This window comes from Eumetopias jubatus, unplaced genomic scaffold (genome assembly GCF_037043125.1).
Source record: "Eumetopias jubatus isolate StellerSeaLion01/CBP00866 unplaced genomic scaffold, mEumJub1_p1.0 scaffold_3, whole genome shotgun sequence".
Classification (NCBI taxonomy): Eukaryota; Metazoa; Chordata; class Mammalia; order Carnivora; family Otariidae; genus Eumetopias; species Eumetopias jubatus.
The window spans coordinates 16,949,898-17,238,255 of record NW_028274809.1 but is presented as its reverse complement, the minus strand read 5'-3'; the positions used below and the strand labels follow the sequence as shown (position 1 = coordinate 17,238,255).

The 288,358-nt window shown below is 40.4% G+C and overlaps 1 protein-coding gene across 1 annotated transcript; it reads right to left on the bottom strand.

Annotated features, from left to right (window-relative positions):
- Positions 1-66,107: 66,107 nt before the first annotated feature.
- EPHA4 (EPH receptor A4) lies at positions 66,108-198,541 on the bottom strand. The gene is made up of 17 exons (XM_028105224.2): positions 198,451-198,541; positions 195,248-195,315; positions 190,379-191,042; positions 134,845-135,000; positions 118,714-119,052; positions 93,997-94,121; positions 92,799-92,958; positions 91,533-91,644; positions 83,047-83,105; positions 81,103-81,216; positions 80,658-80,843; positions 76,590-76,651; positions 75,929-76,138; positions 73,951-74,100; positions 70,008-70,201; positions 66,581-66,736; positions 66,108-66,222 (listed from the first exon to the last, which is right to left on the bottom strand). Exons 1-17 carry the CDS (start codon positions 198,539-198,541, stop codon positions 66,108-66,110), a joined length of 2,961 nt encoding a protein of 986 aa, XP_027961025.1.
- Positions 198,542-288,358: the final 89,817 nt, after the last annotated feature.

Sequence of the window (288,358 nt, the reverse complement as noted above, 5' to 3'; positions counted from 1 at the left end):
TTTAGGGGACATTGTGTCCGTGGGTGCTGGACACAGGCTTCTGGATTCTCTGGCAAGTGCTTTCTTCCTTACGTGAGACAAAACATTCATAGAGCTATCATGTATTTGAACCAGAAATTATCTTGGCCCTTTTGTCAAGACTGCTCAACTCTGGCGAGGACACAGCCTTCCAGCTTCTTTCCTGAATACCAGGCCTTTCCTGGTTTCATTCTGGTATTGTTTCATGTACTGATATCAACTCCGTCCTAAAGAGAGACTCCTATTCCTGAAACTGCAGGAGTTCATCTAACGACCAGAGTACAGTTTATGCATATTTGTTTCAAAGCCGTGGCAAACCTCCCTAGTGTGATAAAGAAGGGCTACTCCTCCCATACCAGGAAAGCTGTCTGCTCTGGTTTCCAGGACAGACAACCCTCTCTTTTACCACAGGGCTGTGTCACATAGCCTCCCTCACCTTCAGACCGGTTGTCATTATCAGCTATTCCCATTCTTTTTTCATACTGGGGATCAAAATAAGGAATTTCCTGATTCCTTGAAATCCCATCTATGGTTTGGCCTTCTCCGTGTCCATTCAAGGCAGCTCTTGGATCTTTTAAGGAACCTGCTTTTAGAGTCCGCTGCTGCTCGTCTGTCTGCATCATTGTCTTCACATCTTCCTTGGTTTTAGAGGGATTGTGTTGAATTTATTTGGTACAGTCAGTGTGAAGGCACTACATCCATTGTTTCTCAGAAAGCATTTTGTTTCTGAACCCTTTGATGGGAGAAATTATTTATTTGGGTTTGAGGTTGCACTTTTAGAATGGGAAGACGGGTTACGGGGGTCAGATAGCCCCATTAAGGAAGGAATTGTAACATTAAACAAGAGCACCAGAGTAGGATTTATTATTTTCCGAGTGATTCACCCTTCAGGAAGGAAATATTTGCCTCTGCTGAGCAGAAAGGAACTGTTTCATAATGGTCACAAACTGAGGTAAAGAAACAAGATTCAAACTAGACATCTCTGAATTTAGATATCCCAAGTAGATTTTTCTTTTGAGTCACATATATTCATGATCAAGAGGTATGTTGGGGCACAAGATGGGTGGGAAAGGGCATAATAAGTTCTGTAGGAAAACAGAGGGTAATTGATTCTGAAGGCGAGAAAGTGCTTTGAACTCAGGGTTTTATCTCCCCTACCCATGAAGCAGAGAACCCCTTTTGGTGTAAATTGTTCAAATCATGATATCTGCCTGTAACAGGCTTGAAAATGTTGATTTGTTTAGAAGGATAAGATCAGAATGACAATTCAACTCCTATCACATCCACCCCTAAAGTAGGGACTCACTAATAAAAGCACCTCGATTGTTTGACAAGTAGTCACATCTGGGAATTTCATTAACCCATGGGTTTTTCATCTGGGAATGGATACAGACGTTTTAGGAGAATCTGTGTTGGATCTGAAAGAATCTGGATCTTTTTGGCAAAGTGCTAGTTTGTAGACTGATATCAGACCCTTTAGCTCCATCTACGTGAAAGGGTCCAGATTTTGTTTCTATGTGATTTAAACCCATTGAAAAGGCAAAATGCTTTTGCAATGTGTGTGCTCCATTCTGATGAATCCGGAGATTGTTATTTTGTTGGCTCCTACAGACCACCCATAAAAGGGAAAAAAAAAAGAGAGCATCCCTAGAGTTTAATGCAGAATATAAACTTTTACTGTTTTATTAAATATGTCCTCACAAAAATTAACTATTCTCCACCAAACTAACTAAAAGAACTTAGGTGAATCAGAAAGACCCAAGAACATGATCTATCACATCCCTCTCCTCACTTTCAGAACAGATTATTTACAACAATCCTAACCAATAAAACCTTTTAAAATCTTCTAGGGAAGCAGATTCTGAAATTACCATCATTGTCCAATCTAGTTCTTACAAACCCTCAGTGAAAAGGAAATTGGACCTGGAGTTACTGGACATTAAGGACCCACCTTCTCTAATCTGTGGTTTCTGGGGTATTCCAGGAAGGAAGGGAAGTATTTACATTGCTCACTCTCCATCTTTCCTGACCTTTAATCGTATCTTATCCTATAGCTCAAGGCTTATGGCTATAATAGCAGCTACTAGGTTAGTCTAGTCCCATTGGCAAAACTAACCCCCCTGCCACTTTGGATGGTTGAAGCTTTGGAGTCAAACCAGATGCCCATTTGTAAGCCATGTGACTTTGGGCAAATCATGCAATCAATCACGCCATTTCTTCATTGGAAAATGGTGGTTATAATAGTATGTACATGTCCTGTTAAACGTGTTTTAGGGAACAAATGAGATTATTTACGTAAAGTGCTTACTATGGTAAGTGATCAAAATTTGTTAGCTTTAATTACGTGTGTGTTTAAAACTACCATCACTAATTCTTTCTTCATGTCTCCCTTTACCTCCCAGTTCAGATGCCTCTCACTCAGACCTTTAGACCCTTGACCACAAAATAGAGATTCCTACTAAAGCCCATTTCAGAGCAAGTGACACAGTCCCAGAGCTCAGTCATGGGAACCTTGAATGACCCTGTATTCAACCCCTTGGGGTTAACTTTTTACATTCCAGATGTCTCCCCTAGTTCTCAGAACAACTCTCTGATATACAATGAACAGATATGTATCATTTCTGACAATTGAAGCCCATGAGAAGTCAGTAATTTATCCAGTGCCACACAAAAGAATGGGCCTTCCATGCTGATTTCATGTCTCCCAGACCAAAGCTTCTTCCATCCCTTTCCACTGCCTTGAAATCATTATCTGAAAATCCTGGTCCTCATACTAACTTGAAGCCAAGGCAAACTTCAGAGAAGGAGGTCGCCGAGGGGCAAGAGGGTGAGGAGGAGGAGATGACATCCTCAGACTTCAGAGGAGCCTGGGGATCTCTCATGTCTTCCTATCTTTACCAGAAAGTAAAATATGTTCTAGTTTCACCTCAGAACATTCTGAAAGTTCCCCAGTTCTCGGACTTTCCTCATTTGGGATATATAGCCCAATAGCAGTAATTCCCAATTTCATGTGTGCATAAGAATCACTTAGAGAGATTCAGTTAAATGTGTCAAGGACTGGGGCCCAGATATTTGACTATTTAATTGATACTCCAACACATGTTGGTGTATGTACTCTCATTCCCCCACTGGAACAGAGGTTGCTCGAGCCCTAGGACATTGTAATTCTATTCTTAGTTTCTTTCAGTGGCAGCTATACTGTAATTCCCTTCTGCTGATTCTGCACCCACTTACAATATTATTTTTTTACACTAAATTTGCTGATCATGTAATATGTGTAGGCATCAAGCATGTATATTATGTAGATCACTTTCCTGCAATATAGCAAATCTGACACTGTCATAAAAGAAAATTAGAGTGGTCTGACAGGATTTAAGCAGCCACTGTTATTTCTTAAGGTGATTTTTAAAGCAGATGCATTATCTGTAGGGAACATTGGTTGGGTCCTAAATTATTGCTCTTGGTAATGGATAATTTTATTATTTCTAAGATATACGGTTCTGATAATATAGTACAGAAGACAGTAAGAGAATTTGTTCCCCTATAGTATTATATAATTAGAAGGAAAATGAATTCAGTTTATACCCAAAACCTTTAGTGTTCCAAACCTGTCCAGTTATAGCTCTGGCCATTGTGCCCATCTTTGTAGAGCTGATTCTCGTGACCTTTCCTTTGAGTTTCTCCAAGCGATCCACAGGCTCAGAAGTCTGTGCAATCTGAAGGCTAATCTAAAATACAAGTCCCTGCAAGTCTGTGTGGATACCTACTGTGGGGGTGTGTGTGTTTGTGTGTGTTCATGTATTATAAAGCAAAGGAAGAAAAAACAAAATGCAGTCACAAAAATATCTGGAAAAGTTTTCTGAGACCATTTCTGATGAAAAATACAGATGGAATACCTACATAATATAGCACATCGAAACATATATGTGTGACAGATTATACATATGCATACATGTGCGCGCGTGTGTGTGTGTACATACACACACACACACACACACACACAGTGACACGCAGGTGAATGTTTAAGTAATTCTTTGTGGGGAAAAGCACCAGTTTGTAACATTTGCCAATTTCCATGGTGTAAATGCTCCCACAATGGCTGAATGAAAGCCACCAACATGACTGAACACACACAATCAGCCTTCCTGAGCTGAGGGGCTCTAACCACATTGCTGCTATTTACCTCTCTCAATTTCTCTTTGTCAAAGAGGAGGATTTCACTAGTTGACCTCATTTCAACATTTAACAGTATGCTTTCTCTATTTACATATACACACTATAATTAATTGCCTCTGGCTTAAGTAGGAAAGTAGGTGGTCCACAGTGCTTTTAATCCTACTGAAAGTAAAAAGTTTACCACAGCAGAGATTTAAAAGCCACGGCACAAATTTCGGGCTTTGAAATCCATTGAAATCCACCACTGCTTCCCCCAGCGTTTCTAATCCCATGTGTTGGCAGAAATGGATTTGCACCTGGTCTGTTTATCATTGCAATCATTTCTTCCCACATGATCTACATATTTCTACGTGTATCTTTTCCTTCAGACTGACTTCCTTTGTTTCAGATGTGAAATAAGAAATATTATTACATGCCCTACCAGAAAGAAAAGAGGGGACAAAGTTAATTGTATCTGAACTGAAGTGTAACTATGGCCCTATTAAGGAGGTATAGTGATAGGCTATTGATCGCAGCGCACCGGAAATCTTGTCATGTAAAGTCAAGAGGTTAATGTAATTACAAGAATGGGCAGCAGGATCAGCTGTAGACCAGAAGTGGCGAATAACTAAAAGCTGCTTTAGAGACACATAATGTTGTCAAAGCATAAATAATTCATTCTAGCATTCGAGAAGAAATTACTCCTCTGTTCCAGCATATTATTCCACCATTAAAATCTTGCCTTCTAAAGACATTTGATGTAGTCATATTTCCAGTTCTAAGTCACCGAGGCATGCCACCTTCATTAAGTCTTGTATTGTGTAGTTTTCAAACTATTCGAGAGAATGTGGACTTGATCCACAATTTGTTTAATAACCACAGTGCAGTTCAGATAAGAGGGAAGAGGCTGGGAGGGTTCATGCTGCATCTAGTAGCTAAGGAGCAATGAAGATAAGCAACATGGGGTTGGAATTCTTAATTCTTGAGTTGGGTCAAACTCCATTCACACCCGTTCCTTGCCAGCACCAAGTCCTCACTGATCTAATCCCAGAAACATTTCTCTAATGCTGAAGAAGTGGAATAGGCATGAGGAATCGTGGCTGGACCCACACCCTCCTTGTACATATCATCACCAACTGCTCATTAACTTTGAGCAAAATACTCTGACAATGTTTGCAATGGACTCCAAACATTTTGGAATGGAATCTGCTTTTTTTGTTGTTACTGTTTTTCTTTCAATTTGTGCATTTAGAAACAAAATGTTGTACCTCTGTGGGAAATGGCTAGCTACAGGCCCTTCAGAATCTATAGTCAACGACTGTCCCTATAGTGATTACAACTATTATTTATACACGTGCACTCATCATGTAAATGGTAGTACACAAAACAGTATGAGAATGAATGTAAACATGAAATCATAGAACCAAAAGTGACTGTAGAAGGGCAAATGTAGTTTCAACCCCAAATCTATTCTGTACCCTGCTCTGCCCTGCCCTGCACCCCAGGATGGTGAAGCTAGATTCTTGACCCTCTGACTTCTTTTTTGCGGATCAGCCAGTGAGATACCCCAGCGGATGATCATGGAGCAGGAGGAGAAAGGTGGGAACATTTCTTGTCTGTTCCTTCCCTGCTGGAGTTCAGTTCTGGAGTGGCTGTGGCCTCTAAAAGTTCTATTGAACGACACTTCTTTAACATTTTGGGTCTCATTCAAGCTTTGGCAGCACTTTTCCATCCCTTGCTCTGTAGACCTAGAAGATGCTACCACCACTGCAGCTCTCCAAGTGTTTCGGCATCATGGTTGGCTATCAATAGTCCCTTTATTGAAAGTCTTCAAAAATCCCAGCTCAGTGTGCTGAGCATTTTCCCCAAGGATCCTGACTGATATGTACAACAGGGCAAGGAGCACCAGGACTTCTCCTCCTTACTATATTCTCTGGAAGAAATTCCTCCTCTTTAATTCTGAAGGCATCATAACACTTGCTAAAACCACGATGAAAAAGCCTTAGAAAAAGTCATGTCAAAACAAGACTCTGAAACACTCAGGGTCAGATACTCAGAGGAGGGTTGTATCTTTTTGATATTTTAGGTCATACCACCAACCAACTGGTTATTCTCTCACCACTCCTAAGGGGGGCCCTGACATCGGATCAGCTTCTTCCCTACCCACGTTAGAACAGGACTATGCCTCTCTTTCAATGCCAAGAAGCTTCATCTCCCCACCAGAGGAAATAACTGCATATCCTGCCTCTGGGTGAGTTGCACTAGTGAGAAGCAACTCATTGTATAGTTCAATGCATTGCATATTTCTAACTCTTTATATATTTCAACTCATTTTATATGACTCATTCTGTACATTGAGTATCATTTATTTCAATCATTAACAGGTTCTTCTGCTTTTAAACTAAAACTATGTTCCCCTGAATTGCTCCTGGTTTAAATTTGCAAAGAAATCACATAATCTTCATTATAAGGGAGGCATTTAAAGTATTTATTCAAAATGTCTGAGACATTGCTCTACCATCCCACTGGTGGAGCTTACCCACAGAACACCCTGGACAGTACATGCTATCGCTATGACCCCAGTGTTCACTTCAAACTCTGCCCGGCTCCTCTCCAGAGGATTAGTAAATATTTCTATTTAGCATCAGCAACTAGAAGTCATCCTTGATTTCATTTTTTGTCACCTCCGTGCTAAATCCATTAGCCTACCAGATCATTTTCATCTCTAAAATATATCCTAAATCTCTCTATATTTCTATCATCTTTAATACCTGGTGCAACCTGCCATCATCTCTCACCTGGATTAATATTAATGGAATAACCTCAATGCTTCCATGCCTGCCTACCAATAATGCCCTTTGTACACAGAGCAACTAGTGTGATATTTCTAAAATGTAGATCAGATTACATCATCCCTCCCCATTAAGCCTTCCAAATGGCTCCCTTGATCTATAAGGCCCTTGTATAAACTTGCAGTTCTCTGTCTCCCTCACTTATGATAATACACTAGCCTCACTGGCCTTCTTTCTAAGCCTCAAACATGGCTTCTTCCCCCCCTTGAGGTCTTCTTATTCTTCTGCCCAGAACAATTGGCCCCCAATCTTTGCTTGGCAAAACAGTCGAATCTCAACTCACTTGCCACCCCTTTGGGAGGTCTTTGATATTCCTCTCTCTAGTGCCCTGTCCTCAAGCTGAGTCCCATCACATCTTACTATGCGGTTTCCCTCTAGTATTTATTACTACTGAAATATATCATTCGTTTATTTATTTGTACTGCCTGTCTTCACATTTAGGATATGAGCTCCATGGGATCAGGAATCTCATCTATACTGTTTACTCCTTTTTGTCCAATCCCTAGAATGACACTGGCATGGAGTAAGGACTCAGAAGCATTCACTGAATTGCCTTTCTACTGCCATAGTGTGAGGCAAAGTGGGGGTAGCCTCATGTTTATTGTTTTTCATCAAATATTCTCAATTAGCTTCACCTTATGCTCGAATTATTTTGCCTCTCTCCTAGTAGACATCAGCTAAACCTTAACTGCTCTGTTCAGTGGTAGAAAATGCTAGAACAGGTACAATGTGAAATGGTTCTCATTTTCAATGAATGTCTCACAAATGATTTTTAAAACTTTGATTCTTATATATAATACAAACCTACTTGTCAAGTAAAGAACATGGAATTTAAAAATACAAAAATGTGACAAAATGAAAGAGAGGTGACAAGAACAAAAAGACTTGAAGTCCAAGTACTTTCCAGGATGAGTACTTGGCAGCATGTCAATCATTACTGCTTTGAGAGAGACAGAAAGGTGAGGGACCAATGGTAGAAACCTCCACTGAGCAGTACAAGGGTGTGCAAAGGATACTCCCCAAGTGCTGAACATTTGGAGGGAAAACAGGGAGAAGAACACACCTTTGAGCAGAGGTAGGAGCTGGGAGCGATTGGTCTAGAAGTTTCTCATAGAGAAGATGTGACATGAACAAAGACCTGAAGAAGGAGAGAGTCGCCATTTAGCAGACAGAAACAGGAAAGGATGATTTGAAAGAAGTGCCCAGAACTGCCCAGAGGTCAGGGATCTGAATGAGCAAAGCAGAAGCAGGTGTAGGGAAATGCACTGCAGGTTTGTCTGACAGGAAGACAAAAGCCTGAGTGTAACAAGAGATGAGACGAATTAACACAGAGAGGAGCCAAATGGTGGGAGGGCTTAAAACCCCAGACTGGAGGGTTGTGACCAGGTCTGGAGACAGGCAAGGCCTTGATCAAAAGAATACCCAGGACCACTGAGAACCTAACACCCTTCTTCTGCAGCAAGAGAAGAGGTGTGCCTGGATGAAGGAGGCAGGAGGGCCCTACTGCACTTTGTCAAGTCGGGCTGCATCTGCAGAACTGGGTTTTGTCTCAAGTGCCACATTTTTCAAAGGACATTGACTTGAAAGCACCCAGAGGAGGGTGACTGGAGTGCAGAAGCTAATAGAAAGCATACCAGGCAGGGAAGAATGGAAGAGTCTGGTTGAAAGCAACCCAGAAAAGTCAAGAAATGTGATAGAACCATCTTTTCTGTTTGGGTTGATCTCGGATGACTTCAAGAGATTAAAGACAATCTAGGACCTGGGAGATTCCACATAACCTAGAAGTCAGAGAGGTGTATGGAGAAGTCCACTTACCTGGAAGCCAGAAGACCTGGATTGAGTTCTAACTTTACCCCTGACTTGTGCATACATTACTTACTTTCCAAGTCCTCAATTAATTCATGTATTTACAAAAAAAATCTGGTTAGACTAGAAAATCTCTAAAATGGCACAAGAAAATGTCTAGTTAGTTCAGTCTAGTCCTTACCAAGCTACCGAAAGTACTAATTTTTCTGTTCCTTATTTGGATGAATCTAAAAGGATACAAATCAGAGCAGCAGAAATGGCAGGAATTTGTAAGCAGTGCAAACTGGCCAAAAGAATAAACACTTGGGAGTGTATTGGAATTGCATTACCCAAGAAATCCTAACAGAGTCAAAGATGGAAAATAAAGCATCAAACGTGTGTCTTAAAGGGAGGGCAGGGCGCCTGGGTGGCTTAGTTGGTTGGGCGACTGCCTTCGGCTCAGGTCATGATCCTGGAGTCCCGGGATCGAGTCCCGCATCGGGCTCCCTGCTGAGCGGGGAGTCTGCTTCTCTCTCTGGCCCTCCCCTACTCTCATGCTCTCTCTATCTCATTCTCTCTCTCAAATAAATAAATAAATAAAATATTTTTAAAAAGGGGGGGGAGGGCAACTGGGAAGCCAGGTAGGAAGAAGACACTCTCCACTGTGTTCAACAGAATCTTTGTGTTACAGACTAAATGTCTGTGTACCCCTCCCCCACATTCAGATGTCAAAGTCCTAGCCCCTAATGTGATGGTATTTGGAGGTGGGGCCCCTGGGTGGTGATTAGGTTTAGATTAAGGACACTAATCCTTAAAGGAAGAGGAAGAGAGGCCAGGGCTGTCCTTCTGTCTCTGTGTCATGTGAGGACATAATGAGAAGTTGGTCATCTATAAGCCAGGAAGAGGACCCTCACCAAAAACCCAACCATGTTAGCACCCCAATCTCAGACTTGCAGCCTCCAGAATTGTGAGAAATAAATGTCTGTTTTTGAGCCACCCAGTCTATATTTTGTTATAGAACCCAGAGCTGACTAAGACATCTGGTGTTTCTGGATGCTTGATGTTATTACTTCTTGGGGGGACTGGAGGCACAGAAAGAAAGGAAGGAAGGAAGGAAGGAAGGAAGGAAGGAAGGAAGGAAGGAAGGAAGGAAGGAAGAAAGAAAGAAAGAAAGAAAGAAAGAAAGAAAGAAAGAAAGAAAGAAAGAAAGAAAGAAAGAAAGAAAGAAAGAAGGAAAGAAAGAAAGAAGGAAAGAAAGGAAGAAGAAAGAAAGAAAGAAAGAAAAGAAAAAGAAGGGAGGGAAGAAAGAAGGAAAGGAGGGAGGGAGGGGAGGAGGGAAGGGAGGGAGGAAGGAAGGAAGGAAGGAAGGTAAGAATTCTATGGTAAATTTGATGAATGGTAGTTTCAACAAAATAAAAGTTTTCTTTATTGCAGGATTTCTCAGCACCTTTAATATGTTCAAGGGTCTTGTGACTCAATAAGGACAGTGTACAAAGGACCTTTTTTTTTTCAAACCACAAAGGTGACCTTCCTCTTCACAACACCCACCACTTCCCCCTGCAAGCATTTTAGCAGGGAAGAGTGTTTATCAAACATTAACATTACAGAAACCCTAGAGAGCTTTGCCCCTGGGTTGGATGGTCCCAGTAGAGATGGTAAGGGTGAACTCGCCCTGTGGGAATAGAGTAGGGATCCCCTTAAATCAATCCTTAAACGCAAATGAAGCCCCTGTGATTTGTCAATTGCAGTAGCAGATAAAGAGACTAAAAGCTACCGCCACTCTTCTCAGCTTTCAAAATACTAAGAAAATAAAACTTGCTCATGTAAAAAGATAAATAACCTTGTGAGACTCTCTTATTTGCTAAGTGTCAGAAAGAGGGGGCCGGTGTGGACAGGAGCATGGCAGGAGCCTGGAAAGATGGTGGTGACCTCGGCAGTGAGGGGAGGGGAGGGAAGGGAAGGGGAGGGAGGGGAGGGAGGGGATGTGGGGGGAGTGGGGTCCTCCTCTTGGAATGATGAGCAGGACCAGATTAGTTTACAGGAAGAGTCAGACATTTTAGCAGAAAGCAGAATATGATCGAAGGGACAACCAGACACCAGGGATATTGTGGGGCATTGAAGAGACGAATCTGGAGCTGAAAGTTCTGGAACAGTGGCAGATAATGCTGGAAATCTGTCAGGGCAGGGTGTAGATCTTATTAAAAGGAAACTCAAATACCACATGCAGGACATTCACTCCCTATCCTACAAGCAATGGTAAGCTGCTGAAGTTTTCGAGCAAGTGTGTGACATGATGAGAACATTCATGTCACCTTCAGCTGCATGGAAATGGACTGAAGCTGCCAACTATCCGTTGGCCCCCCATTTAAAGGAAAAGAATTTTTATTTCTGAAGCAAAGCAGTCACTCAGCTCCAGAAGGAATTCAGGGTGAAGGGGGGGTAGTTTCTGCTTTCTCTCTTCTTCTGGCAAATAAAGAATCCTTCTGGTGGAGGAAAGGGTTCGGTAGACTATTTTTAGCCTCCTGCCAGTGGACCCCAGTGATAGAAGACATAGATGTGTTCTAATAAAAGATTCAGCTAGCCTCCTAGGCCAGCTCTGCACATTGTTTAAGTAAACATTCTAAAAATAATACAATAAACTTATATAACTGGCAGAGACAAGCTGTGGGTTACAAAGTGATTTAAAGTGCTTCCTCCTTCAGTTTGGAGGTTTCTTTGAACTTCAGCCAAGAAAAAGCCACTATGGTGTCTAAGGGAAGAACCTCAAAAGAAGTTTGGAGAGCTCTTCTTCCTCAGTATTTTTACATGAGCTGGACTGCAATGCTCAGAGCCTTTCCTTGCCGGGTAGGAGCTGCCCCTTGGTAAAGGGCAGAGCAAGGTGGAGAAATGGTGTTTTGAGGACCTTCTTCATTCAGGTCATTCATGCAACTGCTCTGCCTGACCCTTAGGAGAATTCTAGTGGGTGACTCAGGTCGAGTAATGAGGTTGGAAATGGAACAGAGAAAGAAAGGCACGAGTGACTAGCTCTGCATTATCCTTCCTCATCCTGCTCCACCACAGTTGACCTCCCTTGTCACCCGATCACTGGTGCCCTCGGGCCAGGAAGCAAGTAACCATGTTCCAAGGGGCTCTCTCTGCCACAAAGGCTCTCCCAGGAGAAGGGGGAGGGAAAGAGGCTGCCTAGGGCACCAAAGCCTTACTTGGGGGGCTAGATCTAGTTCTAGTTCTAGTTACTAGTTCTACTAGTTACATATTTGCAAGAGTTACTTCAGAAATCTAGGTTTTTCCTAGAAATACCCCTAAATATAACACGTTACTTCCACTTAAAAGACCTTGCATCCATACTGGAAAGGTTTTTCCTTTTCAAATTATATTTGAGACTGTACCCCTGAAACAAATAATACATTATATGCTAATTAAAATTAAAATTAATTAATTAATTAAAAAGTAAATAAATAAATTATATTTGATTTAGGAAGGTCTGGATTTCCTTTATACTTCCGTTAACCTAAGACATAAGAGACCATTCCAATGGCAAGTCTGGTTAGAAAGAAAAGAAACAACAAATAAAAGACTGGCGTGGCTAGAAAAGTGAAATATCAGACATTCCGAAATTATTTTTCAGGCTTCTCTGCTGACCTCCTAGAAAGCCTCCAGTTTCCACTGAGTGCTAGTTTAAAACCACTGCTGCCTGTGGGGCTTCTGTCTGTTCCTTCTTATGCTTGTGGCCAGCTTCCCCACCCACAGAATACTGCCATCTTGGCACGGGCATGCGCTCAGCCTTGTGAATGGATGCAGTTGGATGGAACAATCTGCAAAAGGAAGTCCATGTAGAACAGATCATAAGCTCAATACTCAGCTCTCACTCCCCAACTTCAGAAGTGAAACTGCCTTCAGTTCTCCTTTGTGAAGGAAAAGCCTGAAAGTCAAGCCCTTCACTTTTTCTGGGTTGTGCTTGCTCTAAATAATGCAATCAATTCAGGGCTGCTCTGAAAAAGAGCATGGGGCGACAATATCCAACCCCATCACCAGTCCAGCCTCGCTATCACAGCAGAGCCTGATGCTCCCCTGAAAGCTCATTTATGAAAAAATACAATCAAGCGGGTCTGCAAGGGGCTGCCCCTAGGGAACTTTTGTGTCCTTGCCTTGAGGAGAAAGAAATTCACCTTGAGCTGCGACGAACTGACATTCTCTACGTGGTATTATATGCCTGATTGAATGCAGTGAAAAATAAGTCCAGGCTGCCCAGCATCTATCTACTAATGGTTATGTTGGAGAGGAGGCCGGCAAGGTGATGTTGTATCGTTAGGACACATAGCATTCATCTTTCTAAGATGATGAATCAGGAGACACTGTTAGAAACAAGAATCTACAAACCAGGGAAGAAAACCAGCAGCTCGTTATCATTTCAAAACCACAAACTGAGCAGGGGCTTGAGCAGGGAATGCGGGAAGCAGAGAGGCAGCTCAAGGACACATGCCTTCCCTGTAAGGGCTTGACAGAGTGAAATAAATCAGCCCCATTGAAGACACACAGCAGCTCCCATGGGCAAGGGAGTAGGGAGTGTATTTGCTCAGCCTGAAGTTTCGGAAGCATCTTCGAGGCGAGTCAACTGCGGAAGAGCACAGATGAAAAAGAATCAGGATTGGAGTGGATGCTGGAAACCTGGATGAGGCGAGGTGTGGCTGCGAGTCGAGTAATGCAGGGCAGTAGATACTGAGCCCAAAGTCCTGGCACCCCACAGTTTTCCCCAACCCTGGCGGAGCTCTGACATAGCTCAAAGGTGGATTCTCAGGGCAGATGATTGGGCAATGGGCAGGAGTCAGCTACCAGCTGGGAGAGCCTATGGAACAGAGCACTAGAGAGCGAGTCATTACAACTAAATAAGGAGGAAGTGGGGAGTGGAGGCTAGCAAACCGCTCCCAGCCATGCAGGACAGATGTGAACAGAGCGACTACGTGATCTATTGTGCGCACAGGGACGCTTGCTATTAATAATTACACAATCAGAGGAAAAGGAGACTGCTCCAACAAACCGGGATGGAGGATCACTTTAGTTATGGACAACGTCTGGAGTGAAAATGGGAGTGACTTCAATTTAGATCCTTCCCTGAAGGAGATCTCGGCCCTTCTCCACATCCAACTCTGCTGGGTCAGGAGTAGAAGATCCTGCTCTCATTGGGCAGCATTGGCATTCAAGGTCAGCCCCACAAGGATGGAGACTCCTCCACAAATGGTGTGATACCAAAGGCACTCCTAACTGGAGACAGAGAGGTGGTTATTGGGTCAGATGGACCTGGGTTTGGGGTCAGACTCTGGCATTTGCGTAAGCTTATTAAACCCCACCCAGTTTTCTCACATCTAAAATAAGGAGGGAGACTTTTCCATGGGATGACTGGGAGGATTCCGTGAAAGAATATGTGTTTATAAATATTACTGCAGCTCACCAAGCAGCAGGAACTTTTCTAATTCCAAATATGATTTACCTGTATTTATGTGCATTATTTCTTTCAAGGCAGAGTGCCTGGCAGAGAGTAAGTTTTGAAAATGTACTGATTATTAGCTTGCATGATTTTTGCCCCTCCTTTTTTTGTTGTTCTATTTTTAAATTTTATTTTAAATCCAGTATAGTTAACATACAGTGTTATATTAGTTCCAAGCATACAATATAGTGATCCAACAATTCTCTACATTGCTCAGTGCTCATCAGGGTAAGTGTACTTTCAATCCCCTTCACCTCTTTCACCCATCCCCCCACCAGCCTCCCCTCTGGTAACCATCAGTTAAGAGTCTCTATAGTTAAGAGTCTATTTTTTGGTTTGTCTCTTTTCTTTTCTTTGTTTCTTTGTTTTGTTTCTTAAATTCCATATATGAGTGAAATCATATGGTATTTGTCTTTCTCTGACTGACTTATTTTGTTTAGCATGATACTCTCTAGCTCCATCCATGTTGTTGCAGATGACAAGATTTCATTCCTTTTTATGGCCAAATGATATTCCATTACACACACGCATACACACACACACACACACACACACACACACACACACACCCCTACCTTTATCCTTTCATCTATCAATGGACACTTGGGCTGCTTCCATATTTTGGCTATTGTAAATAATGTTACGATAAACATAGGGGTCCATATATCTTTTCAAATTAGTGTTTTCATATTCTTTGGGTAAATATCCAGTAGTAGAATTACTGGATCATATGGTAGTTCAATTTTTAATTTTTTTGAAGAACCTCCATACTGTTTTCCACAGTGGCTGCACCAGTTTGCGTTTCCACCAACAGTGCACAGGTGTTCCTTTTTTCACCACATCCTTATCAACACTTGTTTCTTGTGTATTTTTTTTTTTTAAGCCATCATGACAGGTGTGAGGAAATATCTCATTGTGGTTTTTATTTGTATTTCCCTGATGATCACTGATGTTGGACATCTTTTCATGTGTCCGTGGGCCATCTGCATATCTTTGGAGAAATGTTTGTTCATGTCTTCTGCCCATTTTTAATTGGATTATCTGGGGGTTTTGGTGTTGAGTTGTATAAGATCTTTTATATTTTGGATCCTAACACTTTATCGGACATGTTATTTGGAAATATCTTCTCCCATTCAGTAGGTTATCTTTCAGTTTTGTTGATTGTTTTCTTTGCTTGTAGAAACTTTTATTTTGAGTGTAGTCTCAATAGTTTGTTTTTAGTTTTGTTTCTCTTGTCTCAGGAGACATATCTAAAAAGATGTTTTTATGGCCCATGTCAGAGAAATTACTGCCTGTGCTCTTTTCTAGGACTTCTATGGTTTCAGGCCTCATATTTAGTCTTTCATCCATTTTGAGTTTATTTTTCTGTATGGTGTAAGAAAGTGGTCCAGTTTCATTCTTTTGCATGTAGCTGTCCAGTTTTTCCAACACCATTTTTGAAGAGACTCTTTTTCCCATTGCATATTCTTGCCTCCTTTGCTGAAGATTAAGTGACCATATAATCGTGGGTTTGTTTCTGGGCTGTCTATTCTGTTCTATTGATCTATGTGTCTATTTTTGTGCCAGTACCATACTGTTTTGGTTACTACAGCTTTGTAGTATAACTTAAAATCTGGGATTGTGATACCTCCAGTTTTGTTTTTCTTTTTCAAGATTGCTTTGACTGTTTGTGATCTTTTGTGGTTCCATACAAAAATTAAGATAGTTTGTTCTAGTTTTGTAAAATATGTTGTTGGTATTTTGATAGGAATTGGATTAAATCTATAGATTGCTTTTGGTAGCATGGACATTTTAACAATATTGATTCTTCCAGTCCATGAGCATGGATTATCTTTCTATTTGTGTTATCTTCAATTTATTTTGTTATTGTGTTATAGTTTTTAGACTACAGGTCTTTCACTTCTTTGGTTAAGTTTATCCCTAGGTATATTATTATTTTGGGTGCAATTATAAATGGGACTGTTTTCTTTAATCTCTCTTTCTGCTGCTTCATTATTAGTGTAGAGAAATGCAATAGATTTCTTATATTGATTTTATATCCTGTGATCTTACTGAATTCATTTATCAGTTACAGTAGCTTTTTGGTGGAGTCTAGGATATTCTATATATAGTATCATGTCATTTGCAAATAGTGAAAGTTTTCATTTCTTCTTACCAGTTTGGATGTCTTATTTATTTATTTATTTAGTTAGTTAGTTAGTTAGTTAGTTCTTGTCTGATTGCTGTGGCTAGGACTTCTAGTACTATGTTGAATAAAAGTGGTGAGAGTGGACATCCCTGTCTTGTTCCTGACCTTTAGGGAAAAGCTCTTAGTTTTTCACCATTGAGGATGGTGTTTGCTGTAGGTTTTTCATAAATGGCCTTAATTATGTTGAGGTGTGTTCCCTCTAAACCTACTTTGTTGAGGGTTTTCATCATGAATGGATGTTGCACTTTGTCCAATTTTTTTTCTGCATCTATTGAAATGCTCATAAGGTATTTATCCTTTCTCTTGTTGATGTGATGTATCACATTGATTGATTTGTGAATATTGAACCACTCTTGCATCCCTGAAATAAATCCCCACTCGATTGTGGTGAGTGGTTTCTTTAATGTATTGTTGGATTTGGTTTGCTAGTATTTTATTGAGGATTTTTTGCATCTATGTTCCTCAGAGATATTGGCCAGTAGTTCTCCTTTTTGTAATGTCTATATCTTGTTTTGGCGTGAAGGTAATACTGGCCTCATAGAATGAATTTGGAAGCTTTCCTTCCTCTTCTATTTTTTGGAATAGTTTTGAGAATAGGTATTAACTCCTCTTTAAATGTTGGTAGAATTCACCTGTGAAGCCATCTGGTCTTGGACTTTTGTTTGTTGGGAGTTTTTTGATTACTGATTCAATTCCATTGCTGATAATCAGTCTGTTCAAATTTTTTCTTTCTTCCTGATTCACTTTTGGTAAGTTATATGTTTCTAGGAATTTATCCATTTCTTCTAGATTGTCCGATTTGTTGGCATATAATTTTTCATACTATTCTCTTACAATCCTTTGTATTTCTGTGGTGTTGGTTGTTATTTCTCCTCTTTCATTTCTGATTTTGCTTGAGTCCTCTCTTTCTCTCTCTCTCTCTCTCTTTATGAGTCTGGCTAAAGGCTTATCAATTTTGTTGATCTTTTCAAAGAACTGGCTCCTGGTTTCATTGATCTATTGTTTTTATTTATTTGTTTCTATTTTATTTATTTCTGCTCTAATCTTTATGATTTCCTTCCTTTTATTGGTTTGGGGTTTGGTTTGTTCTTCCTTTTCTAGCTCCTTTAGGTTTAAGGTTAGGCTGCTTATTTGAGATTTTTCTTGCTTCTTGAGGTAGGCCTGTATTGTTATAAACCTCCCTCTTAGAACCACTTTTGCTGTATTGCAGAGATTTTGGACCATTGTGTTATCAATTTCATTTGTCTCCAAGTATTTTTTTTTTCCTCTTGGATTTCTTGGTTGACCCATTCATTGCTTAGTAGCATGTAATTTAACCTCCATGTATGTGTGCTCTTTTCAGATTTTTTTCTTGTGTTTGATTTCTAGTTTCATAGTATTGTGGCCAGAAAAGATACATGGTATGACTTTAATCTTTTTGAATTTATTAAGACTTGTTTTGTGGCCAATTATGTAATCTATTCTGGAGAATGTTCCATGTGCACTTGAAAAGAATATGTATTCTGATGTTTTAGGATGGAATGTTCTGAGTATATCTGTTAGATCCATCTGGTGCAATGTGTCATTCAAAGCCACTGCTTCCTTGTTGATTTTCTGTTTGGATGATCTATCCATTGATGTAAGAGGGGTGTTAACGTCCCCTACTATTATTGTATTACTATTGATTACTTCCTTTATGTTATGAGCTGCTTTATGTATTTGAATGCTCCCACAATGGGTGCATAAATATTTATAATTTTATATCTTCTTGTTGGATTGTCCTCTTTTATTATTATATAGTGTCCTTCTTTGTCTCTTTCTGCAGTCTTTTTTATTTTTTTAAGTCTATTTTTTCGATGTAAGTATTGCTGCCTTGGCTGTCTTTTGACATCTATTGGCATGATAAAAGTGTTTCTCCGTTCCCTCATGTTCAATCTGCAGGTGTCTTTAGGTCTGAAATGAGTCTCTTGTAGGTAGCAAATAGATGGGTCTTTTTTTTTTTTTATCCACTCTGTCACCCTATTTCTTTTGATTGGAGTGTTTAGTCTATTTACATTCAAAGTAATTATTGATAGATATGTATTTATTACCATGTTTTTGCTTGTTTTGTAGTGGTTTTTGTAGTTTTTCTCTGATCCTTTCTTCTCTTGCTCTTTCATAGGTCATTGGAGGGGGAGTTAGTGATATATTTGAATTGCTTACTCTTTATTTTTTCCATATCTATTACTGGTTTTTGATTTGTGGTTACCATTCAGTTTGCATATAACATCTTCTATATATAGCAATCTACATTAAGTTGATGGTTGCTTAAGTTTGAACACATTCTTTACTCTTCTCCCCTGCCACATTTTAGATATATGATGTCATACTTTACATCCTTTTATTTTGTGAGTCCCTTGACTGATTTTTACAGATATACTTATTTTTACTGCTTTTGTGCTTCCTAGTTTTCTTACTTCTACTTACGAGCTTTCTTTTCCATTCAAAGTGTCCTCTTTAACATTTCTTGTAAGGCTGGTTTAGTGGTCATGAATTCCTTTAACTTTTGTTTGTATGAGAAACTCTTATCTCTTCTTCTATTCGGAGTGTTAGCCTTGCTGAATATTCTTTGCTGCAAGATTTTTCCTTTCAGCACTTTGAAGAGATCATGCCATTCTCTTCTGGCCTGCAAAGTTTCTGCTGATAAATCAGCTGATTGCCTTATGAGGTTTTCCTTGTATGTAACTGTTTGTTTCTCCTGCTGCCCTTGAAATTCTCTCTTTATCACCACTTTTTGCCATTTTAATTACTATGTGAATTGGTGTGGCCCTCCTTGGTTTGATTTTGCTTGGGGCTCCCTGTGTATCCTTGATCTGGACTTCTGTTTTCTTCCCCAGATTTGGGAAGTTTTCAGCTTTATTTCTTCAAATAAATTTTCTGCCCCGTTTTTTCTCTCTTCTCCTTCTGGGGTCCCTATAAAGCAAATGTTATTATGTTTGATGGTGTTGCTGAGTTCCCTAAGTTTATTTTTCATTTTGTACTTTTTTTCTCTCATCTGTTCAGTGTGATTGCTTTCCATGACTCTGTCCTCCAGGTTGCTGATCTGTTCTTCTGCTTCCTGTAGTCTACTATTCATTCCATCTAGTGTATTTCTAATTTTGCTTATTAAGTTCTTCAATTCTAACTTGTTCTTCTTTATATTTTCTATCTCTTTGGTAAGGGTTTCACTGTGGTCTTCCACTCTTTTCTCAAGTCTTGTGAGTAACTTTACAACCATTACTTTAAATTCTCTATTAGGCATATTATTTATCTCCATTCTGCTTAGGTATCTTACTGTGATTTTTGTCCTGTTCTTTCATTTGGGACATATTCCTCCATCTCATTTTGTCTAACTCTCTGTTCCTATGTTTTAGGAAAGTCAGCTATGTCTCCTGCTCTTGAAAGTAGTGGACTTATGGAGATGAGGTTCTGTAGTGCCTTGTAGGGCAGTGTCTCCTGTTCACTGGAATCTGGTGCTTCAGGGCCATCTTTTATGTATGTTGCCTACTGTTGTAGCTGAGCTACTTTTTCTGTCAGTCCAATCAGTCATCTGCGATGGCTTTCTTTGCCTGTTGTGGGCAGAGTTTTGTCCCTGTACTGTTAGTGGGCTGGTCTGGGGCCACCTTGGGCTTTAGTTGAGTCAGACCAGGCATTTGCCAGAGATACAGTAACACCAAACTGCAGGACACTTCCCTGAGAAGGTTTTGTTAATGGGGGGAAGGGAGAGAGGCTGCAGTAAGACCAGCTGTTTGCCCCCAGCCTACCGCTGGGGTTGTAGTCAGATGGTGTATGTGGTTATCTTCCCCCGCTCCCTGAGGCAGGGGTCACTTTGGAGTGCTGCTGCCCTTGTTGAGACTGCTTGCACACTACCAGGTTTGTGGCACTGCTTTGCATGGGCTCTGGCCAACAGCATATTGGAAGGGGCAGGTCTGCAGGAGAACATGAGGGTGGGGTGTGCAGTGACAGTGAGTTCCATGCTGGTTCACTGCAGGAGGGGACCTGCAACTGCTGGGACTGAGACAAGTTGGGTTGGATGGGAGGGACCCACAGAAATGTGCAGAGGTGCGGCTTGCAGTGTTAGCAGGGTTTTCGAGAATCTGCTGTGGGAGGTGACCTGGTACAGAGGCCTGGCTGGAGGGGGTGTGCCTGAATGGGAACTCCAAGGGTGGGGCACACTGTTAGGAAGTTAAGTAGGGAGTTTTGGCACTGCCCTGGTTCCGTGCATTTAGGCTAGGGGGTGGAGGAGGGAAATGGTGCCCACCAACTGCTTTGTTCTGGGAGAAGTCTCCCAAGGATCCCTGCCCCTCCAGCACACACTCTGAGATTAGTAAACAAATCTCCCTCCCCTATGCCCCACGTGTTTTTCAAACTGCTGCTGCTATGCTGTATCTCCGAGGGGCTGTTTGTTGGGGACTCAGTTTCCTCCTGCTAGCTCTCCTAGAGCCAGGCCAGCTGATTTTTAAAGTTCTAGATTTTAACTCTTACTGGTTGTAAGAACTCACAAAATTCATCCCTTATGGCTTTCAAAGCCAGATACTATGGGGATTTGTCTACCCTGGGCAGTTTCCCTGGTGTTATAGTCTGTTTCCCTGCCTTCTTCCACTGTGGCTCCCTCCCTCTGGCAGCCAGACCCATAGGGTTTTGTTTGCTACTATGTCTCTGCCCTTCCCACCCTCTTCAATGTGGTCTCTTCTCTACATTTAGTTGTGGAGAGTCTGTCCCTCCAGTCTTCGGGTTGTTTTTTGGGTTATTTACACTGATGTAAGTGTCATCTAGTTGTATCCACAAGACAAGGTTCACTTAGGGTCCTCTCCTCGACCATCTTCCCTGGAAGTCTGTCCCTCCTTCCTTCTTGGCTTATAATTTGCACTGTTATGGGAGAATGAAAAATACAGTCGTGAACCAAATACAGTTGTGATCACTGCCCGAACACCTCCTGATCAAATTATTTCACAATTAGATATAAAAATACAAACTCTGAGAAGTTATGTGGAGGAAAGCAATGCAGGGCAGTATGCGAGAGAATCATGGGGTGAATTTATTTTAGCAAAGTATTCGGGGAAGGACTCATAAGGAGGCAGTACCCATATCCTGTGTACTGAATGACAAGGAAGAGGAAGTCCTCTGAGAGTGAGGCAAGGGCATTTGAGAAAGAGGGGATCTGCAGGTGCCAAGCTCCTGACCAGGCAAGAACTTGGCACATTTGAGGACCCTGAGGGAAGGTGGAAGATGAGAGAGGCAGAAGGCAAAAGATTGCCCCAAAGTAAGTCTCCAGCAGTAGGCGGTTGTTACACCACAGACGGCTTTGATAATCATATACATATTATGTATATGCACACATATATACATACAAACATAAACATATATAGTGTGCCTACCTTGTGGTCTTCTGGTTTGAATTTAATAGAGAAGTAATGAAAAGCCATTAAAGAGTTTCAAGCTTGGAAGAAGCATGATTTACACTTGAAAAGTGTCTATTACCATTTGAAAAGTGGAAAATCAGTGGGGAAGAGGAGAAGGAGTTGAAAGGAGCAATTAGGAAGCTCCTGCTATAATTCAGGAAGGAGTGGATGGTGATTTGGACTACAGCCATTCTGATGGGACTGGAGAGGAATGGCTGGACTGAGGATGTACTTGGAAACAGTGCTGAGAGCTCTTGGTGAAACTGAGTGTGGAGAGGAAGAAGGGAGAGGAAGAAAAATTCTGCTCTGAGATGTGGAGCCCTGGCTGAATAAAGACTGGGAGAGGACCAGGCATGAAAAGACAATTAGAAGTGCTGTATGGATATGCAAATTTTGAGATATTTGTCAGATAATGAAGTGGATAGCTCAAGTAGGCAGACGTGTATGAATCTAAAGCCCAAGAAAACATGTATATAATTGGGAGTAGTAGGAAATATGTGATTTTTTTCGTGATGTGTTTTTTTAAAGATTTCATTTATTTATCTGTCAGAGAGAGAGAGCGCACAAGCAGGGGGAAGAGCAAGCAGAGGGAGAAACATTCTCCCTGCTTAGCAAGGAGCCCGATGTGGGAGTCGAACCCAGGACCTTAGGATCATGACCTGAGCTGAAGGCAGACACTAAACTGACTGAGCCACCCAGGCATCCCAGAATATATGTGATATTTAAAGACAGGGATAGATAAAATCATATGGAAAAACCTATAGAAAGAGAAAAGGGCAAAATATGTTAAAAACATTCATTTCTCCTCACTGACCCTAAGAATTATTTAAAAAAAAAACAGTAAGTTTTTTTCTTTGGCAAAAAGAAGACATCTCATTATGAGCCACTTGATTTTTTATTAACTGCCTGTGTAAAGCCTTTCCCTACACTTCAGTTAAGGTAGTCCTATTTGTGATTCATTCATCAATGTTCTTTATATATCGAGAATATAGACTTTTACTTTCTATGTTGCAATAGTTCTAGTTTGTCATTTATCTTTTAGAATTCTGTATAAGACTGAGTTTTTTGGGCGCCTGTGTGGCTCAGTCATTAAGCATCTGCCTTCGGCTCACGTCATGATCCCAGGGTACTGGGATCGAGCCCCACATCGGGCTCCCTGCTCAGCGGGAAGCCTGCTTCTCCCTCTCCCACTCCCCCTGCTTGTGTTCCCTCTCTCGCTGTGTCTCTCTCTGTCAAATAAATAAATAAATAAATCTTTAAAAAAAAAGATTGAGTTTTTTTCCATTCTTTTCCTCAGTAGTATGATTTTGTTTTTGTTTTTGTTAAAGAAATCTAGAATTTTCTTCATGATTTTGCCTTTGGCATAATGTTTAGAAAGTTCTTGCCCACTACCAAGTTTTTAGAACAAAAATATAGACACTTAGAAGTTTATTACAGCATTATTTATAACTAATTTAAAAAAAAACTAGAAATAACCTAAGAATGTATCAAAAATTGATTTATTAAATATGTGACTTTATAAAATGTTTTCAGCCATTAAAAATAATGCCTGTCGGTTAGGTAGCCGACTCTTGATTTCCGCTTAGGTCGTGATCTCAGGGTCCTGGGATCAAGACCCACATCAGGCTCTGCACTCAGCAGGAAGTTTGTTTGAGGATTCTCTCTCTGCCCCTCCCCCAGGTCTCATTCCTCTGCCCTCTCTCTCAAATAAATAATCTTAAAAAAAAAAAAAAAAATAATGTGTGTCTGTTTACTGACATTGAATCATCTCTACTATGTATTTAATAAAATAAGAAAAGAGAGAATAGAACATATCATTTTAGGATGATTCCCTTTTTGGAAAACTTTTATTATTAGCAGCTATATTTCTGCCTATTGCTATTTCTATGATAAAAGAGTAATCATTTTACTTATGTATATCTTATCCCCCAATTAATTCTTGAGCTTGTATACTCTCTTCATATGCTACCTACTCAAAAAAAGTTAATTAATTAAATTTTATACACATTAATAAGAGATCATTTCTGATTTTTTAAATTTATACTATTAATGACGTCTATCATTTATTTAGCACATAATATGGCACACACATACTTCAGTTTAAAAGAGTAGAAAACTGGCAACAAATATTTCAACAAACAAATAATGAAGTTATCATTGTCTCTCACCTAATTAGCAAGTCAAAAATTTGGATGTTGACTGTCTTTCATAAAACTCTTCCAGCTTTTTCCCTTTAGGCAATCAGCCTGGGAATTTTCTTCCTTTTCATGGCCAGGGGCAGACATGTCAAATAACCCATCCAAGGCTGACCTTGACAGCTTTGTATCTGCCTCCCTCCAACCCCCATTTCCACTCTACACACCTCTAGATACCCAGAGCCAGCAAGCTGCCCTAAGCCTCAGATTCTGTTACTTACTTAGACCTCCCCCCCACCCTCCTTCCCTCCACCCAGAATTCTCTCCAACAAATCCCCTCCCTACCCAGCTGTGGTCTCATTTCTTTAGCACAGCTGGTCTTATCTAGGAATTATGGGGAAGGCAATCTGATTCAATTTATTCTGAAGAAGTAATAGTTGACATACATTTGATCTTCCAGGAGTCATTTGCATCCAAAATAAAATTAAGACGTAAAGGAGGAGGGAACCCTGTAGCAAAAAATGACTGTCATTGGAAAGTTAACTAGTATAGTCAATTGAAGTAAAAAAAAAAAAAAAAAAAGGCAAATATCTCTGGACTATCCTGCTCAGGCTGAGGGTCGAGTTGGAAGTGAGAGCAAGAAAGTACGTGTACCAGGAAAAGTGGGGGGAGGGGCGGGGAGAAGAAGCGTTACTTCCTTTCTGATGCTCTTGATTTTTACAATCTCTTCCTTGTCTACATTTTGAAATCCATAGATCCTCTAAAATCTCTACATTTGGTCTTGTCTTGTTTTCTTATAGACCTTTCCCCTCACTTTGGTGGCAGTGAGATCTCTGGCAACAGAAAGGAACCAGCAAGGAGTTTGAACTCCTTGTGCCTGATAGTACCCACCTTGGGGAAGGTCAAAGAGATGTACATTGCAAGAAAGCCCCAAACCATTTCACCCATTTTTCCTCTACATCCAATCTCACATTTCCTGTCTCCAAAGAGTCTCACCAGATCCTAAATTGGCCAGGTCTTGAGAAAACTGAGAAACCACACTGTCTTGGTCCAAAGAAATAGAGACACAGGGCTTACATTTTTCTCTTCCATTAGCATTCAAGTATTTTAATGAACACCAGATTTTACTATTTGTTCCTAGGGGAGAATGTTTGAGTTTTCTGTGGCTCATTTTATTTTTAATATTTAAAAATCTTTTCCCTCAATGAGGCATAACCGTAATTGCATTTGTAAGAAGTAGGCTCTATTTTGTTTGGTGGAGCTGTTTCATAAATGTGGTGACAAAAATTAAGTTCATGTTCCTTTTGTAAGGTGCTTTTCTCCCCATCTTTAAAAAATTGAAAAACAAACAAACACATTATCAAGACCTGGAGATTTTCAGGCTGACCCAGATCCTTGTTATGTGTGAATACCAAAGCGTAATGACTGATAAGAAGCCATGTAAGCAGGTAGGTACAAAGAAAAAGTCCTGTGCAAAGGGTATTCAAATTGTTTCATCTAACCACAAAGAAGAGCAAATCATTCCCAAAGTATAAAGTGGTTTAAAGACACGGAATTGAGAACTAAATTTGAAGCTGACATCTTGACAGTCTCATGACCTAGTTTCAGGCACAAAGCTATACAAGAGTGACAAAGGAGGAAAAAGAAGGAGGGGCAGATGGAAAGAGCCAGAGAAAAGGTAGTAAAAGAGAAAGACGGTGAGGTGCTGCTGCGAGGGGTAGAAAGGGCATCAGAAACCAATTAAGAATGTGATACTACAGGAGAATGTAGACTGACAACCTTAAAGGTGCTCTTCAGCAGGCGACTGATACATGGGATAAGTCTTAGACATTTAAATATTTGTAATATATACTACTCTATTTATCAGTATAAATTTACATTTTCCAATACACTAGTGACCAGTGCTCTATGAGAACAACAATGAAGTGAAAACTGAGGAAAGGGAAGTCAGTTTTATGCTTATTTTTCCAACTTCTTAGATGGTTAACTGCAGGTGGTACCCCAAATATCTGAAGTTTTTTTCTGTATCTATGTTCAACAGGACGACATCACAAAGAGGCATCTCTGATTTCTTAACCCTAACGGGGGCCAGATTAGAGAAAAGACAAGAGAGTTCCCAGGAGTGACCTCATCATAAGGATGGGAGTGAATACACCTGCCAGAGACAACATGAAGGCCTGAGGATCATAGGAAGCAAGAAAAGAAATGCTCCCGGTACAGTGCTCAGGCGGTCGGATAGCCCAGCCCTGGCCTGGCAGCATGTACATCATAGAGTGGAGGAGGATGCCCTGGCAGCTACCCTCCTATAAAGAGCACAGGTGGGTCTCCCAAACAATGGCAGCAGCAACAAAATGACAGAGGTAAGTCTTGCCTCAACGGGACATTCACAGCGTCGTCCAGGTTTGGTTGCAGGGAATCTGTGCTGAATATTGCAGGTCAGTGGGGCAGCAATGCCCAGGATTGATGTACAGACTTTATAGACAAACCTGGGAAACCTCAGAAATGTCAGGGGAGTGGGACACTTGAATGCACTGTATTTCCTGACATCAGTCAGGTGAGGTTTTCCAGCCAATGAAAATTGGATATTAAAGTCAATACGATGCATTCATAATCCCAAATAGAGAAGGGTGGGTCAACTGGTTCCATTTGCATTGTCCTTTCCTCTTGACTATTATACAAATCCATTCAACAAAGGAAATCCTGAAGACTTAACCCCTCTTGAGTGGCGACTTTGAATGCCCCAAATTCTTTTGGTTAATAGTCTCCAATTTATGCCTCAAAGATAGAAAGTTATGTTTTTCTTTTAAAGATAAGCTAAGATTTAAGGTGAAAAAATACGTGTATCTTCCAGATGAAGTGTTACCTTGCACACTCATTACACAATGCCCATTCTTCTGGTTACACTTTTCCTATCATTTTAGCAAGGCTGGGCGTAACAGAGAGCTCTGATGTTTAACAGTTTTGTGAATACTGTATGTGGATTTCATTCTGGCGACCCTGCCTTTTGTACATTCAGGCTTTGATAAGCACTATCTCAGTGGATGTGCCCATTGCTTAATTTCAAATTCCATTTAATACCCTCCCAAGGTCTTTTCAGAAGCAATAAACTGAGGTTTCATTTAACTATAACTTGAGCTTTTTAAATTAAGATCAAATTTGTCATAACACAAATGAAGCACACTGGCTAAGCTAAATGTTCTGTCTGGGGTTTAACACACATTTTTCTGTAAAAAAGCAGATTAGTAAATATTTTTGGCTTTGTGTGCTACATCTACTCACCTCCACCACTCTACCATGAAATATACAATATTATATAAACAAATAGGTGTGGCTATGTTCTAATAAAACTTTATTTACAAAAACAGGCAGCCAGCCCAGGGTCACAGTTTATTGACTTCTAGTCTGGGTCTTTACCTGCTGCCATAGATACCTTTGTCTTGTGATGTTGTTGTATCCCTAACAATGGTACCTGTTTTTGGTGGTTAACCATGAGTAGAGAAGAAAACAGATTTCAGAAAATGAGAGCCTAGCCATTAGAACTGAAATGCCTAGCTCTGTACAAGAGCATTAAACAAACAACAAATGAAGCTCTTTTAGTAAACAGATACTCACCGATGTTAAGAAAAAAAATCACAAAGGGCAAACCCTTGGTATGAAGAATTTAAAATAAAGATCAAGTAGATCTGTAGCCTAATTATAAAAGCACATCCATACCCACAAGTGAAAAGGATGATGTCATACCAAAATGATAAAGGAATTACTTTATTATGTAGATTGATGAATATTTGAAATGCATGGTTTCAGAAAGTCCTATCTCACCATGTAAGCAACAAAGCTGTCTCTTGATTGCTGATTAAGCCCATAAATTCTCGGGAATGATAGGCATGAACAGCTAAAGCCAAAGAGAGATGCAAAATAAAAGGAATCTGCCTCCCTTTCCTCTAATGTCTAACCATGGCAACCACGCTCAATGCTATAAAAGGTGAAGATGCAAACTTGCCTATTGAAGGCAGCCGATGGTTTTTCACTAACAAACGTCATTTCCAAAGATAATATGTTGATTTAAACTTTCAGCTTTCCTCAGGAAATATTTTTTATAGGCCCACATTTTAGAAAAGCCTCTTTTTCAAGCAATGAATATGCAAGGGGGGAAATGTGGCTTCCCTGTGGTTTCTACCATAATATAAACACCGGTCCCTCATGTCATTCTCTGTTCTGCAGATCAGAAAACTAGTTTTATTCAAACTTGAAAAATAAAATGACAAATTCCTGGTAGCTTATCTAGGTATTCGGTAGTTTCTGTGGTTTCTTTGTGCAGCTAGAAAGAAATCCTTTTGCACTGGGTTCTTTGGTAAAAATTACACTTAAGATTTAAACCAAGAGTGGTTCGTGTTAGATATTCTTTCCTACCCATCTTCTTACCACTTTTTTTTAATTTAATTTTTAATTAACGTACAGTAAAATTTACTCATTCGGCTGTGGGTTCTGTGAATTTTAACACGTCTATAAATTGACGTAAACACAACAACAGACCTTTCCAGCAGGCCCCCAAAGTCCCCCATGGTACCCCTGCAGGGCCACTCCTTTCTCCACCTCTGTTTCCCTGGCAACCTCTGATCTGTACTCATCACTACAGTTTTGCCTTTTTGAGAGACTTTTCATCTAAAATCATGCAAAAAAAAAAAATCATGTAGTATGTAATCTTTTGAAACTACCTTCTTGTACGTAGCAAAATGCTATCGAGATCCGGCCAAGTTGTCCCGTGTGTCAATAGCTCTTTTCTTTTTATTGCCAATGAGTTTTCCATTATATTGATGTACCATGGATTCTTATCCATGCACTGAAAGACATTTGGGTTTTTCCAGCTTTTGGTGATGCTGAATGGTGCTCTGTAAATATTCATGTACAGGTTTTTGTGTGAACGTAAGTTTTAACTTCACTTAGGTAAATACCTAAGAATGGGACATCAATTGCTAAGTTAAATGTATCTTTAACTTTATTAGAAACTACAAACTGCCTTCCAAAGTGTCCGTAGGGTACTATTTTTGCATTCCCACTAGCAATGAATGAGAGTTCCTGTTGTTCCTCATCTTCACTAGCATCTCATATTTTCAGTATTTTTGTTTTTAGTCGTTCTAATGGGTGGGTAATAGTGCCCCCTTTTAAAAAAAAAGTGTTTTCTCTTTTAGCGTTTCTATTTTATACTCTTACTAAAAATTATGTCTTCTGACTCCCTATTTTGCTCTAGCGCTAAAGAATCTATGCTTTAAGGAAGATTACTCTCATTCTTTTAACATCTTTCTTTCCTTTTCCCCATTCTTAGTGGTTCTGAGCTAATTGTAGATGCAATTCTTATTTCAGAAGGAGTAGTGAGTAAGTGGTTAATAGACAGTGAATCACCTACTTTGGAGCAACACCCTATTGGCCAGGGATTGGCCATGTTGATTCAGGTGTGTGTATAGTATTTTTTAAGAAGCAGAACTGGATTATCCCCCTAAGGTAATATACCTACAAATTGTCATACAAATCCAGGCTTGCCAAATAAAAGAGATGCCTAATAAATACAGTATATCTCCACATATGTTGACAACCTATACTATAATATGGTTACATAAATAGCTAAACACTAGAAGGCCAAACTTGACTGTGCATATCAGATTTGGGGACCGAACTCCTGTGCACTAACTATCGGTAGAAATGACACGAGGGTATAACTGGGGATTTCAGTGCAGGGATTCATTCTGAAAACTGCCAAGGTAGAGAGGGCCGAGGGAAGAGTGACTAGAGGGATGATGCTGAGGGACCAGCCGGGGAATGACTAAACCCAGTTCCGGATCCAGTTCCTCAGTTATGCACTTGTTTAAAGTGGGTGGCCTCGGGAAAGCCTACAGATGGGCCAAGGGCAACAGGGAAGAGGTGAGCTTTGCAGAGGTGTGGCAATGAGGACTCACATGGGGTGTCGAAGAGAAAGTGTATGTCCTTTACTGATTGGAGGTCATCAAGACTGAAAATAATATACAATTAAAAAATAGTTTTAAAGAGGGATGGCTTGACAGCCCAGGATAACATGAAGAGTGTAAAGCAGAAAGAAAGGGAACTAGTTGAGAGACTCTTTGGCCCCAAACCCTTAATGTAGACCCTGCTTTTTCTCTCCTGTTCCGTCAGTGTCAAATTCCTCTCTATTCTCTTCTTTTACATTCATATCAACCCCACCTCACCTAGCACTGTGTTGCTTCAATCTTGGGTTACTCATGGTTCCATGATTCTTATGTTATCCCTTCCCAGAGAATGTTTGGAACAATTATCTCATGTAGCCAGCAACCATATGGATACCATTTAGATAGTGAAGGGGCTGTGGTTTAAAAAATTTTTCTTAATATTTTCAGTGTAAACTTTTTGTTTCATACTTTGTTATTTCCCAATAAAAGAGAGATCCAAGTTCAGTGTGATGTGAGTCAGCAAAGCCCCTCAACCACTCCTGTCTGCTGGGGAAGCAGGCTGCTGTTGTCACCTTGACTCCCCACAGGCCCCCAAAAAATCCTTGGAATAGACCAAGCACCTTTCTCAGGGCTACTGTTTTCTGATGGATTTAAAGAGAGAAAGCTGATCCAGAATCTGGACATTTCCAGGATCAGGATCCCAAGAACTGTATAAACAAAGTCCACGAAAATGACTAGACCCAAAATTCCTGGTACACTGGAAAATGTACCACAGGGTTTTGTACATAGTTGTCACCTGATATATACACTTACTAAACTGAATTGGATCTCACTATTTTATTTGACGTAACCCTTTTTTCTGCTCCATTTCTCCTTGCTATAAGAACAAGTGAACATGAGTCGTTAGAGGAAAAAGGCTTTTGAAAGAGAAAAACACTCACCAACTACATGTAGAAATTAAAAGTAACTATAAAACTCTTGGCTTGTGGAGACACAACTGTCATTGACCCACATGCTAAAGCATGGCATGATATGTGTATACATTTCCCTGGGCAGTAAGTTTGTTGATGCACAATGAAATGTGTGTGCTTTTATTTAAAGTTCAAAGGGAAATTTTCTGTTAGAAATTCTTCTGATTGGCTGCCACTGTCAAGTTATTCCTTCACTCTTATCTTCTATCTCTAAGTAACTAGAGGCAACACACAAGAAAAGCATTTGAGGAGAGCCTGGGTGGCTCAGTCGGTTAAGGGTCTGACCCTTGGTTTTTGGCTCAGGTTATGATCTCGGTCAGGCTTTGACCTCAGCGGGGAGTCTGCCTGAAGTTTTTCTCTCTTTCCTCTCCCTCTCTGCCCCTCCCCCCCAAATAAATAAATAAATCTTTTAAAACAAACAAACAAAAGAAGTATTTGGAAACAAATTCTGAATAAGCTTATCTTCATTAGGCCATGCTTAATTACATACCTTCGGTCAACAATTTATTAAATAAAACTACCAGAAAGTCAGGTGATGTTCATTCTACTTTGTAAGTATTACCTGGCAGTAAGTACTAAACTTCACTCAATGATTGCCTCAATCTATGACTTCATCATTCTACATTTTCTGAATGAATCTGCCCATCTAGCTGCTTAAAAACCAAGGAGCTTAAATCAATGTATTAACATCCAATAAGAAATGTGTTGTGTTAGCATGGTCTTTAAAAAATATCTGAAAGTAAAACTAATCTTATCATTTTGGAGGTAGGGTGGCAGGCTTTTCTTTTTTTTTTTTTTAATAAAATTATGTAAGATGAATGAGCTAGATATTGCAATAAGGAATACATTACAGGCATCCGTAGTTCATCTCTATCTGGGGCGGATATCACATGCAGTGTTTCCCTAAAATATAACCTAACCACCACCAGACTGCCCTGAACAACCCACATCGGTAATATCTAGTTTTCCTACTTACTGGAGAGTATGTTTTTAATTGACCACATTTTTAAAAGCTTTGACAGGATCAGTTCTGTCATTTTCAGTGTGATGACTACAATATTTTTTTTAAAAGCTCCTTTTTGGAAAGTCATAGCATTTCTCATTAGGTTTCCATTGTCAGAATCCAAGTTTGAAATTTCAGAAGAGTTGCAAAGAACTGTCCCCCCACACACTTTCCCCATTTCTTTATCCCACTTGCCTCATATAATTGTATATGTGCATATAATCTATCAAAAAGATTACCAAATATAACCCTGGGAAAAGCCAGGGTAGGTGTACTTCCACAAATATTTACAGGCTTTGTGTCTGAGGCTTTGTACATAGACATTTACCATTTTCATTTGTGCCAAGTTTGAGTATGTCTGTATGATCAGATGCTAAAAGAATTAAACAGACGTGGATTGAGTGACTTTAAGCAAATACTTCCTGAATCCCAGTTTCTATTTCTATAAACCTTGAGGTGGGAGGGAGATAGCTCTACTAAGCAGTTTTCCAGGCTCCCTCCTTTAGCTGTAGTCTGAGACTCCAAAGACAAATTTCTTTCTGTTGTCGACCGATTGGTAATTATTACCTGTTAATTGGTAATAAGTACTGATTGGTAATTAATTACCTGTAATTATTTACATGTGCAGCAAACAAGCCAAGACAGTTACACGCACAGCTTCATGGCACTATTCTTTCACTTGTGCGCCAGCTCCTGGTGTCTCTGCCTAATTTCCAAGCCTAGTTTGTCAACCATAAGAGGGCTCCCTCAACGAAATCCTGTGCTTTGCTCTGAGATTGCTGAATTCATGCTTTTTCTTCCCCCTCTGCCTCCATCTCATAACCTTGAAAATAGCCAGGTGGCCTACTCTAAATCACCCAGGGTTAATTAGTCACTGTTTATTTGTATGCATCGGTCCTCTCTGCTCCCAACATCTGCTTCTTGTACTCAATGTTTAGCATCTATCATGCTCATCGTTACCTCTGATGAGGCTGGTTGGTCACCGGGGCAAAGTTTCAGCCAAACTTTAAGTGAGTTTTCTTCATGTTGGCACACTGAACAAATATTTGTTGAATAATGACTGATTTGGTTAGGGAGGAACCATAGGTTCATGTAAAGTGCGTGGTTTCTAGTAGGTGGAGTGTAAATTTCATCTGTTGATGTTATTCACTACCACTGCATTGACATAATAGTTGTAAAGAAAGATAATATAGTATTACGGAGTTCTTTTCCTATCAGCTGCCGTGAAGGAGTACTGAATAGTTGGCCCCCTTTCCCGTGGCATCTGCAACAGGCCTTTGTAAACCTGAGAGAAAACTGTGGAATGGACCCTCTTAAAGATTTCTATCCTGGGACAAGACACACCTCCCACCCCTCTCCAAAGAGTTCTTGATGGGCCTGCAAGGCATCTTGGCTGCACACTGGATGGGGGAGCGTCTTGTCCAGTTCCCCAAGAACAGTTAAGGTGTCCTCCAAGAGGCATATGGAGGGATGTGAAACTTCAAGAAACTTCAGTTCTGCCCATCATAAATGTGGCTCAAAGTGGCAATCCAAAAGGATTTTGTTCTCTATTCCCAAGAAACATGGAGCCAGAGTTCTCCTACAAGGAGAGAGTGGGAGAGAGGAAAAATACTACATGTATTTCTTTTTTTTTTTTAAGATTTTATTTATTTATTTGAGAGAGAGGGAGAATGAGAGATAGAAAGCACAAGAGGGAAGAGGGTCAGAGGGAGAAGCTGACTCCCTGCTGAGCAGGAAGCCCGATGTGGGACTCGAACCCAGGACTCCAGGATCATGACCTGAGCCGAAGGCAGTCGCTTAACCAACTGAGCCACCCAGGTGCCCGACTACATGTATTTCTAACACTATAATTTTTTTAATGGGTGACTGAATATCTGCCCTCCACCCTATTCTCCCAGAATTATAAGACCATTTACCAACAATTGAAGGACTTTTGATTTGCTCTATGTTTTGGGTTATTAAAAGTCTTAACTCCAGAGAACCTGGTCTGAACTAGCTGCCGATAGAGATTCTGTGCTCCCTTCCTGACAGCCTCAGCCACAACCCAGGAATTCAAACAGAAATGGAAGCAGAACTCTGTCTCAACATCAGTCAACTGGTCTTTATGAAAGACAAGACTTGTTTGCCAGAACTATGAGGAAAACATATCTCTTGATGTTATTCTGCAGAAAACTCGTCCATGGCCAGTGTCATTGGATGAAGGCAGAGGCCTTTCATGCCAAGAAAAAGACCTAATGAGTAGTGAAGTAAGTCCCTGGCCATTCAAGGGTTGCCTGATTACACCAAATGCTCTCAGCTGCGACTTGCCAAAGATTAGCTTTTTTTTTTTTTTAATTTACTAGTGATTGTCCCCTTTTAACTGGTCTTGAAGCTTGTTCCAACTTTGCCAGCCACAGTCCTGGGGATTGATAACAAATCAAGAAAGGGTGATTGATGCCGATTTGGAGTTTATACAAAGCAGGAAGAGTACATAAGCTTTACATAAGATTTTTGACAGAAAAACATCTGACCCTGGATATGTTAATTTATAAATGAAATCTTGAGATTGATTTATTAATTGATTGATGTTTCTCTTTGAAGAGAAAGAGAGAGGAGCTGATTGCCTTTGCAATGTGAATTTCACAGAAACTCTCCAAAATGGAGTAAAATGAGTTGCTTCAAAAAACCAAAATGTGTATGTTGCTAAACTATCTTGGTAAGGTTAGTTGGCTGGGATAAGAGAAAAAAAATCATTTAATTAGGAAAAGGAACTAACGGGTGCTTGGGTGGCTCAGTAGTTAAGCATCTGCCTTCAGCTCAGGTCATGATCCCAGGGTCCTGGGATCGAGCCTCGCATCGGGCTCCCTGCTCAGTGGGAAGCCTGCTTCTCCTTCTCCCAGTCCCCCTGCTTGTGTTCCTGCTCTCGCTATCTCTCCATCAAATAAATAAATAAAATGTTAAAAAAAAAAGGAAAAGGAACTAAGCAATTGCATTAATTTAGCAACTGAAGTATGAACATCAAGGTGAAAAAAAATGTACATCAGCCAGATGCATTTTCCTACTCATGAATGTCCCATTTTCTTGTTTTCCATTTTGGCATTTTGGAGAGTTCCAGGAGCTAAGTAGGAAGGACTGATCTTGGTAGAAGTGAGACCCTAAGTCACGCGGCCACGTTGGGCTTATTCTTCTGCCCTGTTGCTCTACATTTCCTGCTTTGAAATTCAACTATTCTGTACTTCGTTTCTTTTATTAGAGGCATAAAAAACTGACACCAGATCTCTGAACTTAAGATAGCAATCGTGTGTCTGTCCCATCTTGCGATATATGTTGTTCCAGTTGGCTAATACGGTATAGAGTGTAACGGTTAGCACGTGGGCCTCAGAAGCACAAAACCCTGATTTAAATTCTGGCTCAATCACTACTCTCTGGATGAACTCAGGGAAATGTTTTCAGCTACCAAATGGGAACAGTAATTCCCATCTCAGGAGGCCATTAGAAGGACTAAACAAAGCTCAGTTTGGTCACTTGTGAGCTGTTCCCTAGGACCTGGCACATGAGCTGGACTCTGAGTTTGGCAAGGATGGTGGAGTGTGTATTATTTTATGTCATTTCAGATAAGAGGAAATCAGAGACTCTACCAATCCTTTCTTTTCCATAATACTAGTTTATACGTCAGTGCTTCTCTTCTAGCTGTTGTTGAGAAGCAAACAGGGAAAGCTTGCTCCTATAGTCATGAAAAAGCTGAGATCCATCATTGGAGGTGCCCTGGAGAAGTAGCATAAAGTAGTAAATATAGCAATGATTGAAATAGGAATAATCACAATAAGAATATTATTTTTCCTTTTTCCAACTTAAAATAATGAGGAAAAAAAACAGAAGCAGATTTCTCATGAAGACGGAGATACTCAATTTCTGAGCCCTTCGTTCCTAGACCCTTCCTAAATCGACATTTATTTTCAGGCTTAATTTTGCATTATTTTCCTCAAGGAGGGTCCTCAAAATTGTATCAGCATCAGGCTGCAGAGCACCCAGCTCCACCCCTGTGCAAGTTGTCGCCAATAAGTTTTCCTCATATTATTCCTGCTCCTCTTCCATACTGAGCTTTCGACTGAAATTTGGAACGTGAAATTTGGAATCTGATGTGCAAAACAAACAAAAAGGAAGTTATCGTCTGATTAATTGGCAAAATCCTCACGCTCAAAAAACACTGAACCCTGGCATATGTTCACTCAGCAGTATAACAATGCGTCACATTTGGGTATTTCTTGCTCAATTATCAAGCAACATTTAAATCATTTGAACTGAAGAACAGAATACATACAAGAGTGCAGAGATTAGAAGTGAATAGCTGGGTGAATCTTAGAAATTAAAGATGTCCTTGCAACAATCCCCATGTCTAAATATACAACATTACCGACTTTCTAGAAAGCCCTTCTGTGCTCTGTCATTGGCTTGTTTCCTCCAATTTTGGGGGGGGGGCAGGAAAAACTTCAAACCTTCAAAAAAATGAAATAGTACAGTAAACAAGCACCCCTTTTAGCTAGATTCATTGATTAACATTTGGCTTGCTCTTACACTGTCCTCCCACTCATTCTTTTGTTTAACCATTCGAGAATTGTCATAACACCTGACTCCTAAAAATTGATGTATTCCCTAAGAGCAGGACATTCTCCCAGTAGTCACAATACTGTTATCACAATAAATGACATGTCAATTCAGTGACATCACCTAATATCAAGTCCATATTCAAATTTGTTCCCCAAATTTTCTTTATGATTTTCTTCGCATCCAAGATTTAATCCGTGTTTCTGTGTTACTTATTAGTCTTCTCTATTCTGTCATGGTCTCAGCATCATTTGTGCCTTCAGTGTATTGAAAACACAAACAATATGTCTTACAGAGTGTCCCAGAGCCAGGTTTTGAAACTGGGTCTTCTGACTGTTTTTCTTTGTTGTTGTGTTTATTTGTTTCTACTCCTGAGGGTGGCTACCTCAAATGTCACAGACAAGACCAGCTACATAATTTATGGGACCTGTGCAAAATGAAAATGCAGGGCTTCTTTTTCAAAAAGCAGGGGAGGAAATGCTGTTTAAGAGAGGAAAATAATAAGTTTTTATCTTTAAAATTATTTTATTCCTATGAAACATAATGAAGTAGCAGTAATACATCAGTAACAAAATCAACTTAGAAAATGCAAAAAAGAAATATATAAGAAATAATAATCCTAGTAAAGTCAAAACTTTAAGTACTTATATGATACCTTAGTGATCATAAAAATTTTTCTGGCCGTCTTCATTTATTCATTTTATTAGATCAATCTAACTTACACTTTTAGCAACTTCCTTTTCAATCAATATAATTGAAAGTAATCATTCTCGGCAAATGAAAGGTAGCAAATGATTTTTGAGCATTTTCAACTTTGAGAAGGATCATTATTCTGATGCAAGTGTTACTTTAGTTAAGGGCATTTTATAGACTGTGATTATATTGGGAGAAATTTTTGATAAGTTATTTTGAAATATAAATTTTAGTACATTTAGAGCTAATGATCCTTACGAAACAATTTTTCTAAAAAGATTTAACTCTTCATACAAATCAGTTTTGTGTAAGTTTGAATTTAATTGTAAGTGTAAATTTATACAATGGCATTTTAACGTTTCCTCTGACTTTTTATGTAATTTGTGGAGGTCATACAAGAAACTGAAAGCGGCTTCACAGTTTGTATGTAATTCAAATGCCTATTTATGCATCATATCACTGTATCTTTAGTTACAAGGAAACATTAATCTTAGAATTGTTTTCTTTGGTAAACCCAAAGCTTCATAGGAAAATAGTATTCTTTTTTATTGAATGTGATAATTTTTAAATTTAATTTCAGTTTCTAAGCCTGTAGGTATTTGCTTTGCAATGGTGCAACAGTTTTCAAACCCAGAGAGTCTAAACTCTTTTAAGAATAACTCCTTGATATGCTTTATTGCAATGTCCATGCATATGCTATTATTTTATAGTAATTTACTGACAAAGTTTGCTGAGTGTTCGCCAGTAGTTCCTGTGCTGGTTATATATAATCAAGATAGCTGTTTATGCATTCTGTTGCTTCCTTGGGGATCTATGGTGCCCCGACTGCCCGAGGCATGCACATGTGCACTGGGCAGCGAAGCCAACTGCTCAGCATGCATGCTGCCTGCTATCCTTCTCTGCCCATCAGCCTGAGTCCATGCTTGCTGCCAACTGGTGGATTTCCTCTGCTCACACACATGTTCAATTGTCCCATCACACTTCACTTACAAAACATGAATTCAAAAGATAAAATGATTAAGAATTTCAAGACAGAATAGCAAAGCCTTAAACCAAACTCAAGCCTCTCCTGAGAGTAGGGCCATGTGACTGCATGGGTTACACACCCATGAAGCTGGCAGGACCCAGGGACTGGCTAAGAAATTGTCCCCTAAAAGGTCAGGGGTAAGGGAGTCTGTGTACACACATCATTTCCACAATAGGGTCGGTGGCAAACTGGGAACATCAAAGACCAGTGGGAAGATGCCTGCTCCCAAGGAAATCCTACAGATTGGGCCACAGGGCAGAGGTTCTCAGACATGGTGTGTATCAGAATGACCTGAAGGTAACTAATGTCACAGTGTTTCTGACTGAGTAGGTCTGGGAGGGCCCATGAATTTGCATTTCTAACAAGTTTCTAAAGGCTGCTGGTGCTGCTCATGCAGCAAGCGTACTCAGAACCACTGCCATAGGATACAGCAGGACCAGTTTGCTTGATACTCCATTTTTGTAAGAGAAAGCAAAAACCCAGATTTTATGTGAAATATTCCAATTTAAAAAAAAATATTTACTTGAAAGTTATCGAACACCAACAAAACATTTATAGGTTGAATTTGACCTGAATGTTCTTGGTTTATAACTCTCCCACTAAGAAATTATGCTAAATTAGATGGAACTAGCACTCAAAACTTTAATGTTTAAAAGTCTAGTAGGAAATTGAGTCAGGGATACAATTCTTAAAAAGCCATAACCAGTGGAAGTAGAACTGCATTATTTATTCTTTTAGATAAAACTGCCATTATTTTCCCTCAGACTCTTAAAAAAGAAAGGAAGGAAGGGAGGGAGGGAGGGAGGGAGGGAGGGAGGAAGGAAGGAAGGAAGGAAGGAAGGAAGGAAGGAAAGAAAGAAAGAAAGAAAGAAAGAAAGAAAGAAAGAAAGAAAGAAAGAAAGAAAGAGAAAGAAAGAAAGAGAAAGAAGAAAGAAAGAAAGAAAGAAAGAAAGAAAGAAAGAAAGAAAGAAAGAAAGAAAGGAAGGAAGGAAGGAAGGAAGGAAGGAAGGAAGGAAGGAAGGAAGGAAGGAAGAAAAAGAAAGAAAGAAAGCGAAAGAAAGAAAGAAAAGGAAAAACAACCCACAAAAATTGTGATGAGTAAATGCATGGCTACCTTCCGACTTACATTATCAAATTAAAAGGAAAACACACCTCACAAATTAAGTGATGAATTTCCCACTGTGGGTAGGAGTTACAAGGCAAAATGGAGATACATTGCCTTGGTCTCATGTTTATCTGAAATGTGAAGTGCCTAGCTTAAGCCATCTCTCTCCCACAGCTTTATCTTCCTTTCCTTCCAGCCCCCAAACTTCCCTTTATCACAAATACTGTATATTTGGCCTCACAAACCCAACATTCAACAGTTAGAATAGGGAGAAAAGAACCAAGGCATCTTTTTCTTACAGTGAAAAACTACAGCTGAATTCATTTTACTTAGTGGCAATTAAAACACATTTGTAAATTTATAAATATTTTGTAGCATGGTTCTGCAAGTGTTTCTAATTTGAGCAATGACAGGTGTTTGTTGTTTAAAATAAATAGTGATCCTGGGGTCTTTTACTTAGGATTCAAAATATGTCACTGTGGAAGAACAAAATTGAGCGCTGGCAAAATTTTCTTCGAAAACAGGTTGTGAGGTGCTCTGCTTAGTTAACTTAATTGACATATGTCAGACTAGCATGTGAAGTGCCTATTACGTGCCAGGTGCTACTTCACTTACTGACGTGTAATTTTCAGAACAATTCTGAGACCTAGGTTTTAGTAGCCCCATGTTATGGATGAGAAAGCTGAGCTCAGAGAGGATAAGTGACTCAGTCAAGATCATATTGTCAAGTAATGGCGGAGATGGTATTCAAACACAAAGCCGGAATCTTACCCAGGGGAGTGGTCACTGGTGATGATCTTTGTCTTCGCCAACCACAGCTCAGCTGAAGGAGTCATCACACTAGAGAAAGGCCAGTCTTACATGCAGCTTAGGGGAGGAAAGAGAGTGAGCTCTGAGTGAATGGTGTCCAGATGTATTTTCAGGGGGCAATTGAAAAATTAAATCCTAGACTCTGAAGTCAGAATGTTTGTATTCAAATCCTATCTCTGTAACTTAGTTTATGAACTCTGGCAAGTTGCTTGCCTGCCAAAAGCCTCATTTTCCCCGTGCCCCCCACTTGGTAAAATGAGGGTGATAACAGCACCTACCCCTTGGAACTGCATTGAGGATAAAAATAGATGAATAGTACTCAGCACCTTGAGAGCATAGTGCTCGGCACATTGTGAACACTCAATAAATCTTGAGCATTGTGATACTGCTTAATTTAAGGGGATCTTTGGGAACACTCCCACTCCCAAATATCTGCCCAAAGTCACATCTGAAACCCCAGCAGGACAAATTCAGTCTTAGAGGTGACTAACTCCTCCTCCTATTTGACAATCAGTTCAGGTGTTTGTGTTTATCTCCCAGGAAACTTTCCCAAACATCCCGTACATATTTACCTAGCATTCTGCTTATAAGATTATATACCATATGAAATTATATTATACTATATTATGTATACTATATTTATTTGACTTTTGCCCTACTAGATTGTGTGCTCTCTGAGAGCAGAATGTCTTTCTATCTTACCCACCTTTAGGTATATCTGAGTGCTGGCTCTTGCTCTAATCTGCTGGCATCGGCACCTACCTTTGCAAAACACTCCCTCCTGTTGCAAAGCATTTCTGTGAATCACAAACAATATCTGTCTGTCTGGCAGGCACCATGGTCCTACTCACGTGTGGACATATCTGGCCCTCCCTCTGGGTATCACTTCCTCTGTCTGCCACAATCACCCCCTGCCAGGCTCTGCTAGAATCCTCTGAGTAGCAAAATTGAGCAGTGGTCTGTGAACAAATGGGTACCTTCCTCTCTCTGTCTGCATTTTGCCCTGTTCTAAAATTTCCCAAAGTAGTAGTGGAGTAGGAATGGTAGGAAAATGACAGGGGTCCACCTTAGGAGAAAGCAATAGAGGGATGTACTACCTGTGGAGAATTAAAAATAAAACCATCTAAAAGTCAATCTTCTTTTTACTATTGCTGCACACTGGCAATCCTAACAATGATAAACTACTCCCTTTAGTTTATCTAAGTTCTAAACAACTGCTGCAGTTTTTGTTGAGTTTTAATAATAGTAATAGCAAAACAACAGTGGCAATAATTAACATAGACCTCAAATTAGCAAGTTTTGTGACTTATCTTTAAATAAACATGGTATTCCACATGAAAGTTAACTCAGAGAACTATATTATATAGTCACCCTCCAGGTACACAAACTCAGCTACATAATTGCATTTGAAGAGTAAAGAATCATTTGAAATCAATCCAGCTCACTTTGGGTGCAATTTGTGTCTTCAATTTCCTAAATAGTACATATTTTGGCATTTAAACAGTAGGTTCAATTTAATGACAACATGGTGGTTGGAAAGATGAAAAGACAGGACTAGAGTAGCTTCAGCTCTGTCATTCTATCTGACCACTTGGACTTTTTTTGTTTGAAATTTAAAAACAATGAAATATAGTGCAAATAGCAAGCTTTGTTGGGTAGGTGCAAATTCCAGTTCATATATTAAATAATTTGTTGAATTTTAATACTATCATTAAGGTGAAGTTTCTTTTTCAATTGTTTGTCAATTAAAGAATGAATCGAGAAAATATTGAGTATTATTATTACATGATTACTACAGAAGATAATTTTGTTGAATTGGGGAGAATTAATAAGTGATCTGCTCCAGGTGTCAAATATGTTAGGAATACCATAAAAAGTTGTGCTGTCCAGGCCATGACTGCTTACAAAGAATGATCTTTCAGATATTATTGAAAGCCAGAAATCCACATTATAGAATATACATATATATATAAATATGTATACATATATATGTGTGTATATATATGTACATAGAGAGAGAGTGAGAGAGAGAAATCCATGTTACTGAACATACATATTACTGAAACATATCATATAAGATATATGATATTACTAAAATCCAGACCAGATGCAACAAAGACTAAGCTGGAGACAGAGGTCAAAACCCTTGTTTCTAGGTGAAGCTTGTCTTGCTTCTGGTCTTCCTCTATTCCCAAGGTTTCTGGAGTTTTTTTGCAAATACTTCTAAGGACCCTGCCCCACCGGTTCTCCCAGGTACTCAGATATGTGGGCACATGACCATTCATGTAGGTGAGGCTCAGACTGGAACCCCTCCACCTTTGTAATCAGGTTAAGTATAGAGCCCAGAGCAGGCAGGTGTACCATGAATGTTAAATGGATAAGTGAAAGAATGAAGTGCATGAAATTAAACCACATCAACATGATCCCATTTAATCAGAACTGTTTTTCTTCTTGGCTGGACAGGGAAAGGGAAAGGAGGACAGGTGGGTGTCAGGGAGGTAGTCGAAGGGTCGAGGCTAATGCTAGACACTGAGGGAGTTGAGCTCACTTCTCAGCCTGGCCAGGCTGGAGCCTGAGTGGGCTCATGTTTCAAGAGCTGCTCTACCGAGTGCTGGAGTTGAGCAACCAACAAGGAGGGTCCCTTTATTGTTGCTTTTCTGTTTCCACAGCACTTTAGGTTTTATGCTTTACAACCATTAATTATTTATTCCGCAAGGCACTCCAGAGAGATTATAGACTAGGAAACACACAGAGCAAGATCGAGTGCCTTGCCAGGCCTGCGGAACACTTCGGTGAGAGTGAGGAAGACTGCCTCATGGTTTCCACTCCTGTGTTCAGGTCCCAGCGGGTCCTTCCACCAGGCTTTTCCGCCAGAGGTGAAAAAGCACAGCCTGACTTCCAGAAGCCATTCAAAAAGAAGAATCCACTGACTTTTGTTTCATCATAATTGAAGACTTTCAGGACAATGACTTTAGCTTTTGAAACTAATTTTAAAGGAAACTAATTAAGAGGAAAAACAAACAGTTAAGTATAAAATATTGAGCCTCGACTCAATTTTCCATTCCTTATCAAGTAATGACCAGGCGTGAAGCAAGATTTTATTGACCCCGCTATTTTGAACCCTAAGGATATTTGGCATTTTGACCTATCAACAGGGCAGGCAGTTAGTACTCAGCAAATAATAATTTCAGCAAGACTTCCCGAGTTCTGTGGAGACCTCCAACAGTGGGTGTCCTGTTGTTTGGACTGTGGCACCACCAGCTGCCTCCAGAGTGTCTCCTGTAACCCCTGCACCACCCTCAGGGGGGATTCAGGAAGTCCCATGAAGCTCCATGTGCTCCTGGTAAGATGGCCTCTCCTGCAGCCACACCACCACCCACTCACCCCTCCAAACTGATCAAGAACAAATCTAAGACTATAAGACTTTATTAATCACCTTCATTGAAAAGGCCACCACAGCTAATCTGATCATGCTTTAAATCTCTGCTTACCTCAGCCACTTCCAGAAGTTTAGGTCTTCCCATAATCACGGGGGTTTTTATCCTCCTGTAGCCTCACAACACCCTAATCTGACCCAGCCTCCTACCACTTCTCTGCCTTCGACTCTTACATCTGGAATTTAGAGTCTATTATGAGCTAAATTCCCTCTAATCACAACATTTCCTCTGGGAGAAGGGGTTCTTTCTCTCTCTTTCTCTAAGTGGAATCTGGCCATTGTCTGACAACACTACTTCCCCAGTAGCCTTCACCAACAATGACAATGTTTTTCTATGGCACCCTAGTGCCCTAGGGCCTGGACATGCAGTGTTATCGTCCCTGTTCCTCTTGGCTGTTTCCACATAATTTCTCATCCTTTCTTCCTCAAACACACAGGCTCTTTTGAGCCACATCAATCAGGCAGCACCGTCAACTACCCCTCCTTATTTTACTCATCTAACAGTATTCAATTAAGCTTCCATATTTATTGAAAATATTAGCACCCAGCTTACTGACTTTCTTCCAAAATTAATCCCATCCCCGTCATCACTCTTGGCAGCTTCAACATCTAACAAAATAATCCATCCATCACTCTAGCCTCTCATTGCCAACAATCTTCCCTTCAGTTCACCTTAGCCATCAAGTCTCATGATCTTAACAACCTAGATCTCAAAATCACCATATCCATAACTATATTACCTCCACTATCTCGATTGTACTCTCTGACCATCAGCTGTGTCTTTCTAACTCACATATTCTAACAACCCCCCCCAACCCATTCCAACAATTCTTTGATCTTCATTGGGACTTCCAATCTATTGACTTTAACACCCCTAACAGTCCCCCAATAGGCTTATATTCTTTTATACTTAGATTCTGTGGATCACACAGTTTCTATGGATCACAATCAGAGAGAAGCTGGGTATTTCTGCCTCAGAGTCTCTCATGAAGCTGTAGTCAAGATGCCAGCCAAACCTATGGTCATCTGAAGGCTTGACTGGGGCTGTAGGGTCTGCTTCCAAGTTGGCTCAATCACATGGCTATTGACAAGAGTCTTCAGTTCCTCACCATGTGGATCTCTCCATGGCACTATTTGAGTGTCTTCCCCACAGCGTAACTGACTTCACCCAAAGCAAAGAATCTAAGAGTGAGAGGAAGAAGGAAGCAACAACACCTTTTATGACCTAGTCTTAGAAGCCACACACCACTACTTCCACCATATTCTGTTAGAAGACAAGTCACTAAGTCCAGTGTATACTGAAGAGGAGGAAAATTATGCTCCGCATTTTGAAGGAAGAAGTATCAAAGAGTTTGTATACATATTTTAGAACAATTATACCATTCTACAGATGAGGAAATTGATGTGCATGGTGGAAAAATAACTTGCCTCTGATCACACAATCTCAAACATGAAAAGATTCTATTTCTCACTCATGTAAAGTCTTGATCAATGAGTTCTTCTCCAAGTCGTAGCTCCAAGATCTAGTACCCTTCCATTTTACAGCTACACCATCTTCAACACATGGCTTCCAATGTTAACACTTTTGTCTTCATCAAGCCCTAGAAGGTGAAAGAATATGAAAAAATCAAACATGAGAGGTTTTTTGCGTCAGTCCTTAGAGTGTCATAACATCATTTCTGCTCATATTCCATTAGCAAGAACTCAGTCACATGGCCACAAATACCAGCAAGGAACTTGTGAACTCTAATCTAACTTGTATAGAAGAAGAGGAAATGGAGTTGGTAAGAAGTCAGAAATCTCTGCCACACACAAATCCCATGCTCATACTTGTATGCACTGTGATGTGACAATGTGCATATGGATGATGTAGCAGGGTCATAGGTGACGGAGCAGGTAGGATCATGAGCTGCTTTCATCAATAGAAAGTGTGTGTCTTTTTAGGATAAAATGGCAAAACTAAATTGTGTACTTTGGAACTGTTTCTTTTCTTTTCTTTCTTTCTTTCTTTTTTTTTTTTTAAAGAGAGAAAGAGGGAGGCGGGGAGGGGCAGAAGGAGAAAGAGAATCTTAAGCAGGCTCCATGCCCAGAGTAGAGCCCAACACAGAGCTTGATAACACAACCCTGAGATCATGACCTGAGCCGAAATCAAGAGTTGGATGCTTACCTGACTGACCTACCCAGGTGCCCCAGTTGTTTCCATTTTTTAAAATTGTTTGTTCAATTGTTTGTTGACTGAAACCACCAGTGGAGCCACATATCCATTCCATTAGATGTCTAAAAATAAGCTTTCTAGGCTGTCCTATATATAAACATGTAGTTTCAGGCCAGACATGTTCTTTTCATCTTCACAATATGGATATGACTTATTTGGGGTTCTATTTTAGAATTATCTGGAAAATGCATCCAATCTCCCACTTCATCTATGGAACACAGTGTTCAAAGGCACTGCATACAAATTAATCTGTACCAATTATCCTGCCTGTTCAAGAGTTAAGCACCCCTGAAATTCTCCCACAGGTATTTTTTTTAGATTCCCCAGGGGTAGTAGCATCTCATGTGTGCTCAGCAGCAAGGATGCTCCTGCTCCGCTGCTCCAGCATCTTGCCAAAACACCTGGCCCCTGACTATAGGCAGGGAGGCCCCAAGAGAAATAGTGCTTCACCATGCTCATCAGTTCTTCACTGATGGCCACTATAAACGCTGGGAGTGCCAAAGCTGCAGTAGGGTCTATGGCACTGTTTGTACCCTGACACTCGTAAGTATTTCATGAACACATGTCCTTTACTTTCTGGCATTATGACTTGTGGTAGATGATAATATTGTTCAAGAAATACGGCCTCACTTCCCCCTCCCTAATGACAGTAGAATATGCCCACACTCACTGATGTTTGCCTTAGCCAGGTGACTTGCTTTGAACCTCATGGTGGATGGAATGTATTGCCCTACCCCTTGATCTTGAGCTCAGCCATGTAACTTGTTTTTTGCCAATAAGATGTTAGTGTATATGACATACACAGAAGCTTGAAATGTGAGTAGCATTTTAAGGTGACATGTATGCAGATTTTATAAGGCAAGAGTCAACTTATATCCTCTTCTGTGATCTCAAAGTTAGTCCCTCGGTCTAAGTCAGGGAGGTCAATACCAATCCATCCATTCCAATGTTTTTTCCACCCATTCTGACCCCTTCAGACATTCCAGAACCAAACTAATCAAAATGAAAGAAGAACCTAAATCCAGTCTGGGACTCAACTCAGATAATCTTGGTACATTTGACTAACACTTGCCTGTCCGTGTTCTTCATGAATCCACTTGTAGGATTGCTTTAAAATCACATTTGGAAATAAAACTTCAGAACAACTTTTCACTACCACCTAAAAAAAAAAAAAAAAGGCTTAACATTTCCTATAGAGAGAGGTTTACTAGAGTTTTCTCAGTTTAATTAGGCTCTCATGCATCATAGGTCTTTCATATACGTGACTTCACCCTGCAGGCTTAGTGGTATCTTTGCTGGCAAATATTTTACAAAGAGGGCATCTGTTTCGGAAATACACACTTAATTTAAATGAATTTTAATAACCACAGTGCTTGATTCTGATGAAAATGTTTACGAGCAGCATTTCTTCTCTGGAAACATTTGTTTCTATTATTTTGACAGAAACAAAATTTGGTTGGTTGTTCTTTGGGATGTGAAGTGGTTTTGTAAGCATTTCAGTTTGATGCCCAGGCAGGCAGTCACAATAATTCTTCTCCAAATAAATGGGAACCACTGTTTTTGTATTCATTACTTCAATAAGAAAAGTTTAACCAGTGAAAGGATTTGCAAAACACTGCATCACAAAAAGCCTAAAGTGAATCCCAACAAAAGTTAGCACATTGTAAATATTTTGCAAAGGTTTGAGCAATCTTTTCTTTCAATAAATAGTTGTCTGCACAGTAAAGGAATGAAAAGTCAAAAGAGGAAAGTGTGTTGTCTCTTCTATAGTTGCGAACAGCAAATATTACTGAATTCAGCAGAACTTTATTGTGTGCCTTATAAGTTATACATAAGGTGGAAGAGTGGAGTAAATTTCATGCCAACATATTAAGTGACATAGAAGTGACTTCTGTAATTAAATCATTTTTTAATCATCAAAATTGAAAATAAGAGAAAACAACTTCTGAAGAAGTCCAGGGTCAATCAGCTAAATAAACTAAAGTCATTCAGTCAACTAGCATTGATTGGATTTTAGCAAGATGAAATTGACTTTGCTCCAACTCCACCCACTTCACAAACTAATTAAAAAAGCACATCAGCAACATCTTCAATCAGCTAAGCAAGATAAGTGGGCTTCAAAGCAATCAACTCCAAAACTCTGTCAAGAATAGCAATAGATCCTCAAAGAACCTCCGAGAGCTTTCTGAAAAGTTACTCCTGTCAGTCAGAAGAACAAAAACTCAGAGCCATATGCTTCTGATTTGGGAGACCTTTTTAGACAAGGTGGCTGACATATAAAAAAGAAAATCACACACCGGCAGGGCATATGCTCATATCCAGGATCTCTCTCAACTTCAGCCCTCCTAAATTTCCATCAAGCAAGAGTAATAACAACGCTTGGATTAGAAAGGCTTGCAGGGTCATTGGGTAAGTCATTTAAAATGTCTAGAAATGTACAAGCTCCTATAGTCCTTAAATGGAATAGAGGATTATTAGATTACCTTTTGCAAGGAACACTGGCTATGGATCAGCAAAAGACCTTGCATTGTGAGCGTCCCATTCTCTCTACCATCCAAAGCACCACAGAATATTTCGTTCATTACAGAATAGAGGAAAGAATAAAAGAAGCACTTTGAGTTCACTTAATGGCACAAGCAATGTTTTTTCTTCTTTCTATGTGTTTCTGTTCTCAAAGCACCAGAAATCTAATTTCTTAATAAAAGATATCTAACTATTCAAAACTCTGTTCTATTGACAATCCTAGGTAAAAGATTCAGGAAAAATCTGAAAATAGAAATTTCTTTCCTTTAACTCTTGGATGAAAGAGAAGAAGGGAAGAAGGGAGGGGGGAATAAAAAGAAAGAATGACACAGAATGACATAGGAGACCATCCACGTCTAGTATGGTGTTAAGTTTTCCTGTCAACTTTATTGATCCTTCATGGTAATCCTTTGTTTCCTGTCTTGCTCTCTCTTTCTATCCTTAGTGTCTTTTTTTTTTTTTTTTTTTTTTAGGGCCCATGTCTCTAATCAGAATGTTTATTGCTTTCTATGTGTGAAAATATTTTTAGACCTTTCAAAAAATAAATTTCTATGAACGACATGGATTCAGTGATTGTGGGGCTGCACAGGGGACAATTAGGAGAGCTAGGGTAACGGGGACAACTCACGGTGCTTCAGAATACAAACCAGGCACCAAGTAGCATGAAAATACTTATATATCATGACAGTTACAACAGCAGGGCTGGGACATACCTGCTAAATATCAGTGCTGCCTTTCTTTTCTGTGACTGCATATAAACATTTTTGCATTCTGAAGTTCGTACCTAGGAACCAAGAAATACAAAGCATACGTTGAATTTTAGAGCTGAAAGATAGTAGAGATTAGGGAGTCCGAGTCCTGGTTTTAGAACAAGAAGTCATGAGTGACATATTCCCACTCACAAAGCTCTTCGTAGCAGAGTTCAGGCTAGATCTAGTATCTTCTAAACTGTACGGTATTATTTTCCAATGATATCAAGCAGAGAGTACCTATTACACTAAGTAGATTTCCTATCACATTGGTGTGTAGCTGGGAGAAAATCAATTTCAGGTCATCGACCAGAGAGTTAAAAGTCTTGCTTAAGATGTGAAATGTTACTGCCTCTCATGAAAACACAAATTTCCCCTATATCCCACTCCTCCATCAAGACATTTGGACAGATAACAATAATAATGGGTAACTTATACCAAAAGGACTGCTGAAACGAAGGAAAAGCAATACTTTCACAGGTCTGCTTTGTGGAAATGCTACAGGAAGTTAACCAATGAACCACATTCCTCTCTAGCTCCACTTCATCCTTCAAGAAGCCTAATGGCATTGTAGGAAGAGCATCGTCTTCGGAGGCAGATGGATCTGATCTCTTTCCAGTCAAGTCCTGGCAAATAGCCTTCTCAAAGGTTTCTGAGTGCTTCCCAGCATTCCTGCCTCCCATATAGTTGGGAGCAAATCTGTCTGGTTTCCCTTGGTTCTTCTCCTGTGCCTCTGACAATCCTCATGATAACATGCCTCTTCTGGGCAGCTATTTTTCATTACACGTCCTTACTCCCTTCTCTCTGGTCTTACTGTGAGCTTACTGCTTAACCCGATTCCCCACATCACAGTTGGGAACGGATTAGGGAAGATGTGGTTTACCCCAATTTAATTGAAGTTTAAGGTTACAGGGAATAGTTCAAAACTGCTAACATCCCACATACCCATGTTCCTCACTAGATCTCCTTATTCGGTCAACATCCTGCCTATCTCTAGCCTGCTTCTTTGTGCAGGGACCCAATAATTCTCACCACTGGAAATACTCGAAACACTCCCATGGCTCAACTTTACTTCGCCATCTGAGGCCCTACAGAAGAACATATCCTCTCTACTAGTCCAAGGGCAAGATTCTGTTCGGCCCTAGAGCTTCGTCCTTTCAGGATGATTGACAAAGATTAACCTTCCATCCAGGGCAAAATTGCCACCTGTTGCATGTGACCTGATGTCATGGCTCAGACATGACATTCACAAGAGTCAATAGGATATTTCCTGAAGTCTGGCATATTCGATCTTAACACCACCTATAGGGCAAGAGTTACCCAGTCCAAGTTGCTAAGACCAACCCAGTTTTTTTTTTCTCTTTATCCGAAGTATGTCTTCCAAATTAAAATATGAAAAGATGATAATTTTTACATCGTTCCTGTCATGGTCTGGTCTCACATTCTGATTTCCTATGAGCAAGTTTCAATGACGTACACACGCACACACAGGATCTAATAAAAGGGGAAAGAATGGGAGTGATCCAAAGACAAATCATAATCAACCCTAAAAACAAAAACCTTCTTAGAAACTTATAAGTGATAGGGTTTCAGCTTGAAAAAAAAATGTTTTTGCCTCCAATCTCCATGGGGATATATAGTAATATTTGTGGCTGTTGTTAGTCATAATTGGATTCACAGGATGCAAAACTAGTTTGAAATATCCAAACAAAGTAAATGGAAGTCAGATTCTAAATCTTAGGTGATAGTTCTTAGGAAAATATAAAGCAAAACATGGTTAAGTTTGTGGGACATGAAGGTAAAGAGTTACCATTTCTTCACTGTCTATTACCGTGCACCTGGCCATTTACCAATTATTTACTTTCACACAGCAACCTTACATGTTAGACCCCATTCCCATTTTATATATGAGGAAAGCATACAATTTGCTTAAGAAGACCCAGGCAGTGAATGGCAGGACTAGAACTCATATCCCATCTATTTGATAAAAAAGCCAAGGCTCTCTCTAATATCCCTCAACACACTTGCCTGACACCGGGACAGACAACACATGGTAAATAATGATGGTGATACTAAAGATGAGAAAAATGAAGGGAGAAGTCAAGGAGTTTTGATGGCTTTATGATGATTCACATATTTAGTATAAGGATATATACTAAGGGTAATGACAGAGTATTTCTTTTTTCCTTGAATTTCAAGCAGTAAAAACAAATCACGAGGATTTACTTATTCATCCATTCAAGTAATTCAGCCAGCATTGGTTGGGAACCTATAATATGGCAGCCATGTCTCTATCTGTGAGGATGTAGACAAGAAAAATGAAAGATTCCTAAGATTTCTAAGATGCTGTTGATCTTAGAGTCTAGTGGGGGAATCGACAAGAAAATCGATAAGTACTCCGCATTGCTAAAAGCACTCCAGACAAGGTAGGCACAGGGTGATATGAGAAGGGACTTAGTGACTCAGACTAAGAGGATAAAGAAGAACTCCATGAGGCACTGACTCAGGATCCTGAAAAACAAGTAGGCATTAAGTGCAAAGCTAGGAAATGTTTACCGCACAGCTCTGGGGGGAAGGGGGAAGGGGGAAAGAGAGAGGAGAAAAAAAAGCAGCAGCCCTGACCTGTAGTGTTTGCATACATCCATGGTGTAAATACTCCCAACTGTGGCCAATTGCCAGCTCCCAACATGATGTTAACCAGCTCACAAGCGTCCTACAACTTTAACAATCAGCTCTCGAGAGCTGGTTGGTACAAACAGGCTCCAGTACACCCGTGGGTCTGGCTCTGGTTTCTTCAAGATTCTCTTCATCTATGTGTATCACCTCCACCCTGAGGCTAAGTTTTCTCATGGTCCCAAAATGGCTGCCAGAGCAAATGGCGCCTTTTGTTCATGTGGGGGATGGGGTAGAGTTCAAGAAAGATTGCTTCCCACACTATGGTAAAGTCTCAAGTTACACTCTGATTGGACCTCCTTTGAAGCAGTAATTGGTTCAGAGGTTTGGATCCACTAGTATAACTCCAGACGGGGATGGGTCAGTCCCACCCAAGTGACATAAGGAGAGAACATGGATCCTCTACTGAAATCTGTTAGGTACGATTAGGAAGAGCACCAAGGGGGAGTGAATGCTGTGCGAGCTACCAGCAAAAGCCCAAGATACAGCCTGGGAGCTTATACCTTACTGAGAGGGTGATGCAGAGATCCTGGGGAGGCAAATCATTGGAAAATTAGTCTTTTAACATCAGATGCCAATCCTTATTTAACCAGCTAGCTCCGCTTTTAGTATCATGGCAGATTACATCAGGGAAAAATGTGTATTATGTCAGCTCAACTTTTAACTTCATATATTTTATAAACAGTCGGGACCTAACTTATAAAGAGGCAATTTACAAGGATCTTCTCATTTTGCAAATGAGAATTTGTTTTGATTCCCTAAGTTCCTGGCCATTTTGAGGAGAGAAAAAAAGATGAACTCAATTAAGACCTTAACTGAATGGTAAATGAGGTGGTGATGCTATTATGTCATCTACAAGATAATGCATAAGCAAGAACAACCTACAGGGCAATTAGCCCCCTGAGAGATTCTAATAGTTCAATAAGTCACAGAAATAAATTCTGAGCAATTTAAAGACTAGGAACTCTATTAATTGTAATGTTCTCTTGCCCATAATAAAAAATTGTTGTGCATGCGTGTCTTTTTGCCTTTTGCTATCAAGTCTTTCTTGAACTTCCTTGCAACTTTTCAGCCCTGCGCATTTGCCTCTGGCTGATTTTAAATTATGCTAATTGGAAGAGGGAAAAATGCTGGTAATGGAATAAAATGGAATGCCATTTCTTATAGCATCTGGTGCAATCTGAGCCATTTAAAAGTGCATCTTATGGAATAGAGCTCTGAATAAGCAATGCCAGTCTGATTACAAACAACATGGGTCTCATTAGAATCCGTCAATCTGATTGCTAGGTAGTGATACACTGCAGATTACTAGGCCATAATTGCCTCTACATATTATGTGTATAATATATAGTTTCTCTGGTGTATGTTTAAGCCACTTTCTCTCATGGCTATCTTTTCCAGCTCTACACAAAGCAATGTCTATGTTCTACTAAGTTGATTTTAACTGGGTCCTTAAGTCCTAATTCTATTTTCTTCTAAGTATTCATCAAGTTTTCTACAACACTGCTGTAAACAAAGAATTATGTTCACGGCAATTGCCAGAAACAAGATATGTCGGGGGTCTATTACCCATTCAACTGGGAACAGTCAAAGGCTCAAGGCACTTCCTCCAAAGGGAAGGGTAAAATGACTGAGGCCGAAGCCCACCATACAGCTACGAGTCTTAATTAGGTTGTTGATTTAAGTGTGTCGTGCATTTTTGCATTGTCAGAATCTATTTGGTTCTTTTTGAGGACTAGAAGAATTTAGATGTCTTAGCCCTGGTTATGACTTTGGCTCACATGTCAGTTCATGAATTAAAACCTGCTATATGGGCTCTGAAATCAAGACTTGATATTCATACTTCCGAGTAGCATAATCTCTCCCACCCATGCTTCCCATTTCACATGCTCCATCCCCAAACAGTATTGCAGCCACCAGGCCATGCTGGAGAAAAGACAAATCTCCATGCCTCCACAAAGCTAGGTAAATACTTGGAATATGCCTGGGGTTGTGAAGGTAGAAGGTCTTGTGGGCAGTGGATCAGGATACTTGAGCTAAACATTGTACAATAGCTGTTTGCCTATCTCCTTTGGTTTCCTCATATGAAACTCTAAAGGACAGACTGAGAGCTTCCGTTCATGGAGATGTGAACAGGGCAGGGTTTCATTTTCAAACGTCTTTGCAAAAATGGTAGGTTAAATTGGCAAAACTAGTTTCTGTACTGCAGGACTTCTCAGAGCGTTTAATATACTAATGCACTTTATGACTCTCCAAAAGGGGGTCATAGAACGCATCAGGGTTTTCTCGTCTTATTTGGCTGTAGAACCCTTCTTGCCCCAACCTACCATCTGCTGAATAATATTCATTAACATCTTATCAATCTAATGTTTTATCAAAAATATCGTGTTTTATCAAAATACATGTTTTCTCTTGTGTTACATTTGGACAGTGGTTACTCATTCACATGGCCTAACTGGCTCCTGTGGACACCCGTGTTTGTAGCTCCTGCTTTCCAGTTTGGACCTGCTAGCTTAACTCCAGATGGGGATGGGTTAATCCCACTCATATGAACTGATTACACTGAGTTCTTACAGGACCCTGACAAAGCAGGGAATTCTTACCTTCACTTTAAAGGTGAGTAAACTTTGTTTCAGGGAGGTTAAGTGATTTGTCCAAGGTCACATATATAGTAGCCAAGGCAGGGTTCACATGAACTCTGTGTCCTTTTTTATTACGTGATCCTCAGACTCCATTTCAGTGAATTTTTCTTCTGTCCTTGGATCCATCCTTTGTTTCTATTTGGTTAATGACTAGCCTCTCTGTCTCAGGCTGTCATCAAAGTGAAGAATCGCACGTGAGAAGTTCCATCCGTGACTTTTATGCTTAGAATACAAACGTGATGATTAAAGAAAATCACTACTTCCTCCTCCGCTCTACATCAGATGGTAGTATTTTAGTGATAATAGATTACACTCTGCTTTTAAGTGAAAAGTAGGCTTTGGAAATTAATTCTTACAAAACGCAGCATGTAAGGTAAACATTGTATTTAAGTTGTAGTTTCTCTCACTAGAACTTACCAGAAACAATAGCATGACTCACTGATAAAAAATGAGCCACCTGGCAACAGAAGAGGCAAGCAGTGTTTAAGAAAGAATGTCCTGGCATATATACCTACTACCAATGGCGTGTAGCATCGATATCAAACTGGAACGTACCCACCTGGCAAAATGTTTCATCAGATTGAGTTTATCATACACACGGTATGGCAGGGTGCTGTAGAAGTTATAAGCAAATTGTTGGAGTCCAACTACTTGTGTTTAAATCCCAGATTCCAACCCTTTTCAGCAAGGTGGCCTTGAACCAATTGTCTAAGCAATCTGTACTTTAGTGTTTTCATCCATAAAATGAACATATGAGGACTTCTGTCACAGACACAGGCTGTTGTATTTAAATAAACAGAGCTTAATACATGGCTGGCATGTAGTTAAGTGTTCAAAAATGCTAAAGGGAATGAAAAACCCTGTGAGCTTTAGCTCCAGTTCTTAGGATGCTTCAGACAGAACAAGACTTTAATTAAGGTCTTGCCCAGCTGATAGATGTCAAAGGGCTAAGGTGGTTTGGTTTTGCACATTCTAGTTGTATCTTTACTCAGAGGAAAAATACTGCTTTAAATCTCTTGCCTGGGATTAGGGCTTATTCTCTGCTCCCCGCTCCCTTCCTTCATCCTAGGAATCCTGAGTGGCTAAGGCCATTTAAACCTGAAAGGGCAGCGCTTTTGTATATAAACAGAAGCTTGTGGCTAGAGAACGCATAGAGATCTGGGATGCAGGAAGGAAAATGTTATCTCTGAAGCATCTGGGTAGACAAGGAGAAGCATGCAAATATCATAGCAAGTCCGGACACTGCTCATGCTTCTCTGCCTCTCTGGGAAACAAGCATTAGACACATTTGGGGGAGCAGATCAAACGAAGCTTAGAGATGCGTTTGACTTTGACGGGAAGCTTTCTCTGACCTCCCCTTGGTGCACGGTGCTCCTTTGTACTTGTGGTAGAGACTGGCTAGCTGCTGAACAGATTTAATTCATCTTCCCGTGCACCTTCCCACCTCCAAACAGTAGCTTAGGCCCATATGATAGGTTCTGGCCAATAAGATACGGGAGGGAGAATACAAGCCCTTTCCAGGCCTGGCCATAAAGCTTTCAACAGAGTCACCCACATTCTCTGGTGTGGTGGCGGTAGCAGCCGCCATTGAGGGGCGCCTTGGTGGCTCAGTTGTTAAGCGTCTGCCTTCAGCTCGGGTCATGATCCCAGGGTCCTGGGATTGAGCCCTGCATTGGGCTCCCTGCTCTGCAGGAAGCTTGCTTTTCCCTCTCCCACTCCCCCTGCTTGTGTTCCCTCTCTCGCTGTGTCTCTCTCTGTCAAATCAATCAATCAATCAATCAATCAATCTTTTAAAAAAAAAGAAGAAGAAGAAGCCACTGTTGAAGATGACAGCCTCATGGGAGGGAAGGAGCTTGGATCCAGCTCACTGCTTGCAAAGCTGCCAGAAAGATCCTCTGGATCTCCATCAGGCCATGGATGTTTGCTAGAAACAACACTTAAGTGGGTTAAACACTGAAAATGTGGGGCCTTTTATCATAGAAGCTAGCCTTCATTACTCAAAATAATACAAAAGCCTCATATTACGCTACACTGAAATCAATCTCAAAATTATTGTTAAGATTACGTGTGGCAATTTTGATATGCACTCTGCCAGCTCATTCTTGAAAATGTGGGAGAAACTACTTTGCTGGTAGAAGTGATGGTGAGTTTTGTGTGAACCTGACTGGTCAATGGAGTGCCCGGATTACACATTATTTCTGGGCATGTCTGTGAGGGTGTTTCTGGATGAGATCAGCATTTGAATTGGTAGGTTCAGTAGAATGCCCTCCCCAGTGTGGGTGGGCATTATCCAATATGTTGAGGGCCTGAATAAAATGCTAGGTGGAGAAAGGCGGAATTCCCCTCTTTGGTTTCCTGCTTAGCTATCTGAGCTAGAATGTCTCATCTTCTCCTGCCCACGGACTGGGGCTTACGCCAGTGGCTCAGCTGGTGCTTAGGCCATTGGACTTGAACTGAACTATACCACTGACGTTCCGGGGTCCCCAGCTTGCAGATCATGGGACTTCTCAGCTTTCCTAAAGGCATGAGACAATTCCTCATAAAAAGTCCATAGCTATATATATTTCTATAGCTCCATCTATTTATAAATATAGATATATCTCTACTACAGTTGACCTTCTATCTTGCTAAACAAGTGGGACAGAAAATGCTAAGCCTCGTTTGCCTCAAATCATAAATACGTTACCAACTATTAATTAATATAGCTGATTCTAGAGAGGTAATTAAGAAATAAACACAAAATAACCGGATGTAACCGAGATTCTTTTTATTTCAAGGTCTATGTTTTAAAATATCTCTGGTAACACTAGACAGCATGCTCTCATTCTGTGAAGCCAGCTGCTTGTGAGGGCTTTAGTTAATACACTGTAATAAGTCTCGAGACTGATTTTCAATTAACAGGGGCTCAGTCAATTGACAGTTTGTTTAATGAAATGGTATAATGATGGGAGCATTCATCCTTAAAACTATGGCTCTTATTAGTTTTGTATCCCACATTCATTTATAATTTGATGAAATTTAAGAACTTTCTCCCCATCAAAACACACATATACATATAAGCATTAACATTTACACCATGTTTTAGGGATAATCTTGGACCCCTTGGAGCCCCAATGCACTCGCGAGGATCCAACAATCCAGGATTAAAACCTGTGGTAAGAATGGGTAGCTAGTCACTAGCAAAGATGTTAGAGAGGGTATAGAACTGGGGATGTTGAAGAAGACAGGTTATAACAATAAAAATGCTCCTGAGAATACTGTAGGCCCCTCTTATCCACAGGAGATCCATTCTAAGACCCCCAGTGGACACCCCAAACCACAGATAATACCAAACTCGGTATATAGTATTGTTTTTTCCAATGTGTACCTACTGATGAGAAAGTTTAATTTATAAATTAGGCACAGTAGGATGTTAACAATAACTAAAAGTAAAATAGAATGATATAACAATATACCATAATAAAAGTTATGTGGAATGGTCTCTCACTCTCTCAAAATATCTTATTGTACTGTATTTTCCCTTCTTGTGATGACATTGTGATGATAAAATACCTAGGTGATGAAGTAGGGTGAATGATATAGGCACTGCCATATCACGTTAGGTTACAGTTGATCTCCTGTTGCTAAACTAGAAGACGGGTCATCTGCTTCCAGACCATGGTTGACCGTGGGTAACTGAGACCATAGATAAGGGAGAGGAAACCACTCTCCTTACCATTTGCTGAGTTCTGGCTAGATGTTAGACCCTGTGCTAAAGTTCAAATATATTTAGTCTTTATACAAGTTTGTGGGGGGCTCAGTCAGTTAAGCGTCTGACTTTTGATTTCAGCTCAGGTCATAACCTCAGGGTTGTGAGATGGAGCGCCCCCTGCCGGGCTCCGGGCTAAGCGTGGTGTCTGCTGGAGATTCTCTCTCCCTCTCCCTCTGCCCCTCCCAACTGTTCACACGTGCTGTCTCAAATCAATCAATCTTAAAAAAAAAAAAGCCTGTGGTATTATAATTGCCATTGTACAAACAAGGAAATGGGCACAGGGAAGTTAAGAAACTCGCCCTAAATTGCATTATCAATAGTAAGCAGGAGAGTCTACGTTCCAACCAGAGATCATAGTCTTAACTACACTGGGATACTTACAGGATCTCATAAAACCTAAGTCTGATTTGCTAATGTATTGTTCTTAAGGGCGAGGGCTGTTTAGAAGTCAATGCTTTTTATCCTCTAACTAAGCACACTCAATTAGAACTTAAGATTTTTATGTTCTAACCAAATGACAATCAAGAATTAATTAATTTAGAAACAGCAGGGATACAGAAAAATTATTTAAAAGAGACAACTGGATTCCGGGTCTGTATACGGCAACTACTTTATTATTTTCAAATGCAAACTCTTTGCATTTAGTTTGCTATTTTACAATTTTACAAACTAGGTATAAAAGACCATAAATAAATGACATAAGTTATGTGTACCTAAAGTTCATGAAGGGAAGAAAAATACCTTGACAAAATAAAACAAAATAGAAAATCTATGTCTAACTCAAGAGATCGCTCAATTTTCGGAACATGTAGGAACCAAGCAATGTTCTGTTAATTTCCTTTTCGGTATGAACTAAATTATAATATGCCTTATACATTCTAATTTTAACCACAGTCCTTGCATATTCCAACATACTTGGAGTGATACAAAAAATAAATGCACTCTTCCGTGTGTATCAATGCTTGATGTTATTTGGAAAATGCTAAATAAGTGAAAATATTGCTTCTAGAACTTTCCTTTATTGGTCAGAATTTGAGTGTCTTCAGACAAATATTGAGGCTATAAGCGTGTATGGATTAATACACATATCCTTCACAGATTGAATACAAGAGTTCTCAAAACACACACACCAGCAGTGTAGTGAGCACAACCTGTCTTGAAAATAACTTTTTCAACACACCAGAAAATTTCATCCATGACTGTTAAAAATAATTTGGGGCCAGCAGACACATGGTGAAGCTACTCGATTTGGTGCAGGGGAACAGCTTAATGCTGCCTAATGGAAGATCTGAGCAAGATCGAGCATCTGAACTCACTAGGCCAGCACTCGCTAACGGGGCTAGATACAGTCCCTGAAGTTGGCCTCCTGCCCTGACCTCTGGGGAAAGATGACCAGCTCAGAGATTCAACCTCATTTCTTTATACATATTTTTCAGGCATCAATGCATAGGCACATCCCTTTAAAAATATATTAAAGTCCCCAAAAAGGGGTGAATTAACTTTGTCACTCTGGCATAGCTATGAGAATACAGTGCCACACACCCTGTCAGAATGTAATAAATATTTATTGATGATTTTCTCTACTTACTCAACAACATAGGGTTCAGAATCTTTTTTTTCCCTTTTTTTCCCTGATTTGATGGTATAGCTTATGTAAATGGTCACAGTTTCTGCAACCATAGCTTAGAATAAACAAGGCAGCCACTCAGATTATGAAAAATGGCAGTATGTTGGCTGGAGTTTGGTATACGTATCCTATCAGAACTGAATCTTCACACACCGGACCTCAGATCCTAGAAGGCTAAGGGTCATCGGAGTTAGCTGCATATTGATAACTGTAGAACTCTTCCTGTAAATGGGGAACCTGAAATCACTTGAGGACATTTAATCCCAACTATGCTAACCTCAAGAGTCACTGGCATGTATTTTTCTGTGACATTGAGAGACAAAGTATTAATCCAGGACACATCATCTCAAAGCTGACACACGCGTCTACGTTCATCTCCAGAAGTATACGAATTGCATATATTTTGTTCGCATTCGACGAGTCCATTTATGCAGGAAAACAAAGGCTACTTCTGTTCCATTTGGGGTTACCAGACAAATTCCATCCCCTTCTCTCTCTCTCCATCAAGAAACCGGCAATTCAGATGAGAAGTTCAATCGGAATTAGTGATTTAGATGATGGGTTGTCACCTGAATGGATTTATACTCTCAAATTACCCCACCGCTGAGGTGAAATTGCCTCCATCCCAAGCTGTAGACTTAACTTATTAAGGTTAGTGTGGCAGCTACAAAACACACTTCTAGATACAGGACATTGAACATTTCCGGGCTGTCTTTCTAAGGGGATGGGCGCGGTCTTCCAGCCCACCACCTCATGTGGCTCTTCATCTCCGAACTGGCGAGGAACCAGAACTCTCCGGGTGTTGCATTCCACAACATTCACAGGCAGTTCTGAGCATGAGGTTCTACACTCACACGCACATACACCCGCGGACGCGCACACTCACACTTATGTACACACATCAAAAGAGAGATAGTCAGCTCATAGTTAGTCTAGGAAAAAAATATATTTATATCACGGCAATGGCACACCCTGGGTAAAATGTTACTTCAGCAATGCATATCATAGGCAGCTCATGGGAACTGGCTTTGTTTTGTGTGGTGGCACCCAACCTGGTGTCCATGGTACAACCTGTAGCCTTGGGTCACTCGCTGCCACACCAAGGCAGCAGTGACGTACAGGAGCGAGATATGGAAATACATATAAATAAAACCACAAGGAGTTCAGGAACAAGGGCTCTGCAGAGCTGGTGCTGCGAGACAGTACATTCCTCAATGCAACGGGAGACCCCGTGCTGAACCTTTTGCGCGGTTGTGGTTTCTTTCACTGGGAAGGGAGATTCGGACGTCATCCAGGTATTCTTCTCGGGTATGGGTGGTGTTTCATCAGTGTCTTTGCTCCAGAACTGGCATAGCAGAAGCAGAAGAAATGCGTTTCAAAGGGACTAAGGAGGGTGTGTTCTGTTTTCTTCTATGGGCTTTGTAATCAACAGGAAGGGCTGTGAGGCCAAGATAGCAGAGTCTACTCCCTGTAGAGAAAAGAACAAGAGTTTAGACAAAACAGCAGCCAATAGTGCCAGCCACTTGTCAGCCAATATTGCAAGAAAGAAGAGAAGCACGTAGAAGTCGGTACGGCTCAGAAAGAAGTAATTCAGAAGGGAGAGTGTTGAGTTCTTGCTTTCCTCCTCGGAAAAATGACAACTGGAGTAGCAACAAGAAAAAATGTCTATTAATAGCTTAATTATAACAACTCGAGGAAGGTACCAGTCCTACCCCTATCATACGGATGAGGTCATTGAATCATAGCAAAGCTGAGCTATCTGCTCAATGTCACGTCCTACATTGTGATAGAACAAAGCTGGGATTAGAACCCACACAGTCTGAGTCTACAGCCATGCCTTAACCACTGTGTGAACAGTCTCTCTGTGGAAAAGAAAATTCTGACTTGGAAGAATTGTGCAAGAGGAGAGAGGCTTAGAGTGGGTAAAAGGATGTGAAAAGCAAATTGTACTACCGGAAAAGCCCCAGCTACTAGCACTCAGCCTTTCCAGAAAGGGAAATTATGTATCTTGGGAACAAATCTGGAAACATCACAATCTGCCAGTGATTCAACACTATGATTGAAAAAATGCAAACCAAGAGATAAAAAGCACTGAATGTTTTTTCCTAAAAAGTAACCTCTAATGAAGGAGAGTATCTAGTAAAGGATTCATACACGCTGCATGTAACAGGCACGGAGAGGGAGCACTGGGGCTATGGCACAGGGTGACGTCTGGCGTGCCAGTGAGAAAGGTTTGAGGGCCTTGAGCCCACCAAGAACCGATCAGTCTCAACTGTCCAATCAGTCTAGAACAGAACAAGATCAGCACGATGCAATGGAATCACTGTGGCTCCTCATTGTCCTCTCCATAATCAACATGAACCAAAATAACCAATTTCTCTTCTTTCCTTTGTGACAACTGACCACCAAGACTGCTTTGGACACCATATCTCCCGCCACAATGGCTATGATTGGCAGTGGATGACCTCAGGTGGAGAGCAAAGGATTAAGACCGGAATCTATCTTCACAATTTTGCTTATTTTATTAAACCAATTATTTATTTGCTTGTTTTGTACATATGTGTCTTTATTGTGTATGAGTTATAAATCAAATTTAGTTTCTTTGAGGTAAATAACTGTTATTTAGTCTTGTAGTGATTACTTTACATAGAGAGAGAAATAAAGTTTTCTTATAAAATATTCAGATAGAGATGACTTCTTAAGCAATTTAAAATTCTAAATGTGGGTAAGGTTATAACTACCAAGCCCTTCAAGAAGCCATTTGTCAACATTATTCATTTTGACAATTATGAAGAAAATGAAAGGACCTGGATCTACTTTTCCAGCTTTATCTTCTCTGCAGATTAGTAAGTCTATCAGGAGTACGGGCTTGCACTAGGCAAGCATGAATTTACATGCAGGACAAGGAGAACATGAGTATGACCTTAAGACTGACGGAGTACAACCAACACCATATGGGTATGCCCACTTTTTGAAGGTGATTTTGTTTTGCTGCTAGAAATTCCATTCTTAGAGGAGAAAGAGGAGTCCCCAAAACATGTCTGTCCCATCAGTTCACCAACACTCTTCAATAGTTCACAATAGGAAGTGGGCTATTTGGGGACTCAGTGTGCACGTCGAAAGGGTTGGACGTTCGAAGTGAGGAGTGTGGGAATGTGAAGGATTATATCTAGTTGATGCCAGAATACTCTATAGAGCAGAGAAAAAGAAACCTTTGTTCCTTTGAATTCAGACAACTCCTTATTTGTGGGGAACTGCTTGAACAAAGACCAAAGTCTGTGGTCTATGCGGCATCATGAGGGAAAGATGTGACTTTTGTTGTGACTAAATAAACAGAACATGGTTCCTTTGAATCCATTATGAAGACATCAAAGTGTCTTACCATCCAGTTCTTTTCATTACAACGGGGTCTTGCTTGTGCATTTCACCCTTTTCCATTATAAAATAACAATGTCATGAGTTTCAAGGCTAAATGATAAAGCAGTATTGGATAGGTCTGCCACCTTTTGTAGAGATACATGTTTAAATCAAACCCTCACAAATCCACTCAAGGTGAAGCAGCTTCATCTGCATGGCTCCTACCACTGAACTTCACTTCACCCCACTCTGGCATGTCGCAATACAACATTTGGGTTCATGAGTGAAAGATGGATGAGTAACACTTGGAAAACACTGGAGGAAGAGTACACCTTCCTTCCGTGAAGTTCAGTGCATTCTACATAAGAGCATTTCATATACACTTACAACAACGCCATGTGTTAGGAAAGGTGTTATTATTTAAGTATCATTATCTCTAATTTACAGGTGGAGGGACTGAGTTATAAAGAAACATGGAGTGAATTTCCCAGTGTCAACATCTCAGTTGGCTTTAGAATCCATAGCTGTCTAGATGCCAGAGCCTGGCTCCATGTCCTGGGAAACAATGGGACATGCCTATTGTCCTCCTCTTTCTCTTCAAAAATGTGTAACGTCACAGAAGCAGTAGACTTTCACTTCGGCTGTCACTGGATAGTATTTTAGGCACTTAGAAAGCCCTCTTTTGGCCTTCCCATTGGCCTGGACTCTACAATGTGTTAAAATTAAGATTCAGAAGGCAACCTTTTAAATGTAGTAAGATTTCAAGCCTTGCCTGATTATCCTGCACATACAGAAGATATGCCCTGAGAAATAACACCATGACCATGGTATAGTGTCCAGCATTAACCTGGATATCTTACAACTGACACACTCTCTCTTTTGAAACGTTCTGCTTTGAGTATGTTCAGTGTGTAGAAAAATACCTCATCTTACATTGTTGCCTTGAAAGCAAGACTTCTAATTATTCAATGTATGCAAGGAAACAATTTTGACTTCCAAGATAATACCATGATGTTACCTTATTTGAATTGGTCCGTGGAGATTGAAAACAAAATACTCCATAGCCTTCCAGAAGGAAAAAAATATATATATATATTTTTTTACAGCAAGCAAAAAACCACCTATACTTGTCACCTTTGAACATGAATATCTAGAACTCTTAGGGTTCAGCAAAAGTGGTGATAAAACAAAAATGGTTGAAGTAGTTTAAAAAAAAAACAAATTTCACATTCCTTCTGAAAAAGCTTTTACAACCAATGTTGCAAAAAGGTTTTTACTAAACTGTCATGATTTGACAGCATCAAATTGAACATGCCTTGCTCTATAAGAAATAGCTTTCAGCATAAAACCAAGGGGGTGGGGGGAAGGTCATTAAAATCAGCCAAGCTCGTGTTTAAAAGTGGTGAAAATGGAAGAGTTTAAGAAGTTAAAATTTGTCCGGTCAAAAAAGTTAGGCTGTTTCTAGGACTAAACAAAGCCATTTAATTCCCGTTTCAAGAAGAAAATTCTGGGATTAAAATAGAAGCATCTAAGTCTAGTGGTCTTGATGGATGAGAAACATGTTTTCCAGTAGGTCACATTTTGATAATGAGGATGTCAAGGTGAATTCTAAGTCTCACCATTGACTTCTAGGTAAATCCTCCCTGGCTGATCCTGTTTGGTGCACGGGTTACTGGAGCAGGACAGAAAGTGAGAATAATGGACAGATCTTCCAGTACTTCTCAATTGTAGCAAAGTCTCCAAAGAGTGAGGCATGACCCAAGGTTAGAGGTGATTACCTGGTTCCCAACAGATACTCAGTAAATATTTGTGGCATAAATGGAGGGCACCAAAAGGCAAGAAGAACTGTGTGTGAGAGAAAGCAAAGCCAGCGAGGCTCTAGGTGCCACGTTCCCAAACCTGACTTCATATAGTTCCTAACTCACTTCTTCCCAGTAGAACAGCAGGGAAGCCATACTGGTTTCCACACTGGTCTCTTCTCCCATTGTTAAGAGAGGACTGAAATCTTGAAAGAACCCCAAACTAAATGACAGACATGAAAGAATATTTATCGCTCAGTGTTTCAAATTAGATCAAGTTAAGAAAAAAGTTTACACTAGAGAAAGATTCATTGCTGGTTTTGTTTTTGTTTTTGTTTTTTTTTGGGGGGGGTTGCCTTACCTTGTGGGTTTGGGTTTGCTTCTTTAAAGGAGGGAAGTGTGAAAGTTCCCTATTCAAGATTGTCACGGTCCGCTATCCATAAGGTAGTTACAGTAAGTTTGTAGAGTCCCCAAATACGACTTTATATGGCCCAGCCTCAGGCCCAAAGAAACAGACCTTGTTTGTCCAGTGAGGGGAAGGTGCTTGGGTTTTATTATTATTAATTATTATTATTATTATTATTATTTGAAATCTACTTTCCTTTTCTTTCCAGCCCCTTATGTCACTGTAAGCCACCAGGTGGCCTGAGCACTGAAGGAGCAACACTGATGAGCCACGTGGTTTTCACCTAGGTTGTTTCCCACGGTATGAACCAAGCCTTAAAAGCTACAACTGAGTCCTTCCAGAATGTTCCTGGGCATGGTATCCATTCCAGTGAAAGCAGGATGACGGTCATTTACGCCACAAACAAAATACTGCGGTTGTAATTCCCAATGGAGAGACGATCAAGGATGCCTCAGAGAAGCTCAGTGTCTGGCAGCAAATGCGGCATCAAAACTCGGAGGTGGTGTTCTATTTATATACGTACATGTATTTTACAAACTGGTGATGGACGGAGTACTTCTGAGAAACAATTTGTTCCAGGTCTAATTTCAAACGACGGCTGTCATTTCTACAAAACCCCACAGTTTAGGCGATCTGTACACCAAGCAACACTGCAGGTATTCGATTTTTTTTTTTCCTTAATTTCGGAGGGCGAAGACGAAGTAAAAAAAGTGCAGTTCTTCAATTAAAGTGCATGGATGAGGTAAACTAATTTCAAGAGTTTCGAGTTTATTCAGTACTGGCTCAGACAGGAACCATTCTGCCGTGGATCTGTTGCATTTGGGTTCTCATCGCCTGGACACTGCTCAAAATCTTATTCTGGTGCGTGACGACTGTGATGCCAATTCTTGCCAGGTCACTGGAGGTAGGGGGAGAGAAAAAGAGGGAGAGAAAAAAGTTACAAGGGTGCAGAATCTCGTTTCCGGGCTTCATGCAGACACACATTTGAAATCAGCCACAATTCATACAGCACAACAAGGCAGGTGTATTAAAATGTTTAATTAAGCAATTTAACACAACAATGTAGGTGCTTTTGAGGCTCTGTAAAATTAGACTCAATCAAAATGAAAGGCATTCCAGTTTGGTTTTTTTGTTTGTTTGTTTATTTTGTTTTGTTTTTTTTAAATGAGGAGGATGATAATGCAGCTCAAAGCAAAAAAAGAAAAATACTATTAAATCTAGATTTACCCTTTGGTGTTACATCGCTGAGTACTTACTCCTGGTTCATGTGCACTACAGCCTCTAGGGTGGTATAACCAGCAGCCGTGAAGTTATCCTTATACCGGTCCATTTTAATGGCCTGGAGCCAATCGCCCACTGATACCACGGCAGAGAATTCAGGGGAGCTTGGATCCAACAAGGCAGTGTTAGGTCTGGTAAGGGAACGAGGAAGTGGAGACAGACAAGGATTATCAGTTAGACGGCAAGACTCAGAAGTCAGATTGCCTAAAATAGGCACTGAAATGCCAAGGACAGGCTTTTTAGAGGGACTACCTATCGTCAAATGGCATCATGAGGTTTTTTTGCCCCTAATTTCACAAAGTTGCTAAAAGCGTGTATCCATCACCTTATCTGTTCGTAATTCCACTTCCTGCATTTGTTTTATGTGGACCTCTTCGTACATTAACGATTGTACAGGTCTTTTAACACCCTCGCCTGGGGCAAAGATTGCGGGAGACCTTGTGGCTGAACCTGGCTCAGCCTTTGCAGGAAGAGCGCAGTCCCTGCTGCTACGGAGTATTACATACCTCAGGACAGCATCTATGGAAACCCTAGTGAAGTATGAGTAAGGAAAATTGTGAGCTTGCAACTTGCCAGATTCGATGAAACAGAGAAAACAGCAAGAGTTCAAGTCCAGCATGCTCCCAGCCAGGTTTGCAGGCAGGCTCAGTGCATTCAAACAAACTTGGGGCAGCAGGGAGTTAATGCCCTCTTTAATCAGCCCATGCTTGACCAGCACATGTGCCAAGACGGGAAGGAAGAATGGCCACTTTGATCACCACTTGGACTGTGGAATGTGCTTCTCGTATTCCCTCTTAGATAATCATTCCAACGAATTCTAAGCACTTTTTATTAAGTTATTTATTAGTTTATGCATTTCTCAGGCCAGGTGTTTTATGTTAGGTCATCGTCAAGAGTGACAACAGTTGAAGGCATGATATTGATATACGATAAAACATCTATCTATGGAAGCATTTATTAGGGGAATTATAGTCATCTTCAACATCAAACTACTTAATTAATTGTTGGGTACACCTTCACAGGGTATTTTATACTGCCTTTATTTTAATCTCCTGTAGAGCGACACAGCTACTTGTTTAGTTAAGTTTTCTTAACTCCCATTTCCCTAGAAATTATAGAATGCACTTGATCTTAACATTCTGACCTAATTTCATCCTGAGACTGTGTTCCTTGAACTGAATCAGAATATTATCATTACTGAATTTTTAGCCAAAAAATTATTTTCCTATGAAAACAAAATTAAGTCAGTGTAATGCCTTGATTAATTTTCTACATAGCAGAATTAATCCGATTCCATTGTTTGTTTTATAATTTTTACCTGTTACTTTAATTTGCATTACTTCTTTCTTATATAACTATTTTACCAAAGACATGTTTTATCAGTTTTGTGTCCAAATAGTACTTTGCCTTTGTGACCTTTTATGTACATTATTTCAATTCATTTTCTAAGTAAAACTCTGTAAATTTTTATAGCAAGAATAATCAGGATTTAATTCTTCCGCCAATAACAAGTATCACCACAGAGGATTTTAGACATTAGTATTAATGTTTATAAATAATATTTATCATTAGGCAAAGACCAATAGTTTGCATTTCTAACTTTAAGCCAAGAGCATTAATAGGGCCACATGTAGGCTCTAGGTACCTGACAAGGTCAAAATGATCTGAGGATGAAAATATCCTCAGTCAATATCAATTAACTCTAAGGGTCACTCTCAAGCTTGCCCTGGAAATCTCTGTGCTCTTTGTGGAACACCATGACATTTGCCCAATTTTGTGCTGAATCACATACAATGTTATACTACATCCCATTATCAGCAAGCAGTAATAAGCATCAAAGCTACTGAAGTACCATCAGTGAGAAAAATTTAGAATTGAGAAGAGTATATCCAATAACTCAATTTGTTCTGCATAAATGGTACAAAGCACACATTATGCAATATGAGTAACTGAAGAGTTTCTACCAGCAGGAGAAGTACCAAGTACCAATGAACGGGCCTTAGGATGCTTAGAGAGAATTCATGGGATCTGGAGCTGGAGATCCAAAGCTGAAGGATGTTCACCTTGGAAGAGAAGAGGCCCGCTACACCTCTCAGAGTACTGAAGAACAAAAAATAGCCCAGAAATGCCAGGAGATTTTTTTTTTTTTTTAAGTCACTTGGCTATCAAGTGGCAGAAATAAAATGTGAATTCAGCCCAGTGTTATTTCAGAAGAGCTTGATCATGAAGCTCTTGGGATTGTGGCTGGTGCTAAGGGATCTGAAAGCCTAAAAGAATAGAGGATATCTCTGCCTTCTGATCCAGATTCTTTTCTTCATGGTTTGTAATAATCAGTATATATGACAATCATTAGGCTAAGTCTTCAGAAGACTGGAGGAGATGCTCATAGCACTGACAAAGACTAGAGGGTCTTGGATATCGTGGGAAAAATGTTCTCCTATTTTTAACTCAGGGTTGTGATGAATGAGAACCTTGGAGAAGTACGGATTTGGAGGTGAGTCAATGCCTCACTTCTTGCAGGCCTGAAGCAGCTGGTCATCTTATGCTGATCTTCTTAAATCATTTAATAGCAACGGTGGTTATTCCCTTTCGGATAGAACAGGTATGTAGGGATACTGAAACTTACACTAGGGAGGCCCAGTCTCCAAGTAGAAAAGTTCCTATTGAGTTACAGGACTTGCAGTATCCTTACCTCCTTTCTAGACTGATAAATGCTTCTTCCTTCTGCTCTTTCCAGTGAAATAACTACCTCTTTCACAGGTGGTTCAATTCTATTCATTTTTTAAAACCCCTCTCAAACATTCATCCACATGCTTTGTAACCTGATCACTTTCTATTTTGGTCCTGTTTCCTTCTACTCGTGAAAGACTAAAAAAAGAGAAACTCTAAGAACTAAAACCAAATGAATTTCTTGCTGTAAAGCCTATAAGCACCTATAATACTTTATAAGTCAACTTAACACTACAGTGCATGAAGAGCTGTCCTCGACTCCTTATTTTTTACTAACCCAGTGCTCCTTTCCCTTCCCCAAATATAGCATCTTGTGACCATCATGTCTTCCCAAAGTCCATGTCATCTCTCTTCCTAAATGTTCAGGTCTAGCATCATCAAACAAGCACCTTTGCTCTTTCTTTGTTGTCGGTTTGTTTTTATTGTTATTTTGGTTCTGTTTTTTTAAATCTGTTTTTCTTATGACTGTTCGAGGCCTGACAGGTGTTAGGCTCCTCAACATGGTGAACAAAACCATCATACGTACTCCATTAACTGAGAGAGAAGCCACCCTGGTTGCAGAGAGCTGTGCAGCAGCCTCTGACAAATAGGCAGGAATTCCAGGGAGCCAGCACTCGCCTGCCACCTCTAATGTATCCTTTCATACATCACTATTAAGCAAGCATGGCCGACCTGGAGCTCTCGGTCCCCGTCCTCTTCAAGCTGTTGGGGTTGCGGATGAGTTTGTCCAACATGTTGACAATCTGCCCAAATTTCGGCCTGTCACTCCGCTCCTTCTGCCAGCAGTCTAGCATCAGCTGATGGAGTGCAATGGGGCAGTCCATGGGAGGGGGTAGCCGATAGCCTTCCTCAATGGCTTTAATCACCTACCAAAGACAAGAGAATGATATATAAGCTGTCAGGGAAGCTGTTGTTAGAGATTCACCCTCCTGACCGGCAAGTTCCTGGTACATTCAGTTGCCAGCAAGCTTGAGCATGAGAACAGCACCAGTGTCTTCACAGAAGCCACTGCTGGAGCTGAGTATTGCTGGTAACAGGGCAGGGAAGCCAGCTGCTGATATGCGGTGTTTTCAGATGGCAGGCAATTGCCAATCTGAAATTCTAAAGGGAAGATTAATTAATGTTCCCAAGAGGTTAGAACGTAATCAGATCAACAACCTGGTGGCGGCCGGGCCCTCCGGAGATCACATGGCAATGCCCCTCCCCCTTCTCCTATCCAGCAGCAGCTAAACCCTCTTAGCAGAAGAGACTCTAACCTAGTGTTAAAGACCTTCCTTTAGAAGCATTAATAGTGGGGCGCCTGGGTGGCTCAGTCGTTAAGCGTCTGCCTTCGGCTCAAGTGCATCCCAGGGTCCTGGGATCGAGACCCGCATCGGGCTCCCTGCTCAGCGGGAAGCCTGCTTCTCCTTCTCCCACTCCCCCTGCTTGTGTTCTCTCTCTCGCTGTGTCTCTCTCTGTCAAATAAATAAATAAAATCTTAAAAAAAAAAGCATTAATAGTTTCGTCCAAGATGGAAGTCCCTTTGTGTCATTTTAAGCCTCTGTCCTCTTGCTCAGACAGCTCATGGGTCAAATACAGGAGCCCACCTTCCAGACCTCCCAATCCAGAAGACACTACCACTCTCTAAAATAGCACGCTCCTCAAACCCTCCAGATGCCCAACCATTTTTATTTTTGGAAGACCACAACACACCAATACACCAATTCTGTATCTCATCCTTGGTCTCAGTTGGCTATCAATTGACCCTGTTAAAAGGTGTTAGTAAGTAGATTTGAAAAAAAGTGTTAGCAAAGAAAATTAAACAAACATTTTTTTAGGGCATTTACATTTTGAAGGGGATCCTTACACATCTAAGGAAAGATCCTTTCCTTATCTTATAAGGAAAGATATATATAACCTTTATATATAAAGAAGTTATATATAAAGTTATTATATATATTATATATATAATATATATGATAATTGTTTTATTGCCCAGAGTTCTCCCTGCTTAATAAGACATAAGCAGACCATTCAACAGTCTTTCTTCTCATTCTAATTTTTCTAATCTGTCTTCACAGGTATTATGGTATTTTTCTTATTGGCATCTTGCTAAGCCCCCCTTTTTTTCAGGGCGTGAATCCCAGTAATGTAATATCGTATGACTCACACCAAATTTAAGGAGGGGAATTATTTCATAACTTCTTGGCTACTAATCAGCAGTATTTATGGGGCTCCTATGAAATTCTGGATGTGCTTTTGTTTGGAGATTTTTTTAAAGTTTTATTTGTTTTAAATCAGTTTTGCTTTTTTTTTTCTTCTTCTTCTCTACCAAAATGGTAACTGTCAGTGAAACAACCAGAGCTGTAGCCATCTCAATGACCACATTGCGTTCACCCTGCCAGGGGGTTTATTTACTGTCCAACAATTGGTCTTCAACAGAAAACAGTTAACTCAGTTGGGTCCAGTTTCTATGTATCAGTATGACTACTGTCTTTTTAGCCAGCACACAGTTTAACCACCATCCTGTGACTTATTAAGCCCTCTGATCCTTTTCCTGCCATGCATCTTTGCCAACATCCTGTTATCTTAGTACTATTTACCACTCCTTCTAGTGTAGACGTCTATATGCTATCTTACTAAACATTATTCCATTTACTTCTAGCAATTACATTAAGTCAGTTTGATCTTCTGACTTTCTTTTATCTTTCCAGGTGCATGGTGTTGACTTTAGACTTGACGAAAACATTTTACATTGAATTGATGAGAATGAGAGCAATATTGGGCTAACGCCAGGGTAACACAATTTGTTATAAACCCTCAAGACTGCTTAGTACTCTTTCATTAGCCCCTCTCCACTGCCAGCTTGGAAGATGGCTTGTGGGTTAACAAAGCATATTTTCTCAGTTTGCTGCTGAATGTTTTGGGGGGAGGGGGCTGAAGAGCAAAGCAAACAAAAAACTTGGTAAGTCTGCCATATTTTCAACAGCTATTTTGATTCTATTCACCATATGCCAAATGAATTCTGATGAAAGTAATTCGCCGGTTACATTTCCTATTGATCCCTGTTCTACACAGAACCCAACAGAGACAAATACACGTGAATGACTGATCAATATCATTTGGGGGAGAGAAATGGCTTCAGATGTTCTTCACGGATGCAGCCAGACAACTGAAAGTTCAAAACAATAGAAACTGTTTTCATAGAATATAGAACTGTCAAAACTGCAGGCCTGAAAATATTTAGGGTAGGAAAATGGACATCATCTTTAGATCCTCTGCTTTTATGAGCATTTGGTCATGACTCTCAACTAAATAAGGTTTAAGTATCAAATCACTAAATGAGCAAAAGTATGCACTACTTGCTCGTGTAGGTTGTTTTTGTCCCTCTGAAAGTATCTAATCTGAAACCCAATGTTGCTACAAGGTAGGACCTGGAAGGTGTCTGTGACACAATCACACCAAACAACAGATTACATACCACTCACCTCTATAGTTGTTTTGTTTTTTTTTCCCCCAGCCTTCAATTACCTATCAGTTATGCTAGCTGCTGGCTTTCTTCCTATCTGCTATGAACCTTTCTTTCTAACATACAGATATGTTATGCCAACACTATCATTCCTCTTAATCTGGTTAGAGAATTCTTTTATGCCCCACTAGACACGGAGTGCATTAGGTTCTCTATCGCTCCGAACAGTCTTTTATTGATAAGGCAACCAGCATCCTATTTCTTGAGTGCACCTGGTTCTTCATTGAATTATCAGGACTTTGCCACTTCCTGTTGGTCCAGGACAAGGCAGATGGGCAGGGGGCATTCCACCTCAGAGAGAATTTTGTAAAAGAAGATTTTTTTCCAAACTATAATTTTTATCACTGATGAATTAAATACCATGCCTTTGTAAACACTCTCTGCTATATTTTACTTCACACGTATAAATAACTAACAAGTGTTCTGGGAAGACTCCCTGGTCTAAGATTTTTGTTTTTGTTTTTGTTTTCCCCTTTTGCACTGGAGATGTTTATAATTAAATTCTATTACTCTGGAATCTTATTAGTGTCATTATTGAATGCTTTTCTGAAATTGCAGGCATTGTGGATACTCCCTTACGAAGTAGTCCAGATGGTACATTTAAAGGGATGTGCATAATTTACAAAGGGTCATTTAGTGAAGCTTTATTTTAGAGTCCTCAAGGGGCAAGCTCTAATTACAACTATGCCAGCTTTAAAATATTCACTAGTTTTCTTCCAATAAACCTTTGGTGTCAATTTTTTCACATGTGAAATTTGTGTTTTTCATATACCCTTGTATTTTATTAAGATTCAAAGTTGAATTTTGTTTCGGTATGGATTTGAGCATTAATCAAGTAAAACACCGTTCCTTATCACTCATCTATCCACCTATGCATCTATCTATAAATCAATTGAATCTGTCTTCCATACTATCCCATTTAAGCTATGTAATTTCGGGCCTTGAAATCCATGACCATAAGGTTTAACTAGATTACTACATGCGTTTGTGTTGAGAATCTTGCATTTTGTGTATCATTTCAAGCTCAGCCCTCACTCCGTCATACGCTGATGCGATCCTTCCTGAATCTCAATGCAAAGACATATATTTTAGAACATAAAGACTCACGTCTTGATTGGACATATCCCAATAGGGTCTCTCTCCATACGACATCACTTCCCACATAACGATTCCATAGCTCCATACATCACTCGCTGATGTGAATTTACGATACGCAATTGCTTCTGGCGCAGTCCACCGGATAGGAATCTTGCCACCCTGTGAACATTCAAGCTGTAAGTTATCCCCTAAGTACATCACTGATGTGCCATTTCAGTCACTGAACGTTGTTACTGTTTGCCAAGCAGGACAACAGCATTCCTGAGATAGCTCTCCAAACAACAGTAAGAGACTTGTTTATTTTAACTAGTCTTCTAGGTTGAGACACTTCTCCTCATATGTTTTCTTTAGTCACAGGGAAGTGAATAAGTAATCTGTTTAATTTTTAAAATGTCTACCTATTATCTGAGCTCTGCTTCAGGCAATATTGTAGAAAGGAATCTCGGGTTTTACCAAATGCATATGTCATCATGGTATATCAATGGATGTGCCATGGATATTCATTTTGACTTCTTGTTGGATTCTTTCACTCAGCAACACAGAGGCAATATTTAATACTGCTTCTGAAATCATGAACTATGGAAGTTAAATATGAAAATTTCTATCCACCACACTGTGATCCTACTTTTATATAGCATGAGAAACATGTTTAACATGGTTAAAAGATAATACATTACATAAGCTCTTAGCAAAAGCCAAATACCAGATGTTAGAGCTGTTACTGTCTTTAATGGAGTGAGGGCACCCACAGAAATGGTAAAGCAATTGAATATTACTCAGGAAAAGTTTAAAATGCTTTTTGTCTTGCCTCAAATATCTATTGTTTGATTATGCTTATGTGAAAGGTGTTTTTAATTGAGTTTCAAATTTCTTAAGGTTTCATCTGGGGAAATTAATTTAACTTGAACTCAGACCCTCAAGCTGTTCAAGAGAACATCATTTGAAAGTTTGCTTTACTAAGGCTACTAAACAAGACAATAAATTGTATTAGAAATTGCACTCATTCACTGGAGTTTACTCTGAAAACCCAGTGTCTTACATTTCCACTTGTTCCATACAGAAGGACGCTTGTTCTGCCTTCTACCTTCCTTAATTATTTGGCTAAAGTTTTAGCTGTGTAAATGCATCATTCTAGAAGCCTCCTTTTAACTTTCCTTTCTCCAAATACTGGAAAAAGATTTAAAGATCTTTAGCATTCACAAAGATGCATTCTTTCCCAAGTGAATGGACTTAGAATTCAAAAGGGGATATATGAGTAAGAATCAAAAGTAGAGCCAAAGAAACTGAACCCTACAAGGAAAAAAAAATAACCAAACAAACAAAAAACAGTGCTTAGGATTGCTAATGCAAAATGAGCATCAAAGGAGGAAAATGACTGCTAACTGTCTGCTTCCCATTGATTTCAGCAGTGCCAGCCCTAACGGCCAATAACTTTTATGATTCTGTTTATTCCATTAGTATCTTATATTCAGATTGTCCAGCTAAGATAGCATAGCCATTAACTGTATACTGATAACTCTTAACTGTGCCCTAATCCAGTTTATCTACCGGTAGTAAAATGAAGGCCATTAGATACTAAAAATTCTTGCACAGTGTATATGTTTTATAAATCCTGTATCTCCATTCTCAGATTCAGTAACCAACTAGGAACATTGCTCTGTCTTGTTTAAAGTAAGAAAAATGTTATAATAATAGAAAAGAACTAAGGACAAAATCTAAAACAGGAAAAGAAGGAAGGAAGGGAAGAAAAATTAAGTGTAAAAGATGCAATAAGTAAAGCTCTAGTTTGCCGTTTTTAAAGTAGTCACACATCTTGAGGCAGTTTCAAAATCCCTCAGAAACATGGCTTAAAAATGAACGCATGGAAATGAAGAGGCTCTGAATGATGAGGAAACTTAGAAAATCACAAAGGGCTTAAACATCAAAGTGAGAAAAGAGGAACAGTTTTTATCAGAGTCAAAACCCAGAGGTCATAAATCCTCCTTACCCTGGTGGTGTAAGCGGCTTCTGGATCATCCTCAAGCACTCGTGACATGCCAAAATCAGACACTTTGCAGACCAAGTTGCTATTTACCAGAATATTCCGTGCAGCTAGATCTCGATGCACATAGCTCATATCAGATAAGTACTTCATCCCGGACCCGATGCCGCGAAGCATGCCCACCAGCTGAATGACAGTAAATCTGCCATCATTCTTCTGCATAGGAAAGGAATGAGAAACAATCTCATTAGCATTAGGCCAAATTAATTTTCACCAAGCATTTATTACTTGGAACTTTTTTGGTATCTGTATCAAGTATGCAATGAAACTCAACATTATTTCCGGGCCTTTCTGATCGAAGTCACTAATTCTTTAGTAGAGTGTATCCTAGGAACTGGGTTTGCTTCCTGTGGTAGATGGAAATTATCCAACTCTAATGAATCTACAGCTCAAACAACCCGCAATGCAAGAATAAATCTAATACTACCTTCATTGAACATGGATTATTTAATAGCCTTTAAAAATCACATCATTCTCTATGTCTCCTCTTCTTCCCTAGCCCCATTAAAAAAGTCCATGAATACAACCAAACAGAATGGACACAAGGAGTCTGTTAGAGTCTTCTAAATACCAACATTCTTGGATTTAATATAAAGTAGTCACGTACCCTGAGGAATGCATCCAAGGAGCCATTCTCCATGTACTCTGTTATGATCATTACTGGTTTACCTAGAGTTTTCAGAAAGAAAAACACAAACCCTTGATGAGCACTGCAGTTAATGAGATAAAAATGGCCTGTGCACAATTTTACTGCCAAGACACCTGTCTTGTGCGATCTAATTTAATTAAAACAAGCCAAGCTTATGCCTCAGCTGTGGGGAGCTAGGAATCAAATATTAAAAGGACGGGTAGGTTTAAATTCCATCTGGAAGGTTAACCCTTTGGGTGGCATGTTGACAAAGTCTTTAACTAAAGTGGTCTCCGGTATCCAGGGAGCACATGAACGGATAATTGCTCTCTCAAGCAAAAGGGGAAGATGATAAATGGGCAGGCCTGTGTAAAGGCGAAAAAAATCTTTAGGATAATTAATTTATTTTGTCCCCAGAAGAGCCACTTGTGTGATGCTAAAGCAATCAATGGACAGAGAAAATTTTTTACTTATTTAGAGAAACCCAAGTTTCTGGGAGCAGTTACGCCGAATAGGTCATGACTCAGACACACCTTCCAGCTCAAGCCTGCACAGTATTAATGGCCCCCTCCCTCCACCTCCGACCGCCTGCCTTGCTCAGGTCAGAAGCTGTACCCTTTCTTTTCCCTTTCCTTTCTATAAAAAAAAAACAACTTAATTCTATTTACTCCCTTAAGCTGACAACCTCAGTAACAACAAACAACAAAATTCAGAGAAAAGGTTCAGTAAATTATTTCATCTGAGACAGAAAGTTAATTCAGTACTAGAACATTCTTGTTCCCCCTCACCTGTTCCCCCCACCCCCATAAAGAGAACAAATTATTTTAAGGTTTGGGAGAAGTGGGGGGAAACAATCCTCTCATTTCACTTTGGTGTTCTTTCTGAGGAACTTAGGAAATAAGAACCATTCTTTAGTTTCTTAATTGCTGGCAATGGGCTCAAGGTCTGAAATTCCTTCTTTCTAAATGGTATTTGTGGGAGGGGTGGGGGTGGGTGCATAAATCCTCCATATTTTACTAAAGGATGGGTTAAAGCAAAGAGAACATAAAAGATTCCCTGGGAGGAAAACAAAATGCTAGTTTGATAAGTCAAAAATATTCACTTCCATTGTTATACTTGTGGAATATTTGGACTTAGACATTCAGTCGGGAAAAATGGACTAGGGTATGCCACTGCTGAAAAGTTCCTGTAATCATTCTAAACTAATATCTTTCCCACCCAGAACAGACCCTCTTCTGATGTGGGGGAGAGGGGAAATGTCTTCATTTCAGAGGGAAAAATTAGGAAGAGCAGAAGTTTTCCATTTCAAAGCCATCCAAGTTACCTTTCTTTTTTCTCCCCCACTGTGTGTTTGGTGCCATGTCTAAGAAATCTTTCCAAGGTAAAAACTTTTGGATGAGGAAACAATACCATGGAGACTTTATTTTCAGTGATGAATGAAAGCTCTCAGAAAAACCGGAAAGTTCAGTGTAGACCAAAGGATGAACAAAAACCACTTCCGGTCTCTCCCCTTGGATGGAGGGCGTGGTCTCTCTACACATTTTCTGTCCTCCCTCAATGTAATACATAAGAAGCTCTTACTTTTTTTTTTTTAAGAAGCTCTTTTTAGATTCTTTTACCCTCTATATCTGTGGCCACAGACAGAGCAAATACATCTAAATGAGTTTTAATGAACCCACCTCAATCAAAAGATACTTTGTCAACTAATGAGAAAGGTTGACTCTCCTGCATTAACACCTACTCCAATTTCACCAGATCCCTCTAGAGGTGTGGATAAGAGAGTAGAAGATCCAAAAGATTGGGGGGGGGGGGCGTGGAGAGTAGTGGAGAGAATTTACAGTCTCCCTGTCAATTTAAAAAGTGACTCAAGTAACTGCTGGTAATGAATTCACACGCTTCCACGTCACCTTTGCACCCTCACACCTCCCTCCTCTGATGTTTGGCACCATCTTTATAATTTTTCTGCATTCCTTCTTCTGTTTATTAAAAGTATCCATTTGTCAGAATCTTTATGAGCTCTCCAAGAGAAATAAAGATGAATGTCTCCATAAGCAGAGGGGCTTATAAAATGGGTCTCAGCTGGGCTCATAGATGGATGTGGCTCTCCCCCTGCAATAGGCAGGGGTGCAGTGGGGAAGGCCAGAGTTGGGGGAGGGGGACAATTCCTCTGGTGGAAATTTTAAATCATTTTGATTCAGTGACAACTGCATTATGCAAATGAATCCAGTCGTTTATAACAGTTACAGCTGTAATAGCTACGGGTTTTAGAGGCACGGTGGGACTTTAATACAAAGATCCCCTGTTTCTTCTCTCTTCTGCAGAGGTGCTACATGAAAATCACTGTCTGCAGCAGGGAAAACACCCCAAGCTGAACAGAGCCTCCTTTTGAGAAAATGGACCTGCAGAAGTATTTAAACAGAATGTTATCTTTCAATTAAAGTAGTGAAAGGCTCTGGGCAGCCCTGAAGGCCACGGGCAACAGAAAAATATCCTGTCTGTAAAACTAATCTTAAAAAGCAAATAGAGCTATTCTATGCTAATTATAGCCTTCACCTTAGGTAGAAAATTATATACCCTTAGCACCGAGGTTCTGTTTTTGAAGGATTCTGAAGATGGGGAAAGATGTTCTTCTTAGGACATAATAATACCAGTTAACACTTAGGGAAGTTTTCTGTTGTTGTTGTTTAAATTTGCCAAGCATTATGCTAAATACGGGAAATATTTCATCCAAAGTAACCTTCTGAGGCAAGTTCTATTTTTATCTCTATTGTACAGATGAGGAAACTGACAGTTTGAGCAACTAGTCAAGACCTCATGCCGTTATGAGCAGTAGCACTGATGGGCATGTCTCTCTGGTCATGGGGCCAAGGAGTCTCTAAGTCTGGTCCTAAGGAACCGCAGCTTTGGTTTATCTTCCCACTCTTTAGAAATGCGAACTCACTGCCCCACCCCACATGCTGAATCAAACCTGAGGATGTGGTCCAGGAAGCCATTTTAACAAGTTTTCCAGAATTCCGATGTATGTTCGAGGACCTCTGAATGAACATACACTTCCTCTCACTTTTCAGTAACCTCCTTATTTTCTCTTAGTAAAGGTCATGGACTCTTGTGTCTCACTTCCCCGCTCTGCCCCAGACCACATGTCCAAAGTTGACTCCTTAACCTCCCCTCCTCTCCACCATCTACCCCCCCCCCCCGCCCCAGTTCACCCACTCTGCACATGCTGATTGAGGATGCTTCTCATAGGCACCTTGAATCAAGTTAGAGGAACCTTGGCCTTCCTGGAGACATAGCCCTGGGGCTTACAAGATCCTTGACTTGTAGTCAAATAGGAGGTACCGCGGCTCCTGGAACAGAGCCATGTTCAATAGCAACGGCTTCAGCTAAACTATCCATGTGGTGCTTTATAAAGTGGTCTTAGCCAGCCTTACAGATGTGTTCAGGGTTTGCTTCACAAAATGCATCTGTTGAGCTGTGTCGTATTTTAACTGAAGCGTGGTTCACAGGCTCAGCGAATGCTAATGGGCTAAAAAAAGGGAAGGTTCATCCAGGTGTTACTGTAAATAGGTGCTGAACAGCAAAAGCCATAAATCAGGCAGAGCAGACAAGCAAATCGCCCAATATAATAAAGATTTCCAAGATTCACTCCCTGCATCTGGAGCTGAAGCTTCAAGCACAAGGTGTGGCGAGGTTTTGTTGTGGTTTATATGAAAAGTACTTAAATTTTATTTTGCTTACCATCTGCTTGCGCCTACCCTGTGACAATCAGTTTGGTCTAGCGAAGGTTTGAAAGATGGCGAGGCATACCAAAAATCTACAATATTAATTTCCCTAAAATCTCACACAAGCTGCCTTGGAAATAGGGAATCAGCCTAAACCGTAGACCCATTGAGAGCTGACTACAAGATTAATGACTTGTCCTGCACTGATTTCCTCCTATTAGCAATCAGTGGGTCTGCTCCATCTGTCATTTCCCTGGAAAGAAAATGTGTGTTTAATTTGCCAGTAACTTCTAACTTGGCTTTGTAAAGGGAGCGACCCACATACATTTGGTGACAACGCCTTCCAAGTGAATTATGTTCGGGTGGTCAAACTGTCCCATGATGCTGGCCTCACTCAGGAAGTCTCTCCTCTGTTTGTCTGTATAACCAGCTTTCAGGGTCTTGATGGCCACACAGATCTCTCTCTTGCCAGGCACTTTGAGACGCCCACTGCATACTTCGCCAAATTCACCTTTGGGAGAGAATATGAATCAACCATGGACCAGAAGCACATTCAAGATGAAAGAGTAATAGCTAGCATTTGTTGAGTGCTTCTTATATGCTGGGCACTGCGTTAATGTTTTACATAGATCAAGGAAATTTCATGTACACCGATATTTACATATATACACGTGTATACAATACATTCATACACATTTGTATAATCTACATATGTATAGTTAATATCTACAAAGAAAATAGGCTTATTCAAGAGACATTCAGATACTTACCAACTCCTATGACTTTTTCAATCTTAATGCAGGACGCGTCGATTTCTTTGGCAAATTCTCGAACCGCTTGGTTGGGATCTTCATATGTAAAGGGATCCACGTAAGTTCTAACACCTAAGCAATAAACATGTGATAGGATGGCTGAACGCTTCTCAAAAACCAGCAATAAACTTAAGTTGTCCTGGTCTAAAAATACTCAGTACAAAAAGTGTTCTTGGCATGACAAAAATACTTAGCACAAACATACGAAAATGTTTAAATTCTTGCTCTGGTTTTCATTAGTGGGTAAACAAAGAATTGTTAGCTACTTAAGAGGCTACAGATCTACTGACTTCCTGGAATGTCTTCACACTTCAAGGATGAAATCTGAGAAACAACTCATCCCATGGAGGAAAAGAGAGTCTCTACAAGAAAACTGGGAAGGTGTTGGCTGAATACTGTTTGTCCAGATCAGTTGCTCATTTCCTACCCACCATCTCCAGCTATCCTTTCTTGGGAACGTAACTGGAACTTTCTTTCTCAACTGTCCATGTCTACACGGTGCCCCATTTTCTCCAATATCTGGACCAATTAAGCATGTGACCAATAATTAACAAATGAAGATTAAAGCTAGGTTCAAATAGACAAGAGGGATAATACCAGCTAGCTGACTGGAGAATATAAACTCTGTATTGGATCTGCACTTTTATTCTGCTTTAAAAAGAAGGTGCTGTTAGTAAAGACATTGAAGTTCATCTGGCAGATTCAGCTGAAGAAAATGTTGTTCCTCATTGTGAATGGTTTGAATACCAGGAAGTGTAATTCAGCCAAACGCCACAGTCAACTTGCAGCCTAAATTCAGAATGTGGAGCACTGAGCCCAGAGATGTCTGGCACAAGAAGCATTTGTAATTACTGGGAACTCTCCTTTCCCTACTAGAGCTCCTATGGCTTTGGGGCAGCGAGAGGGTGCAGGGCACTACTTGACCTAATCCCTGATTTTCCAGAACTGTCAGTTTTGTCCTCATCTCAAAAAAAAAAAAAAAAAAGTCATTTGTTTTTAAAAATATATACCACATGCAAATTTTAAAAATATGGTTTTGAAAAGAAAACAAGGTGAATAAATAGAAGGTTGTCAGATATCCCATATCCTTTATGACTTTATGTGCTGTAGCCAAGAAACTCTTTCTCAAGATCATTCTTCCTACCCCTGGTCTCTCTCTTCCTTCTATCTCCCTGTGCGGTGCAATAGGGTAGCTATTACCCATAAATTGCTATTTAAATATCAGTTAGTTAAAATTAAATAAATTTAAAATTCACTTTCTCATTCACACTTGCTACTTTTCAAATAATAGTGCATGTGGCTCTTGGCTAATGTACTGGATGATGCAGACAGAGACCACCACCATCTCAGAAGTTTCTACTGGATGGTGCTCCAGGAGAGGCATCAACAACTGTCCATTTAAGAGTCTTCTATCTTGCTCAAGTCTTCTAGGGCCGGTTCTCAAATATTTTCTTCGACCCCCAAATAACCAGAGTACACTGAAGAAATATTAGGAGTCCTGAGCGCCATAGTAAATATTCTTGGGGTTGGAGCAATTACTGTTCATTCCTGGAATTCTTTTCTTCCGCCCAAATTTTATCTTATAACACAAGAAAAACTGACCAGTTAAGCCTTGCCACCTACCTACAAAAATAAGCCAGCAAGACCAATACTTTCCAGGGTGGAGAATAAAATAAGGGAAAAGAAGACTCTAAAGGAGTTTCCCCAACCCCCATCTTCAATCTCACTTGAAACAATCCCAAATCACTTATTTCAGTTGGATACCCTTTAAGTCCACTATTTAGATAATTCCATGGGAGGACTATAATATTAATAGTCATGTGAATTTAATGTAGGCATTTCTAAACTGAAAATATGAGACATGCTCTAAAAATAAAATTATTTTTAATCCAATTTTTGTACCTTGATTCAAATGTTTCTCTTCATCTGCTTCTTGTTTAGCTTTACTGTATTTACTCCGTCTATTAAAAATTAAAAAAAAAAACACAATTATTTTCAAAAGTTGTATGCCATAAATTCTTTGCTACCATAAGTCAGGCAAATACACTGTGCATATTTCACAGATGAGTAAACTGAGGTTTATGGGAAGTAAAATAATAAGGTGAATAACTGTCACTTTGGTGGTGAATGATATTTCAAGCACAAGCAGTCAGAACCCAGAGTTTCTGCTCTTAACCACAATACTAACCTGAGGTGATAAAGCAAGTATTTTATAACATAATTTCAAATCTCAAGAATAAATTTATCTTATCTTAAGAAATTTATCTATCTTAAGACAGACTGGCTAATTTTCCCATACATATTCTGAATTAAAGTAAGTTTCCATGGGCAAATTCTGCAGAAATCAAATGGCAGTAGTATTCAGTTCCTGGTATTGATAGGTAACAGTCCTGTTGCTCTAACCACAATAACCACTACCACAAAAGACTCATTATCATATTAGATGATATTCTTAAAACAATAGTTTTGTGGTTATTGGTTTCAGCTGCTGCTTACAAACTCCTAAATTATTAATGAAAATTTAAAAGGTAAATATTTGCTTTTTACTGGATTACGTTCCTTAAGAGTTCGCAGAAAACTTGCAAGAGCAAAAATGAGAAGTTTCCATTTGTAGCCGAATTCTCTTTTTCCAAAGAAATGGTGTATGGTCTCACCATTGGCATTCTGTTCTAAATGTCATAAAGAAATGAGATTTGGGTGGGGGGTGGTACGCCTAGATGGCTCAGTCGGCTAAGCGTTCGACTCCTGATTTCTGCTCAGGTCATGATCTCAGGGTTGTGAGACTGAGCCTGTTGTCAGGTTCCATGCTCACTGGGGAATCTGCTTAAGATTCTCTCTCTGTCTCCCCCTCTGTCCCTCTGTCACTCACCCTCTCTGGAGAAAAAAAAAAAAAAAAGAAATGAGATTTGGGTGTCATAAAAGTCTTGGGAATCAGAAATCTTGAATACATACAAATCTAAGTCAATAATCTTGATGCATATATATATACGTGTATGCGTTTATGTCACCTACGTGAATCAAAAAATCAACTCAGTTGGTACTACAGCTTTCTAAAGTTTAGGAAGATGAGGTCAAATAAGTGAATAAAATGTGTACATTTATGTTTCTGTCCAAAATGTAAAGTTCACATTGGCATTCCTCTCGTGTTTTTTAGGAGCTTCACAGACGAGGTAAGCCAAGACTCTTGCAGATGAGGAAGCTGACCCAAGATCCCCGCCAGGCCACAGAGCATCTTGACAGTGCGGCCCCATCAGATTCTGGAAACCTGAACCCCTGAACTCCGAACAAGCAGAGAAGGGTGAGATGATCGTGTAGAAGAAAGAACAGCAGAGAAGTGGACGGGGCCACGAGGGGCGACCAGAGAGGAGCCGAAGCACCATACCCACATCCCGCCGGACTGTCTGCAGATGACCCTCCATGGGTATCATTTCCCTGCAAGTAATAATACCTTGCACTTTCACACTGCATTTAACTTTCCAAGGTGCTCTGTACACATTATCATGCCCTCCCCCAACTATTTACGAAGCAGGAATCAGCTTGGTTGTGATTCAGTCACTCAAGTTAACCCGCCAAGTGTGTGGAATGCAGTCCCAAATAATAGCTTGCCTTTTTACTTTGCTTTTAACTTTTTAAAGAGCCATCCTGTCTATTATTGCATCTTCCCAGCAAGCCCAGGGAAGTAGGCAGGCAGACAGACACACACTCAGTCCCACTGTATAGGTGAGGCAGGGGGCCCGCGGCTGCCCCACGACACTCTTAGCAAGGAGAGGAGTGCGCCTGCCCCGATCTGCTTGCAATCTCACATGCCTCTCATAGTACAGATGAACTTACACCAAGATCTCTGATGAGATTATTATAAGTAATACTACATTTTATATCAGTAAATCCACTTAAACTAGATGCCGCTGCTTTCAGAATCCACTGGTTCATCAAAGAAACGAAACACATTGAAATGTCCTGAAACCGAACCTTTGTCTGAAAGATGTAGTCCCCTTCAGCCCTCCCCATCCCCTTCCCCTTTTAAAGGAAATATGAGTGTAAGGTCAGGAACTATGAAAACAAGATTTTATGTCAGGGAAACGCGTGGCTGGGTCCCAGGGGTGTGATAGGGTCCTGCCAGCCTGAGCGATTGTATCTTATCAGAGCTCCTAAAAGCATTATCTAAAATTACAAGTATATCTCTTGAACCACTTTAGATTTCCAATGCTGATTTGAACGTCTCTCCTTTAGAGAAGCAAAACAATGCATTGAGCAGGAGAGCTTTGGTACCAACTTTAAAATGCCAGTGAGTTTGTCAAAGACCCTGTAATATACCAACAGAAACAAGGGCCTCCAGCTGCCCAGGAGGGCAGTTATCTGTCATTCATTAAATATGTGTGAAGCCAGAGGAAATGCAAAATGGCAGGGATCATTAACTATAAGGCCGACACGCCCATCCCCTCCTCAGACTTCTAAACACAGGAGGAGGAATTAAACACGAGGTGAAGGTGTTATTTTTAAAGAAACCTCTTGATTTGCAGTGTTACTTGGGGGAGAGGACCCTCCAGGAGTACAGAAAATGCTGGAAAAGAAACACAAGGAATCACTGCTCAAACACTAATGGTAGCCTATTAGCTTTTTCAGAAGACATTGGAAACTAAAATGCCTAAGCTCCGCTCTACCTTTGTCACCTGATGACCCTTTCTCCTTGGCTCAGGGGAGGACAATGTGTCCGTTATTGTCCCAAGAAAGAAGCCCATTGAAGCTGGTCAGCCAGGCTGGAGGATGCCACATGGCCTAAAGAAGGGCTAACTCTAAATTGACCTCCACGGGCGGATCACCTGAATGGCAGAAGGAAACCTTTGTGGAAGATTTTCTAATTACTGGGACTAGAGGGCAAGCTGATTAAAACAGGGTGGGAGGGGAATGGCTTGTTAGTGAATGCTCCAGAAGGAAGCAAGGGACCGTTCATCTGCAGGAGTGAGAGGGAGGAGCCTCCCCGGCAGGTGAAGCTGCAAGTGGGAGCTGAGCCCTCCCCAGCTTGGGTCAAAGGGGGACGGAATCAGGGTATTAGCAGGCATTGTGGAGGAACAGCGTGAGCCCTGAGCCCTGCCCTCCCAACTAATGTGTCCTTCTGGCACCTTGACTATTCAAAAACACAAACAAAACACTGGAGGGGGAGCGTGGCAGGGGCCCAGCACAAACCCCGCTTTTATTAAAATACTAACTTTCCTTGATCAAGTGGATGGATTTGATTGATGTGGTTCACTGTTCCAAAACTAATTAGTAAAAGGTAAGTAATTTATTCAGCTAAAGTGCAGATTAAAGAAGATAAAGCAATGTAATAACTAGCACGGCTCCAGGAGGACCCTTTCCAGCGTTTAATGGCATCACCCGTGAAGATTCATAGAAGCCATCCTTCTTTCCCCTTCCTTAAGCTGTCATTGTTCTTGCACCAAATGATGTCTAAATGTTCTTCACAGGCAACATTTTGAAATGGGTGGAAGTGAACCGTACAATTGCACGCAAGTTGTTTAGAAATGTTCCTGCAGTACCATCTGCCCCCTAATTGTATGAATTCACATGACTTCATCGGAGCCAATTTAGGCTAACATTGGAGTGTATTCATTCTTATGTGATCATAATATTCCAATTAGGACACCAGGGAAGATGGATACAGACTGAATGGTAACTGTTTTCGCATTACATGAACAGTTAGCTCCAAAGTGGAAAAGCTTAGCCTTCAGACGAAGACAAAACCAACTCACAAAGTCTGACTTTATAGCGTGCATTCGATCGGCACGGCAATTCACAGATTATCAGGGCTACCAACAGCACCGAGGAGACTCCTGAAATTTTGGTCCGCTAGTATGGTCAGTGTGGGCTTTAGATATAGATCCGTTTTTTCAGTTCAGAAGACATTAGAATCATCTGTGCCAGTATTGGAAGTCAGGAAAGTTGGGCTCCTGTCCCGATCAGGCAACTAACCAGCTGTGTGACCTTGGTTTAGTTCATTGTTTAACCTGCTCTCCAGGTTCCCGGTAGAGAAGGTACCAGTGTGAGAATGAGGTAGTTTCCTGAACAGGGGTCTTTTGTGTCCTTCTTCACAAATTTTACCACAACCACCTCATTTTTTTTTTCTTAAAATCAATTCACTTCTTTTTCTTTAATTCGAGTAAAATGGGTACAATGTACCCTAACATAAACGGACATAACAAAAACCCAGCAGCAATCCTCTATGCCTGGTTTTCAGGCAATACTTGTCTCTCATCACCAAACTGTGCTTTAGAAATGAGAAACTCGTCTTATGTTCTAGTCCTTTCAAAAGTTTTTCTTGCACAGTAGAATAGTATTTGGGGAAGACACACTGGCCTCAAGCAACCGGGATTAATCGCGTTTGGGACAACCTGATGAAATCATTTATAAAGGGGCAGGGGACCAGGGAAATGGAATGCATTCGTTCATTAGTCCCGGAGGTTATGACCTTATCATTGCATTTTATGATGTCGCTGTTAACAGTCCTTTCAAAATCACTTTAGAAAGCAATAAAGTGGTTACACGGTGGAGACCACAGATAGATACCTACAGGAGTATGGGGACGTGGTGCCATATGCTACTGAGAGAATGTACAGACATGGTCTGGGATAAACTTTCTAGGGACAGCATCATGTAAGTACAAAGGGTATGACACTTGAACAACCCAATAGCAAGTACAATTGTGTGCCCAGAAAGCTGAATTACACATCAAGGGATGAGGGAGTGCACTGATTGTAGATGCTTGTAAAAAAAAAAAAAGTAAGTGAATTTGTCGGGGCGCCTGGGTAGCTCAGGCGGTTAAGCGTCTGCCTTCGGCTCAGGTCATGATCTCAGGATCCCGGGATCAAGCCCCACATCGGGCTCCCTGCTCAGTGGGGGAGTCTGCTTCTCCCTCTGCCCCTCCCCCTGCTCTTGTTCTCGCGCTCTCAAAAAAAAAAAAAAAAAAAAAAGTAAGTGAATTTGCCTAACATGATGTGGGTGGTAAAAACATATAATGGGTCTTAAGTCAACTTGCTTTGTATATCATTTTAAATATATAAATAAAAATAAATGTGGGAGTTGGATTCTTTCACTGAGATCCCCAAATGTTTACAACACATCCAAGTCGGCCAAAAGGAAAAAGCTTTCTTCTCATTGAAAAAAAATGGAGATTACCCTGGCTTGCCTAAAGCTGAGGCTTCTCAGTATAAAGAAGATATAATGAAATAAATGAAACAATCGCTATCAAAAAAAAAAAAAAAATCTAGCAAGATACCAGCTGTGAGCCTGAGGCCGTTTCCTCTTTCCTAAATGACAAATTAGCACCAGACAGATTTTTCTTTGAGGTAATCAGGAGGGTTGAAACTTTTCTCACTGTGTGGGTCCCTGTCCTCTACTTCTGAAAAAAAAAACTCACACTCCATCCCCTGGTGGGACTCAGTTGGAGGGGAATCACTGTATAAGGGAGCCCCTCTGTCTCAACTTTCCATGGCTCTCAAGGGCGAGAAGCAACCCTATCATTTTCCGGGCCAGAGCGTTCCATTTGTTGCCTTCCCAGAGAGCTGGCAAGATTATTTGGGGTGCCATTTACCACCTTTCATTTGTACTCGCACTTAAAGCAGGGACCAGACTTCTGTCCGCACTACCTGTCTCCTCTCTCTTCACCTGTTCTTGTCACATTTAAACATCTGTAGGCCAATGTGACAGCACATACAGCCAGCATGCGGAGAAGAATCAGCTGAGTGTGCATCAGCCGCGGCAAAGCCTGTCAGCTACCTGGCTCCAGGCAGCCTTTCCCATGACAGCTTTATGGCCGACACTAAAGAAGAATCAATAGGAGGGCAAGGGGTTGACATTTCATTTTCTAAAAAGTGATCCATTGAGGACCAATCACCAAGCAGTGTTTATCAGCCTTGGGAAGTGACATTTTTTTTTTTAATGGGGGAGAAGGGACAAGAATCATCGCTGGGTAACTCGACAGGCTCAATTCTCTAAGGTGGGGACTCATAATTGGAAATCCGATGCATCCTCCTATCAATCCTGCCTTAAAGACTAAAGTGATCAATAGAAGCAGAAAGAAAATTAAGTCATCAAGTGTGCAATTCTATTTCCTATAGCTACAAGCTTTTTAATAAGCTCGTCTTCCCATTACATTTTCTTGGGCTTTTGCTTTCTTTTTGTCAAAGTGGAACATCTGAAAGAAACTTATAATGAGGTGATTTATTCCTAATTATTCTGGTTTCACTGGTATATTTAAGGTAACTTGAAAAAAAAAAGTAACTCTAAAGAAAAGCTGGACAAGTAGACAAAGCTTCCCTTCAACATCAAAGAGAAGGTTGAGATACAACATGAGACCCACTTTCTGCAAACAAATGTTCCCTCAAATGGTTCTAAGCATCATATGGTGCTGGATTTTAGCCAAAGATTATTTCGACGTGGAGGTAATTAAGAATTTTTTTCCTAGTTTTAGACTTTTAAACGTCTTCCTTCTGTGATAAAATTTTATTGATATATACTGTAAAATTTTCAGGCACAGAAATACATAATAATGAAAACAAAAGCCATGTAATTTCCACGAAGTCTCCAGCCCTGCTCCTGCCCCCACTATCAGATGGATATATATGATTGCATCCCCTTCCCCTGTGTTTGTGTGCCTAGCATGTGTACGTACGCAAAACCAAAAGGCAATGGACGAGAAAGAGGTCCATCCTGATTGACTTCCAAAATCAAATGCCAGAACAGGAAAGAATACTTGAAATTCAAATTCTGTTTAGGCCAAATTAGAGTTTCCAAAGACTGAGCTATAAGGGTGCAGTGGGCATGTCTAGGGATGTTCTATGTGTGCAGTCCAGCGATAGGGAGAAGTGTTCACGGTGGATTTCCCTTCTTCAGGTTGGAACTCACAGCTCTAATCAAACACACAGCGATAGACTTTGCACCAAAAAGAACAAACACAATGACAAAGGTAGGTGGTGCCTGCACACAATGAGCTCTTGCTGCATACTGCATTAGAGCGACCAAGATTGATTTCTATAATTCCAGTACGTTTTGGAGCATGGGAGTGGGGAGGCATGATATTAATAGATACGTGTGACAACTGAGACCATCCTGGCAAATTAGGATATACAGTCATCACCCTAATTACAGTGTACCACAAAGTGAGCACAGAGCCTGATGGCTTGCTCAGGCCAGTGGCAAGAGCCAGAAGCATTGTTGTGACATCAATGAGATCACCAAAAGGAGGGGCAGAGAGAGAGGACACAGCAGACATTGGCCAGGGAGCTGAGCATGGCTACTGGGTGTCCAGTAGTAGCTCTCCCACTGAGGGAAACTCATGACCCTAGACAAGTGTTACGTTTTCCTATCATGTTCCTCTTCTGTAATGGGAAAAAGTTTATATTGAAGAGGATCATTTTGATGTCTGCGGGTTCTGCCTTTCTTTTGCCAAAAGCCCCACCTTGTGAAATAGTTGATGGCACAGGGGAGTGAAGGTTGGAGAAGCCTAGATACTGGAGATGAGTGGCTGTCCCTCCTTGACCCCATTCCTCTGGAGCCTCTGACTAGTGTTAATAAGCAGATGGGGGCAACAACAATAAGGAAAACTAGTTCAAAAAAATAGGCTGCCAAGCCATTTTTATTTCTCTCTTTCTTTTCTAGATTGGTTTTCAAGTATCAGGTTAGATTGTAGACTCTCACAGAATTAAGTAATCTGCTGTTTTAGATTCATTTCCAAGAACAATGCCATGTTCACAGCGCGCTTAATAGAAACTCTCTAGAAATGGTGATGGCCTCTCCTGAAAGAAGACTGAGTGCAGCACCCAATTATTTGCTTTGGTTGCAATTATTATTAACGAAACTCGAGTTGAAGCACTTACTGCGTGCTAGATTAGCTACTTTACCTATCAAAATTCTCCTGTCAGTAACTCTTAGAGGCAGATCTTCTGAGATCCTCTATCCCTACTTTATAAAAGAGGAAAAAAAAAAGATTCAAAGAGTTTAAGTAATATAGCTGACAAATGGCAGAGCTTAAATTTTGGACCCAAGTTTTATATGGCTTCTTTTTTTGCCTTTGGCAGTTAAGTCTAAGCTTAAGAGAGGTATAAATGTAACACCTTACAGCTTAGAGAATCTAGCTCTCATTGGCTTGCTTTTCAGCTGGGTTTCCAGGAAATAGCTGGGTCTTTCCAGGACTCTCAGCTGTGAGGGCTGCCACTGGGGCCAGTCCAGCTCCAGTAGGGGTGTGGGGAGATCAAAGCCAAGAGGAAGGAGCTGGCCCTGCACATGCCCTATTTACGATGCTAATCAAAAGCCTCAGCTTTGCTGGGAGGAGACAAAAAGCTCCCTCATAAAAACTGGGATGGGGGCGGTGGGCAGGGAGGGGCTTAAGGGCTTACCTCCTGCTGATGACAAAAGCTGCGATGAGAATGACCACCAGCACCACACTGCCTGAGACTGAGACCAGAAGGACGGTGGAGTTGGCCCCATCTCCAATGATCCGGGAAGGCACTGGCAAAGACAGTTACACAAGGATCACCTCTGGGAAGGTCCGACGAGCTAGAACTTCTGACTGGGTCACGAGTGTCAGCGTTCCGAAGCCACCGGGAAGGCTCACAGCCTCTTTTGCCCTTTGATAAGTACTTATGCGACAGCATTTCTAAGACAGCCTTAAGGAGATGAAGACTTGTCTTTTATGTATTTGTATGAAGAACTTCAACCAGAAGACTCTTACTAAATCCTCTGGTAAACATTACCACTCATTGCTTTTTCTTCTTTTCATTTCTAGTTTCATCCCTAACTCATTGAATGATTGGATGCATTCCTTAGTGAGAAAGACACTTGGAAATTTCAAAAAGGACAAGCAGTTTTGAATACCTGCCCACATCCCCCGCCCCAAATCGATCCAAAACCTGCTCATTATTGACCAGACCAGAAGCCACTTCCTCCTTGAAGCCTTCCAGGAATATCCCCCCAAAAATGTCAAACCCCATCAGATTCAATCCTAGAGTACTTTCTCTTCTGCTTTTTCAGTCTTACTTTATTTAATAATTCATGAAGAAAATGACTTTCTAGAACTGACGTTGAAGCTTCTTCTCCACTATCTCCTTAATCCAGTAAGCTCAATTTCAGTTTGTTAATTACATAGGTGGAGCCATCTTATGTAAACCGCTCATTCAATGGGCATGTCCTTTGTTAACATTTTCAAGTCAATCAGTCCAACTCACAATGTTGAGAGAGTTGATATGTTTGTCCAAAGGCTCTTAAAAAGAAAAAAAACTGATCTGACTTGATTTAAACAGATTCCTAGAAATAAATAAAAGAAGATAAATTTCGTCCCTTCTTTACTCTTCCCAGGGAGAAAACTTCCTACCTCCTTTAAGATAGCTATGCAACTCTCAATTCGTCCACTTATCAATCCCATTTTTCCATGATCAATAGAAGACTCAAAATAAGAAAAAGAAGAAAACATTTTCTAATCACATGCATAGACAGGTTAGGTAATATGGAAAATGCTCTTCTCTAAAGAGCATGAGCTTTTCTAAGTTACAGACATCGTCATTTCAAACCGTGTTCGTTGTCAATAGAATGTTCGCCTAACCAGAAATTAGGTACAGCTACTTAGATTTCACCTGGACTGTAAAAAGGGCCTCAGAAGTTGGTACCTGTGTTGGTCGTGACCTCCAGTGGCTCACTGAAGTCTCCATAGCCAGCTGCTGTCCTGGCTCGGACATGGAACACATAGGAAGTCAGAGGATTCAGGCCTTTGATGTCCGTGTTCCTGGCAGCTGTCCGGACAATGCGGTAGCTCCGCTCATTCTGATCCTGCATCATGGGATGATAAAATTAGGGAAGGTGGCAAAATAAATCCCCACTTACTCTAGGCACATAATTAAAGGAACCAAGCCAGTGTCCTTAGAAGTTGAAAGTAAATAGAGATTGATAAGCTCTAAACCTCCTATTCTCTTCAATGTTGGAAGTACCATTGTAACATCTTGGACGCTGAAGGACATGTGGAGTTTGGGTGTGATCACTGTTGACACTGACCATATGCAGATCTCTATTTATGCTCTTTTTAAAAAAGGAAATCAGATGATGGTTGGTGGCTTTTCTCACTCCACAGCCAGCAATTTAACAGAAATAACCATAAGAAGGTCTCTCATCTTTTTCTATTTTCCTTCTAGAAAATGTCAAAAATGTTGTAATCTGGTTTCAGTGAAAAATAAGTCCTGTCCCCTTTTTGCTTTTAATAAGGAAGCCAATAAGTGATGATCTTTAGAAAGAAAGAGAAGTCAATTGTTCATTTTCTAGACAATCTTGAATGCAAATAGCTCTCTTCAGAATTCTGTCCTTTAAGAGAGACAAGTTATTTGTAAAACTAATGTCTTTCTATAACTTTAGGAGGCTGAAAAATGTAATTTTCCTTCCCTGATTTTCTATTAAAAGTCATCAAAACCCACACCTTGATTCTGAATAGCAGTGATCTACTTAAACAGATCATTATTTCGACTTTTATGAGTCACTCTCACTGATAGAAGGCTTATATATAAGAACCTCTTAGTTATCTTGATTTCCACTACTAGAAAGAAAAAATGGTTATATTAGAACACAATGTATTTTTCCTATTTTTCATGATAACCAACTTAATACATAACATTCATAACTGGATTCGACTGGGGAACAAAATGCTTTTGGTTTTGAGATTCCCTGGTACTCTGGATTTATAACTGGCTAAAAACTAAACAGAAAAAGAAAGAAAGGAGGGAAGGAGAGAAGGAAAGAAAGGAGGGTAAGGGGGAGGGAGGGAAGGAAAAGAAGAAGAGAAGAGAACGAGCAAGAGAAGCTTGCTCATTCAAGTAATACCTTCTCGTAATACTTGACTTCATACTCCAAGATCACCCCGTTGGGTCTATCTGGTTCCAGCCAAGCCAGAGCAACACTGTATCTTGTAACTTCTTTCGCCTGGACCAAAGCAATGGATGATGGTGCTATTGGGAAAAAACAAACAAAAAAACAAAAGGGGGAAAAAAAACAGTGGTGGTAGCAAGCAATAATTTCATTTTACTTAAGAAAAGTGTGAAGGATTATCTTGTCTTCCCAGATCCCCATGTCAGTCTTCCCCAGTACAAAAGCATACCGTTTTTATGGTTGTCTCCAATATGTTGGTATATGGTTTGTCTTAGAAAGATACTGAGGTAAAAGCCTACAGCATCACCTCCACAGCACCTGCAGCCGCACCTGCAGCCGTTCCTCACAAAATCTATAGAGAACGCTACCTTCTTTATGTTTTGCAAGCCATGAAATCCACTGGAAGACCTCCTTTTAAGCTCAGTAAAACGGCATTTCCTCCTACCTCCGAAGTTTACAAGTGGTCATCTTACCGGTCTTTTAATTTTATACAAGCAGGAGAATTTGCAACTCCTCCCAGGGGACTGTAGGAAATGAGAACAATTTCTATCCTTTCCAATATAAATAAAAGTACTGCTCAATTGTAGCTAAGTTTTCAGTTTGACACCGTGATGCAAATAATGAAGAACACAAATAAAACAATGATGCTCTCTCTGGACACGTGTGACATTTTGAAGCTATTTTTACAAAAGCTGAAATATTGCTTTTGCCTGTTAAGTAGTAAACTTTCTTCTTTCCACTAAGAAAGACACAAAAGCAGTCCTCTATTGGCTGTGTTCTCAGGAGTCCTTGAGATTTCTAAAACTAGGCTGCCCTCTTCTTCACTGCGATGGTCACGTCTCCAGCTATTGTCCAGTTCTGCTCGGACTGACAATGACACAAATGTGCCATCTCCAGGGAGAAGAGGAGCAGTCAATGAAATCTGTAATCTTACCTAACAAAGCTGGTCTGTAGAACCAGAGATTAGGGGGTCTCCCTCAATTGACCAAATTGTGGAAATATGTGAAATCATCACAAAATGGCCACTGAAGAACAACAGCATAGTGTCAGGTCATCCTCCTGCTCTTTCCCAACACACACACACACACACACACACACACACACACACACACACACACCTGCCAAACCCTAACTCAGAGGAAAAAAGAGAAAAGTAAAATAAATTGTCACTGAAAATGGATTGGGACTAACTTCAAACATGCTTGACCGTATCTGAGAGGTATGTACTGATGGAAAGGAAAGCAACCAGACACACCATAGTCACGAGGAATCTTCCAGCTGAAGTTAATCAATCAGGGAGCACCTCTTGGAGGTTATTTGACAGCCTGGCATCTCTGTTGGGGGTACTTCAAGATGGCATGGGCACATACGTGCATGCACGCACATGTCCCCTGCCCTATTTCTCTCTCCCACTCTTTTTCCCCCAAAGCTATTCCAGATTGAATCTCAGGCATAAGCACAAGTGAAAGATACAGTGGATACATATGTCCTCCATCAAAGGCAACCCCAAGGTTAGTAATACCAAACTGGATGAACAGAGCTGCATGCTTCAGACATATGGAAGCCACTGAACATCTGAAGAAAATGAAAAACGGAAATGTGCTCATTAGCTGCATTAAGGCTTCCCTCCCCCAACACACACACACACACACACACACACATACACACACACAGACATGCACACACACATTTTCTCTCTCTCTTTCCTTACTGGTTGAAACGGAACCATGGTCCAGCAAAACGCAAGGAATGACTCTCCCAAATACAGAGGAAGCAAGAAGGCTAAGAAAGCTGCCTGGCTATGAAAAGCTATTTTGCTCCAGGTAATAAATATATTGTCTAACAGAGCACTTTAGCATATACTCCATAAAAAGGGGCTCTTTAAACTCTGATGTTCAGGATTGGGAAGTGCAATAGAAAAGCGAGGATTTTCGAAAGAAAGCGGCAGAGGATGGGGTGGGGGGGAATCATAAAGTTATACGGTGGACTTTCTCTCAGAAATGGTCTGGCTCAGATTCTGATAATCAACAGATTCCTCAGGAAAGAACTGCCTGGCTGCCCTTGGGGTGCACTGCTTAACTAAGCCGGTTTCTCTCTGGCTGGGTTATCACTAAACTGCTGCATGTGGGCAATGAATCTGATTTCCATTTTAGAAGTTGGAACAGCAGTGTTCCTGTGCCCATTCAAGGGGAATATGAACTCAACTGAAGTCCTCAAAATATTGCAGGCAGTGCGTCCACCATATAGTCGTGGTAACTGATAGACTATTTCTAATACAGCCCTACTTGGAAAAATCCATATGCACAAACGTGTAAATAAACCAACCATGTGTGCTCTGACTCGGCCGCCATTAAAAGGGAAGAACATGAGATGAAAAAGTAAAGTAGAATAGTTCTAATTCCCAGAGGTATTATGTTGTGGGGCTGTCATGTCTGAATTCTTTCTGGACAGATCTCTTTCAGAAAAGCATTTTTATCAGGCCACGGTGACAAAAGCAATCCATGACCAAGTGAGGTGGCGAAATATACCTACTACAACATGCAACTGCCCTGTAGTCGAACATGGCAGCCATTCCTCCCTCTAAGGAGAGCGTCTTACCTTCTCTGGTACAAAGAACACCAGTCTGAAAAAAAAAAAAAAAAAAAAAAAAAAACTGGGCTTTACAGGGCTGCCACTCTGGAGGGAAGAGGCAGTCTGGATGTGTGCTCTACATTATAAGCCATGTAGGGGTTCTTCCCTCGCCCTTCCTACCCTGCTTCCAACGCAGCCTCCAAGTCCACATCTGGAAGCCATCACCCTACCACGTGTGCCGGGCTGCAGCTCGCTTCCCCAGCTGAGGCATTTGGCAATGGCATTTCTCAATCATTCTCCTACCCCGACGGTTCCCAAGCTTGTCTTCTCATGCCATTCATGTAATTGCTGCCACATCCCTCTGCAACTTGTGCTATGATTTCAGTAATAGTTTTCTTGAAACCACACGCTATATATATTGAGTTGTATTTAAGAAGAAACTTCCCATTACTGATATAAATAAAACCCTGTTAAAAGCAGGTAACCCTAAAAATGAATATGTGAGTAAACAATACTATCCATGTTTGCTGGGCATTCTTGCCTCTCTCCCTGCTTTATCAAAAAGTAGAGATTATAGCCAGTGTGAGAGACGAATCAAGGATAACCCGGGCACCAACTTGAGATTCTGGCCTTGGAGTAAGTGGAAGAACTGAGGGAGAATTGAAGAAACTTACTTTTCACACAGGGCAATTCAGTATTATGGGAGGTTCCATATGGGTCTTCACTAAAATCGTCTCTGATGCCACCATTTTTAGGTTTCCACGTTTTGGTAAATACTGCCAAGCCTTTCTCAATTTAGAAATGTTTTGGATCCTGGGTCCCAACACCCCAGGGCTCTGCCCTTTGCTAACAAAATTACAAGATAACAGACTAACAGAATAACAGATTGAACACTCCTGTCCCTAAAATACGGTTCAGAAGGAGCTATGACAAATCAATGCCTTAGTTCAAAAGAGGGCTTCTCACCATAGCGGGGGAAATTTTAGTCAACACAAAAAGACCAAGCAGAAAAAAGGCCTGCTAGTCTCTCAGTTCTCTAACTTACATTCTGAAACCTGCGGAGACATAGTTTTTCCTCAGGACTGACTCATCCACTAAGCACATACTTAATGAGCACCGGTGGAATAAGGCAAAGATGGGAAAGCACAGACAGAGCTGAAATCAAATACAGTCCTTGGGATCAAAGGAAGACCCATCTTTCCTTCAGCCTTTTCTGAATTAACAACAACAACAAAATAGATGAGGAAATTTTTTACAACAGTCTTACAGAGAAGGCACCCATTTTCTAGAACTCAAGAGGAGGCAGTTCCTGCCAATCCTCTTCTTATCCAGATTCTCTCGTGGTGACGGGGAGAAGTATGGGGTGGGCGCTTCCTTATTATACTGTGTTTTTAGACAGGAATACACCTGCCGAAGAGTCCGAGGAGAAGCCAGGAGGAAGATGAAGGCTGACGTAAGGAGCCTCACTACAAGAAAGAGACACATCTTAGATTGGAAACATTCCTACCTACCCACAAACTTCCTTCATAAAAGAGGTGTTTGCTTTAAGGAAAGTTCTGTGCCCCTGGACATAAGCAGGCATTCTTTGGTGGCTAGCATTTTGGCGTAACACACAACGAGGGGGGCTGGTCATGCTAGTCGACAGTAGTCTGGTTGCGAAAGACGACTGATGGATGTAAAAATCACAAAGGCAAGAATTACCAGAGGGTAGTTTTAGAGAAAGGTTTGTGACTTAATTTAATTAAGTCCTTAATTTTCAAACGTTAGAAGCAGTATTTCCAATGACTGACAGATGTCCATTTTCCTGTCCTGAGATGTTGTTATCTGAGACCACATCCTATGACTCTCAAGGGTATTTTAGTAGTTTTAATCCAAACCACATTCTCGATTTCCTTTTCTTTTTGCTTATAAATCACACTGACGTACCTGTTCAATCATTCAACAGATGCCCTTTAAGCCTCTGCTTGAGGAACTTAAAATCCAAAGTAGAGCCAAAGAGGTATTTATGTTTAAACAGTTAAACACTATTTAGCTAAATAAAGATAGTGGCTGAGATAAGAAGCCAGAATGGGGAGAGGGCATTGTAAACTGCAGAAACAACCATGGAAGGATTTGGAACCATGGAAGGTTAGTGAAGTCAGTCAAGATTTGCAGTGACACACAGGAAGCAGAAAGGTGAAAGATGTACCTGCTCCGAGTATGACCGGGATTTTCAAGAAATACTAGTAACTCTGATTCTGTGAGTGTCGAGCGCCCACCTAGGACATGTGAAATGAGGTAAAGATGAAACTATATCTGACTCATATACTTAAAAGTATTCTTCACCTTACTAATTTGGTGGGAAGATCAATGACTGTTAGAAGGATTTTGGGTGTAATTCTGGGTTTGAAATTTACCAGTTGCCATCTTGGCCAAGTCACTCAAATTTTCTTGCCTCTGTTCCCCCATTTGTAAAATACCATTCCAGATACAAGTGTGTGAGCTATTAGATGTATGCTCCAAAAAGGTAGGGCTTTCCCTTGTCCATATCGATATCCAAACTATTCAAGATCATGTTTGGCACATAGTGAGCACTCAATAAACCTGTCAAACAAATAATTAAACATTAAAATAGACTTAAAAAATCTTTGTAGACAGCGAGATGTTTTCTAAATATAAAGTAATAGAAAGAAGTCATCCCTAAGACAACTTTTTATCTGCACCTGTTTCAGATGACCTTCTGTGGGTCTGGTTTTGCTATTTAGGTTAACTAAGATATTGACAATTAGGAGTAAAGCAAATGACAATTCTAATTATAAATGAAGTCTCTGTTTTCTAAGAGATATGAGAGGCTTCTGAGCTTTTTTTTTTTCAAACACACAGGTTTGTAAAATGTCATTCAAATGTGAATTAACATTAAAAGTAGTTTTCACTGCACCTGTTACAGACAGCATTTTGAAGGGCTGCTCTTTTAGCTGACGGAGACATTGACAATCCCCTCAGCATTTCACCTCTATATCTGTAGGGTATGTAAATAGTTCTCCTCATTGCAAAGGTATGGAGGCATTGAAATCCACCCCCCACCCCCCGCCGCCAAGTCATAATCCTAAATCCAGAAAGGGCCCTAAGCATCTCTCTTGTTTTATAAGACTAGAGATGAGCTAATGGAAACAAATCAGTGACTGCCAGAAGAAGCCATTAGGTACTGCGTGTATCCCTGAAATCCCACCAAAAGGACATCACTGATGAAGTGTCCAGGTAATAGAGTGCAGAGCCCTCTGCGGTCAGGGTCGGGACAGCAAGATGAAGCACGTGGAAGAAATATGTTTCCACACACACATTGGAAACAAGTAAAATGGTAGTAGAATATCACTTTTTAAAGATGGAGCAAACACCACAGAGGATTAAAGAAAAAAAACTCACCAAAGCTTGAAGGTTGAATGATCTGAGCTTTCTACTAGAAAGCCAAGATAAATTATCCCCCCTTCAAAAATTCTGTACTGAAAATTCCACATATCCCTGAGAAACTGAGTGTGCTTTCTAAATAGAATCCCCATTTGCTATGTACCTGTGGTTACATCTGGTGGGAGATCTGGCCACATGCATGCAGAAGGCACATGTGGGTTTTATCTCTGTGTGTGTTTCCGATAAACAGAAACAGCACAGATTAGGGGCTCGATCATGACTCTCTAACAGTGGTACATTTCACAACGAAGAATTACAGGAGATGCTTTGATGTCAAACAGAGGAGGCTCCTTTTAAGAAAATGGTAAATTTAACTTTCTTTGGTTCAAAGCTCAGCAGTTCTCCTTGCTCCCCACCGATGCAAGTGCTACAATTTTCTTTTATTCGCTTCCTCAATGACTCGCCATTAAACACCTACAAGTCATTTTACTGCAGCAGTTTGGCACTTGTGACACCCAAATAGGATGGAGAGGAGGAAAAAAAAGGACGGAGCCAAGAAAGGCAGGAAGGAGTCTTCTGCGAATCACTGTGGGCTATCAAACTGTTTGCTTGAGTCCAGCATCATGAGCAATGAATTAAAAACAGTTTGGGAGACCTTGAGTGGGGGAAGAAATAGCTCAAACAGATCGACTGCATTTCACCACTGGCTCAAATTAGGAGGGCGGAGGGAGGAAGGCAGGAAATAAGCAGATGCAATGAAAGCTCTCCAGCCTGCAGGCAAGGAAGAGTGGAAACAGTCCTTTATGAAAGTCAAGAAACCCAAAGCCGGGATGTCAGTGGTACAACAATGCCCAGTGCTTGGAGGGAAGAGGACTTCTTAACCACAGTGGGGTGCCCCCTCCCCAGGATCTGAATTTAAAGAGCCAATGTTGACTCAAGGGGTCTTTCACTGATAGGAAAAATAAACCCACAGTTTATACATATCTCTGCTTCATGCAAAAAGCATATTAGAATTTAATTACTTGGGGCTTAAGGTGGTTTTTGTTCCCTCTTTCTTTCTCATTTCAACACCGCAGCTCTGATTTGCGCTTTATCAAAGGTTTGTGCATTTTAAAATGCTGTCAGGCATCAAAATTAAATGCTTCAGAGCACTAATGATATCCTTGTGATTAAGGGTTTTGCCGTCACAGAAATACTAAGAACGTTGGTGCTAATATTAATTGCTTTCTTCCACATCCCACCAAAGGAGGGAAGGATTTCTCCTCTGAGCTCTGCACTACCTAATGGCACTAAACACCAGTGAGTAATTTTTTTTTTACTATTAACATGGCAGTATTTTATAGTACTCAACAGTGTGAAGTGTTTTCATAGACATATGATTTCGTTTGCACTACATTCAACCAGCTGGCTTAACCCTCTGCTATTTTTTTAGGTAAAAATCATCAAAAGACTCAAGCCCCATCCATCCTCCCTTACACTGGTGATACAACACCAACCTAACAACTCTGCTCTGCAGCCCACAGCGTTTAGCTGCTGTATCATTAATAAGCAACTAAGCACATTTTATCAGAGTCAAGAAATAAAATTGTAGGGCGCCTGGGTGGCTCAGTTGGTTAAGCGACTGCCTTCGGCTCAGGTCATGATCCTGGAGTCCCGGGATCGAGTCCCGCATCGGGCTCCCTGCTCGGCGAGGAGCCTGCTTCTCCCTCTGACCCTCTCCCCTCTCATGTACTCTCTCTCTCATTCTCGCTCTCTCAAATAAATAAATCTTAAAAAAAAAAGAAATAAAATTGTAAAATTGTTTTAAAAAAAAGGTACAAAAAAGTTGATTACTCCAAAACTGATACAGAATTATTTTCCTATTCAACAAAAGACAGAGCACCAAATTCTCAATTAAAACCTTTAGACGACTGAATTCAAGGAAGTTCATTTATACTTAAATATGGATATATTAATATTAATTAAGCATACAGTTAAAGTATATGAGGGATGCATTTGTTCCCCCAGAAAGTGATTCCTTTCCAAGCTCAGGACACAGAGTCCATTTTAAAGAAATACTCTAAAATAAAGCAGGGCACAGTAACACTTACCAAAGGATACTTCCAGTGATTTTTCAGAATCTGACTTTGGGACACTCATGTGCTTTAACTAAGTGACCCGCGAGCAAGCCTTTACAAAGCATGAAACTCAGACTCTTACTTTACTTATTTTCAGAGAAGTGGGTGGCAGATAATTTTAGAGAAATCTTTTATAGAGAGCTGTTAACCGCATTTTAAATAATGGAATGTGACGCTATCCTTGGTCTTCATGGGACGTGTTGGCACAAGCAAATGAAAGGTGTTGGGATTAGCTTCTGTGGCTAAGTGTCCAAAGATGTGAGCACCCCTCCCCTAAACACCTGTTTCTGGGATGGGGAGCCGCTCAGACAAGGACTACATTTCCTTTACATGTTGGAGGGTTCATGTGACTGAATTCCGGACAATGGGGTGTGGGTTTAAGTGATTATTCCTTTTCTAGATGCGACACATAAAGGGTGTCCTTGGGCCCCTCCATCTTCTTTAACCTAGCATCTGCCGGCTGGACATTGATGTCCAGGCCCAAACCTCCCCTCATCACCACCAACTGGATACAACTTGGGCAAGAAACAACTTTCTACTGTGTTAACCTGTTAACCTGCTAACTGACATCTGGGGTTACAGCAGGTACTCATCAGGGAAAGTGGAACCATTCAGCAAAAAAGAGGCCTTTTGCACATGACGTTTTCAGATGATGACTAAAGTGTAATAGTATGGTGGCTCCAGAAGATTGAGCTGTGGTCTCAAGTTGCAGCTTTGCAGGGACACAATCGGCCACAGAAGGTCTTCTCCCAGCAAATGAATTCAGCGGAATCACAAATTACTGGGCTCAAAGCTTCCACGGAACTTGTCTTAATGTTCAATGGGAAAAGACAGCGGGCTTCTCAAAATGGCTTGGGTGAATTTTCTTTTCAGAAAAGAGTTGGTCTCCATTGCCTAATTAACAGCTGACACAGTTGAAGGCTTGGGCCATGTCAATCAGAGGAAAACCGAGAAGAACGAGCAGGTGAGCAAATCTGGCCTCCTTCGCAAGGCACTGCCACACGCTTACCACTATTTCGGCCGAGCAGCTCCCTGAGGTACTTATAATTATCACCTTTGAATTCATATTTGCAAACTTAGGCAACACACAGAAGGTAAAACTGGACCGGAGCTATAAAATGAGATTGTAAACCCAAGTCTGCCTGACTCCAAAGTATACAATCCTCCTACCGTACCCCATGCCTATAAACACACACTCACTAAATTACCATTTATTGAGTAACTACCGGGTGCCAAGCACCGTTTCAAAGGTCTTGCATGAATTAATTCATATAATCCTCACAAAAACCCTATAAGGCGGGTACTATTATTGTTCTCATTTTATAGATACACTAGGTACAGAGAGTTTGAATAACTTGCCCTAAATTATAGCATGTAAGTGGTGAATTCACCAGTCAGGTCCTGGAGCCCACATTTTCAACCACTGAGCCACTGGAGGCCTCTAGTCTCTCCCCTCTTTGCACTGGTAGGAAATGGGAGAGTTGAACATTAAATGGCTTGTTCTCCCAAAGCATCAGCACCATTGGTAACAGCAAATCCTACATCTGCTATGTGTCACTTACGTATAGGACTGTCCCCATACATTCTTGGTTGCCAGAAATCCAGAGGTAACTTAGACAGGACTTCTGTTCACAGACAAAGCTTAAAGCTTTTGGAGATGAATCACCTCACAAGAGAACTCCTTAAAGACCTAAGAAGAGAATTCTCTAAAACAGAAGAATTCAATCGCAAAATAAAACGACAGTATTTGAAGTTAGGGAAGGGGTAGGGGGTAAAAGGCAAGCTTCTGGAAGGTTGGCAATGTTCTAGTCTTTGCTCTGGTTTATGGTTACACAGGTGTTTGTTTTGGGATAATTCACTGATTGTACATTTATATCTTACCCACTTTTCTGTACGTGTGTATAGTTCATAATCAAAAGGCTAAAAGTCAAAGAAAAATGTTAAGTAAGGGTATTAAGGATGGAATAGGACAATTAGTATTAGAAAGACCCATCCAACATTTTTCGTTAACCCTCTGGGTAAAGGTCTAAAGGTGTCATGAAGATCTAAGTTTTTGCAAATTAGGACTTTCATAACTATTTAACTGTTCTGTTTCATATTTGAGCCACACAGCAATCCCTGCTCTCTGAAGTAAAGAAAACGTTTTACTTAAATGCTTGTTTTACTTTTGTTTTTGTTTTACTTTTTAAAAAAACTACTATCTTAAATTAGCATTGCTACATATATAGCCATACCATTAATTGTAAAACTGTAAGTGAGTAACAGCTCGACTTGGAACCAAGGCACATGTCCCCCAGAAGTAACTGGGGATGACTTCGGGTACCGAGGGTCTCCGGTGTAGTTCAAGTGTGTCCTCTGTTTCATCTGAGAGCTGCTTGTTTTACTTTCTATTTGCATACTAAGAAACTTGTTGGCAGGTTCCAACAAGGGTAGCCCATATTTGCCAACAGAAACATGGCAGGATTCAGTGTGTATTTCCTGTTAAGTAAGAATGCCAGTTTAAGGCAAACAGGAAAACAAGTCTTTCAACTGGAAGGCGATTTATAAGAATATGCCTGAGAAAGACAACCATTTTAAACGGGCAAAGTTAGCAAGAATAAATAAATGAGGTAATTTTTTTCTCTCTGAATGCCTCTAGGAAGATGAACCTTTTTCATTGCACCACGGTAGCTCAAAAAGTATCTAGGATAAACTCTTGGTTGAAATTATTTTATATGTGTTTTGATTAGAAAGGACGATGATGAGCCTTGGGCAAAGTGAGCCGCTCCATGCCCAACGATGCCTGCCAAAATTATTCTGAAATACGGAGGATGGTATAAAGGAAAGGTTCTCTTCTGCTGAGCAGAAATATAGCATAGAGAGTGGAGCCAGATTAGCTGCTGTGAATCAAGGCTTCTATTCCTCTAGCTGTCAACTCTACTGGAGAGTTTCAGGCATTCCAAATCTGGAAAATAAAAGCTGTGCTGTGGGCTTCGGGTTCTCTTTGTTACTTGGACAGCTGCTAATCGTCCTGCTGTGTTTGGAACCAATGAGACAATGCTGTAACATTTAGCTTTTTGACATCCTGAAGCATCTAGATCATTCCCCTATTAAACATGTATTAATCACAAAGACTCTAAAAGCCAGGAAGATAGATGCACCTAGTAAATCTTCGCCCTTGCCTTTTACTTCCCACACTCACGTTTCTACATTTACAGGCAGAAATGCTTAAAAGCCTGCTCCAGAAACTGACCAATAAAAAGCCCTGTTCATTACTTTATATCAGATGCTTGACGATTTCCTACCCCTGGAAAAGCCTTTCAGAAGGAGGTAAGACATTGATCATTCTGCTAAAAGAGCCTGTCTGTTTCAATAAATAGATCCACTGTGACTGCTGTCATCTTGACTTTTCAAGTGTGATAACTAATTCAGGAGTGTGGCTTTGTCACTTGCTACAGGGACATCCAAATCATCTATGTAGTTTAAAAAAAAAAAAGCCATTAGATAAACCTAGGAAACTTCAGGGAGCAAAATATTAATACTCCTCGTACTAGTAGTACTAATTATCACCACGACTACTAATACGAGAGCTACTAATAATACTTGGGCTCCAAGTCAGGCCAAATTACCCCCCAGGTCATGGCCCCGAGCAAGAGTGAATAAATGGGAGCTAATTCTGGGTTCGGACACCTGGAAGAATGGAAAGAGTGTGGGCTGGATGAAGCCTCAGAATTCTGTGCACCAAAATTTATGTCAATAAAAAGGTCTCAGAGTTATTTCTTCATATTGGCCTTCATTTCACAAGAGCATTGAAGAGAGACATCAAATTCTCCATCAAAGAGTAGACCATCCATAGTACCTGTTATGAATGGGTGACCTGGTAGTCAACCTCCAAACAAAGGAAAAATTAAAAAAAAATAAAAACAGATAGACTGATGTTATCACAGAGGCCCAGAATCCAATTTTCTTTTTTCTTCCTTACATATAATCTTCATAGGAAGCTTCTAATCACCGTAACACAAGATGAAGAGAAAAGTCTCAACACAAGGAGGCTCCTGTTAACTACAGAAAAGCAGCATTTGCCATTCTGAAATTGGAAATTTCAGAAAAGCAGAAAAGCAGCATTCGCCATTGGAAATCTCTTGAAATTAGACTGCTATTTTTTATTTCCCAGGCTAATGGACCCATAAGAGGCAAGTACAGTATTTGCAAGATGCCAAGCTGGTGCCAGCTCAAGGCGCTGAATTCCTTGGCTTTCGACGGAGTCTGAATATATCATGACTAACTCCTTCCCCATCACTGCTTCAGTGACAGTCCACCGTCTTCCAAATTGAAAGAGTAGGAAGTCAATTAGTGTCACTTATGATGTGAACACCTGTCGACTAAGACCTGGACTGAGACCAATTTCATTACCATAGCCACTCAAAGGCTGCCAGATGGCCAGGCCTTGGACCACTTATGATAGAGTCCAGATTCAAGGAGGTGACCTAAAGACAGGAAGGTCTAGAGTCCCATTAGTCATCTCCTGAGCCATCCAATGCCCCATCACATATACAATTGCAATAGGATACCTATTTTTCCTAATGGTCATTTAAAAAGACCACAGGAGCTGCTCCAAAAAATAGTTGTGCTGACCAGAAATTAAGGATATTCGCCCCTTAAATGATAAGCATTTTTACCAGCCATTGTTATTTTTAAATCTGAAACTACTTTTTAATAACTCAACTTTATTTCTCTTATTGCATTTTAAAACACATAGAATCGGAAAAAAAAAACACAGAAATGAAAAATATCAGACAAAGAATACAGTGGAGCATGAAATTATAGGCTACAGATTATCACTGACAGGGTAAGACAGACAGGCAGAGGGTACATTTCAATACAATTTTGGTTGCAAATGTATGTGTCCTATGTTACTTGGAATTTTTCCAAGTCCAAATGTTGCTTGGCTTAAAGAACGATGACTAAATGCTGAGAAATGATGGCCATGGATGGTAAACTAGAGGGTTGCAGTTGGAACAAAGAGAATGAGAGAGAGAGAGAGACAAAGATTGAGAAACAGGAAGAAGACCAATACTAAGGCTCTCCCTCATATTCCCAGTTGGTTTCACTACCTGGAAATCTGGAAAAGGTTCTGAACCCAGGGAAATCAAATATTCAAGGGGCAATATCTATGAGCCATAGAACAAATGCTGAGGAGCTGGTTTTTCAGTAATACCTAAGGAAGCCTTCGTTTTACTTGGAGCCAAATCTTTCCCTCCCAGTTTCTTTCTTGCTACAAAGACAAGCACAGAGTAACTGATAGGTGGAGAGAAGTGATGGAGACCTTTGGGTTAAATTACAACCAGCACATTTTGCAAATGCTTCATATACAAATGGTCACCACATGCTATGCTCTCAAAAATGTAGCCATAAATGATATTCTTGAAGGCCTCACATTTGAAATGCTGTCTTTTTGGCAATTGTCATAAAAGCTATGATCGAGGTTAGAGAAAGGAGCATAATATATGAGAAAGAATTTTAAGCTTGGGAATTTGCAACAATAGAATTAATGTCTTTTTTTTTTATTATTGGGGTATCAGCCAGAAACAAATCTATGTGCCAGATAGTTTAAACTCCTACAGGCATTATAAGTCCGAAGCTGAAACAACCAAGCTATTAAATTTTAAAATGTTATTAAGGCCAATAGATGTCTCCAACTGGATCTGTGTTTGAAAATCCAAGATGACTTTTGTAGGCATAAAGAATAACAAAGGATGAATTAGGAAATCTATAATTGTTTCAGGACTTGAATTTTCTATTCTATTCTTTCTTTTTTAACTAAGAGGTTCACAGCGTCTCACTGGGGCCCCTCTTTAAACACAACTTGCTGAAGTGTGAAATTCAGTATTACTGGCTCCACCCAGGAGTCAATCTGTAAATACTGGGAAGGACCTCATTAGAACAACACATCGCCTAGAAATAGTCCCACAGCATGGTCTCCAAGAAAGACATTGGAGCGGGGCTCCAGCACACTCCAGGCAGTTTATGGGAGTATTTCGTGTGTGTTCTGAAATAGGAAGGAAAGAAGAGCTGGAGAGAAAGAGAAAAAGCCATCATTCAAAGCACACATGCAATGAAGGTTATACTCTTGAAGAGTTAACAGGGAGATTTAAAGGGCTTCTTATGGGTCATTCTTGCCTAGACAATACCCTTTGATATTACACAAAGATTCGTTAAATATATCACCAGCCTCTTAGAGCCACACCTGAATTCAAGGACTACTCAGCACTGGTGTCTGCAATGAGGGAAGTGAACGCAATTTACGCTTTTTAAGTTCTATGACCTGTGCTCTGGTTACAAGACACTAATTTCATTAGTGTCTTGTAATATAATTGCTGATATTCTGCCATATTTGTACTCCCTGCTTTCAGCGGAAAACAAAGCAACAAGAATCCCAATTACATACCATAATGATAATCACGCCCCTATTTTTAAAATGGGGAGAAACGAGATGATGTTAGCTTCAAGAATTCCCAAGCCTCCCAAAGCATCCTCCTAGAAAGATTCCTAAAATCATGCTCTCCTTGAGCCCTGTAGGATTTAGTGGGTTTCAGTGCAGACAAGAGCTACACCAACAACTCTTAAGATCATCTAAAATTTTCAGATGAAAAAAAAAAGTCTTTGATTATCTTGTAAAGTGGAAAGGAACACTTGATGAAGTTTAGCTGCATATTCAAAATCCCTCATCCGTCTATACGTGTGCCCCTGGCTTTGATAAAGTAAGATGGAGGAAGCTGTGCTCTCTTGCCCATCTTTACACTTTCTGTGCTCAAAATACACACTTATTATGCTAAAAAAAAAAAAATTAGGGTTGAGTCAAGAGGCAGATTTACAGCTTGCAGTATGTTATCTAGACAGGCACAACTCTCCAGGGAGCCATTGTGAGCTTGCCCCTCTCAGTGTTTGTGCTAATGGATATATCTTACCCAAGCTCCTTCCATACAGTGAACCTGTCGGTGGCAGGCCCCTATTTAATACCCACTGAGAAGCTGAAGCTATGTATTTGTCTTGTTTGTGTGCACACATCACCGTCAAAAGGTTCCAAGATAAGGATTTTTTAAAATAAATCATCTACCCCGGGGGCCTCCATTAAAGAGGTCTTTTTGACAGTGAGGACCAAACTGCCTGAGAAATTCATAGACAGAGGTTCTCAATGGAAGGTGCCAGGCAAAAAGGAGTGGCCCAATCTTCCCTTCTTCCCTCTCCCTGTCCCTGGAAGAGTGATTGCAAAATAGAACACATATTTCAAATCATTGTCATCTTACCCATAAGATATTTTAGATAGTTAATGTTTTGGAAAGCAGCCCTTGTGCTTTGTCATAAAATAAAATAAAATAAAATTAAATTAAATTAAATTAAATTAAATTAATATAAATAAAGTAAAATAAAATAAAATAAAAAAAGATGGTTCAGGAGAGCCACAGAGTCCCTTTAGAATGAGCTAACCAATTTATCAGAATAGAGGAAGAAGGAATTTAATGTAAGATTTGTTTCTTCAGGGCTGTGCCCAAATTGACGGCCATTTTGCTGACTATTCAGCCAAATTCCCACCGCACTCCGGGTACCCACCTTCCCATGTGAGACCAAATCATTTGACATTTCCCAATGAAGCCATGGTGTTCACTAGGCAGGCGACCACACGGATATCTGGCACCACCTTTCTTTTCTGTTATTGTAGTTCTGGGGTAGCCTATGGAATCTTTTTCATTTTTCTGGCACAGGCAAAGAAGGAAATAGCATGTCTGGTGGGGGGTGAGGGCAAAAGGTGGGCACTGGGGGAAGACATTAAAAGAGTTATTTTTAATACGGATGGCTAGAGTTTAGGCTTGCTTATCTTGACAATTAAAATGTAAAACCTAAAAAAAAAAAAAAATCCTCACAAGTCTTTACCTGAAGACAACATATGGAATGCTTTCTTACTGTATACCCACATGAAAACAGCACGCAGACGCTAGCGGGCAGAGAAGGCTCTGTTCAGTGGGCATGACATGGACAAGCATTTTAATGAGTCCCTGTAGATTTAAGATCTCTCAGTGCAGGATTAGTCCTGCAGCACAGCTCTTGGTTTTCCTGGTGTTTAAAGGAAAAAAACTCTTTAAAGACATTAGTAGGGGGTTAATGGGAGGTTTGATAAAGTTTCTCTGGATCTTTTTATTAATGCTCAGTGCAAACTATCTCCAGAGTCTCTCCTGGGCTCCTCTGAGGAGGTAGTCATTAATTTAGCCAGTTGGAGTGATAACTGGTCAAGGTAGAAGCCCATCTAAAACCTTTGCTAGTCCTGCACTGTTCATTTCTCATCTCCACCAGGCACTTATTTTTCAAATCTCATGATGGCTTCTCCAGAGGGTGGAAAGTCAGTGTTCGTGTTTGAAGTAACGAGCACAGAAATAGACTGTCAAGTGTTTGGGGTGAAAGCTGGTGAATGAATTTCCCTTCTCACCAAAAAAATAAGTGTATATGAATATGTACATTTATGTAAGAATAAAGGCATAGGAGTGGAAAAACAGTGTCCTCAGTCTTGGGTATAAATAAAACTTTCATTTTCTTGGATGGAAAAACAGTTGACTGTTGAACAGCATGGGTTTGAACTGGGCAGGTTCACTTATACGTGTTTTTTTTTTTTTCCAATACAATACTGTACTGTAAATGTATCTTCTCTTCCTTATGAATCCCTTAATAACATTTACTTTTCTGTAGCTTCCTTTATTGTAAGAATACAGTACATAATATACATAACATAAAAAGTATGTGTTAATCGATTGTTTATGTTATGGGTAAAGGCTTTTGGTAACAGTAGGCTATTAGAGTTTCAGGGAATCAAAAGTTATACGTGGATTTTTGACAGTATAGGGTAGGTGCCCTTAACCCCTGCACTGTTCCAGGGTCAACTGTATTAACATCTTTTTAAAAATGCAAAGCAATTTTTATCTGTATACAATAATTACTAGTATGCTCTATACACACTACTTGTCCATGCGACAGAGTCAGCCTTGAGGCTGGATAATTTAGTAGGTTCTTCTATTTTTTTCTCCTCCCTAGGACTAGTGGCACCCACCCTGAATACAAATTCATGGACCCCGGTGCCACACACAAGAGGCTGTGTACCATTGTACATCTCCCAGTTTATTTTATTCTTAATTATGATCATAATTAGTGAGTACGCTTAATAATTATAGAGGTGGCAACAATATTCAATAGACATGAATTTATTTTATGTATAACGTTAGAATCAAGGGACTATTCCCTTTCTTTAAAAAAAAAAAATTGTACTCCATGTTTTTAAATGTGCATTTCCTAGGCATTATGAACTAAATCAGGAGCCCAGAGCTGGATCAGGGCTGTTAATAAGAAAATCGCCGCCTGGCTTCTCTGAAGCCCATTGTGTGCTCGTTTGGGCCTATAATTACTCAGGCACAGGAAGGACTCTCTAACCAGCTTCCCCCAAGAGGTACTAATGATCACATACCAAGCACTGGGGATGCGTGAAAAACTTCCCAGCAAAATCTCTTGACACAGTCGCCCTACAATTTGTTTAAAGATTTTTAAAATGTGTCTTTAGAAAGATCTCTGACTTATATTCAACTAGTTTCATCATGTGTCTTTCCTTTAACTTTCTTAGGAGTAAGAAAAATACGACATGATTTACTTGAGATCAAGGGCAAATGAGAAATCATCTGAGCGAGGGGACAATGTCAAAGAGCAGTGCCTAAGATTATTTAAGAAGAAAATTGCTGCCAGCATCAAGCCAGCCTACAATACTGCTCAGAATGCACGTTTTCAAGAGAACTGAATGCTGCCTTATCAGAACACTCAAGCACATTCCACGTTATATTTAAACCTGAGTGTCACTGGGAAAAGATCTGTGGTACAAGACAGCGAAGGCATGCTTGAAATTCGACTTGATTCCCTGAAATTGTGTTTATGTAGCCAAAACCTCTAAAAAAGGTGTCTTGCCAAATATCAAAATTGTTTCAAGGGGCACCTGGGTGGCTCAGTTGGTTAAAAGTCTGCCTTCGGCTCAGGTCATGAACTCAGGGTCCTGGGATCGAGTCCCACATCAGGCTCCCTGCTCAGTGGGGAGTCTGCTTCTCCCTCTCCCTCTGTCACTCCCCCTCCTTGCTTGTGTTCTCTCTCTCGGTCAAATAAATAAATCAAATCTTTGAAAAAAATAAAATAAAATCATTCCGAATGTGACATTTACCTAAATGTTAGTCCACCACAACCTTGGCCAGGGTGGTTTCCGACAAATGACCCCAGCAGCTCAGCATCTTCTCAGCCTCCTTTCTGACTGTGTTCTTTCTCAATTTAGTACGCCAGAGCAGGGATCGGCAAACCTTTTCCACAAGGAGTGAGATGGTTAATATGTTCGCTGTGGAGGACATTCACTCTCTAAGCTACTCCACTCTGCTGCTGTCCCGTGGAAGCAGTCTCAGATGATACACCGACCAAGGAGTAGGGCTTCGTTCCTATAAAACTTCTCCACGGACACTGAAAATTGAATTTTCTATAATTTCCAAATGGTGCAAAATATCATTCTTTTTTGGGTTATCTTCAACCCTTTTGAAATAGAGAAACCATTTTTAGTGGGTTATACCCCACCTGGGAGAGGATCAAGATTTGGCTCCTGGGTTATAGTTTGCCAACCTCTGTACCAGGGCATTAACAGAAGTCAGATATTTGTGCTTTAAAAGTATCAACAGAGCTTCCCCCCTCGCTCTCCTTCCTTTTCAAGTTTACAGAAAAGCCTGAGTTCTGGTCACATCTTATTTGGGTATAATGGGTAATATTCCATTACCATTCTCAAAATCACCAGGACGGTGCTTTCTGCCTGTTAATTTGATCACGAACCACACTTGGGGCCACTTTGGTACCGCCTGTCACATTTAGCTATGGTTAGGACCACTCCAGGATGACCTTGCTCTTCAAGGTCTTTCACCCCAGGCCAAACTGGACCTCTAGACTTCTCTACCTTCTTCTTGTTCCTTTCCACCCTTAGGTATAAATTACACGAGAGCCCCATTACCTGACAACTGCATTCATTTCAATCTGATCAGAGGCAGAATTTAAAGTAGTTTGCCCAGGCCCTTTCTGAAGCTTTCCTCTTCATTTGATATTTATAATTTTGTAGGATTTTTCTTGAAATCACACAAAAATTGTCTAAGCTTCAGACCCCACAAAATCTGGTGCCACTATGCCTCGAGCACGTTACCTAACTCAATTGCTCTAAGATGTTTCCCCTTTTCCCACCGTCTCCCTGAAGCTTTCCCCTTACCATGTAGAAGACAGGTAGCAATTATACCCAGTGGGGATGAGAATTCCCACTGTTCTCCATTATCCTACTCAAATAATATAATACGTCTAATTAAAAGATGACAGGGAAAGAGAGAATGGGAACCTACCAGTTGAGTAATAAAAGACAGTCTGCCTCTTGCACTTAGTTATTTTCTTTTCTTTACTCATTATTTTGGTTTTATTAAATTTATCGCTACTTGAGAAAGAGTCTGGTGATTGTTTTTACTATAAATAAATGTGTTAATCGACAAACAGCTACTGAATATCTACTATGGACTGTGCAATGGCATTCCATCAAGGTGTCCTGTCACTTTACCATTGATGTAGTATTTCCTTTCAATCTTAATTGTCCGTCCTAGAGAACAAGGCCAGTCTAACAAGCAACACCAGTTCACATGATGACAAAACAACTGGGATTCTTCACAAGAGGTCCCAAAGGGCCGTTTATAACTGCCTATCCTCTAAGAGTAGTGTTGGGAGCATTCTGTTCCCATCATGGAGCCATGGAACCAAGCAAAGGCAGGATCTTGATGGAACACTAGGAAGGTCGACATTTCTATGAAGTCATGAAATCTGTTTTTCAAACTTATCACTAGAGCAAAGTTGCTCAATCTTGGCACTGTGGCCATTTCAAACCAGATGATTCTTTGTTGTGGGGGCTGTCCTGTGCATGATAGGATGGTTAGCAGCATCCCTGGCTTTCACCCACTAGATGTAATAGCGCTCCCAACTGAGATAACCAAAAATATCTCCAGACATTGACAAATGTCCAGGGAGGCACGCTGAACAACTAACTATACCCGAGATGCAGCTAGCTTACTGTTTCGCCTTGCAGAGGAAATAACTTGGTAGGTGTGGATTTGGAGGGGTAGAGAGGAGGCAGCATTCGGGTGTGTTCTGCTAATTCTGCGGGAGCATTTCCTGGAATTTTTCCCATCCTTGAAATTGCCGTTAGAGCCCATTTCTGAACATCCTGTGGAAACAAGCCCTACTTCTTCATGCTCATAGCTCATGACTGTATTCTTGGAATTACAGACTTTTAGAATTAGAAAAGATCTTAGAGATCAGCTAGGTTCAAACGATTATGTAATCCACCAAATATCTGAACTCCTCCAAACTCAGTGTGTTACAGATGTTTGTCACTAGGACACTGCAGCTGTGCCAAGAGAGATCACCAGATGCCATTTCATTGTCAAATATCTAGAATAGGATCTCATGCAAAATAAAAATCAAAAGTGTGATCACTGGGGCACCTGGCTGGTTCAGTCTGTAGAGCATGTGACTTGATCTACGGGTCATGAGTTTGAGCCCCATGTTGGGTGTAGAGTTTAGGTACGTATGTACATATGTACGTACATACATACATACATACACACACATGTAATTGTTGTCCCAGGTGCAGTTCAGAGTTAGTAGGGAATACAATCTGTGGCAGTTCATAATGTTTTAAAACAAACCAAACAACCTCGAGTGTGATTTGGCCCCAGAGCTGGAAGACAGGGGTGGGGGACTTGGGGGTGGGAAACATGCAAACTGGCTCTGTGATATTAAGATCTACTGCTGGCTGCCATCTTAGCATTTTTAGCAAAACTATTCACAGTTCTGCTGCTTGGCCAGGAAAACCTTGTTTCATTTATACCGCATTTCTCTCTCCCAGTGACGCAACCTGTATTCATTTGCCCGAGATGGTCCACTTAAGTAAAAGTAAACCAAAGAAAAGCCATTTAGAAAACAAATCACCCAGCAGTCTGCTTATTCATTTTTCATAAACATCAGAACCATCTCCTCCTAAACGAAAAACACAACAGTCGCTGGAGGATTTTAGATGGAGGAGGGGAAACATAAGTTTCTCGAGGAACCGCTCTTTGCTCCTTTTGGAAGGTAACAGAGAAAAGTGACAGGGTAGGGAAGAATTGCCTTTTCCTCCGTCTGCTCTTTTCCCAAAGTGACTTCTGTGGAGCTTCCCACCCTCATCCACTTCCCGCTGCTCCTTCCCACTCTTGGCATAGAGGTGGGGCACCGGGGTGGAGGTGGGAGCAGTCCTATGCCCTCTCTGCTCTCCACACCTGCAGACCTGTCCAGGGTGAACAACTTCCGTAGCACAGGCTTTATCCTTGCAGGGAGCCTGCAGTCAGCCAGCTGAGCTAGTCTCTGGGTGACACAGGGCAAGTGTCATTAGAGCCAGCCCTTTTGGCCACAGAAATAAAGCTTATATCCTTCAATCAAGCAATAAAGCTGACATCCTGAGTTCCCTTTGTCTTGGCTCCAGTGTCAATTGTGTTTGAAGTGGGAGGGGGAGGAAAAGCATGATATTTACCTCTTAAGATCCCAACAGTAAGATTTGGGTTAGAATGGTTTAAATAACCATGTGAGAACATGAGCCCATTCACACCACATTCCACAACTAAATGATCAAAGCCTGGTCAAACGTCCATTTCCGTGCCCAGATACTCAAAGTTTGGTTTCACCAATGCGGAGCATGTCAAGCTGAACACAGGGATGCTACTAATTATCCAATCATTGTAAAAGAAAGCAACTTTGTCCTTTCGGGAGCAGGGAGGAGGGTGCTCCCTGGTTCCAGGTACTGGCCCAGACATTAGCTTGGGTGAGTCAGGTCACCCTCATGAACCTGTTCAGCCATGAGAGCCCCAGAGGTGGTGGTGACAAAACCAGGTATCCTAGGAGGGTCTGTGTCTGTTTGTTAAATAAGTTACTGATGAGAGAAAGAACCCTGTGAAAACAGGGCAAAACCAGACAGCCATGAAACGGTGGCTTTTAGGTGGTAATGCTAACAATCATTTATTCTATGTATTCCTTCCAGAGTGAGCCATCACGTCTATAGGTGTTCCTAAGGAATTTAGTTTAACGAAATGATAGGCACGACTTCAATTAGAATATAATTGTGTGTATGTAAATATGCTCAGGGGAGCTTTGATAGAGTTTATGGTTGCTACATTCACCCAGAATTTTGGCCTACGTTATTAATTTGCCCTACCATGAAGAAAGGGTTTGTTCATCGAAGATAAACTATTCCGCTGATACTGCATTAGGGAACTCCAAATCATAGTAGGATAACGAGGCAGTGCTATGCACGTACACAACTCTGTGCTAAGCAAAAGCTTTCTGGCTGGCCACATAGGACGTCTCCTTATTGAAAGATTTATTTTTAATTTTGAACAGCTTTCCAGCATTACCCTTCATGAAAATTAAAATAGGGAGCTGGAATTTTGTCCTGTTCAGCAAACCTCCTGGAAGGGCTGCTCACCATGGCAGAGAAAACCTCATTGTGTCAGAGGAATTCCCCCATCCACCTTTCTGTTAGAGCTCAAAGAATCACGCCTACATTTTTAATAAAACTTGGACCTTTTTCCTCTCCTAATGTTTTTGCACCTTTTCTTCTTTTGAGGATTTTTTTAGCCTGTCTTCTTTGGGCTCCTTGGGCCTTCTGGCCTGGTAGGAGCTGATATAATCCCTTGGCTCAAATTCTTATGTATATAGTCATGGCCATTCCCACCCCCCCAAATCTGGGGGAGCCAAGCCTGTCCTCAGCATGTCTCCCAGAGGCTATTCTCTACCAAAGAGAATGACTTCACCTCGTACAGCCTCAAAAGGTCCCTTCCTACTTTTAAATCAGTTAAGAACACGAAGTAGTGATATGTTTGAGGATAAGTACATCAGGCTGAACATAAGATTATTGATTGAATCATAAACCAGATTCCCCAGCGGGTGCAGAGAGGTTGGCTTGGTCTAACTCAGAGACACGAGTAGCACCAATATGTCTCCCAAGATCTATGGGCAATATTTCCAAAGAAGAACTAATAAAAAGCTGGCAAAGGCAGAGTACTTGGTGATGCTATCAGAACCTCCTAAATCATACTAGTCTTCGTAGAAAAATAAAACCGATTACCATGAACAGTGCTCACCACCTATAAGTGCCGAAATAAAAGACAAAAGCATAATCAGTTGATCTGTTCACGCCGCATATTTTAAAAGATGTCACATTTGTATAGCTGAAGCTGCCTTCCAGTCACATTTGCCACTCTCGCTCCAGTTTAAAATCTCACCCGCGTCGTAACTTTGTATTTATTCTAGAGAGTTCGGGGCAAAGCGGAAAAATAATGACTTTGGATTGGGACACTGGAATACTTTTCACTATAGGATCAATTAATACGGATATATTTAACTATGGAGTGCACTTACTGAAACATTCATTTAAGAGAGAAGTGCAGTAAGAAGGGACAGGGCTGCCGGCAATTTATAATCCTTTTCCGGCGAAACTTGTTGTTCTTAAGAGCCTCATGAAAGAGTACACCACAGTTCTTTTCTCCTACTCCCCTTTAACTCGCCAGAAATAAATAACAGGGAGCCAGCAATGTGAGGCAGAGATCCAGGATGGAAAATGAGCTCGAGAAAGCGCGGAAACGTTTTCAGGGGAGGACCTGGAAGGAGGGGGTCAGGAGCTGGAGATTGTGCAGATTGTGATTTGAACTTTGAAATATCTGATACCGAAGACTTTGTTAACAATTCTGCAACTAACTCAGCAGAAACTCTTCATGAACAGAGAATGTTTGCAAGTCTATGGAATTAAAAGAGGAAACCAATGCCAGAAATGGGGTAAATTAACTCTCCTCTCCCACGTGTCAATTATGGATTCAACTATGAAAGTGGCTGCAAAACCAGTATATGTTTTCAGGAAAATGTTGTCAAACCGCACAGAACACCCATTAAACTATTCACTGTTCACAGATTTACGTGATGATGCTAGCAGAGGTCCGTATACATTTTTTAAATTCTAAAATACCAAACAAGATCAAAATGATAGCCACTGACGCTTTGGTTGGAAAAGGTAGCAAATGCCGATATAGCACTCTGCATTGGTAAAAATCAATTTTACAATTCAAGATAATCTGTTAAATGCTCTGATGTCCAACCATGGACCTTGTGATTAAAATGGCTGACATGAATTCCTTACAAGAGGAGTCCAACATGGAGCGACCCAGCTCACTAGACTGTCGTCTCCTTCCAATCAGACACTGTCTTCTAATCTCACTGAATCACCACCACTTGGTATAGGTCATGCTATGCAGTTGGTGTCCAAAAAAATATTTGCTGAGCGAATGCACGTTCTTCTAAGTATCTTTTGTATTACAAAGCAGCTCATGGGTTTATAATTAGATCCATGTGCTTCTACTTCAGTTGCAGAACTTTAATATCATTCATGGATACCAACATAAGCCCTCTCTCTCTCTAGATTCATATCATACAACAAAGAAGATCCGATTCCTACCTGCTTGGTTGGTTGTCACAGTGACAGACACGGATTGGTCCGGGCTGGGGTTATACTTGGACACTCCATTCACTGCCCAGATTTCAAATGTGTAATTGGTGTGAGCCAGGAGGTCAGTGATGGAAACTTTGGTGGTCTTCAGGCCATTCTGCTGTGGGGTATAGTGGACCCCACTTCCACAGGGTCGGCACTTGCTGAAATCACCAGCTCCACATTTCTTGCACACCACATTGTAGGAAATATCCTGGCGGCCACCTGTGTTCTGGGGACTGCTCCATTCCAAGTTCACTGAAGTCTCATTGACATTAGAGATCAAGTTGAGGGGAGCAGATGGTGGGCCTAGAAAAAGAGAAAAAAAAAAAATACATGCACACATTATCACACCAAGAACTTAAAACTATCCTTTTGGAATCGCTCAGAGTTTATATTCTTCTCTGCAGCTATAGGAGGTAAGGTGTGGGCCCATGTGGCAAAGAAAGCAGAAAACAGATCAAGCCAGCAAAAACAGATCTTTTAAAAGAACCACATGAAAGAAGGCTGCCTGTATGTCATTCTCAACCCTGTGCAAACAACAGTAGCACTGATTGCCACTTGGAGATGTCGTGCATCTCGACATCAAATGGGCTTCGAGTGCGGGCCTCTCTTTGAAGCGGCAGGAAAATACCAAAAGTTATCTAGTTTTTATCTCATCATCTGAAAACAGGCATATGAATGTGATTCTAGTTCCCAGGGCCACGGTGGGACTCTGCTAAAGTAATAGTTATGTACCACTTTTTTGAAGCTACATCACGGTTCCCAAGTACAGCACGTCCTCAAGATGGAAGAAAATTAACTGAATTGTATAGATATGCCTCTTCGGTTCAACACAGTAGTTGAGAGCTCAGTTCTTTATATGTAATTCGTAGGAACTGGTGTGACCTGGTTGCAGAGATGTCAAAGGTAGAGTTGTTGGGAGATCTCAACTTGAGGCAGAGATTGCGCAAAGGCTCCCAGGCCCCGCGTCCTGCCCTTCAGGGACCTAAGGCTGCACCGGGCCCTTTTAAGCAAACTCATTCCCACCGACATCAAAGAGTTTATGAAACACAAACGGTGCTGGTGGCTGTTTCGAAACAGAACTGACTGCAAACAACATAGTGGTTGGTTGTAAAGATAGTAGTAAAAAAAAAAAAAAAAAGACCAGAGATCCATGCTGAACCCTCTTGCTTCTTGCCGTAGATTCGTCTTCGCATGCCAAGAAGCTGTTAACACACACTGCCTTCAAGGAGAAGAATCGGGGTGGGAGAAGGTAGGGAATGTTCCTGGTCTGAGCCACTTCCAAAGGTTGAAAAGACACCTGCCATGCTCTAATGAAAAATACCTACTCAATGGAACACATGGAAAGTCCTCTCTTTTCCTTCCTCTTTCCCATTTTGGTCTTGCCAGAAAAGAACCAGACTGAGTTTTAATGAAAATTTGAGGTTTCTGCTCACTGTATTTATTCTATTTCTAATTTACTTGCACTGACTGCTTTGAGGGAAATGTTTTGTGTTCGTCAGGAAAAGGAAGTTAACGGGAGGTCTGTATGAACTAGGAATAAGCTTTAGCTAGTCAACCATAATGGAATGTGTTGTTCCAACGTAGCCATTGAGCAGGAATTGAAAGAGGTAACCTATTAATCAGGAGTCATACTCAATATTTATTACTTAGCTCACGCTAATGAATGGCTACAGGATTTTGGTGGTTAACACCGAATAAGGGTAATCCACCCTCCGTTTCTCTTCATAAAGCTTACTTGAAGATGCTCACAAAGCAAGCAGGAACTCCCAATCTCCCCTTGAGACTAATTACCAACAACCTCTCTTAGTTTTGAGATCTGCTCCCCGTCCAGTGTTGTAAAATATGTGTTTAAAAGTAAGACTACCCCACAGAAGTCTGCAGGAAAAAAATGCAAATTTCTTTCTTCTTTAGATTTCAAATTTATAGCTACGGTCCTTAATGCACTGACTGGACTATGATAAAGATAAATAAATGGTTTCTGAATAAACGAACACAGTTATTTAAAATCACAATGTCCTAGAGACAGATAGGATGTTAAAGATCATTTGGTCAAATAACTTCATTTTAAAGATGAAGGAACTGAGATACAGTAAGTGGATCTGCTAATAGTGAAATTTCATGCAATTTAATTAGTGACAAAATTGGACTAAAATCCAAAAGTACTACCTCCCACTCTGGGGTTATTTCCACTCCCTTATGGGGCCCCCCATAAAAGGTATAATAACAACAAAATCGGCAGTTTCAGCCAAAGTTTGAGACGTGAAGGTAGGAAAAGGGAAGGTGTATTTTCAATCCTGCTCAAATTCTAGAGATGCTTGCCACCACGGTGAAATCCATTAGTAGTATGCCGCTAAAGCTGACCACAGCGTGGTTTATAAAATGGGTCAGCCCCTCGTTCTTATTTTGCTGCGACTTCCAGGGTTAAATACGAGTGACTCTTAAATCCATTAACCTCCCTGCCAAGGTTCCCGGTCCACTTTCGCATGGGAAAAATGTGACACAATGAATCAAGCAATGCAGAAGCAAAAAGTCAGTAATTAGTATGTAGGACGGGGCATGGCAATGTCTAAACGGAGAAGAAATGGAGCAGAAAAGGAAATGGTCACAGGACTCAGAGATAGAACACTGCCCGGTGGGGCGGGCGGAGATGCTGCAGGATTTCAAAATGGAGTGCTGGACCAAAACAAGTGGTAGCCTGCAACAGCCTTCTTCCCTTGGGCAGCGATTCTCAAAGAAGACCCTGGGGTAGATGCTAAAAGGAAGACAGGATAGGATGCGGCACGCTCAAGTTCAGGGACGGCTCCGTGAGTGGTTTGGTGAATTGCACCGCACCTTTTATGTGTTGCTGCCATAGGGAGTGATGTTACCTGGGCTTCAAAACTGGACAAGAGCAGAGTTTCGTTTTGTGGGTTTTTGTGCAGGCTAGGGGAGCAGAGGTAAAAATGCCCACCCAGGACTACTATAATGGCATTCTGCAGAAGCCTGGGAAAGAGCTCAAGCTTTATACATTAAAATCCTAATGGTGGGTTAGGTTTGCAGGATCGTGGTTTTCTTTCTTTTTCTTTTTTTTTTTTAAACTTGTGTCAATTAAAAGATGGTAAGTATATTTCCATTTATAAGGAGGGACCATCTTTTCCTCAGAAAAGACAGTAATTTCAAGACAAGGAAAGTATACCCTTTAATACAGCCAGAAGTCCAGCCAGACCCAGCAGTCATACTTAATATAATAGAAGCACCTTAAAACCATTACCTGTAGAAATGACTATCAGGAAAAGAAAAGAGTGTTTGCGTAACGTGGGCTCTCTCAGTAAATACAAGGAATCCAGGAGGGAAAAACTTAACTCTCCAATTATCCTGTCTTTTGTTTACATAAGTAGCGTAACTGGATATTTGGGAACAAGTAAATTTCTGACAAGTGATTGTGCCTTTCTCATCAGAAATCTGCAAGTCTCCAATGACAAATATGAGATCTAGAACAAAATGGGATAGCCATACCATTTGTTTAATCTTCTAGTCACCAGGATTCTGTCCTTCCCAAAACTCCTCACTACTAGCCCATATATAGGACTGGCAGCAATCCTGCTTATGGTATTGCTCCACGTTTCAGGTCACCTTTATTTCCATGTCTTACTCTGTTCGGAACATGCAATGGGGTCTTGCTATTCAGACATACACTGCTTATCTATGTCTATCACCGGGTCTATCTGCGCCTCAAGAGAGTTGATATCTTCATTATTTCCCAGTGTCTCCCCTGATTCCCCGTTCAGGGCAAGCTCAACAAATGTTTGAGGCATCAACAAATGAATGGATGACTAGACAGAAAACTAACAAAGTCCCCTAATGCATCTGAGGCCCACTACCTATGGTGTGTGAATTAATACAGCCTTCCCTGAGCTAAAACTGGAATAGTCAGCTTTTCCCATAGAGACTCATTAGCATTAAGCCCTGTAAAGGAGTATCTCGATGTACCTAGTTTAAATCAAGTTCCCCTTTTCTAGAATTTAAAAATACTTTGGAAAAAGTCAGTAGGGCTGTATATCATATCTTAGTGGTTACTCCTGTTGGGAGGGACTTACGGACTCTTTCGTTTATTCAACAGGCACTTACTGAGTATTTGTCACCTGCTCTAGAAGATGGAGGGAAAAAGAAATCTGATTCATTCTGATGCTTTCCTGGATAAGCAAAGAAGGAGAAGGCAGGAAATCGGGGCAAAGAAAAGACTAAACGAAGCTAAATATGGTGAGCACAGGAGGTGTAGAGCCGGCTGTCTGCTCGCTTTTGTCATTTTTATAGCTCCATTACCAGCCAATGTGGCTGGAGCACTAAACATGGGCTCCACAGGGTGCCTGGCTGGCTCAGTTGGTAGACCGTGCAACTCCTGAGCCGAGGGTTCGAGCCCCACGTTGGGTGTCGAGATTCCTTAAAAATAAAATCTTAAACGGGTGCCTGGGTGGCTCAGTCGGTTGGGCGTCTGTCTTCAGCTCGGGTCATGATCCCAGGGTCCTGGGATCGAGCCCCGCATTGGGCTCCCTACTCGGCAAGGAGTCTGCTCTCTCTGCCCCTCCCCCCCATTTGTGCTCCCTCTCTCTCTCTCTCAAATAAATAAATAAATAAAATCTTCTTAAAAAATTAAAAAAATAAAATCTTAATAAATAAATAAAATTAAAAAAATGTGGGCTCCATCTCAAAGTTTTGTTAATTTAGGATTGGTTATTATGACTTCCTTTCCCCATCTTGGTTCCAGGTGATGGTTTATTCAGGTTTGAAGCTATGGAAAACTTCGTATCTGAAGAAAAGTTAATTTTCACATTTTCAAAAGGCAGGCTGGTATTTTCCTTATTAGCCTTTGTAGAACCACAGTTTTCCTTTACATTTTATTTTTACCATCAAAATTAAGACATGTTTAAATACATATCAATCAAATGCTGAAGTGCATGTAAGGAGAAAGAAAGGTCCTTCCTTTACCTTATTTTATTTTTTTACTTCCTTGGAATTTACGTATTAAAATCCCTCTCTGCCGCCAAGAATGGAGTTAGAATGTTAAACTCTTCTGAATTTCTCATGTTTAGCATGCCCTTCACATTTTAAATATAATTTAGTGGCACAGACAGTAAAAGCTCTGCTCCCAGAACCAAAAGTCAAATGCAATAATCCTTAACCTACGAATCCTTTACAGTAGGATTCAACAAAATTTCCTCTGTGAAGGGACCAATATAAAGAGTCAATATTTCAGGCCTTATGGGCCACACATTTCTCTGAAGCCACTATTCTACTCTTCACGGTACCGTGAACGCAGCAAGCAACAGCATAGAAACAAATGGATGTGCCTGTGTCCCCAAGAAAAATTTATTTGCAAAATCCAGGGGCCGTTGAATTTGGCATTCAGGCTATAGCTTGCCAACCCCAGCCGCTGAGAAGTCGTCAGGAGCAACGGACTCTCCCCTCAAAAAGATGCTCAGAGGAAGCCTCAAAATTTGGCACATGAATTCTAGGGACTTCCAGCACATTCCGAACCTATCTAGGTAGCTCAGGGTAAGGACCCCTGATTTACACCTTCATAAAGCCCTGGCTTCTGAGGTGGAAATTACATCTACCTTCCCTGACTCAGGAAGAAATAAAATATATGAAATATTATGGCCTATTTCTTGAGTTTCTCAGTGCTCTGAAAGAAATGGGTGCTGTATTCCTGCCACTGTGGATAAATTGAATGAACATCCATTTGCTTCACTGGTGTGAAATACTTTCTCTCTGGCACAGCAGGTACTGGTGAAAGGTGCTACAATGGGTAATTATTATTTTCTGGTGGGATGTCAAGTTGCATTCAGTTGACAGGAGTCGGACAGTATGAAGTCCCAAAGAAGCTGTAGCCAAATTACAGCAAAAGCAAAGGACTATTATATCATATAATAAAATATCATATCATGTGATATCATAAAAGGAATCTTGATCTTCCTTAACCCATCATGTGCTCTCCTCTGGGAAAAGACAACCTTCCAGAAATAAAGCACACACTATCTGGAGAAGCTGAGTGAATGTGACATTTAAGAAGGGTGATATTCCAAGTATAAAAGAAAATTCCAGTAATTCTATAAATCTTAGTTCTTCCCTCCGTGTGCATCGGACTAAAGTATAATTCCTGAGTAGTTCAGAGAACACAACTTACTGGCTTACGTCAGGATTTAAAGTAGCCCCGTGCAGGAGAACCGATGTTACCACAGCCACATGAAATCTGTATGAGCCTTACTCACATAATAAGGTCATCGGAAAGGAACCAGCCAACACTGAACCTAAAGTCCTAAATGCCTCCGATGTGAAGGAGGAGTTTGGTATGAATCATTCCATGGAAAGTCAAGGCTAAACTAAGTGCTCCCTATGTAACCCACCTGCAACCCACAAGTCCAATTAAATGTATTTTTTTGTTCTTATAGAAAGCAACTGGAACTGCAGCAAAAGATAGAAAGAAAAAGGTGGATGCTGTGCTCACTGCGGCTAGAAGTGGATTCTGCTGAAGGGTTTAAATCCACACGGACACATGATCTAATATGCCACATCAGCCTGAAATTGCTATTTCTTGTAACAACCATGAAAGCGCTAACAGACTCTAGAGCCAAGGGGAAAAAGAAATCAAGTTGAAAGTATCCATTATTGGGGCACCTGGGTGGCTCAGTCGGTTAAGCCTCTGACTCTTGATTTTGGCTCAGGTCATGATCTCCGGGTTGTGAGATTGAGCCCCGTGCGGGGCTCCACACTCAGCCCAGAGTCGGCTTGGGATTCTCTCTCTCTCCCTCTGCCCCTCCCCACACTCATGCAAGCTTTCTCTAAATAAATAAATAAATAAATAATAAAATATTTTTAAAAATACCCATTTTTAGCACAACTCTAGACATGTAACTCATAGATTTTAGTTGAGAGGCAGAGTAGCTGGGCTGCTGTCAAGAGGGGTTTCCAGAGCTCTCACAGACATTTAATACGTAACAGATTTTTAATCACCATTTTAAAATTCAATGTCTGAGCCATGAAATTAATTCTGGATGTGGAAAGTAACATTCCCCAAGAGCACGGGCAGAAACCTGACTCTTAAATGGTCAATTTCTTCAACTGCTACTACTGTCACCCTACAAAAACGCCAAGGCAACCAGGACAAGACAGATCTTCTGAGAAGAGGTGCTGTGGGTCTCAAGTTCCACTTCACAAGGCTTCATTAATCAAGTACAACTTTGGGATTGTCAATAATACTTCAGTGCCTTTGCTGTAAAACCCTCCAACCCTCCAGATAAGCCCATGTTAATCTCTCTCCAGCTGAAAGACAAGCTCTAAGGCAGAGTCAATCGTTGGGATGTGTACGTTTTGACAGAAATGAAGCCCACGCCTCCTCCCCGGACGGTTGTATATGTTGCCACCATTAATTGCTTTCTCTCTTCTTGCTGCTGTAGGTTAGTTTACATAAAGACTGCTGTTCAGGGACTCCCCTCCTGAGACCGATGGACAGTGCATAACCTTTGCTCATGGCAGTTTATGTGTTTTAATGATGAAGAGAGCCAAAGCATAACTGCGCATTATTTAAAAAACAAAACCATTTGGATGCATCAATCACTTATTCCTCCATGAAAAATTATTGGCTTCCTATCAAGGTAACTTCTTGCTATCATTTTGTCACTACCCTATTTTTCTGGTGCATCTATTTTAACATCCTCCTCTCCAGGAACCTTTGTCCTTCCTGGGTTAATTGAGGTTTTGCTTTATTTATTTTAAGATGACTAGTTTATGGCTGAAGTACTTTCAAAAGTAAACTCCCAGTCAGCCATGAGGAAGCTATAACGTGAAAGACTGAGAAAAGTGTTTTGTTTTGTTTTTTCCCCAAAATGAGCTTTAGAATTACGTAGCCTACGAATTAATTGACATTTTTTGCAAAGCGGTTTTTCGTACTTTATCTTATTTAATCCTCACAATAAAATCTGACAAAAACTATTTATTAGCCTCAGCCATCTGATGACCAAAATGAAGATAAGAAAACGTTAAGCGAAGTCGCCCAAATTAACACCACCCAAACGTGCAAAGCTATTACACTCCAAAGGAAAAAAAAAAAAAAAGAAAGCACAAGTACGAATTTTTTGTGGAACATTCCTCGCTTTCTCACTTCACCCCCGAGTAACATTTCCCCTAGCTTCCCTGTCCTTCATGCTGAAGTTTGCTGGCATTACTTCCTGGATGGTGCGCTTGCCTTAGATGAGTTATCCTCTCTCTGCTAACTTCTCGCTCTCTAAGTTCCACTGAAGAGGGTAATTAGGAGTTTCTGTTAAAGGCTCTTTCCCTGGGGGGAGGGGGAAAGGTCACAGGAGGGCGGGGGCAATCGTGTCTATGCAATGAGACTCTTCCCTCAGTTAGTCTTCTGCTGAGCTGTAGATAGAACAAGAGTCAACTCTGGGTGGAAAATCAAAATGCTGATAGCAAAGAAGGTAACCAGTGCTCACCCCAGGGGATCTCAGCAAAATGTGTAACTGACCCTGTTTCACAGAAGCATGCTGTGCACAACCACTGTGTGACTACCGTGAACAGTGTCAAAAATGTTACCCCGAAATGACAGTGCTGAGTTGATACCAAGCCACTCTTAATTATTCATGGTGGTGGGAAAATCACAAGGGCCTGCCTAAACGGCATTGGCGGATTATTCAAGCTTTTCATGGGGGCATCCGTCAGTGTCCCTCAAACCTACGGGTTTGCCAGTTGAATCCACATGATGCTATTAATCCCTATAAATGTCCACATTGAACTGTTTATCTGTATAAAATGAGAAGTAGGTTGGAGGGTAAAGAGAAGGCTAGAATAGCATTGTTTTAAAACAAATAATTTGGGTGGCTCCGTCAGTTAAACGGCCGACTCTCGATTTTGGCTCAGATCACAATCTCAGAGTCCCAGGATCGAACCCCATGTTAGCCCACTCAGCAGGAAGTCTGCTTGAGGTTCTCTCTCCCTCTCCCTCTGCTCCTTCCCCCACTTGTGCATGTGCACGCTCTCTCTCTCTCTCTCTCTCAAATAAGTAAATAAACCTTTAAAAATAAATAAATAAAACAAATAATTCAATGAGATGATCCCTGATCCTTATTAAATGTCCTGAAGCTTTTTAAAAATTTTACAAAAAAACAAATGGCAAGTGATCAGCCTGGGATCCATCCAGTCCCTTCCAGTAAGCATTACTTGGTGATCTTTTCCCCCTGTATCCCTTTGGACAAGAGTATGCACTTGGGTTCTCTAAAGGTGCTTTTTTTCTATTAGTCAAAATACTGAAAGGCAATCAGAAAGGAAGAGACAAGGATGTGGGTTACTCACTAGTTGATGTCAGACTGAACTATTGAGATCTAACCAAAGAAGCACCTAAAAAAATGTAACCTGTTGAGAACTTCATCTGAAACGTCAAAATCTTTGATTGTTCTTATCTGTTTGGTATTGTCCAGGGGCAGGCATATTAATTGGCTTATCAATGGATTACCAGGCAGGCAGCAAGACCATACATTCTGAACTAAAAACCCTGTCACAGAATCTAGCAATGGCGGAGGTGGTGTCTCAGTTTGAGTTTTTATCCCATGACAAATGGAATGTAGTATGAAATTGTATTCTCATATCACAAATTTGATAAATGATATGAAATAACAAATTGCCCTGTAAATCTTGGATCCAAAATTTTCATAAAAATATGTTCACAAAAATGATTGATTAGATGGATGATAAAATGTGATATGGTTAGAGATCAACCAGTGGATTAACAAAACTTCAGGAATCTTTGGCCTTTGTTCTCACTCTTGTACCAACTAGTCTTTCGCTAGAGCTAACCACGCTCTCATTGACCAATTTCACAGAGCGTCCTTCCTCCCATCATTATACTATTAGTTACTTGAAGCTCTAGAGCAAAGAGATATATGCTTTTGGGTGGGGAAAACGATGTAGTTGACTTGAACCCGAAGGCTACCTTTTATGCTATGGTTTACACATCAAAGACTCATGGCAGACGTCCCTCCCAAAATCTCTTAGCCAGACGTTAAGCATGTAAATCTTTGGTGCAGAGAATTGAATCGAACATCAGTGGCACCTTCAAGGGCTTGTTTGAAAATGGATGTGAGATTTCCAAAATTAAAGCACTTAAAAAAAAAAAGTGTCTCTCTTCTCCTAACCTTGGAAACAAGTAAGGACGATGTTATTTTAATTTGCATTCAAATTTTAACAACACAGTCACACGACACCACTGGGGTCCACATTGGCTTTCCACTGAAGATCGCTCATCATCTCATTACGGTTCATTATGTTGATAACTGTCAGAAAGCATTAGAAGTGAGGGCTTTGAGTAATAGAACTGAAATGGTAATTTTAAAACAATACACTTTCTGGAGGAAATACAGTCGCACACTAAATTCAATTAGAAAAGGCAAATGTAAAGACAAAGTAAGTGATGTTTGCTGTTTGGAGCTAGGCTATTTCAATTTCTCGATAACCCAAACCTGCAGAAAGCATTCTCAAATCAGGACCTTTCGTCATAGATCTTGGTAAATGTGCCCTCATTAGCTCAAAGCTTCTCCAGTATGAATTGTCTTAAAAGCTGCAAATTTGGAATATTTTAGGCCATGCCTAAGTATCAATCAATCACTCTTTGTTTGTTTGGGACAGCTGACTGAATTATTCAAGGCCCTTTACTTGGAGACAGATTTGTGAAGGCCTTTCAAGCTGGCAATCTAAAATAATAATCTCTTATTTACGGAGCGCTCCAATCAGGAGGTTCTAAGAAGTTTCACCAAACAAGTTAAATAAAGAGTACCCAAAATCACAGGACAGATTTCCAATTGAAAAATACAGAACACCATCCTGGTAATGGTGCTCAGAAGGAAAGGTGGCAAAATAACAAATTAGCTCTTTCTCTCTAGATATACAAAGCCAATTTACTTCTTCTATAAGGCATTTTTTCTTTTCTAGTGCATTTTGAAGCACAATAAGAGGTTAGAAAATTTCCTTTAACTGTAATATCAGTTCCGTCTACCAGTGAGGGGAGCAAAGGCCTTTCTCACTATAACCACTAACAAGCAACTCAATAACTAAGGTAATCAAAGTCTTCCTGCAAAGGAAAGTGGTTGACTTCTCCCAACACTGCTGATGGTCAGACCCCATTCCTGACTACCCAGAAAGGTAAGCAAAAGGTGAAGGAGATCTGGAGGGGAGGGGCTGGGTCTCTGTAGAGCTAAAGGATGTTGATTTCATTAATAAAAATCACATTCGAATTCCTTCTAAGAAATGGTTCATGACATCAAAATGCCCTCATCAGCTTAAACAGCATCCTTGTGTATAAAGAAGTCTCGGGGTCTGCCTCGTTGGTGGTGTTAGAAAACTGCCGTCACCTTTCTTGATGGATACACGTGTCTCAGGCAGTAACTTGACGGGGACTCGAGAAGAAAATACAAGCAAATAAACAAAGCTCCATGGTGGGTGTTTTTGATTATGTAACTCCGAACTGGGTTGGGTTTTCTTTCTGGGAGAGAAAGTATTCCATTTCCATCAAGGGAGAATGTTCACGACCCTTGCAATATCTTCCTAGAGTCACTGCTGAGCTGAAGCACAACCATGGAAAAAGGGCCTCCTGTCTCCTGCCAACCAGCAGGAAGGATCTAAAGCCTAACCACATGAAGACCATCCGCAGACCAGCAGCCTCAGCAGCATCCAGGAATGTGTCAGAAATGCAGAACCCCAGATGACTCCCATGAGATTTCTACACCCCTTCAGACTTACGAAGCACTTTTCTGACTCTCTATTCTAACAGGTGTGGATTATTTTCTTGAAAATATTCATGATGCTTCTATGGAAGCACTGTCTAATCCACAGGTAGCCATTTATGTGAACCTTAGCCAGAAGCTCCAAGAGAAGTCTTCCTAAAAATCAAGTTTATTTACCATTCAAGGCTTTGAAGTTCTCAAGCAGTGTAGATGGTATGAAGACCTTCTTAGGGGTTTCCTTCCAAATTAGCCAATGCTGCTTGTATTCACCTGATCTAATCGTTCTCCAAGTGAACAAAAACCTGATTTTACAAACCAGTGGAGCAGAGTCTCTCTTTGGCTAGAAGAATGAGTCTCAGAGAGTGTGTTTTATTTCTTCATTAGTGTGCCGTCACAGTGAGTGATCACTAAATGCGGGGCTGCATAAGAATGCTGGGGTTAAAGATAGCATAATGAACAAAGAAGGTGCCTGATTATCATGGCTGTCAGCACAAGGGAATTGGGTTTGTCACCTGGCTTAACCAACTGGTAAGAACTGATTAAAAGCTGGAATCAGTTTGAAAGGATCCCTGATGTTTATGTTCCTTTCCATCCCCACCTCTTGTCAAAAGAATCTGATAAAGCTGGGGGTGAAGCATGGGGGAAGGGCTTCATTCTGTTGGGTTATTTGAACAAAACGTTCTTAGAGAAACTCCCACTGGCTTCTCTGTCAAAATGCCTACTAAGCGCTGTCCAACAGACCTTTCGGCGATGGCAGAAATACTCCGTGACTGTCCAGTATGGTCACCACTAGCCAAATGTGGCTATCAAACCCTTGGAACATGGCAAGAGTAAGTGAGAAACTAAAATTACTAATGCCAAGTTTAAAATTCAGTTTTAATTTAAAGAGCCACATGTGTCTAGTGGCCACAGTCATGGACAGTGCAGGAAGGGAGAAATCTAGAATGAGCGGTAAACTAGAATAGATTATTCCGCAGCCTAACTTACCGGTATACCTATTAGCAAAATACAGTCACCTCCTTAATGATCCCTGTCTGTCTCAAAGGAGGCCTTAAGAGTCTTCTGCAGTTCATGTCTATTAAATTAAGAAAACAAAAAAGAACTTAAAAATAAACTCTGTCCAGAAGTGGTCTCAACTTTGTCTTTACAGTACAATTTACGGGGGCAACTTTTAAAAATACTGATGCCCGAGTCTTTTCCTCAGAGATTCTGGAGTCCTGTGCAGCCACTGGGTAATTCAATTGCACAGTCAAGTGAGAAAAGCAGTGTAGAGAGGCAGTCAGACGCATGGCAATGTGCTCTGGAGCTAGTCTGGGGGAGGCAGTGACCAGCTGGAGACACAAGGGGACAAACATTTGTTAGCTTCCTACCATGTGCTGGACCTTTACAAGTTATTTTCTTATTCAACTCTTAAAACAACCCTGCAGGTAGACCCTGAGAATCCCATTTGACAGATGAGTAAGCTGCAGCTTGGAGCGGTTTAACAACCTCAGAACTTGGTGGTGTTAACAGTACTGTGCTTCCTCTTGACTCAGTAAACATTAGAATAACGCAAAGCGCTTGAGTCAGTGCCATGTAGGCGGGAGTTCCAAGAGGATGGAGCAGAAGCAAAAAAGGTCACAGATCGCTTTGGTATTTTCATGGACCTTTTATCAATGATACAAAGAGCCCCCAGTCTTCCTCTCTTCACATCACTGAAAGCGATCTGTGAAAAATGAAAAAGTTGCTTTAGTTCTTAAACTTTTTGGTGCCCCCAGTTGTTGAAATCCATATTTTCCTTTTCCCATTTGTATCCTCAAGATAAAGCCAACAATTTATTCTGACACAAACATAAGAATGCCAAGGGCTCAGCTACCGCACTGTGACACACAGGGCAAAGCATTCCAGTAACTCAGGCAGGTGGTGACCTCTGGGGTCTCCCAAAACTCCCACGTAGCAAAGCTGCAGTAGCTAAGTGATTGGCCCGTGGTCCTGTCAGGCTGCATGACAGATCAGAATCATGAGACTAAAAATACCTGGGAGCAAGACCCAATCCATCTTGCCATCAAAGATGAATTTTATGAGGTTCATAACACAGTCAAGCCCCAACCTCTGGAAGGCTCTATCTGTATGAAAAATAGGTGGTAGACATCATGCTGCAAGTTAAAGACAACCATCACACTGTCCAGCCCCAATACTGCCCTTTGGGTTTGCTGCCGTGCCCTAAAATCCCACACCTGGACAACTGCTGGCAGCCGGTATGGACAGAGGAAGAAAGTGTACCACTACCCCAATCACACATTGTGGAATAAAGGATGAGGGTACTTGGAAAAGAAAAAGTCTGGGACTTGAGCTTGTCAAACATGGCTATCCAGAGAAAGCACTTAGTCTAGGGAAGCAACAGAAAATGAGAAAATCCGTGCCCAGTATTCTGGGCTGGTCCTAGTATATACTCTTTCCCTCTGGAGGAAGTTTGTGCTAGACCTGGGGGAGTGGGCAAGAGAGCCTGCCAGTGATCCGAGCTACGTGAGTCTTCTGGTCGTGCGGCTCTCTCATCAGGCTGGCGTGGAGCCTTGGGTGTGTTCCTTAACATCTCTGAGCTGGCAGGTACCTCGTCTATAAAATGAAGATAATGTCTATTTTATAGATTTGTTATAACATGAGCCTTGTGATAAGGTTTCCTGAAAGTGCCTGATACATTACCTGGGCATCATTTTATTTATTTTTTTTAAAGATTTTATTTATTTATTTGACAGAGAGAGACAGTGAGAGCAGGAACACAAGCAGGGGGCGTGGGAGAGGGAGAAGCAGGCTTCCCGCTGAGCAGGGAGCTGGGCATCATTTTAAAATGGTTCTTACTACTGCTGTCATCATCATCTCTGGCTAGAAAAGAAACTCTGGGGGCACCTGGGTGGCTTAGTCAGTTAAGCGTCTGCCTTCGGCTCAGGTCATGATCTCAGGGTCCTGGGATCAAGCCCCACGTCGGGCTCCCTGCTCAGTAGGGAGGCTGCTTCTTCCTCTCCTCCTCACTCGTGCTCTCTCGCACTCTCTGTCTCTCTCCCAAATAAATAAATAAAATCTTAAAAAAGAAAAGAACAGAAAAGAAAAGGAAAGGAAAAGAAGAGAAAAGAAAAAAAAGAAAAAAGAAATCGAAATTCTGGAGGGTATGCCAACCTCAGCACAACTGGGATGGATCTGAAATCTCTTCCCATTCCCTTTAGAGGTGATACTTGACTGAATTAAGACAATGGCCTCACAGCCGGCCCAAGTGCCCCCAAACCAGAAACTACTTCTATTTGGAGGGGGATGTTGGCTCCAGGCCAGCCAAGATGGAATTTGTAATAGGGAACAAAACAGTAATAGTCATAAACACCGTAAACACTAAAATATATTGAGTAGCATCACTTTACACATTTATATACTATGTAACCAAAATGAGGGCACTAAATACAACAACATGGCGGAGGTAACTGTTATTAACTCCATTCTACAGATGAGGAAACGAGGCTGAAATTTAAAAGACTAAATAAGTGAATTAGCTCCTAACTGGGCGGGCTGGAAAACAAAGCTCAAACCTGTGGGAATCCTGTGTGCCTGGCCCTGGGCTCCATCCCTCCATACACTGACTCACCCAATGGGAGCATCATGGGTGGAACGCCTGGGCCCACCACCCCCTGTTCTGGTCAAGGTCACAGCCATCACAGGGTCTGTGAAGCCCACAGTGCACGTGAAAGAAATGGCAACACCAGGAGCACTGTCCATAGAAAGTGTGAGAACAGATTTCCCTGCTCCCCTGCATACCAAGGTGCCAACCCCGTCCATTCATTAGCCCAGCACTTATTGAGTGCCTGTCATTAAACAGGCATTTATTAGGATCTGGGCCTAAATGTAATGAACACAAAACTATGAGGAAAGAAGGAAGAAGGGTAATGACAACGCAAGCCATGACGTCAGTGCCCAGAACTGAAACCACAGCCCACATGTGATCCTAGCCTCGGAACCCTGCCCTGTACCTGTTTCCCCCCCGCAGCTGTCAGGCTTCCCCAAGACTCCTGGAGGAAACGCTAAAGACATTTCGAAATTCCAATCTCAGCTCTAATTACACTGTCAGACAAACCCTGAACGCTCTATCTCTGCTCCACAACGTAGTCTGTGGGCAGCTATGTGCTTTGAAGACAACCAGAATGGCGACAAACAGCCTTGCTTCTCATAAGCATCTCCCCTGCTTTGAATAAGAGAAGATTCATATTTGATCTAATTTGCCCCTTGCACGGTTATCCTGGGAGAAAGCCTGGCAGTGCCCTGGTGGTAGGTGGTAACGAAAGCTGTTGGCATTGAAGAAATTGGACAGAAGCACACAACTTACGGGTGCAGGGCATAGAGGCTGCATCATTGTCGGCTCTGAAAAAGCCTCGGTCACAGGTGCACGACGTGGCTCCTTCCCAGACTGAGTAGCTATGGGGTGGGCACTTGGCACAGGCAGCATCCGTGGAAAGGGCCTTGTAATATCCAATTTTGCAGGCTATGGGAAAGAAGAAAAAAAAAAAACAATAAAACCACTGCTAACAGAAGAAAGCAAAATGTCATCTCCTTGATTCAGTAGAAAGGAGATATTTCTCTTAACTGCCAGTGATCACCTGGCTTCAGAGGCAGGTAAAGCAACCAAAAACATTAATTAATTACAGTCACCCTTTAAATCGTTACGTTCCTGATCAGGTGGCAAGGAGCCCTATGGAGGAAACGTTCTTAAAACCAGTAGCATCAATAAAATTACAGTTAAGTTTACGGGGTGCTTCCCATGTGCAGATACGTTGCTTATACGCACAACACCGTCCCATCCCTATGGCACCTTTTGCACAGGCACTGTGATTAGCTCTACCTTAGACATGAGGAAGACCAGCTTTGAACACGACATTCTTGGTACCACACCATGCATCAGGTAAATGTCAGGGACCAGCTTTGAGCCAAACATTCTGCCCCCAAAGCTTATACTCTTGGCTACATGCTGTGGAAGCTGAGAGCCTGGTCTTGAACCAACAGTTGGAAGTGTATCCAAGTCCTTGCAAAAAATTATTGCTGATTACTTCCTAAGTGCAGGTAAAGGCAATCAAGCATTAAAAAAAAAAAGAGAGAGAGAGAGTTGGTAAGACATGGTAATAATTTCAGGGGAAAATAGTATAAAGTCCCAACTGCAGATTGTGGAATATAATATGCTAAGATTTTTTTAAGATCAGTAGATATTTTATGTTGATTTTCCAATTAATTAAACCCTCCTGTTTTTCCCCCTCTCCATTTTTTCAACACCCCCCTTCCTCCTCATGCATGCACACCCTCAGGGGCTGCTGCAGAGAACATGGGCCATATAGTTCTTTATGCACCTGACATGCTTTCCATTACTTCATCTTTGCAAACACCACACTGACACCAAGAACTGCTTTTACTAATGTGGAAAATCTCAATAATTCTGTGAAACCTCACAATAAAAAATAATTAATAGGGCCTTACTCGCCCCTTTTTCTCCCTATGCCCTTCACCACCACCTCCCAAATCTGTCTCAACCTGAAATAAAAATTGACCAACACCATCAGTATTAAACCCACAGTGACAAGGCTGTCCAAAATCAAGTTTTTTCATAAGACCAGCAGTTAAAAAAAAAAGGTGACAGTTACCCACAATCTTTCCAGTACGATTCACTTTCAATTTTCTCCATGTAGCTCATCTTTAAGATGTTCCTCAACTATCAAAAATACCGGCTGGGAGAAGGACGCATCAGGCATTTTTCATCAGCCCAACCACCAAAGGAGAACCACCATGCCAGCAACCCAGCAGATTTTACTCAAATGAGTAGATAAAAAAAGAGCTCCACAAAACTGCTTGATCCTCTAAGGAGATAGGGCCACAGCGGCTTGTCTCATGACTCATCCATCAAGTATCTACATGGCTTCCAGGGGAAGTCTGTTCCTCCCTCTTGCACATCCTGTTGGTATTTTCTTAATCACGCTCTTGTAATGGCAAGCGGAAAGGGAGTTGAGCAGAAGCTCCAGAAAGGCACTACAGTTACTTCACTATGATTAACTAAAGTTGTTTATGGAATTTCCCTTAACGAGCTAAAACTTTATGACGTGTGCAGCACCAACAATAAAAAGCGCTGGGAGATCAATCTTTCCCTTATTTGCTTTCGTCTTTCACTGGACCGAAGAATCTTAGAAAAACAAGTTGCTCCAATGACTGAGATTTATGTGTCTCAAGTTTATACACATCACATAATTAGGTATGGTTCAATATGCAAGGTGCTCTTTGGTCATGCTCAAGATGGCCCTAGGGTTTCGATTAAAATCAGCAACGCCAGCTTTGGGAGGAAGATGCACCAAGGGTCAAGCTTGTCCTTCCCACATCAAACATGACGGGTGCCTGAACTCAGAAACAAACCCACTGGGACCTGTCTGTCACTCTGTCACTCAGTCACAGCCAACAAAGGCAAGTTGTAGAAACCTGGTGTTAGGTTTGGTGGTGCTAGGACTGCTGAGAAGGCATAAATTGCTTTTATTTTTTCACATCTGGATAGTGGATGAAAATTCTCCACATTCCTGATGATCCTCATGCACCTCCCTTCCATCGGGCATCAAAATCTAACATCTCACAGTGGAAGTGGAAGACTGACAAGAAAAACTGGCCCCTGATGGATTCATTGCCACATGAAAACAGAGCACATTCAAAAAGTGGTAAGGAAGAGAAAAACAGAGTAGTCCTATTTCCTCAACTTCTATGCTGATAGGACTACTTCCAGTTAAAAAATCAAATTCACCATTCACAAAAGTCAAATTATAGGATGTCTTGAATTGTTTGAAGTTCAAAAATGAGTTGTATGTTTATGTTAATTTAAAGAAAAAACAGATTGCAACTTTATACTTTTTCTCTGTGTCCTTGAAGCCGGCATGAATGTGTTAGTGAGAATAAGTATATTTGAATTCATCCGGGGAATACGAGGTTTTTATACCTATTTGGAAAATTGAAGGCTGCCCGTCTCTAAACACCCTGACTATTTTTACTCTCTTTTCCTCCAGCTTTTACCAGCGCAAGCAAAAGTACAAAATTGTCATTGTGCTATTCTCGGCAACCTTGCAGCCCTTAACACATTCCTTTGTCTTCAATTACATTAAGACCATGTTATTAATATTTCAGGATTCTTAGAAAGGATCTCTCAAAATATAGTAGGGGTTTTTCATGCACACGGCCATTTTGCTGCCTACATTCAAAATGACCTACTAAATTGATGGTTGACTACATTTCTTTGCTCTCGTGGTTCACAGCCTTCCAGCCTTTGGTGCCTGGATGTGTTAAGTACATCCCGTATTTGTTTATTCACCACTTATCTGCATCTTAAAATTTTCACTACATCTTTCATTCTAAACAAAATCCCCATGAAAGGTGTGTTTGGTAGCAAGCGTTGACACGTGCTGTGATATTCCATCATTCTACCATAGGCGAGAACTGTTACCCTGTATTTTGGAATGGTAATGGCTTGGTGAGCAAGTCAGTAGTGAGTCAAATTGTACACCCAAGAGTGAGTGCAATTCCTTCTGCCCTCTTGCTGGAGTACAGTATGAAGGAGCGCCTTATTTGGCCTTTCAAATATGTCATTGTGGGAAGATTAGTTCACATGCGCAGTGCAAACTTTGAATTCATTTCCTTTAGCTTTGCCTTAATCAGTTCTTTCTGCTGACTTTAAATAAAAGGAGAAGATAAATGGGGACAAGAAGAAGAAGAAAAACTCTTTTCTTTTCTTTCATTGGCTCACCCAGTCTCATAACGAGTTGCGTTTTAGGATAGTCTTCTATAGAAGTTTCCCTGTGGAATCCTTAAACATAATAATTTCTGGTTAAACACAAAACCAAAAATGTTCTGAAGGTAATGTAGTATCTTCGGGATTTCTTGGTGCATAGATGATTTACATGAGGTGCAATGCCCAATTTAAGCAGCTAGTTAAGCCTACTCCTTAAAAGGATTGTATATCAATGTTATGGCCATTTTCCTCCTTTTTTACAGAAATAAAACAAGGACTGTCTTTATAGTTCATTTTTAAGCAATTCTGATTTGTAAAAATAGTTAATAACAGCAACAGTGATGACATATCAAGCATTTCTTGAGCATTTATGGTATTTATATGCATTATTTTATTTACTCTCCACAACAACCCTGGGAGCCTGAGGCTTTATCTCTGTTCCCGTTTTGCAAGTGAAGAAACTTGAGTGTTTTACGTAACTTGCCGGAGGGCACACAATTAAGTGGTAGCGTCAGCACCTAACCCCAGCTCCTGCTTTTCTCAAGTTTTTCTGTAGTTACATGGAGTTAACAGTGACCTTCAGCAAAAATGTGACACTGATATAACTGAGTACAAAAGCACTGAGGATGGTCCCAACTTTCATTTGTCCCCGCTGTCCATCCCGTGGTTGGCTTCACCAGCCACGCTTTTGCAATCTGCGAACCAGTTTCCAATTCAAGGCTCCCAGAGCTGCGTTGGCCAATAAGATGGCTAATTTATGCCATAAGCAGCTACTGACCACTTAAAATGTGGCTGGTCCAAATTGAGACAGGCTTTAAGTGTAAAATACACACCGGATTTCAAAGAGTACTGCAGGAGGAAAGTGTCTTATTGATAAGTTTTATATTGATTATATATTGAAGCAGTAACATAGTGGGTATATCAAGTTAAAAAATGTATCATTAAATTTAATTTCACCTTTTAGATCTCACCTTTTTTTTTTTAATGTGGCTACTAAACTTAAAATTATCTGAGTGACTTGCCTCGTATTTCTGCTAGCAGAACTACTCTCCAGTCGGCCATGTTAAGTCCGGTGTGGATGCGCGCACATGCACAGGGACTCTTGCAAATGCTTGGGGCCAAAAGTGCTGGGGCTCGTATCACAATCACCTGCGTCCCTTAATAAAGATTAGCCTGGGCCCATCTCAGAGAATCTTATTTGTTTCAATATTTAAGTGCTGCTCTCAGCCATCTAGTTAATTTGAAAAACCTAGTTTGGGCTAAAGTACTAACAAAGAGACACAAATGGGTTAAAAATTACCTTCCTAGGCAACAAATTTGCATTTTAATACAGAGTCCCCAGAAGGTCAAAGCTGAAATTCCAGCAGTGGCTCTCTGGAGGAAAGTTGAACTAAATTTTAGGCAAACTAGTCGCGAGGGTACTTTTGGCTCTGGGGAGCCCCCAGGTCCCTCCAAGCTCTTCATGTAGGTATGGTATTAGGCACACACTTCCAAACATGTTCTATGAGAACTCGCCTCGTGTGTACTGGCCCTACAGTAGATTCAGTAGCTTTAGGAATCTGCTTTAGAAATATCAGAGTCACTTTTAAAGGGCATTATCGAATCAGTTCTCTGATTAATTGTTCACTTGCTAGACTATTTTATGAATAATTTAAGAAAAAGTGATGGGAAAGGAAAGCAATCTGTCAAATAGGTTTCCTCTTTTAAGTTTTTATAACAACACACAAGCCCCAGCCATCTTTGGGGAAGCTGTGAACATGAACAGATTTCCCACAGTATCGATGGGAAAACGGGGGCAAAGAAAATGAAGGATTTGCCCCAGGCAGAGTTGGTTTTCTAACCCAGGCAGTGTGGACTGAGTAACTATGCTTATGGATGAAGATGGGCAGGGAAATTTTTCAGAGGGAAACAGGGCTCTACTTTTGGGTCCTTCTGATTATATTCTACTCCCAAATAGCAAAACATGGCCAAGCACTGGCAAATCCACATCGTCCAATTCATCTTTCCACAACTGGTTTTACTGACATGCAATGAGAATATCTGAGTAATCTGAATAACATTGAGTCTTTGAAGGAACCTTAAAAAATCATCTACCCAGGGATTGGCACATATTTCTGTAAAGAGCCAGATAGTTAAAGAATTTAGGCTTAAGAGTTATACCAAGAATATTAAGAAGGTACTTATAAGATAAAATTCTAACAAATTTTCTTTAATTTTTTATTGATGGAATTCAAAATATAGTAGTAATAACTAAGTCTTTTTTAAAAAAAATACAGCTTTACTTCCTAGAGAGATAACATTTAATTTACGTTTCAAAGAAAATGTTCCGTATTATCAAATTGATTGCAAATGCTGTCTGTAAAAAAACATTCTTAGCTCTCAGACCATACAAAAACAGGTGGCAGGCCTGAGGGCCATACTTGGCTGACACTTGATCTAGTCCAATATTCTCCTTTTCGAGATGAATGACTTGCCAGTAGTTCCTTCTAGAGCATTCCAGGACTAAGTCTGGTATCCAAGGTTCTGTAGTCTCTGTTACCCTGCAAGGCCTTGCTTAGTTTTGAATAGCAAAGCTGAACAAAAAACACTTTCTTAACCACTGTTGCAAAAGAGTAAACTTTCCATCAGCCACCTTCCTGGAAAACTGATTTGACTCAGTACTATTATTAAGTAAATCCGCTTTGAAGTTGATTTTCTTGGTTAAACGATGTAGCCTGATTTGGGGGATATTCCTCCTCCATTTGGGGGGCAATGTCTCTTCGACCGTTTGAATTTTTGCATTTAGACATTATGATTTTTTTTAAGGGTTTTATTTATTTATTTGAGAGAGAGAGAATGAGAGATAGCACGAGAGGGAAGAGGGTCAGAGGGAGAAGCAGACTCCCTGCTGAGCAGGGAGCCTGATGCGGGACTCGATCCCGGGACTCCAGGATCAGGACCTGAGCCGAAGGCAGTCGCTTAACCAACTGAGCCACCCAGGCGCCCTAGACATTATGATTGATTTTAACTTTACATTGTTTTTAAGGTTTTATTTCCTGGGAATCCTGACCTTGAATTGTTTTCCTCTATACGATGAAAGAATGACATTGATTTTTGCTTTCTGAGCCACCAAACACCAAAAATCATCAAACACCAAAAAAAGCATAAATGCTTTGCATTTATGAGGCCTATGAACAAATGTTGCATTAGCCTTCTGCCAGTGAAGGTGGGTTTACTCCCCACCCAGCTCAAGGATATGCATGGGCCAGAGGAGTGTTCAAGCACTTTGAAAGGTATTACTGGTATCTTAGGTCATTCTTATTGGGGCCTAAGCTCTAGTTTGGGACACCAGTTGATTTAAAATGAGGCATCAAAGTGAAGATGACCTGAGCCCAAATTCGGCTAGAATGCTGAGTTTCTATTCCCAGTAGTCATCACTCTCAGACTTGAACATACATCAGAATAATTTGGAGGACTTGTATCTTTAAGACCAATTGCTGGACTCCAATCCAAGTTTTTGATTGTCTGATCAGGCCTGAGAACTTGCATTTGGATTGCCAGGTTGATGACAATGCTGCTGGTCCCGGCATCGCACTTTGAGAACAACTGCCCATCCGTAAACAGACCCATCTCTAAGAAAAATGTTAAAGTACACTTCATCTCAAATTAGGTAAAAGTAACTCATCCTTTTCCAGTACCCACGTGCTACAGGGAATGAAAACAGGGCCTAATTATTAGCAGGGAGAGTTGTAATTGGTTTTGGAGATGGGAGAGAATATGCCAGAAATTTGAAATATTTTGAAATTTAAGGAATGAATGACTTCCTTATGAAATTGAAATTATTCTTCAAACCAGTATAATTGCACCTTGTAAAAATGCCAACATTATAGAACAGAGCCTGCTGTGGAATGTCTTTATAAAAATGGATTAATCTGGAGTGCCTAGCAAGCTCAGTTGGTACAGTGTGTGACTCTTGACCTTGGGGTTGTGGATTCCAGCCCCACACTGGGTGTGGAGATTACTTAAAAATAAAAAAAATAGGGGCACCTGAATGGCTCAGTGGGTTAAGCCAACTGCCTTCTGTTCAGGTCCTGGTATCAGGGTCCTGGGATCGAGCCCCGTGTATGCTTCACACTCTGCCCTTCCCCCTGCTCGTGCTCTCTCTCCCAAATAAATGAAATCTTAAAAAAAAATTTTTTTTAAAATAGATAATCCAAAATCCAAAGGAAACTTGCTAAACTAGCACTATCTCAAATAAGTAGTTTTCCTCTGATATCAGTACTATGAATTGATCAGTTTCTTTTGATACTGTGCTTCAGAACTATTAAATGGAATGTTTAATTCTTGTTTATTAGATTTAAGAACATTCTTCTGTTATCTGGATAGTAAGTTCAGGATGGAAAAAACAGGTGTCTGGGGGTTTTTGTTTGTTTGTTTTTAATTATTAAATAGTGGAACAATTATTTAGAGATCTTTTACACACTCTGGAGAAAATATTTTCTGAAAGACAGTTGTTCTGGTTCTGAAAGACTAGAAAATCACGTTTATTCCATTCATACCACTTCCTCTACCAAACTGAGTAATACATGAGAGATGTACAAAATTGTTGTGAAGGCTCCGCCCTGATGCTGGTGACTTTTGTTCTTCATTCTCCTCAGAATATTATTTTGAAGTGGCTTCTGGAGAGATGGTGAAAACAGAAATGAAAATATTTCATTGGGGTCACCTTAATCAAGTTTATAAAGGAATAGACTGGATATCTGTTTAGAAAGGATAAGACATTTAGGACAGAGCTGTTGCATACTCATCAACAACAAGATCATAAGTGAAAGTAAAGAACGATGGCAAAAAGTGAATCGCTGGTTATTTTTTTTTTATGTCACATTTCTCCTCACTGTCTGATTTCTTTTTAGAGTGTGTAGTCATTTATAGCAGGGGCAGCAGGGGACCCGTGTGGGAGAGGCCCACACTTTGGTCCAGAGTCATATAGACCTGGATTTGGTTCTTGGTCTTGCCATTTCTTGGCTACAGGAACTAGAACAAACTTGACCTACTCTGACGTCAACATTCTCCTCTGCAGGGCTGGTGCGATGGGGAAATGAGACACCAGAGAGGAGTGAGGGTGGGTGCCTGGCCTGTATCAGCTCCTCCCTAAAAGGGTCATGTGATATCATTACAGTGTCATGTAGCTGGCCTGCACCAGATGAGAGTGTGGATAATCCATGTATCTTACACAGTACTGGATCTCATTTCTAAAACACTGCAAGACAACTTACCCATATTATTTCATTCCCCCCGCTAACATGATGTAGCGAACTTTAGAGTGAGTTCTCGTCCATAGCATCTGTAGCTCATTTAGTGACAACAGGTAAGACAGGTTATTGGGTAAAAATAGATTTTTATTAAAAATATGGAAACACATTTTTAGAATGAAATAAACTATTGGGGGCGCCTGAGTGGCTCAGTTGGTTAAGCAACTGCCTTCGGCTCAGGTCATGATCCTGGAGTCCCGGGATTGAGTCCCGCATCGGGCTCCCTGCTCGGCGAGTGGCCTGCTTCTCCCTCTAACCCTCCCCGCTTTCATGTACTCTCTCTCTCTCTCATTCTCACTCTCTCAAAATAAATAAATCTTAAAAAAAAAAAAAAGAAAAAAAAGAAAGAAACTATTGGGTTGGGCTTTTGAGGTTTCTTCTTTTCACGGATCGTTTATGATCCAGACCGTCTCTTCCAGCAGGCCACAGTTGGGTCATACTCTCTACATTCCATCTCCTTCTATTGTTTACACTCTTACTCAGGAGCTAGCTTTCATAAAAACAGACAAAGGGGGGGGGGTAGAAATGACCGAAAAAATCTATGCTGAAAATTGACCTGCTCTTTCAAGAACAGAATGCAGTATAATCCCATAAATAGGTGGGTAATTCTAAAATGTCAGATGTAGACAGTTTTCACATAAGATGCAGTAAATCCTCTGGAAGGAAGTTCACATAAAGCTTGCTCAATTTAAATTAACTCCATAAAAATTATTGAACACAAACAAGAAGAATGCAAGGGAGAAATAACTTATTTTCCCTGCTTGCCCGGAAAACAGACAATCTAATTACACGAGGAGCTATTTCTCTTTGGTGAATTTGGAGGGAGTCAACTTCAACAGAAGGTCCAAAGTAGACAAAAGTGCAGTTAAACATGGAGTTAATTAGTAGAATCCGCACATGAACAAGACCTCATTCTCTTGTCAGAAACTCTGTGCGGCCCTCCATATCACGTAAAGGTACTGATGGGAATGAAGATTGCTGGTTGCCATCTTTGTACCTGCAACTTTTGGCTGGTCCGCCTGGGGCTCTCCCTCATGGGGGAATTTTTAAGGGCTCCAGCAAAGGCAATCAGGCTTCCAAATACAGATGTAACTCACTTGAGTGATAGATAAAGTGAAGGGCGGCTTCAGGATTTTTTGAAAAAGACATAATCTATTCTGTTTGTTCTAAAGCCCAGAGGTTTTTACCAGGTTTGATCACAGTGCAGTTAGAAACTTTTACTTAGTTTGATCATGACTACTCTATCTAAGATGGAATTATTATGAATTTGTAATGCATCACAATAGAGCATTGTTAGACACAAATTATTTCAGCTTGATAAGGGATGACAATTTTAAAATAGAAGGCAGCACAGCGAATTACTTTTTGTGATTATTATTACAATCACAATAATTTCTTTTTTAATATGTAGTTTGTTAAATAAAGATTCCGTATTCTTACTCTAAGACTTTTTCTTATTCTCCCACCTAGGGCACTGAAAATTTTCTATGTAAAAAAAAAAAAAGATCACAGATTTTAAGATTGCCTTGAAAAACAATATTCAGGGAAACATTCTAATCCCTAGATAAACTCTATAAATTTTGTATTTTTCCCCTTTATCTCATACCTAAATTTCACATGTCAATGACCCTAACTTTCTTTAGTAAACATTGCGATTAAGGAAATATTAATTTGACTTTCGTTTTCAATGCATGGATCCTATTGAAGATATAAATTCAAGTATATTGAGCAGAACTTAATTGAATGACTTATAATAGTATTTTAAGGTTATGACAAAATTTAAGCTTATTGGCTTTTCTAACACATTAAAGTTTATATTAAGAAAGCAAACAAATGGATGCCAGAAACACAAATGACCACACTATAAAGAAAAGCAATCAAGATAAACTACTTTAAGATGAGCTAAATGCAAAAAGTGTTTAATTTTATTTTTAAAAACACCTAATGTCTGCCTTGAATTTGAATATAAAATTACCGAAAATATGGGGCGCCTGGGTGGCTCAGTCATTAAGCGTCTGCCTTCGGCTCAGGTCATGATCCCAGGGTCTTGGGATCGAGCCCCGCATCGGGCTCCCTGCTCAGCGGGAAGCCTGCTTCTCCCTCTCCCACTCCCCCTGCTTGTGTTCCCTCTCTCGCTGTCTCTCTCTGTCAAATAAATAAAAATCAAATGTTTTAAAAAATAAATAAATAAAATAAAATAAAATAAAATTACCGAAAATAGAAGGGAGTGCTTTTGAAAGATTTAAATAAGCCTGGCCATATAAACTATCGATCCTCACCACCGATAGTACATCATTCACAGCGATGACATGCAAATCTGAAGCCATTAACACCAAACTTGATTACCCGTGACATTTCAGAGAGGGCCAGGCTTTTTGATGAGTTCCTACTGTCTTCTTCACCCTTTGATATTTGGGGTCCATAAAGACTAGCGGCTCATTACATATCCACTGATTACAAATACCCAGGTCAAGGCACTGAGTAAGGGAAGCAGCTGGTCTTCACTCCCACACCTTACACTACCCCATGTGCATGCCTGTGTGATTAGCATTATCATGTAAAAAAAGTTCCCCCATTAGGAGGTATGTGCATTTATTCATTCATTTGGCCACTCATGTGGCCAAATAAATAAATAAATAAATGTTAGCAAACATTTATTAAGCCTTTACATAATAACAGTGAAAGGAACAACAATAGTGAGTATTTACTGAGCACATACTAAGCACTAAAAGGCAAGAAATGTGTTTCTGCTTTCAGGAACAGAACAGTCCATTGCTCACCCTCCCATCTTTGGGAATGTTCTCTGACAGAGATGCCTGCAGACTATGATGGGATCCTTCCCTGTGCACCTGCCTATAGAAGGAACAGAGTAGAAAAAATGGTCTCTGCAAGAATAAGCGAGCCCTGGGCGCCTGGGTGGCTCAGTTGGTTAAGCGACTGCCTTCGGCTCAGGTCATGATCCTGGAGTCCCGGGATCGAGTCCCGCATCGGGCTCCCTGCTCAGCAGGGAGTCTGCTTCTCCTGCTTCTCCCTCTGACCCTCTTCCCTCTCGTGCTATCTCTCATTCTCTCTCTCAAATAAATAAATAAAATCTTTTAAAAAAAAACATAAAAAAAAAGAATAAGCGAGCCCTGCGTGGAATAATCCTGAAGAAAAAAAAGCTTAGCCAGGAAGCTCCCCCCACCCCAGAAATTGAAATGACAGTCCCTGCCAACCGACAGCAAATCACTATGGTGGGTAATCCAGGCATCCACCAAGCTGATTTAGACAAGGACCCTCTTTCTAGGGAGATCACAGCCCAACTGGAGAGAGAAGCGATTTCCTCATTAACTGCATGTACATCTTATACTTGCTCATTTTCTCCATTTAAAAGTAAAGGTGGTAAAGAAGACAGGCAAAGAATGAAATATGTTCTGAAGGCAGGGCCAGATCAAGAGAAACACGTGTTAAATAATTATTTGATTAACTCCGGCGGAGTCGCTAGTCATTGTCATCCAAACGACTTTATAGCCAGAGTTGTCACAAATCATGATTTATGCGCCGCAGTAATAACCGCTTGGCGCCCCTTCTTTTTTGTTATGTTGATGGGGACTGAGGATCTAAAAAAAAAAAAGGCAGCTTTAAAAGACCGAGTTCCCCCACGTTAGTTATTAGCAATGCACTAGGATTTTCCGCTGAGGTTTTTGACCATGGGTCCCTTGCTGTTTACTTTTTGAAAATAGAGAATTTTTTTAAAAAGAGAACTTCAAGATTCTGAATACTCCTAATAAAAAAAAAAGTGCTTTATGTTTCATGGGTAGGATCAGGTTAAACATCTCTTTTTGGCATTCGATGTAGTGGATTAATGATTTTTTTAGAACTACCTGCCAGCATTTAATATTCTATGTGTTTGACTATTCAGGCACTGCTTATGTCTGAGGAGAACAAAATAAAAATTCCCAAGGAGCTCCCAGAAAAGTCCTAGTCTAGACCAAGTGAAATTTATGGGGAATCTGGCACCGTCTGTTTTTGGTACAGTAGAGTAGCGGTCTCAGAGATCAGAGCAAGAGCCAGCCGACCAGACCCGAGATAACAGTGATGACTTTGCTATTATACAAAATAGTGTATGACCAACCCACTCTCTCCCATTGCCTCGGGTACACTTGTGCAAGGGACGGGGGGAAGGATTTGATCATTGATTTAATGCCTTCTGAAGGCATCAGGTCGACAGATCAGTGTCCTAATGTGCAGTGTGATTCAGAGAGCGCACAGGCACCTGCCTGGACAAGGACAACCTGGTAAGTTCATTGTCAGGACCGAACCGTGAGCTTCGTAAAGGACCGCAAGGACAAAAGAGGGGAGCCAGGGGAGCCGCACATTCACAGATCTGAACTCCACGGCACTAGGACAACATCCTTGCCTTCATTTGATCTCCCGTGGTAAAGCACAAAGGGCCAGTCTCTAGATCCCCCGGATGGCAGGGCAGGTCGGGCTGGTCCCACCCTTAGGGGCTCTGAGAGGTTCTCCTGCGGAAAGCGCTCTGACAGCCTCAGCTCTCTCTGTCATCAGTCTGGATCCGTGGGAAAGAGCAAGATGCCAAAAGTGCTTGCAGGTGAATTCTTTGTCCCTTTCAAGTGCATCTGACTTAACACTGATGACTTAAAAGTGTGTTTATCTTTTGTTGGGAAGGATTATCAGTTCAGTCGGTAAATCTTTCCCAGGTATAAATTATAAATCACAAACAGGGACGCCAGGGGAAATACCAAGTTGTAATTTGCTCGTGTGTCTGTGTCTCATCCTCAATATCGAACACGAGCAATCGTGATGAAAACTGATATGAATACAAACAAAAACGAAACCGTGATGCTGACACGTTCCCACAGGGCTGGGTCATGAAGAAAGAAAAAGTACAGCTCCTCCCTTTTGCAAAATACAGATGGGATGAAAGTGAGAGACCCATTTGAAGAAAGCAAGGGAACAAATAAGGCTTATTATCAATTACAAAAGAACTGAATATCACTAACATAACCTAAATTTATCTTGGACATAAAAAAAAAACAAAAAACAACAAAAAACACCTTTCCTTATCCAAAAGGAACTTCTAGACCAAACTTCAAAAATGACTATGAACAGTATAAGAAATTGAAAACTTTTTCTAGGATTCTATTTACAAGACCTGGCTTACCTAGATGTAGGAAAATGGTTTAATCTCTTTGCAATGAAAAATCATTAACAAGTCCTTCCAACCAGCCATCAAAAGTAGATCACTTTTGTGTCTGGAAAGCTGAGACCAAGAGAAGACCTGCATTTTATTTATTAGAATACGAAACTTTTCTTCCTAGCCCTGAAGCTGAATCATTCTGAAAGAAGCTTGGATTTGAAGAGGGAAAAAAAAAAAAAAAGGAAAGAAAGATGAAGTCATAAATCCTTCCCCAGGGGAGGGAAAAGGCATTAAAAAAATTTGGCAGGTGGATGATCATCTGCATGAACAAAATGAAGGTTTTCTTCCTCAAGGCTATGTCAAGGTTACACTTGGTATGTCAAAAACACAATCAAGAATCCATTCCACGCCTATGTGGAAGGGCAGGAAGTGAGCTCAGACAGCAGGCCTGCCTCGGTGGGGAGCAGACCTGGATTCCAGTCCCAACATTTACCAACTTAAGATCTCTGAGCCTCTGTTTCCTCTAAGGACACCCGACTAAATCATGTGTAAGATCTCTAAAATTCTACCTCCATCCTCTTCTGACTCAATGTTTCTGAAATTCTACCTCCATCATTGACTGACTCAATGATTCTGAAATGGCCAAAGATGTTTTAATAAACACTGAAGTCATTTACAATTTGGTTCAAATGACATTCAGCAGATTAGTATGTTTATCTTCCCCCTTCCGGGACTGGTGCGGGCTCATCCATGGAATTCAGGATCTAAGTTTTGCCACTTACCAGCTGTGGAACCATGAGCAAGGGACTGACTTACCGGCTTACATGAACAACTCTTTTCCCTCCAAGAAATTCATCACTTCAAAGTCTTTATTGAACTGTCTCTTTACCTGTCTTAGCAGAGATTTCTGAGTGTCCCCTATGGGCTTTTAGCCATTTATTAAAATCAGAAAAAGAGAACAAAGGAAGGAAATGTCTTTATGGTGTCCAAGTTCACGCGATCTCCGTGTATTGTGGACCACCTACATTCTTCCTGGCAAAGGAGGAAGACAAGGTCTGTGCTTCAAAGAGTACACATTCTAGTGGTCGGGTGTCATTTAACAGAAAACAAAACTTGTGATGTGGAAGATATTGAGGGGGATATGGGGAGGGGCTTAGAGCAGGTGCTTAGGAACCGCCTTTCATAGGGGACCAATGAGTTGGGCCCTGAGCTAAAAACTGGTCAGCAAAAGGGAAATTTACACGGAAACACATTCAAGGAAAAAGAGAAAAATTGCAAAGGCCCTGTGGTGAGTGTGTATTAGAGGGATGGAAAGAATAGTACTGTGCCTGGGGAATGCTTCAAGAGGAAGGCCACGACCAAGCTCAGAGTCCAGCAGCGTCCCCATTATAAGACCTAAACTCAGTGAACGGTTTTAAAGTTTATTCTCAATGTGGCAATGTGATTTGCTAGAAATTTTCAAAAGATCATTTTGGCCACCGGTGGAACACGGATAGTAGTAACTACCAGTAGAAGCAGGGTGACCTGTGGGAGGCTGCTGAGGCCAGGGAGAGGGGGTGGTCACCTGGGGACGGGGAAGCCAGTAGAGCTGGGGTTCACATTTGGGTTCCAAGTTAAGTGACACAGGTGCTCACATTGCTCTCCCCATGATCACAAGACGTTCCCCTTCAGGGGACTTAAGATACCAAACAAGTGACATAAGGAAAATATTTTGATTTCCCCCTTGGCTCTGTCCTTCAAAATGAGTCATGTCTAGATCTACTTGAGCAGATGGGGCCATCACTCTTACTGCTAATTACAGAACAACTCTCATATCTGCTAACACAACAGCCTTTAGGAGGCTGGTGCCCAGGCCCCGGATTTGGGCCACTTACAGCCCCGGATTCGGCCGCACCTTGATGGGAGCCACATGACAGCACCCACTGACCTAGCCAGCCAAGGGGCCAGATTCCTGAGCATGATTCAAACTGGGATGGAGAGTGCCGCTGACAAGAATTTGTCAACAACAACAGAAGTAGATGAAGTTATTAGGTTTCCAGTTGACATTAGGTAGCTGTTAGTGTGGGCCGTGCGCTCTTGTTCAGTAAGTGAGAGCTTCCCTTTCCTGTTTCCTGACAGAACCAACTTTGACCTAAATTGGGAGACTACAGAGAGCTTGCTGGTTACCAGGAATACTGAAAAATGAAAGAAGATTTATTCGGACCTGACACCATCCATGACCATTTTTCTTGATTGCCCCTGTGGTCATAGAGCTCAGTTCTTACCCTTCAGTGTAAAATGGTCCACATCTCCAGCTTTTAAGAAACAAGGAAACCTCCCCGGAAACTTCCCTGACACCTGAACTCACTACGAGGAAGTCTCTCTCTTATAGATCCCTACAGAGCCTCTCTCTACCCCCTCCTTCTGCACAATTGTAATTAAGTCATGAACCGCATGTTTGGAGGTTTACTGTCCATTTCCCCCATAGCTCAACAATAACAGTCAATGAGCCTATCCTGTTTATTAAAAGCTCTAACAGTGAGTACAGGATCTTGTGATGATAGTGGCTCAGTAAATGTTTGTTGAGTGAATAAATGGATGCCTGAATGATGCCTTTAGCATCTGAACTCTGATGACCATCTCAAGAAGTTTGGACACAGAAGGTAACTCAGACCACTCTCGGCTGTGACTTTACGGAGATCGTTCTGGGTTCACTTTCCTGTTTCTGTGTTTCTTGGCCGTTGGGGTTTCGATTTCCCTTCAAACAGCGCCTAAACATTACAGGCTCTGCAGAAGTTGCCAAAAGTGAAATAAGACAATCCTAACACAAGCAGGCAAGAAGTTCTGCTGCTAATCCTTAAACGTAGAGGAGTAGGGTAGGCAGGATTTTCACGCTTTCTATTGGTGAGTCCCTGTCATTCAGAGAAGTAGGAAAGTCATGGTTCAGATCACCCAACAGAAAATGAATCCAAAGAGCAGATTCGTTTTGAAAAGCCAAAATATTTAGATATGAATAATTTTGGGAGGAATGATAGCAGTAAAGGTCGAAGGGGTTGGGGCTCATGGAGGAAGAAAGAAGTCCTATCACAGGCAGCCCGGAGAGCTTAGGCAGATAGGACAAGAGATAAGTCCCTTTGCTAAGTTAGTCAAACTCTCCCACATACAATTCTCGTGGCAAAGGTTCCTTTGCTAACAAAGCAAGCACATATTTTAAACAAAACATAGTGCAGTATACAGCTAGGGTGCCTATAAATGTAGTTTTAAATACATTTTTTTAAGATTTTATTTATTTGAGAGAGAGAGCGAGAGTACAAGGAGAGGAGGGGCAGAGGCAGAGGGAGAAGCAGACTCCCCAGTGAGCAGGGAGCCAGATGCAGGACTCGATCCCAGGACCCTGAGATCATGACCTGGGCCGAAGGCAGACGCTTAACTGACTGAGCCACCCAGGTGCCCCTTAAATACGTTTTTAAAAGCATCAAAGGAGGGGCGCCTGGTGGCTCAGTCGGTAAGGTGTTCGACTCTTGATTTCGGCTCAGGTCATGATCTCAGGGTCATGGGATCAAGCCCTGCGTCCAGCTCCATGCTCAGCGCGGGGTCTGCTCATCCCTTTCTCTTTGCTCCTCCCCCTGCTTGGGCACACTCTCTCTCTCTAATAAATAAATAAGCAAAATCTTTTTTAAAAAAGCATCAAAGGAGTGGAAAACAAACACGATCTGTGGTTTGAGAATACGAGAATACTAAGATTCCTTGGGTCCTGTGGCCACAAAGGTATAATCAGGTTTCCTCACTGCACTTTAAGTGAAGGATAGTTTCTACAAAGTGGTGTTTGGACCTTGAGTCCCAGACAGCAGAGCCAATGCTAATCCCGACGCACTAGGAGGTGGAATACAGCTGGTGATTCAGAGCAAGACTCCCAAAGGAAAGAGAAGAGGAGAAGAGGAAGGGACAATTGACTGGGAGAAAACGCATTCCCTTTTCTGCAGCTCTTCAGGCTAATCCAACAGAACCTCTCTTCTGTTCAGCTCTAAACTCATCCTACCCGAGAGATTCTGGTCCCCGATGGTATTAATGCTGCTGGCACTGCCATTCAAAGCTAATCCTACAACGGTCCCTTAGGAAGGGAGCTTGTCAAGTTTTATGGCTAAAAGAACATTAAAAGAGCTGTGCATAGTGGGAGAACGTCAACCTCTCAAATGTAAGGCAAAGGTAACACTCTAAACCCGCAGTCTAAATAAACAAAAGCAGAATCTAGAGTTCCAGCCATGCCTTTTCTATCTCTTGGCAGATCGTTTTTCTTCCTCTGTAATTTCTCAGTTTTTCTGTCTCTCCCCTCACCTCTTTTGTTTCCTCTCCCATGGCCTTCACTGGTCATTAACTAGAGTTAAGGCTAATTTTTAAATACTCATCTTATGTAACAAATAAAATATAATGCCCATGCTGATGGTGCCAAGCCTGTTTAAAATCTTTCATGTGCCGCATTGTGTATACCATGAAATTCAAATGGAAGAGTACAGAAACCCAAGTTCCCCAATATACAACCCCAATTTGTCCCTCACATATTCTATACTCCGTCAAACCAGACTGCATACCATTTGATCTTACTTGGATGGCCCACACATTCCCAATCACTTACAAATAATAAAATCTTAACCTCTCTTCAAAGCCCAAAATCAGGGATGCCTGGGTGGCTCAGTCGGTTAAGTGTCTGATTCTTGATTTAGGCTCAGTTCATCATCTCAGCATCATAGATGGAGCCCTGCTTCGGAGGGCTGTTTCTGTGTTTCTTGGCCATTGGGGTTTCGGGGCATGGGCATGGGGCCTGCTTAAGATTCTCTCTTTCCTTCTCCTTCCGCCCCTCCCATCCCTCTTCCACCACCCCCCATCCTACTCTGTCTCTCCAAAAAAATAAAAAACAAAAAAAAACAAAATCTAAATCAACCATCCCCTCTTCTATCAAGCATTACTACCTTCAGGAATCAGAACTCAAGTTTATTTTTGTGTATACAACATTTGTACCTTTATGCTGATTTTCACATTTATTTATTTCCCTTATTATCAAACAAGCAAAAGGTAAACTCAGAAGACAAGACTTATCTTAGACATAGTCATCTCTCTCTCTCTCTCTCTCTCTCTCACACACACACACACACACACACACACACAAAGTGTTGTATTTTATCTTGAATAGATGCATCTTTAGGAAGTGGGAATTTCAAACTCACTATTCAAGTGTTCCAAGGTTTTCAATTCCAATTTCTCTCCCCAAACCTTATTTTTGAAAACTCATGTAATCTCTGATTTTTTTTCCCTATGCACTGGTGCCCAAACAAATGAAAGCAAGTCAATCATCCTTGAAATCCATGCTTCATAATGACATCATAACATTCTGATAGTTGCACTTGCAATATGCGTTATTTGAAATATTACACAATGACAAAACGTTACTATTACACATTCAATAACTCTTTAAAATATATTTGCATTTTACTAGCCATAGTGGTATCTGCATGTAGAAATTGTGAGAGTCTGGTTATTATACCCAGCAAAGTTTGGCTTGGTCCACAGTGTTAACCCAGGGACATCTTGCAATAATTCCCTTCCTATTCTCATCCACTCAGACTGTGACCTACTACTGTGAATGTCAATCAAGTAGTTATTGCTTGGCCTAACTTCTAACAGCCAACTTTACTTCCAAACTTGCCCTTGAATGAGGAAAGGAAGAAAGCTCTATCCAAGACCAAACCAACAGCAGGACCTCACTTCTGATTAGATGTTTCAGAATACAGAAAAAGTGGGACTGAAATTGGCTTTAAGGTTTCCAGGCCAACTGTCTGAAAAAGTAGAGATACTATAACCAAAATAGGAAGAGAAGTCAGATTTGGAAGGGCCTGAGGTCAGTTCGGCAGTCATTGACTGAGATTTTGTGTTGAGATGTTCAGGAAGCAATTGGAAATACAGGTGTGGAGGTCAGCACGACCAGGGATGGAAATCTGAAAAACATCTGCGAAGAGCGCAGGAGTCACAGGAGTGGAAGAGCTGAAGATGCAGAAAAAGTTCAGGAAGGAATTGGAAATACCATATTTCAAAGGCACTTGGAGAAAAAGTAATAAATAAGGCAGGCCATACAAGAGAACATAGAGTGAGACGGGAGCTAGAGTTTACTGAGCACCGCCAGAGACAAGGAAGACACTTTACACAGGCGACCTCACTTAACCCTCATCATTTGCTCTGGTTGTGGCCATTGTCAGTTATACTCACTGTGTATGCAAAGGACCTGAGAATTCTGGTGCCCAATGCTGCCGATCGAAGGCTATATTCATCATGGAGGAACCAGGAGAGTTCATGAAGAAAGTCAGAGATCAGAATTTCAAACCGTCAAGAAAGGCGTCAGGGAGAATGAGGCCTAGGAAGAGACTGGGATTGTCAATGTCAAAGGTGTCTGTAAACTTTGAGAACAGTAGCGAGGAGGTGGTGGGAGTGGAAGCTTAATGGCAGGAATGGTCCAGTTGATAAGTCACAATGAATCAAAAAGTGAGCTAACAGCACCTGGGCAATGGCCAATCTAGAAATTATATAAAGACAACAGATTTCTATTACAACGAAGTTCATATTGCCAGAATTTAAATCCAATAAACACCATCCCAGAACATGGTTCAAGCAGGGTCCCCACATTTCATTTACTTGTGTTCCATTTTCAGGAATTTTACCTTCTGAGAGTTCAATCACAGTCTTAATATCTTAACCCAAAAGCCAATACCTCTTGCTATAAGTTAAAGGTGATATTAAAATTAAATATTAAGAATTTTTTTAAGCTGTCTACAACCATCTGTCTATGACGTGTTTAAGGATCAATGTATATCTTAATAACTTTACTTAAGACAAGAAGATACAACATATAAGAAATTTGTACTTGGGGTGCCTGAATGGCTCAGTTGGTTGAGCGGTTGACTCTTGGTTTCGGCTCAGGTCATGATCTCTGGGTCATGAGATCAAGCTCTGGGCCGGCTCCCTGCTCAGCAGGGAGTCTGCCGGAGATCCTCTCTCTCCCTCTCCCTCTCTCTAAAATAAATAAGTAAAAATATAAATATAAATATAAATAAAATAACAATCGTATCTTTATAATTCTTTAAGTTCCCAAATGTGTGCTATCTCTTGTCTCATTTACCTGGGATAAATGTTAGGGAAAGGAAAAAAAAAAAAAAGGACAAATTTCCTAAGTCCATAAATATGTAATTTTATAACCTTCTGAAAGAGCTTACTATTTTCAAATAGTCACCAAATTACATGCCAATGGTAGAAATTTCTATTTCATAAAAGAATGCGATAAAAATTGATGATGTAAACTAGCCCAAGCTGTCAAGTAACTGGCATTCACCACGGCCTCAGGGCAAAGCGGCTGCAAGCCACCCATCCCCTGCCCTGTGTACCCCGAGAGGAAATTCATTATGTCGCGTGAAACCTACCATTTAGGCGGATGAAAATGGGGACTAGACTCAATGTGCAATGTATATATTAAGTTAAAAGGTTAATTTTCTGACTTGTGGTCTGGATATTAGAGCTGTGAAGGAAAGCGAATCATCGTATGTTCCCTGAATTAGCTTTCAGTGAAACACAATGAGGGAGGGGAAAAAGGGATATGTCTTCTGTTTAGCTCCATTAGTTCCAGCAGCGGGGATGCTCCCAGTAACACCTGTGCTGCCTGTCAGGGGTGGAGGCGCGGCAGCCAGGCCCCCGCCTGGATGTCACGCTGGGATGGAATAACCCAGCTGCCACACACAGCGGGGTGGGACCCCTAACGCTCAGCTGTGGCCCCCTCTGTGAAATGGGGACATGATGTGAAGAATAATGGGAAATGGGCCACAAAGGACTTGGCCGGGAATTCAAAATATGCTGCCATTCAGTTGCCCTGAGGTCGTCCCCACGAAACATAAACTTAGAGCCTACATCCTCCACGTAGAAGGGTTTCCTCCCGAAATGGAGATCCCCTGGAAAAAGATGTTGCCAAGAAAAGAGGCTAGGAGCGGACAAGGGAGAAAAATCCAATAGAGTATTTTTAGGCACTGTGTCCCCATTAGTGCTGGATATTGCCTCTGATCCTATTGCAACTCTGAATTAGATACTGTTTTTCCTATTTTATTTTCTAGATGATGAAACAAAGGTTTGGCAAAGGTGCCAACTAGTTAAATGGCCAAAGTGGGGGTCAGATTGAGGTTTATCACATTCCAAATATAATTACAACTAATATTTATTGGATGGTTATAGCTCAGCACTCTACATAATCTTACTAAATACTAAATGATCTCACCAATAAAGAAATACATTCTATTTTAAACTAGGGAAACTGAGGTAAGCAGAGTTAATCAGCTGCTTGAGAACACTTGGCTGCTAAGCTGGAGTCAGTGTTTGAACAAAGCCGTATAATTCCAGAACCACTGCGTAAAATACACACATGCCTCCCGAGGATCTGTTTTTCCCCTAGGTGCTCCAGGAAGAGGGTCCATGGTCAAGAAAAATTCACACACACACACACACACACACACACACACACACACACACACACACACACGTGTTTAAATTGAGAAGATGTATTAAAGTCCCAGTCTACTCATTTGTCTTAGAACAACATAAAAGAATAAATTAGAATAGTGTGGAAATCAAGTGAATCCAACATGTCCCATTTCTCTCACTTGAGAAGATTTTTATTAAAAAATATGTTCTACACCTCAATGACAAGTGTCTCTGATTAACATCCATGTGCACCTGCCCAGTCTCTCATGGGAAAACAGAAAGAGAAAGGGAACAGAAAAGGAGAAATACAAAACCCTGCGAAGAGGTAGCGGAAATGAATAGACATATTCCACCAAAGGCACCCTGGACAGACCTTCACGGTCTCCAGATTCAGGACAATGACCCATCCCCACAGGATGGAGGGGTCATCACCTGACGTGAGGCCCTGACCCTCCACCCTCATTCCCACCTGGATATTTACAGCCAGGTGTGGTGGCCCCCAGCCCGAACAAGAGATCCTCATGGGTCTGCTCAACACTCAGATGTGCTCAGAGCAACTGTACCTGGAAGCCCATTCTTTCTGAGGACCACCTTAACAAACCCTCCATAAGGATTCAGAGCCAAGGAGGCCTGGATCGGTCCTGAAGACATTCATGGCTTATAGTTACTCCACAACAGCCCAGTGTGGTAGCTACTATTATTATTACCTTTTTTACCAAAGAGAAAATGGAAGCACCAAAGAGATGAAGTCACCTGGCTAAGTGATGGCTGGGGCAGGGTTGAGACTGAGGCTCTCTAACTCCAGAGCTCGCGGTGTTGCCCTGCAAACCCCTTCTTTCAATATTCCTCCAGTTTCTGAGGCTCATGAGCAGAGACAAAGAAATTCTCTCACATATAAAGTTGTTTCTGTATCTTTCCCAGGCCTCATCCCCACACAACTACTCTCTATTTCCCCTCCCCCTCCCTTCCCCACATAGAACACAAACCTTATCTGTGGTTTAAAACACTGAGCTGGGCCTGTCCTGTTCACTCTTGTGTAAATGCAGCCAGATTCCTGATATCGTGGCCTGTAATCCCTTGTAAAAGTCTGATAAGAGTCTCTTAGGTGAAGAGAGTAAACACACTAGCTTTACAGGAGAATGTACTCATCGAGTTAAAAATACACAGACTAAAGAAGAAAGAGCGGCCAGCATAACATAGCAACTAAAATAATCCCAATTTCAGGCTGGATGACCACCTTCACAGAAAGCACACATAAACCACTGGATGCATTAACGACCACAAAGAAATCAAACAGCCAATTATACTGTTTTACCTGGCGCCCACCCACATCTTCCAGCCGCCTTTGCTCACTTTGTCCTTATTCCCTCTGAACCCCCAAGGTCAAGCCTGAGCTCCTTTTTCATTTAATATTAATATTATATTTAAATATAATTTTATGTATATTTATTTCTTCTTATGTTTATTTTATAATTATTTCATTATATTTACTTTATAAATAAAATAATATTTAATACTATTATCTGCTTCTTGGAGTGCTGATCTGCAGATCATTTTCACCAACAGTACCTCATTTAATAAACTGAAGCATTAACACAACCCAGAGAAGTGGGAGTTCTCCCATTTGACAGAATAGGAAACTTGAGCTTTAGGGAGGCTACCCGGCCGGCAGAGCAGGAACCTGAGCTGATTGGAAATGCAGTGCCGCTCCTGTTCTGCCATTTTCAACCCCTCTGAGGTGGGGTCCGCCTCTCACACCCTTCTTTCTCTACCCTAGCCTTCTGGTCCTGTGCTCTTCTGTGCCATCACCGAATGTGTGACATTCCACAATTTAAAATAGTTCTCAAATAGTCACACAACTAAAGGCAGGCTCTCAGCCTCTGTCAGAAACACCCCTCTTGATACAACCAGATAAAGATCAAATTAGAATGTGCAGCCTCAAATAAATTAAAAGCAGAGAGTATTAAAAAAAAATTCTATCCATATGCCAAAACAAAAAAAGGAAAAGAAAAGGAAAAAGAGATACCTCAAGAATATACACAATATATTAATAGTGGTTCTCTCTGAGTGATAGCATCGTGGGTAATTTTCCTCACTCCGGTACTTTATGCTTTCTAAATTTTCTGTAATTAATATATATTACACTGTTTGACATGGGGAAAATGATGTGGAAAGCGATAAGCAAGGAAAACACCGAAATGAGGAGTCTCCTAAGGAAGGAAGGAGACCACGGAGGGGGCGGATTTTGCCAGGTCCTGAGGAGGCTGTAGGGAGGTGGGGGTGAAGGCGGCCACCACCATTCCCAGCGCACAGGGGACCCTGAGCAGAAGCCTCCGTCTCTCCAGCAGGAACTATGACTTCTGGGAAACAGGCACCTCGCCCTAAGGGCTGCCAACCCTTTCCACATCCAAACACGCTGACTTGTACCAACAGAGAATGCCTATCCTCTAAAACAAGTTTGAAGATGGTTTGGATCCGCGCTGAGGAAGAGTTGATTATTCTGTAGGCAGAGCTAATTATTTTGACCTGATGCTTGGAGATCCCCCTGGTATCAAATGTCTGACTCAAATTCATCTCCAAGGTCATCCCACACTGTCTTTAATCCTAGTCTTAGAGCAAAATTGAAGTTTTCATAGCTCTGCGGTCACATCGCTAAATGGCTAAATTTGGCATCAACTGTAAAGGTTTCTAGGCACGACTCTTGGAGCTTTTAGGCCCAAATCAAGTGCCCTGTTTTCCTTCATGTGGGCAAACCCTCGAGTATATTTTCCTCAACGTGAAGACAGTACACTGGAAACAGTGAAGGTGTTTTAATGTGAGCATTGTTTTCATAGGAGGAAATCCGACCTACCACAAAACCAATTCATGAAAAGGGAGAAAAACAGATTCAGAAAGTGAAATGATTTCAAGTGTTATGTTAACTGAATATCAAAATAATCAACACCAAAAGCAAGCAGGCCAGTAGGAGCAGGTAATAAATCAAAATACTTGTGGGAATGGGACCTCATTAGGCTTGAAAAAAGGAACAGTGTTGCACAAACTGGTTATTAGCACAGGGTTCTCGCTCCCTCCCTCTTCTTTCTTTTTACCTCTTAAAAAAAAAAAAAATGGGACAAAGTCCAAACCTTTTAATACGTAATTTCTTTCCTTATTGTACATGTCTCAGCACGTTGCCATCAGCTGTTATTTGTTGTTAAGGATCCGTGTAAACATTAAGGCCAGGAGATTGACTCACCACCCATCAGCACAGGAAGAGAAAGGATGTGATCACCTTGTTACTTTCAACTGCCTTCACGTTCAGCATTATCCATTACAGAGGAGATGGCAGTTAACACTCCCTGACATGAAGCATTTGAGCAGGGTCGGAAGCAAAATCTAGAATGGAACAACGGAGCAGCAGGGAACCACGGTGGGCTGGTGAACTTGGGTTTGGGCACATGCACTGGAGGTGGGTCTGCCACACAGCAGAAGAAGCTTATGGGGCTCCCGGGGACACATGTACCCCGGACATCCTTCTCAGGAGCAACCACCAAGAAAAGCTGCTACTCTAGGAACCCTTGCATATGTGGGCTGATGGCTTGGTGTGTCTGATTCGGGAATGGGACACAAAGGGAATTCTGTTTTCCAGCTCCACTGGGCGTATCCATAGCCCAGCGGAGCCAGGAAGGGAAGAAGTACAGCAGGACATGGGGGTCTGCAGGAAGGCGGTTCTTTTTGTTGTCAAAAAGTTGTATATCCTCCACCTGCCACAGATTCGACTACTCCCCTGTATGGTAGGTAAATGCAATTCTTAGAATTTTTTTTTTTTTTTTTTTTGAGAGAGAGAGAGAGAGAGAGAGATAGCAAGGGAAAGAACCAGGAGAGGGAGAAGAGGACTCCCTGCGGAGCAGGGAGCCCGATGAGGGGCTCGATCCCAGGACCCCAGGATCATGACCTGAGCTGAAGGCAGCCCCCCGGCCACCTGAGCTACCCAGGCGCCCCAGTAAATGTGATTCTTTAAGCGCTGCCCCCGAACACCAAGTACCCTGGAAGTCCTTCAAATACAAGCTGTAAGTGGCTGCAGACTGAGTCCACACCTCAGGGGCCTGGGAATTAACTTACAAAGGGTAATTTAGAATCACTTGATCAGCCCAGTGCACCCAGCTACAATCAAGAATCAGATGTTAACTGGATTCATTGTGGTGATCATTTTGCAATACATACACATAGCCAATCATTGCATTGTATATCTGAAACTAATATAACGTTATGTCACTTAGACCTCAATAAGAAAACCATTTAAAAAAAAGAGAGAAAAGAATCAGTGAAGGTACAACTGTTTCAATTGCAGCAAATTGATGTTCTAAGACCACTCTAGAAAGCAAGGTCAAGCAAGAAGAATTACCAGAAACATCCAACAAAGCCTTCTAACCATACTTAGTACTGAAAGTGAAAAATGAGAAATGCTTTTAAACTTTCTCTCTGAGATAAACTAAACATGAAAATCTAGTTAGAAAATGTTTATACGGGCCGGTTTATTACTCTAGTATAGATTAATAGATTAACCACTTCAATGCTTCTGAAATACTGATCATTTCTTACATTCTTCAAAGCATTAGACCTGTTTCTGCTTGCAGAAACCATGTGTACTTTTTGAGCTCAGAGTCAATTTGCCTGGGACTCAAAATCCTCTTTCAACTAACTTTTGCTTTGTATAATTTTTACAAAATTCCTGGCAGTCCTCAAGCAGGAATTTTATAACAATCACAAATAAAAGCAGAAAAACAAAAGATACTCTAATTCAATATTGAACCATGATAGAAAGGAAAAAATATGCAAATTTACTTCCTCTACAAATAAGTCCTTTTGCTTTCCAACTCAGGGCTGATTCTGGATGATATCTCCTTTTTCTTCACTTGATAAATGTGAAAAGTTTTTTTTTTATTTAAGAACAAAAATAGTATAAATATTAGGGTGACATTTATGACCATCTATCTGTATCATACCAAATCTGGACTAAACAATTTCTGTGTTTCTAGATAGAGACAAAACATTTTTTCCAAATGTCCATTTTATTTTTTACTTTACAGCTACTCAAATCCAAACAGAATTTTTCTATTTGGGTAAAGGCCATGGCTTGATTTTCCTCTCAGCAAAGCAGAGACTTCAAATACAAATGTTTGCTTGAAAGAAGGGAGAAATGTACAAAGAGAGACCACGTGCAGAATTTCCCAATGAAAACGTGTCAGGAGCGAGCACTTCTGTGTCACCGACCCTCTTCCTTCATCAAGGGAGTGACCAGTGCTCTTTCAAAGGGGGCTGGCTGAGACAAACCAAATACATTGGTTTCTGAAAAGGAAATTTCTAACATGGATCAACCATCACCTAGATATTTCAATTTATCCCGTTGAAAGATAAGAAAAACTGATCAGTTGAGATTTAACAATCTAGTTCTGATTGCTGGCCGCTTTAATGCGCTAAGTAGGCCCATGAATTAACCAAATCCCTTATCGTGAGAAGGGCACAGAGTATTCACTTTATTCACTTCCAGTTCCTGCTCAAGGAACCATTTCTGAGCCATTTTATGAGCCTCCAGGGTATGAGCAAAAATTCAAAGTAGTCATGTCAAAATTGTCCAATTTCATTAAGCCACCCAAACTGGCAGAGAAAGTGTTACAAAGTTACCTCAAAAATGTGCAGGCAGTGTAATAACCCATTATTTATCCAATCATCTACATCTCCAAACACTGGCATCTTTTTATTCAAAATGTGTTACAACAAATCATAAGCCTGGTCTGCCTTCTTTTGACTTGGTTTCTCTATTTCTGTTTGTGGCTCTTCGCTAAAGTTGGAATAAGGACACGGAGGACAGTGGGAGTCACGACCCCTTTCCGGGCCCCCACGTGCATCAGTGAGGGGTACAGATGTGCACGTATTTAAGGGGGCTGATGACTGAGGGAGGAAAGCTGTGTTCAAAGCAAAAACTCAAAGGCCTGTCCCTGAACGAAAAATACTGAAGCCCCGCTCTACACCCATCTGTGACCCCTAAAGTCAACACAGCTTCCAGACACACAGATTATAGCGCTCGGAATGAGCTCCAGTTTATGGAGTTTCCAGAAATATGTAATAATGATGGTACCTGGAGCTCTGCCTCTTCCAAAAAAAAAAAAAAAATATATATATATATATATATATATGTATGTATATATATATGATTTCAAACACAACCTGACAATTAGTTTTGCCACTTGTATGCCAAAAACATGCCTCTGAGGGGGGACTCGAGAGAGAGAAACTCTCTCTGGAAATCAGAAGAGCTTTCTATGGGGCTACGATGCTCCAACTTCTATACTCTGCCAACGTGGGAGCTGTAGTGTAGAAAAGCAAGCAGAACAAGCCAGAAGTGTTAGGGCAAAAGCCCTTTGGGAGACCACCTTTTCTCACACCTCTGTGGCTCCAGTGTGTCTCATACCTAAGTAAATAAAATGTACATATAGTAAGAGTCCTAGTGATGGCACCCACTCTTGTCTACTGCTTTTTATTTAGTCTGTCTAATCTGGAAAGCAGAGATTCGATTGCAAATATCAATCCAACGACTTCTCTTGAAGGGTATCAGCAGAGACCATTTTAACTGGTATCTTTTTTTTTAATAAAGATTTCATTTATTTGCCAGAGAGAGAGAGAGAGAGAGAGAACGCACAAGCAGGGGGAGCTGGAGGCAGACGGAGAAGCTGCCCCCCACCCCAAGCAGGGAACCCAAAGTTGCTGGGCTCTATCCCAGGACTCTGGAATCATGACCTGAGCTGAAGAAGGCAGATGCTTAACAGACTGAGCCACCCAGGTGCCCCTAACTACTATCTTTATAAGGACAACTTTGAGAAGTGACCCACAAGGAGAATAAACTGTACTCTGCTTAATAAAAATGAACTGATGCAAAGCAGACCTCTAATAAATCAATAAATCATTGGTGTTCCAGCCACCCACAAGCCATGTGGGAAATTTCTCTGCCCTGGTCTTAAGCCCTGACGCTGGCCTTAATTCTATTTCCATTTGTTGGTCTTCTTGGCTAATCCACTGCCAGGCCTGCTCTAAACAAGTTTTCTTTTTAACCAAATGCTTGGTTAACTCCAGAAAATTCTGAGAACTTTTCTCTGCAAAAGCTCCAGTGTTCTAACACTGGGAAGGAACTCTCTCCTGGAAAACTTGCATCTTACAGGTGCCCAAGAGCCTGAAATGACCTTCTTTCCTGGTCTGGCAACAGTGTGTGGGGGCAGGGGTGGAGGGATTTCCCTACTTTTTAGAAGGAAGAGAACAAACATCCTGCAGGCTGTGATTATCCCTGCAACCCCAAGTCAACTTGGTGGCTCTGTCTGCAAGTCTTAGTAGCTGATAATTTCTGATGGGTCTTCTCTGCTCTGCTTGTGCTGCCACATTCAGTTTTATGCCTATAACCCAACTGAAGAGCTTTTTACTTCCATGTAGCTGTACTTCAGATTACCTGCCCAACCCCCCCACCCCAGAAAAAGTTTCCATAGAAAAGAAGCTCTCATACCTCTCCAGTAGACAGAATTGCTCCTCACTTGGGCATCTATATAATTTAATTTTTAATTTTAATTTATTATTATTATCATTATTTTTATTAACCCAAAGGAACGTTATTCAGAGCATCCAATCTAAACATGTGGAATTGGCTAATTTCTACCTGGCTGGAATTGACCTGGTTAGCCTACATGGGTGCTGGCTCGGCACTTTCTGAATCCGCAGGCCTTTCTCTTCCTACCAAGTTAAAGAGAAACGAACGGCACTATTACCTCCCTTCAATCTTGTACTTAGCAAGGGGACCAGCAAATCACTTTCAGCTCTGTGTCAACCAGACTTCTCCGTGTGGGCAGCAGAGTTCACAGTGGCATCCACATGCTATTTCCTCAACCTACCAGAACCACCTGGAGAGCTTGTTTAAAATTGAGATCACAGGGGCGCCTGGGTGGCTCAGTGGGTTAAGCGTCTGCTTCGGCTCAGGTCATGATCTAAGGGTCCTAGGATTGAGCCTCGCATCTGGCTTCCTGTTCGGTGGGGAGCCTGCTTCTCTCCCTCTCCCTCTGCTGCTGCTCCCCCTGCTTGTGCTCTCTCACGCTCTCTCTCTGTCAGATAAATAAAAATCTTAAAAAAAAAAAACAAATTCAGATCACAAACTCAAAACTCTTGGGATGTATCCTTAAAAATGAATATTTGTAGCAAACACCCAAAATGATTCTAAAGTCCATTTTTGGAACCCTCAAGGTTCAACATCAGAGGGAAAGCCCAGAAAGCGATCATCTTCCACTCACTTCTATTATGCCATTCTTAACACCTACAAAAAGTAACAACCAGGTGCCGACCTCCTCTAACAGTTGCAAATTCCGAATCTAAATAAACATCATCAACATTTGTGTAGTGCCCTAAACTACCCATCTACAAGGTAATAAAGCATCAATCATCCCAAATCAAGAGCACTTTTTTTTTTTTTTTTTTTTTTTTGCTCTTCAAACAACTGATTTGTTGTTTTCTCCTTTGGTTGAAATGAAGCCGATCATCCTTTAAATATAACCTTTAAGTCAACTTTACTCTGAGGCTCTCCTTATCTTTCTGCTGCATACCTAAAGTGGTAGAACAAAGATTTTGGTAAACATGACAAATCTGGCTATCAATGTGCGCATTCCCTTTGCTTAGATGAAATATCTAGACTCTTCCAAGATCAATGGCTCTCAATGGCCAGAAGATAGCAGGCAATCAATGACTATCTGAGGAATGAGCGAGAGGAAGAGAACAAGCCCCTCTTGTTCAAAGTCTTCCTCAAATCCAGTCTCCTCAGCCTCTGGGTGAGACAGCCCTGTTCCCAGCTCGTGGACACCCACTCCTCTTCTACCACCTTTATTTATCCACATTTAATCAGGTTCCTCTTCAGCTTGGAAGCCTTCCCAGATAACTCCAGTCAACATGGATGGTTCTTTTCAATCTCCAGGCAAACAGCGTTGATTATCCTCTCACACATTTGGACGCTTAAGAGCTAAAAGGCATCGATAGGTGACTTATCCCAGCTAATTACTTTCTAGATGAGGAAACAGACGTGAGAAAGCTAAGGAATTTGTCCATGACCAGGTAATTGGATATTTTCAAGAGAAATTAGAAACTCAGTCTTTCCACCCTGAAGTACTCTTTCTCAAGAAGATTATAGGCCTTCTGGGAGTTGGGCTTTAGATGAAACAGTATTATTATTATTATTATTTTGTAAGGGAGAGAGTGTGAACACAAGCGGGGGAGGGGCAGCGGGACATAGGGAGGGAGAATCTTAAGGGGGGCTATATCTCCCAACCCTGAGATCATGACCTGAGCGAAAATCAAAGAGTCGGACGCTCCACCAACTGAGCCACCCAGGCGCCCCAGATGAAAAATTATTTTTAATAAATGTCCTAGGGCTTACTCTTTCCCTGAAGTCTGACCATCAGAGTACTTGCCTTGGGATGTTTTGCAGTAGAGCCGTGCGTGACATTCTTGAAAGTTACATCCCTAAATCTCCACTAATTCTGGAATTAGAAAATCCCTCCATAAGCCATATTTTGGCCAATTCCCTTGTCTCTGAAAGGGGGTTATTATATCCTCAGTTTAGGATGACTGAAATGTGAGAACATGTATCAAATCAGAAAAACAAAGACACACAGAAAGGAAGCAAAGAATCTTAGTTAAGGTGTAAGTCAGCAGCCAGACCTCGCAAGCTGAATCCCGACTCTTCATTTACTAACTGTGTGATTTGGGGCAAATTGCTTTGCTTCTCTGAGCCTGAGTTTCCACATCTATGAGGACAGGATAATGACAGTCATTCCTTCACCAGGTTGTGGTGTTACAAAGAAATACTGAAAGTAAACTGCTTAGCACAAAGCTAAATTTTCGCCAGGTAGGTGCACAATGGCCTCAACACAAATGATTTAAATTAATGCCAGAAAGTATAAAAAGATAAACCACTATATGCGATGGGCCTTTGCATGCATTTGTGAACTGCTGTTAATACTGATTCATGCATGCTTTCATTTACTCGTTGATTCATTTCAATAGCAACTATGCGTCAGGCTCAGCTCTAGGTTCTGAGGATTCAGTGGGACCCAAAGAGGGCCCCACTTTCATGCCCATTGTCTTGTGGTTGACAGAGAAATCCCCAGATGCTGGAGACCCACCCCATCCTTATTCCACTAATGTCACCAACATTCCAAATACTTCTTTTGAGCTGCATTCAAAGCAAGTTAAAAGTCACTCAAGAAAAGAGTTTGTTATTTTGCAATCACTCGTTCTTGACGCAAAAGCAAGATTACACAGCACGCTTGATCTTTTCATTTATCAACAACCTTGTCTATGAATTATTTGATTTCCAAAAATTAAATCCACCTTAAAGGACAAAATTGCCCAATACTGAGCACGTTTGAAAAGAAGGCATCAGATCTTTTGAAAAAGGCAATTTCAAAAAAGTTCCAAAGTCGTGGCAGCATTGCCGTAATTCTACAAAGCTGACAAGGTGACCACTTTTCAAGGAGTCATTTGTGGGAAAGTCTCTGCATTTGCTCTTTATAAAAAGTCACGTTGTACTCCAGAGGTACACAGACTTTTGTGCAACTATACTGTGCAGCAAAACTGAGGGCTGGGCATATAGCAAGCACAAAATGAGTTATTTATTGAATTGAACCAAGAGCCTAAAACATACTGGCATGAAATAGATGTGTGGTAGGGTTATAAGTCTTCTCTTCTAAGACACAAATGAAAATCTCCTTAGGGATGCAGCTCTACCTGTAATTTATCTCTACATTATTCTTGTGTGTAATATTATTTTTGGCATGTTAATGCATTATCAAAGAATTCCAATCTAGTGACATGACAAAAGCTGTATTTCATTTTGGAATGTAAAAAGTGTGAAAATCAATTGAATTATATACCAATGACATGCAATAAGGATAACCAGTATATTCTGGGTAATGTCACTTTTCCAGAATGATTAGCAGCCTAGAGCTATTAGATTAATTACCAGAGTTTTATTCTTACTATTATAACCAGTTGGATTTGCTGAAGGGAAATAAAGGCTCAAAGCTCTCCCCGCCCCCCCAAAAAAGAAAGAGTGATTTGCCAGAATCCACATAATTCAGATGATTAACTTCCTTTCTTGGCACTTGACTAAACCCATGAGTTTATGCTGGCAAATAAAGTAAGTACTGAAAGTTGAAGTCACTCTTTGATCTAGTAAATAAACCCACAGAAAATTCGGCCTCAATAACATTCTTTAAATTTATGACATAACCAGAATTGTAACAAGATGGTGACAAATCCTGGTTTCTTACTGAAAATACATGATACATCTTATGAGTGCGCTTCAAAAATCAATGGGCTGTTTATAAATAAACAAAATCACAGCGACATTTGTCTTTTTACATTTGTTTACTCATTCATTCATTCCAATAATCACATAAGGAGTGCCTGGACCACATAGGACCCTATATGCTATATTGTTTCAGGCACTGTATGGGGACGCTAAGATAAATGGAATATTGACTTAGCCCTGGAAGAACGAAGATTCTGGCACTGAAGTCCATATAGAGTTCTATCAGTTGTTCACCAAACAAAGGTATCCAACTCAAGGGGAAAATACAACTTTAATAAAATGCAACTTAAACTCTTCTCACCTAACTCAGGGCCACAACAACCCAGTAGTAGCAAGAGTAAGAGCTAATATTTTTTGAGTGACTACCATGTTCCAGGCGTGGTTCAGGGGCTTTACAAGTATTTACATGTCTAATCCACACAACAACCTGATAGAGTAGGTATTATTACTACCTGCATTTTATACATGAGTGAACTAAGCACAGAGAAACAAACTCACTTGCCTGAAGCCAAACAGTTAATAAGTTGTAGGGAGGTTATTCACTAAGGAATACTCTGTGCCCTGAAAAGTCAGAATGTGTCAATAGAAAATATAAGTGACTTTAGGGAATGTAATTGAAATACCCACCAAGTTCCAAGGGAGAAGAAAGTGCTGCTTTAACAATGCCTCGAAGAATGTGTACCATTGAGACAGGCAGGACGTGGGACAGCTTGAACTGTGGACAGAAGCCCAGCAGCGGGATGCAGTGAAGGAACACTTTAGAAAGAGCGCGGACCACCTTTCCCCAAAGGGCCATATGTAAAAACCGGAGTTATTTCAGAGTAGGAGTATCTGTGATCAACACTCAGGTTTAGGAAGATTTATAATCCTGGTGTGTGTGTGTGTGTGTGTGTGTGTGTGTGTGTGTGTGTGTGTATACATATACATATGTATACACACATATCCTATTATAATTATATATCCAGCCTATATATTGAAGGCTGGGTACATTTGGAGGAGGGAAGCAGGCAGAAGAGGAGCGATTTGTCATCATGCCCAAATACTACTTCATTTATTAGCACCTGTCCATTTTTACAAGACAATTTTCTTAATTAGTTCAATAAATCCTCTCTATTCAGAGCAAAACACACAGCTGCCACTCTTGTGATTACTTAAGTTTCTATGTGCAAGACAAAACAAATATACATCCAACTAGTGATACCTTGAGCCAGTGAATCAAGTCAATTTCCTCAGTTGTCTTAACATCTGACAGAAGTAAACAGCATCCACATGTAATTTAACCTGGCCAATGGAACTGAAGTTCCCAAACAGGCGATTTTTAATCAACTTAGTATCTTTCCTCTTTTTGTACTGATCTCACCTTTTTTAAAATTTGATTTTAATACTCGATGGGCATACCACAAAGCCTTCTGTACCAACTAGTCCTCTCAGCACAGGATGGGGGAAATGGTGAGAGAGTTTTTATTGAATCCATGAGTGGGAGGGGCAATTACTATTGAATTATATAATCTTAAAATTAGAAGGGACCAGAGTTAATGATTCCCATCTGTCTTTCCAGCGAGGGATACTTGCTGAAGCTCCTCTTACCCAAAAGACTCCCTCTAGTTTCTGCTTAAACGCTTTCCATGGTGGAGAGCTCACTGCTTATCTTTGATGGGATGGCTGTCCAGGCATGTAGAAACCTCACTGACACAGGTAACAGAGGGAGATAGGGACCAACCGGAATCCAGAGGAACCAGGTCTATGGAAACAGACATAGGGCCAAATTCGTGTCCCAAATGTTGTGCAAAGCTAGGCGTTGATTTGGGACAATGTCAAACTCTCAGGACTTCGAGCCACAAGGCAGAGAACAGAAGCAGCTGGGGGGACGCAAGAAGGGACCATAGTGGAAGTCAGGCAGGCAACCCACATTCAAGCTGACAATTCAGAGGAAGATTCTGTGAGATTGAGAAACGGGGCGGCAGCAGCCTTGGGGAAGGGAACGGCAGGCTCATTCATAGAGGATTTCGGGAATACAGCCAAAGGTGCTGGTCCCAGTGGGGAACTGGAATGCTGAGCTGGAAAGAGACAGGAGTAGTTATAGTTTCTGGGCCAATAAGGTGTGTGGGAAGCTATAACACCACAGGCATGTCGATGCCAATATTCACCCCAAGCAAGACAGGAATGCAGTCTACAACAGCAAAATGCTTCCATACCCAGCAAGTAGGGGATTCGAAGGCTACACCTCTGGACCACTTCCTTGGTCTGCACTGGGAGTCGAGAGGAAAAAGCAAGTCCCACCACGTAAGCAGAATAAAATCATTCTGTCTTTAGACATGTCCAGCAAGAAGCCAGAGAGGATAGGTACCAGGAACATTCCCAAATACGACTTCAAGTCGACTTTGTGTGTGAAAGTGTTTCTCTGCGTTTTCAAAATGCTCTACAAGGAACGGTATTAGTTTCATGAATAAAATGTGTTCTTTCATTTAACAGAAAAAAAACAGTAATATGGCTTTATATTTCACATTGCTAAGAGGTTAGTTGCAAAAAGCAGAATGAAATGTTTTAGGTCTGAAGAGATGCATTCATGGTCTCATTGTCCGTGGAAACTCTCTACCCTATTTCCAAATGACAAGCTCTTCCAGATTAGGGCCAGTGTGTGCGGGGTTCTTTCACTGAGAAAGAGGGAGCCAAGAGGATTAGGAAAAGGTGGGAAAGAAAGGATGAAACAGTTTTCCATTTTCCATCCGTGCAACTGGAAAAAATAACCTGCAAGATGCTAAGTTTATTTTAAAGTGGGAAAGGTGCAAAATTGAACTGGAAAATTAATATTCCATGGTGAAAAAGTGGGTCCCTGGAGAAAACAGGAATGCTCGTATAGGCACTTGGATGACCTAGTTTAAAGGTGTTAGAGCTCCAAAGTGTAACAAGATGAATTTTAAGGTCACAGAAACAATTGATTACACAGCAATCAATGCATTTAACTCATAAAGAAGGAGAAATCAGCCAATCCTACAGGAATTTGAACTCCTGGTTTCTATGTGTGTATTTTAAAGTCCATGTACTGTCCATGAGGTCATTTTCCTTTCCAGCTGGGGAAACCCTGAAGGCATTCTGTAAAACTGTAAGACAAAAGTGTCTAAGCGAGTATATAAAGACGATCAGCCCCATCAAGCTCACTTTAACAATGTCTTTTCGAAAGGCAAGATTTCTCTGGGTTTTAAGAGCAATGATGCTCCTTAGATAGGAGGAGGAAAAACTTACAGTAAATTTAGAGGCAATAATTTACATCAGGTGACTAAACCATACAATCCTTTATATTAGAGGTTATCCTTTACATTAAAGGGAGCTGCCAACAGCTATCACAGGTAGACAAAGAATCCTACATTTTGTTTAAAACAAGCATAAGAATGAATTGATTTTTAGCTTGAAAAGGTAATTTTTTGCCAAAAATTTTTGTTGGCAAAAACCTTGAGAAGGTAAATCCTTAAAAGAAGTTTTCTCACATGCAAGTGCAATAAGTAAAACTATCTCAGCTTCGGGAGTTCGTTTTGTTAATGAGTATTGCATGGAAATTAACACATAATGTCCCTAAAGGTACACTACTTCTCCTTGTTTGTTTCAAGCTCCGGTAAGCCTGCACCTCAAAACTGAGCCTTCTTCAATACATGTCGAAGCCTTTAAAACTGCGTATTTTTCAAACCAAGAATTATTAGAAAATAATTAAGGCTATATTTGAGATTTTGCCGTGATGATACTCAGGACGATGTTACTAAAAGCACCAAACGGAAAACAACCCACATGTAGAATTCAATGGGAGCTGGCTGAAGAAACTGTCATATACCCAAGCTGGAGAAAACTCTTATTTACTGATCTGGAAAGATTTTATGATCATGCTATATGATGGATAACTCTTAAAGTGTGTGTATATTGTATATATAAAAAAAAAGTTTGAAAGCATAGAAAAGTTTGAGAGCATGACTCTCATTATGTGGTGACATTATAGATGATTTTGCCAGTCTTTCTTTTTCTTTTTACTTACTTATGTTACTGCATTTTTCTACAAACAACTTGTAAATTTCTTGTGTGTGTGGATTTTTTTTTTCCTGAACCTGATAACCCGTGATTCATCAGTTCCCTTGAACATGGCTTAAAACCATAGTTAGATACTCCAGTTAAGCAGGGTTTTCCACACTACACCTGGCAGCTATGCACATAATTAAAGCCAGAATACACTTAATGAGAAAGCTATGTTATAGCCTAGGAAGTACTAATCAGCTAAAATTTAAAAAAATTACTATCTTCTTTAACCAAAGATATAATAAATGTATAAATAAATATAACACATACTATATACAGATCATATGAATTACACTGCAAAATTCAAAGTAATAGTCTCTCCATTTCACAGATGAGGAATACAAGGGCTTAGAGGAATCACGTGATTTGTAAAAGATTCATACTCAAAGAAGAGCCCTGGTCACCAGAGCCCAAGCTGTAGCCTCATTAGCGACATTGTTTTCATGAGAAACCCACACAGGCATAGATCAATACATAAAATAAACTCTGAGACAGGAAGACAGAAAACTTGATACAAAGGCTAAGTTGTAACAACCTGTCAGGTGGACATGTATTTTATAGAACAAAGAGAGAGGTATCTTTCATCTCCTGTGATGGAATGAAATATATCCCCCTAAGTATTCATATGTGGAAGCCCAAACCCCTAGTGTGACTATATTTGGAGATAAGACCTTTAGGGAGGTAATTAAGGTTAAATGAGGTCATAAGGGCAAGGCCCTAATCTCACAGGACTTGTGTCCTTTAAGGAATCTCTTGCTCAACACACACACACACACACACACACACACACACACACACACAAGGCCATTTGAGGACACAAAGAGAAGGTGACTGTCTACAAGCCAAAAGGAGAACCTTCACCAAAACCAAATCTGACAGCACCTTCACCTTGGACTTCTGGCCTCTAGAACCATGAGAAAATAAAATTCTGTTCGTTAAGCCACCCAGTTTATGGTATTCTCTATGGCAGTCCAAGCAGCTGAAGATATTTCCCAAAGAATATCAAACAAAAGCCTCTCACAAGTTGTTTTTCTACAAAGTCAAATTCAGAATTGAAAAATAAATAAAAATGTTTTCATTCTCCTTTCCTGGACCAGTACTCTCATCCACTCAGACATTCACAAGTATCAACTAAACTAATCCTTCATCCTGCCACACCAAACCACCATCCCTTAAAAATTACCACATCCTCTAGGATTTTTTTTCAAAGATTTTATTCATTTATTTGAGAGAGAGAGAATGAGAAAGAGAGAGAGCATGAGAGGTGGGAGGGCCAGAGGGAGAAGCAGACTCCCTGCCAAGCAGGGAAACCGATGCGGGACTCGATCCCGGGACTCGAGGATCATGACCTGAGCCGAAGGCAGTCGCTCAATCAACTGAGCCACCCAAGCGCCCCCCTTGGATTTTTTTAATATAAGAATGAAATCACCATGTACTGATGGACCAAGACTAAAACTTAGAAGTTGCTCAAAACTTTTCCTTTCACATACGCCCTTTTTTCCATTGGCCACTGTATCCATGCTCCGGTTTCCTGCCGTATGCATTTTGCCTCCCACTGACCAGACACAGTAGATGCTTAAGAAATGTTTACAGTTGAAGTCAGCTGCTGTTCAATACTCATGTTTAATTTTCCAAAAACATTCCTTCACACCTCATCTGCAATGATATTCAGCATTTCCCTCCTCCAGGTCCTCACCTGAGCTTAGTCCATTTCTCAGATACTATAAACAGTTTTACAAAGCTGCCTGCTCCCTTAGACTGAACTCTTTGCTAAGGAACTTTTTTGAAGGAAAAAAAAAAAGTGGTGCATGGAAAGCATGGAGCATTCAGTACGTACTGATGTAGCAGAAAGAGGCATAGTATATCCAAGGAGTTCAAGTTTATATGAGGGAGAACGTTTACTGAAACCCCAATAAATGCAATCAAGGACCAAATTTAACCTTTTCTCAAAACTGAGGAGTAAGGCTTAGGTATAGGGCACTTAGTTCCCCCAACGTCCTCCACCCCTCCACCCCCGCATCAGGCTCCTTGCTCAGCGGGGAGCGTGCTTCTCCCTCTGCCTGCCACTCCCCCTGCTTGTGCGCGCTCGCTCTCTCTCTCTGACAAAAGAATAAATCAAATCTTAAAGATACGCAGATACTACTTTGCCTTGGCTGCCCACATCTTTTCTGGGCTTATCCTGCCTTGGCAGGATCGAAATGGCAGGATTCTACAATTCCTGACTTCAGGAAGCAGTCCTTACTCATTTATTATATGTGTTATTAATTTGAGCCTCAGTTTCTTCATCTGTTAAATGAGAAACATGTTCTAACTGCAGGATTCCTGGGGCCCTACCAGCTTGAACATTCTCCACTCTTAAGGAAGACAGATGTCCCACTTCACCGAGCAACAGTATGGAACTTGGGTTTCCCTTTGCCTCTCTCAGCAACAGAACCCAAACTAGTCCATCTTGCCCTCAGGATGAAAAGGGAGGACAAAGAGCCATCCAAGATGTTTCCATTGTATATAGGACTATAAAGAAATCTTTTGGAAGGGCAACTACTCAGCTTGGGCAAACACATTATGTTTTCTGTGCGCAATGCTTGTGTAGAGAAAAGTAGTTTGCAAGTTAAATTTTAATCGCCATGTTAAAGTAATGACCTCCTTTATTAATTAGGATTACATCGCAAGCAACAGAAAACCCGATTCTAAACAGTTTAATCTAAAAAAAAAGAGAAAAAAATTAAATAAAGGAATTTTTGTTACTTACAAAACAATTCAGGATGGAACTGTTTTTAGGTGCTGAAAGGTGAGCCATTTCCACGGAAGCCACAAAGTAGCATCCCAGTGGGGGAAGGGTAGAATGGATGGTGGGGGGGGTGGCTAAAGGAACTGACATCTACAGCAGTCCCCCTCATCCTGGGTTCACTTTCTGTGGTTTCAGTTACCCACAGTCAACAACAGTCCAGAAGCGGATGATCTCCCTACTGTCATCAGATGGTCAAAAGCAACCAATCGCCAAATCACAACGCCTACGTCAGTCCCCTCACCGGAGGCGTTTTATCATCTCACGTGAGTCACAAGAAGGGTGAGTACAGTACATTAAGATTTTGAGCGACAGACCACATTCTCAGAACTTTTATTATAGTTTATTGTGATCACTGTTCTATTTTATTACTAATTATATGGTTAACCTCTTACTAAGCCTAATTTATAAATTAAACTTTGTCATAGGGATGTTTAGGAGAAAAACAGCATATACAGGGCTTGGTACTATTTGTGGTTTCAGGCATCCGTTGGGGGTCTTGGAATGTATCCAAGATAAGGTGGAGGGGGGGACTATTGTACCACCATTTGCAATTGTTTACCCATGTTTTTTTCTCTTTCCCCTTATTATAGAAATGTATTACCTTCCAAATGGGTTCACTGCCATTTTTTTCCCTGCACACACTTCCAAGTAAATGCTCTACCTGAATCAGCTTAAATGCACATGCTCAACATTTAGATAATTAAAAGTTCGCCATCCTTTTCAGATTGATTTTCCTTCTAAATCTCCCTGGATTTATTAGACAACATGTGAGAAATCAAAAAGTTCTCATTCTCTTAGGCTGTCCTCCTGTTAAGATGAGATGATGCTCTGTCTTATGTAAACTTGGGTCTATGTTTGTACCTTCCTCTCTGCTGTGATACCAAGTCAACATAAGAATAATTTGCTCAGTAACACACTCTAGGACAAGGTCTTCAGCCTTAATAATTGCAAAGTCACAATTTGCTCTTTGCAAGGCCATTCAAAATAACACAAAGGCCACCCATTGGCAGATGAATGTTTGACAAATCTTGGGAGTAAACACAGGGCACTGTTTACATAGACTTGGCATTTTAAATATTCTTCTTACCTTGTAAGAATAGAAGGTGATCCCATATTGTCAACTTGGAGAGTTTCCTTTCTTTCTAACAGTTCTTACCCAGGCAGAGTAGGGTATAGAAGTGGCACATGTGGAGGTTGGAGCCAGTCTAACCGGTTCCAAATCATCTTGGGGAGTCTACATGACCTTAGGCACCTCTCCATGCCTCAACTTTCCCAACTGTAAAATGGGGATAATAAGAGTAACATCTGGTCTGTTACAGGGACTAAAGGATGCCGCAGGCATTTCGTGCCCAGGAATTGCTCAGGATATTAAATGCTTGACAGATCTGCAAGACTTGGTGGAGTACTCGAGGAAGTGGTGGAGTACTCGAGGAAGAATCGTCCTGCCCAGAAGGACAACGGTGTCCCTTTTGGGAAACACAGGGTCTCCAATCTCTAACCTGTTAGATGCCCTGGGGTCATCCAGCCAGTGTGAACATGTCCAAAATATGTGGAGCTCATGGCCTCCCAAGGCACTGCACTCCGCTCTTGCCTAGTTCAAAATACTAGACCGTTCTTCCTTATACTGAGGCAGTATCTGTCCTCTGGTCTTCATTCTGCCTGCCATAGCCTACGAAATAATTTGTCTGTTTGGCTAAATGAAAACTGAAATTTGACATTCCTCAAAACCAATATAAAATATTTACAAATTATTATGTCAGCGTTGTGGCTCTAAGGAGCACCAGATGTTTCTATTAACAGTGGATCTGTCATTTCATGGTCTTTCTCTCTCAATAAAAAAAGGATAGTAAAGCACCACAGCTCAGAGGGACTGCATCCACATTCACCGGCAGTGAAACGCAGCTTTCCCTAATGGGATATTAAATATTTCCTCAACTAGATTCTCATTAACGACCAGGCTCCTGATTAATGAGTAGCTCAACCATGCCAAAGCGCTAACTCCAGGTCCAACGATCTGTTACATTTACCTTCTATTTTCAAGATCTGCACGAGTAACATGAAATCTCAATAACGGAATTATGGATGAGAGCAATGTGACATTTTTGCTTTTTCCCTAAAGTCAGCAGAGGCTGGGAAAGGCCCAAATCAGAGTCAAAGAGCACGTCTACTCTGTTAGGGTTGAAAATGTGTGTGATTTGAAAAGCAACGGAACAAAATGCCAGGGCCAATTTCTTTTATGGGGTTTTGTACTTTTTATTGAATTCTAGCAAATAGAAAAGTGCCCAAATCATAAGTGCCCAAATCATAAGCCAGTTTTAATGGTGAAGTCCTTCAAACTCACAGAGAAAAGCTAGTTCTCACGCACATTAACGTTCTGCGGTGTTAATTAAAACTGGAAAACTAGCGGGACACCTGGGCGGCTCAATCGATTAAGCAGCTGCCTTTAGCTCAGGTTGTGATCCCAGGGTCCTGGGATCAGAGTCCCACATCTGGGCGGGCTCCCTGCTCAGCGGGGAGTCTGCTTCTCCCCCTCCCTCTGCCTGCCGCTCCCCCTCCTCTGCTAGCTCCCTCCCTCCCTCTCTCTCTCTCTCTGACAAATAAATAAATAAATCTTAAAAAAAAAAAAGTTATCCAAATTAACTTTACAAATTGACCGTAATACCAAAACCTTCTAAGAAGAGGATCAGACAGAGGGCAAGGAAGACATACAGTTGTAAAGCAAGAAAGAGAAATAGAGAAAGAGAATATATTGGATAATATCAGTTGAATAGCTCTTAAAGACTCATGATAAAATAATAACAACAATTTCCACTCCACATTTTACTGACCACTAAATAGATGCCACTTCTCAAGTGAAACTTATGTACATTGTTATGTACATTACATTCATTATTTATCCTAAGTCTATTCATGGAGTAGGTATCATTATCCCCGAATTACAGAGGAGAAAATTAAAGTACTAAAGTAACTAGCCCATCATCACACTGTAAGTGATAAAGCTGAGATTAAAATTAAATTCTTATCCCAAAGCTTTGGCTCTTATCCACTATTTTCATAAAAAAACGAAAAACAAAAAACAAAAAACAAAATTCAAGAAACTATCAAAATTTATTGCCAACTAATAGTTTTTTTTTTTCCCACAAATGCAAAGAGAATTTACAGATCATTTTCAGAAAAATCTAACATGTTTAATATTATAAATACAACAAGCCAGAAAGGTCACATAACTAAAAGCAATACTTGAAGTAATTTAACAGAATTTAAAATTCCTTCTCTCTGAGAAATGTTTAGGAATTGGAAATACGATCTTAAGAAAAAAAAATCTCATATCATACTTAAACTATGCTCACTAAAAGTGGGCATAAAATAAAGATGTTCACAATCCTCTACTGGCTTTTATTACTGGTCTGAAAATTCTGACCAGTGTTGTAAGACAGAAATCAGAAATAAGAGGTTTAATTTTTAGAAAGAAGGGAAAAATATATATATTACTGCATTCAGTCAAAACTATTAGTTCTCTAGAAAACTCTGGAGAATTAACTGAAAACCTATTAGTATTCACAAGACAGTTCAATAAAAAATTGGTTGCAAGATAAACATAAAAAAATCAATAGCTGTCCTGTAGATCAGTGATAACCAGCTAGAAGATCTAATGGAAAATATTGGAAAAACTCAAAAAGTTTGTGTCTTTCAGTCATTAACTGTAGTAGAAGTCAATAATCCTTTCTTCAGGGAGGGGTTCTTTTTAGGATAACCATTTTTTAAAGTTATGATGATAGTTGTGATGTTTATAAGAGCAGACATTACTTTCAAGAAATGACTTTATATTTTCCTAGCAGAAGAAAAAGAAAGATCTAACAATGAATTTTTTAAAAACCCGTTTCAGTACAATTGCTGAAATCAGAGTGCAGGATTCTTACCGTATCAAGTACCCATTTAAAAATTATTGAAATAATTACAGTTACAATGTTTTGTGAATGAGGATCCCAGAGTCCTTCATAAAGGTTAGGATAAATTACGGACTTGGTTTACTTTAGCTAAGTACAATCGCCATTTTTGCCCTGTGGAGGAGAACTTCCAAAATCTAAGGCCATTGGAGACCTTCTGGTGGTGTTTCAAACCTTTTTTTAAATATTTCTTTTCATTCATGCAAAGATAACGTTCTCATTTTTCCATCAACATGGGTTCCTTTCATATACACCCACCACACTTTTATATTGGTTTACTGGAGTCTTGCATGAGCATTAATTTAAAATTCTAGGCTACAGAAGTGCCGAATTACTATACTGTAAACCTGAAACTAATAAAACACTGTACGTTTGAATTAATTAATTAATTAAAAATTAAAAACAAAAGCAAGCAAACAAAAAATCTAGGATACAAGGAGGTAGTTCCTAAAGAAAACATTGCAAATGGAAGCCTGAATGCTCAAATATTACTTTTGTCTCCACTTCTTTTGTTGGCACCTCCTTAGAAAACAGAGCAATGAAATCTCAATTTCTCCCATTAGTTAATTAGCCACCTTTGCATCTTAAGTAATGGAAGCATTATACTGTTAATTACCTGCAAGTCCACTCTCAAAAATCAGTGACTGGTTTTTTTTTTCCTTATGCATAGATTTGCACAAGCCTTAAAAAAAAAAAAAAAAAGAAACCTATAAAATACACACAGGCTAAATGTTACAAAATGGAGTGCTCTAACAGCTGAAGGTGAGTTCAGTCAACTAGTGCCCTTCTATTGATCTCTTATTCCTCCCAATACTTTTCTTCTAATCCTCTCCATAATTACATGAACTGCTACAGCTTTCTCGAAGCTGTCAATGCCTCCCGCGTCCGTTTTCAAATGACCAGAGAAGACGCAGTCTGGACACTAGATCAAACTGTCAATGTTCCCAACTCAGCAATGAACAATCCTCTTGAAATCTCCTGGCACATCTGTCAAGGGCCTCCTAGGGTTCTTCAAAACTCTTCCCCCTCCGAAGAGAGTAAGAAGGATGGAGGGGCCAGAAAGGTATTGATCTAGTCTTTTAACATGCTAATTTGCCTGGGGGCTGCTACAGTCATTGCCAAGCTGGACACTTCAAAAGGAAACTGTTTTTTCAAAGTGGAGATGTCTTTTTCAAACACTTAGAACTGAAAACAAATGAACCCAAGCATCAAGTTCACAGTGCAACGTGAGGGAGTCTGGCCAATTAGAAATGGGAGAACTCATGTAGAGAAAAGGGTTCTAAAATTAATTGATGACAGCAGGAAGTTGGAAAGTTTGAAACCTAGTTTAAACTTTGAAAGCCTGTGTGTGCATCACAACCAGGTAGGAAATAGTCTATTGGATCGCCTGCCTTAATCCTGGGGAGAAAAATTAAGACTTATGTGATTAAACTGATGTAAAGTATTAGAAACACTGATATTGATGAATGCTTGGACGTCTCCATAAGTGACAAAAATGGAAAATAAAATTGATTGTTCGTTTAATTACACCTCTAACTGGCAACACACCATTAAGACAAGAAAAAGGCGGAGGGAGCTGTAGCAAGATTATTAAGGTATCTTTGTCTACTACCGCCTTTGTCATCAGTTTATTATTTCATCAATGAAACATACAGCACAGATAAGACCACAGGACACCATTAAGTGTGCAATGATGGTGAGGTATTCCCATATTAAGTTTGCAAAATTAACTCATCCAAAGCAATGATCTGCTCACAGTTTTCAGGTCGTATATTTCTGTGGGATATCCTGAATGGTTAGCAATGGAAAATACCCTATCAAAGAGACAGTGGTGCTCCTAATGATAGCTGGGAAGCTTGGCATCTTAAATCAGTGACGTTCTTAAGGACAAAAGCCCATGAGAACTGCATTCCTCACTGATCTGTGTCTTAACTGATCATGAGGTTGGCCCATATTTACCTGCCATGGTATTATGGGAGGAAATCAGTATTCTGTTAACCTCTGACCCCTGGGATCTGAAGCAGACAAAGGCCCAATCTAGAGTCCTGGGAGAACAGAGCCAAATGTCAAACAGCAGGGAAGCGATTGTTCCGGAAACATTTGGCATGGGCACAGCCAGCTTCATTGGGGCAAACTGCTATTCACGGAAACAAGCCATGAAGAGATAACGCCATAAAATATGAACAAAATGGAACCTTTTCTGCCTTGCTTCTCAATTGTTGGCTTTATGGGACATCATGCTGAACAGTATGAAAAAAATCCAATTTGCTTTGAAGCGCATTAGTCTGTCTAACATCCTAATTATTGTTTACATTGCCATTTGCCTTCTATTAAGAATTGAATAATTACCCAGCACTTCATAGCTTAAAAATACAAGCAAACAGGATTATCTGGGTAATTAAGAAACAGTACTTTAGCTTTGTACTGCTGCGGGAAATATCTGTACACGTAGGGGAAATGATAATTATCAATCAACTTACTTCAAATGGTATTTTAAGGATTTTGAGCAATTTGAGATCTGTAACTTATTAAGAAGAGGTTAGTAAGATCACCTTTGAGAAGTGTGGGTCTGTTTAAATCCATCCTTAGAAACAAGAGCCAGATAAGCAGCTGAATTTTCTCATCCACTAATGACACCAGAGAACACAACAAGTACAGAGCCTTCTGCTGTTCTTTAATCCCCTAATAATCCATCCCAAATGGACTTTGAACAGCATCATCAAACTTTGTCAGACCATGTGGAGCTAACCCAAAGCTCTTCCACATTTCGATGATGTTGTTTTAGCTGACCTGCCTCCACTTAATTACACTGCAAAGTCAGGCTATGCCCATGTTCTGCCCTGTGAAATTAGCTTGAACTCAAAACTAACTGAACTTCAAAAACATTTCATGCGAAGTCCCCCTCTTCTACTTTATAGAATGCATATGATCATGGCCTTCTGAAGATAGCGCTGTGGCCAAGCAGGGTGAAGTCTGTGGTGTTAACATATGCAGTGCGCTTGCATTTCCATTCTAGGAGAATAAAGCAAAGGTTATTAAGTCAATTTGGAGACACTGGATGGGATGCGAAGACCGAACTCAGAAGGCGACGTTCAACCCCAAGTGAATGCACATACAGAAGAAGGAACAGAATTATAGTCAATACGCCTTTTAAAGAAATTTATCTGGGACATAAGCGAAGGTAAGGGCTTTTAACTGTGAGTCTAGATACAAAGACTGATGTACTCATTCATCCATGTAGAAACAGATGAAAATACCAACGGTGATCTTGAGTTATATGCTTTCAGTATCCATTTGTTGAAGGAATGAATGGATTCCAGCCCACTAGTGACCTGAAGCCTATTTTTGGAACTTCCTGAGGTCTGACAATTCATTTTCAAAGAATTTTATCTTTTTGCTTTACAACTTTTTTAAGCCCTTTGTTGGGACACTTCTAAACATTCCTCGCATAATCTGAATAGTGCCATCTCCTACCTCTCAGAAAGAAGTGCAAGATCCCAGCTGAAGCTGTCACTAAACAGACAAGCTAAAGGAGTCACCAAAACTAGGTTACTTTCCAAAGGTCAAAATAAAATGAGCAGCAGGAGCTTGAGTTGTTTTTCAAGGGGCAAGGGGCCCGGGGAGTGACAAGCAGCCCCCCGGGGGTGGGAGGTGGGGGGTGAGGGGGTGCACAAAAAGAGCCCAGTGCAAACAGTCCACTCTACGCCCCCGCCCCCAATCTCTGGAAGCATTCAAATCAAAACCGAATTAATTTGCATGGTGTCTAAATCATTGGGTTCTGCATAAACAGAAGGAGATTTTGGCTGGAGTTTCCAAAGGAAGCCTTCACTGCCTTTGTGCGAGGGGGAAATGGGTGTGCTGTTTTGCATGAGGGAGCATACAGAATATGCAAATGAAGACTCCGCAGCCTGGAAATGCAACCCTAGGCAGACAGCTGACGACCCGCATTTACCCAGAAAACGCTTGGCGTCTCCAAAGGGAGTTGTAAGCGGTTCCGACAGGATTGTTTCCCAAGAAGCCGAAACAGACCCTGAATATTCATAAAATGTCCATTTAGTCATGGGACTATTAATTACTCTTCGGATCAAGAAATGGAGTGCCCTCACCTGCTCTCCTCCCCAGAAACAGCTCAGAGGTACCAGCTGTAAGGCACACAATGAAAAAGGTTTTGTGCCCGAAGTGAAAAAGATACAGTCTCTCAGGGTCCAGGGGACAGCTGAGATGTTCTTTAATCATGCCTTCTCACAAGGACAGTAAAACTAAAGAGCGCAGAGCCATCTTCTTGGACCAGACAAACAGCTTTAAAAGGGTAAAAGCTACAAATTGCTGTCTAAGTTTATAGAAACATCTAAAAGGTTGAATAAATAAAAGGTCATTCTTCTAAGCTACCTTCATCTCCCAGATTCTGAAAGTTTTCAGAACTTTCTTATTTCATTTTAATTTTTAACTATCTGCAGCAAGACAGACATGCACCCCACCTACCTGCCAGAGAAACTAAAATGCTGATGGTCTCACGGTCCCTTTACACTTTTAAAAACACTGAGGATGCCAAAATGCTTTTGTTTATCTGCCTTAAAACTGTCAATATTTACCAATAAAAATGGAAATAGAGAAATTTTAAAAGTAATTATTTATTAATGCACTTTAAAAAAATCAATGGTTGCCCATCACGTTTACATAAATAACATGTTAATGAAAAAATAACTATATTTTCCCAAAATACAATTCTTTTTAAGAGTGATACTTTTTTTTTGCAAATCGCTTTAATGTGTGTTTTAATAGAGGACAGCTGGATTCTCCTATTTGCTTCTGTATTCAATTTGATGAGATATCACACGTCAGGAAGCCTCTAGAAAACGCCACTCATGAAAAAAAAGAGAGGTAATAGGCAAATGATAACTAAGTATTAATTCAGAAAAGTTTTGACCTTGCAGACCACAACAAAGGGTGGTGGGGAATCCAGATAGAACACACTTGGAGAACCACTGCGCTGGGGCGGGCAGTAACATGGAGAACAGAGGATCTAATCAATGCATATAAGATCAGCCATTTCATACCACCTCCTACCCTTGCTTATGTAACATCATCCCTCCCCCTGCCCCCCAAAACAAAAACAAAAATACTTCTACTCTGGAGCCTACATGAACTGCTTTCATTGTTGGACAGACACTGGTCCAATAACCCATCAACATTATTTCTACCTAACAACAATAAAATTAACAATAACCACTTCCACTAAGTGCTTAATGATTCTAGACACTGTGCGAAACCCTCTCCTCCAAACATACATACTTATGTGTGTGTATCATACATAACATACTATTACCACCAATTTGCATTTGTGAACTTGAGGTTAAGTTAGTGTCCATGATCACACAACTGGTTAAGTAGCACAAGTAGAAACTGAACCCAAGTCTCAAACTCCAAAAGCAGGTCTTAGCTATTTTATACTAACAACTCTGTTAACCCATGCACTGAGGAGATTTGTGAAAGTTCAGGCATAGAGATGAATCATAAACACGATGAAAAGAGTTAGGACCCAACTGAAGTAGGAATTATAAACTCAGACCTCATTAATGCATCAGTCAGATGCAAAGATTTTGATATATTATCTCGACTCCGTGAAACATTACTCCACCAACTAAATATTTAATATGAAACAGGCCACAGTTCCTTATGCATTTATTTATTCATTCATTCAATGAACATTTAATGAGACCCCACTATGCTCTGTAATCGTCACTGGGGTTACTTGTCTGATTATACCATGCTGCACTTCTTCACATACGTGCTCACAGTAAGAAAGTTTGCTAAGTTCACCTGTCCAAGATAAAGCCAGAAAAGCCACAGAGCTAGCCAAATCATTCGATTTTTTAAGCAAACTTGTACATGTTTGATTCATAAATTAAAGTGTTTGTTTAAAAAATATTGCCAGGAAAAACTAAGGAACCTAAATATCTACCACTGAGGGAAAAATTATAGACTTCATACTACAGAATATTAATTAGCCATTATGAAGGATGAAGAGTGATATCCTCTAACATGGAATGATGTCCATAATAAACAGTCAAGTGTCATAAAAACAAGATGATAATTAAGAGGATGATTCTGGGAGAATATTTGGGTTGTCTGACAAATTATAAAGAGTGGTAACTCATAAAAAGTTGAAGAGGTTGAAGCATGCCATTCTTTGGTAATGTGAAATTCATCAATTAAATGGGGGGGGGGACCTAAACCTGAAGTAGTCAAGTTCAATGATAGGAAAGTCAAACTTCTATCACGAGCACCTCTGCTTTGCACAGTAAGCAGTAACTGAAAAGCAATTTACTCAGTCTTTTCCAAAGACTCAAGTCTTCACAGAATAATGATGTCTTAATTCATTTTTGAAAGGTAAGAGGAAGCCCAGTTAGACTAAAATAAGTCATCAAATCTTAAATACCATATTCAAAAGTCCCTCACTGAGAGCATTCCTATGTGATGATTTGGTGCACCCACAATAGAGACCACTCCATAATTCACACTCACAAAAGAACCCTGGTCACATGAAGAAGGGGAAAAAAAAAAGTATAACCAAAAAAGCACAATAATTAAACCCTGTTCTTCTTGTATATAAAGAATTGTGTCTTTCAGTGATCACAGCCAGGCTTCAAAGCTGGAGATAAAAGCAGCCATGTGATTCAAGCAATTGATTCTTAAAGACATGATTCAGAGGTAGAAGAAAAATTTCAAAGGTGGAAAAGATATGAAGCAGCATCTCTCTGAACTATATTTTAAATGCTTCCTTTCCAGTACTTCTTTCTCCTAAGATCTTTCTAGAGTGGAGTAGGAAAAACCAAGTAATTTCTTTTCTTTTTTTTTTTTTTTAACATAAATCTCTCCCTCTTTTCAGAGCCCAAATTTGAAATATTTCTGTTATAGCCATCAAAGCCTTTCTATCTTGTTCTTTCTCATAAGAGCTTTTACTGATACCTTTTGCTGATATGAAGGCATCATATATTAATGAAATATATTAGGCCCTGGATATGTATGACCTGAAACAATCTACAGCAACAATGTGTCTTTCAGCAAGGCTTGATTCCTATGGAGCTTGACTTTGTCCCCGCTGTGATTCTTCGGCTTAAAGAGTGACTCCAGAAGAATGCCTTCTTTCCAGCAGTATAAGCAGTGCTTATTAATATTTCACAAAGAGTAAATCTGTGACTTCCCTTTCATTTTTCAGCTTTTTAATTAAGCAGAAAACATGTTAATAAAGCATCTTTTCCTCTCTTGGTCTGTTTAATCTTTCTGAAGGAATGAAAACAACCCTCCAGAACATTTGGACCATTTCCTCACTGGGGGGGGTATATGTGGGGGGCAGGGGGGGAGGTGGCGATGCTGGGGTCTGAGGTATATTTTCGATTTCCTCCAACGGTCTGAGGAGACTTGGTCACGAGACTAACTAGAGCAGTGACTTATCCTCTGCAGCCAATCACTGGGCAAGTTCAAACTCTGCTGAGGCCAGCCAGCCATGCATTCTCCTGAAGACGCCCGAGTGGCTACTACTATTCTTTGTTGTCCGAGGAGACGGAGCCACATCATTTCAGAACGTGTTATTCAAGAGCAGAATGAACTTGCAGCTGCTTCAGAGGGCAAGCCCGCCATCACCTCTTGACACTTTGGACGTAGCTCTCCATCCCTCGCCTCCATTAGCATGTACTGCTTGGAGGTAAGAAAGTCAAGAGGAAGTGTCACTCTGTCCCCGAGGTCCCTTGAGGACTCTGGCAGCTGACGAGGGTTAGATTCAAACAACAGCACACCCCAGGCCCCCACCCACCCTGGCCATTTTTGCCCAAGGATCCTTTGTCAAACATGTAAGATCTTAATCCATCTTCACTCTGACCTCCCAGACCCCAAGGAAGATGGATGAGGAAGTGAGTGACCTTTCACCTGTTCTATTCGGCCTGCAACAGTAGGCCCACTGAAAAGACAATTGGGGAGGAACCTGCTGCCACAGTTCTGAAGACTTGCCAGTTCCCCTTTTCATCCCTTCTTAAGCTCTCTCTGCGCCTGGCCTTTCTTGTCCCGCCCCCAAATCACTTTTCTCTCACTCAAAGGAAAGTTCGCTTTCCGACAGGGGAGAAATAAAATGACACTCTCCAAATATTATTTTCAACATGAAGTGTAAAAACAGACATTATTCTTTGTTAGGGCAAAGGCAATTCTTCCATCCTATCTTTAGCTTTGACTTCCAAGAGGGGCTGGGAGATGGATGAACTTCTCTTTCGCTTGTTCAACTCAATACCCTTAAAAGTCCATGACTATGACTGTGAGAAGGACAGAGTTACCAAAGAATTGCTAGCATTAACACTGGTTTAATGCTTAGGATCTGAAAGACGACTTCTACTAATCTTATATCACTGTGTCCTTATGGCAAGACTGTAAGCTAAGTACAATTATTTTCAACCCATTTTATAGATGAAGAAACCAAAGCTCAGAGGGCTTAAGAAACATGCTCAAGGTCATACAGTTAGTTACAGGGACCACAGTTGAGACACATTTCTTTGTCTCTGTGTTCTTTCTGCTCTACCTGGATGCTTCCCAGTAATGACGTCAACGATGGAGTGAACGTTTTTATTACTACTAAGATTTTTACAGTCTTGAGTCATCTTTAAAAAGTCTCACTGAGGTTTGGAGTTGAAGAATCTTGCCATTGAAGTTTTTCCTTCCTCCCTAAATTCATCAGCAATGCCTACCTGGTACTATCAAGAACAAATAAACAAAGGGCAAGATTTTGTTCAAAAATTGTCTTCTTGAAAGAGTTAGGCATTTTATGAGCAGCAAAGAAAATACCTGGGTAACCAGAGTGAGAACAATGAAGATTCTAAAAAATGGCCTCAGTCAACCTCCCCTTCCATTAAATATCTGGCCTTGTGTTAGGAACAGTTACCTTAGAAACGGACTGAGTCTAAAACATGGAGCCCCACCCCTTCCATGAACCATATGATTAACTGGATTCCCAAGATTATTTCCATAAAGCAAACCACTAAAATGTTCAATTGGCTTTACATTCACTTCCCCCTCCATCTTTTTCTCTTCTTCTTCTAATTTGGGTTGTAAAAATGTCAAGGAGTTTCACAGTGTAGCAATGTATGAGCTACGGGGCTCTACAACAATTGAAAATCAATGACATTAGATACAGAGATATACTAATGCCGGAGAAGGAAATGGAAGACAATGGTGTTCTCTCTCTCGCTCTCTTTTTTTTAATACATACAAGAATCTTGACATGTGAAGACGTGCAAGTCCTCTCTTCTAAAAATCAAAAAGGCAGAATAATTTACTCTAAAATGTGATTCAGTGTCATCGCCCTGTTCATGTCACTGTACCTGCTATGATGATTGCAGTGTAGGTGCCAATAACAATGCACTCACGTATATTCTCATACTGATACCAGGTTAGGTTTCAGGGTTTCAATTTGGTACAGTTTATCCAGTAGTTGCTAAGTCAAGAGCCAACACAATGATCAAGAAATTAATCTTTGCAAACAACAACAAAAAAAACAACTTTAAATTCCAACTTCAAAATTTTCGAATTTACGAGTTTAGCTTTTTACTCCGAGTCAACAGACAAGGTAGCCAGCCTTTATTGTTCTATTTGCAATGAATTTACGACATTCCTTGTTAGCTACTCCTGGAAATAACTAGCAAATCAGGAATGACATTGTAAAACAGTATATACGGGAAAAATGCACAACCTATGACATCAAATTACCAAAAATGCAACTTTCTTCAGGTTATAGCTGTTGATTTCCAGTCAGTCGAGTGGATTGTCCCATAGTTAATCCCACCCTGTCATTAAGATGGTTGAAATGCCAGACAAATTGTTCGGCAGTCAGTTATTTCGGGGTCTTTAATCACCAAATCAGATGAACCATGTGGCAATCAGTCTACAGCTCAACAATCACCCTGAGAAAAGATTAATCGGATCTGTTCCATAAGTTGGGACCAGAGTTACACTGTTTAATAGTAACCATAATAAGATTGGCGGCAGTCAATAAACTAAAAATAAACACCACGCAAAAATAACAACCTTGGGATAACTGATTTTTTTAAGCCCTAATCCACACACCACACGAGCACTCCGTATAAATATGAACTCTTCTCATCTCTTGGAAGCAAAGCTGCTACGAAGAAAACTATTTTACCAACTCCCCAGAAAGGGGAAATAAGAGAAGAAAGAATTGCATACACTCCACTGCAGGTAAGAAAGAAAAAAAAAATCACCTTAGTAATGTGATAAGTAGTAATTAGCATGATACAAAAGTCTAGATTTCTTCAAAAACTCAATAACCAAAATGGATCACAATTTACTCTTGCCTCTGACCACACAGATCAAATAAGACTCTTACTAGTTCTTTAGCACCTCCTCAGGGAAATCAAGAGGTCTTTCATCAAGATTAATGTCACTTGCAGACCCTATCAATGGGAGCTCAGTGGAACAGAATGCACCTGAAACTTTGTCACTCCACTTCGTTGGGCCACGTCTACACAGGCCCATGAGGCAGGACAAACTCGATTTTAATCAGCAGGCGGGATTTGCAAGCCGGGAATCCTAGTTTCACATTTAAGTCGTTCATGTACATATATATACCACAAGAGATATTTACCATTTTTGCCATTTTACCAAGTCTATAGCCAGGGAAAACTAGGGTTCAAAAATGTGTCTGCCCTCTTTAAGTAAGAATCAATCAAGTCTGTTTCTTCAGCTTGTTCATTTACATTTCAGAGGGCCCGTCAAGCCGGTTCAGATCTAAGCGCCTGTTAGCAAATGTGTTTGGCCTTCTGCTGATTACACAGCATCATTTATTTTGTCAGTATTAGAAACGTCTTAGCCTTGCCACCTGGAGCTATAGCATTTACTCATTAGACCCCTCTGTCCCGCCACATCCCACAGGGGCTGCTAATTACTGGCTTTACTCCATTTAGTCTCATCTCTGATTTAATTACGTGCACTAAGAACTAATGAAAAGTACAATATGGCTCTTCTTACCTTGGCATTCTCCATTCCGCTCTTCATGCCCAGCATTGCATAGGCAGTTGCCAATGGGTACCAGCCATTCACCATCTGCCCCACAGTACATTTTTGGCACATCCTTCTCTTCTGAGTTGTTGACACAGGAGCCTCGAACTTCCACCAGGGAAGACGTATCGGCCCCTGTGATGGTGTCTGGAAACTGGGCCAGATTGCGAACGGTGAGCGGACACTTCTTATAGAACACACGGACTGAGACCAGGGCTATGCAGGCCCCCACATCCTGAAAAGCCAGATAAAACCCCTTTTTGCTCAGGGGCCCTACATCCCGGATCTCGGTGTTCAGCTTCATGATTCTGTCACCAATGTCCACTTGGGTGAAGCTCTCATCGGCCGCAATGGTGTCAATCTTGGCAAACTGGCTCTCTCGGATAAAACGCTCTTTGTCGTTGTCTGATTCATAGTAGTAGAGGTTAAACGTCTCCTTGCAAGTCCCCATGACACCCGGAAGACTGTTGCAGTCTCTCAAGGTGAACTTGATTTCAATGTACACCCTCTGAGCCCCCTCCCGGGTGATCCAATCAGTTCGCAGCCAGTTATTCTGGCTGGGTTCCATTACGTTGCACACTTGGTAGGTTCGGATTGGTGTATTTTTTTCATCCATTATACTCACTTCCTCCCACTGCAAAGATCCAAAGGAAATGTATCAATTACAAAATGTCATCATGCGATGACTTGTCAATTCTATTTTACACTCATAGGACAGTGATGATTTTTGTTTCAGGGAGGTAGAAAACTACTGAGAACCAACCCTCACTAACAAAACATCTTATGGGAGTTAAGACAATATTTTATTGGGGAGGTGTTTTGTGTGTGTTTTTTTGTTTTTTTGTTTTTTTTGGTGGTTGTTTCATTCTTTTGCCTAAAATCCAGAGGCCTGGGGAGATCTTTTGCTTATGAGTTCCCAGCAGTTCCTTGTGGTGGTCTAACAACCTCAGATTCACCTATTACAACAACTACAATTTCAAGTGGCAACAGTTCAAATTTACTCATAAATGAAAAACTAGTATGTGTATTGTTTCAACAACTGAGCAGAGACCTGCAAATTAAGAGCAGGAAGAAAGAAGCTTGCCAAAGGAAGACAATTATCAGTTAATTAGTGGTGCTCCTGTCAGAACTTTGCTCTCTAATACCTAAAAAAAAGTGTCAATTTTTTTTTTTTTTTTTTTTTTTGGCACTGTCACTATTCTTTAAAGGGGTAAAGAAAATCTCACTCTTCTGGTTTTGGTAATCCTGGGAAGACAGAAAGTAAACTTTATGGTTGGATTTCTCAAATCCACTGTTATTTATAACAATTAAACACTTTTCCAGAGCTGTATATTCTTATTTTTAAAACATATACCATAAGTAAACAAGAACGCACACATGTTTTGCTTCTAAATATTCTGTGGATATTGAAAATAAAATAGTAGGTGGTGCTTATGACTGAAAGCCCAAGAAAATTAAAGGACAGTGGTAGGATTTTCTTTGCGATCTACTTCCTAACATAAAGATTCTAACAGTGGGACAATCTGAACTCAGTGTGACTGGAGTAGTAAAAACTCTCTCGCCACAGCTTTTAAAAATAATCCTAAAAGCAGCAAGATTGTTTGGGGGGCTCCTATAAGGCCACTAGGCAGCCTCCAATTCTTCACAAGTATCTACAGTAATGCATTTATATAGATCTGGTATAAATCAGCTTAAGTATCTAACACATGAATATAATTAGAAGAAAAAAAGATAGTTAAAAAAATTCATATTCTATAATAGCTCCCCTTAAAGCTCCATTCAATCCAATGAAGTACGTAGAACCATAATGTATCTTTTAACGAGTTTTCCATCTGTGCATTGGAAAACTATTAATGGATGGAAATGTTACTACGTGAAGGGCCATACTGCATAAAATTCTGTATCCTTTTTATCTGCTACCATTATGAAAGTTGGAACTGGGAGGGTAAGTGCCCTGTGGTGATTAAAATTTCTTTTTATCCGCTAAGCAATAAATCACCAGTAATTTACTTATTTGGGGGAAATTCATGTAAATCCAAAAATAGATCTCCACCTTCAAAAAACCCTACTCAGCATGCTTCTCATCTCAGAACAAAGGGAAAATGGAAAAACACATTTATCAGTGTAAATGAAAGCTCACAGGGATATCTCCACAGAGTTCATACCGGAGAGTTTGGGTCTAATGTGAATTTTCCAGCCTGAACTTAATTGTCTAAACACATTGATCAATTCGCCAGAACAATGACAAATCTCACCTTATTTTTTGTATTTTACAATCAGTGTCAGAAACACAATATGCTCCTTTAAATGAACACTGCCAAGAAATTAGAATTTTTTTGCCACAATGTTGCCATCAGGAGCCATGACTTTCTGTTATTCTTATGTTCTGCTTAGTTGTTCTTACAGAAAAAAGACAACAGTGAGTTGTCGCTGACTATATTTCATATTTTACTTTGTGGTACTGTCAAGTAAATTTTCTGTTTCTTTTTAAAAATAACAGTCACAACAGATAAATGTCATTATTTATTGACAAAACCATGACCCCAAGTTTCCAGCCAAGAAAGATGTGAATCGTCCTAACTCTAAGTAGAAATTTCAGAATAACTGAAAGACACAAATGTGCTTTTATCTTCAGCTGGAAAGAACTTTTTAAAGCTAATCCATCCATACTAGGTAGATAATCTAATTCATCCCTTCATTCTACGCCTGAAAAAGTCTTCTTTAATTACAAAATCTACAAATTAATGAACCTTTATAATCTGACACAGAATTTCTCAATGGCTACTATGTATTTTGGAATGACTATTTCTATTATACATAAATAAAATTTCATTTCTCACCCCTCACAATGAGTCCCTAAAATATTACACCCACCACATTTAAGGAAAGAAAGATGCTACATTCTACATTCAGAAGTCTACATTCAGCCCACAGAAAAGTTCTGGGTTGGACACAATCAGCTATATATGCATGGTATTATTTTAAGAGACCTCAAGACGAAAGTTTTGTGTTTATAAAAAGCGAGCAGGTGTTCTTTCGGCAGTTTGGAGTGGGTGCGGGATATGGGATGTCTACAGCATATTAAGTTGCAGTAAAAGCTTTCCAGAAACTAGATAGACCATAGACTGTGCTCAAAAATGTGTCATTCCTTGCTTTTATACAGGTCACATGTATATTTAGTGTAACAAGTCAGGTCCCAAATCATACTGGATGCATTCTCCCTTCAAACTGGAGAGCAGCCCGTAAGAAAAAAAGACTCATTAAATTTTTAAAGTACTGATACCTTCCATCTTCAATTTTGCTAGCAGTTCTAATACACTGAACTTACAGAGCTTTACTCCTGGTGTAGCCTGGGAAAGCCTCCCTGAATCACTGACCTTTCCAGGGTATAGGATTAACAAGAGTCTGACTCTCACAAGATAAAGCTGTACCTTTCTTCGCATTCAAAGGACGAGGGCAATTGCCTGCAATCAGCAGTGAATACAGCTTGTCTACACTGCCAGAGGCCTGCCAATCACTCTCCCTCCCTTTAAAAAATGGTTTTGAGGGCTGACTAGAATTTTTCAGCAGAGATCCAACCAACTGCAGTCAAGTTCAGGCAGAAAAACAGGAAGGCAAGGCAAATCTCCGTTTTATTTCACATGGATCCCAAAACCTGTTTTGGAAAAAGACAGCCTAACATTCTCCATTTTCATGACAACTTCCTTGCCTTATTTTTAAAACCCTTCCTCTTTTATTACAGTTTCCGTGCATCTTTACTGTTTTGATCCCTTATCGTTGATTCAGTGGACAGGTGGGAAGCACCATACTGGGGGCTGGTATTCCAATCGTCCCCTGCTAAAGATGCCTTGTCTTTCGCCTCCACTGCTCTCAATCAACTGATTCAGTCACAGACTATCAAGCTGATAAAGGCAGAATGATCTTAATTTTTAAAGGATCTGAGAGTTCCTTAAATTTGACAGAAGTCGGAGTTACATGTTATACTGATTTCTTTCCCTAGCCGATTCATTCTGACCTGTTTTGAAGGGTGGAGCGGGGAGAATGTGGCCATTGACCTGTATTCTCTGAATCTTCAGAAGGAGGCAGTGAAGGCACATTTCAGAAGAAATGAACAGTGATGCGTTCTCTCATACCTTCTATTCTAGCTTCCCCTTTCCCAGGGGCTCAAGATTCCAAATACGTAAACTTTTTTTACATTCAGCGCCAATAGCACAAAAGCTTGGGGGTTTTTTTCTGTATATATTGTGCCCCTGGCACAAGCCCATAGGGTTTCCTCACAGTGTGCAAAAGAGCTGCAGTTGATTTAAGGTTGTGAGATTTAAGGTTGTGAAATTTAAGGTTGTGAGAGGTAAGGACGTGCCCCTCCCCCGCCCCCATTGCCTATGCCTGGAACTAAACTTGTGCCTGGTACAATCAGAAATGTTCTCTCCCCTGATATCTTTATTTATTCATTTTCCTCATCTAGAAACAGAACAATTGCTCTAAAATTAACCCTGTCAGGTCTTCACGGCCATCACAGTAATAGGCACAAATTCTAATTTGGTCCCTGGATCATATTTCTTGTCAGTATTTTAGTTTTAAATAGGCATCTAAGTCTATGCCTCCACCAATCTCCTAATTTTGAAACCCCTTTCTGCCCTTTTGGTTTCTAGTTCTTCCATGACAGACCTATCCAAAGGGAGTATAGGATTTCTCCAACAAAGCGTAATTCACTTCATAGGCCATGGCGGAAATCTGAACCCCTCACCACAATCAACAAGAATCAAGCCATTAGGACTCTCAGAAAGTTGCTAATCACTCCTTTTTACCCTTTGGATCAGAGAGCAACTCGGAACTTACCCCTCCTTCCAGAGGGCTCGCTATCCACCCAAGTTCTCCCTGAACAGATCTGGAATCCAGTAAGGTAACTGCAAGAAAACAAAGGAAAATGGATTAATTTCCGATTGCAAAAAAGCCAATACTACAAAAACCATTTGCCTGAGCGTTTCCATATGTTCTGGGGGTGTGCATATCCAACTCTGATCAAAACCTAAACTCAGTCTCACTTATGTAAATAATCATTACTTACTTGATCTTCTCCCATCTTTGAATCTGCACATTCTTATTTATTTAACTTGCTTAGCATTTAAAATTCCATCCCAGGCGTGAGCTGATTCATTTTCTAAAAAGGATGAATAGAGAATCTCAAGTACAATTCAAAAAATAAATATATCTATGTAGGGCAGCTACACTCCAGAGCAAAATCAGCATTCATCTCTGTCTGGTATCTACTAGAGTTATTTGTTTTTGCAAGTTTCAGATGACCACATAACTCATCATCATGGTGACAGAACCACAAGTGAATTCTAACAGAGAGTATTCAAAGGGTCATGAAAAGGCTCTCTCCTCTACAATTTCTTTTTTCCCTCCCCCACCAAATAAAGAGGCCCCGGATGTGGTATCTGCTGCTTTTTTAAAATATCCAAGTTTCAAAGGGGTAATGGCAGACCTGTAGAATTTAGAATGCCAACACACTGGAATACTCTCTTCCCCAGGTCTTTTGGAGGACAACCAGAGACTCGTCCTCAGCCTAGGGGGAAATCAGGGGTTTGAATTTTAGATGAAGGAGTGCTGCCTAATAGATTGAGTGTTTGTGCTTCACCTAAGCGTGTGTGTCGAAGCTCAGGGAACAGGGAAGCCGGCTACAGAGCTGCTATCCCCCCACCCAGGCTGGAACTGTCCTAGGCACCGAGGACATTTTAAAGGACACAATGGATTCCTAACCTCTCCACATTCCCTTTCCCACCGAGATCTGCAGGCCTGGGGGTCGAAAGACCCATCTCAAGGGAACCACTGGGTTACTAATTTGATCAGTGAGGCTGCCTCTTTAGGCTGGAGGAGTGGTGGGAATGGGGAGCCCTCATCCTTGCTCCTGAACGTTCCGACTCTCCATCTCACCCCTAGGCCCCTGAATTCTGCCCACCTTCCCTCATTTCATCCCCAAGTCAAAGGAGTTAAAAACTGCCGCTTTCTCCTGGTTTTCCCGAGGAGCCTGAATTCCTAGGGTCTCTTAATTATTTTAAAATGTAGAGCCTTCCCTGGGTCGCTCCCGCCTGGAGTTGCGCCCCCCTCTTCATTCCCTCTTCTTGGTCCCTAGAGAAAAGCCCGCTACATCCATTTGGATTTATGTAAGGTGGATTAGGGACACAAAGGGAACAATAAGACCCAATTTACAAAAAAAGGGAGGGAGTAGAAAAGGAGGGTAAAAGGGAGAAAAGGAAACGTGATGGGAATAAAAAGCAACAAAATGAATTAATTTTTAGGGGGGAGGAGGGGCCGGAGGGGGGGGAAACACTCCCCCGCTTCGTTCTACATCAGCCTACAGCTCCATCAACACCGTTTTTGTCTAATGCTCCCAAGTTTTCCTTCCAAAAGAAAAGGCAAGAAAGGGGAGGGGGGAAAAAGAAAAAAGAAAGAAAAAGGAAAGAAAAAAAGAAAAGAAAATCTCCGTTACGTCTGGAGCCAGAGAGGTCTTGAGGGACGTCCTAACAAGTGTGCGAAGTAGTCAAGAGAAAGCGAGATCCATGATTCCACTAAAAGGAATGACCCTGGGGACCGAGGGACCGCAGCGACCGAGAAGGCACCAGAAGTCAGTTAAGAAGAAGGGAGGAGATCGAGAGGGTGGGAGAGCGCCCTTTTCTTCCCAAACGGTGTCTGCCGGCAGGTGTGTGAATCTCTCCCAGCCTCCGTCTGGCGAGCTCTGGGTACCGGCTGCCCAGCCAAGGCTAAGTTGGTTTTTGGCTCCCTCCTTCGGAACAGGGAAAATGATAGATAGCGCAGGGATGCATGGACGGATTCTGGAGAGATGGACGCCTGAATAGATGGATGGATGGATGGATGGATGGATGGATGGATGGGGGAGGGCGCGGGGCGGGGGTGCTGTGAAAGTGTCGACGAGACCCGTGCAAGGCTAGATGCACGCTGACTCGAGCACAAGCAACATGGAACAGAGGCTCACACAATCAGGGCACTCACGCATAGGCACACAATCGTCCGCGTCCACGCGGGCACCCGCGCCCCCACATACACGCATTTGCGCGCGCGCGCGTACACACACAGACTCACGCTGACACACAACACACACACACACACACACACACACATTCAATTCGCCTTTCTCTGAGATCATCAGAAACTAAATGATCAACACCCACCTCCCCTACACAGAAACAGACACAATCTTTCCAGCACGTCCGAAGAGACGCGCAGAAAACAGCACCCAGACGGGTCCAGTCCGTCCCGCGCGTTCCATCCAAACTAACCCAGTGTATAGTTCTGGGGGCAAAAAGCAAAAACTACTACGTTCAACTTGCCAGAGGGTCCCCCGTTCTGCGGGGTGATCTGAAGAGAGTGGGGCCCCGTAGGCCAGCGATTGCACACCCGGAGCGCGCGGCCCAGCCGGGAGAAAGGTGTCTGACGCCGGATGCTACAGAAACCAGGTCGCTGGCGACCTGCAAAGCGGCGCCACGACCGCTGTGCCCCTGAGGCCCCGCAGCTGGGTCCCGGGAAGCCCAGGGCTCGGGAAACTTTGCAGAAAGCTTGAGCTCCAAGGCTTTCGCAGGAACCCGGGAGCACCAAGCACTCATTAGCTCCAGGCTTCCGTTCCCCCCTTGACCGGGGCTGGGTTGGGAGCGGTGATAGGGAACGCTACGTCCAAATAATTTATTATTATTATTTGTTTGTTTGTTTAGTCCTGGCGTTGGCTCTAGTGTATCCCCTTGGGCGCCTGGAGCCCGCCTCGCCGGCAGATGCTGATAAACTTTGTCCTTTCGCTACAAACTTGGGTAGCCCAGCCGAATGCAGGGTCACCGCCCGGGGAAGGCTGCCCGGCAGCTTCCCACTCCCCTTCGCGGATCCCCTCGTGCGGGCCCCCTTCTCCGGAGTCGGGGCGCACCGCTCACGCCGGGATCCCCTCACAGCCTCCGGCCTTGCGCTCCCGGGGACCATTCACCCGCAGGTCCACCTCTCTGCCCGGGACCACGGAAGGACCGCCTCGGTCTTACCTTCATTCGCGGGGTACACCCTGGAACCGGTGACAGCGTCGCAAATCCCAAAGAGAAACGAAAAGAGGACGAAATAGAAAATCCCAGCCATGGTTCGCCGGTGCCAACGCTGCTCCTGCCGCTTCTATCCCAGTGGAATAAATGCTTAAGTTAGGAGTGCAGCAGGCTGAAGACATTGCCAAGGGGGTGGGCCCAGCCCGTGACGTTCACCCGCCAGTCCGGGGCCCGCGGCCAATAGTGGCGCAGACGGGACGGCCCCGCCCCGCCCCACTGAGCAGAGCCCGCCCCGAGGTCCCGCCCCCTCCGGGCTCGGTGGGGCGCGCGGTCTCCCGCGGCCTCTGGGGCCCAGCTCTGCGGGGTTCCTACCCCCGCCGGAGGGAGACGGCGTGGTCCCAGGACCTCACCTCAGGGGTCCAGCCCTTGGGCAGCGGAAGGAGCTTCGAAGACTTAATTGACTGGGGGGAATCCGAGGAAGATTGGCAACCCCCTCCCTCCCCAGGCCCCCCCCACCCCCCCGCCATGGGCGGTTTGAGATGGAGGAAAAGGTTCTTTTACTGCAATAAAATAAGTATAAAGTTGACCTGCCTCTTTACTGTTGCTCTTTTCTGAGGGTCGAAGCGTTTGCGTCTCGCTCGCGTGGCTGGCACACCGCCTATGCCACCCTCAACTACCTTGCCCTGTTTGTGTCTTTATGGCGCATCTACAAATGAAATGCTCTTTGGGGGAGTTCTGTGGTTTGATTATGTCTTTCTTCCTTGGTTCCCCAGCTGCCTGGAAAGCAGGGACCTAATCGGTTCCCAAAGTCCAGGGCCGCTCCCGGCGGGAGGTAAGGCTCAGCCACAGTCTCCAAAGACGGAACCAGTGACTTTCTAGCAACGGAGAAGAACCCTCTGGTTGTTCCTCGCGTTCACGCAGCGCGTCTCTTCCCGGCCCCGGGACAGGACTTGCCATCGCGCCAGAACGCCGCGAGAAGGCCGGGCCTGAGCTGCAGGGAACCGGCTGCGTGTTTCCCCGGGGGTCGTCCCGGAAACCAGGCCTGGTCAATCCCGGGCGCCGGGGCAGAAGCGAAGGGCGTAAAGTGGGACCCGGGGTACCTGCTGCTGCCCAGACCCCGCAGGTGGGGACTCGGAGGCTGCCCGGCGCGGTTGCTGCAGCTCTGCGCTCCGACGGCTCCCGGGAGCTGCTGGGGACCGCTCTCCGAGCCCTGGGCGGGGTGGCGGACGGCAGAAGCGGCGGAAATCCTCGCAGCTGCCCCCACCCAGGCGCCGAGAGTGTCACTGTTAACCTCCGGGGACGTAGGTCCCACCGGGCCTTGGTCTGTCCCCAGATGTCCGGGCTGCAAGAGCAGCCACCTGAGCGCCGCCGGGCGACCCTAACGCTGCGGGCGGCCCGGAGACCGGACCCCCGACGCAACTCGGAGCGTTTCTCCCGACGTTTAAAGGGGCCGGATTCCAGACTTGGCCTCCTCCTCCCCCCCCCCCCCAGTCCCAGGCCGCCCCTCCTCTGTCTCCCTCCAGAGTAGGACCGAGTTTTTCTCCGGGGCTAAGGTCCCAGCGGGTGGGCAACCGCGCGGAGATGGAAGCGCCTTTCCCGCTCAGGCAGCGGCTCATCGTGAGGCAACCGCGCCACCTGCCGGCCTGACTCGGGAGTGCGCGGCCCCCGCGGAAGGGCGAGCGGACAAAGGCTGCAACCTGCAACCGGCAGAGCGGAGGTGTGGCCGTGGGGCACCTTTTCATCCGCGTTCCCACGTCCTGCGCACCCTGGCCACTCCTGCGGTGTGTTGGCGGGGGGTGGTGCAGAGGACCCAGGAGTCGTGCTTCTCGCCAGCTGGGTTACGGAAAATGGAATCAAGGAGAAACTCATAGTCAATATCCCCAGGGCTGACTGAGTAGCTGCAGTCCCTGAAAACAAAACAAAACAAAACAAAACAAGAATCCTAGATAAAACAGCAAGAGATAGGGCGGTGTGGAGGAGAGAGCGGATCGCGGCCACGGCTTCAGGTTCTTGGCCCCCGCAGCCCATCGTGTCTCCTCGTGGTTGGAGAGCCGCACCCTTGCAAACTCAGAACCCGGCAACTCTTTTTTGAGCGCGCTTGGCGAGGTTGTGAGCAGTAGCTGTGTGCGTGGTGGTCTCGGGGGGACAGCTTGTGCGGGGCCCCAAGTATTTTGCCTTCTCGGCGAAAGACCTCCTGAAATGTCACAGTGTGAGGAGGTGGATTTCAGTTATTGTAGCTACTGTTTTCACACAAGTGAAAAGGGCAAAAATGCACACGGGAGGATTTATAGGTATGTGTATGTATCAATTATTTAAGTAACTGCACGAAGTCCCTTTAAGGGATTCACTTCTAGCTTCTTTCGTGTGTCTTCCTGAGCTTTATAGGAAAAGAAGATGAAATATTTGTCCCCTGCATTTGGCACAACGACTGGAAAGAGGAAAGAGCAGTTTGAATTCTGTCTAAAACCTAACAATAGGTACCGGTTGCCTCTCTGCACGAGTTTGAGTTGTATGTGGTGGAAGGGGAAATTGCCCGCCTCCTTAAAAACAGTGAAATTTCTAGAACATGTACCACGTTTCCCCTCCTGGGATATGCACGCTGAATATTAAAGCCTTTGCAACCACAGCTGCCTGAAAGCAAGGCTTCATTTGCTAGGGCACATTCAGTGACTCCCCCTTTTTGCGTCCCATTTTCGTTTTTCAGATCCCAAAACAACCCAATAACCTGGAGAACCAAAAGGCAAGAAATTCAAACTTGGAAAACTGAACTATAACTTCCTCTTTAAAGAATTTCTGAGATGAATATCAGAAATGAACTACTGGAAATTCTGTCCACTGTGACTACCCAGAGGAAAAGTTCTCTAACCTAACAGGCAAGGTTCCTTTCCAAAATAGGGCAAAAGTGGGAAAAAAAAGATGGTGGCCCAGTCCATCAGCAGTGTGGAACCCCCCCCAAACACACGCACACTTTACTGGAAAACACCTAAGAATTTTCAAGCATTTGAGAGAATTTATAACACATCAATAACTCACTGGTGTCATGAGCATACAATAGAATACCATAATCTCAAAAAGTACCTAAAACCACCTTCTTTTAAAATAAATTAGCATGGCTCAGTCAGTTAAGCATCTGCCTTCAGCTCAGGTCATGATCCCAGAGTCCTGAGATCCAGTCCCACATCTGGCTCCCTGCTCAGCGGGAAGCCTGCTTCTCCCTCTTACTCTGCCCCTCCCGCTGGCTTGGGTTCTCTCTGGCTCACTCTCTCTCTCTCTCTCTCCCCCTCTTTCAAATAAATAAATAAAATCTTTAAAAAAAGAAATAAAATAAATTAGCTTGACTCCAGAGGGAAACACCCTAAATGCTGTGAGAATTCGAGACAATTTTGAATCCATTAAGAGATATGTCAAAATATATGTGCTTATAATTTTAATGAATATAGTAATCCAATATCTCAAAAACTTGGATAGATTTTTTTTTCCTTTGTTTACAGTGCCTGTCACAAAGACTTGGGCTTCCGAGTCCATCTTAAATGTAAGGTTGACTTAAGGTTCATTTTCAGAGGTCTTTCTGATTTGTAAAGACATTTTAAAATAGCACCAAGTATCTCAGAGTTTCTGCCTCTCCGGGGAGGGCCAGTTTCACCAACGTGGTGAGAAAAGGGCCTTTGACCTGTGGATAAGTAAGCAGTGACCGAATTCTTTCAAGACCAGAGACAGGATAACAAGAATCCACGCGGCCTTTTACGGCTAGATTTTTTTTTTTTTTTTTAAGATTTTATTTATTTATTTGACAGAGCGAGAGAGATAGCGAGAGCAGGAACACAAGCGGGGAGAGGGGGAGAGGGAGAAGCAGGCTTCCCGCCGAGCAGGGAGCCCGATGCGGGGCTCCATCCCAGGACCCTGGGATCATGACCTGAGCCGGAGGCAGACGCTTAACGACTGAGCCACCCAGGCGCCCCTAGATTTTTTTTTTAAGATTTTATTAATTTATTTGTCAGAGAGAGAGAAGACAGCGCACAAGCAGGGGGGAGGGGCAGGCAGAGGGAGAGGCCCAGGCTCTCCACTGAGCAGGGAGCCTGATGCAGGACTCGATCCCAGGACCCTGGGATCATGACCTGAGCTGAAGGCAGACGCTTAACCCACTGAGCCACCCAGGCGCCCCAATCCGCTAGATTTTTTTTTTTAACAAGTTTAGCTGGATTTCCCTGGGTAAGTCTTGTTATCAATGAAATGGAACCCCCAACAGTACCGTGAAGGATTCTGCCATTGCCGGGAGCAGGGATTTCAAGACAGACATCTAGCTGGTCTTTTACCAGTTGTGTGTCTGTGGGTAAGTTATTCAACCTCTCTGAGATATGGTTTCCTCATGTGTGAATTGTAGTTATGTGATTCTTCTAAAACGTGAATGAATTTTGTAGAGCACCTGGTATAATGCCTGGCACGTGGTGGACAGTTATTACTCTCAAATAATATTTCACTAATAACTATTTAACAGTTAATCACTTAATATTAATCATTTAATATCACCAGTTTAATATCAATAATTTAATGTTATTAATTGAGAAATCATGTGTTCAGCTTGAAGCTTCCTTTCTATAAGGAAACTGGGCACAATGACTCGTGCTTGTGCTCCATGGGAGGAGAATGTTTTATTTCATCAACTCTAAAATTCTAAATTCTTCAAGAAATTCTAAATTCTTCCCTTCCTACGTTGTTGATTTATTACAGCTCACCGTCAACTCATTCTTAGATGGTACAGTTGGATTTGAACCTAGAGGTAGTACTTACCTCCAAATTTAATAGTTTCAAAAACAATTAAGTGAAACAAGGTGCAGAGAACCCCAAATCCCACAACTAAATCAAAATATTGGTGATCAGGAATAACCAAAGCTCCATCGAATGACATAGCCACCTTAGTCAGGAAGACACTCCTGACCCTAAGCCACCACTGAAATATTGTAACCTGAAACAACATTTGGTGAGCCTCCTAAAGCTTCCAGGAAACCGTTTTGAAGACTTCATCCTTTGATATCAAGACTTTGATGCTATTTCTGATACAAATAAGAAGCAGGACTCTTGTTAGCCCTTGACAACTGAGTGGGAAAAATGGCCACAGAGCCCAGGTCCTGACGAGTCAGAAGAGTGAGGGCAAGACACAGGAAAAAAGCCTTCCCGAGTCACTGAGATGGAAAAGGACAAAGAGTTCTCCAGGAAGAAAGCTTTTCAGAAACTTTGGCGTTGTGCCCGAATTTTAATTCAGTTCTAGCAAACATTTGTCACGCGCCTACTGTATACCAAACACCACATGTTTAATGTGTTAAAAGTTTCTTCCCAGCCCTGACCATTCATGACACCTACCACCCAGGGATGTGGGGGCTGAGCAGAAACCATCAGGAACATTCTGTCATCCTTGGGGCCACGAAGAGGAAGGTGGAGAGAGAGGAAGACCCTCAGTTCAGTCCTGGGGCAATTCTAGACCCCCCCCCAAGAACTAAATATTTTGTAGAGACAGTGAACCTTTCTTCAGGAGAATTTGGAGGAGGTCATTAGCATCTCTTTTTTTGGCTGCATTGGGAACATGAGTTAAACACTGAAACTATTTTATTTCGTTAGTGTGAAAGAAAAGGCTGTTTACTTGGAACTCTTCGATACAATACTTATAAAATGCTGTTCACTCCCTCTAACTCAAAATATCAACATAAGGCTTCAAGTTACAGCGATTAAATACTTTACTATTTAATAGCTATATTGATTTATGATCATTAAAAAAACTGGGAATTATAGTTGTTTTATAATGAAAAAACTAATGATAATATATATGTAAATAACATAAACTGGTACAACTTTTTTAGCCATTTTTAGACAAGACATAATTATCTGGCTAGAGAACCAATTTATGGAAAAACTGCAAAAGCCCTCTTTTTTTTCCCTGAAAAACAATGTGCAATTGCAATGAAATGTCGTTAAGAAAAAGAACATAACCATGAACATACTTTATGATTTACTGCATAATGAGAATGTAAGTTTGGAAACCTAACTTTTCTTTTCCCCATCGTAGTCTAAAGCGTTTACCAAGTATTTATGTCCCAAACACTTGTTTTGTAATTTCAAAAGATCTCCGAATAGTCTAACGATGTCTAAAATGACAGATAATGTATTTCCTTTTGTATAACATAAGTCTTGTAAATGCTTGTTTAGATAATAGAGGCTTATAAGTGTATTTACAGAGGAAATGTTACTTTGGATATTATATTTATATATTATTTCTCTAGCCTAATCATTTATGCCACATAGTAAATAGGAAAAGCCTTTTCCCTGCAACAGATGATGTCTCTTGACTCTGTTCAAAGAGGCTAAGAGGAAACTCAGTCAAAACTCCAAAAAACATAGTGCAGGCTCTTTCCTGCATCACATACTACTTGAGCTCCACTGTAAATTAATGAAACCTTATTGAAATCAATTGAACATAAATAAAATTCCTCTATAAAGAAATACAAAAGTGAGATTCATGAACATGGTTTAGTTAGAACTAGCATTATTGGGGGGGCATTCTGGATATATGATGTGGAAAAACAATGAAGAATTTCTATAAAATAAATGCTAGCCCAGGAGTGTATGCATAAGGTTGTATGTGATGCAGGAAAGCATATACTATCTTCCACTAAGTTATATGTAGAATCACTTTTTCTTAGACCTTGACTATCTGCACAAATAAGCTGGTGTGAATTCAAGCAAACAATGAGTTATTTGAAGGAGTGAGGTAAAAGAATTTAGTTAGTAGTAAAAGAATTCAGGTAGTAACAGATCATTTGACTCAAAGTGACATTTAAAGTGTATCAATTCAACCACTTGTTTTTCCTCTTATTAAATCCTATGTGTATGCAGCCCTGGCTTTCTTTTTGCTAGGCAATGACAGAAAGAGTTAAAAATTAGGCATGAAAATACAGATAATGATATTTCCATGAGATTTATTATTTAAACTGGTGCAAGTAGCCTTCTGAGAACAGCACCCTTAACCGTCTCTAGCTGGATTGGGGACGGCGTTGGTGCCAATTTGGAATAAATTTTTCTTCTGTAGAGAACGCTAGTACATTGCAAATACCATAGGGTTTATCTCCTGAGATTTGATGTTTCACTCTGATACTCAGGATTAACATGTGGGATAATTTACATATATCATCATTTTTTAATATGTCATCACTTTTAAGTATGTCACCTTTATCTCTTGCAGCTCTGAATTAAAACAAATTTGAATCAAAACATGCACAGGTGATTATGAGAGAGATTCCAACATATATTAACTTTAAGAGTGAGGTCCCATTGCTGCAACTTCGACCTGCCTATTTATATTACATTAAACACCTATCAGAGGTAATTGAACATTGACAGGATATTAATCAAGTCTGTTCCATTAAATGGTCAGTTGACTGCAGCTCAGTAAAGCTGGGCCCCATTTCCTCTGTGTGTCTCATTATGTTCTCATTTGAAACTTTTATAGTTTTCAGTCGGATTGTTATCATTTAAAATACTTTGATAAATGCCTACTTGTACCATACTGCCTAGCAGGCCACCCTGGTTAAGTTACTCGCAAAACTTAATTCGCAATGCAGAAATCACCACAAGGTAATAAGAAAATTTAGGATGCTTTGGGTCTTTCCACTTACAGCTGTCTTCAGCAATATACTTCTTGTGCCATTTTACAATATGTGTTACAGATTTACTTATAAACCTGGGTGCTGTTTCAAAAACCTGGCTTCGATTAAAAATAAGATTAGCTGGTTTTAAAGCTCCTAAAGCCTTCGAAGTCTGGGCAAGTCTGTGATTTAGAACCTTCCTCTTGCTGTGTTCTGATTGAATCTGCTTGGCTCTCTGTTTTGTTCCATGTCCACCTACACCCAGCTGTCCATCTTCCTGAAACCTTTTTGCTGTCAGTCAAGTGACAGCCTTGGATAGAAGCTTTGTGTACCAAGGCCTCCTGAGGCCCAGCACCACATTTAGATGGAAAAGGGTAGGGGGGATATAACAAATTCTTCTTGGAAAGCTGGAGGTGGGAGGGTAGCGGCGGGGCAGTTTGGGCCCACAGCCCTTCAGAAACTGCTTTCGCAAACACACGCAAAAATGCAAACACATATACCAAACCCCCACATCTGTAGCATCAGCACCAATGTGATGGAAAATCACCCCCCCGGGAGGGGAGCATTCCAAGGCTTGGGGATGCAAAGAATTAAGCACCCATGCTGAATTTTATTGGGGGCTTGGAATCCAAGAATAGACCAGTTTCTTTCCTAGTGTGAGTGATCAGATGTGTCTAGCTTCCCCTTTCTTGGACTGACTGATTCTAAGCCGACTTGTAAGTACTAACATCTCTTCATAAAAATGGCCTGGGAATATTTGTTTTTGCTAATTGTAGAGTAACTGGAGGGATGTTCTGCTTCTGACTCTGTGGGGCTTGCATCCTGCACAATTTAATGTCTTAATATTGGAAGGAGGTTGTATCCTATAATATGAGGCCACACTATGGAGACATTTCTGTTTGTATAGTAGGTTATTTCCCTGAAAAGTCAGGTAGGTCATCAGCATAAATGAAAACTTTGATCTCTAGAAAGACTCCCTGAATTAAGATGTAGGCCTTATTTTAATTACTTTGTTTTTATTTGGTGCCATCTGCATTCTGATTATAAGAGTTTCTTAAGTTTGACATCATTTTTCTGATCCGCTAAAATTGCAGGATCTTTAAACAAAATGTTCCAGGTTTATGTTAAAATCACTAGGAGCCCTGATATTCTCTAAAAATAAACAGATTATTTTTCACCTTGTCTCGGGAAATGAAATATACTTGTCTGTGTTTCAACTGGGGTACATGTCATCCAAAGATTCTATACATTATACTGTCGTAATGTATTATACTTTTGTATTAGCTGTATTCAAGGTTTTTTGTGTCTGATTTTTATTTTTTGTTTTATTGGAGGTAAGAAGATATAAAAGTAAAAAGTGTGAATGATATAAATTTGAATATTATAGTTTATCGTCCTATATATAAATTATTTTGCTGTCTGGGAGCATTGTTGCTTGTAACAATTGGGTTTCTCTTCTACCAGGCAAAAGGCAAGCAGAAGTTGTTCAGGGGCAAAAGTGTAACCAATAAACCTGAATAAATAACTCTATAACCCTGGAGTTTATTTAGGATGTTAACACAGATGCTTGGCAAATCCATGGGGAATGTTCGGCAAATGTTTGATTCACCAGTGCCTTAAACCTGTTGAGTGTAAAGCTAATAATTGCCAAGAAAATAATTTTGTGATTTTTTTTTTGTCTGAAAATAGTTAATCTTCAAAAAACAGTGCTTCTTCTGGCACTTAGTATAAAAAATAGAACAAGTTTAAATGTAAAGAATTCTGGGAAATTAATGCACACACACACACACACACACACACCCGAAGAGTAGCAAAGATAGAAGGCTTTAACTTTTAAAATTAAAGCCCTATTATTGATTATTCTCAGTTTACATAGATCTTTTTCAAAGATAATTTACTTGTATGTAATTCTGTAATATGTTTTGTATCTCATGTTCTGATAAAATACACATGCATAATTTAAATTTAATATCACTTAGAGTTCAACTTTTTTGACAGTTGATTAATTTTCAAAATGATGAAATTGGTGAGAACAAATGAAGTAATACTGGGAATTAATATTTTAAAGCTCTGAGAACCCCCAATAAATTACACGCGGTTGTAGATAGAAAGAAAGCTTTTAGTAAATTGTCTTCCTAGTAAGATAATGCCAAAAATAATATTGCTCTTTAGAATTTAATTTGGGTTGATTTGGTATATTTCAATACAAAGGGTAGATTATCTGTACAAATACCACACACATATATGCACATGCATAAGCACAAACTCGCACAAATCCAGAAATACTCTTGGTATACCACTGAGGTTCATTATCCCTAAAGAATATACCTTCATCTAATACCATCTCAACTTCTAACTCAGAATAAAAGCAATTTATATGGGGAGTGGGGAAACGATGGTTGAGTGTTAAAGAAAAAAAACTCCTTAGAAATTGGCATCTGTATAAAATCGCCCCTTTAAACCTCAAAATAAGTTATTGATTTTCTCTTTTAAGTCCCTAATATTGAATTTCTCCTTAATTCTTCACCATAGAAAACATACATTTTTCTTTTTATGTTCAGTGTATTTAATTTGGAAGTAATAACCATAGAAGATGAATTTCTGTAGGTAGTCATACTGTGCATCGAGGGATGTTTTCCTGTATGTGTATTCATAACTAAATCAGGGTGTAATTAATTTATGAAATAAAATTGAGCCAGCTGATGGTAAAAATTTTCCTGAAACTTTTGAAGGTTTACTTCTTCTTTGTGACCACATAAGATTTGCATTGACTCTCCTTAGGAGGCCCATTCATTACAGCCATTTGGGGAATAGATGTAGATCTTCACACAATTACTTGCTTGCTGCCAAACCAAAATGAATGGCCTTATGTTGTACCATATTGGACAAATGTGCCCACTTCTGTAAACAGAGTATCTAATTACATTCCCCATTGTCTCCACAGTCAACTTGTGATTTCAGGAGCTTGAAGATTGTCCCCAAAAGCCACTGACATTGGCTTTTTTGCGAGCTGATTATTTGACTGCTCCCAACAAAGAGAGGAATAAAACCCCAAACAAACACAAATAGCTTAGCTAATTGTTAGCAAGTGCACTTAAAAGTTAGATGGCTTAGAAAGTTCAAATTGGTGATTAAAATGAGATTTAGAGAAACGAATGTTTTAAAATCATTTCCCCTTGTTTCCACTTTTTTTCAGGAATCAAAGATAACTCAGAATTTGTTGACCTAATTGAAACTATTGTCAGAATTAAGCATTGTACAAAATCTATTTCTTCGTGGTATAACATAGTAAACCCACATACAGATTCAACATGCAAGGTTTTGACCATTTGAGAGTAATCTTGACTGACAATGGTGTGTGACTTCCAACTTCACTGAGACACAAATTTAAATTATGCACTCTCTAGCTAAAGCCATTTACTTAAAAGACATTAACTGTCCCTCTGGCATTCAGCATCAAGTCAGTTCTCACGTTTTCCGTTCTTCATCTCAAACACAATCATTCTCTTTACATTTATCACATTCTAGGAGAGAAATGCATGCCGTAGTGAGAGTCTCAGTCTCTTCATCTGTAAAATGGAGCTAATAGCAGTGCCTGCTTCAGGACTGTTACAGGGATTAAGTGAGATATTCTACATATGACCATAAATGGAGTGCCTGGCACAAAATAATTGTTTGTTGTTAAAAGTATGGTATCTTAACTTGGCGTTCAGTGAGTGAGGTAATTGTGGTAAGCCATTTTTTAAAATTCCACTGTATTTTTATAATTTAATTTAATTGTCTAGATGTTTTTAAAGAGCCTCACAAGTACTTCTCTGCCAACCATTACTATTTCGATTGGTTATCAGTCTTAAATTCAGAGTTGGACTCACCGTGAGTCCACCATGAATTGTCTTCCTCCCGTGTACTATCTCTTGCAGAAATTAAGCCATTTTTATATTTAGATAATTTATATCTTAGGCTTCATCTGTTGCAATATGTGTTTGCACGTGTACAGACTGCTTTTTTGCTTGACTATCACAAAGTGTGAACCGTAACTTTTTTCCTCTACCTGAAATTTACATCAAAATGCAGGTATCAGTCAAAGGTGCTCTCTCTCAAACACAGATGACCAAATCTTAATTAGTGGAGTGTGGAGTCTGTTTATAATATAACAAAACAGAACATGGAAATCAAACAATTTAGTTCAGGGGGCTACAAACACATGTCAAACAATGAATGGAATGCCATATTAGAAAGAAAGTGTCCTGGATTGTTTGATGTTGGATAAGCATTGTCTCTCTGGAAGTCTCAGTTTCCAATCTAGATCACCGTGATGGTTCCTTTAAACTCTAAAATAATATTATCCTAGTTCTAGCAACTTTCACACTTTTTCCTTGGGGAAGAATAAAGCTTCATATTCAATCACTTCAAAATAATTACCTACTATTCATAAACAAAGCAAACATTGAGTGGGTTACATGCAACTTGATGTTTCTGGGTGTAAATCCTTTTATCTTCTGTAAAAATTCTGTAAGGAGAATAGTTAAAACCTATTTTGTATTTTACATTAAAAAAAGCTCTGGTTTCCAAAATTACATATTTCAAAACTCAACCATATGAGAGAAATACATGAAATGCTCCATATAGTTAACTTCTGTTATCATGTTAACCTTTATTGTGTTTATGAATGCAAGCTTATGAATTCATAACTCTCACAGTTAGAGGGTCTTCATAAATAAAACAACCCACTTAGATCTGCATGTTTCAAAAAGCAAGGCAACAAGCAAGCCAACAGATGGATGCATTTTTAATTAGTCAATCCACCGCTATCCTTCGGTTAGAAAATTTTCTTGCAGGTTGTACAAAATCTTTCATTGGGTGCAAAAACAAGGACAATCTCAGAATCACAGGTTTCCTGAAAGAATGATAAATTTCAATACTTTGATAACCTATTCAGATTGTGTATAGCGATAAATTAAACTAAATTATTGGTGGAGAAACAAATCAAACAAAATAATTTGAGGTTATTGTAAATCTGAGACATGAATAAAATTAACATCAATATCCAGTTTCTTTTATGTTTACTGATTTTAACTGAGTTAAGTAAACCAGTATAATCCAATTCAATTCAAGGCTGTTTTTGCCATGTTATAAGGAGAGAAGCTACAATATTATGCTTCAATTTTTAATTTGCATTATACTGACAAATAATTTTGGAAAAGATGCTCTTTGTTTTTGAAAAATTGCTACAAAAATGAGAAGATAATATTTATCAAAAGAAACCAGATGCAAAATTGTGCAAGGTTTTCAGCGATTATATTGGGTGGTTCCCAATTTTAAATGCTGTCTTTTTCTAAGATGAAAAAAAAAAAAAGTCTATCAGATTATGTCTTCATATGCACAAAGTAAAAGGGAATGGAGAAATAAAGTAATTGTTTCCATAATTCGGGCACTTAAAACTTTCTTCTAAAATACCCAAATGATTGATATGATAATTTTGACTGAATTAGTCAAATTACTCTTTCACAGTTTGCCTTCTCATTACATGAGTAGATACAATCCAAGTGTGGATGTAACATTTATAAATGCAGAACCCTAAACTCATAGGTTACAGTAACTTTCAAAATTCATCACATTACATATATTCATTTATTACATTAATTACATATAATCATTTACCTTTTGGCAACATAGATAGCAACAATTTATCAATCCTCTTCTTCAAAAGCACCTATTGAGAACTTTTCCTCTGGGACTTTGTAGCATCACTATCCGAAAGAGTTCCACCTATTACATTAGGCCCTTATTACCATACAGCTATTGCCAACCACTGTGGCATGTCCATATACAAAATATAGGTGACAACATAAACATTGAGCTTGGAATTAAATGAATAATGAGTTTAATAATATTTTATTGGTCCATTCAATACAATGTGTTACTGCCAAGAGATTATATGCTTCTGCAGAAGCTACAAAAAAAAAAAAAAAAAGAATCAGTCCTACATTGGAAATTCAACCGATTGTTTCTATAGAAATCTGAGGACACTTTTTATAAATTGTTCATTTTAATTGGCTACATTTTTACATCTTTGTAAGTTAGCAACATAGTACGAAAGGGGAAAACAAGTATACAAAATCTCCAAATGATTCAGCAGTAAACCCAGATAAAGAAACCAAGAGAGCCTCTGGAATCTAGGGTCATTATCTTCATGAAAATTACATATATTAAAAAAGAAGGGTACCTTTTGCTTTTGGAAAACGGATAAGGGACTGATCTGTTGATCATGCCTGGGGAAAGGTGCTTTAATATTAATAATAAAAGAGAAGACAGAAGACCTATTTAGCTTAATTTTCCTTCTTTTTCACTGAAATGAAGAGATAGGCTTTCAAATGGAAAAGGAAGGAAAAAAGATTGAAAATTTAAGCAGTCAACAATGAAGCCCTGTGTTAGATCTTAGGTCACAGTAATAATGAATGCAGATACAATTTTCCCAGGGTGGAGGAAGAGATGAAAAGAGAGAACAACTTTAAATAACTATACATCTTCAAGTACAATTCAATTCTTTCCTTGGAAAATAAAATAACTTACAGGTATGATTGCAGAGTCATGGTTGATAATCTTTAAGACACCCTGAGAATGAATGGGATATGAAAAAAAAAAAGGGGGGGCAAGCAACAAATGGCATTCTGTTATTTGCAAAGTGAGAAGGTTGGACTCTAGAAATTATAAACCAGTTAGATTAACAATGACCTCTGGCAAAATGTCCTAACAGTCCTAACAGATTGTTAAAAATATAGTTTGGGAACATATAGTGATGGAAGAGGTGATCACTAGGCAGAAGAATTATTTCACTAAACTCAAGTTATACCTCAGTGCCTAAAAAATGTCTGGCGCATAGTAGGTACACAATAAATCATGTTGACAGCTCTTCTTTTCTGATGGAATAGTTTGATCGGATAACACCACAGTGTATCTGAATTTCAGAAAGACAGTCAATAAGATTTCTCCTGTTGTAGTGGACAGGATGGCTCTGTCCAGTTCAACACATTTATCAGTGATTAAAATGAAATCCAAAGCAAACGTATCATGTCTCTAACTGGTACACAACTGAGAAGAACAGTTAATTTACTGAGCAGGAATCAGATTTTAAATGATCTTGGTATACTGGAACAGAAGAATAAAGCCCTTGCAAAGTGAAATTTTACTGAGATAAACATGAAGTCTTGTGTTTAGATTTTTAAAAAAATCAATTCTGTAAGTCTGGGATAAAGAAGCTACAACTTCATGCTGGTTTATGTGAAGAAAGATCTGTTAGGTTCAGTGGATGAAAAGCTCAACATGTGTCCACCACGTAATAGAGAAGATAATAAAACAAATGTGGTCTTGGGCTGAATAAGCCAAGCTGGGTATCCAGATGAAGAGATGCAACAGCCTTACTGTCTTCTACATGGTGTGCACCACATCTGGAGTTGGAAGTCCTTTTTTGGATTCCACATTTTTACAGGGACATTGACAAATGACAAAAATCTGGAGGAGGGCAACAAGGATGGTTGAGCCTTGAGGCCATGACTTATGAGGAATTGTTGAGGAGAGGGGGTAATGTTTAACAAAGAGAAGCTTAGCTTCACAGACCATGACAGCTGTCTTCAAGGAAACGGAAGGCTACCATGTGGAAGAGGAGAAACCTTACTCTATTTTGTTCCAAGAGCAGAACTAAGATCAGCAGGTAGCTTTTATAAGGAAACAGATTTCTTTTCAATGTAAGAAGAAAAAAAAACTCTTACAATTGTGGTTTTGTTTTTTGTTGGTTTTTTTGTTTGTTTGTTTGTTTGTTTTGGTTTGGTTTTGTTTTTTTTCCTATCTGATGTTCTGTGAAGTAGTGGCCCTTGAGGAAAGACTCAAGCAGACCCTGGTTAACCATTTATCAGCATTGCTTTAAGAAGAAATTCCTGTGTTGATGGGAAAATAGAATTGCTTTTCCTCTAAGAGTATTTATGATGGCTAAAATAAGTAAATTGCTTGGCAATCCCGAAAGAATTAGGGGTGGAAGCTCTGTGTTGGATGACAACTATTGTAAATTCTCTAAAGATTAAGAAGGCAGTACTTATCAGCGGGAAGACTGGGAAGAGGAACCGATCATCAAGGACGGTACTGTCCATAAAAATATAATATGGAACATATATGTGGGACACATCTGTTATTTTAAATGTTTTAGTAACCATCTTTTAAAAATAGAAAGGGCTAGGTTAAAATTAACTTTAATAATATTTTTTATTTAACCCCCATATATCTGAAATATTTCCATTTCAACATGTACTCAGAATTCAGAAGTTTATTGAACTAATTACACTCTTTTTTTTCCCATAATAAGTCTTTGGAGACCTTTGTGTATATTATACCTACAGCACACCTCAATTCTTACTAATCCCATTTCAAGGACTCAATAGCTACATGTAGCCAATGGCTTCCATACTGGAGAGCACAAACTAGAAGCTGAAGTCTCCATGCATGGCAAGTTAAAATAAAGGGAGTTCTTAGTAAAACCAGGCAGAACTGTACAGGTTACCAAGAAATTCCAGAGACATAGCCAAAATAAAGAGGGTAAAGCTGCGGAATGTTTTCATTCTGGCAACCACAAGAGTGATAAGAGCCAGGAATACAGGTGGAGTTTGACCAAACGGAGCCGAGAATCCATTTGGGGCTGAACTGCACCTGCCCCACTCCTGGTTGCTCTGGCAACCGGACTCCCTCCTCATGCTAATGACATTATAATGAGAACATCCACATGCAAATGAATTAAGCAGTAATTACAGGCAGATCCTGCTTGTTCTACTAGCTCCACTTAAGGGGGTGGTGTTTGAGAGAGGAGTTGGGGAGAGTTGGATACTGCACAGAGGGGATCGCAAAAGGGAGGAATTTGAGTTGCAGAATAAAATGGCTATCTGGAGCTTGTACACCAGGCAATAAAGTCATGTAGCTACATATTCACGTTGTCCCATCTGTTCAGCATTCCCTGCTCCTACCATCACTCCAGGGAGACCATCCAGGGGAAGGAGACGAAAGAACGGGATGACAACAGCAAGGCAGGCACGGGGTTTAGGGGAGAAATGTTGATTCTCCCACCCCAACCAATTTCAAAATAAATTCCTTATGAATTGCTCCACCTCCCAACCCACCCATGGGGAACTACACTGCAAAACACTGAAACTCTGGGAAAAGATAAAAAGGAGAAAGAAAGCCTGTCCTTTATTCTTGGGTCTGGTTTGCTCTTAATTGCTTTGTACAGTTTCCCCCAAGTAGATCATAGCCCCATATTAATTAACAGAGAACAAGTTGAACATTGAACCTGAGATACTTGATAACTGGCAACACAGAGAACTTCACTGATGTGGGAATAGTGCATATATTGAGGTTTTGCATGTTGTAGGCATTTTTAGGTTTCCAGAATCTTTTAAGGCCTCTCGGAAAACCAATATGCATAAATATCTGGTGGATGATATTTCCAGGAAATACTCAGCAACTGAGCAAACAATTTAGTGCATTGGAGGGTGCATCACTTTGGCTGTCACACCAGTAGGCACAATAATATTATTAACACCATGCATCAGCAATGGCCTTCACATGTGGGTTTATAAAGGAAATATTATAGCGCTCTTTTCTTTTGGAAGAATAGTGAATAATTGTCTAGTGCTTATTAGATACTGGGACTATTCTAAATTCCATGGCAACCCTATGTGGTAAGCATTTTTGTTAGCCCACTTTACAGGTGAGGAAATATGCTTAACTAGTAAGTGACATATAACTTGCTTAACCTACTAAGTGGCAGAGATAAGAACTGATTCCAGTTACCTTGGCTCCAGAACCCTTAGATATATTCTGAGATGTCTGAGATAGAAACTTCTAAAGGATGAACCAGTTGTCACTGATGTTTAACTAATGAACTATTTTGCTCTCTAATAGAACTACTAATACTGTGGAATTATTTAACTGGTTATGACATTTAGAACAAAAAGTGGAATCATGAGCAGGCCAGCTTGGCTGGAATGGAAGATTCACGTAGGGCATAGGAGGAAGGGCAGTGAGGGCCCAACTGTCAAAGAATCCTAGAACAGAGAGGCTCCAGAAAGGTGCCATTAAACATGTTTGCTGTGAGGAAAACAGTATTTGAGGACATTTAATTTAGCAACAGCGTGTAAGGGTAGGAGGGAAAAGAAACTTGAGCTATTAAGATAAGTGAAACATATATATTTTTACCCAAGTAAATGCACACAATGATGGTGGTGGTAGGAATGAAGAAAATGATCAATGGACAAAAATTTCCAAGGAAAAAACCCAAGTGAATCTCTGCCTATTAAATGGAGTGGGAAACATGAAAAATACAGAAAAGAAGGACAACAACCAGGAATTAAATCCAATTCATTCTGCCAGAGGGACTTGGTGGCAGAAATGGGGAAGTGTCAGTAGATGAGGACAGAGTTTCAGCTTGGACACTATTCATATTGAGGGCCAGACAATTCTTTATCGTTGGGCTATTCTGTGTGCTGCAGGATGGTTAGCATCAGCCGTGGCCTCCATGTACTAGAGGCTAGCTGCACCCCTCCACAGTGTGACTGTGTCTCCAGACATTGCTGAAGGTCCCGGGAGGCGTGCTGGGGAGGGGCGCATGGAGAGGGGAGGCAGGGCAGCAGCGAGATCACCATGGAGAAGCACTGGTTTAGGAAATCAAATGGGAGGTTAGTGGACTTTGAGGTAGTGGGACAATCAAGTAAAGTACCTGGAGCCCTGGGGAGTGCCATAACTGAAATTCCAGAGAGAGAGAGACAAAAACCCGACAGCAGATTTTTGTATTATCTTACAAAGAAGCAATAGTGGATGGGATATCTGAAGAGAGGGTTTAGAACAAAGAATGAATGAATGAATGAATAATAAAATAAAAGGCAGAGAGCTCTAGAATCAACAAAAAGGGAAGGAAGCCAGGAGTATCCTGAGGCCAGGAGAAGGAAGCCAGGCTGGGCAGTAAGAGCCTCCCCAAGGAAGGAGTTGCATGGAGGGAGTGAGGGAGGGGTCTGGAGATCTGCCAGCCTGATGGACAGACACTGTTGGTTAGGATGACCTGCAGGTCATAGTGATCCCAGAAAGAGAAATTATACTGACATCTCTGCATGTGTGTGTGTGTGTGTGTGTGTGTGTGTGCGCGCGTGTGCGCGCGCATGGGATATGTGTTGGGGGGTGGGTGGAGGTTATGGTATAGAAATGAGATTTCACAAAATCAAGGAGTACATGGTGGTGGAAACATGGTGGTGATTTAGTGTGAATTAGTCTTTGAAGAGCTTTGACATTGACAACTACTGGAGAATTAGTGCCCCCAGGAAAAGGGCAAGGTCAATGGAAGAATTTTCCTTTTTAGGATTTGAAATAATAGAGAAAGTTTTCAATCAGGCAGCCAGATAGGAACACTGAATACAATGGAGAGGCCAACATTGGGGAAAAAATAAATAAATACCCCCCTCCCCCCGCCATTTGATCTTAACTTCTGAGATGAACACTGCTCCATAAACACCTCTTCCTAGAAACTCCAAAGAGTGAGATGTAGAACAGAAAACAACAAGGCACATTTCCTTCTTGGTGAAACTGGGAAACCAACTCCAAAAAGCTTTGTGAGGGAAGGGGGCTATTTGCTATATACCTTTGGGACTTTTTGATGTTTGACTCACGCAAATGTCTATTCATTTTTGCAAAAAATTAAATAATTTTGCTTAAAGAAAAGCAAGAGCTAGAAAATTAAATGCCATGTTATTTTGGTCTTCCCTCAAAGAGAGAATTCTAGAATGACATTGTGCACAATTTTTAAAATACATTATCCTTGTGTTTGGGACTGTGTAAATTTAGTCTTTTGCCAATTGTCTGAGTTAGTTGTTTGGTTGTTAAAGTCAGACAACTATGGTAGTCATAAGCTGAAGGGGAATATCTCAGACAATTGGTAAAAGGTGTGAATTCTTAAGTTTTTGGAATCATCCATTGGGTTTTTTTGTTGTTTTTTTGTTTTTGTTTTTTTAGTTTGTCTGAAGTGTCCCCTAGAAGAAAAATTTTTCAACGATTAAAATCTTTTATTATGGAGTTGACTTCCCGTTTTTCTCAACATTTCCATCTATCTATGTATTTAGAGCTAACTGGAATTAGAGGTGCTTGCCACATACCAAAATTTCACAGTGTTTTTAATTTATTGTAAGTTATTCTAAAATTAAGCACATTTGCTGAAACTTTTAAAATAGTATATGTGATTAAGAAAATCTCTCCATTCATCACTGTAGTTGCTTACCATCAGCACATCTAAGGCATAAATAATGCATTCTTTTGGCAAATATAAACATTATATAAAATTCAGAAAATCTAAGTATTGAATACAATATACTGAACTTGGTTTCATTTAATTGATTTTATGGGCCTATTCCTCATGGAATAATACCTTGAGGATTTCAGAAATTTTAATCATAAAGCTTTACTATGTTTTGTCTATAACCTTCTTTCTCACTCCTTTTTCATTTGCCCTATGAAAAAGTACTTATTGAAAATGATTTACTGAAAAAGATTATTTGTGCAATGCATACTAAGATGCTCTGTGTAAAGCACTCAATTTGAATGAAATATCTTATATTACAACTGACATTCTAAGATCCTAATTACACACATGCATAGCCTTCTTGGTGTCTTCTTTTATCTGCTTCCAAAAGAACACGTGTATTTCATACATATTCAAACGTTTGCACATACTTTTTTGAGCATCAGGCATTACGTAAAGTGCTAGGAATGCTGGAAGGACCAAAGTAGCAAAGTCCCTGTCCTGTTAGAGATAAACCAGTGGGGGAGAGGGAGAATCATGCAAATGTGCAAGTCACATAATGTAATAAATTATCAAGGTCATTGCAGCCAAAAGTGAGGGAGCTTGGCCGTTACAGGTGTAAGATGTCACTGAAGGCCACTCAGAAGAGTTGATACACACATAGATGGAATATCTTCTCACTTTATAAGTAATGAATAAGTTACAGTTTTATATATAACTTTATGCTAAGTTAAAACAAACCTCTACTCAGCAAACCTAGAATGTCAGTCTCCAAGTATCCGATCAAAAAGGAACAGATATTTAAGGTACTGATTAATTTATTTTAGCATAATCTCTTGCTTGCATTTAATCCAGTTATTGGTAGTTTAAATCTAACAAGAAGACACTATTTACAGGAAATCTACATTAAGTAAATCCTTACTGTCCTCAGGTTCGTATTTTTTTGTTTGACTTGTAGTTTAAGAATTGGGTTAGACACACTATCTTCATTGTGTTACATAACATCAATTTTTTTCTTAATAATTACTAATAATCATGTGCTTGATTTTATTAAGATTTTTATTTATTTATTTGAGAGAGAGAGAATGAGAGATAGAGAGCACAAGAGGGAAGAGGGTCAGAGGGAGAAGCAAACTCCCTGCTGAGCAGGGATCCTGATGTGGGACTCGATCCCGGGACTCCAGGATCATGGCCTGAGCCGAAGGCAGTCGCTTAACCAACTGAGCCACCCAGGCGCCCCATGTGCTTGATTTTGTTCTTTCACTTCTCCCAACCCACATTTTGGTCCACAATTTATAAACTGGAACTCAATGGAAAGTTTCCATCAAACAGGGTAAGAATCTGTCTTTCCCAACAGGTCATCTCTACCGTGAGTACACCTGATAAATATGAAATATTTTTTATTGCATCAATGTCCAAAACAAAAGTTGTTTCAGGATGCAATACAATATTAAAATGGTACCAAGTTCTAAGACTCAAACAAGGGAATATATTCCAGAATGGATACAATTACTTGGCCACAATATAAATGAAGTCTTTCTGGGTGTGTGGTTAACATTCACACAATGTTAGAAGAAACAAAGATAGATAAGATCTAGGAAGAAGTAATTAATATGGACGTATTCAAAGGATATTGGAATAGAGATGAAAACAGTACACAATGCCTAGATTACATGGATTTTCCCAGATAAACTTGAAGTGCCAGCTTCAGGATAAGGTTGCTATTATCCTAGGGTTGTTTCCAAACACTACACTCATTCAGTCAACAAGAGACCCAAATGTCCCAATTATTTTGCACTCAAACAAGTTATTGCTCTGGAGAACTGTCCTTTATTTGTAGTTTTTATGGATCTCTATGCATTAGTAACAGAATAACCTAGATGCACCTGCAAGTGGGCTATTTATGCTGTGGCTTAAACAAGCTGAGAACATCAAGTGTTGGCACAATTTTTAGGGTATTAACCTGTAAAAGCATTCTGAGCGAGCCTAGAATTTCAGGCTACTAATATCCTCCACTCAAGTGATAAAATTTAACTGCTTAGCTTTATATTTCTTTAATATGGTCCAAGTTAATAATTTCCAACCTTGGTTTTTTTTCACTCTGCATGTTGTCTTCTGTTTTCTTGGATAGCCTTTGGAAATATTAGGAACAAAAGCAAAAACAAACCGTTTTAAAACCAACTGACCCGTCATCAAGCAGCGAGTATGCATTTAATATTGACTTAGGTCTGGTGAGGGCCAAAGGGCACCGCTACCCATGGCCCCTGTCATTTTGTTGGGAAGATGAGATAAAAACAAATGCAGAATGCAGAAGTTAAAGCAAGAGAACATAATACAAATTTAATTACAGCTCGTTCGAATGTTAAGTGTGTGTGTGTGTCCATGTGCTGTGTGTGAGTTACTTTAAAATTAAAGAGCAACACTTGGATGTAAGTGACAGGTTGCTATCACACAGTGATATGAAAACACAGCTTATATATTTTTCTTGCTCATCTTAACCCAATCGGAATTTGATATTTCGAGATAATGACTTGAAAGTCAGCCCTGTAAGGAAAACTGAAAGAAGTGGATGGAAGCTTTGGCCTCCTGTCTGTGTCTCTTGAGCAGCCGCCTGCGCGCCTGGACCGCATTGTTCTGACCCCTTTGGAACAGCGTGGTAGTGCGAACCCAACTGATGAGCTTCGGCAACATCTGGTGGCATTGGCATCCCCGTTCAGCTCTGATTGTCACTCCCTGTCACCAGATGAATGTGTCCCGAGCGCCGGTTGGGGTGTGCGATAATGAAGCCTGCGTTAGCAAACGGTGGGGCGGGGGCGGGCAGAGGCATTCTTGGGCCTTCCTCATGCAGCGGCAGGATGCACAAAAGTGCTGATACCAGAAGGCCTGCCACGGCGGCAGGCGGTACGTGACATCTCGTGGCTTTGGGCTGTTGTCGGGTGTGATGTATGTCACCGGCATGATGGATGACTTTCAGATCTTTCCCATTATATCATATCTGTAAGAAATCCCCTCTTCCTCAAATGTCTTTTTGTTTCCCAGCCCCGGAGCTGCAGATGGCGTCTACCCACGCATTCCCATTGTGTGAAGCCCACAGAGAACGTCACCATTCTTCAGGGATCCCGGCTCATGGTTCAGTGGCTAACATTCAATTAAGACCTGAAATTATATCTTTAGGCAGTTTAACCTCTTTTAACACAGAGGAATGCTAGCTACTGTGGCCATTTAGCAATTTCCAGAGGTACCACTGATATATTTCATTAAGGTCCAAAAGGATAGAATGGGTAGACAAAATAAAGGCAATTGTTTTTTCCTACCCTTTCCTACCCTGTTCAGAATGAAATTATTCTTCAGAAAGAAAAAGTATCCTCTTTGTGAGTAAACCCATTTGTACACATGCATGAACTCCTAGTAAAATGGGAAGTGATCTCTCAATTGCAAAATCCGGCCTAACGATATTCATATTAGATGCAGAGGTTAAACATACACGAGATGATGGTAGGCCCAAGTAATAGCTTCTTCTTTCTTTCTCTCTTTAGCTCAATGACAGAGACTGCATGTCTGATTTATGCAGCAAATATTTTTTGCTTAAGAGAGGCTGAGATGATGAGTAATGTGGAAAGGAGCAGATTGGTTGTACAGTTTTTCCTGTTCCTTTCTTATGATTGTTCCAAGCATTCTATAAAAGAGAATATAAGCTGTAGTTATGGGTAAGTCAGTGAATGAGTGCAGGGACTTCTTCCAAATTATAGAAAGAAATCGATATGTCATCTGGCTGCTCTCATATCCCCCATGATATGTGCAATGTGCGGGTGGTTTAGACACCTTAAATGGAACACTCCAAAGTCACGTTTAAATATTTGTGGGTTGAAGTAACATTAGTTATAGAGGGTGAAAGCCACACGGATGCCTGGCAATTGCAGATTCATTTTAAATAATCAGTCTCAGACTCCAGGTTCCACGTAAATTGGGTCTCAAGAGAATTGGATCGAGGAGCATATACCCCGACAGTTCTCACTGGAATGCTATAAATTCCCAGGAAGGGCTCTTGCGGCCACAGATAAAGAATGAAATGACTCTTGAGGAAGTCGGTATCAGGAGGGACATTCAGTTAAAAGGAGAGAGAAGAAAGGAACCAAAATAAGAGAGTAAATGAAAAAGAGATAGAATTTGGGAAAAGTAAAAAGATGCAGGGAATGCATCTTTACATCATGGATGTAATAAAGACAAGGCTCTGGGCCAGTGGCTGAGAAGGCTAATAATGGCTTTTGAAGACTGACCTTTCGAAATGCTAATTCTTATCTACACTGATCATGGCAAGGGAAAACAATAGTATCTAATGCTTAATTAAGAGCTGAGTAAGTGCCAGACACTTTTCTAAGTATTCTGTATGTATCATACAACCTTTTGAAGGGTGGCTACTTGAGTTAGTCATAATTTAATAGAGTGTCTCTTGTGGTCTCCATATATGTGCATTCTCCTGGGGCACTGTTTCCCAAATTACCAAATCCTATGACTCAGTGGGTCCCATTGAAAAATACAGAATCCTAGGGTCCTCCCACATAGGTCTTGGTTGAGCTAAGTGTCTTTTCTTTTAATAAGCAATTCTACATAATTTTTATGCTGAAGACATTTTGGAAAGCACTGACTTGGGGAAAAATAAAAAGTTTCCCTAGTTTTGTTTTGTTGTTGTTTTACTTTTTAGGAGAATACTTCCACATTCAGAGGTAAGCCTAGCAAAAATGTATACTTTCTATATATATTAGAGAGTGGACCTTCAATACATAGCTTTGAATAATTGTATGAAAACCCTGGGTTGTAGAATATTCCTAAAGAGATGTAGCCTAAAGTTCAAAGGTAGCTTGACAATTCTTAAAAGGAATTTTCAAGTAAAAGTCTTGCCTGATCTGTTTTAATTAGAATTGTTAGAAATAAATGACTTGTAATAAGTACATTGCATGTTACTAAATGACCTCATGACTTACTGTACCGTGGATCCTGTCACATTGTGTGGATCAATGCTGGTTTCTGAGACCACAATGGCGTCTGCATTTCTTTCACTGAAGTATGAAACATCTGAAAGAAGGTGTTGCATTCTAATGGAATGGCTGAACGGATAAGCTCCAAGCCTCCTTCTTTACCAACTCCAAATCATCTAGCATTCTGATTCAAACTAGCAGGAGTCTACAAGTCAAAAAGACTAGAAGAGAGGATATTATTATTATTATTATTATTATTATTATTTAAAAGATTTATTTATTTATTTGAGAGAGAGAAAGAGCATGAGTCGGGGAGGGGGAGAGGGACAAAGGGAGAAGAAGAGAGGGGAAGCCGACTCCCTGCTGAGCAGGGTACCAGGGCGCTGGGCTTGATCTCAGGACCCTGAGATCATGACCTGAGCCAAAACCAAGAGTTGGATGATCAACCAACTGAGCCACCCAGGCGTCCTGAGGATATAAATTCCCACCATAGCCAAGACTCTTATTCAAGAAAACTATTCAAGGGGCGCCTGGATAGCTTAATTGGTTAAGTGTCTGCCTTTGGCTCAGGTGTCCTGGGATCTAGCTCCAAGTAAGGCTCTCTGCTCAGTGAGGTGCCTGCTTCTCCTTCTCACTCTGCCCCCTGCTCGTGCTCTCTCTCTTTCTCTCTCTGTCTTCTTTCTCTCTTTCAAATAAATAAATAAAATCTAAAAAAAGGAAGAAGAAAGAAAGAAAGAAAGAAAGAAAGAAAGAAAGAAAGAAAGAAAGAAAGAAAGAAAGAAAGAAAGAAAGAAAGAAAGAAAGAAAGAAAAAGAAAGAAAACTGTTGAACCTTTCTGAGAAAATCGCCAGAAATCTACCTATGTGTTACGGGAGAAAATGGGGTCTAAAGGTGGTTGAAAATCACTTCTCTGTGTGTGTGTGTGTGTGTGTGTGTGAAGGTCATAATTTGTAAAAATCAAATAATTTCCCAGGTAATCATGTATCCTGTATCGAAATTTCCCACACAAAGAAAAATATGGAAGTGTTATCTCCAGAGCTGCCAAGCCATTTCTGGGCATCAGACCTCTAATCACAAGGGGGATACAAAAGAGAAACAACCGTGTGGAGAATTACTTCATCCCAACAAAAGGTTTAGGCTTAAGCCAGATTGCTAAATGATGAATTCAAAAATCAAGCTGAATATTTGTAAAACTTTAAATGTTCCATACATAAACTTGAGGCATCATAAGCATCATTGCTATAAATGGATTGTGAATATGTGATTATTACCTAAGAAAAAAATGTGATTTGGTTATCCTTCAAGAAGACGTAAACTTCATCTCTTGGTAAAAATGTTCCCATGAAATCAAAGGGTAAGTGGTGGGACCTGCATTGCAGGATATTGAACGCAAATCTCTGCTCTCTACCTGTTTGATGCTGCTAGCACGCCTTACCCTATCATGACAATCAAAAATGCCTCCAAACATTGCCACGTGTCCCCTGGTAAGGGAGGGAAGAGTACCCCTGGTGGAGAACCACTACTGTAACGTGAGCATCACCGAAAGGGATGCTCTTCCATTTTGCCAGACCATTAGGCAGCTTGTTAAGAAAAATGGCCCCAAACTGTCAATGGTAAAGCAACACTGTACTTTTTGGCTGTGGGACTGTGTCCTTTTTTTTTTTTTTTTAAATCTTATCCTGACATTTCTAAAGTCCCTGACAGTGGAATCAATCAAATCCTCCAAAGCAGCCTACCCATACCTACGTGAACACACACAGATGGAGGGGGGAAAGAGTTCTCTCAGAAATTCCAGATGCTGCAGGAAGAACACTCACTTCATCTGTAGTAACATTCTTACTCTTCCAACACATGGTGCAGGGATATTTGCAACTGGAAAGTGACTTCTCTTCTCTGGACAATTGTTTGTTTGTTTCACCATACTTCGGGCTAAGAGGACATAAGTCCCAGTGTCTCTCTAAGTTTACTTATAATGCCTAGTTTTCCCCTCTCACACGGAGTCCCTTGCATATTGTACTAAGCAGAGCAGTAGCTTTCTTCTACTTCTCACTGCAAAAGAAAGCACTGTGGTCAGGAATCCCATGTCCCTGAACAGCACTTTGTTTGATGCAGGTGAAGGCTGCAGGTGAGTTGACCCCAGGAAATGAGCTTCTGAAGCATGTAAAGACTTTTGGCCAGAATAAAAGCCAGATAATGCTCAGGATCTAGAATAATATGAAAAATCCTGCTCTCCACAATAATACTACGATGTAAGAAATAGTCTCAAAATGAATTCAGGTACATTTGTTGGGGAGACGAGCCTCACAGAAATAGATCGCCTCAAATTTGCTTTATTTTTTTAAATGTGGATGCCTGGCTGGCTCAGTTGGTAGAGCATGTGACTCTGGATCTCAGAGTCATTGAGTTCAAGCCCCATGTTCGGTGTAGAGCGAACTTAAAGAAATATTTGCAATTATTATATTTATTTTCTAGGGATAAAATCATATGCACGTGTTAATATACATATTTAAGACTAAATACCATTAGGCAATGCATTGCTTCCTGAATTTTTTTTTTTTTTTTTTTGCTTTAAAGAATCAAGTTCGGAAAATTTATTTTCAGTGCTAACATATCTGATTGAAGTTTACCTTGAGTCATAAATTTGTCTTCTCCCTAGTAGGCTAAATAGAATCATGGATTATTAATTTGCTATTTCTCCTCTTTGTGCAGGTATGAGCTTGCATTTCTGATAACAATCTGCTCTCTCTCACTCTTTCTTGCTCCCTCTGCCCCTTTCTCCTGCAGTCTGCATTCCTGGAGAGGGTAGAAAAGAGGTTCATTGATGTGAATGAGATGAAAGTTCTCGAAGGTCAGCGACAGAGACACATTTTTAAAAGACCGAATTACTTAAAATTAAGTACATGCAGTAAGACACCGAAAGAGTAGTATCTAGGAATCCCAAGAACTTTTTTTCCTCAAGAAATCAGCAAATGTTATTTAGTGTAGAGGGCTACTTAATATTCATTTTGGTCAGTGTCCCATCTCTAATGATTGCTTTTCTGAGTGGCATCCACCAGGGCTCCAGTGATAAATATTTAATAAAGGGAACTCCCCCTACCTTTTTTTTTCTTTTTCCCATATGCATTAAATTAATTACTTCATTTTCACAAGCAAAGTGGCTCTCTCAAATGTTACTACCTCAATATTTCACACTCTTGAAAACTCGCTCCGTACCAGGCTGATTTACAGTGAAACACTTTTAGAGATTGAAGTTTGGGGAGTGGATTTTGACAGAAAAAGAAAAAAACACAAAACATAAGAGATGCTTAGCCCATGAAATGGAAAGGTTCTGATATGCTTCCCTCCTTTAGAGTTGGTGAACATTGCTCCATATTTGGTCATTTCAATGAAACAACATAGAAATTTTGCTTACTGCAAAGGGAAGAATAAAGACATTTTATTTGCTTTGTGGAGGGCTTGATTTCCCAGAGACTTTTCTCCCCCTTTTCTTCCCCACCGCCCCCCCCCCTTTTTTTGGTAGAATTCTCTGTGCGCTGAAGACATTCTGTTCTGGTGAGCTCTGCACTTCTTATTCATGGCAATTACGTTCACATCTTTGATCTTGGATGAGATCTCTTGTGCATATTTTGTTCTATTTATGTCTTTGATCTGGTTTCTTGTGATTTTTTTTAAGATTGTGTTTTTACTCGAAAGACATTCAGCCTACAATATTTAAAAAGGAAAAAGAGGTGAAATTTAGTTTATCCATATGACATTGTCTTTTTAGGCATATGGATAAATTAGACTGTCTCTGTACCTCTTAGCTTCTTCCAATATACCGATAATTTGTGTTTTTCAGCTGTCATAACAGTGGAAAGCTCAACAATCAGATGGATTGCAACATGGTTGATCAAATTCAGCTCAACATTTTTGCAATCTTGTTATTCCATTTGTCATAAAAGAATCAAACTGCTCTTCCAATGATAGGGACGGTGAGATAGCTAGAGAATAGTAAGGGAGTGGATTCACCATGCTCCTGCTTATGGATGGCTTAAGGAGTCTTATTTATTTGTTATTATTATTCTAATGTTATCTAATACAAATTTATTTTCTTGTTTATGTAACATATCATTTACACACAGGTTCCAAGAATTCACCCAGGTAGCTTAAAGGTGACATGTATTACTAAGGGGGGATTAGATAATAAGACAGCAGCTAGCAGTCACTGCACTGATAGCAAAGTGCTATGAGGAAGGAGGCCGCACGGGACCTGGGAATGTACATGACAAAAATTGGTCACCATGGCAACATTTGAACAGTGGGAGACAGGAGCTGAGCTGAGCAACGCAAAGCTGCAGTGGCCTGATTGAAAAGAACTGCCTATAATTTAGCTTGACTGACTTGTTATGTAATATGTTTTCTGTTCTATGCAAATGACTATAGAAATGAGAGAATCCAAAACAGTCTATAAATTCAGACTGCAATAAAGAACATACACCTTTCTTTTGGGGTAAAATTAGGAATTCCGATTTGTAGCCAGCCAGAGAGCTCTTTGTTCCTAATAATATTTGACTGTGAGCATTAACTCAGGTATTTCTCTAGAAAGCCGTGTCTCTAAACAAGATTGCCATATTTTAGAGGCTGGTTTATGCAAACACTAAATATCATTTTATGAAAGCAAGTACAACCAGAATTAGAAGGCAAAGAAAAGTGATCCAAATATAAGAAACTGCTAAGTCGAAAAGCTCCATGATGAGCTGTATCATAGAAAAGGTAATTCAATAAAGTTTTTCTTTTAATTCACTTCTAGCAAGTGTTTGCTCTTTAAATTATGTGGGTAACTGTCCTTGCTTTTCTTTTCAATTCGTTTGTGTGACAGAGTTGCAGAGACATAAGGAGCCTCAAACAACCATATGATCTGGTGAACAAAGGCTAAATGGCATTTTTCAGTTTCATATTTGCATACTAGGACAGGGGACCTCTAAAGGGCACTCACAACATATGTGTAGATAAGGACACTCAGAGTATAGCTTATTAAAAGTGTTTTAAGAACAATGATACCTCGGTTAATAAATTTTCTAAACATTAAGTTTCTTCTTAAGATTCAGTGATGTCGAGCATATGAGCACTTTACAAATCATGTAAAGCAGAATTAGGAAGAATCATAGAGCTTAATGGCAATATCTCTCCTAAACTGTGCATGTGTTAATAATGAAATTTTAGTAATTATGGAAATAATGAGACTTACATTTACTGAGCATTATGTATATGCCAGGTGCTCTGTGGTGTCATTAATCCTCCCCAAATCACTGCAAGGTGGAAACAAACATTCTCCCATTTTGCAAGTAGAGGCTTAGAGAATTTGCCCAAAGTTACACAGATAGGAAATTGCTCTGATTTGAACCTAGGGCTATCTGGTTCCAAAACCTCATTTTCTAAACAGAGTTTCTTTCTGCCATGTATTCAGATTACTCTTTTTTTTAAAAGATTTTATTTGTTTATTTTAGACAGAGAGAGCTTGTGAGTGAGTGAGTGGGAGTGGGGGAGGGGCAGAGGGAGAGATCTCAAGCTGACTCCACGCTGAGTGCAGAGCTTTACTCGGGTCCACGACCCTGAGATCATGACCTGAGCCGAAACCAAGAGTGGGATGCTTAGCCGACTGAGCCACCCAGGCGCCCCCAGATTACTTCTTAGTAAGAGCTTTCTTCTCTATTCCTAACACTGTCTCTGCCCATTTCATCTCCTGTCAGTCAATTGCAACCCTTCCTTGATGAGTCCCAGCTTCCAGTCATGCATTGAGACGCTGCAAACTTACTTCCTTTGTTTTGTAATCTAAAACTCATGCATTCGCCTCTTTTAAATTTTCTATTTATAAAGTTTTTCTCCTTTACAATCATGTATCAGTTAGCCTTTCCTTCTATTTTAATTGGCTAACCTGGATTAAGAAGAAGAATATGTCTTTGTTTAAATCCTGAATGTCTTCATTCCAGTTGTGTTTAAGTGTTGATGTCACAAAGGGATCAGGAAGCAAACAAAGAAGAACTGGCCAGGATTTGCTAGAATGCAAAATTCATGTAGACTAAAAGCACAAGGTCAGAGAGTTTCTCTACAATTAGGTGGCTTAAACCACAAGAATTTGTTTTCTCACAATTCCAGAGACTACAAGCCTGAGATCAAGGTGTCAGCAGAGTTTTTTCCTCCTGAGACCTCCTTCCTTGGCTTGTAGATGTAGGTGGCCATTTTCTTCCTGTGTCTTCATGTGGTATTCCCTCTCTATGTGTCTGTGTCCTAATCTCTTCCTCTTATGAGGATACCAGTCATTTGGGATTATAGCACACCTTAGTGACCTCATTTTAACTTAATTACACCTTTAGAGATCCTATCTCTAAATATAGTCACATTCCGTGGTATACTAGGGATTAAGATTTCAGTATTTGAATTTGGAGGACACAGTTCAGACCATAACAGTTGTGGAAGGCAGATTGGTTGACTGTGGGGGTGTAAATATCTATACAAATGAAGCTTAACCAAAGATAAAGGAAGTTTTATGGGAAATTTCCAGGCTAGCAGTTTTCAACTAGGCTATTTATTTTTGACAACATTTTTCTTTTCTTTTCTTTTTTTATTAATTTTTGACAACTGTTTTCCAGAGAGTCACTTCAACAAGACGGCCAAATAAGACATCTCTCACTCATGTCTTGCCCTCGAACACAGCAATTTGGCATCGATTAATGGACAAAGGTGCTTTTGTGGGAGCTGAGGAATCCAGGTAGGAGACTGGGAAAGCCAGTGAAGTTCACAAATGAGGAGAGCTGTTTTGAGAAGACAGGTCTGCACTTAGGTGGCTGACTTGCTAACCATGGTCCCAGCAATAGACCACGAAATAGCTCTGTCCCTCTGAGGACTTGGCTACAGCCCCATTTGGCTTTAGTTCTGTCACCAGCCCATACATCAAGGGACCGGTGAGCATTTTCACCCACCTATGCATCAGGTAATAGGCATACAGACCTCAGTCTTGGCTGTGGACCCAAAGTGCCCCAGAGACTGACTCCTGCCCCTCTCAACTGTGATCTGGGAGTCCTTGAAGAACAGTGTATTAGATAATCACTCACAGATGAAAGAAACTTTGTAGAAGTCCCAGAGTCCAAGAAAAAAAGAGAGAGAGAGAGATCAGATGTATTGGAGAGGGTGAAAGGAAATGTTTGACTTTTCCTGCATTGCCCTTCCCCCGAGGCAGTACAGCTTGGTGCCAAGAGATCCTTGCTTGGCTTTTGATTTCTCCTGTGGGGGAAAATGAGAGCAAATGAGTGAGTGTCTGGCTTCCCTAGCTTTGTGGGATCCTGCCAAAGAGGCCCATTTCTCTCTTGCCACATCCAGGGTACTGAGTCATGAGTTGCATGACTGTGGGACATGAGGAGCTGGGAGAACAGCAGCTGGGTCTCAGAACAAAACATATCAAGGGGACGTGGATCCTTCTAAGCTCATCAGGGACTCAATCAGGAGGGCTGTCCACGAGCCACCGGGGATGTCTTGCCTACAGATCCCCCCCATCTGGCCCATTGGCACTCACAGCACTCCATGGGCCTCATCCAGATACCTGCCCTCACCCTCTGGTGGGTGGGTATGGAATGAGAGGACTACCTATGCACGATCCAGGTGGTGGCAAAAGTGAGATTTTGCAGATAGCTAATAAGCATATACAGAAAGCCAGTCTGAATCAATGGGTCTGGGAGTGACCACCCTTGAGAAAACAAAAGAGAGGGTATGAACACACAGCTTGGCTCTGCAGGATCTAGAGAAAACATACAAGCTTAAGAACTCTTCCACAAGAGAGAGCAAGAAGTCTGGCAGGTATATCCGTAGAAGGTCTGAGACAGCCTCAGAATCCCTAGCAGTACTGATAGAAGGCATTTCTCTCCTGAAGTCAGTCAGTAAGGACTGGAGGAACTGACTGCTACTTCAAGACTGAAGACAGCAATGCAAGACTTCAAGGAACATAAAATATCAAAGAAATGTAACACTATAAAAGGAACACAGTAATTTTATAGCAACCAACTCTAATGACATGGAGATCTGTGATTTATCCCATAAAGGATTCAAAATAGCTCAATGATCTACAAGAAAACAGAGCAAGACTATTAAATGAAATCAGGAAAAGAACACATGAAAAAAATGAGAAGTTTCACAAAAAGATGGAAATTGTAAAAAAGGATCAAACAGAAATCCTGGAGCTGAAGATGACAATGAATAAAATGAAAAGTGCAATAGGCAGCATCAGCAGTAGCATGGTTCAAACAGAAGGAAGAATCTGTGAATTAAAAGACAGGACCTTTAAAATTATCCAAGAAAAGAACAAAGAGAAAAGAATGAGAAAGGAGTGAAGAAAGCATCCGTGATCCGTAGGACACCATATAAAGAAACAATCTACAAATGACTGGAGTCCCAGGAGAGAGAGAGAAGGAGGGAAGAAAGCTTATTTAAAGAATAAATGGCTATAGGTGGCCTGGGTGACTCAGTTTGTTAAGCATCTGCCTTCGGCTCAGGTCATGATCCCAGGGTCCTGGGATCAAGTCTTGCATCAGGCTCCTTGCTTAGCGGGGAGCCTGCTTCTCCCTCTGCCTGCTCATGCTCTCTTTCCCTTTATTTCTCTCTCTGACAAATAAATAAATAAATCTTTAAAAAAAAAAGGTAAAATGACTATGAATTTCCCAAATCTGGAGAGAGAGTTGAACATTCAAGTTCATGAAGCTCATACATTCACAGACAAACTCAGCTTAAAGAGACCTCCTCCAAGATACATTACAAAAAAACTGTTAAAGACAAAGAAGCCATCTAAAAAGAAGCTTGTAACTTACAAAGTCACTCCCATAAATCTATCAGCAGATTCCTCAGCAGAAACCTTATAGTAGTAAGGGTAAGTATATAATCAAATTCAGGATACTTTATATTGTAATATGGTGATGTGCTAACTACTTAACTCGAGTATAAGGATTAAAGGATGCAAGTATTAAAAATAACTAGAGCAACAATAACTTTTAAGTGAGTATGTGATATAAGAGTAAGTAAATTGTGACATAAAATACATAAAAGAATGGAATGAATGGGTAGTGTTTTCGTTTTGTTTTTTGTTTTGTTTTGTTTTTGTATGTGATCAAAGTTGTTATCAACATAAAATAGAGAGCCATTTCTGTAAGGTGTTTTATGGAAGCCTCACGGTAACCACAAAGCAAAAAACTATAGTGGATACACAAAAGATAAAAAAGAAGAGAATCAAAGCATATTACTGTGGGTGTTATCAATTCTCAAAGGAAGACATCAATACAGGAAGGAAAGAACATGGGTCGGAAAACAATAAGATCACATTGGTAAGCCCATACCTATGAATGATTACTCTAAATATAAATGGTTTGAATTTTCCAATCACTTTAGCTTCAAGGACACAAACATACGCTCAAAGGGAAAGAGTAGAAAAAGATATTATATGCATCCAACAGCAGCAGAATACATATTCTTCCCAAGTGCATGGAATATTCTCTAGAACAGACTATACGTTATGTCACAAAACAAGTGTTAGCAAATTTAACAAGATTAAAATCATAATGAGTATCTTTTCTGACCACAATGGTATGAAAGTAGAAATCAATAATAGCAGGAAAACTGGAAATGTCACAACAGGTAGAAATTAAATAATACACTCTTGCACAACCAATGGGTCAAAGAAGAAATCAAAAGGGAAATCAAAATATATCTGGAAACACATAAAATTGAAAACACAACATATCAAAACTTATGGGATACAGCAAAAGCAGTTCTAAGAAGGAAATTTACAGTGATAAACACCTACATTAAGAATATTATTCAGCCATAAAAAGAAGGAAATCCTGCCATTTGTGACAACAGAGACAAATATTGCATGATCTCACTTACAGGTGGAATCTAAAAATCCAAACTCAGAGACAGTAGAATAGTGGCCAGGGCTGCATGGTGGGGGAAATCAGGAAATGTTGGCCAAAGGGTTCAACCTTCCAATTATAACGTGAATAAGTTCTGGGGGAATCTAATATATAACTGGTACAGTGTAGTGATTATAGCTAACAATACTGTATTACAGAGTTGAAAATTGCCAAGAGTAAACCTTAAATGTTTCTCTATCTCTCTCACACACACACAGTACTTATGTGAGTGATGGAGGAATTATCTAACCCTATGTTGGTACTAATTTCACGATAAATACATGTGTCAAATTATCACACATACACCTTAAACTAACACAACGTTATGTGTCAATTATATTTCAATAAAGTTAGAGAAAAAGCTTCCAATAGTTGCAAAGTTCTTCCTTCCCTTGTGAACTTGATGGCTGAGTGTTTGAAAATGACCCCCCTACACCCATTCTCACTTACTTATGGAGACTCTTTTGTTGTATGGTACTGAACATTCTTTTATTTTTATTTTTTATTGTTATGTTAATCACCATACATTACATCATTAGTTTTTGATGGAGTGTTCCATGATTCATTGTTTGTGCATAACACCCACTGCTCCACACAGAATGTGCCCTCTTTAATACCCATCACCAGGCTAACCCATCCCCCCACGCCCCTCCCCTCTAGAACCCTCAGTTTGTTTCTCAGAGTCCATCGTCTCTCATGGTTCGTCTCCCCCTCTGACTTACTCCCCTTTATTCTTCCCCTCCTGCTATCTTCTTCTTTTTCTTTTCTCTTAACATATGTTGCATTATTTGTTTCAGAAGTACAGATCTATGATTCAACAGTCTTGCACGATTCACAGCGCTCACCATAGCACATACCCTACCCAGGGTCTATCACCCAGCCACCCCATCCCTCCCACCCCCCACCACTCCAGCAACACTCAGTTTGTTTCCTGAGATTAAGAATTCCTCACATCAGTGAGGTTATATGATACATGTCTTTCTCTGATTGACTTATTTCACTCAGCATAACACCCTCCAGTTCCATCCACGTCGTTGCAAACGGCAAGATCTCATTCCTTTTGATGGCTGCATAATATTCCATTGTGTATATATACCACTTCTTCTTTATCCATTCACTGTCGATGGACATCTTGGCTCTTTCCACAGTTTGGCTATTGTGGACATTGCTGCTATAAACATTGGGGTGCACGTACCCCTTCGGATCCCTACATTTGTATCTTTGGGTAAATACCCAGTAGTGCAATTGCTGGATCGTATGGTAGCTCTATTTTCAACTGTTTGAGGAACCTCCATACTGTTTTCCAGAGTGGTTGCACCAGCTTGCATTCCCACCAACAGTGTAGGAGGGTTCCCCTTTCTCTGCATCCCCGCCAGGATCTGTCGTTTCCTGACTTGTTAATTTTAGCCATTCTGACGGGTATGAGGTGGTATCTCATCGAGGTTTTGATTTGGATTTCCCTGATGCTGAGCGATGTTGAGCACTTTTTCATGTGTCTGTTGGCCATTTGGATGTCTTCTCTGGAAAAATGTCTGTTCTTGTCTTCTGCCCATTTCTTGATTGGATTATTTGTTCTTTGGGTGTTGAGTTTGATAAGTTCTTTATAGATTTTGGATACTAGCCCTTTATCGGATATGTCATTTGCAAATATTTTCTCCCATTCTGTCGGTTGTCTTTTGGTTTTGTGGACTGTTTCTTTTGCTGTGCAAAAGCTTTTTATCTTGATGAAATCCCAATAGTTCATTTTTGCCCTTGCATCCCTTGTCTTTGGCGATGTTTCTAGGAAGAAGTTGCTGCGACTGAGGTCGAAGAGGTTGCTGCCTGTGTTCTCCTTTAGGATTTTGATGGACTCCTGTCTCACGTTTAGGTCTTTCAACCATTTGGAGTCTATTTTTGTGTGTGGTATAAAGAAATGGTCCAGTTTCATTCTTCTGCATGTGGCTGTCCAATTTTCCCAACACCATTTGTTGAAGAGACTGTCTTTTTTCCATTGGACATTCTTTCCTGCTTTGTCAAAGATTACTTGACCATAGAGTTGAGGGTCCATTTCTGGGCTCTCGATTCTGTTCCATTGATCTATGTGTCTGTTTTTGTGCCAGTACCATACTGTCTTGATGATGACAGCTTTGTAATAGATCTGGAAGTCTGGAATTGTGGTGCCGCCAGCTTTGCTTTTCTTTTTCAACATTCCTCTGGCTATTCGGGGTCTCTTCTGGTTCCATACAAATTTGAGGATTATTTGTTCCATTTCTTTGAAAAAAGTGGATGGTATTTTGATGGGGACTGCATTGAATGTGTAGATTGCTCTAGGTAGCATTGACATCTTCACAATGTTTCTTTTTCCAATCCATGAGCATGGAACGTTTTTCCATTTCTTTCTGTCTTCTTCAATTTCTTTCATCAGTATTTTATAGTTTTCTGAGTATAGATCCTTTGCCTCTTTGGTTAAATTTATTCCTAGGTATCTTATGGTTTGGGTGCAATTGTACATGGGATCGACTCCTTGATTTGTCTCTCTTCTGTCTTGTTGTTGGTATATAGGAATGCCACTGATTTCTGTGCATTGATTTTATATCCTGCTACTTTACTGAATTCCTGTATGAGTTCTAGCAGTTTTGGGGTGGAGTCTTTTGGGTTTTCCACATACAATATCATATCATCTGCAAAGACAGAGAGTTTGACTTCCTCTTTGCCGATTTGGATGCCTTTGATTTCTTTTTGTTGTCTGATTGCTGTGGCTAGGACTTCTAATACTATGTTGAATAGCAGTGGTGAGAGTGGACATCCCTGCCGCGTTCCTGACCTTAGGGGAAAAGCTCTCAGCTTTTCCCCTTTGAGAATGATATCTGCTGTAGGTTTTTCATAGATGGCTTTTATGATATTCAGGTAGGTACCCTCTATCCCTATACTCTGAAGAGTTTTGATCAAGAAAGGATGCTGTACTTTGTCAAATGCTTTTTCTGCATCCATCGAGAGGATCATATGATTCTTGCTCTTTCTTTTGTTAATGTATTGTATCACGTTGATTGATTTGCAGATGTTGAACCAACCTTGCAGTCCAGGGATAAACCCCACTTGGTCATGGTGAATAATCCTTTTAATGTACTGTTGGATCCTATTGGCTAGTATTTTGGTGAGAATTTTTGCATCCATGTTCATCAAGGATATTGGTCTGTAATCTCCTTTTCGATGGGGTCTTTGTCTGGTTTTGGGATCAAGGTAATGGTGGCCTCATAAAATGAGTTTGGAAGTTTTCCTTCCATTTCTATTTTTTGGAACAGTTTCAGGAGAATAGGTATTAACTCTTTTTTAAATGTCTGATAAAATTCCCCTCGGAAGCCATCTGGCCCTGGGCTTTTGTTTGTTGGGAGATTTTTGATGACTGCTTCAATTTCCTTAGTGGTAATAGGTCTGTTCAGGTTTTCTATTTCTTCCTGGTTCAATTTTGGTAGTTGATACATCTCTAGGAATGCACCCATTTCTTTCAGGTTATCTAATTTGCTGGCATAGAGTTGCTCATAGTATGTTCTTATAATTGTTTGTATTTCTTTGGTGTTGGTTGTGATCTCTCCTCTTTCATTCATGATTTTGTTGATTTGGCTTGTTTCTCTTTTCTTTTTCATAAGTCTGGCCAGGGGTTTATCAATCTTATTAATTCTTTCAAAGAACCAGCTCCTAGTTTCGTTGATCTGTTCTACTGTTCTTTTGGTTTCTAGTTCATTGATTTCTGCTCTGATCTTTATGATTTCTCTTCTCCTGCTGGGTTTAGGCTTTATTTGCTGTTCTTTCTCCAGCTCCTTTAGGTGTAGGGTTAGGTTGTGTATTTGAGACCTTTCTTGTTTCTTAAGAAAGGCTTGTATTTCTATATACTTTCCTCTCAGGACTGCCTTTGCTGTATCCCAAAGATTTTGAACAGTTGTGTTTTCATTTTCATTGGTTTCCATGAATTTTTTTAATTCTTCTTTAATATCCTGGTTGACCCATTCATTCTTTAGTAGGATGCTCTTTAGCCTCCATGTATTTGAGTTCTTTCTGACTTTCCTCTTGTGATTGAGTTCTAGTTTCAAAGCATTGTGGTCTGAAAATATGCAGGGAATGATCCCAATCTTTTGGTACCGGTTGAGACCTGATTTGTGACCTAGGATGTGATCAATTCTGGAGAATGTTCCATGGGCACTAGAGAAGAATGTGTATTCCATTGCTTTGGGATGGAATGTTCTGAATATGTCTGTGAAGTCCATTTGGTCCAGTGTGTCATTTAAAGTCCTTATTTCCTTGTTGATCTTTTGCTTAGATGATCTATCCATTTCAGTCAGGGGGGTGTTAAAGTCCCCCACTATTATTGTATTGTTGTCAATGTGTTTCTTTGCTTTTGTTATTAATTGCCTTATAAAATTGGCTGCTCCCATGTTAGGGGCATAGATATTTACAATTGTTAGATCTTCTTGTTGGATAGACCCTTTAAGTAAGATATAGTGTCCTTCTTCATCTCTTTTTACAGTCTTTGTTTTAAAATCTAATTTGTCTGATATAAGGATTGCCACCCCAGCTTTCTTTTGGTGTCCATTAGCATGGTAAATGATTTTCCACCCCCACACTTTCAATCTGGGGGTGTCTTTGGGTCTAAAATGAGTCTCTCGCAGACAGCATATTGATGGGTCTTGTTTTTTAATCCAATTTGATAGCCTGTGTCTTTTGATGGGGGCATTTAGCCCATTTACATTCAGGGTAACTATTGAAAGGTATGAATTTAGTGCCATTGCATTGCCTGTAAGGTGACTGTTACTGTATATTGTCTCTGTTCCTTTCTGATCTATGCTGCTTTTAGGCTCTCTCTTTGCTTAGAGGACCCCTTTCAATATTTCTTGGAGGGCTGGTTTCGTGTTTGCAAATTCCTTTAGTTTTTGTTTGTCCTGGAAGCTTTTTATCTCTCCTTCAATTTTCAATGAGAGCCTAGCTGGATATAGTAGTCTTGGCTCCATATTTTTCTCGTTTAGTACTCTGAAGATCTCATGCCAGTCCTTTCTGGCCTGCCATGTCTCTGTGGATAGGTCTGTTCCCAATCTAATATTTCTACCATTGTAGGTTACAGATCTCTTCTCCCGAGCTGCTTTCAGGATTTTCTCTTTGTCTCTGAGACTCATAAGTTTTACTATTAGATGTCGGGGTGTTGACCTATTTTTATTGATTTTGAGAGAGGTTCTCTGTGCCTCCTGGATTTTGATGCCTGTTTCCTTCTCCACTTTAGGGAAGTTCTCTGCTATTATTTGCTCCAATATACCTTCTGCCCCTCTCTCTCTTTCTTCTTCTTCTGGGATCCCAATTATTCTAATGTTGTTTCATCTTATCGTATCACTTATCTCTCGAATCCTGCCCTCGTGATCCTGTATTTGTTTCTCTCTCTTTTTCTCAGCCTCTTTATTTTCCATCATTTGGTCTTCTATATCGCTGATTCTCTCTTCTACCTCATTTATCCTAGCAGTTAGTGCCCCCATTTTTGATTGCACCTCATTAATAGCCTTTTTGATTTCGACTTGGTTAGATTTTAGTTCTTTTATTTCTCCAGAAAGGGTTTCTCTAATAACTTCCACGTTTTTTTCAAGCCCAGCTAGTATCTTTAAAGTCATGATTCTGAACTCTAGGTCCAACATCGTACTAATGTCCGTATTGAGTAGGTCCCTGGTTGACGGGACTACCTCTTGTTCTTTTTGCTGAGGTGATTTTTTTCGTCTTGTCATTTTGTCCAGAGGAGAATAGATGAATGAGAGAACAAAATGCTAACAGGTTAACAACGTCCCCAGCAAATATACTGTATACAAATCAGAAAAGACCTGAAACCAGGGAAAAGAAAGGGAAAGAAAGAAAAAAGAAAGAGAAAAAAAAACACAAAAAGAAAAAGATAAAAACAAAAACAGAACAATACAAAAAAAAAAACAGAATATGATCAAATATGATCAGGCCAGTGCATAGATCAGTGCCACACACTAGATTTTGGGCGTGTTTTGGTCTGTTAGAAAAAAGTGCCTCCTAAAATTTTAAAGGAAGAAAGACATATATGTACAAAAAAGGGTTGATACAATGGAGGGATGGAAGATGACTGTAAAGATAAAAATTATAAAAGATTTTATAAAAGGAATGGATAAGAAGTTGTTTGAAAAAAGAAAGAAGAAGATATAAAAAAAAAAGGAAAAAAAAAGGGAGAGAATGTGATCAGGCAGGAGACTAGAACCAAGCCATATACTAGTGATTTAGGGTATATTTTGATCTGTTAGAAGAAACTGTATCTTAAAATTTTAAAGAGAGAACAACTTATATATATATATAAAACAAGGGTAACTAGTATGAAGGGATAAAATATGACTCTAAAAATGAAAAATAAAAAAATTTTTTTTAAAAAAGGAATTGATAAGATGTTGGTTGAAAAAGGGAAAAATAAAAATAAAAAACAGTTAAAAAATTAACTTTGAAAAACTAATGAATCATAGTAAAAAAGGCCATGAATTCTATGTGCAGTATTCCCCTAGCGCTGGAGTTCTCCCATCTCCTTGATTGGTAAACTTGGTCTTGGCTTGCTGGCTGTTCGTGCTGATCTTCTGGGGGAGGGACCTGTTGCCACGGTTCCCAAATGTCTTTGCCGGAGGCGGAATTGCCCCGCCCTTGTCGGTCCGGGCTAAGCAAGCTGCTCGGGTTTGCTCTCAGGAGCTTTTGTTCCCTCCAAGCTCTCGGCACAGCTTTGGAGGACCAGGGTGAAAATGGTGGCCTCCCAATCTCCACCCGGAGGAGCCAAGAACTCAGGGCCCCGCTCCTCAGTGCGCCCCCAGAGAAAAGCAGTCACTCCCGTCTCCCCGGTCTCCGGCCGCATTACGTGCTCACCCGGCCTGTGACCGAGCGTTGCTATCTCTGGCACCCGACCCCGTGTGGAGTCTCCAAACCCAGCAGATCCCTGCGGTGCGCTCCCGCGCCGCTCCTCCCGGGGGAGGAAGGGGAGTCTCCCCGGCTCTGCCGTCTGTTGGGTCCCTGCTGGAGGAGCAGTGGCCCGACTGTGCTGCGGATCACAGTTTATGGCCACCCCGAGCTGAGAGCCCGCGCCTCGGCTCCGTCTCTGCAGCCGGCTTCCCCGCTCCGATACCTGGGAGCTCTGCCGCACTCAGGCACCCCCGGTCTTTCTGTGACCCCGAGGGTCCTGACACCACACTGTCCCGCGAGGGTTCCACCCCCCGCTTAGCCACTGCAGCGACGTCCCTCAGCGGAGCCGACTTCTAAAAGGTCCGATTTTGTGCTCCGCGGCTCTAGCACTTGCCAGAAGCGGCCGACGGAGGCCCCCTCCCCCGCCATCTATCCTCCCGAATATCGCCTCGGATTCACTTCTCTGCTCGTCCTACCTTCCAGAAAGTGGTCGCTTTTCTGTTCAGAGAGTTGTTGCTACTCTCTTCTTCGATCTCCTGTTGCGTTTGTAGGTGTTCAGAATGGTTTGATCCCTATTCAGCTGAATTCCTGAGACCAGACGAAATCCGGGTCTCCTACTCCTCCGCCATCTTGCTCCGCCCCCTGGTACTGAACATTCTGATTACCGAGCACGACGATGTTCCTATGGGGAAGTGCATTGCTAGTGCCAAGGTGAATACTGGGAATACTCAGGATTCTTTACCACAGGCCTCGAGGGGAGAGTAGAGGTTTCTTTTCATACCATTCAACCTGCATGTGTTGGTTGTAGGCCTGAAGCTACTGGGGCTGGGACTATGGTTCCCATGGCCAGACAAAGAAGAGCCACAGCTTGGGTTAAGAGCACCTTATGATCTGAGTATAGAACCAGGGTAGGAACTCTGGAATGAGGCACGTAATAAGGGGGGCATGCTGAGACACTGGGACCGGGCATAGGGGATCAGGGGCTGGGATGAGGAGGGGCTGCTCTGGTGGACAGGTGGGACGGCTGGGGTGGGGTCAGTGTTTCATGGTTGTGATGGTGGGAATAGGGCCGACTGCGCCCCTCCTTTGCCTTCATCACTCTGCCTCCCCTCTCCTGCCATCACCAACAAGGTGATAAGAAGGGTATTTGGAGCAGCAAAAGGGATAGAAGGGCCGGGAAGAAAAGACAACAGTAAGATTTGCAGTAGAAGGAAAGAGAAGCAGATACGGAAGTGGGGCAAATTGATCGATTGCATAGCGGTTCAGCTGAGCTGTCACCCCAGGCCGACCCAAATGCCAGTTTCAGCTCCCATGCTCGCCAGAGTAAACTCACACCATCTTTTCATCATTTGTACTTTTGTGTTTTGTTTTTATCATCAGCCATCACGGCATCCTGGTCCTTTATTCTCCTGATGGAAAAATGGATAAATGATATCACAAATAAAAGCTGAACTAGTTTAGTTAAATTTAAATTTATCTAGAAATTATGAGACTCAAAGCTTCTTCCAGAAATCCCTCACCTTAAACATTTAGTTCTGGAAAAGGACATACTTTAATTTGGCTTACAAATTAAAAATTACAGAAATGAAAGAATTAATTTTTCTGTCAATATTCGTTTTGCACACCGGATGTTACATGAAAACATGGAGTCATTTAGATATAAAAGCATTTGGATTCACTCTGTGCACATACATTCTTTGCACTTGCTATCTCTCCGTATACATACTGCATGTGTTGTCAAAACAGCTTCTCCTGTGCACAGGGCCATGTTCCCACTAGCGCCATTACCTACATATGGTGCGATGTCATAATTCTAAACAAATAACTAAAGCATTGCCTACTTTCTCTTCCATTTCCTCATTTCTATTGTCTATCAGTATCTCTGCTGAATGCTTACCGAGAGAAAAGCACCATGCTGGCAGCGATGAGGTTTTACCTGGACCGAAAAATGCTCTTTTGCCCTTCAGCAATTTAGGAACTAAGTGGGGTGACAGCCATCCCAATTCCCAGCCCATATGTCAGGGGAGAGGACTGTCATATGGCTACATAATGATGATCACTCTGTAGAGGTTCTCTTCTCTGTAGGCACAGGACACTGAGGCCTGTTGACTCCACATGTATTAGATTTGCTGTCTGGAAAATCTGTGCCACCTGGGACTGGGTGGGATGGGCCAAGAGAACCACGCATGATGTAGTTCCTGTGTGTTTTCAAGCAGCTGGGCAGCAAAGCCGCGTGGGTTTGAAGGAGTCCATTGTAACAAGGGTCTTAATCATATGGAGTTGGAGATGGGAGGAAAAGTGTTTTTTTGTTTTTTGTTTTTTTTTTAATCTGAGAAGTTAGAAGGAAGATGAGTTGAAACTCATGGAATAGAAGGCACAATGGGGTAGGGTGGCAGGCAGGGAAAGAAGCACATTCTTATAAATTAGCCATGGTGCATATTTATAATGCAGAGTCAAGGTGGGAAGAAAGAAGAAGGAGGGATGGTAAATCTGCTCCTTGTTCACATTCTTTTAAATAATTCGTTCAAGAAAGACTTACAAAAGGGGTGCCTGGGTGGCTCAGTCATTAAGCGTCCGCCTTCAGCTCAGGTCGATCCCAGGGTCCTGGGATTGAGCCCCGCATCAGGCTCCCTGCTTGGCGGGAAGCCTGCTTCTCCCTCTCCCACTCCCCCTGCTTATGTTCTCTCTCTCACTGTGTCTCTCTCTGTCAAATAAATAAACAAAATCTTAAAAAAAAAAAAAAGAAAGAAAGACTTACAGAGTGCCTGGTATGTCCTAGGTACTACCCTACATTCTGGGAAGACAATCAAGAGGAAAACAAGCAAATCCTCTGCTTTTGTGGAGTTCATGTTTTAATAGAGAGAGATACAAAGCAAGAAAAAAATGGGAAAAGAAGGTATATCATGTATTATCTTAGAAGGTGACAAGTGCTTGGGAAAAAAATAAAGCAGGCTTAAGAGGATGGAAGATTATGGGAAAGAATGACATTTGAGTAGAATCTTGAAAGAAATGAAGGTGGTAAGCCATCTGTATAACTAGATAGAAGAAACAAGAAGTGCAAAGGCCCTGAGGTGACAGCAAGGAAAGTAGAGGGAGTAGAAGGTAGAGCAGAGGGTGAGCCAGAAAGGGCATGAGAGCCAGTCTATGTTGGGACTTGGGGACCCTGCTGAAGACGTTGGCTTTTTTACTCTGAGTCAAGAGGACAGTTGTGGGGGCATTTTGAGCAGCAGAATGCTCATGCATTCAAATACTCAATGAGCCTGAGTTCAGACCCAATGTTGTGCCAAGTACTGGAGATACAGTGGTGAATATGAAACAGTCGTGGCCCTCAGGAATTCACAGCTTATGGAAAATTTGGTCCCTGATGCCACCTAATGAAGGGACATGGCAGGCTGGGAGCAGATGTAGCAGAGAAAACATATGGTTGGCCAAAAATCTTAGATGTGGGCAGGAGCTTGGTCACATGCCTTCAGAAGCATAAGGAAGATGATCCAAGCCTCATCTTCAGTAACCACCCTTCCTCCCAAACTTTACAGACTACCCTCTAGAAACAACATCCCCCAGGGTGGGTTTCTCACTCTCAGAAGCCTGAAGCATTGACAGGTGTAGTTGATGTATGTCCTATAATAAAATCAAGTGCCTTTTCGAGGAGGAAGCATGGTCTTCATCTTACCAGTTACCATACCCTAGTGAACACAGTTGGGATCCTCTCTTTTGAATAAGTTTTGAATGGGAAAAAGGGGGAAGGTCTGAAGTGACTAAATGTTTGAAGTGGAATGAGGGTGGGAAATGGGGTGCCAGAGACCTATAATCATAGGGGTTGGTGACATGAAAGGTAAACTGATCCCAAGGGACAGAATAGTAGGCCAGGGACTGTGTGACGGAGTGGAGACAATAGGGTTAGAGAGGTGTAAAGTAGTAAGCCAGATGGTGACTAAAGCTATGGAAGGAACTGGCAGGGAAACGAGTGACTTTGGGCAAGAGTATGGAAGCTAAAGCATTACCAATTAGTAATACACTGGATAAGAAGTGTGCAGACAGGATTTCCTCTTTGGCACAGAGCTTCTGAATATCTGAGTAAATGAACTATACCAGCACATTGATTTCTTCAGGAATGCTCCAAAGTTTCAATTTTTCCTTTAGGTTTGGATTCTCACTGGGATTTCCTTTGGGATTCCCTTTTGGAAACAACCTGGCATTATAAAGCATTAAAACAACAACAACAACAACTAAATATTTGATTGTTTTGTGCAAGAAAGAAAGGAAAGGAAAGGAAAAGAAAAAGAAAGAAAGAAAGAAAGAAAGAAAGAAAGAAAGAAAGAAAGAAAGAAGAAAGGAAGGAAGGAAGGAAGGAAGGAAGGAAGGAAGGAAGGAAAGAAAGAAAGAAAGAAAGAAAGAAAGAAAGAAAGAAAGAAAGAAAGAAAGAAAGAAAGAAAGAAAGAAGAAAGGAAGGAAGGAAGGAAGGAAGGAAGGAAGGAAGGAAGGAAGGAAAGAAAGAAAGAAAGAAAGAAAGAAAGAAAGAAAGAAAGAAAGAACCAACAAGAGAGCTTCCATCTTATTTCTATTTTCTTTTTAAAGGATAAAATATCTAAATATTTTATGCATTCCACCAAGGGTTGGCAAACATTTTCTGTATAGTACGAATAACTATTTTAGGCTTTGAGGGCCATACATACTGTTGCAGCTACTAAGGTCTACCATTATAGTGCAAAAGCAACCACTGAAAGTATGAAAACAGAGGAATGTGGCTAAGTTGCAATAAAACTTTATTTATAAAAGCAGGTAGTGAGCTGGATTTGGCCCAGGAGCCGTAGTTGGTCCATACCTGCGTTTCATTACCATGTTTAAAATCTGCCTCTGTTGTAGATTTTTTGCTGTTGAGTTTCCGTGATTCATTTTCATTCCTATTTTATATCATGTTTTACACCTAAATCTAATGATTTTAACAGCAGAACTTTTAAATGGTTAAAAGTTTTCATATTTTTCCTTCTTTCTTTTCTTTCTTTTTCTTTCTTCTTTCTCCTCTCAAATTTCAGTCTTCTGTGAACTTTTAGAATGGATACAGGGAGTGGTAAAGCTTTTAATTGTCCACTTTCTTTTCCCTGAAGGAAATAAAATTCATAATTTCTTGTGTCATTTTTATGCTACAGCAGCTATGCCATCAGTAGATTTCCATGGCAAATGTCATAAAAAAAAAGCAAAATTAATTTTCTATCGTTTGAATCAAAGTGTCCCAAGGCCTCAATATGGTACTAAAAGTAAAACTGTAAAGTTAATGGAATATTATAATCTGCAAGATGCTCTTTTGTTGAAGAAAGAAAATTGGCTCATCCTCCATGGTTTGAAAGGTTTATAGCAACAGGACCAACTAAATCAGCAATTAACAGTGAAAACACCAGATGAAAATGGATCAGTCTCATCCTATTTTACCCAAAGAGTAGAAATTCTTATCGAAATACTCAAATTTTTTTTCCTGTCTCATTTTTAATGCTTAGGTAAACAAACGCCTTTGCTTCTAAATCTTGCATTGGACCAAAAAAAAAAAAAAAAAAGCTGTCTTAAAAAAGAGTAGCTTTCTTTTTTTTTTGTGCCTGCATATGAAGTGATTCAAACGTTGACGGCACCCCAGCGGCCCCGAGCTTCATGACAGGTGCTGTTTCTACCGAGCACCACGGTAGAGCGAGGGCAGGGTTTATCGGTAAACTGCTCTGCTGGGCCAGGGACGGTCTGCCTCCATTTCACACCAGCATCTGGTGTCGCATTTCTAGGGTTTACTTCATCCACTTTGACAGAGGCGGAGATCCCATGCCCCATGCCTTCGCTACTGCGACAGAGCCACACTGGGTCAGTTTTCCAAGACGGAGACCAGAGAAGCCTTTGTTCCCGGAACTTGACGCATTGTGCCTGCGTTTTGTTAGCAGCCAACACGTTTTCACTTCTTGCACAATCTACATTAAGGAAATGGAAATTGCACTGAGTTACAGATTTCCTTTTGGCAGGAGAGAGAATAATCGTTTCGATCAAGCCTCACCAAATGGGACTTGCGACATCTTTGAGGCATTTTCAGTGTGTCCCAGTTTGTGGAGCAGCCCTGGTCACACGTCATCCCCGGTGACAAGAGCTTCAAATGCGGCTGTGGCAATGCTCCGGAGATATCCATTTAAAAAGAAAAGCATGTAAAAATCCAGATTTGAAATTCAATAAGGAATTCAGAGAAAAGTCTAGTTTTCAGGGCATCTCCTAGCTAAATGAACAAATGAATAGATAAACTATTGCATAAAAAAAAAAAATCTAAAAGGCCACCAAAGGAAGTCTTGCTCACTAATGCCTGAAAATAGCCCTGTCTGGAAAGGTATGCTTTTAGACTGAGAAAGCAGAAAAAACTAATTAGACAAGAAGCAACCGTGAACAAACATGTTAGCAGAATCAATAACTGGAACTGATCAGCTATTTCTTTAATTGTACCAGCTGGGCGTCGGTGATATGCTTAGCAGAACATAATTACCAGTTTCCATCTCATAACCAAGAACTTTTCTTTTCTTTTTCTTCCTTTTACATAAATACTGGGCATATGCAATTTAATAATAATAACAATAGTAAGAGTAATAATAATCCTATTTAAAAAAACTGAAAAATTGAATGGAAAATGAGATGTCTCATGTAAGATGACATTTTATGAATAATTAGAGGGAGGCCAAGCAAGTATGCCAATCGTGCTAATAAGAATGTGAGCTATCAAGGAAATGTAACTAATTTCTTAATTTAAAGGTTATTATGTGCTCCATGTGCAAAGCTGCATTATTAAAAGTAGAGACAATTTGCTTTGCTATTTTAGCATGCGTTCCATAGTTTGTTCTCATTTGTAGAGCTATGATTGATTTGAGCCCAAAGCATTGTGCCTCTTGCAACTTGAAGGACCCCGCAATACAGTTGGCTGGTACCATTAGGAGGAATTAAGACACTACGAGTCATGTAAGTAAAAGGAATAGAGAAGAAAAAGGTTTCACTAGTTAATTCAAAGAAGAAAAACAATCCTGGCCCAATTGATTTGTACACTCTTTTCCCCCGAGTGACAGCAAAACAAAGGTTTGTAAGCATGTAATAGACTGGAAAGCCCTGTGTTTAAAAGTCCTAGTTTAGCTGTGTGTAACCACAAAAAGCTTATCGTTTCTGACATATTGCTGTGGGAAACTGGCCTCTTTAGGGCAGTTGTCACCTGGAAAATGACATGTTAAAGGAAATATGTACATAGGGAGTGAAGGGCAAACCAGAAAACACTGGAAGATTCTGAAAAAAGTAAGGATTTTCCGATGCTTATTCAAAACTTAAACTTACCTAAGATGTCTTTTTCTAGACATCTAGAAAATATTTCCTCCAGTTGCTTTGAACAAAATGAAAGAATCCATTATAATAAATGCTTTGACACATTTGCTCCCAGATATAAATAATTTATTAGTGAAACAAAAACAAAACCAGTAAAATAAATTTTCAAGTGACAAAGTGTCCTAAGTTCTTTAACTTTTCTTTCTTTCTTTCTTTTTCTTTCTTTCTTTCTTTCTTTCTTTCTTTCCTTCTTTCTTTCTTTCTTTCTTTCTTTCTTTCTTTCTTTCTTTCTTTCTTTCTTTCTTTCTTTCTTTCTTTCTTTTTCTTTCTTTCTTTCTTCTATCTTTCTTTTGAGTTCCATTGTTACATATGAAATTAGAAATAGGAACTGCTTTACTCAACAGGCATAATTCACTACAGCTGTAAACTCTGTAGCTGCATTGGACTTGTGGGTACCTGGGTTCTACCATCCCTGGAGAAGTGATTGCTCTTTCACCCAAGATGTTCAGGAGGGGGAATCCGTATACCACCTTTCCTCATACCAACGATTTAGTTCAGTTTAGCTCAACCCAACAAATCTTTATTGTGCAACTACCATGCACCAGGCCATTGTGAGGCACTTGCCCTCAGAGAGACCCATTGTCTTTCAGTCCAAGAAGAAATCATGCATTTCTTTTTTTCCAGGCTCTCTAAAGGCAGAGTAAAACCAGGCTATTTCTACTTGACAGCAAAGAAGAAATAAGTTACTGACTCTAGGAGCTTTCAACTCTGGGGTAGCTAGCTACCTTGGCTGTGACACAGTTGACATGAGAGCCCATTTCTCACATCACTAATTTGTTTTATGACTTTGCATTGGTTATTTGATTTCTCTGGGAGCTTGTGAGTCTTATCTGTAAAATGGGGATTACAATATTTATCTATCTCATAATATTTCTTTTTTGGAGGGAAAATTTAAAAATTAATAGAGTAGTACTAAAAATAATATAACAGCTAGGTTTTTAACCAGAATTGACAATAGTTTATGTTTTATAGTATTTGCTTTAAATTCATATATATTTTTTTAACATTTAAAAAAATAATGAGTAAGGCATGTGTGAACACCAGCTGGAAAATGGAAGAACAGGTATTCTATGCTTATTAAGCTCTTTCATGTTGAAGGTAAGAGACACCTCAGGTGACCAGATGATGAGACTGGATCCTGAGATGCCAGGAATGGTAGCTTAGCCACCACACAGCTCCCCTGGGTCCCCAGGCTCAGGTCTCCTCATAGAGAAATGACCTTTGTCATTAAATCTCGCAGATGCTGCAGAGTTAATTTCATTAGTCCACATGGTGAGGAATATAAAGAAATAAGAGGCTCTGAGAAGAATGTAAATGTATATGGCATATGGCAGAATTTTAAGACAGAAAAGTATATATGCAGTCTTATTTGGGAGGCAGAGTAACTGAGATTCAGTTTCCCCTTCTCAGTGACGCTGCATGGTGGAAATGGTCTTTGTCTGCTCCTTCCAATATGATAAAAAATGAACCACATGTGACTATTGAGTGCTTGAAATGTAACTGATGCAACAGAGGACCTGATTTTTAAATTTTATTTAATTTTAATTAATTTAAATTTGAATTAGATACCCACACTTAGCTCATGGCTATCATATTGGATGGCACAGCTCTAAGCCAACCCCTCTGCCTGGTTTAAACCCCAAGTCACTACCTGATGTTTGACTTTGAACAAGTTACTTAATCTCTCTGTTTCAATGTTCCCTTTTCCATGAAATAGGAGTTTCTGATGATTTAAGGAGTTAAGATAAAGGGTTCAGAATGGTGCCTGGCATACAATAAATGCTGTATGAGTGTTTTTGTTACTTTTATTAATGGAAGTGAACATTTATATGTTTATTTGGCTTTTTAGATTTCTTATTCTGTGATTTTTTTTTTTTTTTTTGCATAAAACCTTTGCCTATTTCACTATCTGGTCATTTGTTTTTATTTTGTTGATTCACTCCAAATTAATTTGATTTTGAGAAACTATCTGATAAAGAATTTTAAAGTGACCATATTGAAGATGCTTAAAAACTGAAGCAAAGGAATGACATCTACCAAAAGTACAGCATTTTCTAGGATACTCTAATAAAAATTTTTTAAAAAGAGATAATGTGGAAAGATAAGAACTGAAAATTTTCCAGAATTAAAAAAAGAATCTCAGAACAAAGTGTACCTTGAGTATTAAACAGGGTAAATGAAGACAAATCCACACCTAGAAAAATGATAATGAAGCTGAAGAATAATAAGGGGAAAAAAGCCCAATCTACCAATCTCCTACTGGTTTTTCTTTCCTCCATTTTTAATCTTTTTTTTAAAAGATTTTATTTATTTATTTGAGAGAGAGAGCAAGCAAGTTTGGGGAGACCTCAAGTCTCCAGAATTATATCCCGAGGTCTTCACAAGTCTCAAAGCCATATTTGCGAATAATCACTACACAATTAGTGTTCTCAGTTTTCTCTTCTTCAAAGTGGTCCCAGTCATGATTATGTCACAGGTTGTTGTGGGAGTTCAATGAAGTTATATATTGAAAAAAGACACCACCAGGCTGCATTGAAAGCTGGTTGATGAGCAAATCTCCATCTGCTAAGCGACTTTCTTTTGTATACCAGCCTTGGAACACATGCTGAGGGGGGAAAGGACTATTATAAACTGTAGAATTTGGTTTATCAATAGATAACCAGAACTACGAATGTCCACTCGAAAACGGTGAGAGCCCTTGAAATTAGAGGCCTCACAGCCCTCAGAACACCACGGGCTGAGCGCTCTTCACCTTTCTCAGAGATGTTGGTAAGACTATACCAGCAAACCACCTCCTGGCACAACCCACCTCAAAAGGACACCTCCATTTTTAGTAAATAAAATATCCACAGAGTCTAAATTATTCTAACAATAAGAATCAATGTAGAAGTCAGTACTAAATATTTATTGAGCACAGTGCTGAGTTTGTGCTCTCCCCAAGAAATGTAGAAAGTAAGATTTATAGCATACATCTGAAATGTTATTTAACAAGACAAGAATCCTCCGTGGAGGTCTGGAGGAACAGAGAAATGCTGGAGAAGTTCTGTGGTAGGAGGGCTCACAGCGGTGGCTCCCAGTGAGTCAAGGAGGCTTCACAGAAGCTGTGAAACTCTAGAAGTTGCCTCTGGTGGTGGGGGATGCTGGTGGAGATGGCACAGGGGCAGCAAGGATTAGCGGGGAAAAGCTTGGGCTTTGGATCCAGGCTTTCTGAATATAAACCCTGGTCCTGGCTTTTCCTATTTCCATGATCTTGGGCAAATTATTTAACCTCTCTATGTTTCTGTTTTCTCATCAAAATGGACTTAATAACAGTACCTGTTCTAACAGGGCTATTGTGAAGATTAACATTTAAATTTTTCAAGTGCTCACAACAGTGCCTGGCACTCAAGTACTGTGCCGGTGTTTGCTAAACAAATTAAATAAGGATCTTGGAGTGCCTGACTTGACCCATATGAACCTGCTTTTTCAGAGCTCAATTCAAAAACACTCAGTGATGGAAAAGGGGAGCTTTTTTGAGTCTCCAAAACAGATGGGCTTGATTTTTCCTCCTGCTAAGATTGTTGGACTATTTCTAGACACATATGAAAACACTGAACTATAGAATGGTCTTGAAACTCGTGTTGCTTGCTCAGTGCTTTATGCAAGTTAAATTCTTGTAGATAGAACAGAAAGCAAATTTAGAATAATGCAGAATTCGAAAAGTCCAATTCCTTTCCATGAGTCTGGTCCTGTGTGCGGTGAGCTGAGCTCACTGGTCTTTGATAATAATTGTTCCTTCTGGTGAGAGGAATTAGCCCTCCCAGGGCCCCAGGGTGTAACTGAATCTGTTACTTTTCCCAATGAGACGTTCTGAAAAAAGTTGTAGTTTTGGGGTCCTATGATTTAAAATGTTCTGCTCCCTTGTACCAAACATCATTTGGCATAAGTAGAATTAAACGAGCTCACTTGTCTGCCTAAATTGCTATCACCCGAGTGCTGATTGGAAAGCGTACCTAAAGAGGAAGAGGATTAAGTCGGCCATGGACGTGTGAGTACGAGGCTCTGAGGGAGGGCAACTTAGAGCCACGTAATTGTCAGCTAAGCCAACAAAGCTCTTCGAAGGGTTTCTTTCTAGCACCAAATTACGGACTGTCCAAACAGAGAAAATTAAATTAGACTGCTTATAAATTAAACGTCTTCCCCTAGCAAGATTGCACTGCCCTGAAGGAAGTGTTACTCTCAGGCAATCAGCAGCTTCGATAACATGACAGCTGGATCTGCCACAGAATTTATAAAGCCGTCCCAAAAGGTCGTCCTCTTCTCTCTGCCTGCCTCCCACCTCACTCACAGAGAATGAAATTGGCACCAGCAGACTGTTTGGAATTACAGTTGGTACAGACCCATCTGGGTATCAGATGTTTGGCTTGTTCATCCTTTCAGAGGCGGGCTTACAAGCTTGGTCTCCCAGATTTGTAGGAAGCCACAGTCACGGGGTGGTAGTAGGAGCGCCACCCAAAGATTGCCAAATTCCAAAATGTCTTCCCCACTGCTGTTGGGGTCAGATTGGAAATGCCGCTACTGGAGACCTGTGAGTTAGGTTAGGAAAGGGGTCAACAAACTTTTCCCGTAAAGGGCCAGGTTGTAACTAGTTTGGGTTTTGTGGACCATTGCACCATATAGCATGTGAAAGCAGTCATAGACAATCAGGACATGAATGGTTATGGCTGGGTCCCCGTAAAACTTTATTTACGGGGTGCCTGGGTGGCTCAGTCGGTTAAGCATCTGCCTTCTGCTCAGGTCATGGTCCCAGAGTCCTGGGATTGAGCCCCGCATCCAGCCCCCTGCTCTGTAGGGAGCCTGCTTCTCCCTCTCCCTCCGCCTGCCACTCCCCCTGCTTGTGTGCTTTCTCTCTCTGTGTCTAATAAATAAATAAAATCTTTAAGAAAAAAACAAAAACAAAAACAAAAAAAAACTCTTAATTTACAGAAAGAAGCAGCTGGCCATATCTGGCCATCTTTGAAGCCAGAAAACAAAAGCAAACAAACAAACAAAAACAAAGAAATGAAAAAAAAGGCTACTTACATTAAAAAAGAAAATTAGAGACATATCAGATTTCTTTGTTACAAACCTGGAAGCTAAGAAGGTGGTGGAATTATGTGCACACACTTGTGAATTCCAAGATTTCTATAACCAGTGAAGTTATCCTTCACCTGTGGGGGAAAAGGAGACTATGTTCAGATACGTGGAGCTTCAGAAAGTATACCACCAAAGAACTCTTACCAAAGACCTGAGGAATTACTTCAGCCAAATGAAAATTAGGTCAGATCAAGAACTCAAGATGGGGAAAGACAATATAAGAAAAAATGATGAATAATGGCCTGCAAAATGTAAAGTAAAATTTAACTGAATAATGATAATAAATCCTATGTTAAAAATGAATTTTTGTAAAAGACTAGCTTTACTTTAAAAGAAAACTTAATAATGTCCTGCATTAAAAGCAACCATAACCAAAAGAGTCTGACACTGGTATATTATCAGCAAAATGTCTCATTGAAATCTAGATATTGTTAGGCATCACTCAAATCTAAAACACAGAAAGAAAGGCAAGTTCCAATGGAGACATATATGATAAAGGTAGCGCTACAAGCCAATGGGTAAATGATGGATAATTCAATATAGCCTGGAAACAACTGGCTAGCTTTTCAGGAGAAACTAATGAAGGACTTCTGTCTCATCATATATACAAAAATAACTTACTGAAGGTTTGAATATCTGTGTAAGTTCAAAATATCAGAGGAAAATATAGGCAAATATTTGTTCAACTTTGAGGGGGAGGAGGCCCTCCTAAACAAGATAAGAAATTAAGTATGTTTTTATTAGAAGATTAATAGGTTTGAATCTCTGAAAATATAAAGTCTATGTGGAAATAGCTCAGATAAAAGAGCGAGAGCAAATATTCAGAAGAGTACCCCCAGATGAACTCAGAATGCAACAAAAACATGAGGGAAAAACAAAACAAAACAAAACATTTTAATAGGTCCTGACAGGTCTGCCTCTAACTGTAGGATTATTTCATCCATGCACATAACGTAAACTGATTCAAAAGAGCTAACTGCACTCGTAAACAAACAAAAAGGTGCAGTAACAAACAACAACACATACTACATATGTAAATGTTCTTTTTCTCCCTAAGTGAGCATCAACAGGTACTTCTGGGGTCCTACGGACTCTATGAAAGAAACCATCTAAGCTCCTAGAATTGGACCTATAAAGACAACCCCCGCCACACTCTGACGCACACTCACGCATACATACTCCCCCGCATAAATTAATAATGCAGAAAAAAAAAATCACCAGATGTGAAAAAGCTCTGAAGGACCAACCTGAGGGGTGAGATTAAATGTCTCTCTGTGGAACCAACTAACAAGAAAGAGAAACCAATAATAGAAAATCTTTTAAAAAAAGGGGGGGGGCCGCCTAGGTGGCCCAGTCGTTAAGTGTCTGCCTTAGGCTCAGGTCATGATCCCAGGGTCCCTGGATGGAGCCTTCCATCGGGCTCCCTGCTCAGCGGTAAGCCTGCTTCTCCCTCTCCCACTCCCCCAGCTTGTGTTCCCTCTCTCGCTGTCTCTGTCAAATAAATAAATAAAAAAATCTTAAAAAAAAAAAACAAAAAAACAAGAGAAACCAAGCTCTTGAAATGATGACTACATAGGATCAATATAATTCCTTAGGGTCCTGCGTAATAAAAGGGGGACAAAGTAAGATCAGAAAAGACTGGATTTCTATAAAAGTTTATTTTTAAATTGGAGGTGCTGGACAGCAGACTGACTAACTAGTTCAGAGAAACAGCTCAGGTATTAGAAAATCAAATCAAGAAAGTCTCATATTCTGAGACAAGCAAGCACTGAGAAAATACAGTATCCACATATCTTTCCTAATTAAGTTCAGTGAAGAAATACTACAGCTGAATAATAAGTTAATAAAAATAATGCACTAAAGAATAAGGAAGATATATAAAATGATGACAAATAAAGTCAATAAATCATAATTTTTATACAAGTAATGGTTGAAAAAATGGTTATAAAACAGTGAAAACATTAAAATTCTTGGAATTTCACATTTTCTTGACATTCTTGAGTAAGGAAGAATAAAATTGTGTTTATATATACATCATGATCTGTTTACTCCTATAAAATCTGGTTGGTAAGTTTGGGAGACAAAGGAATTAAAATTTTTCTAAATGTATCAGCCTCTATGGAAAACATTAGAAGATTCTATTTCTCGTTTTTAAAGAAGCACAGATTTTTTTTTTACGATTTTATTATTTTTTAAAGATTTTATTTATTTATTTGTCAGAGAATTAGAGAGCACAAGCAGGGGAAATGGCAGGCAGAGGGAAAGACAGGCTCCCTGCTGAGCAGAGAGCCCCATGCAGGACTTGATCCCAGGACTCTGGGATCCTGACCTGAGCCAAAGGCAGAGGCTTAAAGGACTGAGCCACCCACGCATCCCAAGAAGCATAGATTTTTTTTTTTTTAAAGATAGCTAACAGAAAAAGGAAATGTATTCTTCCAAATCAGAGACTGTATTATTTCCAAATAAAATTTGAGTGATAAAATAAATAAGATGAAAAGGAAAAGCATAATCGAAGATGCACAGAAAACAACGAAACAGGTGGACAGCAAATAAGGGTGAGAGAAATGGGTGAATTTAATTTTTTTGTTAAAATGAACTGATTTCTTTATAAAATAAATTAATTTTAAGAAGAAAACTGACAATATATGTTTGGTTATTAAAATCAATAGTAATAGGCTAAATTTTCTAATTTAAAAACAAAAATTTTAGATCAGTTTAAGATGCACACCTAAAATAAAATGACTTACAACCATACTTCAATTAAAAAAAAAAGCATGACTTAAAAAAGTTAAAATAAAAGAGAGGGGCAAACATATGTAGAATAGAAAGAAACCAAAAAGAATTTGTCTACAAAAGATTCTCTGTTATTAAAAATCCATTACCCCAATTTAGAAGCAACCTGATGTCCAGGTGCAAGGGACTGGTAAATAATTTCTGGCACATTCATATGATGGAAGACTAAAGGTTATGTTGACATTTAGTGTTAAGTTAATAAAGTGGATCACAAAACAAAGTTATACTGACACCAATGTGAATGACATTTCGAAAATAGACATCCTCCCTAGATCCTGCACTTCGGAGAAAAGCAGCTTGAGTTGGTTCTTTGCATTGGAAATTGCATGGTGGAGTGGACCCGGTCATACTACTCTCTCCCCAGCTGACGGAAGCCTCCACCCAAGAGCTCCAGGTAAATGGACACAGGCGGGGTATGAAAAAAGACAGCAGCATAGAGGTGGCTTGAAATGAACTTGACCCCAAAGTGATGGAGAAATGTTCCACTTGGAGGGCACCAAACAAACACAATCAAATCTCTCTTCCAGGAAGTAGAAATGTTAAAAGCATTTACTGAACTGGGATTAGAGGTGCAAAGAGAAAGCCCCAGTCGGCTTCTCCACTTGGCCTTGCAAGCACTTGGATCTGTAATGACCATACTGCTGGGAAACAGCTTCTCTCATGACCCACATCCCTGTGTACCCCTGAAACAAATCTGCGATGTTTCTTCTTTGAGACTTTACAGAGCTTGATATATATGTATGCAAAATATAATCTCATTGTTTATATGCATAAAGGAAGAGCGGGACATCTATGCGGTAAGATGTGTGGTTAACTCTACTAGAGTTGCTCTTGCTCTTTATTTCCTTCTTGTTGTGTATCTGTATTGCCTAATTTTTCTATAATGAATATGCCCCATCTACAATAGGATAATAATAAAAGTTACTTCAAAATTAAATTAAATTTAAAGGCAAACTAATTTTATAAGCAAACAACATGCTTTCTGTGCAATTTGGTAATGTGCATATATAAACTTTCAAATTGTTCATAGTCTTTGACCTAGTCATTCCGCTTCTGGGAATCTACTCTAAGAAAATTCGATCCAGAAAAAGCTTTACGTACAAAGTTGTTTATCCAAGCATTATTTATAATAGTTCAGAACGGGAAGCAACTGAAATATTCACTGAATAAAGTTTGGAAATGCCCCTTAATGGAATATCATGGAGTAAAAGATAATGCAAAGGGTTTGTAATAACATAGAAAACTCTTTATGGAAGGGTGAAAAATCACAACTAAGGTTAAGTACTATTTCTATAGGAAAGATTATATAAACTACATATTTAAAAAATAAAAAGAAAAGAAAAGAGAAGTGATAGGCATCAAAGTCTTTCTTTCCCCTTGAAATTTGATTGTAACAGTTCTCTTCCCCAATGGTGAGATCAGATAAACCTTGAGGTACTTAACACACTCAGTCAGTGATCAAGTGTCTGCACAGAAATACAAAGCCTCCTGAGCAAACACCATACCCGTGCAGTGCCTAGTTCAGCCGCGTTGACTAGTGGACACTACTTGTAGATGTCCAGTGCTCTTTAGGAACGGGAAAGAGAGAACAAGGGGAAGAAAAAAAGTAAAATCCCCTAGGGACAGTGTGTCATCTTGCCCCGAAGCTTAAGGATGCTACCTGAAGAGAAGGTTTGGCCCTCATGGAGTGAGGAAAGGAGTAGAGGCTTATTTAACTGGTCATTTTGGAGACTTGCTCCCCAGGTATCCTTAAACTCCTATGTCCCGTTCGGTTCATAAATATTCATTAAGTAATAATTCATTCATTCAGTCACTTATTCAGCTATACTTGACTATCTACTACATGGCATACATCGTGGTAGGCTGATTATTCCCGTCCTCCCCATGATGAGAAGTCAAATTTAAATCAAGATCTTATACAATAGGGGCACCTGGGTGGCTCCGTCAGTTAAGCATCTGCCTTTGGCTCAGGTCATGATCCTGGAGTCCCCAGATTGAGTCCTGCATTGGGCTTTCTGCTCAGCGGAGAGTCTGCTTCTCCCTCTGACCCTCACCCTGCTCGTACTCTCTCTCTTTCGCTCTCTCTCTTTCTCTCAAATAAATAAATAAAATCTTAAAAAAAAAGGATCTTATACAATATTTGAACAGTGACAGGATATTTGATAATTATAAGAAACTCATTAATTTTTGGCAGTGAGAGTATGAAAATATTTTGTGGATTTTTTTTTAAATAAAGAGTCTTTATTTTCCAGAGGTGTAGACTAAGGTCTTAGAATATAATATTTGGGAGGAAGTAGGACACTATAAAAGATAGAAAAGATAAAAGGTGCATATATTGTTAATTGTCAAAGCAGGAGGAGGAGATGGGGTTCGTTATATTTTCTCTACTTTGTGCATGCTTCAAAATTTTCATAATAAAATGGTTTGTTATGAGCACCAAGAAAACTAGATGCCCTTAAACAAAAATAATTGCCCAGAAACGTGAAACGTTACGAACTGAGATGAGTATTTTGGAAAGAAAAGAACACAGAATTAGGAAAATGAATAGCAGGGAGCTTGGCCTAGATGGAGGCATGAAGGATGCCTGAATTAGTGACTCCTGGACTCACACAAGGAGGAGGAACTGTTAATCTGATGAAATAACGGAGGGGCTGAAAAATTCTAAGCAGTGAAACCTGCCTGTGTCCAGACCCCTGGGTGGAGGACTGCATGGAATGTTCTAGAACTGAAAGAAAGCTGGGATATGAAAAACAATGGCACAAGCTAAGTGAGATTAGCTGTAGAGGTCGGACACAGTCAGACCATGCAGGGAGGGCTTTAGAACAACCAGAGGATATGAGTTCTTGCCCTAAGAACAATAAGAAGCCATTAAAGTTTGGGGGCATAAGATCCTATATGCATTTTGCAAAGATGATTACCTTGGCTACAATAAAGAGAATAAATGAGGGTGGTGGGCTGTGAGGGGGGTGTGCTACACACACAGGAAGGCCAGTAAGAAGCTATTCTAATAGTGCAGGTAAGAGATTATGATAGCTTTGTGGTTTGGATGGAGATGGACAGAGGGAGCTGGCGTTGAAAAACGTTTGGGGGTTATGGCCACAGAATTTAGTGATGAATTACATATGGGGGACTAGGGAGAAGGAGAGTTTCAAGAATGACTGGCCTGTGGGGTGTGTGGGTGGCTCAGTCAGTTAAGTATCTGACTCTTAATTTTGGTTCAGGTCATGATCTCAGGGTCGTGGGATCGAGCCCTGCAATGGGCTCCGAGCTGGGTGTGGAGCTTGCTTGGGATTCTCTCTTTCCCTCTCCCTCTGCTCCTTCTTCCCCTACATAAAAGAAAAAAAATAAAAAGGAATGACTGGTCTAGCACTTTATGCTACAAGGATGAGTGACAGAATATTCCATCTTAAAAGATTTTAGAGTCAGGGGGTGGAGGGAAATAAGCAGTTTGACCTAATATGGTAAATGCTAAGATAGAAGTAAGTCCAGAGCTCCTATGGGAACACAGAGGCTGGGAATAAACTCACACAACCTGGGGGTCAGGGAACACTTCCCAGGAAATGCCCAGTTCAGCCAAATCTAAAATATATGAATGAGGATTGGTAGGAAAAGGAAGATAGAAATGGTATTCCAGCAAAGGCAACAGTATGAACCAAGAAAGAGAGCACAAAGCACAGCATGAAGTGCAGGGTGGAGATTCCTTGAGGAAGGGAACAAGTGAGATTCCTAAGGCACAGCATTTATGGAGGTACACTTAAATGATCCCAAGAGTCAGCACCTCTTAAATTCCCACCCTAACAATGGGCCTACTTTCTGGTGCATGGGTCTAAGGTGGAGAGCCGTAGGAAGTAAGGGAGCAGAGGTGGGATAGTTGTGTAATAGAAAGCTCAGACTTCATTCTGCAGGAATAGGAGAACGTCAAAACGCATCATGCATACGACTTAAAGGTCAGTTTTATAGTTTTGATAAATCTCTCTGATGTAGAATGGACAAGGACACGAGACTAAGTAAAGACCGGGAGATGCGTTCACATGCTATTGTCTCATAATCCAGGGGCAGATGGTAATGGCTTGGTGAGCATGACAGTATGAGAGAGAAGTTTACATATTCCAGGGACATTTAGGAACATTTGGAAAAAGGTGAGTCAAAGGTAACCCAGGTTTTGCAGCTGGATAAATGAATAGATGTTGATACCACTTAATTGAGATTCTCTATATGCCTGTCAAACACATGTTCATTTGCTCAGAAAGCCACTGTACGATGCATACAACCATCATATTTCCTAATTATACTGCTCCAATTTTCGGAAAACAAAACAAAACAAAAACAAAACCCCCAAACTCTGCACATTGTCTAGTTTCTGAACCATAGCTTTTTCCTGAAATATTATGACCATGAATACTTCCAAGACTTGAGTTGAATTTTAAAAGCAGTAGATGGTGGAACGTAGTTATTTTCAGCATGAAAGAATTATTTTTCTTTTTATTTATTTATTTTTTATTATTTTTCTCTTTAACACAAAAAATGATAGGATTGTGACTATAAGCTCTGGGAGATCAGGTAGCATGTCCATTTTATTTACAACCATTTTCCCAGAAGTTCCTGGTATGGAGAAGTTACTCGTGTATATTTATGGAATAAAAGAACAGTATTTTAAGTTAGTAGGGTCAGTTAGGCTTTCTGTGAAGCTAGTTGACCCAAAATTCAATGGTTAACAACAACCTAGAAGGAACTCTGTAGTTGCCATTTTCTTACTCCTGGCAGTAGCTAGCACAGGGCACTCTGCAAAAGCACTCAGATGATGTTCATTTCATTGCTCTTATGCCTTGAAGATATGATACTATATCTATATTATTCTTGTTCACATTCCTGTAAGTCAGTCAGGTCAATTGATTGACACTGGATTCAGCTAGGGTTTGTGCCAAGGCATGGACAGCATTCTGGTCATCAGCACAAACATATTTCAGGCCTCTGTGTCATATGTGTGAATATCCTATTGGCTAAAGAAAGTCAGATGGTCAAAGCCAAGACAAAGAGCACAGAGAATCCTTTGAAAGAGCTACAAAGTCATATGGCAATATGGATGCAGAGGGGAGTGAAGACCTGGAGCTGCCCACACTCTTGCACAGTAATCCATGTCCCTCCTACTTGAAAAATATTCTCACTCCCATCCCAAGACCTTCAAACTCTTATCCAGTCATGGCATCAAGCTCCAGGTCCAGGATCTTATTATCTATATCAGGTCTGATTTGCTTTCTCTTCATCTACAGATCATTTTTTTTTCACACTTAAAAAAATCAAACCTTTCATTTTAAGATATTTTGAGGTATTTCATTTTTAATTTTAATTTGTTTTGTTTTGCTTTGGGATTGTAATTGTTAATTTTATATGTCAACTTGATTAGACCATGAGGTGCCCAGATATTTGGTCATATATTATTCTTGGTGTTTCCTTGAGGGTGCTTTTGGATGAGATTAACATTTAAATTTGAGTAAAGCCGATTGCCCTGTCTAATGTGGGTGGGCCTTATCCAGTCAGTTGAGGGACAGAATAAAATAAAAATGCTGAGAGAAAACTCCGCCTGTCTGACTGCCTTTGAACTGACATATCAGCTCTCCCTCAATCTCAAGCCTTCCAGTCTTCACAGTGGGACTACACCATCTGCTCTCCTGGGTCTCCATTTTGCTGACTCACCCTGTGGATCTTCACAGTAGTGTGATGTGCCAAGGGTACCTGAAATCTCACAGAGAAAATTCTGCATCTCCTGGGAGCACCCATTCTAGTCAATGGTAAGTAATTTTTAAACTGATTTTTACATTAATACAGATGGATAGATTATGGAGTAGAATGTGATATGTATTTTTTTAACCTAAAACAATACTTCAAAGATATGCCATGCCCACTGCAGTCATTTGGGGGTCACATGTGCAGATCCTCTGAATTACAGAATAATCTTTTCTGCCCTCGGAGGTGCGTTGGTCAAAACTTTGAGAAACACCACTAGTTACCACCAAGTCTGCTATTCTCCATCTCCTTGTTCATGGCATTCCTTGAGGCCACAGGCTTTGCAGTTGCCATTTTATTATTCTTCACGGTGGCTAACACAGGGCATTCCACTGATGTTGGTCAAATTGCTCTGGCCTGGCTGATATAATCCTCTATCTGGATTTCTGATAAAAGAGTCAGACAAACCTCAATTGAATCCTGACTCTGCCCCTCATAGTAATGTGACCTTGAGCAAACAACTTAACTCCTCTGAGTTTCCATTTCCTTATCTATAAAATCTAGGATATAATGCCAATTGCATGGAGTTATTTGTAAGATTTAAAAGAAAATACTGTATAAAGAACCCACCACAATTTGTGCTATAAAATAGGTACTCAACTAATGAGAGTTGTTACTGTCATCATAATGACATGGGGGACACTGATGATGTTAGCTTAATCTTACCAACTGGAAGAAATAAGGAAAGCTGTAAACAAATTAACAATAATGATTAGGGGAGGACTTTCTAAAAAATAAATACTTTTTTTGCTCAACATCAAATCTTTATTTTATTCCATGTAATAGAAAGGGTAAAGCAAAACTGATGTCTGCTCCAAGTTCACTAACATATACTCACGTAAGCAAACGAAATCAATATTTTCTTTCCTAAATGTAAGTATTAAATAGAAATCTCAAGCCTTGCTCATATTTTCTAAGTTAATTATGAATCAGATATAATCAGTGATGTTATAGGGAAAACACTAAAAATAAAAACAAATGTGTCTACGGGGAGAAGGCTTTAAACAGAGCCATGAGAAATGAAAACCACTAGAGTCATTTTTCTCTGTCTTTTTCAGTAAGGGCATTTTAAGATGCTTTTTTGTAAGGCTTATTATTATAGAAGAGTGATAACATGAAAAAAATCTCTCAGATCCAGACCATCTAATGAAAACATACACCATCTGTTGTCAGTACAACAAGGATGCCTGCAGCCACGTCCTGGAAAGGGGTGGTTCTCGGTCACCCTCTGTATCTGTTTAGCCTGAGAGAATATCACATTCACCCCAGTCTATTAATGAGGGCCACACTCTCCACATCACCAACCCATCCAGGCTTTAATCAGAAACTTTCACTTCCCAGTGGCTCATGTCTGTGAGTACACTGTCACTGGACAATGCTTTCAAATGTACCTTTAAGCCTATGCTTCCTAATAATTTAGGACGATTTTCCTGACAGCAAGGGTGTATTTCTGCACCTGTCCAGGCAGGGGCCTGCTCCTGGAAAGGACTGTCCACTGAGAAGATACCCACAGTTTTCCAGGATGGAATAGCACAGGCCCTTCCTAATAAAACAAATTCATGGGTCTCAATGAATGTCAAACATGGCCTATTTGGGAAACTTGACCATAAATAGCACTGATTTTTTCCCATCTGAATTCCGAATCAAGTCTGGGGTTTGTGACCTGACTTAGGTAAGGAAAAACAATGGGCTCCCTGATACTGAAACGCCAAGTTAGACTCATCCCCTCAGCCTCAGGCTGGACAGGCCCTCCTGAGGCCTCCTCAGGGCCTGAACTATGAAGTTTGTGGTGTGGAGGAGTAGAGCAGAAGCTCGTGGGCTGTTTATTCTCAAAAGGAACAGGGTGAGGAAGGGCTGGTCTTTTCATTCCCGGGTCCTCAGTCAGGTCTCACCAACCCGAGCAATCACCCACTCCGCTGTGTGTGGAAGTGGAGTGAGGCCGTGGGTGTTAAGCTGGTGGGGCTACCTCCAGTAGAAAGAAAATCTAAGAAGTGAGAAACACCTTTGTCCCTCTTGCCAGGGCCTCTCAACCTCAGCACTATTGGCAGTTTGGACCGGATTCATCTTTGCTGTGGCGCTGTCCTGCACATTGTAGGATCTTTAGCTGCGTCCTTGAATACTAATAGCACACAATCTCTCCACTCTGAGTTGCAACAACAAAAAATATTTCCAGACATTGTCAATTCCCCCTTTGGGGGTGGGAGCAATACTGGCCTAGACTCCGGTTCTATTTGTTATAAACTGGTTCATTCTGAACTCTTTTGTTGAGCACTCACTATGGGCCAGGCTGAGGGGAAAGACAAAGAAGATCTGGGGCTGGCCTTAAATAGCTGTGTCTAATTGACTCACAGAGATGTGTGTAAGAAGAAATTTGATGGAGCACACAAATGTTTAACCATTCCCCAGCAATACTGGCCTTGGATCAGGAAAACCCGGTTTGACCATGTGGATGTTGCCCTATCATGCCTTCCGTGACAAACTGCCTCCTAGGAAAACAGACATTTCTTTTCAGGTCCTTCAATTCCTGTTTTGAGAATGACTACTGTATCTGGCTTGACATTCAGAATATATACCTACAGCCCATGAAATTTGTTTTCTCCCTGAGTAATGGGGCTCTTCCACCCTCTGTCTCCACGGCATCTGTGAGATCAAAATCATTTATTTCACGACAAATATTAAGGCCTGGGCAACTTAATCTTGACAAAAGGCAGAATCTCTAGGGAAAAATGCAGAGTTTAAACAAAAATAACTGACTAATGCCTTCATACCAGTACTTGTGACTTTTATGTACCAAATATATTGAACTGATATGATTGTTATACTTAGGATACCACTTCAAGTAGTCATTTTTAAGGAAGTAAGTTCCTATTTCCATGATTCAAATTTCATGGCAAATGGGGGTGGCCTCAATGTAAAACCTCACAGGGAAATGTTTTCCATGGTACCTTTTCCACAAAAGGTGTCAGATATCTGGGTTACCAAGGATAGGGGTGTTTGGGTCTGACTTTTAAAAAATAATTTTAGAAGAATAGGAAGGAAAATGATGTCTTTTTCTAATAGGAGCTCTCACATTTTCTAGGGCACAGGTCATTTTCATGAAAGAATCCCCCTGAACCTTCCTACTTTTCGATACATAGAAGCATCACCAGGAAAAATGGGAATATGGCTCTTGTTTTTAAAAGGATGCTAAACTGGAGAAAGGGAAGGACAGGAGACTCAACAGGAATCAGGACACCCGAGCTGTAGACCCAGGTCTACTTCTGTCTGTGAGATGATCTTTCAAGTACAGTTGACCTTTGAACAACACAGATTTGAAATGTGAGGGTCCTGTTGAACTGAATTGAAAAAATTCAACACATACAGTACAGTACTGTAAATGTATTTTCTCTTATGGTTTTCTTAATAGAATTTGCTTTTCTCTAGCTTACTTTACTGTTAGAATACAGTGTATAATACATACAACATATAAAATATGTGTTAATCAACTGTTTATGTTATTGGCAAGGCTTCTGGTCAACAGTAGGCTATTAATAGCCAAGTTTCATGGGAGTCAAAAGTTATATGTGGATTTTTAACTACACATGGCATTGGCACCCTTAGCCCCCTGTGTTGTTCAGGGTCAATTGTAATTTCCTGTTATAATATTAAGGTCTAGAAACAAGATTCACTGTCTGAGGTGTGTGTGTGTGTGTGTGTGTGTGTGTGTGTGTGTGTGTGTGTGTGTGTGTTTACTTTAAAATAAAGGGTTTGGGCAAGATAAACTCTAAGTTCTCTTAAAGTTCTGAAATTCTACGACTTTAAGAAAATAACATTTTAAAATATTGCTAATGAATAATTTTATTCATTCAATGACATTTACTGATTGTCTACTCTGCACTATGCTTAATTTCAGATACTAGGGCTACAACTAAAGGGAATTGTTTATTGAGGCATGAAAATACATATGGATACTTTCTCATGACAAATATCAAGGCTTTAAAAGGCTTTTTAAAGAATCTCTTAATGGCATCTGCTTTATTTTTTAATAATTTCCATATTTAAAGGAAAGTTTAGGAATTTACCTGTAACCCTTAGCTATCTTGAAATATGGACATAAGTCTCTTCCTCAATCTTAATAGTAGAGCTACTAGAATGAGCTAGAATAAACTCTGGAAGGCAAAAGGATGGAGCAGGGTAGGGCCAAGCCTATACCAGCCTGCGATGCCCAGGGTTCACTGTCCCATTTCACCTGCATCCTCCCAACACTCGCTCTGTGTATTCATCTAGGAAATACTGATAATCTTTCCACCGACAGAAGACATGAACAGACATTTTTCCAAAGAAAGACAGATGGCCAATAGACACATGAAAAGATGCTCAACATCACTCATCATCAGGGAAATGCAAATCAAAACCATAATGAGATATCACCTCACACCTGTCAGAATGGCTAAAATCAAAAACACAAGCAACAACAGGTGTTGGAGAGGATGTGGTAAAAGGGAAACCCTCTTGCAATGTTGGTGGGAATGCAAACTGGTGCAGCCAGTCTGGAAAACAGTACAGAGTTTCCTCAAAAAGTTAAAAACAAAATCACCCTATGATCCAGCAATCACACTACTGGGTCTTTACCCAAAGAATACAAAATTACTAATTCAAAGGGACTTATAGCAGGATTATTTACAATAGCCAAATTATGGAAATAGTCCAGGCATCTATTGATTGATGAATAGATAAAAAAGATTATATAATGGAATATTATTCAGCCATAAAAAAGAATGAAGTCTAGCCATTTGCAATGACATGGATGGAGCTACAGAATATTATGCTAAGTGAAATAAGTCAGTCAGAGAAAGACAAATACCATATGATCTCATTCATGTGGAATTTAAGAAACAAAACAAATGAGCAAAGGGGAAAATAGGAGGGGGGGCAAACCAAGAAACAGATTCTTAACTATAGAGAACAAACTGATGGGTACCAGAGGGGAGGTGGGTGGGGGGGATGGGTGAAACAGGTGATGGGGATTAAGGAGTGCACTTGTCATGATGAGCACCGGGTGATGTAAGGAATGTTGAATCACTGTATTGTACACCTAACATTAATATTACACTGTAAATTAACTAACTGGAATTTAAATAAAAACTTTTTAAGATTTATTTATAAAAAGAAAAGAAAAAAGAAAATCTCCCCACCAAACATCTACACACATGCGCACACACACACACACACACACACACACACACACACTGTGCTCCACCTGCATACACACGTGGGCCTGAGATCCCAAAATTGGCTAGCTAAATCACAATGAAATGCTAAAGAGAAGGCATCACTTTTCTGAACTCCAAACACTGAATTTCACTGAATATATAGGCAAACATTTGAAATCCCAAACTCCAATTGCCCTGGTATAGAAAGCATGGTGTACTTAGCATAAAAAAACAGTAAAAATTATTCCTAGTCAATAATAGTGAATCTTTCTTGGAAATCTTGGTTGATATCTGGCTTATTAGATAATCCTGGAATTTAACATGTTATTCAGTATTGAGTTCAACATTTTTAAGTAATAACTAAAGTTGATCTTTCTTGTTGAACAACAGGAGATTGGTGGCTAAGATTGGAGAAAAAAGTTATTAGTTGTAGAGTTTTACTTGCAATATAAATTACTCTCCTTTTGAATGCTAAGATCCTTGAATGTTCTCCCACGATGCATTTATTAACTGTTCTTTATCATATCCAGGAGATAGTACTGTGGGTGTGTGTTTCTTTCCAGTGGAATGAGACAGTATTAAGAGGGACAAAAGAGAGTTTATTGTTCCCCTACCAATGCCCCCAAAGAGATTCCTAGAGATCTCAGAATAAATAAAGGAATAATCATTTACTTTTCAGTGAAGACTGGGTATAATTTATTTTTTGAGATTTTGCTTAATTCGAACCCCTAACTCCATTGTTAATCCCTGTCAGTTTCCCCTGTAATCACAATCTGTTGAAATGTCAAACAGATGGGAGGTAGTAAAGTCTTTTTAAATTCTGTTGGTAGGCTAGTTTTTATTCAGGCAATCTGAAGTTCACCAAAAGGCAGAAAGATGGAGGAAAGGAATCAAACAGACCAGACACAGGGAACGAGAGTACAACTGGGAGAAACCCATAAGCCAACATGGCATTCCTGAGACCTATTTGCTACTTTTCCTCAATCCTGTGCTCAGGGATCCTTAGCGCAGTTTCAGAATCCTTCTCAACCCAGGAAGCCAAAACCACTCGATAATCCTGGGCACTAGAGATGAAACCCATTTCTCGTTTTTTTTTTCCTTTGGAATAGGATTTATGGGATAAAAGATGAGAAATCATGGACAACTGAATCAGATATATTTCTGAATAGTCTCTAAGCAGGTGGCCTAGAAGGCCTGATTTGAAAAATGCCTTAGACATAAATTTTACAAATGAGGAAGCTAAGTTTCAGAAGCCTGTTCCTTGACAAACACCAACATAATTGATGACAACCATAAATAGCATGTTTCAATGGCATCACATGTCTACCATCCCACCCATCAATCAGAAGCATGCATCTGCATTTTAAAATATGCTTATAATTGCTTATTATTCAAGTTTACTGTTGGAAAAGCACTCGTGGTCCTATATACTGTGAGTAATTGAGTCTCTACAATATATTGTTAAATGATTTGCATGATCTGGACCCCAAGGTCCTAGCATGACATTTCTCTCTTTTCTCATTACATACATTCACAGCATCCAAAGACATGACAGAGGCCCCAACTGTGATGCCTTGATCACTGCCAGGCCAAAGGCATTGAAGCCATGCTTGTCGCAATTCTCTTTGGCCAAGTTGGACACATGCTAAAATGGATACAAGGATCCCAAAGCAATTGCCTTGTAGGACACTTAAATGCGGGCAAGTGAACACAAGGTGGACAAGGGAAAGCTTTCAAGAACCTTGAAATTGAATTTGGAGTCACTAATATAGCTGGGAAATGATAGCGCTGAATGTCTCAAGGTCACTTGCTACAGAGAAGGGGCCTTTATTTCAAAGAAATTGCCTTGTCTGCCAAGATAAAAAGGAGATATATACACAGCAAAGAAAAGGAACAGCTGCTACAGAGCACTACCAAGGGAAAGGCGGCAAAACAAATCATCAGTGGGAAAGGGAATGAGGAATGCCACACATTTCTTCCATCATTGGGCAAGAAGAGCTCTTCTTCTGACTCAGAGGACAAAAAGTAGGCTGGCTCCAAATGGCTGTTTAGGCCCAGTAGGACCATTTCCACGAATGGGAAAAGCTAGAGAATAATACGATTTTCTCCACTGTGCCAAATCAATGGCTATATCGCACCTGCTGCAGCTGGATCATAAAGGCTGAAGCATTCTGGAACCATTTTAGACCACATGGTCCCCACAGTCAGGGGGTACTCCCAGAAACACCACTTCCTCCTACCTGTGGATCAGACATCCAGCAAACTCCAGGAGGCAATATAAATAGACTAAAATCTCCCTTGTTTCTGGAGGGGAATTTAAGACACTGCAGAACCAATATTTTCCTCTTCTGCTTTCTTCTAGAACTTTTAGAGTTTTAGGTTTCACATTGAGTCTATGATCTGCTTGTTGTTGTTTTTTTTTTTTAAGATTTATTTATTTTTTAGAAAGAGAAAGTACGCACAAGTAGGGGTAGGGGCAGAGGGAAAGAATCTCAAGCAAATTCCCCACTGAGCAGGGAGCCTGGCACAAGGCTCCACCCCACAACCCATGACATCATGACCTGAGCCGAAACCAAGTGCTGGGGGCTTAACTGACTGAGCCCCTGGGCACTCTGTGTCTATGATCTGTTTTGAGTAAATTTTTTACATAGAGAGTAAGATCTGGATCACAGTTTGAATTTGGACGTGGATATCCAATTGTTCCAGGATCGTCTGCTGAAAAGACTATCCTTTCTCCAATGAATTGCTTTTCAACTTCAAAAGAAATCAATTAACTCATATATGTGTGTCTATTTCTGGATTCCATTCCATTCCTCCCATCTCTACCATTATCCTTTTGCCATTACAGCACTGGCTTGATTATTGTCGCTTACAATAAGTCTTGAATTCAAGTAATATGAGTTGTCCAACTTTGTTCTTTTGCAAAAATGTTCTATTTTAGGGGCCTGGGTGGTTCAGTCAGTTAAGCGTCTGCCTTCGGCTCAGGTCATGATCCCAGGGTCCTGGGATTGAGCCCCGCATCGGGCTCCTAGCTCAGCAGGGAGCCTGCTTCTCCCTCTGCCTACCACCCCCCTTTCTTGTGTGCTCTCTCTCTCTCTCTAATAAATAAAATCTTTAAAAAAAATTTGTTCTATTTTAGTTCCTTTGTCTTACCATATGCATTTTAGAATTAGCTTATTGATTCCCACAAAAAAAAAAAAAATTCTGCTGGGACTGTTGGTTGGAATTACATTGAATTCAGTTTCAGTGCCGATTGAAAACTATAGAGTTTTTTGCTTAACCTCCTTGTAAATGTTTTTTTTTTCCTTCCATACCAATGACCTGGTTCTCTTGGACACAGAAGATGATAGAATTAAAACATTCCATAATTATTCATTACCTTTATTCCACATTACACACATACTCTCTAAATAATAATGCTCATACTATCACCACCAATATAATTATTGGTAACAAAACTTTTTGCTTTTCTCTCTGTTCTCCTCCCATTTTTATAATCTACTATAGCTACGTTTTCTGAATGTATATATAGTCATCCCATCATAAACACTCTCCCTTAATTAAGAATATTTTTCCCTGGAGCAGCTGGGTGGCTCAGTTGGTTAAGCATCTGCCTTTGGCTCAGGTGATGATCCCGGAGTCCTGGGATCAAGCCCTGCATTGGGTCCCTGCTCAGCGAGGAGTCTGCTTCTGCCCCTCCCCCAGGCTCATTCTCTCCCCTCTCCCTCTCTCTCTCTCATTCTGTGTCAAATAAATAAATAAAATATTTTTAAAAAGAATATTTTTCCTTAAAGGCACATTTTAAATCCATTTAATTCAACTTAGTTACACTTTGAATCCTCCAAAAATGATTTTAAGCTGCTTTAAAAAGAGGAAAACACAGTTGAGAAAAAAGGAAGACAAATATGCTAACCATAGTGTAAATATGTGCTGTAATTAAGCACAATATTTGGGTCTGTGCATCCTAACAGCCAAATTGAAGATGGAAATGTGACAGGTTACATAAATTGGGGGTTGTCTTTAGAAAATCTTTATTTTATTTTGTTTTTATCCCCCAGACTCAATGCCAAAAATATATTTTTTCATATTGTATTCATAGGAGACACATTTGAGGTGTATAACATTCTCAACGAGGGTTTCACAGAAATGCAAAAGTGAAATTTATATGGAAAAAAAGTTCAAAACATAATACTGAAGTGCAAAGTAGTAAGACTGAGTGATCTTTTAGGGAAAGATTTTTTCTTACACTCCGTTTTTAAATACCTTGCTAGGTACTTAATGTAGCTGTCACTATCTCTCCCCTTCCCCTTTCTGTATCCGACTCTCTATATTATATGTATATATTATAATTCTGCAGAGAACTATAATATTATATATTTGCTTTCATATTTATTTTATTTTTATATTTATACAAATATACACATATAATAACTGTACATATATATATATATATATATACACACACAAAAAAAAACTTCTTGGTTTCCTAATTAGAAACAACTTCCCTGCTATCAATAATACCACCCAGAACTTTAGCTGACTCTTTGAATCAAGAACAGACACTTGAAAATTATAATGAGCCACCCCTTAGAAACTGCCACAGGTAATTTGCCGCCATGTTTATGCCCCGTTAAAGGAAAACTGACATCAACTTCAGGGGCAAGGTAGAGGGAGAAAACATTAGATGAGGATGTAATGATATGAAAAGAAGGAGTCGAAGATGAGAAAGCATAAACTAAGCATGTGACTAGTGGATGGGCATTGAGAGAAGCGTTGGAGAGTAACAGGCTCTCATGGGGACCACGCCAGGAAAGGAAGAACACTGAGCCATGGGTTACCCACTGTCAAATTCAGGGGGACCTACAGGGAATGGGTGTGGCTTGAGGAAGTCTGAATTTGTTAAAAGGACAATGGCTTAATGGGCAGTAAATGACAGGATTACTGGGAAAGATCATTTGAATAGGAATAGGGTCAAAGATCCAAGATTAAAATCTGCATTCTCTCCGAGTTAAAATTTATAAGAATTCTATCACAAAAATATTTTCCATATTGAACCATGCTTCATGATATGCTATATGAAATAGCATTTCGTTTGCTTGAAGGGGATAGCTTGCTGATATTCAGCTAACTAAATTCTTATTACCACTTTAGAGCAGGTGGGTTCTGTCAGAAACCTACTGCTTATACAGCCTATATGGTCCCACATTTTTATGCCAATTTCTCTACTTTATTGCAGCACAGTGCAGGCATTCTGACCTCTTAGTTCCTTGAGGGCTACAGTTGAGTAGAAATACTGCAGAGGAAAGGGAATAGGAACTTGTGATGGGTCTTTGGTCAATCACTTAAGAACATCTATTTCATTTAAGTCATTCCTGGAAATTTTTTGTATTACTTAAATATGTTGTGCACCTTTTTGCTTCCCTCTCATGATGTAAGGACACACAGGTTAATGTGAAAGAAGAATATCCATTTGTGAAAGAAATCAAGCTTTTTAAGCAATAGGTATATGAGTTAGTTGTTGTAATATTAACACTGATTCCTTATGCTCTTTCCTTATGACACCTATGTAATATATTATTTGCACTCACAAATTATTGAATTTTATATGATTAGTAATGAAAGGTCCTCATTAGAAGAAAAAAAAATCCTACCCATGGAAAACAATGGTTTCACCTGAAAAGCATAGACAACATATTCCGTTAGTAAAGCCAGATAGAAAGCCTGGCGTATTGGACACAACACTGAACTTAGGGCCAAAAGTATGGTCTCAAACCATAGTCTGTTTGTTAAACAAACAGACTCTATTTGTTAAAAAAAAAAAAAATACTACTCTGTTAAAAAAAAAATCCCCATTCAGACTCTTCTGGTGAGAAACCTGCCTTCAGGCTGCCATATCTCCCAAAACAGCTATACTTGGTCATTAGATGTTGTCATTCCTCCCACCTGGTGAGAAGGGCTGGCTTGTGGATGACCCCTCTAGGCCCTCCTAGGGAGGAGAAGCCAGTGAGCTGTGCATACAGTGAGTGACACTGACCCCAGAGTCAGTACAGTGTGTCCCCCATCCCAGCCCATGATCACTTCCAACTCCAAAGATCATCAAGCCAACTACTGTTTTCATTTTCAGGGCAAGATGTTGGCTGCTTCAAGATTATGGATGTTATCTATATGGTTGAGAGCAAAAATGATTATACACACTAATATATTTTCATCAGCTTTTGAAAGAGACCCCTCCGTCCACACCCTCCCCCTGACATACACCCGCTGGTTATGTACTGAAACATGCCATTAAAGAATAAGTTTTTCTTTTTGCTGACAAACAAAATCAGATGCTAATCAATAGGAATTCAGTTGGCAGAGATGTCTTGCTCATCAGTGAAATTACATCTGGATCTTGCTGGCTTGAGAAGAAACTCTTCTGATGGGAAGCTAAAATGAAAAAAAAAGACTGTCCTCAGTCACTTATCATAAAAAAAATTTTAACAACCACACCACTTAATCAATCAAGCAAACAAAATCCCACCAGTTGGGATTGTTAGGATGTTGCAAACCAATTTTATCACTCTGAGCTCCCTTCCAATAAAAATATGAGTAAATAAGATATAATTATTAGGTTTGCTTATTCAAAATTTAAATTGATTACTCTCAAAAACAGTTAGGGTTCAACAAGCCTGTCCGGTTGTTTCTGTGGCCACTGTAACAAAACTGTGTCAGTCAGAACTGCCCCTTTCAGTCATATTAAATGAGGTTACTACTCAAGCTCCGTAGCTATTGTTTACCCTTTAAAGGAAACACATGAATCATTAGCATTTACTAACAATAAGTCTCCCCAGATGGTCTCACTTAGGTAGAACTGCTTCATCCATTGGTGAAGATTTATCAGCCAAGTTGTAGATCTAGATTGGCAGGGACACTTTTGTTATTAACCAGGCTCTTAGCACATGAAAAAGAAGTTGCTAGTCCCCTCTTCTCTCCACCAAATATTGTGAAGACAAGAAAGTAAAGAGGAAAAAAAAAAAGGACCAAAAAACATAAGCACAGTATGTAACAGGATAGCCATTAACCAGGATATAGTAGTTCTGTCAGAAATATTTCTCATTTCACTATAAAGAGTTTTGATGCCTTTGGAAATATACCTAGAAGTGGTACTGCTGAATCACATGGTAGTTCATATTTTTAATTTCTTGATGATCCACCATATTGATTTCCACGGTGGATGCCCCCATTTACAATCCCATTCACACAAGGGTTCCCTTTAATTCACATCCTCATGAACAATTGTTATCTCTTGTCTTTTTGATAATTGCCATTAAAAGGTGTGAGGTGATATCTCATTGTGGCATTTTCCTGATGATTAATGATGTTGAGCACCTTTTCATGTACCTGTTGGCCATCTATATGCCTTCTTCAGAGAAATGTTTATTCAAGTTCTTTACCCACTTATTAATTGTATTCTGTCTTGTTTTGTTTTGGTTTTGCTGTGAATTTGTATGAGTTCTTTGTATATTTTGGATATTAACGTCTGATCAGATATTTGGTTTGCACATATTTTCTCCCAATCAATAGATGGCCTTTTCATTTTGTTAATGGTTTCCTTTGCTGAGCAGAAGCTTTTTAGTTTGATGTAGACATTATCTCAAAGAAATATTTGTACTCTTGGGGCACCTGGGTGGCTCAGTCAGTTAAGCTTCTCACTCTCAATTTCAGCTCAGGTCAAGATCTCAGGATTGTGAGATTGAGCCCCGCATTGGGGTCCATGCTGGGCGTGGAGGCTGCTTAAGATTCTCTCTCTCCCTCTCCCTCTGCTGCTCCCCTGCCCTCTCCCTCTCTTAAAAAAAAAAAAAATTTGCATTTACAGATACAAAGACTAGAAAAGTGTTTGGCAGGAACTTGGGGGTGGGGGAAATGGGGAGAGGCTGGTAAAAGGGCTATAATATGAATAAAGTCTGAGGATCTAATGTACAACATGGTGGCTGTAGTTGATAACACTGTGTTGTATAATTGAATTTTACTAAGAAAGTAGAATTTAAATGTTCTCACCCCTCCCCAAAAAAAGAAAGAAAAAGGAAAAAACAAATAAATATGTGAGGTGATGGATATGTCAATGTGTTAATGAACTTGAAGCAGAGGATCTTTTCACAATGGGTATGTATATCACATCATCACCTTGTACACTTTAAATATAACTTGATTTGTTGATTATACCTCAATAAAGCTGAAAAAAAGGAGTGTTTTGGATTGGTCACACCTTTAAAATAGAATATTGAACCCCATGGGCGCCTTCCTTCCTTTCTAGCTGTAAAGTCTCCAAATGTTTTCACATATATCAATTTATCTTGCCTTCATAGAAATCCTAAGAAATAAGACCACTAGAAGGATATTTGGGTATTACAAATAAGATTCATGACTTTGTCAAGGTCAACCATCTAACAGTTGATACATCTGAGATTCAAACTCATGTTTCCTAACATCCGAAGCAGGGCATTTTGTTTCAATATTTCTAAACACCCAATTGCTATTTAATTGAGCTATTAAAAGTCTGTGGGTCAATCTAAACCTTATGGATGCATTCAATAGAATCAGTTATAAGTATGAAAGTCCAAGCAAGCAAAAAAGCATATAGAAAACAGTTTCAAAATTCTCAGAGAACTACTAAAAATATCAACAAGAATAAGCATTTTCTAGCTTAATCCTTCACATAAATAGATTCTACTGCTGACAGTGTTTCTTCCAGAGCTGGACTTCCCACTGTCAGCAAGACGCATGCTGAGATATTTACAGTGATTGTGTTTTACATCACTCCAACTCCATCCTTCCTGGCTTTTTCTGCCTTCTCTGAGCAGGGTGGGGTAAAAGGCTGGGATCCTGCAGCCATGACCTCAAAAGCCCTTGGCTGGGCACTGTAAATTATGGCTTGTTCTCCAGCTTCCAGTTCTTTAAATCCCCCCCTGACAACCAGAGGGATTGCTATGCACTTGCAAGTGTATTTTAGCCCCCTATGGTAAACTGACTACCTCTCTAATTTCTTCTAGATAAGGATAGAGGACTCACGTTAAAACTGAATTTCCAATTGTCCTCACTCTGCACACTCAGTGTTGATTATCTGCTTGCCTGGAATAAAATGGGAAGGGCCACCACTATGGCTCACCTAAATGTTTGAGTAATTTAGATTCACTTTGATACCATCAAGTTGTGTATGTGTGTGTGTGAGTGTGTGTGTGTGTGTGTGTGTTGGGGGTGTTGGTTGTATCAGTACTTTCAGGAACTTGAACCGTGAGCATATAAAAACCATTTCTTAGGGTGCCTGGGTGGCTCAATCAGTTAAGTGTCTGCCTTCAGCTCAGGTCATGATCCCAGGGTCCTGGGATCGAGTCCCGCCCTGGCTCCCTGCTCAGTGGGGAGTCTACTTCTCCCTCTGCCCCTCCCCACTGCTTGTGGTCTCTCTCTCTCTCTCTCTCTCTCACTTTCTCTCTGTAAATGAATAAATAAATAAAATTGTAAAAAAAATATTTCTTAGGAAGGAGAAGTAGTGAAAGGGAAAGGAAAGCAAAAGGCACTACAAGAATGGGCAGGATGATTGCTTTAGCACAAGAGTTAAGAAATTTTAAAAATTTCTTTCTACAAAGTCTGACATTTCTCCTGGACCCTTCCATTTCCATTCTTTCTCTTGCTTCTTTGAAGTTCAATTTCTCTGCAAAAGCTTTCACCTGTTCAGTCTCCCAAAAATCTTCCCTTAGAAACAACTGTATTGAAATTCACTTTCAATGGTGAGCTAGCCAGGAGCCGAAAGGCTGCCTTTCTGCTCTCCAGACTAATGCTGAAGGAAATTTCTCTTTGTGCTTTGCATGTATTGCAACTTCCTCTCTCCAAATCTTGATGGCTCCTTCTGTGCCTCCAACACCCTGAGTTTACACTTCTTTCATAGCATTCATTTGTTTCAGACATGTTTTACAGGGAGTTCCTTACATATCTGTCTGCTTCCATAGTTCATAATGTCTCTGGGGCAGGGACTAGGTCCTTCTAGAAAATTGCGTTCAGTGTATTAGGACAGTGATGTGGACATAATACAGCTCTGAAATTTCTAACAGTGATTCTTAGTAGGGCAATTTTGTCCCCTGACTTAGAGATAAGATAGGGGTGGCACCGGCTATGTCTGGAAACATTTTTCCTTGGCACAACTTTGGGAGGGGGTTGCTTCTAGCATCTAGTGGGTAGAGGCCAGGGATTTTGCTAAACGTCCTACAATGCCCAGGATAACTTTCCACTAAAAGAGGTATCCAGGCCAAAATATCAGTAGTGCTGAGGTTGAAATTCCTTACTAACAGAACAACCTCTCATCCCCAAATAAATCCATGTGTATCCCTTCAAATGCACTGTTTTTCTTAGGAATATCCAACCAACACAGCTATCAGGAATAGCATCGTAATGTAACCAATAACATTTCCAACATATACTGTCTTCTTTCCCCAGCATTAACTCATGTACCATCTATATCCCTTTGGGAAGCCTATCAGGTAGATGTTATTATTCCCATTTTAAGGAAATTGAGACTGAGAAGAGTTAAGTGATCTGTAAAGGTTTCATACCTATGAAGTTGGCAGCAGAATTTGAATCTAGAACTTCTAGCTCCATAACCAGGAAAAAAAGAATAAATAAAGACATGAAGGCATAAAAACTCAGGGCATGTTGAGACAGCAGCCAGCAGTAAGGTGCTACTAAATCCTACTGTATAATAAGGTGTGATTTCCCCTTAAGCTAAGTAAAGTGAAATTGGCTTGGGGTCAGATGGTTGAGGCTCCCAAATGCCTTCGTAGGCAATGTAAATTTAATACAAGTGGAGGGCTGGGGGTAGGTACTGGAGTAGCTGGTTAGAAATTTTCTTTAGAAGGTTCAATCTGGCAGTAGATGGGCTGGCTGGAGAAGTGGAGATTATTTAATGGATGACTGCCATTCTTCAGGCCCCACTTCCAATCACTAGGGGTGGATGACAGAAAGTGAAGACATCCACTCTTAGAATTTGCTAGAAGCTGCCATAGTCCATCCCGGATAATGTCAAAGTATTTGGGAGGGTAAATAACTACCCTATGGAGGTCTTTGTATACATTTTGGGTCTGTGCTACCAGCCACTGAACTAGCCACAAATTCTCAGACATTGTATCTCAGACGAATAACCTAGAGGTATACAGCCTATAGACCTACATATTCTTGATATGAGGTGAATAAACAATTAACCCATTTCCAGAACTCAAAAGCAACATTGCAAGACGTCTCTCCACTTCAGCTACCTGAGCCTTTCCTAACAAAATGACCCACCATTGTCTTTTAGGGTATGAGGATTTAGAAAACATATTACAGATGAAGGGTATGGTAAAGTTTCTTCTCAACAAATCTGAGCTTGATTTTGAGTTTTGAGATGAAAAATATGCTAAGCAGCTAGAATTTCAGGGAGTGTACACATGTTCTCAAAAGAATAATGCAAAACATAGCCCAGAAGCCTCCCACCAGTTATACCTGGAGTGAAGTGTATTCTTCTGTGAATGTATTCCTTAACCTCCCACAGATGGAAGGGAAGCTGGTGTCACCTGTGATCTATTTCTCCTGTAACTAGGGGTGGCAGCTTGTTTTGCATTTTTTTGCCTTCTTTTTAAACATCAGACTAATACATCATGAACAGAGACTGCTTTCATTGTATAGGCCTTTGAATTTCAGAATGCCTAATTTGTTTATTTAAATGAAAAAGAGTTTCCAAAAGAAAGCAGAAAAGCTAAGAAGAGGTTTAGCTTCTCATTTCCAACCAAATATTCATTTTGCCTCTGGGATCACCATTTTAAGAGCTGTCAAGGCACAAATACTCTGCCAAAAACCTTATCGGAGGGAGAATCTCCACCGAAGTGTCCAGAAAACTTGTATGTTAGGGCACAACCCTTCTGACCTTCCAGCCCTTTGGCCATTTCCATGGCACAGCATAGTTAATGACTGTGAGGATTTTCTCCCCAAACCTAGTAATAAATGAGCAAGTATTTACCCCGTGTATCATTGCTCTGGTTCGGTGGTACTCAGGATAGAATTGGAAACAATCTTAGACAAAAGAGATGAAATTCATCAACAAGTATGCTCTCTCTTTTGAGTTACAGAAGATCTCAATTATCCTATACTTGTTCTTCAATATTGCCCTATGGGGGAGAAAATTTCCCCTAGGCATGCCTTTGTGGACATATCAGAAGAATGTTCCAGGACACTGGACAGCCAAATTCCTGTCCATGAGTGCTTCTCTCTGGGAAAGCATTCTTTCTGCTCTAACACAAAATTTCAGAAAGTCTTCTGTGAGGATATATTTTGCATACTGAGGAGACTCAAATATATTAGTCCAAATTATGGATTTGTGGGTTATATGTTAAGCATTAAGAACTTACTGGGGTGCCTGGGTGGCTCAGTCACTAAGCATCTGCCTTCTGCTCAGATCGTTATCCCAGGGTCCTGGGATGGAGCCCTGCATCGGCTCCCTGCTCAGCGGGGAGTCTGCTTCTCCCTCTGCCTCTTCTCCTGCCCCCTGCTCATGCTCTCTCTCTCTCGCTCTCTCTCTCAAATAAATAAATAAAATCTTAAAAAAAAAAAAAAAAGAACTTACTGCGCTCCTGTTAAGTATCCTTTCCTGTGAAGGTTACATTCAAGTGTGGTATGCTGTTATACTGTCCTTGAGGAGTTTAAGGGGCGGTTGGACGGCAATGCTAATTTACTCAAAGCAACTATAGAGAACAAAACAATAGTGTCTGATCAAGCAGAGGAATCCTTTGGTGCAGATTGTTAAGTGTGCTCTTAAAATTCAGAGGAGATAAATGAAGGTTGGCACACTCAGAGAATACCTCTTTGAGGAGATAACATTTGAACTGGATTTTAAGCCTTAACATTTGAGTATATCACAATGAGGAGATGAAAAGTCAAATCCGGAGAGCAACAAAAATAAATAAAAAGTTGGCATGACCCACTCGGATAAGGATAGGAATGTGGCAGTGTAGACAGAAGGTCTTTCTGACAAGACATAGTTTGTTAGTGTAAGGGCATCAAAAACAGGATTGGGGAAGTATCGTGGGAACAGACTGAAGGACCTTAAACACTTAACAGACGAATTTGGCCTTGATGCCACAGCCCATAGAGTTATTGTAGGTTCTTAGGAGGAAAGTTCATGGTGAAAGCCATCGTTATGCAAAACTGATGAAGCAGGGCACAGGTTGGGGGAAAGTTAGAGAAATAGAAGTATGAAGCAACAAGGATTTGCATTCATGATCATTGAAGAGAAGAGGGGAAGGCACATACAAATCTGAGAGCCCTTTTAAAGGCCTGGTGACTAAGGCAAGTCTGGGGGGCAGGCATCGTTGAAGGCAATTTCAAGACTGGAGGTGACATTGTTATAACCCATGGAAGGAAGTCTTTGGAAGATTTAGGAAGGAGCTACTGTCTCTTTCTCCAGAAGAGACTCCCTTTAGGTCTTCCCTAAAAAGCATGTGGAATGAAAAAACAAATATAAGAACAAAATGCAGCTCTCATTCTGTCAAAGCTGGTGGAAGACTAAATGGTATCTCTGAAGAATAAGTCCTTTCAAAAATGAAAAGTTATTGATTTGATGAAGGGCCTGATTTGTTCCATTGTTTTTTACTTCATTACAGCAATGCCAGTATATATATTTTTTGAGAAATAAAATCAATAGAGAGGAAAATGTAGCACTCCATACTTGTGGTTCTGTGTTCTCATAACAGACTGTTGATGGTATAGGGACCTCAGACCTCTCCCTTGCTCTAGGCTGTGGCCACTGCCTTCGTCTACATTTTAACCCTTCTCATTCCTGATCCCGGATACAAAACCCTCTTCCACATGGTGCCATGTGACCCAGACAGGCTTCCTCTTCCTTTCCAATGACTGGTCTCAGCTCCTTAGTTTCCTACCAAGAACTCTTCCCTATCCTCTCAACCCTACCAGGACAATCAAGTTAACCAGAAAGTAAATTAACATACATTCAGAATCTTCCTGTGCTTTAGCTTGACTCTTTTCACTCTAAGCCAAGGAATCCATCTAGCTAAAGAGGTGGGAATAAAATGCTTGGAACCTATGCTAACCTAACCTCTAAAGCCATATAAAGCAGTCGAAAATTCCTTTGAAAATAGGTATCGCCTTATACAGATAACAGGTCATATTTAAATATTTGCATGCTTCTACTAATTTCTTATTTTTAATGTTATGCTGAAATTGCATGTCTATCACACAGAACCTTTTAAAGGAATACCTTGACTGTGGTGAGTTTTAACTTATGGGCTTTTAAATCAAATTAATAACTTTCCTGATAGGAAAAGAAGATGAGCATAAGTGAATAGTGTAGAGAAAGAGCATTGAGTTTGGCACACAGATTGATTCCAAGAGAATCGGGTTAGGATAATTCCAATTTGTATTGATGATACTCTCACCAGCATCTCTTGCCTTAGCAATGGTCTCTTTTTGAGTTAGTCATAGACAAAACTGTTCTTAAATGTGTGGCCACAATCCGGTTTGTAGACACTGCAACTAAGCTTCTTCCCTATGCAAATGTTACTATCCTTTTGCTCAGTTAGACCTACTACTGAATGCCAAGGTGGAAGCCATAGGAGAAAAGCTCGGAATATGGTCTCTGGGGCTGGTTGGGAAGACCACAAAGGCTTGAGTCTTGTCTTTGTCATTTACCAGATTTGTGACCTTAGTAAATTCACTTAATATTCTGAACCTTGATTTTTCAGTAATATAAGAATAATAATAACTAATTGGTTGTTGTAAGAATTAAATAAGAATGTATATAAAGGGCTTAGCAAGCACCTGATAAAATATTTAGCACCCAATAAATATTTAGCACTGAATAAAATATTATTATTTGTCACCGTGTCCTATGATAGCTCTATGAGCCTGAAGGACATCTTTGTATCGATGAAGTGCAAATAGCTAAGTTTGTTCTGTATAAAAGAGAACTTGCATTAGTTTTCAACAAAACTCCTCTTCTCATTGTCCTTATCTTGATTAATAAGATTATCAGTCTTCCAGCTGAAATCTTCCAACTGAAAAATGGGAATTATTGGACTTTTGTTGTTTTATTTTTTTTCCCCAATCTTTAGCCTCTGCATCCTCAAATCCAGTTAATCAAACTCTATCACTGCCGGTTTTTTCCTTTAAAACAATGATATTCCACCTTTTCATAGTTTACAGACTCTTTGGGGAATTTGTGAAACCATGAATCTTATCCATAGAATAATGCACTCAATGTACAAAATTTTATAGAACAAACACTTTTAGGATAAAAAGAGCCCACAGGTCCACTATGGGTACTCTCTAGGTGTCCAGGGACTCAAGATGAGAACCCAGCTTCAAAATATTTTTCCAATCTAGATGGTTCTTTCCATTTCTCTGGCCTCTGTGCTAGTTTCAACCCTCTTTACCTCTTGCCTAATCCAACTTGTCCTTCAGATTCCAAGATGTTCTTTCTTCTACTTAGATTCCATATGCTCACAGAATCTTTTTTCCATAAAATAACACTTTTTACTCAAATTCTCTTGAATTTTTTTATTGTTGACACACTGGTCCTCAAACTTTACTATGCAGAGTGAGCCAGAGAGATTCTGAATGTAGACCTGGCGTGGATTCCTCAGATTTATATACTTTTAGCAAATTTGCTAGGTGATTCAAACACTAGTCTGCTCAGACTCCCCGTTGAGAAACCCTATCCTGAGATAGTCCCTTGAGGCTAATTTCCTTGTTCATGGTTTTGTTTAACCTCCCCTTCGTACTCTCACAAACAGAACATGTTTAGAACTCGTCCTTTGCTTTTACTTGCCCTTCAAGCTGAGAAATTCTCTTTACACACTCAACTTTGTTGAAAAACTGCTTATTTTTTATTGCTCAATGCTACCACTAATTCTTCCATGTCTTCACACATGGTTGCCCTGTGCTCCATTACAGATCATGGTGGACTTCTCCTGCCTTCCCGTTGGTTGTGGGCATGCCTCTTATCATAACTACATTGTACAACTCTTGAAAGCAGACCAGTTCCTACTTACTCCTTCTTCCATTGCAGGGCTCAACACAGAATCATGGACGTTGTTGTGCGCATGCCTCTTATCTTAACTACATTGTACAATTCTTGAAAGCAGACCAGTTCCTACTTACTCCTTCTCCCATTACAGGGCTCAACACAGAATCGTGGACGTTGTTGTGCACATGCCTCTTATCTTAACTACATTGTACAACTCTTGAAGGCAGACCAGTTCCTACTTACTCCTTCTTCCACTGCAGGGCTCAACACAGAATCATGGACATTGTAGATACTCTTTAAATGTTTGCTGAATGATCGAATTTGCATATATGTGCCACATTTCTTGAAATACCACATCTTGTCCTGAGAACAGCAGAACTTGCAGTTATGGTACAGTGTCACCTCATTGGTAACAGTGAAGTGGCAAGTTGTGACTTAGAAGAACCACATGTGTGTATTTCTTCCCAACTTTGAGTTCACTGACATCTTTTCAGTAAGCTTGAAACCAATCACGGTGATAGTATTTTCACCACAGAGATTGGCAAATATTACAAATCAGGTTTTTGTTTTTGTCTTTTTTTTTGAGAATGATTCACCAGTCCACCACTGCCAATAACCAAAATAGTCATAGAATTGCTGTGTGCCTTCAAAAAATCCAACTAATAGGAAGAACACATTTAGCAATCTTGGGAGCCACCATTTGTAAGTAAAACACATAGATCAAAGCCCTGAAAACTTCACTGTCCAGAATGACATGGCAGAGAATATACCAAAGCACCAAGATCTAGGATTTTCCTTGGTCTTCCATTTGCAAGCTATGAGATGTTAAACCGATTGCTTGTATCTCTTCTGGGCCTTAATATCATCACCTATACAGTAGAAAAATCAATGCCTTTCCCCCCCTATCTCAAGAGCCACACTGAAGAACAAAATGAGGGAAACCATATGTGCATAAGCATTTTTAAAATTGTAAACTGCTATCAAAATATGTTCTTCTTTCTACCCTTGAGATCCTAGATTCAGTTTTATAAAGGATACCCCAGCCAGTAGGAGTGACAGTTGTTCATTTATCTTCACTAATCAATTTAAATTGATGAAGTCAGTGCATGTTTTAGATGCTGCATGTACCACCTTTTTCCTACCTGCTACAACGCCAACCAGGTTCTGGACTTTACTTCTTCTCTCTTTATTTGTATGGAATTCTTCCTCTGCCCAGACAGTAAACCCTAAATGAATCTGATTTTTAACACAAAATTTATTGAAATAGAGACGTACTGGGTAACTACCCTCCCTACTCCCCATCACACAAAAATAAATGAAATTGATTAGTGATTGGGGCGCCTGAGTAGCTCAGTCGTTAGGTGTCTGCCTTCGGCTCAGGTCATGATCCCGGGGTCCTGGGATTGAGCCCCGCATTGGGCTCCCTGCTCTGCAGGAAGCCTGCTTCTCCCTCTCCCACTCCCCCTGCTTGTGTTCCCTCTTTCACTGTGTCTTTCTCTGTCAAATAAATAAATAAAATCTTTAAAAACAAAACAAAACAAAATTGATTAGTGATTGACTTCAAAGAGAGTAATTGAGTTTTAATGGGTTTATAAAATGGATTGAAATCAAGGCAATAAATTAAAAGCAAAACAAAAGAATAACAAGAAAGGATGTTTTACAACTTGGTTCCATTACAGTCTATGCTAACCAGATTAAAAAGTAATTGCCATGTCAAGAAAAATTATAGTGGCCTAGCAAATGAAAGAGCAATGGGCTCTCTTTGTGTAGAGGGTGTAAAATAGACAAAAAGAAAGGAAGGGAGTAGAGGGAGTGGGGAGAGGGCAGCCTGCTTTTTCCTGGTGGTCATTATCCTTTCAATATCCAAGATCTCCTCATAGAAATAGACATCATCATCAACACATGGTAATAAGCTGCCTGGGTTCAACCGAACTATTTCATGTCCTCTATTATCTTTGTATAACATATCAGAGGATATTTATGACTGTGTGGTTTACCCATTTTAAATGTCTCTAAATCAATGACAGTGAGAAGACAGACTATTTTCAATATTTCAGGAGGCTTTTTTTAATAAAGAAGGTCACATATGATGTAAAATAAGGGGCACTGGTGATGGGAGAATCAAAAGCCACCATAAAATAGGGAGATCCTGTAAGTAAATTGGATGTAGCCATCGTCCCTAGGAGCCTTGATCATACGTCATGGGCACTTAAGGAATTGAATGCACAGAACCACAGTTCATTATCCCTGAGAATTCATGGGTGGCTGGTGAGAAGCCTAAAGAGAAGGAAAGGGAAGATGTAGCAGCAATTTTTAACATAGCTGTCTCTAGAATCTCCACAGTCCGAGAACCTATTTTATAAAACAACTGGAAAGTCATTAAGCATCGAGATTCAGAACGGAGTATCTGTTGATGAATCAGATGAGCAAAGCCACTGTGCTTCAAGTGTATGCAGGGGTTTGGGCGGGGCGTGGTGTCAATGGCAGAGGACAGAAGGGAGTTAGCCAAACCTCCCCCCACACACATCTATCCATTAGTTGGGGCTTCCAAGTTAGACTGGGAGTGCTTACATTGGATGTCTGGGAAAGTCAAAGTGGCCAAATGAGGAATCTTTTAGGAGATAATTAAGAATGCTTTCCAGGGGGTACCGAGATCAGCCCTTCAATAGCTGGAGAATCTTGAATGCTCACAAAGTCTTACCTATCACCGACAGAAAGCAGCCATGCCATCAAAAAAGATAACAGACTTGTTTGTATTTATATCACATACGAAATGAAGACGAACTGATTTTTATCGTGCATTTACTTTAAGAATCTGTACTCCTGGCTAGATTAAGGTCGAGAAAATAAATAGGCAAATGTTCAGATAATTACACAAAGTAATCACCCCCATAAAGATCAGCCACTCATTTAATACCGTGTGAACTTAATATTCCTTTAATAAATCCTTCATTGAACAGATCTGGGATGGAGATGATGTGTTGATTAAACTCAGAAGATCAATTGTTATCCTTGTCATACAATAGAGATGAAGTACAAAAGTGCCTCTTCTTTCTTTTTCTAGTTGTTCTGTAAAAAAAAAAAAAATCTTTAAATGCATTTAATACATTTTTCTCTCTTCAAGCTGTGCTTTAAAAAGCCTGTGACCACAAAAGAGGAGGCACGGTTCAAATTGATTTAAAAACTCGAAAAGAATTTTATGTCAAGTTGAAGAACTGTTTATCTTCATTTCCATAATGCTCTTGTTTTTAGTTTGAGTTATTTTAAGCAAGTTTGCTCAGGCAAGTTAGCCCAATTGCTTAGAGCTATTGCAGGACAAAAACAACAACAATGCACAGACTTCTTAATTTTACAGATGTTACAAAACAAAACATTTATTAAAAAAAGACCAGGGATTTAATTCAAGATGGAATATTCGATGACCTGGCCAAAAAACCAAAAACCAAAACAAAACCAAAAAACGGTCCTTAAACATGCTAATGGTTGCCTGAATTCACTAAAGATAAAATAAAAGCAAAGCAAAAATATACTAGATATCATTTTTTCCATACATCACAGTGGACAAATTTCCAAAAGTTTAATAGCACACTTCATTGGAAAATTGCTGGCAAACAGAACCAGAGATATTTGGCAATATCCAGAAAAAGTAGACAGTGCATAAGCCTCACTGGGTTTATACTCTAGATATACTCATGCAGAGTAATGGATATTTTTAAGGTATTTCATGTGTCATGGTTGCAAAAGCCAAAGAAGTGAAAACAATGTGAATGGCCATCAAGAAGAGTGCTGATAAATTAGATCATAAAATGAACTAGTTTGAGGCTGTGAAAAAGAGCAAAAGAAGGAAAGAATGAAACTGATCTCCAAAATAGATGGAGAAGAGCAAAAAAAAAAAAAAAAAAAGCAACATGCATCAAAGTTTGTACAGCAAGATCTCTTTTGTGTACAAATGAGCAGGAATAAAACTGTATATTTATATTTGCTTGCATACACCTAAAAGCTTCTGGATGGATCCACACAGGTCGATAGCCGTGAGTACCTGACCGGGTAGAAGCACCAGAATGGGAGAGCGTGCTGGATAGCTCCAAGGAAACATACTTGACAACCACACATCATTTTGCTCTTTTTCCTACAATAATTGGAAGGCAGAAATTTGGGGGCCGTTTTGGAATAAATATTAACTTATTCATTCTGAAGCTACTGGAGTTTGGTTTTTTGCTAAGTTCTAACTTAGAGACTTCATTTGTTTCAAATTTGACTCATTCACTGCAGGTCCTAAGGGGCTGCAAAGAGCTCATTCCAGCCCTTTGTTAGTCTCTCACGAAGTCAATTGACTGTTCTTTATATACCAGTACCTATATACCATAGACACCTACCTTTTTTGGGAGGGTATGTTCAGGAGATCTGTTGAATTCCTACCTTTGCAAGTGTCGAATGACCAGCTTGGGTCTGGGGCTTGCTTCTGATCACACACACTTCTAGTAGGGGGCCTCCCAGGTCCTACGCCTTCCTCACACCACAAAATAATGACCTTTCCAACTTCCGGTAAACACATCTCTTCCAAGATGAATTCTTTTCAATTTAAACTAGCTTCTGCAATATAACCTTCTAGCACCATCTACTTTTCCTTACTAGCACTTCCACACCCAAAGTCATTTCTGCATTTATTTGTTTAATGCTAATCCCTGGCCCTAAATGTAAATCCCCCTAGGGCAGAGAATGTGTCTGTTTTGGTCTCTGCTATACCCTCCGGGGCCTAGTACAAGGTAGGTCAATCAATATGGGTTGAATTAGTGAAACCCTGTTCTAAATAGACCCAATTGTAATTTTAATTTTTATTCTAAATAAACCTATTATTTTTATCATTAGCTAGTACATAACAATGCACAGAAGACAACAAAATGCCTTCCGGGCTTGCATTTTAGGCAGATCTGAATTAGTTTTAGTTAGCATTGACATTCATTAGTTGTTTGCCCTTAGACAATGTATTTGATTTTTCGAATCCTCAATTGTTTTCTCTGTAAAATAGAGAAAAAAAATCATAGTATCTAACCTATAGGGTCATTTTGAAGATTGAATGAAATCAAGGATGCAAAAGATTGAGCACAATGTCTGGTCCAGGACAAGAACTCAACAAGGGCCAGTTATTTGTTATCACCATTGTTGGGGGGCTGCAAAGTTTGGCAGTTAGCAATACTCACTCATTAGCTAAATCATGGCTCCCAAGCATCCTCATTAGGTTTGGGTGATTCAAATCTGTGACACAGCAAACTGACAAATTCTCCAGGCCTCTGAGCCTCCTCCCAAATTACCAAAACCCAGAGAGTAATAAGTCCATAGACACAAAGGGTTGACTGTTCCCTGTTCAGCTTCCTGGGGCTATCTCTAACTCGACTGGGGTTTATATCTTAAGATATGCGATTCCACATGAATGTTTTGAATATCTAGGGGGAGCACTTTCTGTGAGGAAAAAGTCATTCCTCTATAAGAGATCGCTTCCATGTATTTCCTTTATTAAGGTTTAATTATAGTATTTCAGAAGTAAATATTTGATACAATTCTTCAACGTTGTAAATAAAAATGCACAATGATTTTACTAGTACTTGCATTGACCCTTTCCAGGAAATCATAAAAACTGTGTCAATAAAAGAAAAAACAAAAACAAAAATCCAGCCCTACGTTTTTGTGAGTCTGTGAATCTTCTTTTGCACACATTTGTGCTCAGGAAGCAAGATGCAACCACAGCTGGTAAGGCATTAAGGTAAGGTTTAATGTGGTGGTTAAATCAGAGACTCAGCTCAGACTATTTAACCTCGGCTCCACCAAGGCCTC

Coding starts and splice junctions, on each gene's coding strand:
- EPHA4 (XM_028105224.2), bottom strand. CDS start 198,541: ATGGCTGGGATTTTCTATTTCGTCCTCTTTTCGTTTCTCTTTGGGATT. Junction 92,959..93,996: donor AAGTCAAGTATTACGAGAAG/GTATTACTTGAA, acceptor CCCATGATGCAG/GATCAGAATGAGCGGAGCTA. Junction 80,844..81,102: donor TGAAAAAGTCATAGGAGTTG/GTAAGTATCTGA, acceptor TCTCTCCCAAAG/GTGAATTTGGCGAAGTATGC.